This window comes from Rhinoraja longicauda, chromosome 16 (genome assembly GCF_053455715.1).
Source record: "Rhinoraja longicauda isolate Sanriku21f chromosome 16, sRhiLon1.1, whole genome shotgun sequence".
In the NCBI taxonomy this organism is placed as follows: domain Eukaryota; kingdom Metazoa; phylum Chordata; class Chondrichthyes; order Rajiformes; family Arhynchobatidae; genus Rhinoraja; species Rhinoraja longicauda.
In genome coordinates, this window is record NC_135968.1 from 43,463,765 (window position 1) to 43,752,122 (window position 288,358).

General features: G+C 44.4%; 3 protein-coding genes across 8 annotated transcripts; 2 read left to right on the forward strand and 1 right to left on the reverse strand.

Moving 5' to 3' along the window:
• The first annotated feature begins 4,587 nt into the window (after window positions 1–4,587).
• On the forward strand, window positions 4,588–225,444 carry blnk (B cell linker). 5 transcript variants are annotated; one of them, XM_078412878.1, is made up of 27 exons: window positions 4,588–4,632; window positions 4,739–4,822; window positions 7,844–7,906; window positions 55,812–55,858; window positions 140,880–140,945; window positions 144,179–144,235; window positions 147,832–147,878; window positions 149,958–150,004; window positions 157,714–157,876; window positions 159,943–160,040; window positions 168,824–168,914; window positions 174,061–174,147; window positions 177,603–177,653; window positions 182,085–182,107; window positions 183,463–183,485; window positions 189,441–189,542; window positions 192,154–192,196; window positions 196,352–196,397; window positions 198,269–198,335; window positions 201,711–201,741; window positions 205,277–205,304; window positions 206,861–206,948; window positions 207,088–207,125; window positions 217,230–217,324; window positions 222,037–222,120; window positions 222,203–222,358; window positions 224,610–225,444. In XM_078412878.1, exons 2-27 carry the CDS (start codon window positions 4,748–4,750, stop codon window positions 224,727–224,729), a joined length of 1,836 nt encoding a protein of 611 aa, XP_078269004.1. In that variant the 5' UTR covers window positions 4,588–4,632; window positions 4,739–4,747; the 3' UTR covers window positions 224,730–225,444. The 5 variants fall into 5 exon arrangements, with proteins under 5 accessions (XP_078269004.1, XP_078269008.1, XP_078269006.1 ...); XM_078412882.1 differs by lacking the exons at window positions 4,588–4,632; window positions 4,739–4,822; window positions 149,958–150,004 and having other exon boundaries at window positions 7,848–7,906; XM_078412880.1 differs by lacking the exons at window positions 4,588–4,632; window positions 4,739–4,822; window positions 7,844–7,906; window positions 55,812–55,858 and adding an exon at window positions 61,803–61,943.
• A 16,638-nt stretch (window positions 225,445–242,082) lies between these two features.
• On the reverse strand, window positions 242,083–257,036 carry LOC144601501 (zinc finger protein 518A-like). 2 transcript variants are annotated; one of them, XM_078413705.1, is made up of 4 exons: window positions 256,438–257,036; window positions 256,073–256,139; window positions 255,760–255,905; window positions 242,083–249,579 (listed from the first exon to the last, which is right to left on the reverse strand). In XM_078413705.1, the coding sequence occupies exon 4, from the start codon at window positions 249,345–249,347 to the stop codon at window positions 244,059–244,061; it is 5,289 nt and encodes a 1,762-aa protein (XP_078269831.1). In that variant the 5' UTR covers window positions 249,348–249,579; window positions 255,760–255,905; window positions 256,073–256,139; window positions 256,438–257,036; the 3' UTR covers window positions 242,083–244,058. The 2 variants fall into 2 exon arrangements, with proteins under 2 accessions (XP_078269831.1, XP_078269830.1); XM_078413704.1 differs by lacking the exon at window positions 256,073–256,139 and having other exon boundaries at window positions 255,760–255,908.
• Window positions 257,037–265,921: 8,885 nt separating this feature from the next.
• Window positions 265,922–280,396, forward strand: ccnj (cyclin J). The gene is made up of 5 exons (XM_078412726.1): window positions 265,922–266,226; window positions 268,954–269,164; window positions 274,722–275,021; window positions 279,850–280,009; window positions 280,105–280,396. Exons 1-5 carry the CDS (start codon window positions 266,158–266,160, stop codon window positions 280,394–280,396), a joined length of 1,032 nt encoding a protein of 343 aa, XP_078268852.1. The 5' UTR covers window positions 265,922–266,157.
• Window positions 280,397–288,358: the final 7,962 nt, after the last annotated feature.

Below are 288,358 nucleotides of genomic sequence, written 5' to 3' on the forward strand. Positions count from 1 at the left end.
TAACGTTAACTTGTTTGTGAATATTATGAGCAGTCTTGGCACCATAACTGAGGAAGGATGTGCTGGCTCAGAAGAAGTTTACAAGAACGATCCCAGGAATGAGGAGGTTAACATATGATGAGGGTTTGACGACATTGGGCCTGTACTCATAGAAACATCGAAGCATAGAAAATAGGTGCAGGAGTAGGCCATTCGGCCCCTCGAACCAGCACCACCATTCAATATGATCATGGCTGATCATTTAAAACCAGTACCCTGTTCCTGCTTTTTCCCCGTATCCCTTGATTCCTTTAGCCCTAAGTTTAGCTGGAGTTTGGAAGTATGAGGGGGGCCTCATTGACACGGACAGAATAGTGAAAGGCCTGGATAGAGTGGATGTGGAGAGGATGTTTCCACTAGTGAGACAGTCTAGGACTAGAGGTCATAGCCTCAGATTTAAAGGAAGTTCTTTTAGGAAGGAGATGAGGAGGAATTTCTTTAGTCAGAGGGTGGTGAATCTGTGGAATTATTTGCCACAGAAGGCTGTGGAGGCCAAGTGAGTGGATATTTTTAAGGCAGAGATAGATAGATTCGTGATTAGTACAGGTGTTGGGGGTTATGGGGAGAAGGCAGGAGAATGGGGTTAGGAGGGAGAGGTAGATCACCCATGAATGAATGGCAGAGTGGACTTGATGGGCCGAATGGCCACATTCTGCTCCTATCACTTATAATCTGATAATCTTATGATCTCATCAATTTAGCTGTTCCTACTCTGTAGACCCTGTCCTGATGTGTTGGACGTTGTCGTTTATTTCCGTTTTCTGCAGCAGCTTTGACATGCACTTCACGGCTTTTAGGTGTTTCTTTGCTTTTTTCCCTCCCTCGCTAACCTCCATCATCAATCTATCTAAAGGGTGGCTTCGTAAACAGCAATCCTGCGTCCTTACGTCCTAACTAATCTTTTCCCAATCTCTCAGCAAGGGAGACTGAAGAGGGCCGGGCAAGGGGAGAGAAGATGACGGTTCATGGGACAACCGGTATAGAGGAGGAGACAACTACAAGGAGCTTTGTGGCCAGCCGCAGCTGGGACTATAAAATGCATCAAAATGCCACCACTTGCATATGGACTCGGTGGGCTATTCTGTACATTCTGCACAGACTGGGGTAATTGTGCTTATGCTCTCGGACAGTCTTGATGATCTGTATGCAAAAATATATATTACACTGCACCTGGTATACGGAACAATAAAGAAACCATGAACTTAAAACTAACTTGGTATTTTTTTTCACTTTTCCAGGTCTGATGAAGGTAGGATTGCCAACTTTCTCACTCCCAAGTAAAGGACAAGGTGATGTCACTGCCCTGTTCCCCACGACCTCACCCAGCCAGCGGCCACGTGCTCCCGCTCCACCAATGGCGGCCTCCCGAGCCGGGAGGCGGGTTGCTATGCAACCTTCGTCAGGCGGCGTGCTGGCCTCCGGGCCTACACTGTCCGGACCTACAGTATCCAGGCCTACAGTGTTAGGGCATACAGTGTCCAGGCCTACAGTGTCCGGGCCTACAGTGATCGGGCCTACCGTGTTAGGGCGTACAGTGTCCAGGCCTACAGCTTCCGGGCCTACAGTGATCGGGCCTACCGTGTTAGGGCATACAGTATCCAGGCCTACAGCTTCTGGGCCTACAGCGCCATCCGGGCCTAATACAGGACAAGGGTGGTCCGTACGGGACAAACCAATTTAGCCCAAAATGCACGATGTCCCGGCTAATACGGGACAGTTGGCAACTCTAGATGAAGGATCAATGACCTGTAAAGCTAATGTTGTTTCTCTGTCCACAGATGTCACCTGACCCGCTGAATGCGTATCAGCATTTGATGAACTTTATTGCAGTAAAACCAAGGCCCATGTGATTTGAATGTGGCAGAAATTTGAATAACAAGTAATCGGAGTTTGATGGATTCATAGTTAATTTACTGTCAACAAATAAGCCGGAGGACTATAATAGTGGAAGTAGATTTTCTTTCAGAATGAGCCAGGTAAAAAGTGAAGAGAAGTCATGAGTTCTCTATTCCATGACGTCTCTGATTCACTTGTTAACATTACCCTTGCAGCTGTTAACTGTTTCAAATTTCTCTGTAATCATAAAGTCGTAATTCTGTAAATACAGTGTTGTTATGAAGAAGGAAAAAGATAAATTGTAAATTAAGATCTTGACTCCATTAGTTTAGTTTATTGTCACGTGTACCGAGATTCTTGATTGGTACAGGTATTAGAGGTTATGGGGAGAAGGCAGGTGAATGGGGATAGGAGGGAGAGATAGATCAGCTATGATTGAATGAGACTTGAGACGGAGTAGACTTGATGGGCCAAATGGCCTAATTCTGCTCCTATTCCTTATGACATGATACCTTGATAAGCTTTTGTTGCATGCTGACCAGTCAGCAGAAAGACAATACATGATCACAATCGAGCCGTTTACAGTGTACAGTTGCCTGATAACAGCTGGGAAGAAACTGTCCCTGAAGCTGGAGGTGTCCATCTTCACAATTCTATATCTTTGTGCCTGATGGGAGAGGAGAGAAGAGGGAGTGGCCAGGGTGCGTCTCGTCCTTGATTATGCTGTTGGCCTTGCTGAGACAGCGTGAGGTATAAATGGAGCAAATGGAAGGGTTGGTTTGTGTGATGGTCTGGGCTGCGTCCACAATTCTCTGCAATTTCTTGCGGTCTTGGATGGAGCTGTTCCCAAACTGAGCTGTGATGCATCCTGATAAAAAGCTTTCTATGAGGCATCTGCAGAAGTTGCTGAGAGTTGTTGAGGTCTTGCCGAACTTCCTAAGCCTGGTTTCATAATGCTGATTTCATAAGGACATCAGAGGACCTGACACAAGTTGGCTGGGTGTAGGTACTAGTCTACATAGGACTGGGAGACTCGTTCTTGGCAAGGAAAGAAAGTCACCAAAATAGAGTGTTCCAAAATTATGGGAAGGCAAGCAAACAAGTCCAAGGCACTCCAGATGTCAAGGAATATCAAGGGATGAATAAAGAAAAGGTAGCTGATGGCAGGCTTCGAGAACTAAAAGAAGTAGATCGGGTAGATGCACAGAGTCTCTTGCTCAGAGTAGGGGAATCGAGGACCAGAGGACATAGGTTTAAGGTGAAGGGGAAAAGATTTAATAGGAATCTGAGGGGTAACTTTTTCACACAAAGGGCGGTGGGTGTATGGAACAAGCTGCCAGAGGAGGCAGAAGAGGCTGGGACTATCCCAAAGTTTAAGAATAGGACAGGTTTGGAGGGATATGGACCAAGCGCGGGCGGGTGGGACTAGTGTAGCTGGGACATTGTTGGCCCGTGTGGGCAAGTTGGGCCGAAGGGCCTGTTTCCACACTGTGTCACTCTATGACAGGCTGTAAAAGAGTATAAAATATATAGCTATAAGAGCAACAGAGAGGATGAACAAGAGGCAAAAATTGGACAAAGCCTATTTTAACTAATCGCGTTTTGCAATTATCCATGCATTTTTTCAAACCATTTGTCGATAAGTCACAAGAATAGCTATACGAGCAAAATAGGATGTCATGTAAAGCAGTGGATCATTGATAGTTCCAGTCTACAACAGACAGAATGGTCGAGTGGGGTGGAACGAACTGCAGACGCTGGTTTATACCGAAGACACAAAAATGCTGCTGGAGTAACCCAGCGGGTCGGGCAGCATCTCTGGAGAAAAGGAATTTGGTAACGTTTCGGCCCTGAGCCACTGAGTTACTCCAGCATTTTGTGTCCATCTCAGGCAGAATGGTCGATCAGATGTGAGCTTCAGTGCAAGGTGCAGGTGTTCTCTGAATGCATTCAAGAGAGAGCGAGATAGAGCTCTTAAGGATGGCGGAGTCAGGGGGTATGGGGAGGGGAGAAGGCAAGGATAAGGATAAGGGGGAAGTCTTTTAGGACCGAGATGAGAAAGTCTTTTTTTAAACAGAGAGTGGTGAATCTGTGGAATTCTCTGCCACAGAAGGTAGTTGAGGCCAGTTCATGGGCTATATTTAAGAGGGAGTTAGATGTGGCCCTTGTGGCTAAATGGATCAGGGGGTATGGAGAGAAGGCAGGTACAGGTTACTGAGCTGGATGATCAGCCATGATCATATTGAATGGCGGTGCAGGCTCGAAGGGCCGAATGGCCTCCTCCTGCACCTATTTTCTATCTTTCTATGTCTATGTTTCTAAGGCAGGAACGGGGTACTGATTGTGGATGATCAGCCATGATCACATTGAATGGCGGTGCTGGCTCGAGGGGCTGAATGGCCTCCTCCTGCACCTATTGTCTATTGTCTATTGCCTATTGTGCTCCTGACCGACATCACATCAGCTAAACGAGAGGATTCCCAGCATTTTGTGCTTTTACTTGTGTTGTTTTGCATCCACTGCTGGCTGCCACTTAACGTGTTTCTTTTGCTGACCCTGTAAGCGACCAAGTGTAATTGGACTGGGCTATTTCTGCCCTTAGATTTCCTCCCCCTATCGTGTGGTTAAACATTTACCGGTTGCACAACAGTGAAATAGCCATGGGGAACAACCTTCACTACACCCCTTTCAACCGAAATACTTCCGCCTTGTGCCGGGAATAGTCTTTTTAAAGGGACATTGGTTTGGAGCGTGAGAGTGAGTGAGCTAGCGGAGCGGGTCGGGAGCTCTCAGCTGTAGTTGCTCCAGCGGGTCTCTGTGTCTATTAACCCCCCCAGCATCTGCGGCTCCTTCACCCCCCCAGGCAACACCAATGGCAGCGAGGTTGCCCAACCGGGTGGAGTGTGAAACCTGGAGGAGCTGGGACCTTGCAGAGTTCCTGCGCTCGGTGAGTCAGACTGAAGTCCTCTCTCACTTCAAAGAGTTTCAGGGAGACGCTGGAACCACCTTGTACTGAACGTTGTGCTTTCAACGTGTTGACAGCGTAGACTCGAGTGAATGAGATGACTTTGAATGTTGTAGTCCAGTGAGCCCAGGAATCATTGCAATCATTGCAATCATTACGTATGCCTTCTGGTATTTCATATTTCCATCACGGGGTGGAAACATAGAAAAAAGGTGCAGGTGTAGGCCATTCGGCCCTTCGAGCCTGCACCGCCATTCAATATGATCATGGCTGATCATCCAGCTCAGTAACCTGTACCTGCCTTCTCTCCATACCCCCTGATCCCTTTAGCCACAAGGGCCACATCTAACTCCCTCTTAAATATAGCCAATGAACTGGCCTCAACTACCTTCTGTGGCAGAGAATTCCACAGACTCACCACTCTCTGTGTGAAGAAATGTTTTCTCATCTCGGTCCTAAAAGACTTCCCCCTTATCCTTAAGCTGTGACCCCTTGTTCTGGACTCCCCCAACATCGGGAACAATCTTCCCGCATCTAGCCTCTCCAACCCCTTAAGAATTTTATATGTTTCTATAAGATCCCCCCCCCTCAGTCTTCTAAATTCCAGCGAGTACAAGCCTAGTCTATCCAGTCTTTCTTCATATGAAAGTCCCGCCATCCCAGGGATCAATCTGGTGAACCCTGGGATGGGTTGTAAGTGTCTACCCTATCCATGCCTCTCATGATTTCATACCCTTCAACCTCTGGCTTTCCAGAGGAAAACAATCCAAGTCTGCTGAACCTCTCTCCATGTGGCTAATAATATATCCTCTAAGGTAGGCACGAAATGCTGGAGTAACGCACCTGTAACAATTGGTCAACTTGGACAGTGCGGCACAGTGCAACTCAGGAACGTGTCCTGCATTTGTACCCAGCACAATGCCAAGACCAACTTGCATCTACCTGCACTTAATCCATATCCCTCCACTCTCCGCACATCCAGAAGTCCCTTAAATGCAACTGTTAGTGTAAGAAAATAACTGCAGATGCTGGCACAAATTTGTTTCACAAAATGCTGGAGTAACTCAGCAGGTCAGACAGCATCTCAGGAGAGAAGGAATGGGCGACGTTTCGGGTCGAGACCCTTCTTCAGACTGATGAGTGCAAATGTCGTACCTGCCTTCACCACCACCCCCAGCAGTTTGTTCCAGGCACACACCACTCTCTTTGGGGGAAAAAAACTTGTTCTGCACATCACCTTTAAACTTTGCCCCCCCCCCCCCCCCCCCCCCCTCGCCTTCAACGCATGTCTTCTGGTATTTCATATTTCCATCATGGGGTGAAAAGGTTGTGAGTGTCTACCCTATCCATGCCCCTCATAATTTCATACCCTTCAACCTCTGGCTTTCCAGAGAAAACAATCCTAGTCTGCTGAACCTCTCTCCCTGTGGCTAATAATATATCCTCTAAGTTAGACACAAAATGCTGGAGTAACACAGCGGGTCAGGCAGCATCTCGGGAGGGAAGGAATGGGTGACATTTTCTGAAGAAGGGTCTCGACTCGAAACGTCACCCATTCCTTCTCTCCCGAGATGCTGCCTGCCCGGTGAGTTAATCCAGCACTTTGGGTCTACATTCGATTTAAACCAGCATCTGCAGTTTTTTTCCAACACAATATTCTATATACTAAAACTCTTGTTTGTTTGTTTGTTTGTTTGTTTGTTTGTTCCTGAACTACAGCCAAAACGGTACACAATAGCACAACAATTTTGGCCCACCTTACTCACCGTTGTCGCTTTGGTGCTAATGGAAGAAGTTTCATTGAAATCGGTGTTATATTTTTTAAGTTATTCACATTTTAAAGTTTAAATCTGTCTCCTGGTGGAGGGAAGGGGGGGGGAGGAGGGAGGGGGGGAGGAGGGAGGGGGGAGGAGGGAGGGGGGAGGATAAGGGAGGTTGAGGGGGATGGAGTGGGAGGGAGGGGGAGGAGAGAGGGGGGATGGGAGAGGGAGGGAGGGAGGAGGAGAGAGGGGGGGATGGGAGAGGGGGAGAGGGGGAGGGAGGGGAGGGGAGAGGAGGGGAGAGGGGGAGGGAGTGGAGAGGGGAGGGGAGAGGGGGGGGTGAGGAGAGAGGGGAGAGGGGAGGGAGGGGAAGAGGAGGGGGAGCAGGGGAATTGGAGGGGGGGAGTGAAGGGGGGAGCGGAGAGGGGGGAGGGGAGAGGGGGGGGCGGAGGGGGGAGGGGAGAGGGGTGGAGGGGAGAGGGGGAGGGGAGAGGGGGAGGGGAGGGGGGAAAGGGGGAGGTTGAGGGGGATGGAGTGGGAGGGAGGGAGGGAGGGAGGGGGAGGAGAGAGGGGGGGATGGGAGAGGGAGGGAGGGAGGAGGAGAGAGGGGGGATGGGAGAGGGGGAGAGGGGGGAGGGAGGGGAGGGGAGGGAGGGGAGGGGAGAGGGGGAGGGAGTGGAGAGGGGAGGGGAGAGGGGGGGTGAGGAGAGAGGGGGAGGGGAGAGGGGAGGGAGGGGAAGAGGAGGGGGAGTAGGGGAAGTGGAGGGGGGGAGTGAAGGGGGGGAGTGAAGGGGGGGAGAGGGGGGAGGGGAGAGGGGGGGGGGAGGGGGAGGGGAGAGGGGGGGCGGAGGGGAGAGGGGGAGGGGAGAGGGATGGGAGAGGGGGTGCTGCACCAATGCAGGAGAGGTTTGGGCCCAACGGGTCCACTTGGTCTAATATCTTCTATTCCTGGCATCATTCTGGTAAACGTTCTAGAACTGCACCCTTTTCAAAGCTCCACATCCTCCTAGTAATGGGGTGACCAGAACTGTACAGTATGTAACACAAGGCAATGCCTGCATTGTTATAGAATGGAACAAAATGTCAGTTTACAGCATGCATTCCACTCAGTAGTAATTTAAAATAAATCTGTCGATTATGCAAATTCCTGTCCTAACTACAACTTTTTGCAACAGTGTTGCCTGGTTTCTTCACGTTGATTATTTTTAAGTTAAATGTTTTCCAATTCTGTCTTTATATATAGAATAATTTATATGACACCGCCATTGTTGTGGAAAAGCAAAGAATATCTGGAGAAGTATTCTTGGTAAGTCAATGGATTCTATTTGACTTTCTTTCATGAAGTTGAACTGATGTTTTACCTCGTAAGGACACAGTAATGTAACATTGATGGGTGGTCTTGAATTGCACATGCCCTTTACTTATTCATACAGCATCTCATTGGTTATGATTTATAAAATAACAACAAAGTATAAACTTCAAGTAACCCTTGCTTTCCCTCCCTCTCCAACCCCACCCCTTCCCATTTCTACGACCAGTCTTACTGTCTCCGACAACATTTTTAAATCTCTGCTTTGTTATTACCTTCTCCCAACTAACAATGATCTATTCTACATTTTCCTTGATCTTCATTCCCTCTGTCCTGTTTTCACACCTTTCACTTCCGTATCTATACACTTCCTTATTTATGCACCTCCCACTCCCCTGACATCAGTCTGAAGAAGGGTCTCGACCCGAAACGTCACCCATTCCTTCTCTCCAGAGGTGCTGCTTGACTCTCTGAGTTACTCCAGCATTTTGTGCCTATCTTCAATTTAAACCAGCATCTGCAGTTCCTTCCTACACAATAAAGTACAGTTAAGGAGATTAGAAATGCCCCATATATTTGGTATATAAACAACCTAATGCTTCTGCATAAAAGAAGGCAAGGAAAGGATTAAGTCTCTCTTTAAAGGTTTTATATTGATTGGATACCATATTGTTTTCGCCCTAAATTGTACCTTGTAGAGAGGCTACCCAAAATTAGATAAGAAGATGCTATGGCTTCTCTCACCTATGGTCGAGGGAAAACTGAGGTTTCGGGAATGAAGTCACTTCAGGGTATATGTATGAAATACTCCACCAAAGGGTCTGACGATAGAAATGGAGGGAAATTGGAAAATGGAATGGTTCTTGCAAAGAGCAGAATGGATGAAACTTCAGTTGAGAAGTAAATTGATCCTTATTTTTCAAATCTGTTCCTTCAGGAAATTGGGATGGGCACTTGAAAGGGAATAATTTGCAGGACTATAAGGGAAGAACAGGGAGAATGGAATGGGTTTGTTAGACACTAGAATAGGTTCATTGGCCTAAATAGTCTTCTGTACATAACAATTTGACTGCTGAAGGCTCTTTCAAAGTTTAACATCTCTATTTTTCAAATGCATCCCTTTAGGTAAGAACTTTAGTGGGTCGCTTATATTTTCATGGTAATTTCCAGATTCATGTCAGGATAATAATATGAAATTATCCACTCAGCAGTTTCATACATAAGGTCACCATTTGGGCCTATGAGAGATTTTTGGTAGTTATGTAAGTTGTGCACAATTGGCCTCTTGGTCCTTCCCCATTCCCCAATTTATTTTTTCATTATTTTCATTCCTCTAATTTTAGAATGCTATTAATTCATCCCATAAGATAAACATCTGTGTTTGTAATGTGTCAGTCTGAAGAAGGGTCTCGACCCGAAACGTCATCAGTCTGAAGAATGGTCTCGACCCGAAACGTCACCCATTCCCTCTCTCCTAGATGCTGCCTGGCCTGCTGAGTTACTCCAGCATTTTGTGATACCTGTGTTTGTAATGAATATGATCACTCCTGGGAAATCCTAAGAAACCGGAATAACTGATGACATTAGAACAGGTGTAAGTACATGGTTGAACTGGCCTCAAGAATAATTATTCTTCAGGAGGTTGAACTGGCCTCAAGAATAATTATTCTGAGAACATAGTCTGAAGGAATGAACCTGTAGCTCGGTGGAAATTGCATGCGAACAAAAAGTGTGTTTGGACAGAGAAGATTCAATTTCCTGTCTGCTAATTTTAGCGAAAAGTGCCGATCAATGTCAAAGCTCATCAAAGAACTTTCAAAAGTTTAAAATATCTTTGGAGGCAAGCTGTCAATAGGTCAGCAGAACATTGAAGATGGGTCTTTGAGAACCGCCTCCAGAGTGTTCAGTTTGCAGAAATTGACATGCACTGTCCCTTCAGATTATAGTGTAGTCTCAGGAAACTCATTTAAGTGCAGAACTGGATCAGCATGAACAAATGAATACATCGGCGAGACCAAACGCAGACTGGGCGATCGTATCGCGGAACACCTTCGCTCAGCCCATGTGAACCAACCTGATCTCCCAGTTGCTGGACACTTTAATTCTCCTTCCCATTCCTACACAGACCTTTATGTCCTCGGTCTCCTCCATTGTCAGAGTGAGGCTAAACGCAAACTGGAGAAACAGCATCTCATATTTCGCTTGGGCAGCTTACAGCCCAGTGATGTGAATGTTGATTTCTCTCACTTCAGGTAGTCCCGGCATTCCCTCTCTCTCTTTCCCTCCCCCACCCAAGTCTCACTAGCTTCTCATTTTCACCCAACAAACAGCTTACAATGGCCTGTTTCCTTTATCATGGTTACTTTTTTGCATCTTTCATTCGTTGCTCTTTATCTCTCCACATCATCATCTATGTCTCTCGTTTCCCTGATCTGTAACCAGTCTGAAGAAGGGCCTCGACGTGAAACATCACCCATTCCTTCTCTCCAGAGACGCTGCCTGACCCGCTGAGTTACTCCAGCTTTTTGTGTCTATCTTCGGTTTAAACCAGCATCTGCAGTTCCTTCCTGCACATGAACAAATTAACGTCATTAGATTTCTAAAATGGGTTGTGTTAACATGAAACATGATAGTGCACAGTTTGAGCTGCTTTATTAAATCTTGCACCAAGCACAAAAGACAATAATGTGATTTGATACCCCTGATGCAATCAATTCTTTCTGCCTCAATGTCATGATGCCAATAGTAAGCATTATAGAGCTTACTCATTTGCTAGAACTTTCACCTGATGTTTACCTAATGCCTTTGGAGTTCTCTATCCACCCTCTGTCTTGAGGTTGTAAATGCCTCTCTTTAAGGACTGGGCGATGGTGTCGCAGTAGTAGAACTGCTCCCTCTCAGCGTTAGAGTGCATTCGATCCTGATCACAGGTGCTGTGCAGTTTGTACAGGAGTTTGTACAATCTCCCTTTGACCGCATGCGCTTTCTCCAGGAGATCTGGTTTCCTCCCACACTCCAAAGATGTGCAGGTTTGTAGGTTAATTGACTTCTGTAAATTGCCCCGAGAGTGTGGAATGTTAAAGTGGGATAATGCAGAACGAGTGTACAGGTGATCGATGGTTAATGTGGACTTGGAGGGCTGAAGATTCTGTTTCCCTGCGGTACTTCTACAGACTATAAATCTAAAGGACAAATATGGAAAGGTTTTCAACCTCGAGGTACAAAATCCGTTGCTGAGTGTCCACTTGTTGCTAACAATATGGTCATTTGTGATTCTGTTCAAGTCCACTGCCCATTTCAAATATGCCACCTTTGTTCGTGGATTGTTCCCTTCAGCTTGGCGATATCCCAAACAGTTTATACCTCATGAAGTCTTTTTGGTCAGGATACAGATAAGAAACTTTTAGGCCTCGTCTCTGGAAGAAATGGGACAAGTGTATTTTCAATTTATTAGCTGAACCTTGAGAACAAGATCTAACAATTACTGGACCTAAGACCAGGCCAGTTGGTGATTTTAGTGATCTAATTGTACTTGCTGTGAGAAAACCCGTGGTTTAATTTCTCTAGTTTGCAACCACTGAATGCAACCACTGAATTCTGTTTCGACTAGCTCAATGATAAACTAAGACAGTGGTTTAGATTGCAACATTCTTAAAAATAACACAGCGTAACTTTTTATAAGCTGTAACAATACTTTCTGTAACATCAAAAATAGATAATGCTATATAACATATGACAGGTGATATGGTCACTTGTAATGGTTTCTTCAGGTCAGCTTCTCATTAGAAATCAAACCTGCTTTAGTTCTGACGTTAGAATACGGCAGTTGCTAGACATCCTGAAATAAAACAAATGTCAAAAATATTTAGCTGCTCAGCCAATATCTGTGGGGAGAGAAACATTTGTCTTCGAATAGCGAAAGTCCTGGATAGAGTGGAGAGAATGTTTCCACTGGTGGGAGAGTCTAGGATCAGAGATCATAAGCTCAGAATTAAAGGATGTTCCATTGGGAAGGGGAGGATGAGGAATTTATTTTGGTGGTGAATCTGTGGAATTCATTGCCACAGAAGGCTGTGGAGGCCACGTCGATGGATATTTTTAAGGCAGAGTTAGATAGATTTGTAGTGGGCCAAGTAGGCCGAAATAACGACAAGTAGACAGGATTAACGAAAGCGTGTTTACTGTATCTCTGGAACTCCAAAAGGGAATGAGAGTCATGCGGTCCCTGACCTTTATACTCCCGGCCGAAGTCCGCCTCCTTGGATCGACCCATTCCCGTGCCGAGGGGTCGTGAGTGGTATGGCCCGACCCTCGGGAGCCGCCACAGGACCCCCCCCCCCCCCCCAGAACCAGAGGCACGAAACGCACCGGTGGTCGCACTAGTCGACCGAACCGTGTACGGTACCCGTCTGACGGGGGGTCTGGCGGGGGCACAGCTGGAGGGACAAACGGGGGGGCTGGCGGGGGCACAGCTGGAGGGACAAACGGGGGTGGAGAAGGGGGTACAAATACCGGTCGAGATGAGGGGATCGGCGGGTGCGGTGTTGGAGGCACTTGCAAAGGGGGGCGCTCGCGCGGCCGAGGCTGTGCAACCCGCACCGGCTGGTCAATGTCCAAGTGCGCTGGCTTGAGGCGATTAATTGACACGGCCTCCGGTCGGCCCCCCATGTCCAACACAAAAGTTGTCTCACCGTGCTTCAGCACCTTGAAGGGGCCCTCATAAGGTCTCTGAAGCGATGCTCGATGGGCGTCGCGGCGGAGAAAAACGTAGGCACGATCCCGAAGGTCCAATGGGACGTGCGGGTGGAACGTCCCATGGTGAGACGTAGGGACGGGTGCCAGTTTTCCCACTCGCTCACGAAGGCGCTGTAGGGTGAACGAGGACTGTTCCTCCTGCCCCGGCGACGAGGGCACGAACTCCCCGGGCACGGTGAGCGGCGACCCGTAGACGAGCTCGGCTGATGACGTTGCGAGGTCCTCCTTTGGTGCCGTCCGGATGCCTAATAAGACCCACGGCAGTGCGTCCATCCAATCGGGGCCGGAGAGTCGTGCCTTCAACGCAGCCTTGAGCTGCCGGTGGAACCTCTCCACCAGGCCGTTAGCCTGCGGATGGTAGGCCGTGGTGTGGTGAAGCCGAACCCCTAACAGCTCAGCCATGGCTGACCACAATTCAGAGGTGAACTGCGGTCCCCGGTCTGATGTAAGGTCCACCGGCACCCCAAAGCGTGCGATCCAATTTGCAGCCAACGCTCGAGCACACGTGGCCGTGGACGTGTCGGTCAATGGTATGGCCTCTGGCCACCGGGTGAACCTGTCAACCACCGTGAGGAGGTGAGTAATGCCCCTCGAAGTCGGGAGGGGACCCACAATGTCCACGTGCAGGTGGTCAAATCGGCGGTTTGGCAGACCGATTTGCTGGAGAGGCGCCCGGACGTGGCGCTGGATCTTCGCCGTCCGGCACGCGATGCAGGTGCGGGCCCAATTGCCAACCTGCTTGCGGAGACCGTGCCACATGAACCGTGTGGCCACCAGTGCGACTGTCGTCCGGATGGATGGGTGAGCCAACCCGTGGATTACATCGAAAATCCGCCTGCGCCAGTCAGCAGGCACGATGGGGCGTGGTTGGCCCAATGACACGTCGCACAAAATTGTCGCTCCATTGGGGCCGAGAGGGACATCCTCAAGGCGGAGGCCGGAGATGGCAGTCCGGTAGGCGGGTATCTCGTCGTCCACCAGTTGAGCCACCGCCAGGGCTGAATAGTCAATGCCAGGCGCCACATCCAAAACCACCTCGACGGCGGGGCGCGACAACGCGTCGGCCACCCGGTTTTCTTTCCCCTCCACGAAACGGATGGTTGTGTACTCTGAAATGTACGCCAACTGACGCTGTTGTCGGGCGGACCACGGGTCTGCAACCTTCGTGAAGGCGAAAGTTAGTGGCTTGTGGTCCGTGAATGCTGTGAACGGACGTCCCTCCAGAAAGTAGCGGAAGTGACGTACCGCCTGGTACAGGGCCAGGAGCTCGCGGTCGAACGCACTATACTTCTTCTGGGCGCTGGTAAGGTGTCGGCTGAAAAAGGCCAGGGGACACCAATGTAGTGGGCCAAGTAGGCCGAAATAACGACAAGTAGTCAGGATTAACGAAAGTGTGTTTACTGTATCTCTGGAACTCCAAAAGGGAATGAGAGTCATGCGGTCCTTGACCTTTATACTCCCGGCCGAAGTCCGCCTCCTTGGATCGACCCATTCCCGTGCCGAGGGGTCGTGAGTGGTATGGCCCGACCCTCGGGAGCCGCCACAGATTCTTGATTAGTATGGGTGTCAGGGGTTATGGGGAGAAGGCAGGAGAATGGGGTTGAGAGGGAACGATAGATCAGACATCCATCCTGTCTTTGTCCCGCCCCCCCCCCCCCCTGACATCAGTCTGAAGAAGGGTCTCGACCCGAAACGTCACCCATTCCTTCTCTACTGAGATGCTGCCTGACCCGCTGAGTTACTCGAGCATTTTGTGATACCATGATTGAAGATGGAGTTGACTTGATGGGCCGAATGGCCTAATTCTGCTCCTATCACTTTTGAACTTATGAATGGCATTTCATCAGAACTGGGAAATGTTAGAAATAAGCAAGTTTAATGTTGCAGAGGAGTTCACAGGGCAGAAGACGAGAAGATAGAGACCAGGACGAGAAGATAGAGACCAGAGACATTGTTGTGGTGTTGACTGAAAGAGGTCTGGAGAGATGTCACTCGAGATGAAAAAAATCTAAAATTATTGAAAGAGGTGAGGGGAAAAATGCTGGAAAAATGCCGTACAAGCTCATTATCTGAAGCTGTTGAATTCCACACTGAGCTGGCAATAACAGAGTAGAGATGAGGAGGAATTTATTTAGCCAGAGAGTGGTGAATCTGTGGAATTCATTGCCACAGAGGGCTGTGGCGACCAGGTTGTTGGGTATTGTTTAAGGAGGAGATTGATGGGTTCTTGATTCGGAAGGGTGTCGGGGTTACGGGGAGAAGGCAGGAGAATGGGGTTGAGAGGGAATAAATAGATCAGCCATGATAAAGCAGTGGAGCAGATCCTCTGGGCTGAATGGCCTCATTCTGCTCCTCTGTCTTATGATCTTGTGAACTGCCAGATATTTACAATTGAGAAATACAACCGTGTGATACTTTTAAATGTCCGAGTTTAGATGCTGTGCCTTTCATAATCAGAGGTAGTAATTTCCCAACATCTGTGCCAAACTTGTGCTACCATGTTTGCTGCTGCTCGTATCACCGTTCAACTGTTTTGGAAGGGCTATGAACTTTGATAACCCTTCCAAATCCATCCAACAATTGGATTTGTGGTCAAGCATGTTCCTTGGTGGGGTCAAACCAGGATGCTCCAAGTTCTTTCTTGAAGTTTTGCAGGAAGCAGAGATTTTGTGTACAGTTGATCCATGGCAAACTATCTTCTTAACCTTGTATTAATGAAAAGATCATGAGTCATAGAAAGTCAGAGTCATACAACAGGGAAAGGGTCTTTCGGCCCAAGTTGCCCATGCCAATCATGATGCCCAATCAACATTAGCCCCACCTGTCCACGATTGGCCCATATCCCTCCCAAACGTCCCTATCCAAGTACCTGCCATATGTTCATAAGTAATAGGAGCAGAATTAGGCATCGTCCACTCTGCCATACAATCATGGCTATCATATCTTTCCCTCAACCCCATTCTCCTGCCTTCTCCCCATAACCCCCGACACCCGTACTAATCAAGAATCTATCTATCTTTACCTTAAAAATATCCATTGACCTGGCCTTCTGTGGCAATGAATTCCATTAGATTCACCACCCTCTGACAAAAGAAATCCCTCCTCATCTTCCTAAAGGAATGTACTTTTGTTCTTCAAAGCTTCAAAGGTTCAAAGGCCTGTTTATTGTCACGTGTACCAATTAAGGAACAGTGAAACTCGAATAACCATACAGCCATACTAAGTGAAAAGCAACAAGACGCACAACTACATAAAAGTTAACATAAACATCCACCACATCGGACTCCCCACATTCCTCACTGTGATGAAAGGCAATGAAGTCCAATCTTCCTCCTTGTTCTCCCACGGTCGGGGCAGTCGGGGTAATTGAAGCACCGCAGCCAGCAGTCAAAGGTCCCGTGTCGGGGCGATCGAAGCTCCCGCGTCGGGGACAGTCAAAGCTCCTGTGGCTTGGAGCTCCCGAAGTCGGTCTCTAATCAGGGACCGTGGGCTCCACAATATTAAAGTCCGCAGCCTCCCGCGGTTGGAGCTCCCGAAGTCGGTCTCCAGCAAAGACCGCCAGCTCCTCGATGTTAGGCCGCAGTGCGGACGGAGATACGATACGGGAAAAAATTGCATCTCCGTCGAGGAAAGAGATTTTAAAATGTTTCCCCCAACCCCCCCCCCCCCCCCCCTGCCCCACCCCCCACATAAAACAAACTAAAGAACACTAAAACATACATTTAACACATACTAAACATAAACACCAAAGAAGGAAGGAAGACTGTTGGAGAGGCGGCCATTGCTGGCACCACCCAATGTACATTCTGAGGCTCTGATCCCAGACTCTCCCACTAGTGGAACCATCCTCTCTGCATCCACTCCATCCAAGTCTGTCAGTAGTGATGTGTCGAAGATGGAGGGTGGAAAACATTTAAATGTATACAACTATGATGTTACCTGATCCAGAGGTCACTGTGTGCTTTATTTTTGCTGCTACAAGAGATTTGACAACTAGCATAGAAACATAGAAAATAGGCACAGGAGTAGGCCATTCGGCCCTTTGAGCCAGCACCGCCATTCAATATGATCATGGCTGATCATCCAAGATCAGTACGCCATTCCAGCTTTTTCCCCATATCCCTTGATTCCCTTAGCCCTGAGAGCTAAATCTAACTCTCTCTTGTAAACTGCATACTTGACCTATGCATTCTATTGTAGTGTAAAAATTGCTAAAGTCAAGGTTGCCCACCCATTGGCAGTATTCAAAGGGAGGATAATGGTCCTTGTCAGTCCATGGCAGAGATACTAGAGGAGCAAGATGGACCAGTGGAATTCTCTGCCACAGAAGGTAGTTGAGGCCAGTTCATTGGCTATATTTAAGAGGGAGTTAGATGTGGCCCTTGTGGCTAAAGGGATCAGGGGGTATGGAGAGAAGGCAGGTACGGGATACTGAGTTGGATGATCAGCCATGATCATATTGAATGGCGGTGCAGGCTCGAAGGGCCGAATGGTCTAGTCCTGCACCTATTTTCTATGTTTCTATGACCACTCCGTTGAAATCACCTATACTGAAGTGTAGTACGCAACGGAGCGTAATGTCCGCCATTTTAGTAAGCAAAACCCGCCGTTCGCTATGCCTCTTGCAGTGTAATCAGTGTTTTGGGGGAACAGTATGTGTGATGATACCATTAAAATGCAGATTATATCTCATCTATCAACTCACAGACTTTTGTTATTTTTCTTTTTAAAATGTTCCTGCAAGTTTCTGCCTACTAAAATGGCGCCTTGACGGTTTTCAGGGTCGAGTGGTCTATCTTGCTCCTCTAGTATCTTTGGTCCATGGGACAAATTTTCCGTGTTAATCCCCTTCTACATCCTAATGCTGATAGAGTAATGGCCCTGCTATAGCCCCACCTCTGCAGTGCAGCTCCCTAATCTCACCGAGTTAGATTTAGCATCTGCATCTGTGGAGCTACACCTTTACATCATTTTTCTTTTTTAACAACTTCCTTGATTCGCAATTATCTCCTCATATGTGCTGTCGCTTGTGTGTCACGTTGTTGCACAAGGAGGCCTTGTTCCTAACCCTTCTCGGTGCTGATTGTGCAACGAGAGATTTGATGCAGCTGGCAGATGTGCCATTCCATGCTCCCGATTTAATGCCTCTTCTTGTCGTTTCGCTGAGGCTTGTAGACAATCTTCCCTTTGTGAAGTAGCTTTGCAGCTTAGCTGTCATTACGCCCGTTCAAGGATGATGACCATCGGAGCTATTTCTGGATGTTTGGAAAGGTCAAATGTCGGGAAGGCACGGATGTACTATGTGACGTGGGATTTCGCGATTCATCAGTTCCCCTCCAAATACCTTTCTCCATTTTGCAGTCAGCAAAGCTGCAGGTTGCTCAGGGAGGCGGCATCTGGAGTTATGGAATCATTCTTGAAATTATCTCTGACAAGTTCCGATGCAGCCGAACCAATGACAAAGTTTAACGACGTCAATTTAACCCTAAACATTGTTCCCAAACACTTTGCCTCAGCAGCATGTCAACGATTCTTACACAGATTGAGCAGGTACCAGTACATCGTCTATAGTGGAAGAGCAATCGCCTTTCTCCATGTTTGTCCGGGTAGCTGGCGTTTGTAAAGGGCTGGCTGTAACTGATGGATCAGCTCTAACCTTGTGTTGCTGCAGATAATGAAGCCCTTTTATGAACTGAAATAGCTATTACTGAATACACATACAGCGATTTGCTTGGAAAGATGTGCAAAATTGCTTGCCAAGAATCAGGCTATACTCGCTCTATGGTAGAGCAGGTGCCCCTCGAATTATGATGGGGTACGTTCCAATAAACCCATTGTAAATCGAAAATATAGTAAGTCGAAAACGCATATCGCCAGCCTGAGAAAAGATCAAAATCCAAAATTGGAAGTACGGTTTCTACTGAATATGTTTCGCTTTTGCACCATCGTAAAGTCGAAATATCGTAAGTCGAGGAGCATCTGTATATGAATGTTCCCTGTTATTTGCACAATGATCTACTTTCTCCTATTGTAGTTTAGATTTACATTTAGAGATACAGCGCAGAAACAGGCCCTTCGGCCCACCGGGTCCGTGCCGCCCAGCGATCCCCGTAACACTATCCTACACCCCCACTAGGGACAATTTTTACATTTGCCCAGCCAATTAACCTACATACCTATACCTGTACATCTTTGGAGTGTGGGAGGAAACCGAAGATCTCGGAGAAAACCCACGCAGCTAACGGGGAGAACGTACAAACTCCGTACAGACGGCGCCCGTAGTCAGGATCAAACCTGAGTCTCCGGCGCTGCATACGCTGTAAGGCAGCAACTCTACCACTGCGCCACCGTGCCACCATACAATGTACATATGGTGTACATTGCCTCTGAAGCAGCCAAGTACTTTTGCAAATATGGGTTCAGAATGGTGCAGACATCCATCAGCCCAGTCCCCCAGCACTGAAGCCACATTGAAGGATCGGTTCTGATACTCTGGAGCAGGTGCATCCTCCAGTCCAGCCCTTTAAAGTATGTTTCACGTGCTCTGAACATGGCATTTCAACAAACATCACCATGTACCAATGCGAAAAAGGGTCCCGGAATGTCCTCTTTTCATTTCCCACCCGAGAAGCAGCTCGGAGCTCCTCCACAGAAGTTTGGCCGCCTGGCCTGCTAAGTTCCTCGTGCGTTTTCCAGCTTTTTGCTCATGAACTGCTGTGCACGGAACATCAGCAAGAAAAGTTCCATATCCAGTCAGCTGAAATACCACTTTTGGCTGTGACAAAGAATTGCCATCAGTTTCTCACAGAATACTTCATTAATACGTCCAATTGACATGAACATTCTTTCCAGAAACCCAAGATAGAGCAACCACCTAATAGAAACATAGAAACATAGAAAATAGGTGCAGGAGTAGGCCATTCGGCCCTTCGAGCCTGCACCGCCATTTAATATGATCATGGCTGATCATCCAACTCAGTATTCTGTACCTGCCTTCTCTCCATACCCCCGATCCCTTTAGCCACAAGGGCCACATCTAACTCCCTCTTAAATATAGCCAATGAACTGGCCTCAACTACCTTCTGTGGCAGAGAATTCCACAGATTCACCACTCTGTGTGAAAAAAAACGTTCTCATCTCGGTCCTAAAAGAATTCCCCCTTATCCTTAAACTGTGACCCCTTGTTCTGGACTTCCCCAACATCGGGAACAATCTTCCTGCATCTAGCCTGTCCAACCCCTTAAGAATTTTGTAAGTTTCTATAAGATCCCCCCTCAATCTTCTAAATTCCAGCGAGTACAAGCCAAGTCTATCCAGTCTTTCTTCATATGTAAGTCCTGCCATCCCAGGAATCAATCTGGTGAACCTTCTCTGTACTCCCTCTATGGCAAGAATGTCTTTCCTCAGATTAGGAGACCAAAACTGCACGCAATACTCCAGGTGTGGTCTCACCAAGGCCCTGTACAACTGCAGCAGAACCTCCCTGCTCCTATACTCAAATCCCCTCGCTATGAATGCCAACATACCATTTGCTTTCTTCACTGCCTGCTGCACCTGCATGCCTACTTTCAATGACTGGTGTACCATGACACCCAGGTCTCGCTGCATCTCCCCTTCTCCTAATCGGCCACCATTCAGATAATAGTCTGCTTTCCTGTTCTTGCCACCAAAGTGGATAACCTCACATTTATCCACATTATACTGCATCTGCCATGCATTTGCCCACTCACCTAACCTATCCAGGTCACGTTGCAGTCTCCTAGCATCCTCCTCACAGCTAACACTGCCCCCCAGCTTCGTGTCATCCGCAAACTTGGAGATGTTGCATTCAATTCCCTCGCCCAAATCATTAATATATATTGTAAATAGCTGGGGTCCCAGCACTGAGCCTTGCGGTACCCCACTAGTCACTGCCTGCCAGGATCTACTAATCTACTCAGGATGGCCTCTGCTCGGTCTGTAACACAAAAACCAACGTTTATAAATCCAGTTTGGATGTGCCTCTGCCTGTAATATTGTGTCGTAACCCCCAAGACCAGTGTCCCACCATTAAAAGAAAAAAAGACCTCCCTTTTCCGGATTAAACTTGATGCTTTGTACTTTCTATGGCCCCCTTCTCGAACTGAAGTATTTATTAATGATTATTAACTGTGGTGTTATTTATTTTTTCACTCATTTTATAATAACAACAGAAACATAATAATGATGAATTCTACTTCCCTTCAAGGAATATGTGAACTTGTGCTCCCAATTGCAAATTGACAAATCAGATGTGGGCACCATATCGTGTTCATGTAAAAAGCTGACCCTGGGAAGGCAGCACGTTCAATATGTGCATGCCTGATATTCTCGGCTGACAAAGAACACCAATTCTACCCTTGTGCGTTCAGCTTTCTCCCTTTATATTTGGTCAAAAGTGTAGCTACTTCTGTTGGTAATTTTCCAAGCTATTTTAAAAAATAGACAATAGACAATAGGTGCAGGAGTAGGCCATTTGGCCCTTCGCGCCAGCACCGCCATTCACTGTAATCACGGCTGATCATCCACAATCAGTACCCCGTTCCTGCCTTTTCCCAATATCCCTTGATTCCGCTATCTTTAAGAGCTCTATCCAGCTCTCTCTTGAAAGCATCCAGGGAATTGGCCTCCACTGCCTTCTGAGGCAGAGAATTCCACAGATTTACAACTCTTTGGGTGAAAAAGTTTTTGCTCATCTCCGTTCTAAATGGCCTACCCCTTATTCTTAAACTGTGGCCCCTGGTTCTGGACTCCCCCAACATGTTTCCTGCCTCTAGCATGTCCAATCCCTTAGTAATCATAAACGTTTCAATAAGATCCCCTCTCATCCTTCTAAATTCCAGTGTATACAAGCCCAGTCGCTCCATTCTTTCAACATATGACAGTCCCGCCATCCTGGAAATTAACCTAGTTAGCCTACGCTGCACTCCATCCCTCATGTAGTGTTTTATTAATTTCATGAAGTTTATTAAACTAAAACTTCATGAATATTAAACTTCATGTAGTGTTTTATTAATTACACAATTGTTTATCGTGCAAAGTGAAACAATAACGAGGGATACAATAATGAAACAATTTGTGACCTTTCAGTTACTTTTGTTAATAATCTGTGATTCTAACCTGTTTTCTGGGACTGCATTGGTTCTAGTTTGATATGTTAAACCTTGTTAGAGTTTGTGGTACCATCTAAAATTTCTCCCAGTTTTTCTCAACCAAGCATACCAAGTTTAAACTAGGGCAAATGGAGTTATGGTAGATAAAATTTACAATTGACAATTTGAGCCTTTTTTGGAAATAAGTTTTATCCTATATCGCTTCTCCATAACGGTTGTCAATGTTAAAAATGACATTTTTGGGTTTCTCCAGGGCAAAATAGTGCTGCATCTTAACACAAGTGACTTGTCCACAGTTGTAAATACTGCAATGTACAAGAGTGTTGCCCCATGTGTTTGTTCTATTTGCCACTGCCATTGGAACACTGAAGGACAGTGCCAGGCTATTGACCAACTGGGTTGCATTGAGAGGCCCTCTGGCTCTTGGGTTTTTCACCTGATGGGTCAGTGCCATTCTGAGATTCCACCTTTATGCATGGGGCAGGTTCAGCCACCAGTAGAACAGACACCCAGCCCCATAACATTACTGATTTCTTCCGCAGGAACTCGGGACAGGCCCCAAAGTAATGGTGGAAATAATGCCCTATCCCACAGGCAATACTTACAGTGTAGAGAGGAACTGCAGATGCTGGTTTAAACCGCAGATAGACACAAAATGCTGGAGTAACTCAGCGGGACAGGCAGCATCTCTGGAGAGAAGGAATGGGTTCATTGCTTCTTTCCAGAGATGCTGCCTGTCCCGCTGAGATACTTCAGCATTTTGTGCCTATACAGAATCTGTACAGTTGTGTCATTAGCATTTTGACTCCACATCAGGCACCACTGGCTGTAATGTTTCCCTTAACCTTCTGAAGAAGGCTCTCGACCAGTAACGTCACCTATTCCTTCTCTCCAGAGATGCTGCCTGTCCCGCTGAGTTACTCCAGCTTTTTGTGTCTGTCTAAGGAAGTTGTATGTGGGGTTTAAAAAGATGAAACCAGACAGGCCATTTGAGGAATAAAGAAAAAGCAGGAAAAATCTTGAGCAGGGAATTATGTGTGTCAGAAACGACATACAAGGGCATTTTGAGATCCAGAAGGTGGAGGTGGGTCTCTTAAAGAGCGGTGCTGATGTGGTCTATCCCAGGTTATTGAGAGAGGCAAGAGAATAGATTTCAGGGGCCTCTGCAGCTATATTCATATCCTCTCTAGCCACAGGCCAAGTCCAGGAAGACTGGAGATTAGTCAATGTTATTCCTTTGTTTCAGAAGGCTGTGGAGCCCAAGTCAATGGATATTCTTAAGGTAGAAATTGATCGATTCTTGATTGATTTGGGTGTCAGAGATCATGGGGAGAAGGCAGGAGAATGTGGTTAGGAGGGAGAGATAGATCAGCCATGATTGAATGGCGGAATGGACTTGATGGGCCGAATGGCCTAATTCTTCTCCTATAATGAAAAGCAAGAAGGGAAGAAGAGATAATCCGGGAAATTATAGGCTGGTGAGACTTCCATCAGTGGTATGGAAGCTATTGGATTGGATTCTTATGGATAGAATTTACTCACATTTGGAGGGAAATGGGTTAGTTTGGGACAATCAGCATGACTTTGTCTGGGACAAGTCATGTCTTACAAACAGTTTTTGAGGAGGTGACAAAGGGTAGGGCAACGGATGTTGTGCACGTGGACATTTTGTAAAGCATTCATCAAGGTCCCTCATGGTAGACTCATCCAAAAAATTAAAATGCATGTGATTCACAGTGTTGGTAGCTTGGACTCAGAACTGGCCTGGAGTCCTCAAATTCAATAAACAGCCCCAATTTGTTCATATTGACACAATGCTTCAACTAAGCTAATCCGATTTACCTGCATCTGGCCTACATCGCACAGAAGGCAGAGGGTAGAGGTAGAAAGATGTCTAGGAAAAACAACTGTAGATGCTGGTTTAAATCGAAGGTGGACACAAAATGCTGGAGTAACTCAGCGGGTCAGGCAGCATCTTGGGCGAGAAGGAATGGGTGATATTTTGGGTCGAGACCCTTCTTCAGACTTCAGTCTGAAGAAGGGTCTCGACCTGAAATGTCACCCATTCCTTCTCTCCCAAGATGCTGCCTGACCCGCTGAGTTACTCCAGCATTTTGTGCCTGCTTCGGTAGAAAGATATCGCTCTGCCTGGAGCTCTGTGACCAGTCTTGTTCCGCAGATTTGGGACTTCTGCTTGTATATTTAAATGATTTGGACAAACATATTGATGAGTTACTCAGTCAAGTTACAGACAGTTACAGACAAAATTGGGAAGCTGCAGGCAGCGAGGAAGGCTGTCAGAGGATACAGCACAATATAGACCAGGTACAGATATGGGTGGAATAATGGCAGGTGTGAGGTGTTGCACTTTGAAAGGTCACATTCAAAGGGAAGGGCAAATACAAGAGGGAAGTCTTCAGTTACTGGCAGGACCTTTAACAGCACTGATGTCCAGAGGCACTGGCACATTATCCACTTGCCCAACCTCATTTTCTATGAGATCCAGCCTAACCCCTTTTCTAGTAGGCTGATCTATATATAGCTTCAAAAATCTGGACACGCTTAACAAATTCTATTCTACCTCATCCTTTAGTACTAAGGCAATCTGTCAATATTCCCCAAGTCAGTATTAGGGAAGTTAAAATTGTTTACTATTACAACCCTACTATTTCTGCACTGCTCTGATTTCCTTACATTTATGCTCCACTAATTACTGCTGACGACCACCATCGAGCCTAAATCCATGCAGAAAATCCCCATCAAAACATCTGTACAAACAGCACTAAGACAAACTGGTGTGGGTCTCCCTTGCAGTCCGCTATTGCATTTCTGAGCTGTGATAGAATAACCGTGAGCTGTTTAACTAGCCTCAAGCAGTGGTAAGATGAGGCTGAGAAAGGGGTATAGTGAATGGAGATTTTCACATTGTGTACCGGACTCCTTTCTTGTGTACACGGAGCAGAGGAAGAGGCTATTAATGCTCTGGCAGGTCAAGAGATATAAATCAGAACAGATGGAAGTTAAGTGCACGAGGAATATCTAAACAGAAACAATTCTATTGTAAAATGGCTTGAGGAAACAAAACAAAAATTGTCATAAAACAGAAAATGCTGGATGCACTCGGCAAGTTGGACACGATCAATAGAAAGGAGAAATCCAGTTATGTTTTAGGCCAAAGATCCTTCATCAGACCCATCGAACATGAACGGTGTTCTGCATTCCAGAGATGTTGCTTGATCTCCAGGTATTTCCAGTCATTCCTGTTTTTATTTCAGATTTAGAACTGAGATGAGGAAAAGCTTTTTCAGTCAGAGAGTTGTGAATCTGTGGAATTCTCTGCCTCAGAAGGCAGTGGAGGCCAATTCTCTGAATGCATTCAAGAGAGAGCTGGATATAGCTCTTAAGGATAGCGGAGTCAGGGGGTATGGGGAGAAGGCAGGAACGGGGTACTGATTGAGAATGATCAGCCATGATCACATTGAATGGCGGTGCTGGCTCGAAGGGCCGAATGACCTCCTCCTGCACCTATTGTCTATTGTCTATTTCAAGCATTGGATTTGTCCATGAAAAAAAACTGCATCGTATTTACTTAGAGGAGAAAAGGTTGATTTTGGGGTGCTATAAGAGAACGGGGAAAGTATTACTGAAAAGTGAAGTATTAAAATAAGCATGAGAAATATTTAAGATGATCTAATATTTAGAATCCATGGGAAATGTATCCTACTGAAAAGCAAAAATAATTAAATAATGATGGTCCATGTCAATAAAAACTTAAGGGAAAGGCTTATCACATACACAAGAAATAGATGGAGGGCAAAAAGGTTGGGTACAAAAGGAGAAAAACTGCTAATTTAAAGTATCATTGAATGTTATGAGAATTGGTAATATTCTGTAGGTGCATTATATCAAAAATAAACATTAACATTACGACTCTGATGTGGCCACAAAGGGTTAAACGCAATAAACTCACAGGCAATGACAAAAAAGAAATACTGGATTCATTTCAGGAGTTATAAGATTGTAAATCATTGAGGCGGTGTAAGCTTTTATAGAGAGTTGGTTAGCCCACACTTGGAGTGCTGTGATCTCTGTTGTAAAAAGGATGTTGAGACACTGGAGAAGATGCAGAAGAGATTTATTAGAATGACGCAGGTAATGAGAAGTTATACCTATCAGGAAAGGCCATAGTTCTTTTCTCTAGAAAAGAGCATTGAATGATTTATTTGTGTTCTTGGCAAGGAATCAGGAACGCATAAAGAATATATTTCAACTCGCAGTAAAGGCTAGAGATGAGGATCCTATTTATATGGTCAATAATAAATCCTGAGTAAATTTGGACGAAACACTTTTGTGCTGTAAGAGGTGAGAGAACGTGGGACTTGCTCGGTTTAGGTTTATTATTGTCATGTGTGCTGAGGTATAATGAAAAGCTTTGTTTTGTATGCTATTCACACAAACCAGATATACCATACATAAATATATTCAAGACAAACTCAAATACAATGGACTGCAAAGGGAAAGGTCCACAGTGAATAAGATACTCCTCAGCAGTGTAGAGCTTCAGTTCCAGCCCAATCTCCATGATGGGGGAATTGGACAGCACCCTAGCAAAAGGAAGGACCATTCAGACGTATGCAGGCAGAGAGGAAAAAGCTGTTCCTGAGACTGGGGGTGCATGCTATCCAGCTCCTGTACCTTCTGCTGATGGGAGCAAGGAGAAGAAGTGGGGCAAGTCTTTGATTGTGTTGCCTGCCGTTTCGAGGCAATGTAGATAGTCATCGATGTGGAAGGTTGCTTCTCAGAATTGATGCCTGTGACTAGTGGTGTGCCACAGGGTTCGGTGCTGGGCCCGTTACTGTTTGTCATCTACGTTAATGATTTGGATGAGAATATGCAGGGCAAGATTAGCAAGTTTGCTGACTAGACAAGCTAGAAGCAGAAAAAATGGACTAGACAAGCTAGATGCAGGAAAAATGTTCCCAATGTTGGGGAAGTCCAGAACCAGCGGACACAGCCTAAGAATAAAGGGGAGGCCATTTAAAGCTGAGGTGAGAAGAACCTTTTTCACCCAGAGAGTTGTGAATTTGTAGAATTCTCTGCCACAGAAGGCAGTAGAGGAAAATTCACTGGATGAATTTAAAAGAGAGTTAGATAGAGCTCTAGGGGCTAGTGGAATCAAGGGATATGGGGAGAAGGCAGGCACAGGTTACTGATTGTAAATGATCAGCCATGATCACAATGAATGGCGGTGCTGGCTCGAAGGGCCAAATGGCCTCCTCCTGCACCTATTTTCTATGTTTCTATGTAAGTGTGAGGTGTTGCATTTTTGGGATGTTAAATGAGGGCAGGACCTACACAGTAAATGGTAGGCCTCTGGGTAGTGTTGTAGTGCAGAGGGATCTAGGAGTACAGGTGCATGGTTCCTTAAATGTCGAGTCGCAGGTAGATAAGATGGTCAAAAAGGCTTTTGGCACTTTGGCCTTCATCAGTCAGAGTATTGAGTATAGAAGTTGGGAGGTCATGTTGCAGTTGTATAAGACATTGGTGAGACCACATTTAGAATATTGTGTTCAGTTCTGGGCACCATGTTATAGGAAAGATATTGTCAAGCTTGAAAGGGTTCAGAAAAGATTTACGAGGATGTTGCCAGGACTAGAGGGTGTGAGCTATAGAGAGAGGTTGAGTAGGCTGGGTCTCTATTCCATGGAGCGCAGGAGGATGAGGGAAGATCATATGGAGGTATACAAAATCACGAGAGGAATAGATCGGGTGGATGCACAGAGTCTCTTGCCCAGAGTAGGGGAATCGAGGACGAGAGGACATAGGTTCAAGGTGAAGGGGAAAAGATTTAGTAGGAATCTGAGGGGTAACTTTTTTACACAGAGGGTGGTGGGTGTATGGAACAAGCTGCCAAGGGAGGTAGTTGAGGCTGGGACTATCCCATCGTTTAAGAAACAGTTGGACAGGTACATGGATAGGACAGGTTTGGAAGGATATGGACCAAGCGCAGCAAGTGGGACTAGTGTAGCTGGGACATTGTTGGTCGGTGTGGGCGAGTTGGGCCGAAGGGCCTGTTTCCACACTGTATCACTCCATGGCTCTGACTCTAATGATGGGAAGTGTAGTCAATGTGATGGACTAGGCTACATCTACTACTATCTGCAATTTCTTGCAGTCTTGGGCGGAGCTTATCTCAAACCAAGATATGATGCAACCCAACAGGAATTTGTAGAGTGCCTACGAGATGTTTTCGTAAAGCAGCTTGTGGTCGAGCCTACTAGGGAAAAGGCTTGATTTGGTATTATGTAATGAACCAGATTTCATTAGAAAGCTTCGGGTAGAGGAACCACGAGGAGGTAGTGACCATAATATGATAAAATGTAACCTGCAGTTTGAGAGGGAGAAGATGAAATCAGATGCATCTCTCCACATCACCGTCTATATCTCTCGTTTCCCTCATCCCTAGAAGGGTCTTGACCCGAAACGTCACCCATTCCTGCTCTCCAAGGATGCCGCCTGTCCTGCTGAATCACTACAGCCTTTTGGGTCCATCTTCAGTTTAAACCAGCATCTGCAGTTCCTTCTTACCCACACGTGTCAGTAATACTGTTGAGTAAAGGTAACTACAGTGGCATGAGGGAAGAGCCCCCAATAATAGTAGCAAATACAGTTTGACGTGGTCCCCAAGTAGGTTATTTAGGATGAATTCAGGCCCCACAGAGTAAACAAAAATATGCTTCGGTCTTTTTGTTTTCTGTCTGGCTGATATATTCATGGCATATAAGATTATTAAGGGGTTGGACACGTTAGAGGCAGGAAACATGTTCCCAATGTTGGGGGAGTCCAGAACCAGGGGCCACACTTTAAGAATAAGGGGTAGGCCATTTAGAATGGAGATGAAGAAAAACTTTTTCAGTCAGAGAGTTGTAAATCTGTGGAATTCTCTGCCTCAGAAGGCAGTGGAGGCCAATTCTCTGACTGCATTCAAGAGAGAGCTAGATAGAGCTCTTAAGGATAGCGGAGTCAGGGGGTATGGGGAGAAGGCAGGAACGGGATACTGATTGAGAATGATCAGCCATGATCACATTGAATGGAGTTGCTGGCTCGAAGGGCCGAATGGCCTACTTCTGCACCTATTGTCTATTGACACTCCCATTTTGAAATGTTCATTAGTCTACTGTATTTCACCACCGGCACCAGCGGCTCCTTTGTTGGTCTAAAGACCAGCTTGCGGTCTGCCGATGCCTGGCCTCCATCAGTCCATAACGTGCCATCGGTGACCTCCATGCAGCCATGTGAATGCTGCTGAGATGGCACCGGCTCATTCACCGGTAGAAGGTGATTTCTGTTCCGCCGGTAGGTTCTTCCTTCCGATTGGACAAGATGTGACCGCGGCTCCTGGCAGGTCCCACCAACTACGCCCAGACGATCATGACCCTTCTGGGTCTGCAGGTGGATAGTCTGACCCTCCAACAGAGGCTGGAGAGGACGGCTAGACCTGTCGTAGTACGCCTTTTGGATCTCTCATTTATGTTGCAGCTGAGCCTGCACAAATTGGGGCTCGTAAACATGGAGCTGTGGTAGTTGCCTTGCAACGGGAAGGGTGGTACGAGTTTGTCTGGACATCAGACGTTGGGCTGGCGAACCCTGCACCAGGTCGCGTGAAACATTACGGAGATTGAGGAGGTCCAGGAATACATCGGACCCGGCACTTCTGGATCTCTCCATGACCTGTTTGGCATTACGGACAGCCCGCTCGACTGCAGATACTCCGGGCTGCTGGTGATGTGTTTAAAATCCCAGCGCATAGCAAAGTCCTTCTTGAAACACTGACTGTTAAATTGACCGGCATTATCCGACATGAGGGTATGAGGAGACCCATGGACCGAGAAACATCTTGGAGGTTTTTGGATTATCGCCGCTGACAAAATTGTGTGGAGCAAATCGATCTCGAATCCACCAGGACCAGATATTGATTGCCACGCCACTCGAAAATGTCAGTGGCCACAGAGGACCAGGGTAAATCAGGAACCGGGTGCAGCAAAAGCAGTTCCCTTTGTTCAACAACAACAGTTCAACAGTTCAACAGTTCAACAGAGCTTTATTTGTCATTCGGTACCAAGGTACGGAACGAAACTACATAGCAGTCGCACACAAAAAAAGAACACAAGACACATGACCCCAACACAAACGTCCATCACAGTGACTCCAAACACCCCTTCACTGTGATGGAGGCAACAAAACTTCCACTCTCTTCCCCACGCCCACGGACAGACAGCTCGTCCCCGACCGACCCGCACAGTCCCCGCAAGGGGATGGAAGTCCCCGCGGCCGAGTCACACCGGGCGCCAAAACGTCCCGCGGCCGAGCCGGGCGATGGAAGGCCCCGCGACCGAGCCGTGCGCAGCTAAGTCCCGCAGCCGAGCCGCACCGGGCGCTGAAACGTCTCGCGGCCGAGCCGGGCGATGGAAGGCCCCGCGGTCGAGCCGTGCACAGCTAATGTGGGGCCACACTGTTACATACCACACATGATTGCGCAATAAAGATCCCACTTCTGACACCATGTTTGTGGGTGTATATATTCAGTCACTCAAGTCTTTGTACATAGGTTCTTTATTAGCAGATCACTAGCAGTACAGATGCTGGCTACTGTTACCCCCAGCTCCCACGATAGTCTCGAGACTAGCAGGCCAGTACTAGGATAACCCGATCTGGATTATAAACCGGATGTGCAACAGTAAAACCAGACATGGATCTACATACACTGCAGCAAGGAATGAAACTTCAAATGTGCTAGTGTCTTCAACGGAAGTCCAAAAGGTCACTCTGAGGGCAGGAAATAGGAGTGATATTAGTGACGTCGGGGAGAACAGTTTGGCTTTTTCTTTTTCTGAGTAACCTTATTTTGTGCAAGTAAGCCACGGCTCTACTTACAATGATCTCATTGGCTTTGATTTGAGTTTAGTTTAGACATACAGCGCGGAAACAGGCCCTTTTAGCCCACCGGGTCCGCGCCGACCAGCGATCCCCGCACATTAACACCATCCTCCTCCACCCACCAGGGACAATTTTTACATTTACCAAGCCAATTAACCTACAAACATGTACGTCTTTGGAGTGTGGGAGGAAACCGAAGATCTTGGAGAAAACCCACGCAGGTCACGTGGAGAACGTACAAACTCCGCACAGACAGCACCCGTAGTCGGGATCAAACCCGGGTCTCCGGCGCTGCATTCGCTGTAAGGCAGCAACTCTACCACTGCGCCACCGTGCCCGCCCCTTAGGTTGAGTCTTGAGGTTGTACTTTAGACACTAGACAATAGGTGCAGGAGTAGGCCATTCAGCCCTTCGAGCCAGCACCACCATTCATATAACATATAACATATATATAACATATAACAACTACAGCATGGAAACAGGCCTGTCCGGCCCTACCAGTCCACGCCGACCATTCTCCCTGACCTAGTCTCATCTACCTGCACTCAGACCATAACCCTCCAATCCCCTCCTATCCATATACCTATCCAATTTACTCTTAAATAATAAAATCGAGCCAGCCTCCACCACTTCCACCGGAAGTCCATTCCATACAGCCACAACCCTCTGAGTAAAGAAGTTCCCCCTCATGTTACCCCTAAACCTTTGTCCCTCAATTCTGAAGCTATGTCCCCTTGTTGGAATCTTCCCCACTCTCAAAGGGAAAAGCCTACCCACGTCAACTCTGTCCGTCCCTCTCAAAATTTTAAAAACCTCTATCAAGTCCCCCCTCAACCATCTACGCTCCAAAGAATAAAGACCCAACCTGTTCAACCTCTCTCTGTAGCCTAAGTGCTGAAACCCAGGCAACATTCTAGTAAATCTCCTCTGTACCCTCTCCATTTTGTCGACATCCTTCCTATAATTTGGCGACCAGAACTGCACACCATACTCCAGATTCGGCCTCACCAATGCCCTGTACAATTTCAACATTACATCCCAACTTCTATACTCGATGCTCTGATTTATAAAGGCTGATCATTCTCAATCAGTACCCCGTTCCTGCCTTATCCCCATACCCTCCTGACTCCGCTATCCTTAAGAGCTCTATCTAGCTCTCTCTTGAATGCTCTCTTGAAGGTTATAAAACCTAGGGTTTTTTTTAAATGGTAGTAATTATGCAAATTACAATGCAATTGCCAGTATTTGACTAATGGTGGGGAATTGACATGGGATGGCAACACTTTTCTTCCACATCTAGACATGAGTGCAGGTGACCCCCTGTGACCACTCCGCTTCAATACAGGCACTCCCTTTCAGGTGCTGTGGGGGAGGTTGACATGTCCAGGTGGAGCAGCAGTACCTGGCAGTGCAGTGGCACCGAGCCTGCATCCGAGGCCCACCAGGGATGGGTACTGCCAGGCAGAGTCAGGGTGGGAGGTGGCTCTTTAGTTAGGGGTGCAGACGGGAGATTCTGCGGCCGCGGTCGAGACTCCAGGAGTTACTCCATCATTTCGTGTCGATCTTCAAAATGAACACAGGCTGCCTTCAGAAAGGGGATAAAACACTCACTGAGGGGGGGAAAGGGAGTTCAGATGGGCACAAAATGCTGGAGGCAGCATCTCTGGATAGAAGGACGTTTAGGGTTGAGACCCTTCTTCAGACTGAGAGTCGGGAGAGAGGGAGACGGAGATAAGGAGGCATAAGGTGTGAAAATGAGACAACAAATGGGATGAGATTCAAGGACAGTGTAGAATAGATCATTGGGAAGGTAACATCGAAGCATACGAAGATAAAATTTAATCGGGGGGACTGCCAGACTGGGACAGACCAGAAAAGGGGGGGGGGAGGAATGGAGTGAGAGACGGTGTGCAGATCCCCTTTTCATCTATGTGTAAGCCTCAACTCATTGCTGTTTTCAAAACTGATTCTCTTTTTTAGGCGTTGATCAACATTTACTTGATTTCTGAGTTGTCAAATGTAAATATGCCACAGGGGTTTCTTGTAACCCATTGCCTACTCAGCCACTTCAGTGGAATATTGATTCAGCATCTTGAAAAACTGGGGTGAGCAGAACATCTGTTAAAATGTTGCAACGTGATGACTTAATTGTATAACATTTCCGTGCTGAGGCTAATTTCCTCTTCTCTTTTATACTAATAGCCGACAAGAGCAGAACTTCACTCATTTTAAAAATAGTTAAGGAAACTGATGAGCATTGGTATTCTTCTAATGATTTATTGTTAGAGGCATTCAAGTTTCCTTTACATTACAGATTTGAATTTGTAACCAAAATGTTGCGTGCTTGGGTTAAGTTGTGGATACGATGGCACTAGACAGTTTAATGCAAGAATGTGAATTTAATGCAGTTGAATGTGAACGATTAGACATACAAGTCACAAGTGCGTAAAATGATCAGGAATATATCTGCCTCTCGTTTTAAAAGCCCAGACTATTTTCATTTCTGATGAATTCCATGGAAGAGGTGGTAAATAGTCAGTGTATGCAGTTACTATGGAGGAACAGCATCTCGCATTTCGCTTGGGCAGCTTACAGCCCAGTGGTATGAATATTCAAGGAGAGAAAGGGGGAGGCCATTTAAAACTGAGGTGAGAAGAAAAGTTTTTCACCCAGAGAGTTGTGAATTTGTGGAATTCTCTGCCTCCGAAGGCAGTGGAGGCCAATTCACTGGATGAATTTACAAGAGAGTTCTTGGTCCTCCAAAATATTCCAAATGGAATTTAAACTGGAGGTGGCGGAGTATGGACTTAAGCAAGAAGGGCTTCTTGGAGAAGAGCTACCTTAAATGGAGTTGTGTCTGGTTGAGTAACTACAGTAGGGTGAAGACTATTCCATGGTTTAATTATGCGAGGGAAGAATGGATTGCTATACACATCTGTCTTGATAGCTGGTATCGCAAATTGAATCGAATGCCCTCGTCTACTCCTGATAGGTTTGTGTTTGGTGTAGATGTGGATAATCTATGTGGAAGGTGTAGATGTGGTAATCTATGTCGAGCTTACCATTTAACATTTTGTAAAAACAGGTCAAATGTTTAGATAGAGCTCTAGGGGCTAGTGGAATCAAGGGATATGGGGAGAAGGCAGGCACAGGTCACTGATTGTAGATGATCACAAAGAATGGAGGTGCTCGCTCGACGGGCCAAATGGCCTCCTCCTGCACCTATTTTCTATGTTTCTATGTTAAGTAATGCCGCCATTCCTTCTCTATCTATCCCTCCACCAACCAAGTCGCTCCAGCTGCTTGTTTTCACCCAACAGCTAACAATGGCCTGTTTTCTTTACCATCATTACTTTTTTACATATCTTTCATTCATTGTTCTTTATCTCTCTACATCATCGTCTATATCTTTCATTTGCCTTATCCCTAACCAATCTGAGGAAGGGTCTCGACCCGAAACGTCACCCATTCCTTCTCTCCAGAGATGCTGCCTGTCCCGCTGAGTTACTTGAGCTTTTTGTGTCTATCTTCAGTGTACACAATGAGTTAGTTAACATGGGAAGCATACATAATGGATGACTCGTAGTCAAGGCCTGTAATGGGAAGAGTGCATAGTGGATGGGATATATAATGGGTTGATACAGGATGTGTGTGATGATCTGTGTGTGTAAATTATGCGGATTATATTATGTGAAAGGTGCATGCTAGCCAGTCAATTCTCTAACATCCAGTTTGCAACCTTATGAAAGTTGACAGCTAATCCTGAAAACACCCTGGAGATTCAGAGATTGGAAATTTGAGAGCCTAAATGAATCGCTGTAAAATTCCTTTCCAACACGACTCGATTGCTTCAACTCTTTCCTCCTTTTAGAACACTCTTTGAAACCTATGTGTCCCACCAACATTGTGTTCCACCCAGAGAGTTGTGAATTTGTGGAATTCTCGACCACAGAAGGCAGTGGAGGCCAATTCATTGGATGTTTTCAAGTGGGAGATTTAGCTCTTGGGCTAAAGGAATCAAGGGATATGGGGAGAAAGCAGGAACAGGGTACTGATTTTAGATGATCGGCCATGATCATATTGAATGGTGCTGCTGGCTCGAAGGGCTGAATGGTCCACTCCTGCACCTATTTTCTATGTTTCTAACATTCAGTCTAATATCTCCTCATGTGGCTTGGTGTCAGATTTTGTTTGTTGGCATCTGATGAACTGACTTGAGCCATTGTACTATATTAAAGATGCTGTGTAAATACATTGTTCCGAATGTTGTTGGTGGAGGTAATGGGTGTCCATTGAAAGGCACGAGGAACGTGTTTGGGGATTCTACTTGTGGTGAGTTTAATGGCATAAGGTAGGATGGGGTGGGGTTGAATGGGGAGCAATGTGCAGCAAGCTGAGGGAAGTTAACGATTACACAAAGGCTGAGAGAAAGGAACATGGGAGAATCTGCATTTGGACGGATATGGTGAAGTGATCCTGATACAGCTGCTGACGGGGTGGGGGGGGGGGATTGGTGAGAATGGTGGATGGAAGTAAGTGAAAGACCACAGTCTTCTGTGCTGGAGGAAAAAGAATCCACGTAGAACAGCCTGGTATCTCTTGCGATGCCTGGAGCAGCTTTCTACACTCGATCCAACTTCTGGAGAGGCACTCCTGGAGTTGATGGCCTTTGAGATCACCCACATCTCCCAACAGCATCTCCCTCACGGGTGTCAGCGGTTATGGGGAGAAGGCAGGAGAATGGGGTTGAGAGGGAGAGATAGATCAGCCATGATTGAGTGGCGGAGTAGACTTGATGGGCCGAATGGCCTAGTTCTGCTCCCATCTCTTAAGTGTCCCTTGCTCACGCCAACATCTCCATTTCCAGGCAGCAGTAGTTCTCCCCTGACCCTCTCCAAAGACAGCCAATGGACTTTTGCAGCAGCTTGCTTTGTTGTCTAATGCTCATCAAGAGAACAAAATCTCACTTTAAGAGGTATATTTCCAAAAATATATCCTTTATTCATTAAAATTGCAGATGTATAATACAATACTTTCAAACATGACCAATCACAGTACAAGTCGTATCATTCCATTTACTAGCATAATTTGCATACATCACCATGATATAAATGTTTCTTCTTGATTTATATTCCCCGAGCAAATAGTTTTGCACATGAATTCACCACTGCAGCATGTGGAGGTGACAAATCCTTAAACAGATGACCACTGCATCAAGCCACGGGTTGTGCATCAGCCTCAAATTTCCAGTTGCGCACAGTTCTTTGCACTGCCAGCCCAGGAAAATTAGGGCAATCTAGTGCAAAATTAGTGCAAAAGTTACCCCTCAGATTCCTCTCAAATTATAATGATCTGATAATCTTTCAGCAACAGCTAGTGTGCTTTTTGTCAATGTGCGTGTGTCCTTGGCAGCCCATACGCTAGAAGTGCTCTTTCTGACTTCTGATAGGAAAATCTGTCAGTAAGATTACATTAACGGCTTAACGGGCTTAAGAAAGGATTGTTTCCTTGCTGTGATGCATGAATTTTACAGTTAAATTAAATCGGACACACCTGAAGCTGAACCAGATTTAAATTTGGGGCATTTAAGTTGTATGCTTCAATGTTACATAGTTTTCCCAATGAAGGTGGTCATTGTCTCTGTGTCAGAAATGGCATTTAACTCTTCAAATTTAGCGACATTCAGCTTCTGGAGAGGCAGTCCTGGCAGTGATTGCCTTTATGATGAATCTTTCTTAATCAGATTATGCTTTCTGTTCCTGATCATGCCGTGTAATATTAAAATTGTGGTGATTGATATATTTTTATGACAAGCTTTTTCACTGGGGCTTATTTTACGGAATGAAAATTAAAACTCTAACATTCAACAATTTTTAATTTAACAAAGGGGATTCGATTTTCTTGTGGATAAGATTCAAGAGTGTTTTATTGTCAAGTGTCCCAGATAGAACAATGACATTTTTACTTGCTGCAGCACAACAGAACATGTGAACATAGTGCACTGTAAATAATGATAATAATAATAGTCACGTTTGAATATTACTTCCTCTAGGGCAAGTAACTCACTGCCTCAGAAGGCAGTGGAGGCCAATTCTCTGAATACATTCAAGAGAAGAGCTAGATAGAGCTCTTAAGGATAGCGGAGTCAGGGGGTATGGGGAGAAGGCAGGAACGGGGTACTGATTGAGAATGATCAGCCATGATCACATTGAATGGCGGTGCCGGCTCGAAAAAAAAAATTTCTAAAAAAAATTATATATATTTTTTTAAGTGATTTTGTTAAACATTACTTCCTCATCAAGGGAAGAGATCACTTGGTGTTTATTGAAATTTATTGATGAGGTTTACTTTCTTTATTCACTCATCGTACTTAAACTTCTGCATTTTGCGTTATTGTTAAATTCTTGCTGTGCCACTTGTGCCTTGCCCAGGAATAGTGTTAGTGTTTAAAATTTCTAATAGTTTCTTTCATGTGAACAAGTGAGAACTGTGCCAAACTTGGAAAGGCACCAAGTATATAAATGTATTTGGTAATAAAGGATGTGAGACTATAATAATTTCTGGTCTGGATGTATTCCTTTGAAACGTGAGAATCACTTTGCATCACGTTTGCTTCTGCCACAAGTAATGCAATCTAGTCTGGGCTCCAGGATTATCATCATATCATATCATATATATACAGCCGGAAACAGGCCTTTTCGGCCCTCCAAGTCCGTGCCGCCCAGCGATCCCCGCACATTAACACTATCCTACACCCACTAAGGACAATTTTTACATTTACCCAGCCAATTAACCTACATACCTGTACGTCTTTGGAGTGTGGGAGGAAACCGAAGATCTCGGAGAAAACCCACGCAGGTCACGGGGAGAACGTACAAACTCCTTACAGTGCAGCACCCGTAGTCAGGATCGAACCTGAGTCTCCGGCGCTGCATTCGCTGTAAAGCAGCAACTCTACCGCTGCGCTACCGTGCCGCCCAATTATCGATGAACCTTTTTTATCAGAATTCTAGAAGTTAGAGTCATAGAGTGATACAGTGTGGAAACAGGCCCTTCAGCCCAACCTGTCCGCACCGGCCAACTTGTCCCATCTACACTAGTCCCACCTACCCGTGTTTGGTCCATATCCCTCCAAACCTGTCCTATCCATGTACCTGTTCTTAAATGTTGAGATAGTTCCTGCCTCCACTACCTCCTCTGGCAGCTCGTTCTACACGCCCACCACCCTTTGTGTGCAAAAGTTACCCCTCAGATTCCTCTTAAATCTTTTCCACTTCACCTTAAACCTATATCATCTGGTGCTCAATTCACCTACTACCCAATCTATTCCTCTCGTGATTCTATACACCTCTATAAGATCACCCCTCTTTCTACTGTGCTCCAAGGGATAGAGTCCCAGCCTACTCAATCTCTCCCTATAGCTCAGACCCTCTAGACCTTGCAACATCCTCAAAATCTTCTCTGTACCCTTTCCAGATTGACAACATCAAAGTTCCTTGTAAGTTGTTATTGTTTTTGTTGTTCTTGCCTAGCTGATCAAAATGCAGCTGTAATTTTCGACAAACCTTCACTGTCTGCAATACCGTCTACTGTAGTGTCATCAAACGTACAAGGCACGTACAAACTGTGCCTTGTACCTTCTCATCTAATTGTTCATATAGATGACAAGAAAAATGGACATGATGCGTTAAGCGATCTGTGGTACAGTCAGTGTGGTGCAGCATTTGCAGATGCATTTGCAATGATGTGCAAGATCGTTTCCGCAGTAATGTTGCCCAGAACTATGGAGTGCATCACATGGGTTTATCAGCTTGTTCCGTCCCACCTGTTTCAGAAAGTGACAAGTCGTTTGGGCTTCCTATTTTCTTACTGGCAGGCGCGCGCACGCATGCATGAACATGCAAGCTAGTCACTGCGGGCAATGTCTTATTGAGTAACAGAAATGATGTGTTCACGCCACTACATATTGCAAAGACCAAATTAAGTTTTAAAGAAGTTAGGTGACTTCTTCTTCTTGCGTTTGAGGCAGCAGAAGTTATGTAAGGCCCTCCAGGCGCTGTAGCCAGTGCAATGTGCTGTTGTCGAGGGCCGTGAGGTCTACCCCTCCACCAGGGGGACGGAGGACAGTGCAGTCGGACATGCCGTGCTGCGCTGTTTGCTGGTCTGCTCCACACACGCAGGCTGCTGATGGACGCAACCCCCAACGATGCACGTTGGCGTTGAACCGGCCGACCCCTGTGCGGAGCCGGTTCAGGGCGACCCACTCTTTGCGGGGCGTGTCCAAGCCGGGTGGGGCTGTGGTGTTCGGTGCGACAGTGAATTGAGGAGGTGGCGATGTCTGTTCCCAGCTGGTTCTCCATGCTCCTAGTATGTTGAAACCGGAGCCACAGAGGGTCGCTGCATGACGGGAGAAAGGGTGACGAGATGACGGGCGTTGAGGTCCTAGTTGCTGTGAATCCTGGGCGAGGTGGTGCAAAGGATGTTTGGGTCCGATAGGGCCTTGCACACCAGCCTATGAGTGAAGAACTCTCTGCGAAGCTTGGCGGGTGCGATACCTGCGAGCACCAGCAGGAGATCCGTGGGAGTAGGGCGTAGGCAGCCAGTGATGATCCGCATGGTGTCGTTGAGGGTGGCGTCTAGCTTGCTGGTGTGAGCGCTGCGGCACCATGCTGGGGCGGCGTACTCAGCGGCGCTGTACACGAGTGCAAGAGCACTGGTTCGAAGAGTAGATGTCCTGGCGCCCCATGACGATCCGGCCAAGCAACGCAGGAGGTTGTTCCGTGCCGAGACTTTAGCACGGAGAGCTTCAAGGTGTTGCTTGTAGGTCAGCTGCCGATCTAGTTTCACCCCGAGGTATGTAGGAAATGGGTTGTAGGGTAGGGGTGACCCATTGAGGGTGACGGTTAGCTGGCGTTGAGCTTCCTTGTTGTTCAGGTGAAAGGCCATTGTGGTGGTTTTTGCCACTCTCAGTTTTAGTCTCCAGGTCTTAACGTAGCCCGCGACAAGTTCCATATCCGCCGAGAGCACATCCTCAACATTTGACCAACTCTTGTCCGAGTGCAGTAGGGCCAAGTCATCTGCGTATCCATACTGGCGCGAGGTCGTGCGTGGCAGATCGCTGATATAGAGATTGAAGAGCATGGGGGCCAGTACCGAGCCTTGGGGGACTCCGTTTCTTAGGCGTTGCAGTCGGATAGATTGTCCATCGCTGGTCTTGAGTACAAAACTACGGTTGGCAAGGATGTTGGCAAGGAACCGGACTAAATGATGGTCAGGGATGGTTCGGAGGAGCTTCATGATCAGGCCCTGGTGCCTCACTGTATCACAGGCGGCGGTGAGGCCCACCAGCATGATGCCCGCCTTGTCACCCTTTTCCAAACTGTCTTCGATGTCGTTGGTCAGCTTGACTATTTGGTGGGTGGTGCAGCGTCCACAACGAAATCTGGCTTGTTCAGCGGGTAGTTGAGGGTCGATGATTGGGTGGAGCCGGGCCAGGAGAAGCAGTTCCAGAAGCTTGTATGGGAGTGAGAGGAGTGAGATGGGCCGATAGTTCCTTGGGTCGTCCGCAGGCTTGTTTGGTTTTGGTAGCGCAATGACGGTGGCTTTGCGCCAGATCTTCGGAATGGACTGACCAATGAGTTAAGTGACAAGGATAAGTGAGTCAGAGTCTGAATCCTAGAGGACTGATATGTTAAAAAAAAAGTTGAGTAATCCTCAATGTGGGAATAAATTATTGTTATCCATCACCCGTTTTCAAAAGATTCCTTGATGGATGTGAGAAAGTTTGTTGTTAACCTTCATTGTGCTGAGTGCCTTGGTTCAATGTTGTGTTGCTTAAATGGCCAGTTAGTGTTCTGCCGCGAAAACCCGGCTATCAAAACAGTTGAAAGATTAGTCTGTAAATGTCCCAAACATTAACCCAGCCCTGACTCCAGTCCTTCTGGTTCCCATCTCCTCTGCACCCATCCTCTCGCCCTGAGCAACTTGGAACCAGTGCCCAAAAGAAAGGGAAACACAACGAGAGTTGCTGCTAGAGTTCTGACATTATGGTACAATCAGTAATTAAAAGATCGCACCTTTGAAACGTACGTTTTTTTTAAACTTGTGAACTTCATGCGATAAGAGCTGGATTAGGCCATTCGGCCCATCAGCTCTACTGCGCCAGGCAATCATGACTGATGTAGCTTTCCCTCTCAACCCTGAGCAGTGGGCTGTCGAAACTGCCCTGCAGAGCTATTTCAGTCTGGAAGCTGTACGAACCTCACAGTTCTGATCAGAGACCAGTTGGCACATGTGTTGGAAGGAACTGCAGATGCTGGTTTAAAACGAAGTTAGACACAGAAAGGTGGAGTAACTCAGCGGGTCAGGTAGCATCTCTGGAGAGAAGGAATGGGTGACGTTTCGGGTCGAGACCCTTCTTCAGACTTTTCTTCAGACACATGGTCTACCTGTGGGGATCTATGTGTCTCAGTCGTTCGTGTTTACAGTGCGCTCACAATTGTCGCATGGCTCCTCCCTCCCCTCTGTAAGTCCATCACCTCGAATGAACCTTTGGACAAATTGCATCGATACAGAAAGCGATTCCAAGAACTTGTTGGAATTTCACCCCTGGCAGTTTGTTGCTGAACGTCTGGCTGAAGGAAAATAAATGGAACAACATCAGAAGTGCGTTTGGGGAACTGGAGTCTGGGTTTTTTTGTACTCGCTCTCCTGACATTCATAGAACATGATATCATACCTCCAGCACCTAACACCTAGGGTTGCCAACTGTCCCGTATTAGTCGGGACATCCCGTATATTGGGCTAAATTGGTTTGTCCCGTACCGGACCGCCCTTGTCCCGTATTAGGCCCGGGGGCCGCTGTAGGCCCGGGCACTGTAGGCCCGGGCACTGTAGGCCCGGGCACTGTAGGCCCGGACACTGTAGGCCCGGACACTGTATGCCCGGACACTGTAGGCTCGGGGGCCGCTGTAGGCCCAGACAGTGTAGGCCCAGAGGCCCAGGCACCGCCTAGTGGAGGTTGCGTAGCAACCCGCCTCCCGGCCCGGGCGGCTGCCATTGGTGGAACGGGAGCACGTGGCCACTGGCTGGGTGGGATCACGTGGGGCGCGGGGTGGTGACATCACCTTTTGTCCCTTATTTGGGAGTGAAAAAGTTGGCAACACTACTGACACCATCCCTGGGGCTTTTACAAAGCAACCTTGAATTGGGACGCCGTTGGTCATAATAATACACCACCATTCAACCTCATCTGTGTTCAGCACTGCTATAATATTAATTCCAAGCGCAATGAGTGGTGGCAAATCACTGATGAATAATCATTTGGCTCTGTTCTGCTGTTTATTACTTGTTCAACTGCCCGATTAAAATGAGAATTGTTGCCACCAGGTGGATGAAAAGTGAATGATTCCAACATGTTTAGCAATGGAGTAACACTGACAATTAAACCAAGTGTATCATGTAAACACTGATATCATTTAACCTAATGTTATTGGATGTCATATGCAAGAAATGACTGCCGAGGGGGCCTTTCAAAATTATTTTGTCACGTTGGTCTTTTCCCTTCAATTATCTCAAGGCAGACTCATCTGTCCCGACTGCACAGATAGTTTTCTTTCAACCTCTTCTTTCCCGGAACTGGCCGGAGGAGACGGTTGCAATTTGGCTCCAGGGTGAAATCGGCCCAGATCTGCCTTCAGGCCAGGCATAGTTTTTATTACATTTTTATCATCCGGCTGTAGCTGGAGAGGAGAGCATTTAATACCCGTCCATCATTGCCCTTGAGAATGTGATGGTGTTGCCCTCTTGAAATGCCGCTGACCCTTTGGTGTCAGAGGTTCCTCTCACTCAGTTTCTCCATCTCCACTGCGACCGTTCTCAAGATAAGGCTTTCCACTCCAAAACATTTGCAATGTCCTCCTTTTTCGGAAAGCGTGGTTCTCTCCCCCCACCCCCTTCCCATCAAGGCCTCGGCTGCATCGCCTCCATTTCACACACTTTCCTTCTCACTCTGCTCCCTCCTCGCCCGGACAGTACAGAGATTGAGAGAACGTTGCGTCCTTTGCCTTTCGTCCCGTCAACTACACCTCTCCCAATGACAGCATTATCCCACCATCGTCTCCCCACAGCCTCCCCTCCCTGCTCTGTGTTCCACAGAGACCACTCCCTTCCTCCAATCCCCGGGACCTTCCACTGTGACCATAGAGGTGTTGCACTTGTCTCTACACTTCCACCTTACCTTCATCCAGAAACCCAAGCAGCCCTTTACATGCACCAGCCCTACTGCATCTGGTGCTCTGTGAAGGGTTGCCAACTGTCCCGCATTAGCCAGGACATCCTGTTTATTGGGCTAGATTGGTTTGACCCATACGGGACAACCCTTGTTCATATTAGGCCTGGTGGGAGCAGTAGGCCCGGACATTGTAGGCCCGGGGGCCACAGATTCACCACCCTCCGACTGAAGAAATTGCTGGTTTAAACCGAAGATAGAGACATATAGCTGGAGTAACCAAGCGGGTCAGACAGCATCTCTGGAGAAAAGGAATAGGTGATATTTTGGGTCGAGACCCTACTTCAGATTACCAGCTCATGCTGCACCCCTCTCTCTCACATCTCTATATGGCTGTCTCCTATCCGTGGATTGTCACCTTGTCGTGGTGGAGAAGCTTGTGAGATCCAGAGAGCAATGCCGTCTGGAGCTACGCTCCTGGTAGGGTCACCCATGGCGGTAAGGTCGAGGGGGAGGTCCCTGACAAACAGCAATCCAACCAAGACCTCAACGGTGGAACAGGCGGAGGATGATGGCTGACTTTTGTGGAGCGTTACAACAGCTGGGAAGGCGGATGAAGGCTGCAGCAGAAAAGGGTCCCCGGTCGTCTTGAACTCCATGCCACTGGATCCTGACCCAGATCTGTCAAGGGCCGTGTGGTGGCTGTCTGTGCACCAGTCTCCCCACGTTAAACAAAGTCACGCACAGGCGTCCAACCCTATGGAGAGGACAGTCATACTCACTTCCAGTGACCGCTGATGATGATGACTCCAGATAAGGGGTTTCAACCTAAACTGTCGACTGACCATTTCCCTCTTCAGATGCTATCTGATCTTTCCATCTACTCTTTCAGTCTGGATAAGTAGCTGTAACCTAAAACTTCACTGTTAATTTCCCTCCAGACGTGGTGCCTGACCCACAGAGCTCCTCTTGCAACTTGTTTTTGTTTCCGCAGTGCTGTTGGAAAGACATTTCAAGGATGGAGCTTTAGCAATGATGAAAATACATGAGCAAAATGGATAATGTCAATCAGTCTGAAGAAGGGTCTCGACCCAAAACGTCACCTATTCATTTTATTCACAAAATGCTGGAGTAACTCAGCAGGTCAGGCAGCATCTCGGGAGAGAAGGAATGGGTGACGTTTCGGGTCGAGACCCTTCTTCAGACTGATGTCGGGGGTGGGACAAAGGAAGGATATAGGTGGAGACAGGAAGATAGAGGGAGATCTGGGAAGGAGGAGGGGAAGGGAGGGACAGAGGAGCTATCTGAAGTTGGAGAAGTCGACGTTCATACCACCGGGCCGCAAACTTCAGATAGCTCCTCTGTCCCTCCCTTCCCCTCCTCCTTCCCAGATCTCCCTCTATCTTCCTGTCTCCACCTATATCCTTCCTTTGTCCCACCCCCGACATCAGTCTGAAGAAGGGTCTCGACCCGAAACGTCACCCATTCCTTCTCTCCCGAGATGCTGCCTGACCTGCTGAGTTACTCCAGCATTTTGTGAATAAATCGATTTGTACCAGCATCTGCAGTTATTTTCTTTTACGTCACCTATTCATGTTCTCCGAGATGCTGCCTGGCCCGCTGAGTTACTCCAGCACATTGTCTTTTTTTTGTAAACCAGCATCTGCAATTCCTTGTGTCTCAAGGATTCTAATCATATGAGTTACTTTAAAAAAAAAATTTAAAAGTTAGAGGTACAGCGCGGAAACAGGCCCTTCGGCCCACCGAGTCTGCACCGACCACCGATCCCCGCACATTAACACTATCCTACACACATTAGGGACAATTTACACATACTCCAAGCCAATTAACCTACATACCTGTACGTCTTTGGAGTGTGGGAGGAAACCGAAGATCTCGGAGAAAACCCACGCAGGTCACGGGGAGAACGTACAAACTCCTTACAGTGCAGCACCCGTAGTCAGGATCGAACCTGAGTCTCCGGCGCTGCATTCGCTGTAAAGCAGCAACTCTACCGCTGCGCTACCGTGCCGGCCAGTGTGGGCTTAGGGTCAGTGTACAAAGAGGTGTTAACGCTCAGTGTGGGTTTGGAGGGGCAAATGTCCTGTTTCTTTGCTGTACCCAAAGCTCTGTATTGGAAGCAGATGGATACCTGAGCACCCGACCTTTACAATGTTACAAGCACCCCATCTTTGAACATCCTGTACACACTAACTAGCTTTTGGGATAACAGTGGGATGGATAGGATGGCATTCCTGCCATTTCCACATGCTATCCCTTTCTCACCAAGGCAGTGAGGTTGGCTGGTGGCCACTCTTCCTGCACCCACTTACTTTCCCATCTCAGCTGATTATGTAGATAGACACAAAATGCCGGAGTAACTCAGCGGGACAGGCAGCATCTCTGGAGAGAAGGAATGGGTCTCGACCCGAAACATCACCCATTCCTTCTTTCCAGAGATGCTGCCTGTCCCGCTGAGTTACTCCGTCATTTTTGTGTCCATCTTCAGTGTAAACCAGCATCTGAAGTTCCTTAAATATATATATATATAGTATAAGAAAATAACTGCAGATGCTGGTACAAATCGAAGGTATTTATTCACAAAATGCTGGAGTAACTCAGCAGGTCAGGCAGCATTTTGGGAGAGAAGGAATGGGTGACATTTCGGGTCGAGACCCTTCTTCAGACTGATGTCAGGGGGGGTGGGACAAAGGAAGGATATAGGTGGAGACAGGAAGATAGAGGGAGATCTGGGAAGGGGGAGGGGAAGAGAGGGACAGAGGAACTATCTAAAGTTGGAGAAGTCGATGTTCATACCACTGGGCTGCAAGCTGCCCATGCGAAATATGAGGTGCTGTTCCTCCAATTTCCGGTGGGCCTCACTATGGCACTGGAGGAGGCCCATGACAGAAAGGTCAGACTGGGAATGGGAGGGGGAGTTGAAGTGCTCAGCCACTGGGAGATCAGTTTGGTCAATGCGGACCGAGCGAGTGTTGAGTGAAGCGATCGCCGAGCCTGCGCTTGGTTTCACCGATGTAAATAAGTTGACATCTAGAGCAGCGGATGCAATAGATGAAGTTGGAGGAGGTGCAGGTGAACCTTTGTCTCACCTGGAAAGACTGTTTGGGTCCTTGGATGGAGTTGAGGGGGGAGGTAAATGGACAGGTGTTGCATCTCGTGCCGTTGCTGGGGAAAGTGCCCGGGGAAGGGGTGGTTTGGGTAGGAAGGGACGAGTGGACCAGGGAGTTACGGTGGGAACGGTCTCTGCGGAACGCAGAGAGGGGAGGGGATGGGAAGATATGGCCAATGGTAGGGTCCCGTTGTAGGTGACGGAAATGTTGGCGGATGATTTGTTGGATCCGCTGGCTGGTGGGGTGGAAGGTGAGAACGAGGGGGATTCTGTCCTTGTTGCGAGTGGGGGGAGGGGGAGCAAGAGTGGAGCTGCGGGATGTAGAAGAGACCCTAGTGAGAGCCTCATCTATAACGGAGGAGGGGAAGCCCCGTTTCCTGAAGAACAAGGACATCTCTGAAGCCCTAGTGTGAAACACCTCATCCCGGGCGCAGATGCAGCGTAGACGGAGAAATTGGGAGTCACTTACTACACATTTCAGCTGATTCTCTGATTCTTTTCCCCCACATTGATTTGTTCATTACCGACTAATAACGAGGTTGTGTTACACACTGTATTCGGGAACTAAGCCCTGCTGTAACCCGGAGAGGAAAGTCAGGCATTACTAGATAGCTTACTAACTAGGGATAAACATTTGGAAGAAGGGTCTCAACCCGAAGTGTCACCTGTTCCTTCTCTCCAGAGATGCTGCCTGCCTGCTTAGTTATTCCAGCCTTTTGTGTCTATCTTTGGTTTAAACCAGCATCCGCCCGTTCCTCCCGAACCATTTTCTTGCACTTGGGAACAAATCTGTAACAAGGTGAAACAACTGTTCTTCAGTGCCATCCCCCGACCTTGACACTGTTACATTAACAAAAAAATGGACACAAAATGATTTTGTACCCAGGATTTGATTGTGCCTTTGAATGTATCAATTTGATATTCATTCTTTCCTTAGCACGCTCTCCGTTTACTGTGATTCCACCGTTGCATGTAAATATTCAACTACGGTGATAATAAGCAGATATGTCGATTTTCAGGCCCTGAAGCCTAACTCTATCAAAAAATCCCAAATCAAAGCAGAGATGTTGGAATGTGATTGCTCCAGTCTGTACATGTGCAATTCCTGCACATTCTCGTACTCTGTTAATATGTGTGTTCCCAAAGAAACTAATTCCCAAGATGAAAGATTGGGAAAAAGTATGTTTAGTTCAGTTTTTTTAGTTTCGTTTAGAGATACAGCATGGAAGCAGGCCCTTCGGCCCACTGAGTCCGTGCCGACCAGCGATAACACTATCCTACACACACTAGGGACAGTTTTACATTTTGCCAATACATACAATTTTACCAAGCCAATTAACCTACAACGTCTTTGCAGTGTGGAATGAAACTGAAGATCTCGGAGAAAACCCAGGGAGAACGTACAAACTCCGTACAGACAGTACCCGTAATCAGGATCGAACCTGGGTCTCGGGCACCCTGCCACCCGACAATTTCTTGAAAGTTCAGATGTATAACTTTATAAGAGAGGATTGAAAGATCATGCAACTTGGTTGTGCAATCTGCATTGTTAGAGATTGTGTGGCCAATTTAAACTGATTTCATAATCTGTGTTACTGCTATCAATGCTGAGAAGTCTGGATAATTTATCTTATTTTAATTTCGCAGGCTGTTTAAGATTCTCATCCAGTGACATCTTTAATCTTTTATTGAATTATTTGGGACAAAGAAGCTGTTGATGTGGCAGTTGCATCTTTATCCTATCAGCTTTTCTTGTTGAGAATTAGTGCAGTGTGTCAAAAAAAAAAATCACAAGGGGGTAATTTTGACTGTGGGATAGCATAAATCAAGTGAGGCATTTTTTATTGCCTATTCAATGGCAAACAATTTTAGTAATGGGATAAATTGCTCCTTTTATGTGTGGGACAGATATTTACAACAAGGTTCTATGCTATTAATATCACAACAAGTCACAGGGGAAGGCACATGTTCGCATGTTGCTGTGTGAGGCCCAGCCCAAAGGTGGTGCTACAGCACATTGAAATACTGCCAAGCATCGATGACTTTCACAACCCCTCTTAGATTCAACTAATGCAACCAGTGGGGTGGTGGTTTCATAAATCTTATTTATCTACATTAATGCAAGAGTTTAGTTAGGTTTAGGGGTACGGCGTGGAAATGAGCCCACTGAGTCCATGACACACTGGTCAACCTGAGGAGCACCTTCAGCAACAGACTGGTCCCACCAAGATGCAGCACAGAACGCCACAGGAGATCCTTCTTCCCCTGTGGCTATCAAACTGTACAACTCCTCCCCCTTCTGTCATGACTCATTTTCTCCCCCCCCCCCCCAATCTTTGTACATCCCCACTCGTCATTTTAATTTCATGTTTCATGTATCTTGTTGTGTTTTATCACTGGGGACAAAAAAACTGCAGATGCTGGTTTAAATCGAAAGTAGACACAAAATGCCGGAGTAACTCAGCGGGTCAGGCAGCATCTCAGGAGAGAAGGAATGGGTGACGTTTCGGGTCGAGACCCTTCTGACTGAAGAAGGGTCTCAACCTGAAACATCACCCATTCCTTCCTTCCCGAGATGCTGCCTGACCCGTTGGGTTACTCCAGCATTTTGTGTCTACCTGTGTTTTATGACTGTTGGCAGACCAATTTCCCTCCTGGGATAAACAAAGTTCTATCGTATCGTATCTAGTCCACACTGACCAGCGATCTGCATACACAAACCTACACCCACTAGGGACAATTTTACAAATTACCAAAGTCAATCAACCTGCAAACCTGTACGTCTTTGGAGTGCGGGAGGAAACCGAAGATCTCGGAGAAAACCCATTCAGGTCACAGGGAGAACGTACAAACTCCGTACAGACAGCACCCTTAGTCGGGATGGAACCTGGGTCTCCGGCGCTGCATTCGCTGTAAGGCAGCAACTCTACCGCCGCGCCACCGTGCCACTCTTTCAATATGCAAATAGTTGTAGTCTGAGATTCTTTTATAAAACATCGCAGCATCGTTCATGAGCAGCTTTCAACAATATCTTGTCTATTTGTTCATTCTTTTTTTCCTCTTGACTGTTGCCAATTTTGCATTGTGCTTACGTAAGTAATGTGCCTCAGGAAAGCAAAGGCACCTAAATGTTTGAAAGAAATAGTCACTTTTACCAAGAAAATTCAGCAAAAATTGGTAGTTACAGTCGTCCTAAATAAGGAGACTTTGCAAAAAGATTTGTATTTGTATCGCGATCACTAAAATTGGATCCTCGACTTCCTCATCAACAGACCACAGTCTGTACGAATTGGCAGCAACACTTCTTCCACAATGACCATCAGCACAGCAGCAGCTCAAGGCTGCGTGCTTAGCCCCCTGCTCTACTCACACTATACTCATGACTGTGTAGCCGGACAGTGCCAAATCCATCTTCAAGTTCACCGACGACACCACCGTTGTTGGATGAATTACAGATGGTGATGAGTCAGAGTATAGAAGTAAGATCAATCGATCGACCAAATGGTGCCAGCACAACAACCTGGCTCTCAATGTCAGTAAGACCAAGGAACTGATTGTGGACTTTGGAAGAGGAAGGATGAGGACCCATAAACCTGTCTATATCCACGAGATGATGGTAGAGAAAGTCAAAAGCTTCAAATTCCTGGGCGTGCATATTTCTGAAGATCTTTCCTGGACACAGCCCACTGATGCAATTATAAAGAAAGCCCATGAACTTCCTGAGAAGATTACGGAGATTCAGTATGTCAAAGAGGATTCTCTTGAACGTCAAGTAGTATAAGAAAATAACTGCAGATGCTGGTACAAATCGATTTATTCACAGAATGCTGGAGTAACTCAGCAGGTCAGGCAGCATCTCGGGAGAGAAGGAATGGGTGACATTTCGGGTCGAGACCCTTCTTCAGACTGATGTCAGGGGGGCAGGACAAAGGAAGGATGTAGGTGGAGACAGGAAGATAGAGGTAGATCTGGGAAGGAGGAGGGGACGGGAGGGACAGAGGAACTATCTAAAGTTGGAGAAGTCGATGTTCATACCACTGGGGTGCAAACTGCCCAGGCGAAATATGAGGTGCTGTTCCTCCAATTTCCGGCGGGCCTCACTGTGGCACTGGAGGAGGCCCATGACAGAAAGGTCAGACTGGGAATGGGAGGGGGAGTTGAAGTGCTGGGCCACCGGGGGATCAGTTTGGTTAATGCGGACCGAGCGCAGGTGTTCAGCGAAGCGATCGCCGAGCCTGCGCTTGGTTTCGCCGATGTAAATAAGTTGACATCTAGAGCAGCGGATGCAATAGATGAGGTTGGAGGAGGTGCAGGTGAACCTTTGTCTCACCTGGAAAGACTGTTTGGGTCCTTGGATGGAGTTGAGGGGGGAGGTAAAGGGACAGGTGTTGCATCTCGTGCGGTTGCAGGGGAAAGTGCCCGGGGTTGGGGTGGTTTGGGTAGGAAGGGACGAATGGACCAGGGAGTTACGGAGGGAACGGTCTCTGCGGAACGCAGAGAGGGGAGGGGATGGGAAGATATGGCCAGTGGTGGGGTCCCGTTGTAGGTGACGGAAATGTTGGTGGATGATATGTTGGATCCGCTGGCTGGTGGGGTGGAAGGTGAGAACAAGGGGGATTCTGTCCTTGTTGCGAGTGGGGGGAGGGGGAGCAAGAGGGGAGCTGCGGGATGTAGAAGAGACCCTAGTGAGAGCCTCATCTATAATGGAGGAGGAGAAGCCCCGTTTTCTGAAGAATGAGGACATCTCGGAAGCCCTAGTCTGAAACACCTCATCCCGGGCGCAGATGCGGCGTAGGCGGAGGAATTGGGAGTAGGGGATAGACTTTTTGCAGGAGACAGGGTGGGAAGAAGTGTATCGAGTGGGGGGAGGGGGAGCAAGAGCGGATCTAGTGGGGGGAGGTCTACAGAGAGTGGGGAGGTCTCTTGAACGTCTACAGGAGTATGGTGGAGAGCATGTTGACTGGTTGCATCACGGCCTGGTTCGGCAACTTGAACGCCCAAGAGTGAAGAAGACTGCAAAGAAATGATGAACACTGCCCGGTCCAACACTGGTACTGACCTCCCGACCATCGAAGGGATTTGCAGGAGTCCCTGCCTCATAAAGGCAGCCAGAATCATTGGAGACCCACACCACCCTGGCCCTACACGCATTTCACTCCTGTCATCGGGAAGAAGATATAAGAGCCTAAAAACTGTAATGTTCAGGAACAGCTCCTTCCCGACAGCCATCAGACTACTAAACACTAAAACCTCCAAATAAGCTCCAAACTACATACTCTTGCGGGCATTGGTTTTGTCTTTTTGCATTATTATTGTTTGTTTGGTTTTTTGTCTGTATATGTATATGTAGACAATAGACAATAGGTGCAGGAGGAGGCCATTCGGCCCTTCGAGCCAGCACCGCCATTCAACGTGATCATGACTGATCATTCTCAATCAGTACCCCGTTCCTGCCTTCTCCCCATACCCCCTGACTCTGCTATCCTTAAGAGCTCTATCCAGCTCTCTCTTGAATGCATTCAGAGAATTGGCCTCAAAATAAGGCAATAATTTCCATTTATATGGTTCTGTTAACATTGTAAAATCTCCCAGGGTATTCACAGGTGTGTTATTAATTTGTAACACTCAGTCTGTTGGAAAAATCCGACACAGAGCCCCATCATTTTGGAAATGGAATGGAACTTATTGCCAGAGCTTTATAGCTTTAACTAGACCAAAGAGAAGAATTTGTAGGCAAGAAGGAAATGATAAAAAAAAGCCAAAGAGACAATCCAAACGTGGCATATTGGTGGCAGGAAGCTGACACTTTGAGAAAGAAGGAAACAAAAAGGGAATTTCAAGTTAATTATCGAGCAATTACATTTATTTTAGTCATACTTAAACCACAGCAGCTGCCACGTCAAAACATGAAGCCCTAAGGTTTTCTAGAAAAGATAGACACACAAAGCTGGAGTATCTCAGTGGGTTAGACAGCATCTTTAGTTTAGTTTAAGGATACAGCGCGGAAACAGGCCTTTTCCACCCACCAGGTGCGCGCCCACCAGCGATCCACGCACATTAACACTATCCTACACCCACCAGGGACAATTTTTACATTTACCAAGCCAATTAAGCTACAAACCTGTTCGTCTTTGGAGTGTGGGAGGAAACCGAAGATCTCGGAGAAAACCCACGCAGGTCACGGGGAGAACGTACAAACTCCGTACAGACAGCACCCGTAGTCGGGATGGAACCCGGCGCTGCCTTCGCTGCAAGGCAGCAACTCTACCGCTGCTCCACCGTGACCGCCCTCTGGAGAAAAGGAGTAGCTGACGTTTCGGGTCGAGACCCTTCTTCAGACTGCGAGTCAGGGGAAAGGGAAAGGGGAGACGGTGATGTAGAGAGATATAGAATAAATATTTCGCCTGGGCAGCTTGCAGCCCAGTGGTATGAACATCGACTTCTCCAACTTTAGATAGTTCCTCTGTCCCTCTCTTCCCCATCTCCTTCCCAGATCTCCCACTGTCTTCCTGTCTCCACCTATATCCTTCCTTTGTCCCGCCCCCCTGACATCAGTCTGAAGAAGGGTCTCGACCCGAAACGTCACCCATTCCTTCTCTCCTGAGATGCTGCCTGACCTGCTGAGTTACTCCAGCATTTTGTGAATTAATACCTTCGATTTGAACCAGCATCTGCAGTTATTGCATTAGAATAAATGAATGAGGGTAGACGGGGGTTTTACACAATGGAAGGATTATGGAATTAAAAATATGGGACAACTTTATAAGGAAGGCACTTTTCTGACATTTCAGGAGTTGCAACAGACTTATGGTCTTCGTGGAAATGATTATTTCAGATATCTTCAACTTAGAGATTATGTAAAATCGAACTCCCAAAATTTTCGAATTAGAAATTCAGAAATTCTTGATGAATGTTGGAACAAACATCCTAATACAGAAAAATTAATATCTTATATATATAATATCTTATTAGACAGTGACATTCCCTCCACGGACTTATACAGACAAAAATGGGAAAAAGAATTAAACCAAGTAATTACGAAAGATACTTGGGAAGAAAGTTTGCAACATATACATCAGTGTTCACTAAACGCCAGACATTCTCTAATACAATTTAAAGTAATACATAGGTTACACTATTCAAAAACAAAACTACATAAAATTTTCCAACATATCTCACCTAAATGTGATAAATGTCAACATTTAGAAGCTACATTATTTCATATGTTTGCAAACTGTATAAAAATTAAAAAATTCTGGGTAAATATTTTTAGCATAATATCTAAAGTAACCAGCACACAATTGGACCCAGATCCAAAATTAATTATACTCGGAATATTAGAATTAAATCAAACATTTAGAACAACACAAAGAAACTTTATGGATTATAGTTTAATAACAGGAAAAAAATTAATTCTAAAATTTTGGAAAGGCCCTACGGCCCCCACAATCAAAATGTGGATTATAGAAATGACGGAGACCTTAAACGTGGAAAGAATCAGATTTTCCCTGTTGGATAAACAGGAATTATTCATTGGAATATGGTCTCCTTTTATTGATTACTTAAAGGGTCAGAATGGTTCAGCACAGGAACCTGACTAGCACTCGGACTAAAGAATGGATGAAATGCTATACTTTGAAATGTACGAATATATCTCGAATGAAGTTTTTGTTATTTTAATAAATTTCTCCACTCTTCTTTAACTAACTTTTTCCTTATCTTTATAATCTGTTTTTGTTTTTGTTTTTATTTTTCTTCTCTCTCTTTTCTTTCTTTACTTCATCTATTTCTTTAGTTCTATCTAGTTTAAAAAAAAAAAGGGGGCAAAAGGTATTGGAGACAATATAATAATAATTGACAATATTATCAATTTAAAAATGTATGACTGTAAAGATGTAAACAGGTTATGTACCTATCTCCAATAAAAAATTTATCTAAAAAAAAAAAAGAATAAATGAATGAAAGGTATGCAAAAAAAGTAACGATGATGAAGGAAGCAGTTAGTCCATTGTTAGCTGTTATTCTAGAAAACTATAGCTACCTGCAAAGTGTTAAAGCCTGTAAAATCTTTAAATACTGTGCAGTGGACACTGCCCAGCCAGGTGTGCTTGAAGCATGCATACACTAGAGCTTGTAAATTGCACTCAGACCAAGATTCCCATTAAAGTCAATACTGTCCTGGCTTTGAATCTACTTGTTACTAAGTAGGACTGAAAGTTTAATAACTAGACCCTTCCTGCCAGTTGCTGTGTTGGCCTCAAAACTACTTTTTTAACATTGATTTTTCACCACAGAGCAACAAACTGACATTCAGACTGAGGAAGAAATCAATCATTCAGGCCTTTTCAATAATTGGTTTAACATTTGTCTCTCAGTAGAATTTGTTTCACTTCTCGGAGAACTTAAAGGCTCAAGAAATGTTGAGAGACAAATCGGTGGTGGTTTCAAATTTCCAAAGTCTGTTCCCGATGTAGGTAATTGGCTCGTAGTTCAATCTAGCTAAAGTTACATTTTAATTTAGTCTTGTACAGGGTTGCCAACTGTCCCGTATTATCCGGGACATCCCGTACTTTGGGCTAAACTGGTTTGTCCCGTATGGGTTCGCACTTGTTCCGTATTAGTAGGGTTGCCAATTTCCTCACTCCCAAAGCAGGGACAAAGGGTGACATCACTGCCCCGCGCCCCACGTGACCTCACACAGCCAGCCCGGGCAGCCACCATTGGTGGAGCGGGAGCACGTGGCCGCTGGCTGGGTGAGGTCACGTGGGGCGCAGGGCGGTGACGTCACCTTGTCCCGTATTTGGGAGTGAGGAAGTTGGCAACCCAAGTCTTGTGCTTTACTTTAGCTTTACTGTATATAATAAAACATGCATTCCTAATTTTGATTTTGATGTCAATCTTATTTGAACATTATTTTAGCCTATTAAAGCAAACCCATCTCCACATTGCCGATGTTGTCAACTTGCAATCAGTTTAAGAAAAAAAAAATCAAATCCTTCTCATAAACTGTGCATTGAAAACAATAGGATAGGAAAAAAAATCTGCAGATGCTGGTTTAAATCGAAGGTAGACACAAAATGCTGGAGTAACTCAGCAGGACAGGCAGCATCTCGGGAGAGAAGGAATAGGTGATGTTTCAGGTCGAGACCCTTATCAGATTTCAGCATGCTGTCTGACCCGCTGAGTTACTCCAGCATTTTGTGTCAACCATTGAAAACAATAATTTCTTAGTGAATTTATTTCTGTGCACCATTACCATTTCCATGGATTTTGGCTTCCTTTCTGAGTAACTGAAAAGCAGGAAGCATAGGCCAAGAATCCTCCTGCCAGGGATTTGAAGAAAGGCCTTGACCCGAAACATCACCCATTCCTACTCTCCAGAGATGCTGCCTGACCCGCTGAGTTACTCCAGCATTTTGTGTCAACCTTTTTAGTCTCTTACGTAGTGCACAATTACAATCAATTATATTTGGTTTTGATAAGAATGTAAATGTCGTACAACATGTTATTATGGTATTGTAGAGAGAGTTAGATAGAGCTCTTAATGATAGCGGAGTCAGGGGGTATGTGGAGAGGGCAGGAACGGGGTACCGATTGTGAATGATCAGCCATGATCACATTGAATGGCGGTGCTGGCTCGAAGGGCCGAATGGCCTCCTCCTGCACCTATTGTCTATTAATGTACAAGCAATAATAAGTAAATGCCTTTTCCTTCCACAGAATTCATGCGATAGTCTTCAAAACCGATTCAGTGTCATAGATTACCCGTAAGTAGAATTTTGCTTTTTTTTAACGTGTAGCACAAATTATAATATAGCATGTGTAGGAAAGAACTGCAGATGCTGGTTTAAATCGAAGGTAGACACAAAATGCTGGAGTAACTCAGAGGGTCAGGCAGCATCTCTGGAGAGAAGGAATGGGTGACGTTTTGGGACGAGACCCTTCTTCAGACTGATGTCAGGGGAGTGGGTGGGGCAGAGATAAAATTTAGTCGGAGACAGGAAGACTGGTGGGAGAACTGGGAAGGGGGAGGGGATGGAGTGAGAGGGAAAGCAAGGGCTACTTGAAGTTAGAGAAGTCAATGTCCATACCGCATGATATAACATTATCTATGGCAAGGACTGAGCTCTTGTTTCCTGGTATTTATTCACAAAATGCTGGGGTAACTCAGCAGGTCAGGCAGCATCTCAGGAGAGAAGGAATGGGCAACATTTTGGGTCGAGACCCTTCTTCAGACGGATGTCAGGGGGGCGGGACAAAGGAAGGATATAGGTGGAGACAGGAAGATAGAGGGAGATCTGGGAAAGGGGAGGGGAAGAGAGGGACAGAGGAACTATCTAAAGTTGGAGAAGTCGATGTTCATACCACTGGGCTGCAAGCTGCCCAGGCGAAATATGAGGTGCTGTTCCTCCAATTTCCGGTGGGCCTCACTATGGCACTGGAGGAGGCCCATCACAGAAAGGTCAGACTGGGAGTGGGAGGGGAGTTGAAGTGCTCGGCCACCGGGAGATCAGATTGGTTAAGGCGGACTGAGCGAAGGTGTTGAGCGAAACGATCGCCGAGCCTGCGTTTGGTTCGGCCGATGTAAATAAGTTGACATCTGGAGCAGCGGATGCAATAGATGAGGTTGGAGGAGGTGCAGGTGAACCTCTGTCTCACCTGGAAAGACTGTTTGGGTCCTTGGATGGAGTTGAGGGGGGAGGTAAAGGGACACGTGTTGCATCTCGTGCGGTTGCAGGGGAACGTGCCCGGGGATGGGGTGGTTTGGGTAGGAAGGGACGAGTGGACCAGGGAGTTACGGAGGGAACGGTCTCTGCGGAACGCAGAAAGGGGAGGGGATGGGAAGATATGGCCATTGGTGGGGTCCCGTTGTAGGTGACGGAAATGTTGGCGGATGATTTGTTGGATACGCTGGCTGATGGGGTGGAAAGTGAGAACGAGGGGGATTCTGTCCTTGTTGCGAGTGGGGGGAGGGGGAGCAAGAGTGGAGCTGCGGGATGTAGAAGAGACCCTAGTGAGAGCCTCATCTATGATGGAAGAGGGGAAGCCCCGTTTCCTGAAGAATGAGGACATCTCTGATGTCTGATGTTTCCTGGTGGTTACTTTTTAATGGCACAAGGTGCAATCGCTTTATTGGCAAGTAGAGAACACACCTTACAGGGGAGTTAAGAGTTAATGATATGGTGGGCAGCAAGAGTTAAAGTTGGGTGGACCTAGAGCATTCTGATAAAGGGAAGTTTTCAAAAGGGTTTCCAAACTAGCGGTGTGCTTGGGTATAAAAATGAAGAGCTGATTCATTCCAGAGTGAACCAGGCCAATTCTAACCCAAGCCAAGCCTATTTATTAATATTTTTATACTTGACATAGCTATCACCATTAGTATAACAATCCTAAACATGCAATCGAAACAACAGTCTGTGAAAGGGTGCATTGTTAGAGGTGAAATTTTAAAGTGGAGCCTTCTATCTTAAATCCAAATGGCACTATTGAAGAAAAAAAGTAACATATGCACCAGTACAATGCTCATCATTCTGACCAGGATAAAGTATTCAGCCAGGGGACTACCCCCACGCCAAAGGCATCATCAGAGTACATGCCTACCTATGACCTCGCATGTAGACGGGAGCAATTGGGACTTGAAGATGACGAAGTTCTACTTCAAAGAGGAATTGAACAGGTTAGGGCAGAACCCAGTTTTGCAGCGGAAGCTGCCGACACAAACACACCAAATACTTGCTTTTCAGGCTTGGCAGCTTGGGATTAATCAGCGTGTTAGCATTTCATAGGGGCAGGTACGTGATCACTTAGGATGGAAGAAATACCAAAAAGAAGAACATTTCTGCAAGGTCTTCAAGGGCCTATGAATGCCTGTCCCACTTTGGTGATTTTTTAGGCGATTGCCGGCGACTGTCACAGTCGTAGCAGGTCGCCAAAAAAACGGTGACTGCACCCCCCCTACGACAATGTCTACGACAAGCTACAACAACCTACCACCTAGTCGACGGCAAGCTACCGACAACCGGCGACCCAATCTGCGCGAGTAGGACGTCCACCTACGACCGCACCTACGGCAACATACAACCACGCAGGCGACAACCTACGCAACTGAAGTCAACCTACATCCACCCGTGACAAGCTACGAAAAGCTACGACCCTGTCGGCAACAACTGAAGACAATTCACGTCATTTTGGCCGCCGGTTTGTGACGCCGGTTGGCGTAAGTTGGCGTAAGTTGGCAAAGAATTTCACTGTGACTTGTTGTCATTCATTCGTTCAGTTTTGTATTCTCAGACCCACAAGTACCATGCCCTTGGTCGTGGCTTGTGTAGTCATCATATCATATCATATCATATATATACAGCCGGAAACAGGCCTTTTCGGCCCACCAAGTCCGTGCCGCCCAGCGATCCCCGTACATTAACACTATCCTACACCCACTAGGGACAATTTTTACATTTACCCAGCCAATTAACCTACATACAATAGACAATAGACAATAGGTGCAGGAGTAGGCCATTCAGCCCTTCGAGCCAGCACCGCCATTCAATGCGATCATGGCTGATCACTCTCAATCAGTACCCCGTTCCTGCCTTCTCCCCATACCCCCTCACTCCGCTATCCTTAAGAGCTCTATCCAGCTCTCTCTTGAAAGCATCCAACGAACTGGCCTCCACTGCCCTCTGAGGCAGAGAATTCCACACCTTCACCACTCTCTGACTGAAAAAGTTCTTCCTCATCTCCGTTCTAAATGGCCTACCCCTTATTCTCAAACTGTGGCCCCTTGTTCTGGACTCCCCCAACATTGGGAACATGTTATCTGCCTCTAATGTGTCCAATCCCCTAATTATCTTATATGTTTCAATAAGATCCCCCCTCATCCTGTACGTCTTTGGAGTGTGGGAGGAAACCGAAGATCTCGGAGAAAACCCACGCAGGTCACGGGGAGAACGTACAAACTCCTTACAGTGCAGCACCCGTAGTCAGGATCGAACCTGAGTCTCCGGCGCTGCATTCGCTGTAAAGCAGCAACTCTACCACTGCACTGGACAATGAAATTAAAAATGTGGACCATGAAATTAAAATGTAACGGGAACCTGAATCCTATTCGTCCACCACATCCTGAACTATGATGGTATTGCTTTCACTTGTTTGAGTAGACGTTTAGCTGGGCTTGTGTTTGACTTATAGAGATCCTCCTGCCTGATCTTCAGTTTCACTGATTTCACAATTCTCATGCCACTTTCTAAGGAAAGCAAACAATGCCTTCAAGTAAAAAAAATACTCAAAGCACTTTGAGTCGAGGAGCATTCCAGCGAAAGAAACAGGGTGAACATTGCAGGCAATAAACTTCCATGTGTAAAAGCTCATGTAGGCTGAAAGTTTAAGACCGTTTCACTTCTCAGAAGCATGAATTTAAGAGAGAGTTAGATAGAGCTCTAGGGCCTAGTGGAATCGAGGGATATGGGGTGAAGGCAGGCATGGGTTACTGATTGTGGATGATCAGCCATGATCACAATGAATAGCGGTACTGGCTCGAAGGGCCGAATGGCCTCCTCCCGCACCTATTTTCTATGTTTCTCTATGTTTTCTATGTTTAAGCTGCGTGGTCAGCTAAATGCAGCGCTGGGTTTTTTTTCCCCTTGTTTCTAATTTCATGAGACTTTTCTTTCGCACAGTCCGCCTATTCTTTCATAATTTCTTGATTTCATCATTGTTGGCCAAGCAAAGACGCAGTTACGATTCAAGCACAACGTGATAACTCATTGGTTACTGGGGGACTATCGGTGACCATCACTCAGTGTTGTTCTGTGTCAACTTTGAGCTGCTTCGGACCGGAATAAAAAGGATGAGTTGCAACGGACAAGGGTGACCTCCGGCATTTGTGCTTCCGAACGTTGAACATTTCTGAGCCTGTTCTACCAGCGTATCAGCGGCAGAGTAAAACATCATCTGGACACCTTTAGTTTTGCAACAGATACTGTTAGAACAAGTGATACTACTAGGAAGGTATCAGGATTGTCACCTGTATATTGGACACTCACGGCAGGCTGGAAAGAGAAAGAGAAGGGAGATTTGCCCATTTACTGTAACTCAGTGGATCAGACAGCATCTCTGGAGAAAAGGAATAGGTGACAATAGACAATAGACAATAGGTGCAGGAATAGGCCATTTGGCCCTTCGAGCCAACACCACCATTCAATGTGATCATGGCTGATCAATCTCAATCAGTACCCCGTTCCTGCCTTCTCCCCATACCCCCTGACTCTGCTATCCTTAAGAGCTCTATCGAGCTCTCCCTTGAATGCATTCAGAGAATTGGCCCCCACTGCCTTCTGAGGCAGATGTTTCGGGTCAGGACCTTTCTTGTGTCTACCTTCCGATTTAACCAGCATCTGCAGTTCCTTCCTGCACATTTACTGTATTGTGAGTGGCTGATGTAAGGAATCTGTCCTCTCCAACGGTGGCCCCAAATCCACACGGAGCCATGAGATTTGAGAATGCCAGTGAGTGGAAATACTTCAATCAATCAATAGTCGTTTATTTGTTACATACACATAAATGTGTAGTAAAATGAAACATTACCCACAGTTGAACAATAAGACCAATAAGATTAATCAATAAAAATGCAATAACACATACAATCACAACTAACACCAAACAAAAAGAAACATCCATCACAGTGAGTCTCCTCCAGTCCCTCCTCACTGTGATGGAAGGCCAGAATGTCTTTTTCTCTTCCCTGCCGTCTTGTCCCGCGGTCAGGCTGTTGGAGTTGCCACGTCGGGGCGGTCGGGGCTCCCGACATTGAAGCCCCCGCTGGGCGGTGAAAAATAAATAAATAAATAAAAATTAAAATAATAAAAATCCCGCGGCCTATTTCAGGCCGCGCCGGACGGTGAAAGGTCCGCGGCGGGCCGACCCAAGCCCCGCGATTCGGGGCGGGCGAACACGTTGCCGCTGCCGCTGCCGGAGCTCCCGATGTCGGCCCCCATCCAGGGGCCTGCGGGCTTCCGACGTCCACGCGGCCCGCGCCGGAGCCTCCGGAGACGAGTCGCAGCCGTTCCCGCAGCATTCGCAGGCAGCCAGCGCCGCAGGTGGTGAGTCCGGACCGCGGGCTCTGCGAACCAGAGACCCAGGTGGTCCCAGGTGCATGGCCGGTGGTAGGCCGCAACGGGAACGGAGACACGGCACAGAACAAAGGTCGCGTCTCCGTTCTGGAGAGAGAATGTTACAGTTACAGTTCCCGTTCCCTCCCCCCCACCCCCCCCCCCCCAAAAACATAACATACAACACTACATCATATTAACACTACAATTGAGACAAAAACAACAAAAAACACAAAAGACAGACGGACTGCAGGCAAGCATTTCGTGGAAAAAGCCAGGTTTACAAGGTAGCCACCCAGATTCTGCCACCTGCATCCTGAATTTTAATGCAGTGAACTTTAAATGTGTTCCAAATAGGGGAAAAGTCACAGACAACGTCACCGTGAGACTGCCTTGAACATTCTCTTAATGCCACACCTATAATTATTATCAACTTAAATCAGGCTTCACCTGCAATCATTAACAGGAAGTTTCAGGCTGCAGCATAATCAACAGAGCACGAGTACTGCTGTGGTTTCAACGTTGGAAGAAAGTGTAAACAATTTGATTCCACTCCGTTTTCTTTGAAATAATACTGAATGCATGTCCTGGGAGATGCATAACTAAAACCTATTCAAACTTCCTTCTACTGGCTTTCCACAAACGTTTTTATTTTGTCTGACAACCTGCACAAAAAATCCAGAAGCTACCGAGTGTTATCAGCAAATATTCAAATAGCTATCAGCTAAAGGATGAAGAGTGTGAGGTATGCATTATTTATCTGATTATTATTTTATTTTTTTTGCGTGTTGAGCAAGTTGATGACATTAATGAAGCAACGCAGTGAGTTCTGATTACCATTACAATTTGTTACCCGTGAACTTGTTACAATCTGTATCATTTTAGAGTGATAATCTCAAAGTGAAGACTACATAATCCTTAAGGGCCTGTCCCAGTTCGGCGATATTTAAGGCGACTGCCGGAGACTAGGCTGTTCGTCACACGTTCGCCAGTGTGTCGCGGGCATGGTCATGAGTAGTCGCCAATGAGTCGTAGCTGTTCTTGGGTTGCCGCGGAAATTTTATTCTGTTCGAAGTTTTTCGGTGACAGCTGGCTTGACGCCAATGATCGTAGCTTGTCGTATCCTGTCATGGGCGCTGTCGTAGGTTGTTGCCAGGTGAATTTGGTTGTTGCCAGGTGAATTTGGTTGTCACCAGGTGAATTTGGTTGTCGCCGGTGCTGATCCACCTTTTATAAGAAATTTGTTTGTTTGAATAAAGTAAATTTTGGACATTTTGACCAAAGATTGATGTTTGAAGTTATTGTATTTCAGAGTAGTTTCTCGTGGGATCTCTTTCAAATATTTTAATTACATTTATTTTGACCAATAAAACAAAATAAAACAAAATAATACAAAATCAAATAATTTAATTTCAGATGCTGGTTAAACCGAAGACAGACACAAAAAAAAGCTGTAGTCAGGCAGCGGGTCAGGCAGCATCTCTGGAGAAAAGCAATAGGTGACTTTTGAAGAAGGGTCTTGACCTGAAACGTTATTGATTCCTTTTCTCCAGAGATGCTGCCTGGCGCGTTGAACTACTCTAGCTTTTGTGTCTGTCTCAGGTGTGTAGGTTAATTGGCTTCAGTAACATTGTAAATTGTCCCTAGTATGTAGGATAGTGCTAGTGTATGGGATGATCGCTGGTCGGCGTGGACTCTGTGAGCCGAAGGGTCTGTTTCCAAGCTGTATCTCTGAAGTCTACTTGTCCCAAAATTACCACTTTGCGTAAAGCGGGAAATCTCCATTCTTTCATGAGTCAGGAAAGTATCGGGAATGAGCACCTTGTGTGGATCGACGTTGCTGTCGAATAGTTTTTTCTCATGTGTGTTTGTCATGCAAAGCGGCCGAGCAGAGCACGGCAGTCACTTGTGCAGGTGTGTAATGGTCGATTCTAGAACATCTTGGCATATATCCGCCCTCGGGAAATGAAACACAGACATGCTGCATCTGAGTGATAATTCTATCCGCCCACAATTGTCAAATGGATGAATATTGTGTGAAATTTCTCCTACAATCCTCGTGCCTTTGTTGTGAGATAGATATACTGACCGGTACCATTTTGTTATCGTGGGTCGCCGGTTGTCGTAGCTTGCCGTCGCCTAGGTGGTAGGTTGCCGTTGCTTGTCGTAGGCATTGTCGTGGTCATTGTCGTAGACATTGTCGTAGGGTTTTTTTTTTAAATCTAAAGTTTTTCGGCGATCTGCTACGACTTTGACAGTCGCCGGCAGTCGCCTTAAAAATCGCCAAAGTGGAACAGGCCCTTAATTCTAAACAGCGTGGATTTGGAATGGAATGGAATACTTTATTTAGATTACTTTAGAATACTTTGATTAGTACAGGTGTTAGAGGTTACGGGGAGAAGGCAGAAAAATGGGGTTAGGAGGGGGAGAGAGATCAGCCATGATTGAATGGCAGAGTAGACGATGGGCCGATGGGCCGAATGGCCTAATTCAAATTTTCATCCCAATGGATTCGGTTGGGAGATCCTGATAGCTACTATTTTGTATTTTGTGTAATTATGAATGAATGAAAATGTGCTCTTTTTGAAGGCATATCTTGTAATTCAGAAAATAGTGCCAAAGGTATCTGGACAGATTTCTTCTTTGAATTATGAAGCATGAATGTCTTTTATTAAGATATTTAATGGTTTAAAAATTCACTCATTCCAGCTGCCTGGTGAGGGAGTTTGATATTTTCCAGTAGTTCTTGGTCACTCCTGCAAATTAGACGCGACACATTTCAGAAAATTATGAGCTCGATTTCTTGAAGTGTAAAACTACGGATGTTAGATATATGGAAAAAACCCCATTAAAATGCTGAATGTAACATTGTCAGAGGAGATAAATGTAGATGATATTTTAGATGCATGACCCTTTTATCCTAACTGGGAAATATTATTAATGCTATGCATTAAGTTGCAGAGAAACTGACAAGGCGCAGAAGGAACAAATAGAAATGAAAGGGGAGAGACCAGGAGAATGAAGGACATAATTAGAGGTGATAGTTTCATTTAGTTTAGTTTAGTTTAGAGATACAGCATGGAAACAGGCCATTTGCCCCACCGGGTCCACGCCGACCAGCGATCCCCACACATTAACACTATCCTACACCCACTAGGGACATTTTTTACATTTACCGAGCCAATTAACCTACAAGCCTGTACGTCTTTGGAGTGTGGGAGGAAACCGAAGATCTCGGAGAAAACTCACGCAAATCACGGGGAGAACGTACCAACTGGGTAGGGAAAGCCCCTCGTAGTCGGGATTGAACCCGGGTCTCCAGCGCTGCTTTCACTGTAAGGCAGCAGCTCTACCGCTGCGCCACCGTGACAACTGAAAGAGTCTGGCAAAGGCTAGTGAATAATGACAGGTATGTTTGGGGGAGGTACAGATAGGAAGGTTGGAAAGAAACCAGGTAATCAGGAGACGGAAAGATGAAATGAGGCACAAGAGTGGAATGGATGATCACTGATTATCTGAAATGTGTTTACCCCCAGAGCTGTATTATGCTCTCTTGTGAGCTGCAGTTTATTAGTTTAGTGAAAGAGCAAAGGCTAAAGATGGTGAGGACACAGTGGTCACGGTGACGCAGCGGTAGAGTTGCTGCCTTACAGCGAATGCAGCGCCGGAGAACCGGGTTCCATCCTGACTATGGGTGCTGTCTGTACGGAGTTTGTACGTTCTCCCCATGACCTGCGTGAGTTTTCTCCGAGATCTTCGATTTCCTCCCGCACTCCAAAGACGTACAGGTTTGTAGGTTAATTGGCTGGGCAAATGTAAAAATTGTCTCTAGTGGGTGTAGGATGGTGTTAATGTGCGGGGATCGCTGGGCGGCGCGGACCTGGTGGGCCGAAGGGCCTGTTTCCGCGCTGTATCTCTAAATCTAAATCTAAAGAAAAAATGTTGGAAATTGAAGAGTGGCGAGGAATTCTCTTCGGAAAGTTGAAAGAATTTTGAAATCTCAGTGAAACATTATTTCCACATCTCTCCCCTGACAAAGTCTTCATAATGTGAAATGGTAAATATCTGGTAGTACCAACGCTATGACAGATGACCTGTTCAATGTGGATCTAAGTGGGGTGTAAAGCAAGGACCGGGGGATCCTTTCTGCAATGTGACTGATGTGAGATGTGAGAAAATGGAGCATGTATTGGTGGGAGTTCTTTCTACTATGAACGAGGGGAAATAGGTAAAGAAAAATGAAGTGCTGTCGGGAGTATTGAAACCTGGATACCATTGAATATTGCAGGGAGTGACACCAGGGGGCGCCGCACGATGGCTGTCTCGCCCACAGTCTGTCTGTCCTTTTCGAACATTTTTTGTTATTTCTGGTAAGTTTTAAAAGTATATGTTAATGTTCTCTGGTTTGTTTTATGTGGGGGGTGAGGGAGGGGGTCGGGGGAAACTTTTTTTCAATCTCTTACCTTGCCGGAGATGCGATTGTTTTCCGGATCGTATCTCCGGTCGCTCTGCGGCCTAACATCATGGAGCTGGAGGCCTTGCTCAGGACTGACTTTGAGCCCCACCTCGGGGCGTGGACTTACCATCGGAGCCGATTCCTTTCCTGGGATCGACGCTCCAACCGCGGCCTGCGGACTTTAACATCAAGTGGCTCGCAGTCTCGGGTTCAGACTGACGTCGGGAAACTCCAAAAGCCGAACGACATTCGACTAGCCCCGACCCGGGGTAGATCGCTCGGCACGGGGGAGCTGAGATTCCCCCCCGATGCAGGAGCTTGATCACCCCGACAAGGAAGGCCCGCCGCCGGCTACGGGAGTCAAGATCGTCCCGTCAACGGAAGGCTCGAGGCCCCCGACCGCTGGAGGACAAAGAAGGGGAGAGATTGAACTTTTTTTCGCCTTCCATCACAGTGAGGAATGTGGAGGAGTCACTGTGGGGGATGTTCATGTTAAATTGTAGTTTGTTTGTCCTGTTGCGTTTTATTGGTATGACTGTGTGGCAAATGAAACTCCTCGTATGTTGCTAAACATACTTGCCTAATACAGTATGATTATGATTATGATGATCATGATTGAATGTGGATCTAAGTGGGGTGTAAAGCAAGGACCAGGGGGATCCTTTCTGCAATGTGACTGATGTGAGATGTGAGAAAATGGAGCACGTATTGGTGGGAGTCGGTTCTACTGTGATAGAGGGGAAAGAGGTAAAGAAAAATGAAGTGCTGTCGGTACGGGGATCGCTGGGCGGCACGGACTTGGAGGGCCGAAAAGGCCTGTTTCCGGCTGTATATATATGATATGATGATATGATATGATGATATGATAAATCGGGCTTCTACAATAAATGTGTTACCCAAAATCGGCTGCAAATGGATAGAAATGCCAGAAGCGGGCACAGTAAAGGCCCTGTCCCAGTTCGGTGATTCTTTAGGCGACTACAGGTGACTAGGCTGTTGCCGCTCGGTCGCCGGGGTGTCGTGGGCACGATCGTGAGTCGTCTCCAAAGAGTCGTAGCGTTTTTCTGGTCGCCGCTGGATTTTGTGAAGGCTTGAAAATTTTCGGCGACTGTTGGTTTGATGCCAATGATCACAGCTTGACGTCTCCTGACGGGGGCGCTGTCGTAGGTTGTCACCGGGTGAAGTAGGTTGATGCAGGAAACATGTTCCCAATGTGCAGGAAACATGTTCCCAATGTGCAGGAAACATGTTTCCAATGTTGGGGGAGTCCAGAACAAGGGGCCGCAGTTTAAGAATAAGGGGTAGGCCATTTAGAAGTGAGATGAGGAAAAACTTTTTCAGTCAGAGGGTGGTGAATCTGTGGAATTCTCTGCCTCAGAAGGCAGTGGAGGCCAATTCTCTGAATGCATTCAAGAGAGAGCTAGATAGAGCTCTTAAGGATAGCGGAGTCAGGGGGTATGGGGAGAAGGCAGGAACGGGGTACTGATTGAGAATGATCAGCCGAGATCACATTGCATGGCGGTGCTGGCTCGAAGGGCCGAATGGCCTCCTCCTGCACCTATTGTCTATTGTCTATTGTTGTCGCCGGTGCTGACTTCAGCGAATTCCAAGTGTGGACTTGATCTGATCACCCATCTGTGTAATGTGTCCATAAATGATGTTAGGTTTTGTATGTTTTTGCATTTGTATTCTCTTTAAAGTTTGAATTTTAAAGTTTGAAGTTTATTGAAATTTATTGGTTTATTACAATATTTTTGTATGCACTGTTGCATTTTCTTATCAACCTTTAAAAAAAAAATTTGTTCGTATATCAATAAAGGAAATTCTTGACATTTTGACAGAAAATTGATGTGTGAAGTTATTGTATTTCAGAGTAGTTTCTCATGGCATCACTTTCAAATAGTCATGATGCAGAATGATTGGAAACCCGACCGAACACCCCCTTTTATAGGGAAAATGGGTGAAACGTGAATTGTCTTCAGTTGGTCTTCAGTCTTCAGGGTCGTAGCTTGTCGTAGCTTGTCGCGGGTGGACGTAGGTTGACTTCGGTTGTCGGAGGTTGTAGCCTCTGTGGTGGTAGGTTGCCGTAGGTGCGGTCATAGGTGGACGTTCTACTTGCGACCATTGGGTCGCCGGTTGTCGGTAGCTTGCCCTAGGTTGACGTCGACTAGGTGGTAGGTTGTTGCAGCTTGTCGTAGACATTGTCGTGGGGGGGTCCAGTCGCCGGTTTTTCGGTGACCTGCTACGACTATGACAGTCGCCGGCAGTCGCCTTAAAATACGCCCCTAACTGGGACAGGGCCTTAAGGGTTCCCACTTGATCTTTTGGAATAGGGATGGCTCTGATCTCTTCTAAATACCGTGGCCATTGAATGAGAGGAAATAATTGCTCATGGTTACGATGTTTAGTTTAATTTAGTTTATTGTCACATGTACGAGGTACAGTGAAAGGTTTTGTTGCGTGCTCACCAGTCAGCAGAAAGACAATACATGGTTTCAATTGATCCATTTAGAGTGTACAGATGCATGATAAGGGAATATCGTTTAGTGCAAGGTAAAGCCAGCAAAGTCCGATCTAGGATAGTCTGAGGGTCACCAATGAGGTAGATAGTAGTTCAGCACAGCTCTCTGGTTGTGGTAGGATGATTCAGTTGCCTGATAACAGCTGGGAAGAAACTGTCCCTGAATCTGGAGGTGTGCGTTTTCACACCTGTACCTTTTGCCCGATGGGGAGAGGGGAGAAGAGGGAGGGGCCGGGGTGTGACTCGTCCTTGATTATGCTGCTGGCTTTGCCGAGGCACCGTGAGGTATAAATGGAGTCAGTGGACGGGAGGTTGGTTTGTGTGATGGTCTAGGCAGCAACCACAATTTGCTGCAATATCTTGCGGTCTTGGATGGAGCTGTTCCAAAACCAAGCTGTGATGCATCCCGATGAAATGCTTTCTATGCTGCATCTGTAGACATTAGTGAGAGTTGTTGGGTACACACCAGACTCTCTAAGCCTTCTAAGGAAGTAGAGGCGTTGGTGTGCTTTCATGGTGTTGCTTCAATATGGGTGGTCCAGGAGAGGTTGTTGGTGATATTGACTCCTAGGAATTTGAAGTTTTCAACCATCTCTACTGCGGTACCATCAGTGCAAACTGGGGTATGTGTACCCCACAAACTGGGGTATGTGTACCCCACAAACTGGGGTATGTGTACCCCACAAATTGGGGTATGTGTACCCCACAAATTGGGGTATGTGTACCACACAAACTGGGGTACGTGTACCCCACAAACTGGGGTGTGTGTACCCCACAAACTGGGGCGTGTGTACCGCCCAAACCGGGGTACGTGTACCGCATTGCTTCCTGAAGTCGATCACCATCTCCTTTGTCTTGCTGACATTGGGAGAAAGGTTGTTGCCTCGACACCTGGACACGAGGCTCTCAGTCTCCTTCCTGCACTCCGTCTCATCACTACTTGATATCTGGCCCACAATGGCGGTGTCCTCTGCAAATTTGAAAATGGAATTAGATGTGTACATGGCTGCACAGTCGTGGGTGTACAAGGATTAAAGATAGGGACCGAGAATGCATCCTTGCAGAGTACCCGTGTTGAGGTTGTTTACAACAATAGCTGTTCTTCCAGCAATAATCAAACAAAATATAACCATTGGACCACGCCTGGGTGCTGGACTGGGGATTGCAATATTGGGCATAGGGTAGGGTTGCCAACTATCTCACTCCCAAATACGGGACAAGGCGGCGTCACCGCCCCGCGCCCCACATGATCTACCCAGCCAGCGGCCATGTGCTCCCGCTCCACCAATGGTGACCGCCCGGGCCGGGAGGCGGGTTGCTACGCAACCTCTGTCAGACGAACGCACTCGGCCCCGCTCCCCGAACACACTCTGTTAGCCTACAGCGGCCCGCGGGCCTAACACTGGACAAGGGTGGTCCCTTACAGGACAAACCAATTTAGCCCAAAATATGGGATGTCCCAGCTAATACGGGACAGTTGGCAACCCTAGCATTGGGGGGAAAAGATATAAATACAAACCAGTATTATGTTTCTGCTTTTTGGTTCTCTGCTTCAATAGAGCATGGAGTACCTCATTGTACTGATTGATACTCAATGGAGACTGACAGTTTAAGTGGTAAAACTCACCAACTTCCAGTGTTATTAAGAAGCAGGAGAATGGGTAGTTCATCTTCATTTATTGCAGCTTAATTAAAATTAAACCTAAGCTGTAAGAATACAGATGTCACAATGCAAGGGTAAAAAAATCCAATCTAAAATGACCTTGCAGTACAGGCCGAAAGAAAAACTTTTGAGTATAATTTCCATGGGGGTTTCCAGCAATTCTGCCTTAATTCTAACAGAAAAGCAACAAAAAAAAAATCAAAGATATGGAGGTCTTTAACCTGGGGATTCTGTTGATGTCTTACTGAAGTTAAGGTCGCTGTTATGAACTTCAGAAACACCACCATCCCCCACTCACCCTGAACTCCCCCAGCTGTATTTTTGCTTTGGTGACAAGGCTGGAAGGCACAATTGTTTATGCATTGGCCACAGTTACTCGAAACAATATATAGTTGAGCACACTAACAGTGTCATACTTCTCATTTCAGTTAAGAGTCAATTGAGGAATAGATCAGGTAGATGCACAGATTCCCATGCCCAGAGTAGGTTAATCAAGGACTAAAGGACATAGGTTTAAGGTGATTTAATAGGAATCCGAGGGGTAACTTTTTCACACAAAGGGTGGTGGGTGTATGGAGCACGCTGCCAGAGGAGGTAGTTGAGGCAGGGACTATCCCAACATTTTAGAAACAGTTAGAAAGATACATGAATAGGACAGGTTTGGAGTGGTGGGCAGGTAGGACTAGTGTCGCCGGTGTGGGCAAGTTGGGCCATTGGGCCTGTTTCCACGCTGTATCACTCTGACTCTATGACTATGACTCTCTTTCCAATGGAGGAAAAGAAGGTTAAATGGAGTTTATGGAATCTAATATTTGAATAATAAAAACAGGTCTAATTTTGTCAGTAAAATTGTTACACTGAGTTCAATTAGAGTACAAGGGTATCCAAGTCAAAGAATGTGTACAGCTAACACAAGGAAAAACTGTTGCATGTAAAGAGAAAGGGTGTAGCATGATAAACATGTACGTGGAATTACATGTTTTGAATACAATAAAAGTTGGGTTAATACAATCACGTTTGGTATAATGTAGCTGTTTCTCATGCATGAAAAGATTGGTTTAGTTCCAGGGAGGAACTACAAATTATCACATGTTTTGGAGAATGGTGTGTGACTGCTTGTATGTTTAATTTTCATCCACAGTATAGCTTGAACATTTAGGGGGGCATATAACATAATCTACAGGGCTGTAGTGTGCAGCCAGGACTACCGTAAAGATATCCAATCCTCTGCCAAATCTATGACAGATATCTGGAACGGAAGATAATTACTGTGAAACAATATCCTTAATTTTCTGCATGGTGCTAAGGTTAGGCCAAATTGTTTGGAGATACAATTTCAAGAAGAAATAGTCCCGCGCACGCGCATGCGTGTACTTTATTAAGACATTCCCAATATTAGCATACATTACATTAGCATATATCACAACATTCCCCCCTTTTTTCAAAAGTGAAAAACTGTCAGATAAACAGCGAATGTTGTAAAAAAAAAAAATCCCATTACAATAACAATTATGAACTTCAAAATTATGAACTATCAAAAATACAAACTGACGATCAAAAACATGTCAACTGACACCGACAAATCAATATGCAACAAAGTCTCTGAGATGCTTTGGCATCCGCGCAGTTCGCCCTGAGCGGGTTGTCACCAGTTACTTATCACTTTACTTATAACTTGTCCTTTATCCACGTCCTTTTTTCCTGCTTGCCCTGTTGATGTTTTTTCTTCTGTGGATGATTTTCTTTCAGTATTAGCCGGCTGTTGCTCCAACACCTGCATCGCGCTAGGAGCGGTAGTAGACGTGCCCCGGTCATTGACGTTACTGCCTTGCTTCGCGTGTTGACTGTGGTAGTAGACCCTCCGGTCGTTGACGTTACTGCCTTGCTTCGCGCGTTGACTTGCGGTTAGCTCGTCTGGCGGGTTCTCGCTGGTCTTGCGGAGATGTACCCGGTTGCTTCAGTAGATGCCAGACGGGGTTTGAACCGCTTATGATCGCTCGTCAAGCTGGCGTGTAACGACGGCTTTCTCCCAACCCTTCTTTCCTTGTACGAGGGGCTGCATCCGCACTGTCTCCCCTTCGTGAAGCGGGAAAGGTCTTTTGCTGACCTGTTGTAATTGCAGGCTGTTGCTGCACGCGTTGCTTCATGCGTTCACGTTCCTGCACGACTCTAGGTTGGAGTAAGCTTGCGGTCACGGGCAGAAGTGTTCGTGTGCGGCCATTCGTCAGGCGTTGAGCGGCACTTGTGCTCAGCCCTTGCGGAGGTGTATTGCAATGATCCAACACCACTAGGTATGGGTCCGATCGTGATTCCTTGCTCTGTCATGATCCACTTGGCTGTCTTGACGACAGACTCTGGCTTTGCTATTGCCGGGACTGCTGCACAGGTGCCCAAACCCCCACGCTCTCGCCCACTGGCGGAATGCCATCCACTTGAATTGCGGTCCATTGTCACTCACAACTTACGTCAGCTGCCGTACCTCGTGAGGTGAGCTTTCAGCTTGCGGATTACGGTAGGACTGCCCGTGTCTTTCAGCCGGTCTACCTCGACTGTGACTAGATAGTCCTTCCCGTCCCACGAGAAGAGATCTGTGCCGACTTTCTCCCATAGCCTCACAAAATGCTGGAGTAACTCAGCGGGTCAGGCAGCATCTCAGGAGAGAAGGAATGGGTGACGTTTCGGGTCGAGACCTTTCTTCAGACTGATGTCAGGGGGGGCGGGACAAAGAAAGGATGCAGTTGGAGACAGGAAGACAGTGGGAGAACTTGGAAGTGGGAGGGGAAGAGAGGGACAGAGGAACAATCTAAAGTTAGAGAAGTCAATGTTCATACCGCTGGGCTGCAAGCTGCCAAAGCGAAATATGAAGTGCTGTTCCTCCAATTTGCGGTGGGCCTCACTATGGCACTGGAGGAGGCCCATGACAGAAAGGTCAGATTGGGAGTGGGAGGGGGAGTTGAAGTGCTGAGCCACCGGGAGCTCAGATTGGTTAAGGCGGACTGAGGGAAGGTGTTGAGCGAAACGATCGCCGAGCCTGCGCTTGGTCTCGCCGATGTAGAGAAGTTAACATCTGGAACAGTGGATACAATAGATGAGGTTGGAGGAGGTGCAGGTGAACCTCTGCCTCACCTGGAAAGACTGTTTGGGTCCTTGGATGGAGTCGAGGGGGGAGGTAAAGGGACAGGTGGAGTGCATGGGGCACTTCTAAGGACCTTCTACAACACTGTGGTGGCATCAGCCATTTTCTATGGAGTGGTCTGCTGGAGCAGCAGCATCTCAGCAGTGGAGGGGAAGAGATTTGACAAGCTGGTCAGGAAGGCCAGCTCTGTCCTGGGTTGCCCCCTCAACTCAGTGCAGGCGGTGGGGGAGAGGAGGATGATGGCAAAGATAACATCGCTGCTGGACAACGACTCCCACCCCATGCAGGACACTGTCACTACACTGAGTAGCTCCTTCAGTGACAGACTCCTTCACCCCAAGTGTGTGAAGGAGAGATATAGGTCCTTCCTTCCCGCTGCTGTGAGACTGCACAACCAGCACTGCTCCCAGCAGACCAGTCAACACACCAGTGAACAGTAACAGTAAAACAAAACACAGTAAATGATGACAATTATCCTTATCTTTTTTTAAATTTATAATGAATGTCTCTTGCTATCCACTTTGCTGCTGTAACATTAAATCAAAAATATTTATTCAAATATTAAGATAGACACAACTTGCTGGAGTAACTCAGTGGGACAGGCAGCATCTCTGGAGAGAAGGAATGGGTGAGCTTTCAGTACTTAAGGATAAGGGGGAAGTCTTTTAGGACCGAGATGAGAAAACAAGAGTATATATGTTTGTAACAGTGATTTTGGCTGATTTCGGCAAAACGGTGAACCGTAGCGCCACAATTTTTGCACCGCCTAATCACACCGCTGGACGCTTGCCGAAAATGATTTTTTTTAATTTAATTCGGTCGTATATTTTTTAAGTTACAGAGGTTTAAAAGTCCAAAAAAAATTCTCTCAGTTATTTCGGCTGATTTCGGCAAAAACGGTGAACCATAGCGCCACAATTTTTGCACCGCCTTAATCACCACGCTGAACGCCGTTTTTCCCATGGCCTTCAGCGTGTGACATCAAAATGCCCATGCACCCCCCTCCTACTGATTTATTGAAGGCTTTCAGCGTGGCGCTGCTGTGCGTCTGTGCTCCTCTCTCCCCTTGCTTCTCTCCTCTCTCCCACACCCGGGAGATCCTCTCCCCGCTATCCCCACCCCCCCCCCCCCGGACCTTTGCTCCCCCGCCCCCCCCCCCCCCCCAGGACCTTTCACTGATGCGCACCCCTGCCCCCCATCCCCCCCCCCCCGGACCTTTCACTAATGCACTCCCCCGCCCCCCCCGGACCTTTCACTGATGCGCTCCCCGCCCCCCTCCCCCCCCGGACCTGTTGGTGCTGGGGGCAAGAGAGAGTAGGGGAAAGGGGTGTGCTGGGGAAAGGGGGGGTGGGGGAGAGTAAGAGTGTGTCTGGGGGAGAGAGAATGGTGGCGGGGTCTGAGAATGGGGACTGGGGAGGAGGACAACAGGGGTCATCCGGAGGGGGATTGGTGGTGGGGGAAATAGGGGTACTGGGAAAAGGGGAGGTCGTGGGGAAAGGGGGGGTGTGGGGAGAGTACGATTGGGGTTGGGGGAGGAAAGAATGGGGGGTGTGGGAATGGGCCCAACGGGCCCTCTTCGCTAGTCTTCTACTAAAAGTTAAAGTTTGCTGATACCATCGAAAATCCATGAGGATTTGTGGGAGTTGTTTTTACGACCAATCCTGTTGTGCATTCCAAATCACATAACGCTAAACATTTTTGTGTTTGGTCCTTCAAGCTGATACTGGTACCATACACTTTTTGGATTAGTTGAGCAAATAGATGGAGAGAATACTTCACCTTTGTTAGACACAAAAAGCTGGAGTAACTCAGCGGGTCAGACAACAAGATGAGAGGAGATCTTATCGAAACATATAAGATTATTAAGGGGTTGGACACATTAGAGGCAGGAAACATGTTCCCAATGTTGGGGGAGTCCAGAACAAGGGGCCACAGTTTAAGAATAAGGGGTAGGCCATTTAGAACTGAGATGAGGAAAAACTTTTTCAGTCAGAGAGTTGTGAATCTGTGGAATTCTCTGCCTTAGAAGGCAGTGGAGGCCAATTCTCTGAATGCATTCAAGAGAGAGCTAGATAGAGCTCTTAAGGATAGCGGAGTCAGGGGGTATGGGGAGAAGGCAGGAACGGGGTACTGATTGAGAATGATCAGCCATGATCACATTGAATGGCAGTGCTGGCTCGAAGGGCCGAATGGCCTCCTCCTGCACCTATTGTCTATTGTCTATTGTCTATCTCTGGAGAAAAGGAATAGGTGACGTTCGAGTCTTGACCTGAATCGTCACCTGTTCTTTTCCTCCAGAGATGCTGCCTGACCCGCTGAGTTACTCCAGTTTTCTGTGTCTATCCTTAATTTAAACCAGCATCTGCAGTTCCCCCTTACACTTACTTCACTTTTGTAATCCTTTACAATGCAAGACACTGCAGTGAATTAAATGAATGTTTTCCTGCATTTCACAGGAGGGATTGTGTTCACATATCATATCATATCATATCATATCATATATATACAGCGCGGAAACAGGCCTTTTCGGCCCACCAAGTCCGCGCCGCCCAGCGATCCCCGTATATTAACACTATCCTACACCCACTAGGGACAATTTTTACATTTTTACATTTACCCAGCCAATTAACCTACATACTTCCGTTCCAATATTTTAAATGTAATTCTGATTGGATGTGGTCAATTTTATATCAGAGTCTGGAGAATGCTTGCTTTTCATATTAAAATGCAGTGAAGCTCCTCATTCTGCAGCCTCGTACAATGTTTAGGTTGGTGGGTAAATGTAGAGGTTAACTTAAATATGTGTCACAGATAGCATCTGGTGCACACAGCCCATTGCTTCTGTTTACAAAGCTAAAATATTCTTTGTTTCCTGCCTCGCACCTTTTCATAAGGCAAAATCTGGAACAAAGTCTCCAAGTCGGCACGGTAGCGCAGCGGTAGAGTTGCTGCTTTACAGCGAATGCAGCGCCGGAGACACAGGTTCGATCCTGACTACGGGTGCTGCACTGTAAGGAGTTTGTACGTTCTCCCCGTGACCTGCGTGGGTTTTCTCCGAGATCTTCGGTTTCCTCCCGCACTCCAAAGACGTACAGGTATGTAGGTTAATTGGCTGGGTAAATGTAAAAATTGTCCCTAGTGGGTGTAGGATAGTGTTAATGTACGGGGATCACTGGGCGGCACGGACTTGGAGGGCCGAAAAGGCCTGTTTCCGGCTGTAGATATATGATATGATATATGAAGTCATTACGATGAGTCAGCTAATAGAAGCATTCAGTTCACCTGGTTGGTCAGGTTTGCTGCCTTTTCTATATTCAAGATTCCTGCAAACACCAGGTGATGCATGTCTGGAAAATACCGCACTGTCTTGTCAAATCTTCAGCCACTAATAACCAATTCTGTTTTGATTCAATATGTAAATAAATAGACCACAAAAGAACAAAGTGGTAGGATAGCGTGAGCTGTGTTGCACCCAATTTAGAAAATATAGTCATACAGCGTGAAAACAGGCCCTTTGGCCCAATCTGCCCACGCCGACCAATGTCCCATCTGCACTAGTCCCATCTGCCTGCATTTGGCCATATCCCTCTAAACCTATCCTATCCATGTCTCTGTCCAAATGTTATTTAAACTTTATGATGGTACAATCGTGTCTGTATAAATGTTTTTTAAACTTGGACATTACTGTGCAAATGCAACTGTCTTTTGATCATGAACATGCCTGATCACCACATTAGATATGACCTCCTGATCTCCCGGTGGCTCAGCACTTCAACTCCCCCTCCCACTCCCAGTCTGACCTTTCTGTCATGGGCCTCCTCCATTGTCATAGTGAGGCCCAGCGCAAATTGGAGGAACAGCATCTCATATTTCGCTTGGGCAGTTTACACCCCAGCGGTATGAACATTGACTTCTCCAACCTCAGATAGTTCCTCTGTCCCTCTCTTCCCCCTCCCCCTTCCCAGCTCCCCCACTGTCTTCCTGTGTCCTACTACATCCCCTGACATCAGTTTGAAGAAGGGTTTCGACCCAAAACATCACCCATTCGTTCTCTCCCGAGATGCTGCCTGACCCGCTGAGTTACTCCAGCATTTTGTGTCTAACCGCATTAAATAATATCTGCAAGTGTTTTTAACTTTTTCCATTGCCTTGAATTAGTAGTTCAAATGGATTAGAATAATTTACAATAAGTAAAAGTGCAAGAAATCAAAACGTATTTATGTAATATAAATGTATTTCTTGATTAGTATGGATGCCAGGGGTTATGGGGAGAAGGCAGGAGAATGGGGTTAGGAGGGAAAGAAGGCCAAGGTTGAATGGCGGAGTAAACTTAATGGGCCGAATGGCCTAATTCTGCTCCTATCACTTATGACCTAATTAAAAGCATTCAAGCAAATAAAATGAAGGCAAAATATAAACACTAATGTACATTTCAGAGTGCAGGTAGATGATGCCAACCAAATGAACTCACTTACTGAGCCAGCAAGTGGGCACAAAGTGACTCCAGTCCTTCAGCCTACAAGCCTGCGTTTTGCCCCCTTGCCTTGGTAACCAACTCAGCTCTGACATGTTGCAATACATGTGTCAAAGTCAGAGAAGACTGACCCATGAAGGGGGGGGGGGGTGTCACGTTTGGTCCTCCACTGGCAAAAGGTCAATATGTTTCAGGCCTGTGTCCTATTGTGCATGTTACAGAGTGGGGGGGAGGAGCAAAGAGGCTCGGCCTTGAGTGAATGAGGTAAAGGGATTATGTTAGTTTCACTAGCCGAGAATTCCCAGGCTTTTTCCTGCAGCCCATCTTAAATAGAGGCACAGCATCTGCCACCCTCTTTCCTTCTGACACCTCGCCTGTGTTTAATGATGACTCGTATACCTCAGTCCAGGCACCTGCAATTCCTTCTCCAGCTTCCCACAGTGTCCTCAGAGACCTCTGATCAGGGCCCGAGAGACTTGTCTGCCATCATTGGCGTTAGCATATTCTGCACCTCCTCGACCTCAATACCTACTGCCCTACCGTTGTATGGGGCCCTGGTAAGACCACATCTGGAGTATTGTGTACAGTTTTGGTCTCCTAATTTGAGGAAGGACATCCTTGTAATTGAGGCAGTGCAGCGTAGGTTCACGAGATTGATCCCTGGGATGGCGGGACTGACATATGAGGAAAGGTTGAAAAGACTAGGCTTGTATTCACTGGAGTTTAGAAGGATGAGAGGGGATCTTATAGAAACATATAAAATTATAAAAGGACTGGACAAGCTAGATGCAGGAAAAATGTTCCCAATGTTGGGCGAGTCCAGAACCAGGGGACACAGTCTTAGAATAAAGGGGAGGCCATTTAAAACTGAGGTGAGAAGAAACTTTTTCATCCAGAGAGTTGTGAATTTGTGGAATTCTCTGCCACAGAGGGCAGTGGAAGCCAAATCACTGGATGGATTTAAGAGAGAGTTAGATAGAGCTCTAAGGGCTAGTGGAATCAAGGGATATGGGGAGAAGGCAGGCACGGGGTACTGATTGTGGATGATCAGCCATGATCACAATGAATGGCGGTGCTGGCTCGAAGGGCCAAATGGCCTCCTCCTGCACCTATTTTCTATGTTTCTATGTTTCTAAGACACTTGCATTGACTGCCCCAAGTTCCCCAGTCTTTGTGTCTTTCTCCACAGTATAAACAAAGGAGAAATGCCCTGAGGATCTTGCCCATCTCCTGTGGCTCCACACAGAGATGACCACTTTGATTCCTGTGAGGCCCTATTCTCTGTGGGACGGAACTGCAGATGCTGGTTTAAATCGAAGGTAGACACAAAATGCTGGTGTAACTCAGCGGGTCAGGCAGCATCTCTGGAGAGAAGGAATGGGTGATGTTTCGGGTCGATCGAGACCCTTCTTCAGACCTATTCTCTTTCTGGTTTCCCTTTTTCCCATCTGTACTTATAAAATCTCATTGGGTTACCCATTATATTATCTGCCAGAACTATCTCCTGCCCCATTATTGCCCTCCTGATTTCTTTCTATAGTGTGTTCCTCAGTTTCAGAAACTTCTCCAGGTATACATTTACTCCAGTTACTCCAGCATTTTGTGACCCATTCCTTCTCTCCCGAGATGCTGCCTGACCTGCTGAGTTACTCCAGCATTTTGTGAATAAATACCAGGTATACATTTGATCGCAGCTGCCTATACCTGCTGCGTTCTGCTGCCTTATTCTTGATAAGATCTTCGATTTCCTTCATCGCCCAAGCTTCCTTTCACCCACCTTGCCTGTCACTCTAAGAGGAACATGCATGCCCTGGACTCTGGTCAGCACACTGTTTAAAGCATCCTACTTTCTGGATGTTCCTTTTCCTCCACTAATCAACATGATCAAGTTCCTGCCGAATACCATCAAAGGTGGCCCAGCCCTGATTTGGATTACTACCAGTGCCATGTGCTAGTCAGAGTAGAAATAGGAGGATATTACAGATGAATACGTGGCTTGAAAAATGGTGCAAGGGGGAGGGATTCAAATTTCTAGGACATTGGAACCGGTTCTGGGGGAGGTGGGACCAGTACAAACAGGACGGTCTGCACTTGGGCTGGAATGGAACCAATGTCCTTGGGGGAGTGTTTGCTAGTGCTGTCGGGGAGGATTTAAACTAATATGGCAGGGGGATGGGAACAAGAGCAGAGAGACAGAGGGGTATAAAGTGAGGGTAGAAACAATAGGTAGCAAGGTGAAAAGTAAAAGTGGCAGGCAGACAAATCCAGGGCAAAAATCAAAAAGGACCACTTTGCAACATAATTATATAAGGGGCAAGAGTGTTATAAAAACAAGCCTGAAGGCTTTGTGTCTCAATGCAAGGAGTATACGTAATAAGGTGGATGAATTAAATGTGGAGATAGTTATTAATGATTATGATATAGTTGGGATTACGGAGACATGGCTCCAGGGTGACCAGGGCTCAGAGCTCAACATCCAGGGATATTCTATATTCAGGCGGGATAGACAGAAAGGAAAAGGATGTGGGGTAGCGTTGCTGGTTAGACAGGAGATTAACGCAATGGAAAGGAAGGACATTAGCTCGGAGGATGTGGAATCGATATGGGTAGAGCTACGAAACACTAAGGGGCAGAAAACGCTAGTGGGAGTTGTGTACAGGCCACCTAACAGCAGTAGTGAGGTTGGGGATGGCATCAAGCAGGAAATTAGAAATGCATGCACCAAAGGTGCAGCAGTTATAATGGGTGACTTCAATCTACATATAGATTGGGTGAACCAAACAGGCAGGGGTGCTGAGGAAGAGGATTTCTTGGAATGTTTGCGAGATGGTTTTCTAAACCAACATGTCGAGGAACCAACGAGAGAGCAGGCCATTCTAGACTGGGTATTGAGTAATGAGGAAGGGTTAGTTAGCAGTCTTGTTGTGCGAGGCCCCTTGGGCAAGAGTGATCATAATATGGTGGAGTTCTTCATTAGGATGGAGAGTGACAAAGTCAATACAGAAACAAGTGTTCTGAACTTAAAGAAAGGTAACTTTGAGGGTATGAGGCGTGAATTGTCCAAGATAGACTGGCAATTGATGCTGAAAGGGTTGACGGTGGACATGCAATGGAAGGCATTTAAAGGTCGCATGGATGAACTACAACAAGTGTTCATCCCAGTTTGGCAAAAGAACAAAGCAGGAAAGGTAGTGCATCCGTGGCTAACAAGGGAAATCAAGGATAGTATTAAAACAAAAGATGAAGCATACAGATTAGCCAGAAAAAGTAGCATACCAGAGGACTGGGAGAAATTCAGAGTCCAGCAGAGGAGGACAAAGGGCTTAATTAGGAAAGGGAAAATAGATTATGAGGGAAAACTGGCAAGGAACATAAAAACTGACTGCAAAAGCTTTTATAGATATGTGAAGAGAAAAAGATTAGTTAAGACAAATGTAGGTCCCTTGCAGTCGGAAACAGGTGAATTGATCATAGCGAACAAGGAGATGGCAGACCAATTGAACAAATACTTTGGTTCTGCCTTCCATCACAGTGAGGGTATGCCTAGAGCAATCACTGTGATGGCTGTTTGTGTAAAAAATTATATTTGTGTGTCTTGTGCTTTTTATACTGCCGGACCCTGACGTGAGAGGACGCTGGCGTTGAGTATTCGCCGCTTTTCCGTCAGGATAGTTTGTCTGTTTGTTTCTATGTTAATTGTTTTTGTAAAGCGCTTTGAGCATGTGATAAGGCGCTATATAAAATAAATGTATTATTATTATTATTATTATAAACCGTCTGCCGGAAATAGCGGGGGACCGGGGGTCTAATGAGATGGAGGAACTGAGAGAAATCCAGGTTAGTCGGGAAGTGGTGTTAGGTAAATTAAATGGATTAAAGGCAGATAAATCCCCAGGGCCAGATAGGCTGCATCCCAGAGTGCTTAAGGAAGTAGCCTCAGAAATAGTGGATGCATTAGTGATAATTTTTCAAAACTCCTTAGATTTTGGAGTAGTTCCTGAGGACTGGAGGGTAGCTAATGTAACCCCACTTTTTAAAAAGGGAGGGAGAGAGAAAACAGGGAATTATAGACCAGTTAGCCTAACATCGGTAGTGGGCAAAATGCTAGAGTCAGTTATTAAAGATGTGATAGCATCACATTTGGAAAGTGGTGAAATCATCGGACAAAGTCAGCATGGATTTACAAAAGGCAAATCATGTCTGACGAATCTTATAGAATTTTTCGAGGATGTAACTAGTAGAGTGGATAAGGGAGAACCAGTCGATGTGTTATATCTGGTCTTTCAGAAGGCCTTCGACAAGGTCCCACATAGGAGATTGGTGTACAAACTTAAAACACACAGTATTGAGGGTTCAGTGTTGAGGTGGATAGAAAATTGGTTGGCGGACAGGAAGCAAAGAGTAGGAATAAACTGGTCCTTTTCGGAATGGCAGGCAGTGACTAGTGAGGTACCGCAAAGCTCAGTGCTGGGACCCCAGTTATTTACTGTGTATATTAATGATTTGGACGAGGGAATTGAATGCAACATCTCTAAGTTTGCGGATGACACGAAGCTGGGTGGCAGTGTTAGCTGCGAGGAGGATGCTAGGAGGCTGCTGAGTGACTTGGATAGATTAGGCGAGTGGGCAAATGCATGGCAGATGCAATATAATGTGGATAAATGTGAGGTTATCCACTTTGGCGGCAAGAACAGGAAAGCAGAGTATTACCTGGTATGGTATGTTGGCATTCATAGCAAGAGGATTTGAGTTTAGGAGCAGGGAGGTTCTGCTGCAGTTGTACAGGGCCTTGGTGAGACCGCACCTGGAGTATTGTGTGCAGTTTTGGTCTCCTAACCTGAGGAAAGACGTTCTTGCCTTAGAGGGAGTACAGAGAAGGTTCACCAGATTAATCCCTGGGATGGCGGGACTTGCATATGAGGAAAGACTGGATAGACTGGGCTTGTACTCGCTGGAATTTAGAAGACTGAGGGGGGATCTTATAGAAACATATAAAATTCTTAAGGGGTTGGAGAGGCTAGATGCGGGAAGATTGTTCCCGATGTTGGGGGAGTCCAGAACCAGGGGTTACAGCTTAAGGATAAGGGGGAAGTCTTTTAGGACCGAGATGAGAAAACATTTCTTCACACAGAGAGTGGTGAGTCTGTGGAATTCTCTGCCACAGAAGGTAGTTGAGGCCAGTTCATTGGCTATATTTAAGAGGGAGTTAGATTTGGCCCTTTTTGCTAAAGGGATCAGGGGGTATGGAGAGAAGGCAGGTACAGGTTACTGAGCTGGATGATCAGCCATGATCATATTGAATGGCGGTGCAGGCTCGAAGGGCCGAATGGCCTACTCCTGCACCTATTTTCTATGTTTCTATGTTTCTATGATTTAGAATCTTAACTCGTGGGCCTGCACTGTCTTTATCCATAACTATCTTAAAGCTAATACAACTGAGGTCCCAAACCTCACCCACAAACTCTTCAGTCACTTGCACTTACCAATTTCCTGAACAAATTTGATAAATTCCGCCCTTGAGTGAGTGAGGTAGGACACCATGGTGGGAGGGAGACTGCAGGGGTATGGCATTTACACATCAGGTCATTGAGAAAGGATAGACTGAGAGAAGACTTGGACACAAACAAATAGTACTTTAATAGTACTGTGCTGGCACAGCGGCAGAGTTGCTGCCTTATAGCGCTTGCAGCGCCGAAGACCTAGGTTCGATCCCGACTACGGGTGCTGTCTGTGCGGAGTTTGTACGTTCTCCCGGAGACCTGCGTAGGTTTTCTCCGAGATCTTCGTTTTCCTCCCACACTCCAAAGATGTACAGGTTTGTAGGTTAATTGGCTTGGTGTAAGTGCAAATTGTATAGGTTAATTGGCTTGGTGTATGTGTAAATTGTCCCGAGAGTGTGTAGGAAAGGGTTAATGCACTGAGATTCCCTTCTTTTCTCCCACGGTCGGGGCAGGCGAACCTTCAGCAGTCGGAGCGACTGAAGCTCCGGCAGCCGACGATCGAAGCTCCCACGTCGGGGTGATCGAAGCTCCTGCGGTCGGAGCTCAATCCCTGACAAAGGGACCGAGAGATCTACGATATTAAGTCCGCAGGCTCCCGCAGTTGGAGCTCGCAAAGTCGAACCCCAGCAAAGGGACCAGCAGCTCCACAATGTTAGGCCGCAGCGCGGACGAAGATACATTGCTGAAAAAGTTGCATCTCCGTCGAGGAAATGGATAAAAAAAGTTTCTCCCCCCCCCCCCCCACATAATACAAAACTAAAGATACACCAAAACATACATTTAACAGCAGACTAAAAACAACAAAAGATGAAAAGGACAAGACAGACCCTTGGCGACGCTGCCATCATGTGGCGCCACCCGGTGGTGAGTGAATAAATACTTTATTGTCACATGTGACGAGTCACAGCGAACGTCTTTGTTTTACATACCCAAGGTATGCAAAGAGTCACCACATAAAGGGCGCCAACATCCTTTATAGTGAGGACTAATGCAAAGGAATTTATCTGTCATTTTCCATTAATATTTCCCCAGATTCATTTCCGTTAGGATCAGTTTTCATTTTTTGAAGCTATTTTTGGATATTAGTAAAAACGTATTCTTTGTTTTCACATTTACGGCCTAGTTATATCTCGTACTCTAATTTTCATTCATTAAACATTTTTAGTCACTTACTGCTGTTTTTCATATTCTGTCCAATCTTCTGCCCTGCCATCTGACTTCGCTGAATTATATTATCATATCATATCATCATATCATATCATATATATACAGCCGGAAACAGGCCTTTTCGGCCCACCAAGTCCGTGCCGCCCAGCGATCCCCGCACATTAACACTATCCTACACCCACTAGGGACAATTTTTACATTTACCCAGCCAATTAACCTACATACCTGTACGTCTTTGGAGTGTGATATCTTTCTTTAAGTTTGATACTATCTTTAGTTTTTAATTAACCATAGATAATGAATCATCAGCTGCGAAATTTCGATTCTCAAATTTTTTTTTTCTCTGTGTTCTGCAAGGTCCTCTTATTTGTCTGTAATTGCATCTCAGCTGGCTGATTCCCTCATAGTTTGCCATTTTTCTTTAGCTAGTTCCATTTTCACACCCCCATCACTGGGCTTTTAAAAAGTTTAAAATGCTAGTTTCAGACCCATTCTTCTCCGGTTCAGTCATATCTCGATTGATGCTACCTGGAGGTACTTTCAGAATGAGGCAATTAATTACTCCCATAACATCAATCCTATCTCATTGTACGCAAGCTACAAAATGTATTAAAAAAATCTTTAATGATTTCCTCTTCTAAGTTACCCCCGACGATCTGAATTTTCCAGATACATAGAAACAGGTGCAGGAAGAGGCCTTTCGGCCCTTCGAGCCAGCACCGCCAATCATTGTGATCATGGCTGATCATCCACAATCAATAACCGTGCCTGCTTTCTTCCCATATCCCTTGATTCCACTCGCCCCTAGAGCTCTGCCTAACTCTCTTTTAAGTTCATCCAGTGAATTTGCCTTCACTGCCTTCTGTGGCAGAGAATTCCACAAATTCACAACTCTCTGGGTGAAAAAGTTTCTTCTTACCTCAGTATTAAATGGCCTCCCCTTTATTCTAAGACTGTGGCCCCTGGTTCTGGATTCGCCCAACATTGGGAACATTTTTTCTGCATCTAGCTTGTCCAGTCCTTTTGCAATTTTATACGTTTCTATAAGATCTCCTCTCATTCCTCTAAATTCCAGTGAATACAAGCCTAGTCTTTTCAATCTTTCCTCATATAACAGTCCTGCCATCCCAGGGATCTGCCTCAATTACAAGGATGTCCCTCCTCAAATTAGGAGACCAAAACTGTACACAATACTCCAGATGTGGTCTTACCAGGGCCCTATACAACTGCAGAAGAACCTCTTTACTCCTATACTGAAATCCTCTCGTTATGAAGGCCAACATGCCATTAGCTTTCTTCACTGCCTGCTGTACCTGCACGCCATCTTTCAGTGACTGGTGTACAAGGACACCCAGGTCTCGCTGCACCTCCCCCTTACCTAACCTATCATCACCTAACATCCTCCTGACAGTTCACACTGCCACCCAGCTTTGTGTCATCCGCAAACTTACTGGTGTTGCTTCTAATTCCCTCTTCCAAATCATTAATATATATGGTAAACAGTTGCGGCCCCAACAACGAGCCCTGCGGCACTCCACTCGCCAATGCCTGCAATTCTGAAAAGGACCCGTTTACTCCTACTCTTTGCTTCCTGTCTGCCAACCAATTTTCTATCCATGTCAACATCCTACCTCCAATACCTTGCGCTCTAATTTTGCTCACCAATCTCCCGTGTGGGACCTTATCAAAGGCTTTCTGGAAGTCTAGATACACTACATCCACTGGCTCCCCTTCATCCATTTTACTTGTCACATCCTCAAAAAATTCCAGAAGATTAGTCAAGCATGATTTCCCTTTCATAAATTCATGCTGACTTGGACTTATCCTATTACAGCTATCCAAATGCACTGTTATTACCTCTTTAATAATTGACTCCAGCATCTCCCCCACCACCGATGTCAGGCTAACTGGTCTGTAATTCCCCGTTTTCTCTCTCGCTCCTTTCTTGAAAAGTGGGATAACATTAGCATAAAGTTAGCAAAAGTGGGATAAACATTAGCATAAACATGTAGAAGAAAGTTCCCCAAGATTATCACCATATCTTTCTGGCATTATTTCTTCCTTTATACTCCACTCAACTATGCAGTTACCACTGATTGGGCAGCACACCATTCCTCCATGAAACGTCTTGTCTTTATTATTTTTCTTCTCCATCCTAACTGTTTCTGCGTCTCAGTCTTCTGAACTTGCGTCAGCCCATTCTCCAGCACTAAGACATTAATTAACAGGGACCCTCCTTACCTAGTCCAAACTTCCTGCCCTTCCTAGTATCACATCTCGTCCATTATCTGCACAATCTATACTGTCCTGCAATCGTGTCTTTATAAAGGGTCAGGAGGTCATATTTATTTCTATTTGCTCTAGGTTTGTGGAATGTTTTGCCATAGAAGGCTGTGGAGACCAAGTCAATGGATATTTTTAAGTCAGAGATATATTCTTGATTAGTATGGGTGTCAGAGGTTATGGAGAGAAGACAGGAGAATGGGGTTGAGAGTGATAGATTAGCCATGATTGAATGGTGGAGTAGACTTGATGGGCCGAATGGCCTAATTCTGGCTCCGATCACTTGTGAACTTAGCTTATGTATTTAGATTAGAATACAATACAATACAATACAATACAATATATCTTTATTGTCATTGTACCCAGGGGTACAACGAGATTGGGAATGCGCCTCCCATATGATGCAATAATTTAAGTAATTAACAGCAACCCAACGAAATGAAACAATTGTAACAGTTTTTAGGCAGGGTAAAGTGCAAGTTGATCTATGCGTTGTGGCCATCCGGCTCAGCAGGACCGGTTCATAGCAGCTATGGCCCTGGGGATGAAGCTGTTCCTGAGTCTGGAGGTGCGGGCGTAGAAGGCCTTGTATCGTCTGCCCGATGGAAGGAGTTCGAACAGACTGTTGCAGGTGTGTGAAGAGTCTTTGTGGATGCTGGTGGCTTTTCTGAGGCATCGTGTGTTGTAGATGCCCTCCAAGTCTGGTAGCTGTGTTCCGATGGCCCTCTGAGCTCTATGGACTACCCGCTGTAGAGCTTTCCTTTCTGCCTCCGTGCAGCTGAGGTACCACACAGGGATGCCATGCGTTAGGATGCTCTCTATGGTGCAGCGGTAGAAGGTCGTCAGCAGCTGTTGGGGTAGACCAGACTTTTTCAGTGTTCTTAAGTAGAACAGTCTTTGTTGTGCCTTCTTGACCAGCGCAGCAGTGTTATTGGACCATGTTAGGTCCTCCGAAATGTGAGTGCCCAGAAACTTGAAGCTGGACACTCTCTCCACACTGTCCCCGTTGATAGAGATCGGGGCATATTCCCCGTTATGTGACCTACGGAAGTTGATGATCAGCTCCTTGGTCTTGGTGGTATTTAGGGACAGGTTGTTATCTGAGCACCAGTCCGCCAGGTTCTGCACCTCCGCTCTATAGTTTGTTTCATCACCGTTGGTGATCAGCCCGATCATCGTCGTGTCGTCTGCAAACTTGACAATGGTGTTGGTGTCGAATGCAGGAACACAGTCGTGTGTGAAGAGGGAGTAGAGCATGGGGCTCAGAACACAGCCCTGTGGTGTGCCGGTACTCAGGGTGATAGTGGAGGACAGGTGCGGGCCCATTCTCACTGCCTGCGGTCGTTCCAGCAGGAAGTCCAGGATCCAGTCACATAATGACGAGCTGAGGCCTAGCTGGTGGAGTTTGGTGATGAGCTTGGTGGGGATGACCGTGTTGAAGGCGGAGCTATAGTCTATGAATAGCATCCTCACGTACGTGCCCTGTCTCTCTAGGTGAGTCAGGACAGTGTGAAGAGCCAGAGAGATGGCGTCCTCTGTGGATCTATTTGCCCTGTATGCAAATTGATGTGGGTCCAGTGAGTCAGGGATGCTGGATTTGATGTGTGAGAGGACCAGCCTCTCAAAGCACTTCATGACTATCGGCGTTAGGGCAACCGGGCGGTAGTCGTTCAGGTTGGAGATCTTTGCTTTTTTCGGCACCGGAACTATGATAGCCGACTTCAGGCACTTGGGGACCGTAGCCAGAGATAATGACAGGTTAAAGATCCTGGTGAATACCTCAGCCAGCTGTTCAGCACAGTCCTTCAGTACCCTTCCTTGAACTCCATCCGGTCCTGCAGCCTTGCGTGGGTTGACCCTTTGCAGAGCGCGTTGTACCTCCTGTCACACCGCCTCGGCTGGGGTTCTTTCACTCAAGGTGGTTTTGCCAGTTTCAAAGCGGGCAAAGAAGGTGTTAAGCTCGTTGGTCAATGCCATATCGCTGTGGGGGCAGGCAGGGCTGCTCTTGTAGCCAGTGATGTCCCTGACACCCTGCCACATGCTTCTGGTGTCCGTGGTGTTGAAGTGGTCTTCCACCCGTTGCCTGTGGGTGTCTTTGGCCCTTTTAATACCTTTGTTCAGGTTTGACCTGGCAACACTGTATGCTGAAGTGTCACCAGATTTAAAGGCATTGTTGCGTGCCCTCAGCAGGTTCTGTACCTCCTTGTTCATCCAGGGTTTCTGGTTTGGGAACATGCATGCATGTTGCATGCATTCTGATACAGAGCCTTAGGTTTTTTTAAAAAGTTTCTTTCTTTTTAACCATATTTATTGATTCCCTCTTAGATTTAAACTCCAACCTGTTAGGTTGCATCATTTCCCATGTCTTTCCTTATCTCTATTCTGTGATTTCCACACCTTCACAACTTTAATCCTATGACCCCACTCTATAAAGTGCCTTGGTAGACACAAAATGCTGGAGTAACTCAGTGGGTCAGGCTGCATCTCAGGAGAGAAGGAATGGGTGACGTTTCGGGTCGAGACCCTTCTTCAGACTCCCACTCCCCTGGCATCAGTCTGAAGAAGGGTTTCGGCCCAAAACGTCATCCATTCCTTCTCTCCCAAGATGCTGCCTGACCCGCTGAGTTACTCCAGCATTTTGTGTCTACCTTCGATTTGAACCAGCATCTGCAATTATTTTCCTATAAAGTGCATTAATCTTTTGCATTAATGCAGCTCACAAACATGGTTAAGGTATTAAAAAAATTAGCACATTAAAGGTGGAAGCACACTTTGTAATTTGCATTTTTTTAAATAAGAAAATACAACCCAAGAACTTCGGAGCAGGACACAAAGTGCTGGAGTAACTCAGCGGGCCAGGCAGCATCTCTGGAGAGAAGGAATGGGTGACGTTTCAGGTCGATACACTTCTTCAGATGCTGGTTTACGGAAAAAAAAGCAAAGTGCTGGAGTAACTCAGCGGGTCAGGCAGCATCTCTGGAGAGAAGGAATGGGTGGCGTTGCGGGTCGAGACCCTTCCTCAGACTGATGTCAGGGGAGGGGGCGGTACAGAGACAAAATGCATGCTGGTCACTTGTCAGAGGAGCAGAAGGCCATTGGACCCCTCAAGCATGGTCCATTGATTCATGGCTGACCCTAGCTCCACATTACTGTATACTGATAATCTTTCAGTTCCTTGTTTATCAAGTATTTATCCACCTCTGCCTTAAAAACATTTAAAGACTTTGCTTTTACTGCCATTTGAGGAAGAGAGCTCCAAAGATTCACAACACTCTGGGAGAAAAAATGTACCTCATTTCCATCATCAATTGGCAATCATTTTTTAAAAATAAACAGCATCCTTAGTTCGTGTTTTTCGCATTATAGTACACCACAGTGCTCCATACATCGAGAATAAAAAATCTAGTCATGGTGATGGGGAGAAGGCAGGAGAATGGGATTAGGGCACAGAGATTCGAGGAACAGCTCCTCATATTTCGCCTGGGCAGCTTGCAGCCCAGTGGTATGAACATCGACTTCTCCAACTTTAGATAGTCCCTCTGTCCCTCTCTTCCCCTCCCCTTCCCAGATCTCCCTCTATCTTCCTGTCTCTACCTATATCCATCCTTTGTCCCGCCCCCCCCCCCGACATCAGTCTGAAGAAGGGTCTCGACCCGAAACGTCTCCCATTCCTTCTCTCCTGAGGTGCTGCCTGACCTGCTGAGTTACTCCAGCATTTTGTGAATAAATTCCTTCGATTTGTAGCAGCATCTGCAGATATTTTATTATTGGACAGAGAGATGGATCAGCCATGATTGAATGGCAGAGTTGACTTGATGGGCTGAATGGCCTAATTCTACTCCCAGTCTTTATGACCTTATTCTCTAGCTTTCCTTCTAGAGAATACGTTGGCGCTGGTGACAGGAAGTGTGTATATATATGTATCATAAAAATCAGGTAAAATCTGGAATACAAAGGAGAGCTTTAGCTTTTTCAGAACCTTTGTCCTGCCCTTTGGACTTCAGGAAGGATTGGCCTTGCAGTGCGTACTGTTAAATAATGTTACGACATTGAATTACTGGTGTGTGTTGCACAATCTCCTTGATTACAAAATAATGAGGGGAAATCTAATCAAGTATTTGAAATGATAAAAAGGACTTGACAAAGTGGATGAAGGAAATGTATATCTTCAGGTGGAACAGATAAAAATAAGAGGCATAATGCAATTAGACCCAGTCCATTCAAGAGCGAAATCAGGAAGGATTCTTTCATGTTAGAAATTTGAGTCTGTGTACCCCGTAAGACTACGGAATAATTGATGTTTTCAACATGGAAATTGGTCGTTTTTGCTGAGCATGGGTACACAAAGAAAAGGTGGCTTTGAGCACGTCGGGCATGGTTTATATTGCGCAGAGTAAAATGAAAGAAATTAAAGATCTGGTCCTGTGGTTAGGTTGTCAAGGGATATGGGGAGAAAGCAGGAACGGGCTACTGATTTTGGATGATCAGCCATGATCATATTGTAACTTTGAGGGCATGAGATGTAAATTGGCCAAGATAGACTAGCAATTGATTCTTAAAGGGTTGACGGTGGATATGCAATGGAAGGCATTTAAAGACCGCATGGATGAACTACAACAATTGTTCATCCCAGTTTGGCAAAAGAATAAATCAGGGAAGGTAGTGCATCCGTGGCTAACAAGAGAGATTAGGGATAGTATCAAAACAAAAGATGAAGTGTACAAATTAGCAAGAAAAAGCAGCCTACCAGAGGACTGGGAGAAATTCAGAGTCCAGCAGAGGAGGACAAAGGGCTTAATTAGGAAAGGGAAAATAGATTATGAAAGAAAACTGGCAGGGAACATAAAAACTGACTGCAAAAGCTTTTATAGATATGTGAAGAGAAAAAGATTAGTTAAAACAAATGTAGGTCCCTTGCAGTCAGAAACAGGTCAAGTCAAGTCAAGTCAATTTTATTTGTATAGCACATTTAAAAACAACCCACGTTGACCAAAGTGCTGTACATTTGATTAGGTTCCAATAGAAAAAAAATGAAAACATACAGTAGCACGCAAACAGTTCACAGCGCCTCCTCAATGAGCCTCAAACGCTAGGGAGTAGAAATATGTTTTGAGCCTGGACTTAAAGGAGTCGATGGAGGGGGCAGTTCTGATGGGGAGAGGGATGCTGTTCCACAGTCTAGGAGCTGCAACCGCAAAAGCGCGGTCACCCCTGAGTTTAAGCCTAGACCGCGGGATAGTGAATAGCCCCAAGTCGGCCGATCTGAGGGACCTGGAGTTAGAGAGGGGGGTTAGAAGATTTTTGATGTGGGGGGGGAGTGTCCATTTAGGGCTTTATACGTGAATAGGAGGAGCTTGAAGTTGATTCTGTACCGTACAGGGAGCCAGTGGAGAGAGGCCAGAATCGGGGTGATGTGGTCCCTTTTACGGGTACCCGTCAGGAGTCTCGCTGCGGCGTTTTGGACCAGTTGCAGGCGGGACAGGGAAGATTGGCTGATCCCAGTGTATAGGGAGTTGCAGTAGTCTAGGCGGGAGGAAATGAAAGCGTGAATGATTTTTTCTGTGTCGTCGAATTGGAGGAAAGGTTTGATTTTAGCTATGGTTCGAAGTTGGAAGAAGCTGGCTTTTACCACAGCGTTGACTTGCTTATCAAATTTTAATGCAGAGTCAAATATCATGCCGAGGTTTTTGACATGCGGTTTGACTAGGCAGGATAGGCTTCCAAGACTGCCTGTTATCAATTTGATGGAGTCGGGGGGGCCGAATAGGATGACCTCAGACTTGCTCTCATTTAATTGGAGGAAGTTCTGTGCCATCCAACATTTTATGTCCTCAAGGCAGTGTGAGAGGCTGTTTAAATTTGACTGGTTGTTGGGTTTCAGGGGGAGGTAAAGCTGAGTGTCATCGGCATAGCAGTGGAAAGAAATGCCGTGCCTTTGAATGATTTGGCCAAGGGGGAGCATGTATAGAGAGATGAGAATGGGGCCTAGGATGGAGCCTTGTGGAACTCCGCAGGAGAGGCTAGCTGGAGCAGAGGAATAACTGCCTATGTTGATGGCGAAACTCCTATCTTTGAGGTACGAAGCGAACCAGCTCAGGGCAGTGCCATCAATGCCAACCGCGTACCGGAGACGGTCAATAAGGATGGTGTGGTCCACTGTATCGAACGCTGCGCTGAGGTCGAGAAGGAGCAGGATTGCACAGTCGCCGGTGTCGATGGCGAGAAGCAGGTCGTTGTGTACCTTCAACAAGGCAGACTCTGTGCTGTGGTGGGCTCTGAAACCTGACTGGAAACTTTCCAGGATGGTGTTTTGGTGCCGGTAGGGCACTAATTGGTTTAGGATTGCCTTTTCAAGGACTTTTGACAGGAATGGCAGTTTGGAAATGGGTCTGTAGTTGCTAGGCAAGGTGGGGTCTAGGTTAGGTTTTTTCAGTAGGGGCTGGACCACCGCGTGCTTGAAACTGGTTGGAACAGTGCCAGTGGCCAGAGAACTGTTGATAATAGAGAGGATGCTGGGACCGGCTATTGCAATGACATCCTTCAGAAGGGCAGGTGAATTGATCATGGGGAACAAGGACATGGCAGACCAATTGAATAACTACTTTGGTTCTGTCTTCACTAAGGAAGACATAAATAATCTGCCGGAAATAACAGGGGACCGGGGGTCAAATGAGATGGAGGAACTGAGTGAAATCCAGGTTAGTCGGGAAGTGGTGTTAGGTAAATTGAATGGATTACAGGCCGATAAATCCCCAGTGCCAGATAGGCTGCATCCCAGAGTGCTTAAGGAGGTAGCCCCAGAAATAGTGGATGCATTAGTGATAATTTTTCAAAACTCTTTAGATTCTGGAGTAGTTCCTGAGGATTGGAGGGTAGCTAATGTAACCTCTCAAAAAGGGAGGGAGAGAGAAAACGGGGAATTACAGACCAGTTAGTCTAACATCGGTAGTGGGGAAAATACTAGAGTCATTAAAGATGGGATAGCAGCACATTTGGAAAGTGGTGAAATCATTGGACAAAGTCAGCATGGATTTATGAAAGGTAAATCATGTCTGATGAATCTTATAGAATTTTTCAAGGATGTAACTAGTAGAGTGGATAAGGGAGAACCAGTGGATGTGTTATATCTGGACTTCCAGAAGGCTTTCGACAAGGTCCCACATAAGAGATTAGTATGCAAACTTAAAGCACACGGTATTGTGGGTTCAGTATTGATGTGGATAGAGAACTGGCTGGCAGACAGGAAGCAAAGAGTAGGAATAAACGGGTCCTTTTCAGAATGGCAGGCAGTGACTAGTGGGGTACCGCAAGGCTCAGTGCTGGGACCCCAGCTATTTACAATATATATTAATGATTTGGACGAGGGAATTGAATGCAAAATCTCCAAGTTTGCAGATGACACGAAGCTGGGGGGCAGTGTTAGCTGTGAGGAGGATGCTAGGAGGCTGCAACGTGACTTCGATAGGTTAGGTGAGTGGGCAAATGCATGGCAGATACAGTATAATGTGGATAAATGTGAGGTTATCCACTTTGGTGGCAAGAACAGGAAAGCAGACCATTATCTGAATGGTGGCCGATTAGGAGAAGGGGAGATGCAATGAGACCTGGGTGTCGTGGTACACCAGTCATTGAAAGTAGGCATGCAGGTGCAGCAGGCAGTGAAGAAAGCGAATGGTATGTTGGCATTCATAGCGAGGGGATTTGAGTATAGGAGCAGGGAGGTTCTGCTGCAGTTGTACAGGGCATTGGTGAGACCACACCTGGAGTATTGCGTACAGTTTTGGTCTCCTAATCTGAGGAAAGACATTCTTGCCATAGAGGGAGTACAGAGAAGGTTCACCAGATTGATTCCTGGGATGGCAGGACTTTCATATGAAGAAAGACTGGATAGACTCGGCTTGTACTCGCTGGAATTTAGAAGATTGAGGGGGATCTTATAGAAACTTACAAAATTCTTAAGGGGTTGGACAGGCTAGATGCAGGAAGATTGTTCCCGATGTTGGGGAAGTCCAGAACAAGGGGTCACAGTTTAAGGATAAGGGGGAAGTCTTTTAGGACCGAGATGAGAAGGTTTTTTTTCACACAGAGAGTGGTGAATCTGTGGAATTCTCTGCCATAGAAGGTAGTTGAGGCCAGTTCATTGGCTATATTTAAGAGGGAGTTAGATGTGGCCCTTGTGGCTAAAGGGATCAGGGGGTATGGAGAGAAGGCAGGTACGGGATACTGAGTTGGATGATCAGCCATGAACATATTGAATGTCGGTGCAGGCTCGAAGGGCCGAATGGCCTACTCCACATATTTTCTATGTTTCTATGAATGGTGGTGCTGGCTCGAAGGGCCGAATGGCCAACTCCTGCACCTATTTGCTATGTTAAACACATAACACATAGAAGCTTGACACAAATATCACGAGTGCAACATTAGATTGGATTTGCGTCTGTACATAATTTCTTCACCAGAACCACTCAGTTTCGTATAGAAATTACTGAGGGTTTGAACTTTTTTTATGGTGTAGATTTTTAGTTTTTGGGCAGCACAGTGGCGCAGCAGTAGAGGTGCTGCCTTGCCTCGTCAGAGACCCGGGCTCGATCCTGACCACGGGTGCTGTCTGTACGGAGTTTGTACATTCTCCCCGTGACCTGCATGGGTTTTCTCCAAGATCTTCGGTTTCCTCCCACACTCCAAAGACCTACAGGTTTGAAGGTTAATTGGCTTGGTAAAAAGGTTAAAAAATTGTCCTGAGTGTGTGTAGAGTGGTGTTAATGTGTAGGGATCGCTGGTTGGTGCGGACTCAGTGGGCAGGGGGGCCTGTTTCCGCACTGTATCTCGAACCTAAACTGAAACCGTTGTCAATTTGGTGGCAAATGGGTCTGATCACCTCGATTTCCTCTTCTGCGATGCTACTTTCAGATTGTAACGTACTTTGCATCTTGTCCCCAGAATTAGAACAAAATGAGTTCCTTTAAAAGTCCCCAAAACTACTTTCCACCACAAAACCAGCTAAATTTTGAGTTGAATCAAATGTTCATCAATTATAAAGCTTTGCATTATTAAAGCTGCAACAAATAATGTGAGTTGTTGAATTTGCAGATTTGCATGGGCATCGGTATCATCTGACACAGATTTGGTCCTTGGAACAGTTAGTATTAGAGTCATAGAGTGATACAGTGTGGAAACAGGCCCTTCAGCCCAACTTGCCCACACCGGCCAACGATGTCCCAGTTAGTATTGTGGATGCATAATGAATGAGAGAATCCTGAACCATCTGACATGTTGTAGATATGTATGGGCCTGCGCCTTGGAAGAATGTAGAGGTTTTGCTGTCAAATTGTGCATTTGTATTTGTGATATGATGTATCGTAACCACATCAGCTGCAAAGGGGTGTCCAGGGAGGGTGGGTGAGGGTTATTTTTGTTGTTATATATAAAGAACAAAATGGAGGGGAATGTAATGCATTACGTTTTTCGTATTGTATCTTTCCTTCAATAAAAATAAATATTATAGTATTGTGGAGAGTTACAAAGGGGATGGGGAGAGGATAAATTAATTTGCCTGCTTTTATTCCCTTTTTCTTTGGGGAGGGGGATTATTTCACATCATACTGATTTGTTTGATGGTTTTGTTTTGAAATATTGGTGCAATTCAAATAAATCTGCATTTTTAATAGTCAATAGTGGTTTATTTGCCACATATGCAACTGCACTGTGAAATTACTTTTGCATGCATTACATATGCGGCCACTGCCATAATTATCGCCATTATTCAGAGTCCATTGTTTATTATCAATTTATGTGTAGGAGCCATTTATGCTTAATTCAGTTATTGTCATTGTGTTATGGCTATGTTTTAATATTTCTAGTTTATGTCTTTTTGCCTGCTTGTGGGTGTGACTTAATGCGTGATGGGGAGTGTCTAGATGGGGGAGGCTAGCGTGGCGACAGAGGTTGTGGGTCAGTTTTAGGCTTGGAGGATGGTGAGCATACAGTTCTTTACCACATGCTCTCACACAATAGACAATAGACAATAGACAATAGGTGAGGGAGTAGGCCATTCAGCCCTTCGAGCCAGCACCGCCATTCAATGCGATCATGGCTGATCACTCTCAATCAGTACCCCGTTCCTGCCTTCTCCCCATACCCCCTCACTCCGCTATCCTTAAGAGCTCTATCCAGCTCTCTCTTGAAAGCATCCAACGAACTGGCCTCCACTGCCTTCTGAGGCAGAGAATTCCACACCTTCACCACTCTCTGACTGAAAAAGTTCTTCCTCATCTCCGTTCTAAATGGCCTACCCCTTATTCTTAAACTGTGGCCCCTTGTTCTGGACTCCCCCAACATTGGGAACATGTTTCCTGCCTCTAATGTGTCCAATCCCCTAATTATCTTATATGTTTCAATAAGATCCCCCCTCATCCTTCTAAATTCCAGTGTATACAAGCCCAATCGCTCCAGCCTTTCAACATACGACAGTCCCGCCATTCCGGGAATTAACCTAGTGAACCTACGCTGCACGCCCTCCATAGCAAGAATATCCTTCCTCAAATTTGGAGACCAAAACTGCACACAGTACTCCAGGTGCGGTCTCACCAGGGCCCGGTACAACTGTAGAGGGACCTCTTCCTTTCGGTGATCTCTTCTCCGTGTTCTCAGCATTGTGGCAATGGCTACACAATCCAAGAGACTGCAGTCAGTAGCTGGATGGGCTCAACATCCTGAAGTTATTGTTACGCGCTATACGTTTGTGATAAAATGCCGAGCCTGGCATCATTAATTAAATCTTCTCCCCTCTGGCAGGAGTTGAGACCAAGTCAAATGTTCTTCCAACAACTTGCGCAGTTATGTCTGACAGGGAATTGAAACCCTAAATCTTCTGGTTGGGTACTTTATTTCGGTACCACGTACCGAGGTACAGTGAAATTCATATCATTTTTGTATACAGTTCAGTACAAGTATCACTATACATAAGTGCTTAGATACATATTATTGTAGTTTAAAGATGATAGGTTTCACTGGAATTCAGAAGGATGAGAGGGGATCTTATAGAAACGTATAAAATTGCAAAAGGACTGGACAAGCTAGATGCAGGAAAAATGTTCCCAATGTTGGGGGAGTCCAGAACCAGGGGCCACACCGTCTAAGAATAAAGGGGAGGCAATTTAAAACTGAGGTGAGAAAAAACTTTTTCACCCAGAGAGTTGTGAATTTGTGGAATTCTCTGCCACAGAAGGCAGTGGAGGCCAATTCACTGGATGTATTTAAAAGAGAGTTAGATAGAGCTCTAGGGGCTAGTGGAATCAAGGGATGTGGGGAGAAGGCAGGCACGGGTTACTGATTGTGGATGATCAGCCATGATCACAATGAATGACGGTGCTGGCTCAAAGGGCCAAATGGCCTCCTTCTGCAGCTATTTTCTATGTTTCTTTATTAGATAAGCATCTCATGTACAGGTCAAGTGTATAGCAGTAGTGCACAGACATTATCCAGCGTTGCCAGTTTAGAGCTACTTTCAAGTCCCGGTTGTTGTAAGTGCAGGGATCTTGACAAGACCATGAAGGTCTGTTGTCCTGGTGGCGTTGCAGGGTCAGCCTGGCCAAGCGTAGCCGCGGTGTCCTCCATCACTGCTCCACTAGACGATGCCTTGGGAACCCAGCAATGGAATACTTGACAAACTTAGTGCTGCAACAATATATAGTGATCGTCAAGCAAAATAATGAAGCAATTTATCACGGAAAAAAATGCAATTTGAAAAGATTCTTCAACATACTTAGCTCTACTTGTATTTTGTGGACCTGGGGATAATTTTCAGATTAGTGGTCTGTACAGTAACGTGGTTCAATTCAATGTAAGAAAATAACTGCAGATGCTGGTACAAATCGAAGGTATTTATTCACAAAATGCTGGAGTAACTCAGCAGGTAAGGCAGCATCTCAGGAGAGAAGGAATGGGTGACGTTTCGGGTCGAGACCCTTCTCCAGACTGAAGAAGGGTCTCGACTTGAAACGTCACCCATTCCTTCTCTCCTGAGATGCTTGCTGCCTGACCCGCTGAGTTACTCCAGCATTTTGTGAATAATGGTTCAATTCAATGGTTATAGACAATAGACAATAGGTGCAGGAGGAGGCCATTCGGCCCTTCGAGCCAGCACCGCCATTCAATGTGATCATGGCTGATCATTCTCAATCAGTACCCCGTTCCTGCCTTCTCCCCATACCCCCTGACTCCGCTATCCTTAAGAGCTCTATCCAGCTGTCTCTTGAATGCATTCAGAGAATTGGCCTCCACTGAAGTGCAGTGGTTCAGTGGCACTTTATTGTCACAGTGAAATCCTTTGTTTTGCATACAGTTGAGTAAAATCATGCCATACGTAAGCACATAAGTACAAACGTGCAACAATTGTAGTGTAAAAATGATAGGTTTCGCTGAGGCATAATAAGGAGTCGCCACATTTCCAGTGCCATCTTTTATCCATCACGTTTCAACTTCTTAAAAACATCGAGGCTCATCTTGGCCTGAAACACCCGTTGTCTAGGCGATGGTACTGGGTCAATGTTACAGATGTCGGACTGGCCTCACGATGCTATTGATGTCCCCCACCACTCTCTGCCTCTCTGTGCCACTGGCAGCAGCAGGCCCCTGTAGTGCCCACTCCACCGACACCCTGACCCACGAACACACCATGCCCTCCCCTCCATTAAAATCAGTGTGACGTTGAATAGTTAGAGTGAGCGTTGGAGGAGATACCATGAGAGGCGGAATGGCGGGACTGTCGTATGTTGAAAGACTGGAGCAACTAGGCTTGTATGCACTGGAATTTAGAAGGATGAGAGGAGATCTTATCGAAACGTATAAGATTATTAAGGGGTTGGCTACGTTAGAGGCAGGAAACATGTTTCCAATGTTGGGGGAGTCCAGAACAAGGGGCCACAGTTTAAGAATAAGGGGTAGGCCATTTAGAACTGAGATGAGGAAAAACTTTTTCAGTCAGAGAGTTGTGAATCTGTGGAATTTTCTGCCTCAGAAGGCAGTGGAGGCCAATTCTCTGAATGCATTCAAGAGATAGCTAGATAGAGCTCTTAAGGATAGCGGAGTCAGGGGGTATGGGGAGAAGGCAGGAACGGGGTACTGATTGAGAATGATCAGCCATGATCACATTGAATGGTGCGAAGGGCCGAATGGCCTCCACCTGCACCTATTGTCTATTGCCTATTGTGAAGGGGTAATGCCGGACAGTTTTGATCAATGTAAGCTGAAAGACTTCCCTGTGCCAGCAGCCAATTGCAACAACATTTACCACAGCAATTTGTTATCAGTATTCCTACAATTGCCTCATTAAGAAAAAAGCAAGCATGTAAACAAGAAGTTATAGTGGTAACAAATTGCTGTAGCACATGTTGGAACAATTTTTGAAGTAGCTCGAAAGCAAATCAAGTGTGGCCCAGTATTAACTCTGCCTACAGTATATTCAGAGAGCTTGAAGTGATGGAGAACCTCGCTGTGCATGCAAGAGAGTTCCATTAGTATATTGCCCAATGTTCACTGCAGAGGGTAGGGTCTTAGTCAAAGGCAGCAGCCAGCTACTAGAACGTGTTTTTGCGGTAGGAACAGGCTCAGGACAATAGACAATAGACAATAGGTGCAGGAGGAGGCCATTCGGCCCTTCGAGCCAGCACCACCATTCAATGTGATCATGGCTGATCATTCTCAATCAGTACCCCGTTCCTGCCTTCTCCCCATACCCCCTGACTCCACTATCCTTAAGAGCTCTATCCAGCTCTCTCTTGAATGCATTCAAGGAGAGAACAGAATTGGGACCAGAAGGGAGTGAGAGGGAATAGTTGGGGGGGGGGGGGTTTGGTGGATGGAGAGGTAGGAAAACTGAGGGGGGGATCCTGATGGAGGAGAGAATCAGGAGAGAGTTGTTTTGTGTGTGCCAAGCACATGTATGCGTACCACATGAGTGTGGCTGAACCTGATCTCCAGACCAAAACCCCACTCTTCCGGCCACCCCGAGTTTACAAAGAACTTTCACACACGGCCACCTGCCTTCCCTCCAAACTGAAGTGAAAGCAAAGTCATTCTCAATCCCCCGCCACTGGCAAAGAAGAAGGAGGGAGATGTGTGTCTACCCCCATCCAAAAAATACAAGCCGACAGGATTGACAACTCTGAGCCTGAGAAGATATTTGTAGCAGGTCTGAATTTAGTGAGAATTTATTTTTTTATGTTTTGCAAAATTATCAGTGAAGATCAGATTCTATGTACAGGAAATGATTTTTAAAATTGTAGCTATTGCAACCAATAACATACCAGTTTAATAAACAAAACTGCTTTGACTGCAGGCCCGTGTTTTTCATAAAATTGGACAAAAAGAAGAAATCAAGCCTTTTTCTGTATGCCGTTGTATTTTTTTTAATCTAGTTCTTAATTGAAGAAGTAGGGATATTTCATGAAATCCTATTAAAACAGCACCTCATATTTTGCCTGGGCAGCTTGCAGCCCAGTGGTATGAACATTGACTTCTCCAACTTTAGATAGTTCCTCTGTCCCTCTCTTCCCCTCCCCCTTCCCAGATCTCCCACTGTCTTCCTGTCTCCACCTATATCCTTCCTTTGTCCCGCCCCACTGACATCAGTCTGAAGAAGGGTCTCGACCCGAAACATCGCCCATTCCTTCTCTCCTGAGATGCTGCCTGACCTGCTGAGTTACTCCAGCATTTTGTGAATAAATACCTTCGATTTGTACCAGCATCTGCAGTTATTTTCTCACATTATTGATCTAGAAGTCAGGTCGCCCTCATCAGTTATGTGTGTTTCATTGATTCTACCAAAAAGGGTCAGATTCATTTCTGATAGATGGCAATGTTACTCTGTTGAGACCATTGTAAAATGAGATGAATGAAGGTGCAAAGGAAATGCAGGGCTAGGGTTCGTGAAGCAGGAGAATCGGTCAAACTGGGAAGATCTAACAAACAGTAGAGTTGGGTAGGGAATTCCAAGGTAACACTATCATACCACAATGCTACAAACAGTTGCGTCAGACGGAACTGCAGATGCTGGTTTAAACCGAAGATGGACACAAAAGGCTGGAGTAACTCAGCGGGTCAGACAGCATCTCTGGAGAAAAAGAATAGGTAACGTTTCACCCTGAAGAAGGGTCTCGACCCAAAACGTCACCCATTCCTTCTCTCCTGAGATGCTGCCTGACCTGCTGAGTTACTCCAGCATTTTGTGAATAAATACCTTCGATTTGTACCAGCATCTGCAGTTATTTTCTCACATTATTAATCTAGAAGTCAGGTCGCCCTCATCATTCCTTTTTCTCCAGAGATGCTGCCTGACCTGCTGAGTTACTCCAGCTTTTTGTATCGATCCCAACAGCAGAGTTGGGTAGGAAATTCCAGGATAATAGTATCATACCACAACACGTCAAACAGTTGGTTTATTACTAAATCTAGTCTTTGAGTAGATTTATGCGATTGGAGATTTTGCCCAGGAATAGACATGACTTTATGTATTGGGGGTCAAATCCAATATCAGAATCCCAGTTATGGGCTAAAAGATGTGATGTACCTGGGTACTTACAGCGGAGACACATAAGTAATGCAGCGGCTTGCGACAACCACTGCCTAGCGTGCGTTTCACAGCTTATGCATGATTGGGGCCTGACATTTGGTCAGCCATCAGGGCACTGAGCGGAGGAGGGGAGTAGTCAGCAGGCAACACTGGAATTGGAGGGATTTGGAGGTGATGAATGGGTAAGCGACTGAGGGAGAGGAGTTTCAGCCTTCATCAATGAGATCATCCATCTACAATGAGATCAAGGATGTTTTTAGTTTTGTTTAGAGATACAGCGCGCAGACAGGCCCTTTCAGCCCACCGGGTCCGCGCCGACCAGCGATCCCCGCACATTAACGCTATCCTACACACACTAGAGACAGTTTTTACATTTGCCCAGCCAATTAACCTACATACCTGTACGTCTTTGGAGTGTGGGAGGAAATCGAAGATCTCGAAGAAAACCCACGCAGGGCACGGGGAGAACGTACAAACTCCGTACAGACAGCGCCCGTAGTCGGGATCGAACCTGAGTCTCCGGCGCTGCATTCGCTGTAACTCTGCTGCTCCGCCACCGTGACCGCCCTGGTAGTTGGTAGCACAATTGTATAGGAAGGAACTGCAGATGCTGGTTTACACCGAAGATAGACACAAAATGCTGGAGTAACTCAGCGGGACAGGCAGCATCTCTGGAGAGAAGGAATGGGTGACGTTTCGGGTCGAAGTCCTTCTTCAGACTCATTCTTCAAAATTAATGGACCAGGAATGTTTGGGAGCTTCGGCATGAGATGGCAAAGTCTGCAGTCAGATTTGGAAAGCAAGGCTGTGGGTGTTTGGGGAACTAGAGTGAGATCAGTGGGGCAAGAGCGAGGTTGGGTGTGTGAGGACTAAGACTGGGGAATTGGGAGAAACCTTCAGGGTTTGGAAACAAGGTTGGAGTGGGGTCAGAAGTGAAAGGGAAACAAGATCATGGGAATGGAGAGGCAAGCTCAATGGCCAAGGATGGACACAGAAAGCTGGAGTAACTCAGCGGGATCAGGCAGCATCTCTGGAGAGGAGGAATGGGTGACGTTTTGGGTCGAGACCCTTCTTTGGACTGGCTGAGTGGCTGAGGAATGGGTTTTGGTCGTCATGAATGAGTTTGGGGAGATTGGCAGTGAGCTTGATGCCTTGGCAGAGAGTCTGGTATTTTGAGAGCAAGATGGGGAGTTTGGGGTATTCTGAGTGGGATCACAGGATTGGGAGCATTATATGGGGATTGTTGCCCAGAGTGAGATCGGGAAGAGAGGAGCGAGATCAGGAAGTGACACAAGGGAGGCTGGGAAATAAGTTCTGCAGGGGTCGGCTGCACATCTAGGGATGGGAGTGAGGATGGAGGCTTGGATAATTCTCCGACTAGATTCACTGTCCTCCTGATTAATTTTACTGTTTGTACACCTTGTTCTCACTTTCCCCTCAGCCAACAATGAACCATTCTACAATTCCTTGAGCACCCTACGCTTTGATCTGTCATTTTCGCACCTTGCCCATCCATATCTCTAGTTTCCCTCTCCCCTGTCTATCAGTCTGAAGAAGGGTGTCGACCCGAAACGTCGCCCATTCTTTCTCTCCAGAGACGCTGCCTGTCCCGCTGAGTTTCTCCAGCATTTTGTGTCCAATTTAGATGATTGGGAGATCGTCCAATGGGTTGAATGTGAGATTGAGGACTCAGGAATGAGATAAACAGTGGTGAGAGTGCGACTAGGAGCTCAGGCACATGGGGGTGGGGGTGAGCAAGACTGTATGATTTTCAGAGCATTTCCAATATTTTCTGTCTTCATTGTCCCCTTGGTTATGGCGAACCTTTAGCTATAGTTTAGTTTAGAGATACTAAACTAAAGCACCGAAACAGGCCCTTCAGCCCACCGAAAATCCGCACCGACCAGCGATCCCCGCACATTAACATTATCCTGCACACACTAGGGTCAATTTACACTTACACCAAGCCAATTAACCTACATACCTGTACGTCTTTGGAGTGTGGGAGGAAACTGAAGATTTCAGAGAAAACCCACGCAGGTCACGGGGAGAACGTACAAACTCCGTACAGACAGCTCTCGTAGTTGGGATTGAACCTGAGTCTCAGGCGCTGCATTCGCTGTAAGGCAGCAACTCTACCGCTGCACCACAGCGCACCACACCCATATTCTAACTTAGAAGATAACTAAGTTTGGTTATTTTTCTAACTTGCACAGGTTTGCAGTCTAAGTGCAACAACCCTGAGTCACAGATCGTTGAGTTGTGCAAAGTGAAAGATAAGAGAAAGTGCAGTTTTGTGATCAACTAATAAATAATAAATCCCTTTCTCTGGCAACATTACTCTTTAGAATATTAATATATAATTTCTGTTCCACGAGTGTACACTGTTGATGTTTGAATCATAACACTAATATTAATGTACAGCAGTCAATTTATTTCAACAACCAAAGTAGAAAGAAAATCTACTTTTCAAATGTATCTTGAAAGAAAAGCAGCAAGTACAAAGTTGGTATTGTCCAATTTTAAAGCTGTGGCGGTACTTTTATCCTTGCTGTCTGTCCTGTTCCTTCCACCTACATATCTTTTATTGACTTGTAAAGATTGTTATTAATGAGTCTATTTAAATTCCTGGAAAAGATCTACACGATGTTGCTGCTGGAACACAAAGGGTAAGACAACGCACCGAATGGTTATTATTTCTCAGTCTAACCCATTGAACTGGATGTAAAATAATAAAGCGGAGAACATATTCTGTTAGTTTGTGTCAAAAGCCAAACGCAGGAATTAGGCAAGACATATTAATGATACAATCTGTTACACAGGAGCAAAACAGCTGGTTCAATCTCACAATTTGATTTGCATCCAGGTGAAACCTCACCTTGGCTTCAAATTAATTGCCCGATTTATGTTTCTTGACAGAATCCCTTTTGAGTCCAGCTGGAAATTTATCTTGGCTCAAAATCCATTGCGAGCTTTACATTCGCTGACACGGTGAATGATCAGCTCTTTTCTGTAATCAAGTCACCTCAAGAGTGTCTCTCCAGTTGTGCAGACTTGGGCTGCAAGTTTAACTTTACTCCTTGGAAATGTCACATATACCCTGTAATTGTAAAGTTGTTGGCTGAAACTGTCCTTGACATGACAATAGCTTTAAAATAGTACTTGAATGCATCGATAAACTGCTTTATTTCCAAGCTTTATTTCTCAATATGTTCATACAGAGCAAGTGAAAAATAAGAATATGTGAAAATATTTCAGGTTCCAGAGCCTAGTATTTGACAGCACTTTATAAAATGAGGAAGAAGTGTTGCTATTATGGTCAATTAATAATTCTAGAAAAGATAACCCTCCTCTTAAAAAAATATTAAAAAACAATCTACCTCATTGGAGACCTTCGGACTATATTTGATCGGACTTTACTGACTTTATCTTGCACTGACCGTTATTCACATTATTCCCCTTATCCTGTATCTGTAAACTGTGGATGGCTCGATTGAAATCATGCATCGTCTTTCTGCTGACTGGTTAGCTCGCGACAAAAGCTTTTCGCTGTAACTCGGTACATGTGACAATAAACTAAACTAAACTAAACCAGTTCCGTTTAGTTTTAGTTTATTGTCACGTGTACCGAGGTAAAGTGAAAAGCTTTTGTTGCGTGCTAACCAGTCAGCAGAAAGACACTACACGATTCCAATCGAGATTACATTTGTTGTAAAGTTTCTCGAGGATTATGGAGAAGGGGCAGGGAACTGGGCAAGGAGAGTGGGCTCTCTTTCAGGGCAGTTGTGACATGTACAATTAGGATAGATTGTACCGAATGGATGCCTGCAACTGAGCGCATGCCTTAATATGACTGAAAGATTAAAGTGGATGTTGGTTTATTCACAAAATGCTGGAGTAACTCAGCAGGTCAGGCAGCATCTCGAAGGGTCTCGACCCGAAACGTCACCCATTCCTTCTCTCCCGAGATGCTGCCTGACCTGCTGAGTTACTCCAGCATTTTGTGAATAAATCGATTTGTACCAGCATCTGCAGTTATTTTCTTATACAAAGTGGATGTTGGGATTTATCTTAATATTCTCCAATTGGTTTGGGCTTTTTTATGTGTGGGATTCATAAACACTTAATATTCAGAATGGAATGGAATATCGAATATCGTTCAGGCTGCAGTTGTAATCGAAAGAAGACATTGATTCTCATGATTCAGTATGTCTCGAAATACTGCACAATCAATTAACCACCTAATGATGTGTGGTCACTGATGTAATGTAGAGAAACTTTACAATGCGGTAAATAACCATGTCATGCATTTTTGTGTGTTATTGGGTAAGGGATAGAGGTAACCCAGATGCCAGGAGCACATTTTATTGCAAAGATCTTTTACATCTATTTGAAAAGCCAGGTTGAAGCTAGGTTACCATCTCAACAGAATGACAACTGCTCCATCAGTATCCTCAACACAACATGGCATCAGTCTGTACAAGAGTCCAGAGTGTTTTATTGTCATATGTCCCAGATAGAACAATGACATCCTTACTTGCTGCAGCACAACAGAAAATGTAAACATAGTACACTGTAAATAATAATAATAATAATAGTCTATGTAGTTCAGAGCGTATTTGAGGTTGTGGTGTTTAATATCCTGATGGCTGTGGGGAAGAAGCTGTTTCTGAACCTGGACGTTGCAGTTTTCAGGCTCCTGTACCTTCTTCCCGATGGCAGGGGTGAAATGAGAGCGTGGCCAGGGTGGGCTTCTTCTTTCGTATGTCAACTTCAACAGTCAAAAGTGGCAATTGGTGCTTCAGAGTGCCATAGTTGACGCTTTGCTGCAAATGTTGCCAGTTCCGTAGAACTACCCAGGGTGGACGATGGGGACGTAGAGCAGCTCACACCCCGGCCAGGGTGGTGTGGGTCAGTGAGAGTGTGGCCAGGGTGGTGTGGGTCAGTGAGAGTGTGGGTCAGGGTGGTGTGGGTCAGTGAGAGTGTGGCCAGGGTGGTGTGGGTCAGTGAGAGTGTGGCCAGGGTGGTGTGGGTCAGTGAGAGTGTGGCCAGGGTGGTGTGGGTCAGTGAGAGTGTGGGTCAGGGTGGTGTGGGTCAGTGAGAGTGTGGGGGGGGGGGTGTGGGTCAGTGAGAGTGTGGGTCAGGGTGGTGTGGGTCAGTGAGAGTGTGGCCAGGGTGGTGTGGGTCAGTGAGAGTGTGGCCAGGGTGGTGTGGGTCAGTGAGAGTGTGGCCAGGGTGGTGTGGGTCTCTGATGATGCTGGCTGCCTTTTTGAGGCAGCGACTCCGGTAATTCCCTTTGATGGTGGGGAGGTCAGAGCCGGTGATGGACCGGGCATTGATCACCACATTTTGCAGTCTTTTCTGCTCCCGGACGTTCAAGTTGCTGAACCAGGCCGTGACACAACCAGTCAACATGCTCTCTACTGTACACCTGTAGAAGTTCAAGAGAATCCTCTCTGACAGACCGAATCTCCTTAATCTTCTCAGGAAGTAGAGGCGTTGATGTGCTTTATTTATAATGTGTGCTGGGTCCAGGAAAGATCTTCGGAAATATGCACGCCCAGGAATTTGACATTTTTGGCTCTCTCCACCATCATCCCGTTGATATAAAGGGGATTGTGGGTCCTCATCCTTCCTCTTCCAAAGTCCACAATCAGTTCCTTGGTCTTGCTGACATTGAGAGCCAGGTTGTTGTGCTGGCGCCATTTGGTCAATCGGCCGATCTCACTTCTATACTCATTACCATCTGTAATTCATCCAACAATGGTGGTGTCGTCGGCGAACTTGAAGATGGAGTTGGCACTGTGTCCGGTTACACAGTCATGAGTATAGTGTGAGTGGAGCAGGGGGCTGAGCACGCAGCCTTGAGGTGCTCCCATACAGTGCACAGGTCTGAGCATGGAGCCATGATTAGGCCCCACACAGAAGGTTAGAACACATGGGCGGCAAGGTGGCGCAGCGGCAGAGTTGCTGCCTTGCCATGCATTAAAAAATGGCTTGGAGCAGAAATTGATGAGTAAAGAGTGGTTGTTTTTCTATACTGGGGGGCGGTAGGCAGTGTGGTCTACATTGTGAGAGACATGAATGACCTCCACTGAGGCGGTGTGGGAAGCCACTGCCTCACGGTGCTGGAGACTCCCATTCAATCCTGATGCCTCTGGAATTTGTACAATCTGCAGGTGATCAGGTAGGTTTCGTCAGGGTGTTCCGATTTCTTCCCATATCCCATTGGGATCAGGGTTGGTCGGCTAATTGACCAAATCTGGGGGAGTTGATGAGAAGGTGAGGAAAGTAAAAAGGGGGATTAATGAATCATTTGGGTAAGTGGGTGGTTGATCATCAGTGTGGATTTGGGCAGATACAGAATGCATGCTTTACCTCTCAATCACCCTCTGATATACCTGTGCAGGATAACGTTTCCAGATGTGCAGATGACAAAGCTTGGAAGTGTGATAAGGGGAAAGGAGGGTAATAGATTGGAAGTAGAAATAGGTAGAATGCAGAAACAAGGAAGCGCAGTTGCTGGTTTACAAAAGAAAAGACACAAAGTCCTGGAGTAATTCACCAGGTCAGTCTGTATCTCTGGAGAATATGGATATGTGACATTTCGGGTTGGAACCCATCTTCAGACTGATTGTAGGGGGAGGTGGGAAGAACGCGGGAAGAGATGAGGAGCAGGACACAACTTGGCAAGTGATATTTGGCTACGTGGTTTGTAGAGGCCGATGGTTGCACAAAGGCCAAAGATGAAAGGACTAACGGTGTGAGAGAAGGATAGAAGAATTATGAAGCCAGAGGAAGTAATGTAGGTGGGAGGGGAGGGGAGGAAAGTCCAGGTGGGGCACAGGGAATTAGGGGGGGTTGGGGGGGGGAGGATGGGAGGTGGGAGAAAAGGGATTGTGTTTGTAACTTAGCTATAATTGGACAATTCAGCATTCATACTATTGGGCTGTAAGCTGCCCCAGCGAATTTTGGGGGGGTGGGGTGGGGGGGTTGTTGGGGGGAGGGGGGTGGACGGGAAGAAAGGAGGAAGAGTTTGTAAGTTAACTATAATTGGAGAATTCAATGTTCATACCGTTGGGTTGTGAGCTCCCCAGGTGAGGTGCTGTTCCTCCAGTTTGGCCTCCCTCTGGCAACAGAGGAAGCCCAGGACAGAAAGGGCAGTGTGGGAATGGGAAGGGAGGTTAAAATGGTTAGCAACCAATGCGGCATGGTGGCGCAGAGGTAGAGTTGCTGCCTTACCGGAGTCCCGAGTTCGATCCCGACTACGGGTGCTGTCTGTCCGGAGTTTGTACCTTTTCTCCGTGACCTGCGTGGGTTTTCTCCGAGATCTTCCGTTTCCTCCCACACTCCAAAGACGTACAGGTTTGTAGGTTGGTACAAGTGTAAATCGTCCCGAGTGTGCGTAGGATCGTGTTAGTGTCCGGGGAGCGGTGGTCGGTGCGGACCCAGTGGGCCGAAGGGCCTGTTTCCGCACCGTATCTCTAAACCGGGAGATCCAGTAGGCCCTGGCACTAGTGTTCAGCGATCAAGTACAAATAGGAATGCTGGCTGAATAGGCAAATGTGGATGATGTAATTTAATATAGAGAAGTGTGAAATGTTATAATTCATCAGAAAGATTAAAGAGACACAATAGAGACTAAAGGGCAGAGTTTTAAAGGGTGTACAGGTGAAGGATCAGAATACTTTTGAATAATAATAATAATAATAATTTTATTTGTCATATGTAGGTTGGCACAGGGTCAACGGCACAATGAAATGTATTTGACAAGACAACGGGTCACCTCAGCAGTAATATTCCAAGGATAAATAAGATTAAAAAATGACATTAGTAAGGTAAAAAGACAATATTAAAAATAGGTAAAAAGACAATATTAAAAATAGGCAAAAAGACAATATTTAAAATAATCAACATATACGATGTGAAATGTGTTTATGAGTTCAGAAGCCTGATGGCCTGATGGTAGAAACTGTTCTTGTCTAGTGGTACGGGCAGCCATACTCCTGTATCGTCTGCCTGATGGTAACAAGGAGAACAGCCTGCGTGCTGGGTGGCTGTGGTCCTTGATGATGCTGCGTGCCTTCCGCAGGCACCGCCGGTAGAAAATGTCCTGAATGGCCGGGAGACAGTGAATCGTCGATGAGTACTCGAAAGAGGGAGGACATTGTGAAAGATCAGTTAGTACAATCAGCACACATGTGCAGCAGGAAGGTATTGAATATTGTTTTTTTCCTTCAAGGGCGGTTGTAAAGATTATAAAGTAGGGAAGACACAGCATCTGTGCTACTGAGTGCGACTACATTTAGACCACTGCAAATACACGTGCTCTCCCTTCCCATGACATAAAACACCTAGTTCATTGAAGGCAGTTTGGTGAAGGTTCACAAGGATGATCCTGGATACAAAGGAGCTGTTCTTGTGAGAAAAAGTCAAATAGGTTGTGACGCTATTCGGTGGAGTTTAGAAAAAAAAGAAATGATCATAAGGTCATGTGATAGGAGTAGAATTAGTCCATTTGGCCCATCAAGTCTACTCCACCATTCAATCATGGATGATCTATCTCTCCCTCCTGACCCCATTCTCTTACCTTCTCCCCATAACCTCTGACATCTGTACTAATCAAGAATTTATCTATCTCTGCATTAAAAATATCCACTGACTTGGCCTCCACAGCTTTTTGTGGCAAAGAATTCCACACATTCACCACCCTCTGACTAAATAAATTTCTCCTCATCTCCTTCCTAAAAGAAAGTCCTTTAATTCTGAGGCTATGACTTCTAGTCCTAGACTCTCCCACTAATGGAAACATCCTCTCCACATCCACTCTATCAAAGCCTTTCACTATACTGTATGTTTCAATGAGGCCCCTGTAGCGACCATGGAGAATGGTCTAGGTCGTCGAACCCTCGGATTGGCCAGCGAGGTCACGTGGGAACGCGACCATGGGGATTGGTCCAGGGAAGGACATCGCTGATTGGTCAGCGATGTCATGGGTGCGTTTGGCGCCCGATTTAGTTAGTTCGTCTGAGTCTTCAAGGAAGACAGTAAGTTTATATTGGTTGTCCTGCGACTTGTTGTTTTGATTCTGTATTCGTGTATTGCGGTTGCAATAAACTTCATCTTTAACTACAAGTCTCGGACTCGCCATATTGGTGACCCCGACGTGATCTGGACGATCACCGACTGAGAAAAACCCGACGCCTCGTTGACGATGACTGAGCAGGGCACACCGGAGTCAAGCGCGGCGGACGTTCATCTTCCGTTATTTTGGACGTACGCACCGCAAGCTTGGTTTATCCACGCCGAGGCCCAATTCCATATAAAGAAGGTGTCGGATGATTCCACGAAGTATTTCTACCTCGTCAGCGCACTATCGCCGGACACAACCAAGCGCGTGATGCGGTTCATAATAAATTCACCTGCGGAAGACAAGTATGAAACCATGAAGAAGGTATTACTGCGGACCTTCGGGTTAAAAAAGCATGGTGGTGCGGCAAAACTTCTGCACCTACCGGAGCTTGGAGACAAACTGCCTTCCGTCCTCATGGCCGAAATGATGGTGCTAGCCGGTGAGCATACGGATTGCCCGATGTTTGAGCAGGCATTCCGCGAAAAACTCCCCGAGGATGTCCGATTGCTGCTTACGGATTGTTCTTTTAAGGACCCCGAAGCATATGCAGCGAAAGCGGACGCGCTCATAGCGGGAAAAAACAAGGCAGGGGATTCCATCAACAAAGTCTCGACATCGGTGACCACGCCACAGCGACGACAAGATGGCGCCACGTCTCCCGCCAATTCTCCGAAAGCCCGCCAAAAAGATCCGCACAAGCGCGGCTGGTGCTATTATCACCTACGATGGGGTAACGAATCCCGCAACTGCCGCTTGCCTTGTACCTTCGCGGGAAATGCCTCGGCCGATCGTACATAGGGGCAGTTACGATTGGCCAGAACCGGCGCCTCTATGTCCATGATCGATTCACGGACACAGAATTTTTGGTGGACACCGGAGCCATTGTCAGCATAGTGCCGCCGACCGACCTCGAAACCAGATCGGGTAAGACAGGTCCCACCCTCATCGCGGTTAATGACAGCCCAATTCGCACTTTCGGCACACGGAAGATGTCCCTTGCGTTAGGCCTACGCACGTACGAATGGCCATTCATCATAGCCGACGTCAAACAAGCGATCCTGGGCGCAGATTTTCTCTGGGCTTTTTCACTGGTTCCTGATGTCCGCGGTAACGACCTCCGACCCGCTGCTGAAGACGAGCACGTCGCTCCGGCAATCGCCTCCTCGCCCAGCCCTACTGTCCAGGCCGTCGTCGCGGCCCCCGACTCGTATGCTGCGATTCTGGCAGAGTTCCCAGAGCTGCTCGTCCAACGTTTCGACGCGCCTTCAGCTAAGCACGGTGTGGTCCATCACATCCGCACCGAAGGCCCTCCCGTTTTCGCTCGGGCCAGGAGACTACCGCCAGACAAACTGGTGGTGGCACGGGCGGAGTTCAGGAAGATGGAGGAAATGGGAATTGTTCGTCAGTCTGACAGCCCGTGGGCCTCGCCGTTACACATGGTCTCCAAGGCATCTGGGGGGTGGAGACCATGTGGCGATTATCGGCGTCTCAATGCTGTCACCACGGCTGATCGCTACCCCATACCGCACCTACAGGACTTTTCATCTGGACTGGAAGGAGCGGTAGTGTTTTCCAAAATCGATTTGGTGCGAGGATACCACCAGATTCCGGTGCGACCGGAGGACATACAAAAAACTGCAACTATTACTCCGTTCGGGTTGTTTGAATGGTTGCGTATGCCTTTCGGTTTAAAGAACGCGGCACAGGCTTTCCAGCGACTGATGGACCGCGTGGGCAGGGGTTTACCCTTTGTGTTTATTTATTTAGACGACATCCTGGTAGCTAGCCCCTCAGTGCAAGAACACCAGGCCCATTTGCGGACCGTGTTCCAGCGGCTCCAAGACCACGGGCTCATTATTCAACCCTCCAAATGTCAATTCGGCCTCCCTGCTCTCGATTTTCTAGGGCACAGAATTACCCCTGCCGGCGCTGCCCCTTTGCCAGAGAAGGTGGAGGCTATTCGGGCTTTCCCCAGGCCCACCACAGTAAAAGGGCTGCAGGAGTTCGTGGGCATGGTTAATTTCTACCATAGATTCGTTCCGGCAGCGGCGCGAGTCCTGCGCCCGCTTTTCCAATGCCTTGCAGGTAATCCAGTAGAATTGTTGTGGTCCCCGGCCGCAGAGTCGGCTTTTACGGCAGCTAAGGCAGCCTTGGCAGACGCCACCATGTTGGTCCATCCGAGCCCCTCAGCCCCCACGGCCCTGACGGTCGACGCCTCTGACGTGGCGGTGGGTGGAGTTCTGGAGCAGCAGGTTGGTGGCCGTTGGCAGCCTTTAGCGTTTTTCAGCCGGCAACTAAATTCGGCCGAGCTGAAATATAGCGCATTTGACCGAGAGCTTCTAGCTCTCCATTTAGCTGTCCGTCATTTCAGGTATTTCCTCGAGGGCCGCCCATTTGTGGCATTTACGGACCACAAGCCATTAACATTCGCTTTTTTGAAATTGTCTGACCCATGGTCGGCCCGCCAGCAGCGGCACCTCACTGCTATCTCAGAATTTACCACAGATGTCCGTCATATCGCGGGTAAGCTGAATGCCGTTGCTGACGCCCTGTCTAGACCTGCTTTTCCCCCTATTTCGGCGGTGGACTGCGAAGTGGATCCCCAGGAGCTTGCGGAGGCACAGCTCCTGGCGGATACCGTTTCGACGTACCAGTCCACCACTTCGGGATTGAAGTTGGCCCAGGTAGCTTGTGGTTCGGAGGGCACGAAAGTCTGGTGCGATGTTTCTCTTCCTCGCCCCAGGCCGGTAGTACCGCCCTCCCTTCAGCGCCGGGTTTTCGATGCCATTCATGGGCTGGCGCACCCGTCCATCCGCTCCACCTCTGCTTTGGTAGCAGCTCGGTTTGTCTGGCATGGCCTACGGAAACAGGTAGCGGGTTGGGCACGTTCCTGCGTTCCCTGTCAGACCGCTAAAGTCCAGCGCCATGTCCAGCCCCCCGTACAGGATTTCGAAGTCCCGGCTTTTCGTTTTTTTCACATCCACGTGGATTTGGTCGGGCCTTTGCCTTCCTCCCAGGGCTACACCCACCTCCTCACGGTGGTGGATCGGTTCACCCGGTGGCCAGAGGCTTTCCCATTGTCTGACATCTCGTCAGCGTCTTGTGCTAGGACTTTGGCCCTTCATTGGGTAGCCCGTTTCGGGGTCCCGGCAGTTATTACAACTGACAGAGGACCACAGTTCACTTCGTCCCTCTGGGCCGCGCTGGCGGAACTGTACGGGTCCAAATTACAACCCACAACTGCATATCACCCCCAGGCAAATGGTCTCGTGGAGAGGTTCCACCGCCAACTTAAGGCGTCCCTCAGTGCAAGGCTTGAAGGCCCGGACTGGGTAGACCAACTCCCTTGGGTTCTTTTGGGCATCCGGACGGCTCCAAAGCCAGATCTCGGTGCGTCGTCCGCAGAGCTGGTATATGGCTCGACCCTTCGAGTACCTGGAGATCTGTTTCCGGAGACTTCAGCACTGCTCCCTACAGTCCCAGCAGCGTTAGCAGCTCTCCGGGAACGGGTGGGCTCCCTGGCTCCAGTGCCGACTTCACGTCATGGGTGTCCCATGGTACATGAACCGTCTTCCCTGAAGGACTGTGAGTTCGTTTTTTTGCGTAAAGATTCCCATCGCGCCCCGTTGCAGAGGGTCTATCAAGGGCCGTTTCGGGTTTTACGTAAGGGAACGGCTACTTTCACCTTAGACATGGGCGGCAAGAGTGAGCTCGTCTCGGTGTCCCGGCTCAAACCTGCCCATTTGGACCCGGATCAACCAGTCCTGGTCGGTCAAATCCCTAGAAGAGGCCGACCTCCGTTAGTTCCGCCCAGTCCACAAACCCCCATTCCGACAGTTCCTCCGGGACCCCCAGTTTCGGCAGTCCCCCTAGGACCCCCCGTTCCAGCAGTTCCTCCAGGACCCCCCGTTCCGGCAGTTCCTCCAGGACCCCCCGTTCCGGTAGTTCCTCCAGAACCTCCCGTTCCGGCTGTCCCACCAAGTCCGGAACCTCCGGCTCCTGTGGTTCAGGCTGTCCCTCTCCGTACTCGTTATGGTCGCGAAATCAGGCTCCCAGCTAGGTTCCGCACCTCGGGTTCTGGGGGGGGTCATGTAGCGACCATGGAGAATGGTCTAGGTCGTCGAACCCTCGGATTGGCCAGCGAGGTCACGTGGGAACGCGACCATGGGGATTGGTCCAGGGAAGGACATCGCTGATTGGTCAGCGATGTCATGGGTGCGTTTGGCGCCCGATTTAGTTAGTTCATCTGAGTCTTCAAGGAAGACAGTAAGTTTATATTGGTTGTCCTGCGACTTGTTGTTTTGATTCTGTATTCGTGTATTGCGGTTGCAATAAACTTCATCTTTAACTACAAGTCTCGGACTCGCCATACCCCCCTCATTCTTCTAAACTCCAGCGAGTACAGGCCCAGTGCCGACAAATACTCATCATAGGTTAACCCGCTCATTCTGGGATCATTCTTGTAAACCTCCTCTGGACCTTCTCCAGAGCCAGCACATCCTTCCTCAGATATAGTGCCCAAAATGGCTCACAATATTCCAAAGGTGGCCCTACCAGCGCCTTATAGAGCCTCAACATTACATCCCTGTTTTTGTATACAAGCCCTCTTGAAATAAATGCTAGCATCGAGTTAGCTTTCTTTACTACAGATTCGACTTGCAGATTAACTTTTTGGGAATCCTGCACCAGCACTCCCGAGTCCTCTTACACCTCCCATTTCTGGATTCTCTTCCCATTTAGAAAATAGTCTACGCCTTTATTCCTACAACAAAAATGCAAGACTCCACACTTTGCTATATTATATTCCATCTGCCACTTCTCTGCCCACTCTCCCAACCTGTCCAAGTCCAAGGCAGGACATTGAGCTCAACGTTCTGAGGTTTCAATGATTCAGACATGATAGAGAGAGAAGTGAAAGAGGTGGGGGAGTTACATCAGGGAGAATGTCACAACTGCACTAGGCCACACTAGACCTTGTATTGGGCATGAGCCTGGCCAGATGACTGGGGTTTCAGTGGGAGGGTATTTTGGGAACTGTGATCACAACTCCTTCTGTTTTAAAATAGTAATGGGTAAGCACGATCCTGGACCTCGAGGGACGATGCTGAATGGGGAAAAGGCAAATCAAAACTGCATTAAGGAGGAGGTGGGGAGAATAGATCTTCTTATGATGTGGCGATGATGTCGCTACTGCAACACGACACATCTGACACGAGATTGTCGTTCAAAGACCAGCTGATCAGAATTCAGGACCAATCATGCTCCTGTGAGTAAGAAAGGAAGAAGGAAAGATAAGGACGGCAGGTTTCAGGAATCATGGATGACAAGAGACTTTGTCAATTTAGTCAGAAGTGTGGCACGGTGGAGCAACTAATTTACTAATTAGTGTTTACTAATTTTAATAACGCCATTTGATCTCCCTTGGCATTTACTTGAACGTTTCTAAATCTACTTCACCCACTGTGGAGTGCACCTCGCGCACCTTGCTTGATGTTATGTTAAACTATTTTTACTTCTGATAAATTTTAATTTCACTGTGTGCTTGCAGTCAATTTGAAATTCAGCCTCCCTGACAATCGCAGATGTTGATGGTATTTTCCAAACATCAATATTTCACTAGGAAGTAGAGCTTTGATGCGTATTATGTGATTGCAAATGGACTGTGCCTGAAATCAAGCTGTATCACGGAAGGGATTTAATTGTACTTTCCCATCCTCTACCCCTTTGTATTCAAGTGCATTATTTGTGAAAGAAGCCATTGCAATTGACTTGTGAATTAAAGATGATTTAACAGCTATATTCTGAGAGGCTATTATTTTGAACATGAAGACACTGTTGTTTAGTTCACTGATGAGCACACTCCCATTCTAGGATGTGTAGGAAGGAACAGCAGATGCTGGCTTACATGGAAGATAGACACAAAATGGTGGAGTAACTCAGTGGAACGAGGCAGCATCTCTGCTTATAGGATGCTGGAGGGAGAGAACTGTAAATGTGTCTGACACATTTGGGGAGCTAGAAACGGAAAACTGGAATTCTGGAAGGCCAGAGATGACTATTGCCATCTGGCTGGAGCCCAGGATAAGAAGCAGAGGCCTGTAAGGGTTTACTCAGGCAATGGAACAAAGATGTTCATGACCTCTGTTGGTTTGAGGATCCGAAAGGCAAAGTAGCGTGGACTGTGGGGGGGTTTGGCCTTCTGAAAGAGTACAAGGAGCAGCGTGGCATAGAGTTAACAGATGGGAAGAAGCATTGCTGTTCCCTGGGGTCTGTTTGCAACGAATGTCTCTCTTAATTTGATATCACTCTGAAGGGGAAATATTGACTTGACAGAACTATCCTCATCTCAGTTCTGCTAAAAACGAAGCATAACCTTTACTGTAGATAAATGCAACACTCACAACTACATTTCTCAGTAACTAATCATGGGAAACAACGTGCAATATATGGAAATGGAGAATTGTATATGTTTATTTTGTTGGGATGAGACAGAATATAATTTTTTAATATTTGATATATAAAATTGATATTTTTATTCAATCTGTGGTAAATAGGAATTTATTTTTATTTTGACTCCGTAATTTCAGATTATCAATATTCTAGCTCGACCCAGTCTGAAGAAGAGTCGTGACCCGAAACATCACCAATACCTTCTCTCCAGAGGTGCTGCCTGTCCCGCTGAGTTACTCCAGCAGTTTGTGTCTGTCTTCAATTTAAACCAGCATCTGCAGTTCTTTCCCACACAATATTTTAGCTTGTTGTGCAAGTTTAGCTATTTCGGTGAAGAGCTCAGAATAACATTAAGGTGGATAGCCAAAAAAAAATAAGAATAGGTGTAGATCATTTAACACCTTAACCAAGTTCACCATTCACTTGTATCGTGACTGATCTGTTTTCTACCTGTGTGGGTTCCCTAACCTTGAATATAACAAAAAAACTACCAAGCCGTTTTCAACTTTCTACTGACCCTGACAGAATAGTTTATTGAGCAAGTTCTGTGAGCAGCTGTGATGGAGAGAAATTATTAGTCAGGAGATGTGAAAAATCTGTTGGCTTTCTTTTCATCCAAATAAAATCACATCAACTTAAGAACATAGGAATAGGCAGTAGACAATAGACAATAGGAGGAGGCCATTCGGCCCTTCGAGCCAGCTCGGCCATTCAATGTGATCATGTCTGATCATTCTCAATCAGTACCCCGTTCCTGCCTTCTCCCCATACCCCCTGACTCCGCTATCCTTAAGAGCTCTATCTAGCTCTCTCTTGAATGCATTCAGAGAATTGGCCTCCACTGCCTTCTGAGGCAGAGAATTCCACAGATTCACAACTCTCTGACTGAAGACGTTTTTCCTCATCTCAGTTCTAAATGGCCTGCCCCTTATTCTTAAACTGTGGCCCCTTGTTCTGGACTCCCCCAACATTGGGAACATGTTTCCTGCCTCTAATGTGTCCAACCCCTTAATAATCTTATACGTTTCGATAAGATCCCCTACCACCCCTTAAACATCAGATGTCATTCTAAGAAATGATTACAATGTAAACCCAGCCCCACAAACATGTGTTTTCTTCTCATTCCCTAATACATTTGGTAAACAAATGTCTGTAGATCTCAGGATTTATAATTACTGGTTGACATCATATCAATTGCCATTTATGCAAAAGTCTGCCAGATTTCTGCTGCTGCTTTCAGGGGACAGGGTATTCTGATTTTGATACTTAAAAAAGTATAATTCTAATATTTAGGCCTTATCCAAATTCCTAGACTCCCCAGCTGAAAATAAATTCTCTCCAGGAATCATCTTCGTTCTCTTTGTCTCCAAAACTTCAATCAAGTAGCTTTCAACTTTTCAGAAAATACTGTTCTAGTTTGAGTAATTTCTTCTCATAATTTATCCCATGGAGACCAGTTTTTATTCTGGTAAACATATGTTACACTTAGATTAGTTTAGTTTGGAGATACAGCAGGGAAACAGGACCTTCGTCTGCACTGACCAGCGATCCGCGCACATTAACACTATCCTACACACACTGGGGACGATTTTCGTACATCAAGCCAGTTAACCTACAAACCTGTACGTCTTTGGAGTGTGGGAGGAAACCGAAGATCTCGGAGAAAACCCACGCAGTCACGTGGAGAACGTACAAACTCGGGACAGACAGCACCCGTAGTCGGGATCAGGAGCACTTCCTCCAGCGCTGGCAAATCTACAGGTGTAACCGAACCAAGGATTTATTTAGCTGAGGCTACGCTTCTAGCTGATAATACTGAAGCATTTTTTAATAATAATAACTGGCAAATACTCCAATGCAGCAATATTTGTAATAAATATATTTGTAATGCACGGTGGCATAGAGGTAGAGCTACTGCCTTACAGCATATGGGACCCGTGTTCGACCCTGACTACGGGTGCTGTCTGTACGGAGTTTGTATGTTCTCCCCATGACCTGCGTGGGTTTTCTCTGAGATCTTTGGTTTCCTCCCACACTCCAGAGATGTAGAGGTTTGTAGGTTAATTGGCTTGGTATCAATGTAAAATTGTCCCTAGTGTGTGTAGGGTAGTGTTACTGTGCCACGATCGCTGGTCGGTGTGGACTAAGTGGGCCGAAGGGCCTGTTTCCGTGTTGTATCTCTAAAATAAAATAAACTAAACCCCAAAAAATGACACCTCCCCCTCTTTATGTTTTAAACAAATGCTGTATGTGATGTGGTGGTAAGGCTGGCTGGTGGCAACTCGTTCCTGCTCCACAGATGCTGCCTGACCCTTTGAGTAGTTCCAGATTTTTCTGTTTTTACTTACTGTACTACTTCCTTTATCTTTAACTTGCATCTGTAGCTGTTGTTACTTTTTTCTTGGGTGTGACTAAGTTTGTGATTTATTTTGCGTTATATGTTGTGAATCGGTGATCCAAAACCAGAAAGCAGAAGTGTTTCTTTCCATGGTAGATGCTGTACTGCAGGGGGGTTTATAATAAACTAATTTAAGTCTAAGCACATCTGTGCTCATTCAACTGATTTTTCCATTTGTTTTCTTCTCTGCTTTTTTTCGTTTGATTGGCCCACAATTTGAAACACACTTGACACCCAGTTTCTAGGGTTGCCAACTGTCCCGTATTAGCCGAGACATCCCGTATTTTGGGCTAAATTGGTTGGTCCCGTACGGGACCGCCCTTGTCCCGTATTAGGCCTGGACACTGTAGGTTTACTAGGTTAATTCCCGGAATGGCGGGACTGTCATATGTTGAAAGACTGGAGCGACTAGGCTTGTATACACTGGAATTTAGAAGGATGAGAGGAGATCTTATCAAAACGTATAAGATTATTAAGGGGTTGGACACGTTAGAGGCAGGAAACATGTTCCCAATGTTGGGGGAGTCCAGAACAAGGGGCCACAGTTTAAGAATAAGGGGTAGGCCATTTAGAACTGAGATGAGGAAAAACTTTTTCAATCAGAGAGTTGTGAATCTGTGGAATTCTCTGCCTCAAAAGGCAGTGGAGGCCAATTCTCTGAATGCATTCAAGAGAGAGCTGGATAGAGCTCTTAAGGATAGCGGAATCAGGGGGTATGGGGAGAAGGCAGGAACAGGGTACTAATTGAGAATGATCAGCCATGATCACATTGAATGGCGGTGCTGGCTCGAAGGGCCGAATGACCTCCTCCTGCACCTATTGTCTATTGTCTATTGTCCCGACAGATTAGGTCCCGACACTCTTGGTTTCCGACATTTTAGCAGTGTAGGTCCGGAGGCCGGGCGCCGCCTAACGTTGCTGATTTATGTTGCTGTTGCTGCAGGGCTGTGCAGAAACGGTAGCATTATGACGTCACCTTGTCCCGCATTTGGGAGTGAGATAGTTGGCACTCCTACCAGTTTCACTAGGCACATAAACTGTGCTGAATCTTTGATAGTTTTATTGTTATTTTTTAGGTCTACCGAAGTGAAGTAACAGGTTTGGTATCCTGAATCTGTCAGTGAATCTGGGATTTCTGACATGCTTATAAGCCCTCGATTTACTGATCTTTAAATGCTTTCATTCAAAGCTGCCAGCATTAGTAAATGAGGCTCTGCCCATTCACCGTATGCCCCAGGGAAATTAGTTTGCGCAGTTCCAAGGCACACCCACAGTTGCTGATTTATGTTGCTGTTGCTGCAGGGCTGTGCAGAAACGGTAGCATTATGACCAACTGCGGGGGTGCCTTAGAATCAAATGAACACATTTCCCTGGGGAACATGGTGAGTGGTCAGAGCCTCGGGTATTAATACTGGCGGGTCACAGGTCTGTGCTGGGAGAGCTGCCTGTTCAATATCTTTCTGATCCGCTTAACTGCTGCCCCACTCTACACTGATCTCGAGCTCACCGCACCTGTACGAACAACCAGCCCACCCACTCCCAGCTCCAATCCAACTCACCACAGGTCCAAATGCTCCGACACCAAGCCTCCAACTCAACCTGCGGCTCCCAGCTCCAATAATCTAGTGTGGCCAGACCCCGCCACTGATGGCTGACAAGAATGATTCCATCCCACCAGGTCCCAGTCCAGATGCCTGGTCACAAGCCGCCTCTCTCCTGCTATTCCCTTGCCTAGGCTTACCTGTTACCTTTTTTTGTGGGATCTCCACATGTTGTGTGAAGAAAAGCCCTTCTCTTTGTGCGCGAGCTCCGTACAACAGTGCACGCGATCGAATTTTTCAGTGGTCGGAACCTTGGCCAAAATGCACACAGGTATCCCACGCAACGATGAATCGTCCTGCCCCAATGGATACTGAAGAATTTCTAGGCACATACCAGGTCTTCAAATGTATGAATGTGAAAATTATTTCAGGCTAATAAGTGTTACCATTTTTATCTTCCTAGAAGTCACTCCCATTCATATGCAATAATGAATGTGTAACAGTCTAGAATTTCCATATGATCAATATACTTCAAGATGCTAATAAAGAGAGAACTTTAATTTTAAAATGCAATTTTATGTAAGTGTAGTGCCACAGATGAAATCAAATTTTTATCTAAGTGCCATGGGTTCAAAACAGAAAATGTGGAGTTAAAATTAGCGGAAAATCCCCCTTTCACTTATTCACGTGTCTGTTTAAGATTACATTATGTGAGTTCTGCATTATTGGCTACAATAACTTCATGTGAAACAGGGCATGACTTGAGTTCAGTGATTTGTGACTTACCAAATATTGGTTCAGTTCTTCAAACATAAATCTTATGATCATACGATTGCAGGGAATAATGTTTAGACAGCGTTAAAGGATGTGGTAGGAGATATCATTTGTCACTCATACGTATGAAAAACATCTGATTTGATGCAAACAATATACTTCTGCCTTGGCTGACCTCCTGGTAGCAGCTGCCTTTTACACATTGATGAAAATTACTCGCAAAACTTTTTTTTCTGGTCAGAGAACATGGAAACCTTTAATAAACTTGTTCAGAGTGAGAGAATAAGGTGAGTGTTAAGGTTCTTGATAAGAAATGAGCCATTAGAGTTGAAATATTTTGAAAAGGTTACTTACATAACTAGACCTTTCAAAGATTCTTTTGTTCTTTGTTTGAAGTGCAGAGTGTGGCCTGTCTATATAAATTATTTGCAACTGTAATGAACTATAAAACTGAGGAAAGTGCATATGTGGCAGTGTAATTCTACACTAAATCCCTGACAACGTTTGTTTGTTGTGCCGTTTGATATAACACTCCCATAATTAGACCTGATTACAAAAGTGTAATGATTCTGCATAAATATAAAGTCTTTGAACTGAATGGAAATGAAAAGTGGAAAAACATGACTGTTTTATGTTGTAACCAAAGAGAAGTAACCTGGCTTTAAATCGGAATTGTGCAGTATGCAATCAGAATGTTGGCAAGGTGTGTAAGATCCGAATATCTGCAGTGAAGATGTTCAGATCAGACAAAGTTTGTTTTGACAAAATTTGCCATAACAAAAATTATTGTAGCTGTGAGTGTTTACTTTGGTTTGCATGGAGTTACCACGGGAAGATGTGAATTTGTATTAATATTTGGTTAGTACGATGAATATACAGAGGTTTGATGCCATTCAAAGTTCAAACCCATTTTTCCAATTGATTCTTTTTCACATCAATCGTCTGAAGATTACAATCAATAAGGCTGTGTAACTTTTGTACAATTTCAAGTAATAACTATTTTGTTGAACTTTCCCTCCTCACTTTTCATGGAAGATATTTGAATGTTTAAGATCTGATGCTAATTACTACAGGCCGCCTTGGTCATGACCACACTTTGCCAGTGATTCATCAGCCACTGATCACATTTTATGTTCTGAAAGGAAGACCTGAGAAAATTCATGGAAATTCATGGAAATTCAGTTCCATGAATTTGATGATGAAGCAACAATATATTTTAAACTCCCTTCGATGTGACTCTATTTAATGGCAATTATGAAACCTTTTAGATCTTGAATTTTGCACTTTAAAATATTTGGGCTGATTTCATAATTTTCAATTAAAAAAAAAAATATTCGCTGGATCCTGAAAGGCATTTACATTTCGTCGGAGAGCACTACATTCAAACCTAAATAGCTTTTGCAGTTGCATACTCTGAAAGTTGAGCTAATGTACATTATCAGCAGCCTCTTGGAATCAAATATGTAATTAACACAGAAGGAATCTCTCCTTTGGATGCTGATTGATGATGATGATTTCTGATGGTTTTGTACTGGTTCTCCCAGCCTTACCAAATGTTTGGTAAAATACCAATGGCTGGATCATTGTAAATTTCACCAGTGATTCCAATGAAAGTAGACTGTTACAACATTTCGGCAAGTTCTGTGCTTGTGATTTTCCCTCACAAAGATACTCGGAATTGTTTAATGCCTCTTAACTCACCTTTTAGTTTCAGTACTCATGACAAAAATAGATCTATGCACTTCACACCATTAGCAAATCACTACATAAAAGCATAAAGTCTCTAAGTGTAGTAATCAATCATAAAGATTAGCTACAGGAAGACATGTGCAGGCTGTGGAATAACCAGCAAAGAGCAACTTTGCCAACTAAATGCTACCATTTCCGCGTAGGTGAAGGAAGAGAAATTTAAAATAGTCCAGCAAAGAAACAAAAGCAAAATTAGGAAAATATATTTAATGCAATGAATGGTTAAGATTCAGATTACATTGCCTGATAAGACAGTAAAAGGGATTTGTCCCTCAAAATACTTGAAGAGTAAATTGATCTGGGTTCTGGAAGTAAATCTTGGTCTTTGACAGAATCAGTAAAGCCTCAATAGCCTTTTAATGTTTTTGTTGAACTATTTTGCAATTCTATCTTCCATGTAGTTAAAGAGTTTTATCTGTTTACAAATAACCGCTGGGTTCAGCAACTAAGTTTATTCATGATTCTTAACGCGTATAGATCCAACTTAATCAAAATCAAAATGTCCATTACCCTTCAAGTATATTAATTAGTCTTCCTCTATTTACTACCAAGATACTTCATAACTTAAAACGTTATTCATCTTCCATGAATCATACCTGTTCCAATATATTTCCTAAAAATAAATAACATTTAATATCAGTTCCTAATTGCTCTTGGAAGGCCATCTTTCTGAAGCGCTGTGCTGAGTGTGAGAATGGTCTGATGCTGCCTTTCGGAGTTCCATGAATTTGATGATGGAGCAACAATATATTTTAAACTCCCGACGATGTGACTCCTAATGGTGAACATGCAAGGTCGGCCGTTGTTATGTGCCTGCAGGTCTTGTGCTCTGAAGCAGTGGCAGCTTCAGGATTGGAAACCATGGACAAAGGATTTTCAGTGCATTTAGCGGATAGTACACACCACGGCCACGGTGTACGGATAGGCAGCACAAGGTCAATTAGAGATTGTTGTAGATCGTCCATGGTTCCCGACTGCTGGAACTGCACTCATTCATACGAATAAAGAATACTAGTCAATAGACAATGGACAATAGACAATAGGTGCAGGAGTAGGCCATTCAGCCCTTCGAGCCAGCACCGCCATTCAATGCGATCATGGCTGATCACTCTCAATCAGTACCCCGTTCCTGCCTTCTCCCCATACCCCCTCACTCCACTATCCTTAAGAGCTCTATCCAGCTCTCTCTTGAAAGCATCCAACGAACTGGCCTCCACTGCCTTCTGAGGCAGAGAATTCCACACCTTCACCACTCTCTGACTGAAAACGTTCTTCCTCATCTCTGTTCTAAATGGCCTACCCCTTATTCTTAAACTGTGGCCCCTTGTTCTGGACTCCCCCAACATTGGGAACATGTTTCCTGCCTCTAATGTGTCCAATCCCCTAATTATCTTATATGTTTCAATAAGATCCCCCCTCATCCTTCTAAATTCCAGTGTATACAAGCCCAATCGCTCCAGCCTTTCAACATACGACAGTCCCGCCATTCCAGGAATTAACCTAGTGAACCTACGCTGCACGCCCTCCATAGCAAGAATATCCTTCCTCAAATTTGGAGACCAAAACTGCACACAGTACCCCAGGTGCGGTCTCACCAGGGCCCGGTACAACTGTAGAAGGACCTCTTTGCTCCTATACTCAACTCCTCTTGTTATGAAGGCCAACATTCCATTGGCTTTCTTCACTGCCTGCTGTACCTGCATGCTTCCTTTCATTGACTGATGCACTAGGACACCCAGATCTCGTTGAACTCCCCCTCCTCCTAACTTGACACCATTCAGATAATAATCTGCCTTTCTATTCTTACTTCCAAAGTGAATAACCTCACACTTATCTACATTAAACTGCATCTGCCATGTATCCGCCCACTCACACAACCTGTCCAAGTCACCCTGCAGCCTTATTGCATCTTCCTCACAATTCACACTACCCCCCAGCTTAGTATCATCTGCAAATTTGCTAATGGTACTTTTAATCCCTTCGCCTAAGTCATTAATGTATATCGTAAATAGCTGGGGTCCCAGCACCGAACCTTGCGGTACCCCACTGGTCACTGCCTGCCATTCCGAAAGGGACCCATTTATCCCGGTGGAAAGGCTTTGTTGAGTCAGGTGAATTGTTGTCACAGCCCATGCTCTGAGCTGCTGTGGTAGACAGTATAAATGCTTCTGATCAGCTCTAGTCTTTTCTTGTATATAGTTTTATCATCCTTTCTGTGGTGACGTGCCACGCCGTAAATGGTATGCCTGTGGTCTAAGCAATATTTTGAATATATTTTCATTACATTTTTACTTTTTACTTTTATACTCTGCGTACACTCATATTGAGGGGACTAATACGTCAGGTATGAGTATAGGCATTGGTGGCAGGATGGACTTTTATTGGCCATCTCTAATCACCTGAGAGAAATTGGTGATGAGGCAGACACAAAAAGCTGGAGTAACTCAGCGGGTCAGGCAGCGTCTCTGGAGTGAAGGAATGGGTGACGTTTCGGGTCGAGACTCTACTTGGTGATGAGGCACCTTCCTGATCAGCTGAGGTTAAGGTATTTATTTCACAAAATGCTGGATTAACTCAACAGGTTAGGCAGCATCTCGGGAGAGAAGGAATGGGTGACGTTTCAGGTCGAGACCCTTCTTCAGACTGATGTCAGGGGGGCGGGACAAAGGAAGGATATAGGTGGAGACAGGAAGATAGAGGGAGAACTGGGAAGGGGAGGAGAAGAGAGGGACAGAGGAACTATCTAAAGTTGGAGAAGTCAATGTTCATACCGCTGGGCTGCAAGCTGCCCAGGCGAAATATGAGGTGCTGTTCCTCCAATTTCTGGTGGGCCTCACTATGGCACTGGAGGAGGCCCATGACAGAAAGAGGATAAGGTGTACATTTAGATGGTGATTTTCAGAATTTTGAACTCAAGAGAGGTGGAAGAAATGGCAGTATTTTTTCTATGTCAGGATGGTTTATGCTGCTCAGATGAGGACATTTCCACAAGTGGAAGAGGTCCCGGGTTGGTGAGGAGTCGACAAAGAAGCCTTGGCAAATTGCAGCACTTGTATCTTGAAGATGCGTGGAATCATCAGCCTCCATGTAGTCCCGGGAAAATTTATTCCAAAGTCTTATAGGAGCAGGGAGGTTCTACTGCAGTTGTACAGGGCATTGGTGAGACCACACCTGGAGTATTGCGTACAGTTTAGGTCTCCTAATCTGAGGAAAGACATTCTTGCCATAGAGGGAGTACAGAGAAGGTTCACCAGATTGATTCCTGGGATGGCAGGACTTTCATATGAAGAAAGACTGGATAGACTTGGCTTGTACTCGCTGGAATTTAGAAGATTGAGGGGGGATCTTATAGAAACTTACAAAATTCTTAAGGGGTTGGACAGGCTAGATGCAGGAAGATTGTTCCCGATGTTGGGGAAGTCCGGAACAAGGGGTCACAGTTTAAGGATAAGGGGGAAGTATTTTAGGACCGAGATGAGAACGTTTTTTTTCACACAGAGAGTGGCTAAAAGGATCAGGGGGTATGGAGAGAAGGCAGGTACAGGATACTGAGTTGGATGATCAGCCATGATCATATTGAATGGCGGTGCAGGCTCGAAGGGCCGAATGGCCTACTCCTGCACCAACTTTCTATGTTTCTATGTTACACTGGAAAAGTACGAGGTGGAAAGGCTGAGAGGTTTAGGGAAGAAACTGCAAAACTTTTGCTGGCTCTCTGCTCCGTGACTCTGGTGAAGTTCAGCTGAGCTCATAGCATTGGCACCCATCCAGAATAAACATCATTATTTTGTTGCTGTGTAAATCCTCCCAAGAGTGAGAGACCATTATTGCTGATCTTCTAGGATGGATATTTCGACAGGGAACTCAATCCCCGATGCATGCAAGTACATCATTATTCATCAACCGTATCAATAACTTGATAACATGGCTCGCATTAAATTAAAATACATTACTGATAAGTTAAATATTCTGCAAGATATTTTAGAATTTTGTCACAAGAGCCCACTAAAACTATACGTAATTTTACGATCTATGCATCTGCTGTTCTACTACAAATCCTTGTGCCTTTGGTTGTTATCTCCATCACCTGACTCAATGCATGGCCATCCACTTCTCTTTGTTATATCCCAGTGTCTCCATCCAACCAGATTGCAGCTTGAGTGATTAATCCTGGAGAGTATAAATCCATAAAGCCTTCATGATTCTGATGTTGAATTGTGAACTGATCCTTTGGGCACAGAGCTCCTATGCTCCAATTGCAAATTAAATTCAATGTAAATGAATTAGAACTTTGCAGCATAGAAATCCATCTTGGGTTGCAAGCACTAAGAACGCACTTTGGTATTGTGGACATGTAAAATTCAGCTCAATTAACCTCAGTGCGACCAAATTTCAGAAAAGACTGAAAATCAATGAGGATGCATACACTTCCATGTCATTTGTTTAATGCATGCAGGCAAAGACAAATATCCACCCCAAGAATATTTTGGAAACAAAAATCGCAGACACTTTATGAGGAGGCTAAATTTAACAGACAAATTACAAGGAAATATTCTTATTATTTGTTGGGAATAAAACTGAACTGTTTCATGTGAGAAATGAACAGAACTAGATTGTTGGATTATATTGACAAATCAGCCAAAACTGATTGTAAGTCCCATGAGGTTGAACTGCACAGTGCTTCGGTTATGTACAGCCTTGTTTGCTTTGAAGGTATCACAAAATGCTGGAGTAACTCAGCAGGTCAGGCAGCATCTCAGGAGAGAAGGAATGGGTGATGTTTCGGGTCGAGACCCTTCTTCAGACTGATGTCAGGGGAGGGGGCTAGACAAAGAAAGGATGTAGTTGGAGACAGGAAGACAGTGGGAGAACTGGGAAGGGGGAGGGGAAGAGAGGGACAGAGGAACTATCTAAAGTTAGAGAAGTCAATGTTCATACCGCTGGGCTGTAAGCTGCCCAAGCGAAATATGAGGTGCTGTGCCTCCAATTTGCGGTGGGCCTCACTATGACACTGGAGGAGGCCCATGACAGAAAGGTCAGACTGGGAGTGGGAGGGGGAGTTGAAGTGCTGAGCCACCGGGAGATCAGGTTGGTTAAGGCGGATGATTTCTCCTCAAGGTATTTCTGCCTTGCCTGCTTTGTTCAGTACTGATAGCCAGAGTATTAGAAAGCTTGACATTTACATTGATTATCTTGTTACAATGGCACCTGTCGAGGGGTGGGATATATTAGGCAGAAAGTGAACAGTCAGTTCTCAAAGTTGATGTGTTGGATGCAGGAGAAATGTGCAGGTGTAAACACCTGAGCGACTTTGACAAGGGCCAAATTGTTATGGCCAGATGACTGGGCCAGAGCATCTCTGAAATGGCAAGGCTTGTGGGGTGCTCCCGGTCAGCAATGGTGAGTACCTACCGACAGTGGTCCGAGGAGGGACAAACCACAAACCAGCGACAGGGTGTTGGGCGCCCAAGGCTCATCGATGCGCGAGGGCAACGAAGGCTATCCCGTCTGGTCCGAACCGACTGTGGGAAGACGACAAGCCGGTGGAGAGAGTGTGATGCTCTGGGGAGTGTTCTGCTGGGAAACCCTGGATCCGGCCATTCATGTGGACGTCAATTTGACACGTGTCACCGACCTAAACGTCGTTGTAGACCAGGCACACCCCTTCATGGCAATGGTATTCCCTGATGGCAGCGGCCTCTTTCAGCAGGATAATGCGCCCTGCCACACTGCACACATTGTTCGGGAATGGTTTGAGCATATTAGGCAGGTGGTCATAATGTTTTAGCTGATCAGTGTATATTCTCTGTTCTATAATGGGTACTGTTAGGGTGAATATTCAATGAAATGAAACAATTATAGTAAGTGTTTTCTGAGCAATAAGATGTAGATTGCTCTGGAAAATACATGTTGCTGACAGAGAAATCAAATTATAGACTGATCACTGAACAGAACCCTTGTGTATTGTAGGGACTGACTTTCTATAAAACACATGATCAAAACAGAATGTAGAAGAGAATTCTGACAAAGGATTATTCATAAACAAGAACATATTGTCTTTTTAAATTGCTGATTAACCATTTATCCGTAATAAAGCATTTCCCAACATGGAGTAAAATATTACTGTTAGCAATAAAAACATTTTACAGTTTGATCAATTAACATGGCATTCCGCAGAATACTGCTGCAACAGGGCAACAATGCATTCAAATTAAATGGATCAATGCCTTCCATTAAAATAGCAGACTGGCAAAGTTGCTCAGGCAGGTTAATCATTTATTTGTTTTTTAAATGAATTATCAATTCCGATCCCAGTTGCCACTTTAAATCCCATGGAAAAGGATTATCCTTCTTATCTTATTTGTATTTATACCATCACTGTGATAACTATCATTTAAAAAAGACTAAAATAAACATAAAACATGAAAGCCGTTTGTTTGCTAACTGAAGTCTAAATGAACAAGATGGCAAAGGAAGATTAGTGTTAGCAGGCAGATAACAGAACCAATTCACTCAATTATAAAAGTTAGAGTGCCAGTTTGCGGGCATGTTGGTTATACATATAGCCTTTCTATGATGTGCTTTCAGTACCATAAGAAATAGGAGCAGAATTAGGCCATTCAGCCCATCAACTCTACTCCGCCATTTAATCATGATTAATCAAATTTGAAGAAGGATATTCTTGCTTTTGAGGGCGTGCAGCGTAGGTTTACTAGGTTAATTCCCGGAATGGCGGGACTATCATATGTTGAAAGACTGGAGCGACTAGGCTTGTATACACTCGAATTTAGAAGGATGAGAGGAGATTTTATCGAAACGAATAAGATTATTAAGGGGTTGGACACGTTAGAGGCAGGAAACATGTTCCCAATGTTGGGGGAGTCCAGAACAAGGGGCCACAGTTTGAGAATAAGGGGTAGGCCATTTAGAACTGAGATGAGGAAAAACTTTTTCAGTCAGAGAGTTGTGAATCTGTGGAATTCTCTGCCTCAGAAGGCAGTGGAGGCCAATTCTCTGAATGCGTTCAAGAGAGAGCTAGATAGAGCTCTTAAGGATAGCGGAGTCAGGGGGTATGGGGAGAAGGCAGGAACGGGGTACTGATTGAGAATGATCAGCCATGATCACATTGAATAGCGGTGCTGGCTCGAAGGGCCGAATGGCCTCCTCCTGCACCTATTGTCTATTGTCTATTGTCATGGCTGATCTATTTTTCCCTCTCAAACCCATTCTCCTGCCTTCTAGCTGTAACCTTTGACATCCTTCCTAATAAAGAATCTATCCATCTCTGTCTTAAAAACCCCCAATGCCTTCGCCTCCACAGCCATCTGTGGCAATGAATTCCACAGATTCACCACCCTAAAGAAATTCCTGCTCACCTCCATTTTGAAGGTACTTCCTTTTATTCTGAGGCTGTGCCTTATTCTGTGGCTGGTTACATTACTCGAAACATCCTTTCCACGTCCATTCTATCCTTTCATTGCCCAGAACTTCCCTCGTTCTTCTAAACTTCAGCAATTACAGGCCCAGAGCCTTCAAACACTCCCCACACATGAATCTAATCAACCCCAGGATTATTCTCATGAAGCTCCTCTGGACAGCCTTCCTCAAATATGGGACTCGCAATATTCCAAAATGTGATCTCACCAGCGTCTGATAAAGCCTCGGCTTTAGATCCTTGTTTTTTTATTCGTCCACTCAAAGTGAATGCCAGCATTGCATTTGCTTTTCCTACCACTGACTCAACCTGCAAATTAACCTTTCGAGAATTCTGCACCAGCACTCCAAAATCCCTTTGCACCTCCAATTTCTCAATCCTTTCTCCATTTAGAAAGTGGTCTGCGCCTTTATTCCTTCTACCAAAGTGCATGGCCGTACTCTCTGCTACGCTGTATTCCATTTGCAGATGCCAGTTGCAGTTTTGTGGGATGTATGGGAGCGTGCAATATGTGCTATCAGACCACATGCCATAGAATCGAATTGTTCACCAAAGAACTGGAGTACTGCTGCTTTTATTATCAAGATCAAGCGCGGAAATAGGCCCTTCGGCCCACCATGTCCGCCCAAACCAGCGATCCCCGCATATTAACACTATCCTACACACAATAGCGACTATTTACACTTATACCAAGCCGATTAACCTATAAACCTGTACGTCTTTGGAGTGTGGGAGGAAAAACCCACGCGGTCACGGGGAGAAAGTACAAACTCCATACAGACAGCACCCGTAGACGGGATGGAACCCGGGTCTCCAGCGCTGCATTCGCTGTAAGGCAGCAACTCTATTCCACCGTGCCACCCCCATGAGTTTTCTACAAGTGCTCACAAAATACTTGTCTCAAAATGACTTGGCCCACCTGTGATTCGCAGCACATGGACAGATTGCTCGTCAACTACTTGACTGTCGAAATCACCATCACTATTTGCAAGAATATGTCCCAGATGAGCTTGACTACAAGCAGCCTGACTGGCTGCCTCTGGCTCTGGTCTTGTCACCTATTTTTTTCAGTGTTGTTACTCACAAGAGTTGCCAACTGTCCCGTATTAGCCGGGACATCCCTTATTTTGGGCTAAATTGGTTTGTCCTGTATGGGACCGCCCTTGTCCCGTATTAGGCCCGGGAGGGGGTGCTGTAGGCCCAGACGCTGTAGGCCCGGATGCTGTAGGCCCGGACAGTTTAGGTGCGGACAGTGTAGGTGCGGACAGTGTAGGTGCGGAGGCCCAGACGCCGCCTGACGGAGGTTGTGTAACAACCTGCCTCCCGGCCCGGGCAGCCGCCATTGGTGGAGTGGGAGCACATGGCCGCTGGCTGGGTGAGGTCAGGTGGGGTGCGGGCCAGTGACGTCACCTTGTCCCGTATTTGGGAGTGAGATAGTTGGCAACTTTATTACTCATATCTTCTCATGGACATTGATCCTTCTGAAGCCACAGTGTAATAATGCAACACCCAGTATTCATGTGAAATAATTTATTTTTAAATACTTTCAAATTCGCTTGGTACTGTAGCAGATACACTGAATATCACCATTATTCATGCATACATCATATTGCGGAATTAAAAGTCTAAGCTTTGGACATCTCATCAAAATTATTTAAATGAAATAAAATTAATCTTACTCAAGGCCTGTCTTTTTTCTTGAACCAGCAATTGTCACACGATAATGAGATTTCTGTTGAAGTAGCGTTGAAGAAACAAAAATAGCTCCCAAGTATTCTCCTGCCTCTCATCTTCTGGAAGTTTCTGACAAAAGGAATTAATGTCAGGGAAAGTCCGGTGAGGAAAAAAGGAAAAGCCAACAGCTGCATTTTAATAGTTTAACTGTCACCTATAACGTGTTCCCTGGAGATAAGTAAATGCTAAATGAATAAACCACTAATTCACTGAAATCATCAACTCAACTAAATTTAACAACATAGAAAGGGGTCATTGGGATTGGCCTGACCAGTGTTATGCCAGTAGAAATGTAAACATTTTCACAAAGCATTGGGCGGTCACGGTGGCACAGCGGTAGAGTTGCTGCCTTACATCGAATGAAGCGCTGGAGACCCGGGTTCGATCCCGAATACGGGTGCTGTCTGTACGGAGTTTGTACGTTCTCCCCGTGACCTGCGTGGGTTTTCTCTGAGAACTTCGGTTTCCTCCCACACTCCGAAGACATACAGGTTTGTAGGTTAATTGGCTTGGCATAAGTGTAAATTGCCCCTAGTGGGTATAGGATAGTGTTAATGTGCGGGGATCGCTGGTCGGCGCGGACTCGGTTTTGGCCGAAAGGGCCTGTTTCCATGCTGTATCTCTAACCTAAACTAAACTAAAGAGTGCACCATATCCCTTCCATCCATCCAGTGCACCATGTATGCTGAAATAATTTCCAAGTTGACCATTCGGCAGTAGGCAATTTTTACATTTCCTATTCCCCAAATTGTTCTCCTTCTCTTTAATCTCTTGATGACCTTTGGGGCTATGATCTCGACTAATGCCTCTCCTCATCCTTTTCGCACTCTGAGTGCCTTTGGTTGATGTTGCCTATACTATCCTTCACCACCATGAAGAGTCCCTTGCCTGGTTCCACTTTTATCTTTCTAGTTATTGGTTAACAAAGACCTGCACTAGCTCTTCCACACCAAGGATCCATCCCTAGAGTCACTTGCTTTTCTGCTGTATGCTGCCTCTCAGTGATCATTTCCAAATGAAAGGTAGACACAAAATGCCGGAGTAACTCAGCGGGTCAGGCAGCATCTCAGGAGAGAAGGAATGGGTGACGTCTCAGACTGAAGAAGGGTCTCGGCCCGAAACGTCACCCATTCCTTCTCTCCTGAGATGCTGCCTGACCCGCTGAGTTACTCCGGCATTTTGTGTCTACCTTCGATTTGAACCAGCATCTGCAGTTATTTTCCTACATTTCCAAATGAAAAGTTGTCAGACTAAAATATGAATCTATTTCTCCATCCATTGATGCTGTCTGACGTAGTGTGCATTTCTAAAATTTTCTGTTTTATTTTAAAACATAATGTGACTTTTCATGCAAGTCGACCTCGGCTTAATCTACATCTCTCAATCCTTCTATTGACTCTAATTTGTCACACTGATGGTTTACTATGGAACACTGGACAAAATGGCATTTTCTCCATTTCAATGTTGGATCAGCCATTGTTTCCTGGGCCTTGCTCAAAATCTATTCACCAATTCCATTCTGCTCACTGGAAACTGTTTCTAGCCGAATCAAACTATTCTCAACCACGACCCCATGTTTTATCCTTGCAGTCTTTAGACTTTACTTTAGACTTTACAGATACAGAGCAGGAACAGCCTGACAGCCCACCGTCCAGGCTGGCCAGGCAGTGTACACTGTACACGAGGGACAATTAAAACAATTCACTGAAGCCAATGAACCTACAAACCTGTACGTCTTTGGAGCCTGGGAGGAAACCGGAGCACCCGGAGGAAACCCACGCTTTCCCACGGTAAATGTACAAACTCCGTACAGATAAGCGTCCATAGTCAGGATTGAACCCAGGTACTTTGGCGCTGTGAGGTAGCAACTTTACCGCTGCTCCACTGTGCTGCCCAGTCACCCCCCCGTGACATGGCCATTCTATTACAAAGACAATTCCTTTCCATTTTCACCTCTGCCTCAGTTCTATATCTGCTGAAACACTCACCCATACTTTCTATGACAACTGTTCAATTTCAATGCAGCCTAACCTCTGTTAAAACTTGCCTCTTTGACCACATTGCTGTAATTTCTGCCGTCTCTGTGTGATTCCAGGAAAATATCTTGAGATATCACTGCACAAAAGCTGCTTTGTAAATGCAGCCTCTTCTACCTATGAATTCTGAATCTTAACTCATCAAACTCCAAAAGCAACGGGTTCTTATCCAACCCACCTCAATTGTTCTTAATCACACCATTTTTCAGTCTCAGTATGTTTCATCACACCAGGTAATGCCACACCTTTTTTAAAGCCATGATGTATCATCTCACGCACTCATTGTAAACATTTTTATGCTCTACATTTTCAACTGATATGACACTGAGATCTTCTTCCGATGCCAAATTCTCAGTCAAAGAGTTAACAAGAATCCCCTCAGGCCTTGCTACATCCTATTGTAACCATTTTAGTTTAGTGATATAGCGCGGAAACAGGCCCTTCGGCCCACCGCGTCCACGCCGCCCAACGATCCCCGCACACTAACACTATCCTACACACACTAGGGACAATTTACAATTATACCAAGCCAATTAACCTACAAACTTGTACGTCTTTGGAGTGTGGGAGGGAACCGGAGATCTCGGAGAAAACCCACGCAGGCACAGGGAGAACGTACAAACTCCGTACAGACAGCACCCCTAGTCGGGATCGGACATGATTCTTTGGTGCTGTAAGGCAGCAACTCTACCGCTGCGTTGCCATGGCGCCCTAATAACCCAATAAATAAACTTCAATCTTTAAGAAACAAAGGTGGTGTATAATTAAATGAGAATATCATTACCCGTTCTTCTATGTGGGTATAACTGTTTGAATGGCATAACAGTGTTTAAATTTAGAGAGATACAGCGCGGAAACAGGCCCTTCGGCCCACCGGGTCCGCGCCGCCCAGTGATCCCCACACATTAACACTATCCTACACCCACTAGGGACAATTTTTACATTTGCCCAGCCAATTAACCTACAAACCTGTACGTCTTTGGAGTGTGGGAGGAAACCGAAGATCACGGAGAAAACCCAAGCAGGTCACGGGGAGAACGTACAAACTCCGTACAGACGGCGCCCGTAGTCAGGATCTAACCTGAGTCTCCGGCGCTGCATTCGGTGCAAGGCAGCAACTCTACCGCTGCGCCACCGTTTGTTTGTTAAAATTGAGACTCCATTTAATGAGATCAAATGAGATCATGTGAATAGATGTACACCCCAGCTAAAGGATATTTTAGCTCAAGATATGAACAATGATCTTAATTTTAAATCTCACATAAATAAGGTAACAAAGTGTGCTTTCTATTACCTCAGAAATATTGCTAAAGTACGGCCTTTCTTAACTCAACATGACTGTAAAAAAACTCAAGCCTGCTTTCACATCAAGCCGACTTGATTACTGTATGCCTTATTTATGCCTTATGCCTTCAAAATCCACCAACAAGTTACAGCTCATTCAAAATGCTGCAGCCCGGCTTTTAACAAATACCAAGAAAAGGGAACATATCATCCCAGTATTATACTCCCTCCATTGGCTCCCTGTGAGATCCAGGGTAGACTATAAAGTCATCCTTGTATATAAAGCCCTAAATGGCTTAGGAGCAGCATATCGTACAGAGTCCCTCTTTCCCTATGCCACTACCCAAGCGCTCAGGTCTTCTGATGCTGGCCTGATAGCCACTCAATGCCGTACCAATAAGAAAATTGGTGATGCAGCCTTTTTCAACTATGCCCCCAAGCTGTGGAATACCCTACCCAGGGCTATGAGAGACGCCCACTGATGCGAGACGCCCACTCAGTTGACATTTTTAAACGGCAGCTAAAAGCGTTTCTTTTTAATTACGCTTTGAACTGATTTTACTTCCTTTGTCCTATTACACTTTCAATTTTACATTTTATATTTTTATATAAATCTGTGCTTTGTACGCTATTAACTGCCCATGCCCTTTCTGTTTTAAATTGTATTTTTGTTTAGACCTGTGCTTGTTTTTGTGGAAAGCACTTTGGGCTGCATCCAATTGCATGAAAAGTGCCGTACAAATAAAAGTTGTTATTATTATAATAAGGCGAGACTAAGTTTCAGCAGAGTTTTCGTTATTTAAGTAGTAATTGTGATAATGATAAATGGTCTCGGGATGCTGAGCCAGGAGTAGTCTCTACAACTCCCTATCCTACTCTGCCACTTAATAATAAGGGACAAGGTGACGTTACCGCCCCGCGCCCCAAGTGACCTCACCCAGCCAGCGGCCACGTGCTACCGCTCCACCAATGGCGGCCGTCCGTGCCGGGATGCGGGTTGTAATGCAACCTCCGACAGGTGGCGCCCGGGCCTCCAGGCCTACATTGTCTGGACCTACAGTATCCGGGCCTACAGTGTCCGGGCCTACAGCATCCGGGCATACAGTGGCCCCCAGGCCTAATACGGGACAAGGGCGGCCCTGTACGGGACAAATCAATTTAGCCCAAAATAGCGGATGTCCTGGCTAATACGGGACAGTTGGCAACCCTAAGCTGAACAGTTCAATAGTTGACAATGAAGAGCTGCACACTGGTAGATAAAATAAGCTGCTCACATACCATCATTTAAGGGCTTCCACAAATACCCCTCAATAACACACACACCAACATTGGACACTTAGCCTGGAGTAACTGAGCGGGTCAGGCAGCATCTCTGGATAACATGAACAGGCAACATTTTGGGTTGGGACCTTTTTGAGACTGGAGTTTGTTTATCCATGCCTGACCCACTGAGTTACCCCGTAACAAGATTCCAGCATCACCAGTGTCCCTCCACACACAAAATCCATCTCCTCACATTCATTGACAATCAAGCCATTGGCAACCCATCCTAAAGATCTTGGTGATATGGAACCAGCACTACAGAGCCAGATTGTCTTAGAACTGTCACCTAGACCATAATCTACCTGACCAATGGCGAACCCAGAAGGAATCTTGTGTAGGAAGGAACTGCAGATGCTGGTTTACACCAAAGATGGACACAAAATGCTGGAGTAACTCAGTGGGACAGGCAGCATCTCTGGAGAGAAAACCCTTCTTGGGCCGAGAATGGGTCGAGAGTTGTGATTGACAAATCTAGAAAACACAAGTCTGAAGAAGGGTCTTCCATTCCTTCTCTCCGGAGATGCAGCCTGTTCCGCTGAGTTACTCCAGAAGGAAACTTGACAGTCAGTTGATCTGAAGAAGGGTCCTGACCAGAAACCTATTCATGTTCTCCACAGATGCTGCCTTACCCATCTTACTCCAGCACTTGTGTCTCTTTTTATAAACCCCAGCATCTGCAGTTCCTTCTGTCTCCATTGACATTTAGTTGAGACATTATCAACTGTATGTTGACAAAGAATTTCAGGATTAGAATTGACCTACTGACTCCTCCAGTATATTACAGGTCATGCCTAGTGTCAACCTCGTTCGAGAATCAGCTCAGAAGATGAGGCAACGAAGCTTTGCTGATTTGTCTTTTATTATCTGTCACACTACAATGCACTCCAATCTGAATACATTCCAGCCACAAGTTGTGGTCAACTAACAATTGGAGAAAGTAATATCTGTCCGACTGATTGAATCAGACTTGCACCCGACCATCTAAGTAATTTAACAAGTAGCCACTGACAGTTTTCAATTTCACTGACAAAGATTCATATTTTCTACAGAAATATTGACGGATTAACTGGTGAGTGAAAACATTGATGTCAATTCAAACAGCTGACAGTCAACATGTGATGGGCAGGATGTGACTGCAAGTACAAGAGTTGTGATTTACAAATCTAGAAAACACTTCAGCAGCCATTTTATTACATTGACGATTACAGACTGGTAGAATTGCTTACAAATTGAATAGGTGAGGCCAGGACATTGAAATTGTGCTGAAGTGGGAAAGATATTGGGATTGTTCTCAAAGGGAGTAACTAAAATGTGCCCATGTTGTGAAAAACACCATTACAAACTCTAACCCTTCTCTTCTATACCTGACAACAGGAGGCACACATTTCTTGTCTTGGTTTTATTTCCATATTATTTTCTGGGCTGATTCTGTTAACAAAGGCTTCTTTCTTTGTGGATAATTTATCATCTTAATGAGGATTGCTTTTTCACTTGGTTCCCTTTATAATTTTTCATAGAAAAATTCAGGTTGTAGGAGGTAATAATTTAGTACATAAATTTACATTCTATTTTCTTTTTCCCAAAAAAGACTGTTTCAAAACTCAGCTAATTTATCCTTGCCCTTTTTTTTATTCATTCCGGCAAAAATCACTGTATCCAAATTACAATTTAATTTTCAGCCCTGGCTTCTGACACTCCAACCAAGTTCCCATTCTCCTGACGTGTCATGGAGAACATGACAAAAGAGTGCAGATCTATTTTCTCACCGCATCCACCGTTTCTAAAAAATGCCAGCTGGTGTTTGCCTGTGCCATCTTCTTCGCTGTCGTGTGCCGGGGCAGCAGGGCGAAGGCCGCGGACACCTAATGGATCAATAAGCCCATCAGGAAGGCTGGGTCCATCCTGGAAGAGGAGTTGGATTCACGGGAGGTGGGCTCAGAAAGAAGGATGCTCCTCAAACTGCAGAGCATCTTGGACAATACAGCTCACCCCCCCCCCCCATGACACGCTGGTCAACCTGAGGAGCACCAGCAGCAACAGACTGGTTCCACCAAGATGCAGCATGGAACGCCACAGGAGATCCTTTTTCCCTGTGGCTATCAATCTGTACTACTCCCATTTCTGTCGTGGGATAAACTGACTCCCCATCTTTGCACATCCTTCATCCTGGATTTTCCACTTGATAAGTTAATTTCATGTTAGTGCATTATTACATATTGCACATGTTGGACAGGCTAGATGCAGGAAGATTGTTCCCGATGTTGGGGAAGTCCAGAACAAGGGGTCACAGTTTAAGGATAAGGGGGAAGTCTTTTAGGACCGAGATGAGAACGTTTTTTTTCACACAGAGAGTGGTGAGTCTGTGGAATTCTCTGCCACAGAAGTCTAGTTGAGGCCAGTTCATTGGCTATATTTAAGAGGGAGTTAGATGTGGCCCTTGTGGCTAAAGGGATCAGGGGGTATGGGGAGAAGGCAGGTATGGGATACTGAGTTGGATGATCAGCCATGATCATATTGAATGGCGGTGCAGGCTCGAAGGGCCGAATGGCCTACTCCTGCACCTATTTTCTATGTTTCTATGTTTCTATAAGTGTTGTGCAATAACTGGCCATTTAAATTTCATTATTACTTTAAAGCACGTGACACTTTCAATGCCTTGTAACAGTATCTTTTGACTGGTGACAGACCAATTTCGCTCTGGGATAAATAAAGTGGTATTGTATCATATTTCTGAGCAACAGGAAGCTTGGATCACTTTATGCCTCCCTTTTAATACTCATTTTGATTATAATTGTGCTCGTTCCTTAGACAAAATTAGGTCATATCCCAATTAATTTGAAGTCCTGTCAAGTGGTATGGGTTATTATTATCCTGACCAGAATCATCGGTTCCAGTTCCTTTGGAGAGCACTTTTTTCCTTCACTGAAGTACCTCTGCATTAATATTAGTGTGCTTATTTAAGATTAAATGATCATGCTCTGCATTGTACCTTTCTGTGACCAGAGAAAGATGTTTGGACTAACAAGTATTTCTTGTCATTTCCTTTTCACAGGCAAATACAAAAAATAGTACAGGACATTAAAAAGAATGATGGTGGGATTATCAGGAAGATTAAAAAGTAAGTTTATGTTTTGTTCTAAGTAACTCTATAATTCAGAAACCTACCTTTCGTGTATTGCTGCTAATGTTATGAAGGTTATGAATTAACTGCGATATCTGAACGCCTCATTTCCCTGAACAAACCGTGCTGCACAGCCTTTCTTATTTCACTCCTTCCTTCTAGGTGAAACATAGAAACATAGAAATTAGGTGCAGGAGTAGGCCATTCGGCCCTTCGAGCCTGCACCGCCATTCAATATGATCATGGCTGATCATCCAACTCAGTATCCCGTACCTGCCTTCTCTCCATACCTCCTGATCCCTTTAGCCACAAGGGCCACATCTAACTCCCTCTTAAATATAGCCAATGAACTGGCCTCAACTACCCTCTGTGGCAGAGAATTCCACAGATTCACCACTCTGAAAAAAAACTTTCTCATCTCGGTCCTAAAAGACTTCCCCCTTATCCTTAAACCGTGACCCCTTGTTCTGGACTTCCCCAACATCGGGAACAATCTTCCTGCATCTAGCCTGTCCAATCCCTTAAGAATTTTGTAAGTTTCTATAAGATCCCCCCTCAATCTTCTAAATTCCAGCGAGTACAAGCCTAGTCTATCCAGTCTTTCTTCATATGAAAGTCCTGCCATCCCAGGAATCAATCTGGTGAACCTTCTCTGTACTCCCTCTATGGCAAGAATGTATTTCCTCAGATTAGGAGACCAAAACTGTACGCAATACTCCAGGCCTAAGCATTCTTGGTTACTCTGAGTATATTTAACCTCAAGATTCATAGCTTTTTTAACTTCCAAATAAATGAAGATTTGAACTTTCCGATCATGAAAGCAAATGTAACAAATAAAATGATGTTGAATATCTGCTATTAGCTTATAATTGTTTTGCTGGAAGATGGTTTCTCCCTACTTGGCCTTTGGAACAAATCCAGTTTCCTTGGCTGACCATGTCTTCAGCTGCCTAGACCCTACTACCCTTGTGAGCCCTACGACTATGAATCTTCCTTATTTCTCTGCTTCCTTATCCCTCTTTCGACTCTGGATACCATCCATAGACTAAAACTCTAGTTTGTTTGTTTGTTCCTGAAATACAGCCAAATGGTTCCTTTGTCCCACCCCCGACATCAGTCTGAAGAAGGGTCTCGACCCGAAACGTCACCCATTCCTTCTCTCCCGAGATGCTGCCTGACCTGCTGAGTTACTCCAGCATTTTGTGAATAAATCGATTTGTACCAGCATCTGCAGTTATTTTCATATACTACTGGTACGCGACAAGTTTAGGCCCACCTTACCGTTGTCCCTTTGGTGCTAATGGAAGGTTTCATTGAAATTGGTGTTATATTTTAAAATGTATTCACATTTTAAAGTTTAAATCTATCTCCTTGGGAGGGAGGGGGGAGGGAGGGAGGAGGAGGAGGAGGGGAGAGAGGGGGAGGGGAGAGGGGAGAGGGGAGAGGGGAGGGGAGGAGAGGGTGCTGCACCAATGCAGGAGAGGTTTGGGCCCAACGGTTTGGGCCCAACGATTATGTTTTAATCTTCCTTCTATTGTCTAATTATTCCTCCCAAATGCCCTTTTCACACATTCGGGACAAATTATTCTGACATACTTTTTTTCTGATTTAGAATGCACATGATTTTATAGTCAGTATCCTAAAATAAAATTATGCATTATATATGTAAACTTTTAACATGTGTTTATGCAGTATTGTATATCAGCTACATTTTTTGCAATGTTTAGTTTCATGGAAACCCATATTAGAAGTGGATTTCCTTTTGACGGCAAAAATGGCCTTATTGTTGTTGCAATGGCATATGGATCCCTTTTTTAAGTCCGACTATAGAGGTTATTTTCCTCTCTTCCGCTGATTTATTCATTTCAAGTCTTGCCTGGTTTGGGAATATGTTAGATCCAAACACCATTGTGTTCATGGATTACAGTTATTGTTAAGGCCTTCACGTAACCCTTCCCTTCACCAGACCCACTGGCATTGTAACTGAATATTCCCGGGAATTTTTCTGCAATAATTGATGAACACCACCTCCATCTGTTTGCCTGCTGTTTTGCTCTAAGGAACCTCGGCCAAACAAATTATTCATGTGGGTGGGTCTTGATAGTACAAGTCAATCATGGGGTATCCAGCCTATCATTCCCCGCATCGACATGTCCACATTACAGGAAGGATAAGAAGCAAGAAAATTAAAGCTGCTTCGCTTTGTTCTAAGGGGAATCTGAGTGTTGCATTTACTTGCGAACCACTAATTGATTACTCACTGACATTTCGGGGTCATTATTCATGGCACAGATTCATTGCAAATTAAGGAGTTGCAGTATTTTTAGAAACTGGAACGCTAAATCTGCATCCTGTGGAATGGCTCTGGACAGGTGCGAGTGGCCGTGATAGAAATGCTCGTTGTTATCAATGATACTTGAAATTTAAAACAATAACTATCATTCAAAAAATCAATATAACTAAGTCAGTCATTATTTGATCCATTTAATATCCTCTTTCACCAAATGTATCTATTTTTGTTTCTGGAATCTAGTTCTGATGATCATCTATGGTGGTCATTTGAAAAATTGAAATGTTCTCTTCGTCTTTCTAGGTTTCAATCTTATGACTCCTTTTTGTATCTCATGTATCATTCACTAAAACAAATAGTTTTGTTATAATCTAGCTCATTTAAAACTTGTACATTTTTTTTAAAATGTTTCTTTACAACTTATTTCCTTTTCCTGTTGAAAAGTTGGCAAAGTGATTGATGAGACGGGGTTATTTAATGGCCATTTAATCTTCCCCAAACATAACAAAGCTGCTTCCTGATTTGTCCCGGACGGTCACAGTGGCTCAGCGGTAGAGTTGCTGCCTTCCAGCCAATGCAGCGTTGGAGAATCGGGTTCGATCCCGACTACGGGTGCTGTCTGTACGGAGTTTGTACGTTCTCCCCGTGACCTGCGTGGGTTTTCTCCGAGATCTTCGGTTTCCTCCCACACTCCAAAGACGTGCAGGTCTGTAGGTTAATTGGCAAGGTAAATGTTTTAAAAAATGGCCCTGGTGGGTGTAGGATAGTGTTAGTGTGTGGGGATCGCTGGTCGGCACGGACCTGGTGGGCCGAAGGGCCTGTTTCCGCGCTGAATCTCTAATCTAAAAGTAAAATGTATTCCTCGAAAACAATCATGTTTTGGGATTGTGCTAATAAAACCCACGTTTGTTAAGCTGTGAGCCTTTCCTCCAACTCATAGGTTCCAAAATGTGCAAGTGGCCGCCATGCGTCAAACTGGGAGAAATACTTGGGATCGGTATGAATGAACACAGAAAGCTTGCTTATTTCTGTTTGTTTTCAGTGTGCTGCAGGATTCGTGCGTTGAAGTAACCAAGAACGTTTTTAACGCTGTGTTTCTAACAAGCGGGCATTTAGTCCACGTATTTGTTTTTAACTTTACTGGTACTAATACATGCTGTAGAAAATGGAATGATCACGGCAGAGAGGTATTATGAGGCTTATTTCTCAAACCCTTTCATGCTCAACGACAAAAAGTATCAATTTGGAAGTGAATCAAAAGACTTCGTTAATGTGCCTCTGCCTAAATATATCATATTTCCTTGAGTATTGTTTTCATTGCATTCCCGTTAAAATATACTGTTGCTAATAAGAAGGCTCAAAGCTATACAACATTCACAACCTTCAATTTAAAAGCACATTTAGGGTTAACTTTTACTGTTAGGTAGACTGCAAATTTTTAAAATATTTTTCTCGTTCATTAAGATTGGTTCCTGCTATTTTACCGTAAAAAGTTGGCACAGCCAGTAGCAAAGGTATATTTATGATGGTGTTGTTTGTTGCTACTTCCTCATCAGTGAACAACAGGTGCATTTTTACAGGATGGGGAAGTGATATTTTCAAATATTTTAAACTTTGATATCGATGTACTTTGCTGGTACATAGTTTCTATTCCAGGAATAAAGCCATAACTGATCGTTCCGCATGGGTTGGTGTACAGACGTCTATTGAATCAAAGCTCTATAGTTGCATGGCAAACACAAAGCTCAAGGTACAACTCTTCCTATACATTCATAGGACAGACAACAGTACAGCACTGGAACAGGCCCTTCGGCCCACAATGCTTGTGCTGAACATGATGCCAAGTTAGACTGATCTCACCTGTCTGCACATGATCCATATCCCTCTATTTCCTGCACTTCCACGTGCCTGTCTAAAAGCCTCTTGAATGTCTCAATCGTAGCTGCTTTCACCACCACCCCTGACAGCACATTCCAGACACCCACCACTCTCCATGTGACAAAAATGCCCCACACGTCTCCGTTAAACTTTCCTCCTCTTGCCTTATAGTGAGGCCCTCCAGTGTTACAAATCTCTACCCAGTAATAAAGGTTCTAACTATCTACCCTATCTATGCCTCTTCTAATTGTACACACTGCCTCTCGAAATTTTATATAGTCCTTTTAATGTATATAATGGTGATAATGTTATTGAATGATAAAATACCATTAATAACCTGTAAATCTTAAAAGAGTAAATAATGTAGTTAAACAAAAAGCACCCCAAATATGTAAAGAGCATTATCTCTGAACAGGGTACATTGAAAGCAGCTGCTACTCAAGGAAATATGGTACATTTGGACATACACTTAGGAATTCAATAAGATGCTGATTTTGTGAGCCCGCATGCATTGTAAAAATAAAAATCGTTCTGCCTATTTTCCAAGAAATTATCATCAAAGTGTTTTGGTGGATTTAACGAAATCCTCTATGATTTAAAGAGCCTAAATTTCTTTGCCTCTTTCAAGTTAAGTGATCATTCCTTTGTACAATCAGTAAAGCTTAGCGTGGAGAAACTAACAGTTCTGTCATATTCACAGTGAATGCAGCAGCTAAATATTTACCAAGCATTGATAACTGCATTTCTGTCATGCCAAAAATGGGTGGGATTCTGTTACATGCAATACTGTAGAGACTCTCTGTTCCAATTCAATGGTTTGTGACCTCTTTTAAAATTAGGCAGGTTTATTTAATCTATTACAATGAGTTTCCAGAACAAGAACACTTTGGTTAGAAAAGACACTTCATTAATTTTGGGCACATGTTACCTATGTTTCTGATCTTTATTGATCAATGCCATATAAATTGCAAAAGAATTATGCTTAAAGCTTAGGCATAATTGCATAAGCATAATAGCATGACAAGAGCCAAGTCATTTGCACCATAGGTAAAAATACTAAGATTAATTATTCACTGGTATTCTTGAAAAAAAACAAGTTGTCACTTGTGAGACTGGTGAGATTTATTTGCAGATTACAGCATGGTGGCACAGCGGTAGAGTTGCTGCTTTACAGCGCCAGAGACCCGGGTTCGATCGTGACCATGGGTGCTGTCTGCACGGAGTTTGTATGTTATCCACGAGACCCACGTGGGTTTTCTCCGGGTGCTCCGGTTTCTTCCCACACTCCAAAGACGTACTGGTTTGTAGGCTAATTGGCTTGGTAAAATTGTAAATTGTCCCTAGTGTGTGTAGGATAGTGTTAGTGTGCAGGGATGGCTGGTTGGCATGGACTCGGTGGGCCAAAGGGCCTGTTTCCACGCTGCATTTCTAAAATCTAAAAAAAATGACAAATTTGTATTAGTGTTGGCTCAGGTGCTAGCGATCCTACCTTGGGATTGAGATCTTGTTCCACCAGAGAACAGCACTTTACCTCAGACGGCACTACTTTGTGGAGTTGCAGGTGCTGGCAGTGTCGTGCCACATTAAACCAAGGCCCAATCTGACCTCCCAGGCGGATAGAAAGTAACTTGGTGCAGAATTCAAACAAACAGAAACGCCCTCCCAATGTTCAGACAAACATTTATCTTTATCCTAACAGTAATTAAATGGTTTAATTGAAGAAGTATTTCACAACAAATTAACGGCCTCATTTTCCAACATCAGTATCCATGACCACACTTGCTTTGGTGCTTTGCAAAATCTGCTGTTCTGATGTACCAGGACATTCAATAAGATGACCTATAACCCAAAGACGTACAGCAATGTAGGTTAATTGACTGGATAAATATTTTCTAAAAATTGTCCCTAGTGTGTGTAGGAGTGTTAATATGCGGGGATCGCTGGGCGGCGCGGACTCGGTGGGCCGAAGGGCCTGTTTCCGCGTTGTATCTCTAAATCTAAAAAAAATCTAAAAAGCCTCCAACCAAATCACACTGCTGGAAAAGCAGGATCCTATGATGCGAAGCCAATCTTAATGCAATGTTGGACCACTTTCATAGCATGCTCTGCCTATTTGAACCAATTCCTCAAATGAACTGACTAAATTCATTTTAGTGGCTAAGTGAAGCAGCGGTCTCGGTAGTTTAGCTCCCATTCCGACAAATGGGAGCTATTAATATCTCAGTATTCCTTTTCCCCATTTATATTACCTGACTCTTGGCTTCAGTTTCAGCTGATACTGCATTGACTGCAGGAGAATGTTCATGTAATCGCTGAATCTTCCCGGTAGTGACAGTAATGGTCCTCAGGGTGAACCAACAAATCAATTGGGAAAGGAAAGGATGACTGCTCACAGTCCTATAACTGGCATTGGAACCCACATCATATTCTCTTGAAGGTCAGGTCAGAGATTTGTAAGGATATGTGTGTAACATCAATGGCCCATTTTGTTTGCTCACCAAATGCTATTCGAAGAGCTAACTTCACTCACATGACCTCTGACAGTGATCCAAACACTGTCATGCTTCTGGCATGCACGGACTAATTTGGAATTGCTTTTACAGCTGACTAAGGCCTAGCGTATGTTGTACTGAAAATACTAACAATTTGAAATTTAACATGGGTAACTTATGTGCCTGATGATTATTTCATCTATTTTTCTCTTCATGGCTGCAGAATCACAAAACCATCACCACCTACTGTTCCTCATAGAGACTACTCAGGTAAAGTTGTCTACAATAAATGTGATCAGTTTCAGTTTCTGTTTTGGTTTAGTTTTTTGTCACATGTGCCGAGGTACAGTGAAAAGCTTTTGTTGTGTGCTAACCAGTCAGCAGAAAGACAATACATGGTTACAATCGATCCATTTACAATGTACAGATACATAAGGGAATAACATTTAGTGCAAGGTGAAGCCAGCAAAGTCGATGAAGGATAGTCACCAATGAGATGGATAGTAGTTCAGCACTGCTCTCTGGTTGTGGTAGGATGATTCAGATGCCTGAGAACAGCTGGGAAGAAACTGTCCCTGAATCTGGAGGTGTGTGTTTTCACACTCCTATACCTTTTGCCTGATGGGAGAGGGGAGACGAGGGAGTGGCCAGGGTGCGACTCGTCCTTGATTATGCTGCTGGCCTTGCCGAGGCAGCGTGAGGTATAAATGGAGACAGTCGAAAGGAGGTTGGTTTGTGTGATGGTCTGGGCTGCGTCCAAATTTATAAATTTAAAAGTGAATAGGATGTGTTTTCTTACTTGACTCCGAGGAAAAAAACCTGCAGAACAGTCAGAGAAATTTGAAGAGGATTAGCTGCTTTAGTTTTGCTTAGTTAATTCAAAAACTTTCAGGAGTGAAGTCCTTGATCATGGCAAAAACAGCAGCATGAATATTTATCACAGCGTTCACATCTGGGAATGATAAGACTAAGATTTATGAATTTTGAAAAATGATATCATGATTGAACATACAAAGCCCTATTTATTTTTGAGTGAAACACATTAAAATGTAAGTGATTTTCATTGCAACTAGTGCTTGGCAGGAGCTGACAAACGCACACATGCACAACATAACAACCAATGCCCCTGCCTTCAATCACGTTGGAAAAAATTACCACAGATTCACAATAGATATCACATTTTGATGAGTTGATTGTGAACAAAGCTCAATGTTAAATCAGGTTTTTCATTTCAAACCACCTACAAGTTCACTCGAGAACTGCAGCTTAAACCTGTATTTTCTAAACATGCTAGGTTTTGTTAGAAACTTATAGGAGATAAGTGTAAGATTTTAAACTGCATTGTTATGAAATGGGAGAAGTCTTGTCTCTGTATGCATCTAAAAACTAATCTTGAAGACGCAAAATACTGCAGATATTGGAATCTGGAACAACAAACCAATCTGCTGGAGGAACTCAGCAGGTCAGGCAGCATCTGTGGGGAGAACGCAATTGTTGACATTTTGGGTTGAAACTGTATCAAAGGTGTCCTGCTGGTGTTAATTCGCATATCACAATTGGTACACGTGACAATTGCTTTCAACCCAAGGCGTAACAATTTCTTCCCGACCCACAGAGTCCTCCAGCGGATTGTTGAAAAGATCCCTGATTCTATGCCCCGTGCTTGTAATACATGTATGGAAACCTTGCCGCATGCCAGCCACGTTGGAATTTCCAGGAAACAACATGCATTATCAGTTAAATCAGATCTTACTCACTTATTACAGTGAAAGGCTCACTCTCCCATTGGCTTTGTTTACAATTGTTGCTGAAAAATGTAAATTTTTGACCAGAGGTTTTCCATTTCTCAATGGACCATCAGCGAACAATAGATTAAACTTGCGTAGGAAGGAACTGCAGATGCTGGTTTACACAGAAGATAGATACAAAATGCTGGGTTAACTCAGCAGGACAGGCAGCATCTCTGGAGGGAAGGAAAGGGTGACGTTTCGGGTCCATACTCTCTCAGTCTGAAGAAGGGTCTTGACCCGAAACATAGAAACATAGAAACATAGAAAATAGGTGCAGGAGTAGGCCATTTGGCCCTTCGAGCCTGCACCGCCATTCAATATGATCATGGCTGATCATCCAGCTCAGTAACCAGATCCATCCAGATCATCCAAATCTTCCATACATGTGAGTTACTCCAGCATTTTGCGTCTGTCAAAAGATTAAACTTGGTTCTCCAGAATCTAAATTGCAGCCCTTCCACCCGACCAATGATTTGTTTTGCTTCATGTCATTCCAGAGGAAGGAATAACAACATTAATTTTGGTTACTGAAAATATCTTTTCTTATTCTACTAATTAGAAGGAGCTGAAGGCCCAGATGGCGAGCAGTGGTCTGACAATGAATTTGTAAGTGTTTAAAACTATTTGACTGGAATGTCACTAATTATACAAAAAAAACATAGAAAATAGGTGCAGGAGGAGGCCATTCAGCCCTTTGAGCCAGCACCGCCATTCAATATGATCATGGCTGATCATCCAGCTCAGTAACCTGTACCTGCCTTCTCTCCATACCCCCTGATCCCTTTAGCCACAAGGGCCACATCTAACTCCCTCTTAAATATAGCCAATGAACTGGCCTCAACTACCTTCTGTGGCAGAGAATTCCACAGACTCACCACTCTGTGTGAAAAAATGTTTTCTCATCTTACTCACCTAAAAGACTTCCCCCTTATCCTTAAGCTGTGACCCCTGCTTCTGGAACAAAGATTGGGGGGGGGGGGATGCGGGGGGGGGGATGCGGGGGGGGGGGAGAAAATGAGTCATGACAGAAGGGGGAGGAGTTGTACAGATTGATAGCCACAGGGAAGAAGGATCTCCTGTGGCGTTCTGTGCTGCATCTTGGTGGGACCAGTCTGTTGCTGAAGGTGCTCCTCAGGTTGACCAGCGTGTCATGGACTCAGTGGGCTCGTTTCCACGCCATACTCCTAAACTTTACTAAACTCTTGCATTAATGTAGATAAATAAGCATTAGTTGAATCTAAGAGGGGTTGTGAAAGTCCTTCTCCCCATACCCCTTGATTCCACTAGCCCCTAGAACTCTATCTAACTTCAACCGAGAGGGCTCCTCATATTGGCAGGGGGTTGTGTATGTTTAGATTTATTTATTTTTAGATTTAGAGATACAGCGTGGAAACAGGCCCTTCGGCCCACCGGGTCCGCGCCGCCCAGCGATCCCCGCACATTAACACTATCCTACGCACACTAGGGACAATTTTTACATTTGCCCGGCCAATTAACCTACATACCTGTACGTCTTTGGAGTGTGGGAGGAAACCGAAGATCTCGGAGAAAGCCCACGCAGGTCACGGGGAGAACGTACAAACTCCGTACAGACGGCGCCCGTAGTCAGGATCGAACCTGAGTCTCCGGCGCTGCATTCGCTGTAAGGCAGCAACTCTACCGCTGCGCCACTGTGCCGCCCAGTTCTTGTAGGGTATGTAAGTTCTTGTAGGGCATGTGAAGTAGGATATCTTCTTGATTGGTATGGGTGTCAGAGGTGATGGGGAGAAGGCAGGAGAATGGGGTTAGGAGGGAGAGATAGGTCAGCCATGATTGAATGGCGGAAGAGACTTGATGGGCCGAATGGCCTAATTGGGTTCCTATCACTTATGATCTTATAAGTTCATCTTAGTTCTGCCCACCATCAAGAATCATGGCCTGTGCTGTTTCCAGGCACATATTGCACATCATGTACAGACATTGTGTACCACTGGCACAAGCCACTCCAGACCTCCCATGCAAAATGGTTTACAGAATAAATCTAATTTCCCCTCTCCCATAAATATGAATTTGGATAGACAGAGGTCGATTAGGGATAGTCTACATGGTTTTGTACATGGAAGATCATGTCTCATTAATCTGATTGAGTTTATGAAGGCAAAGCCTTAGGTATTGTCTACATGGAGTTCAGCAAGGCTTTTGATAAGGTTCTGCATGGTAGGCTGCTCTGGCAGGTGAGATCACATGCAATCCCAGGAGCTAGCCAAGTGGATAGGCAATTGGTTCCATGGAAGGAAGCAGAGGGTGATGTGGAAGGTTGTTTAACAGACAGGAGGCCTGTGACTGGTGACGTGCCTCAAGGATCTGTGCTGGGCCCATTGCTGTTTGTGATTTATTTCAGTGATTTGGATGAGAATGTAGAAGGCCTGATTAGTAAGTTTGCAGATGACACTGAAATGGGCGATATTGTAGATAGCGATGATCGTTATCAAAAATTACAGCTGAATCTTAATTAGTTGGGCAAGTGTGATGCGGAATGGTTAATGGAGTTTAATGCAGACAAGTGCGAAGTGCTGCATTTTGGGAAATTAAACCAGGGCACGACCCTCACAGAGAATGGCAGGGCCCAGGCAGGGTCATAACGTCATAAGTGATAGGAGTAGAATTAGGCCATTCGGCCCATCAGGCCTACTTCACCATTCAATCATGGCTGATCTATCTCTCCCACCCAACCCCATTCTCCTGCCTTCTCTCCATAACCTCTGACACCCGTACTAATCAAGAATCTATCCATCTCTGCCTTAAAAATATCCAATGACATGGCCTCCACAGCCTTCTGTGGCAAATAATTCCACAGATTCACCACTCTCTGAGTAATAAAATTTCTCCTCATCTTCCTAAAAGAACGTCCTTTAATTCGGTGGCTACGACCTCTAGTCCTAGACTCTCCCACTAGTGGAAACATCCTCTCCACATCCACTCTATCCAGGCCTTTCACTATTCTGTACCTTTCAATGAGGTCCCCCGTCATTCTTCTAAATTCCAGCGAATACAGGCCCAGTGCCGACAAACGCTCATCATAGGTTGAACCTACTCATTCCTGGGATCATTCTTGTAAATGATCTGGGTAGGGGCCTGGGTAGAGGATGAGCAGGCTAGAACTTTATCCTTGGAGCACAGGGAGTTGAGTGGTGATATTATAGAGCTGTATATGATCATCAGAGAAATAGATAGAATAAATGCACAGAGTCATTTACCCAGACTAGGGGAATCAAGAAGGATAAATATTTAAGTTGAGGGGAAATGATTTAATAGGAACCTGAGGGGCAACGTTTTTACACAGAGGGAGGTGGGTATATGGAACGTACTGTCAGAAGAGGTGGTTGCGGCAGGTACTATAATGACATTTAACAGATATTTAGATAGGTACACATCTAGGAGAGCTTTAGCGGGTTATGGCCAAACGCGAGCATGTGGGACTAGTGTAGGTGGGGCATCTTGGTTGGCATGGGCAAGTTGGGTCGAAGGGCCTGTTTCCTCTATGACTGTATGACTCTATGACCTGAGCTTCTGAAATCCGCAGGTAAACATTAACTTATAAACTTGCATTCAGCAGAGCAGTTTTTTTTGAAAAACTACTTTTTAACATTTAGAGACATGGCCAAAAAAGATTTAATGGTAGACAGACACAAAAGGCTGGAGTAACTCAGCAGGTCAGACATCATCTCTGGAGAAAAGGAAGGGTGACGTTTCAGATCGAGATCCTGCTTCAGACTAAGAGTCAGGGGAAAGGGGAATGAGAGATGAAGACGGTACTTAGGATAAATGAATGGAAGATATGCAGAAAGTAACAATAACCAAAGAAAAGTGGAGCCCATTGTTGGTTGTGCAATAGGTGATTACGAGTCCACGACAGACAGTGGAACTCAACAGGATGACAGTAAAACTCGTGCGGCAACTAGGGTAGGAGAGGGGTGGAGAGAGAGAGGATGCAAGGGTTACTTAAAGTTGGAGAAATCAATATTCATTCCGCTGGGTTACACGTTGTCCAAGTGAAATACGAGGTGCTGTTCCTCCAATTCGCGATTACCCTCACTCTGACAGTGGAGAAGACCCAGGACAGAGAGGCCAGTATGGGAACAGGAAGGGCAGTTAAAGTGTTTGGCAACAGGGAGATCTTGTAGGCCAGTATTAAAGTACAATTGACACAGGACTAAATAAATGTATGTCAAGTACAGAACCCATCGGGCCTGCCTCATTAAGGATGTCATCCTGCACTGTAGATTTCCACTAGTGTGACACTTTAATTCGAATTGGATACTTCTCTGTAAATCTGCAACGTAACTATGCAGCAACTTCTGCCTCATTCTGCCTGGAATTATCTGCCTCAGAAGGCAGTGGAGGCCAATTCTCTGGATGCTTTCAGGAGAGAGCTAGATAGAGCTCTTAAAGATAGCGGGGTCAGGGGGTATGGGGAGAAGGCAGGAACGGGGTACTGATTGAGAATGATCGGCCATGATCACATTGAATGGCGGTGCTGGCTCGAAGGGCTGAATGGCCTACTCATGCACCTATTGTCTATTGTCCATTATTGTCTATAACTTGCATATAACAAAGCAATTTTCACTGATAATAAATTGCTGGTGTCCCTGTTCACATTGCACACTTGACATAATCAGTCACATTTTGGCCAGAGTGTACTCCCAAAGCTCATTTGTTTTTTACTGCTCCAAGTCATGGAAACCCAATGGAATTCAGAATCAATAAGAAGCTGCAGAACATTGTGTTCCATGCTTTGGGGTAAAGGTGTCCTATGGAGTCTTCAGAAGGAATATTTTCAATGCAATGTCAATTATGAATTTCTCACCTGAAAATTGCACTGACTCACTTTGTCCATTAACTAAAGGCATGTTGTTATTTTGAAAATATTGGCAGATTTTGCTGATAAGAAATTAGTTTTGAGACATTTTGAGATATTCACACTTTGCTTTTGTAATCAAATAATAATCATCAAAGAAAATATATTTTCTCGCATTTATTTCAAGAGGGCTTGTATACAAAAACAGGGATGTAATGCTGAGGCTCCATAAGGCACTGGTCAGGCCCCATTTGGAATATTGTGAGCAATTTTGGGCCCCATATCTGAGGAAGGATGTGCTGGCTCTGGAGAAGGTTGAGAGGAGGTTTACAAAAATGCTCCCAGGAATGAGTGGGTTAACCTATGATGAGCGTTTGTCAGCACTGGGCCTGTACTCGCTGGAGTTTAGAAGAATGAGGAGGGACCTCATTGAAACATACGGAATAGTGAAAGGCTTGGATAGAGTGGATGTGGAGAGGATGTTTCCACTAGTGGGAGAGTCTAGGACTAGAGGTCATATCCTCAGAATTAAATGACGTTCTTTTTGGAATGAGATGAGGGGAAATTTATTTAGTCAGAGGGTGGTGAATCTGTGGAATTATTTGCCACAGAAGGCTGTGGAGGCCAAGTCAGTGGATATTTTTAAGGCAGAGATGGATAGATTCTTGATTAGTACAGGTGTCAGAGGTTATGGGGAGAAGGCAGGAGAATGGGGTTAGGAGGGAGAGATAGATCAGCCATGATTGAATGGCGGAGTAGATGGGCCGATGAGTTGATGGGCCGAATGGCCTAATTCTGCTCATATCACTTATGACCTTATGACCCTACATGCATAATTTCAGGATGTCTCCCATAATTATTGATGAAACTATTTTTTCCTTGTTTATACATAACAATTGCAATATTTGTAGCAAAACTTTTTCAAAAAAATCTTCCTCATATGATCCATTTCTCTATTTTCTATAATACTTCCAATATAAATAAAATGTGATAAACTCAAATTATTTAAAATTCAAATAATCCAACAAGATTTTCAGCATATCTGATCTCGCCCCTGAAGTTGTACCTAAGCATAACTAACAGGGAGTGTTTGTTACAATCATGTTACTTGGAAAGTAAAATCTGGCCTTGAAAGGGGATTGAAAGCAAAGGGAGGAGATTCAACAAAAGATGGAAATGAGTTGACAGCATGTTACCGAGGCACAATGAACATTTTCCTTATTCAATTAATCAAAACTGCACAAAAAAATTAATTCAGACATTCATACAAAACGTTTTATGGCAACAACTCATTACATCTTCACCAACCGCAAACTGCATGACAAATCACATTGCACATATCAGGGAAAATTTAATATAAAGTGTCAAATTAGCTTGAGATGGCACGGTGGCGCAGCGGTAGAGTTGCTGCCTCACAGCGCCAGAGACCCGGGCTTGATCCTGACTACAGGTGCTGTCTGCACGGAGTTTATACGTTCTCCTCGTGAGCTGCGTGGGTTTTCCCCGAGATCTCCGGTTTCCTCCCACACTCCAAAGACGAGCAGGTTTGTGGGTTAATTGCCTTGGTATAATTGTAAGTTGACCCTAGTGAATGTAGGATAGTGTTAATGTGTGGGAATTGCTGGTCGGTGCGAACTCGGTGGGCCGAAGGGCCTGTTTCCACGCTGTATCTCTAAACTAAACTAAACTAAAACTAAAGCTTAGAATTGCATTGATGTAGCGTCACATTATTAACATGATTGTATTTCCATTGTCTCTGTTCACATATTAGGTTTTCCTTTTATGGAAAATATGGATCAACTGGCTAAACCTAACCACCCACTGATGTGGAAACTGCACTCTGTGTCGCATGAGTCATTTGTGTAGAAATGTACCAACTGGCCAGAAAGCATTTCTAATAGAGAGAGTCCTGAAATGTCCTTGGTTTCACAACACATCCGCAGCTTGCCTGGATGGCTGGGGATAAATGTGTCCTCCAACTCAAAATTACAGGCTTGCGAAGGAAAACTTGTTCAGCCCGCTGAATACTGAGGCTGGGAAAACTGTAAATTGTAAATTACCTATATCAACATCAAAGAGTGTTTTAACTAAGGAAGGTGAAATCAAAGAAATATGGATCCCATGTTATCACATTTTAAAAGATGTTAGCCACTGGGTAAAACATCCTTCCCCACTGGGGCTGTGTGAAAGATAGAGGGGTGGAGAGTGCATGCTCCTCCCCTAATAATCATCCATGAAGCATGTGCAATGTGAACTAAAGGCATAAGCACATGCTTACACAAGTCCAAAGCCTTTTATTGTCATATGTCCCAGATAGAACAATGACATTTTTACCTGCAGCAGCACAATAGAATATGTAAACATAGTGCACTGTAAACAATATAATAAACGAGAAAAAGAAAGTTCAGTGTGTATATATACATACACACACATGCACACGCACGCACGCACGCACACACGCACACACGCACGCACACACACACGCGCACACACACACACACACGCACGCACGCACGCACGCACGCATGCACACACACACGCACACACACACACACGCACGCACACACACACGCACACACACACACGCACGCACGCACGCACGCATGCACACACACACGCACGCATGCATGCACACGCACACACACACCCACACGCACACACACACGCACGCACGCACGCACACGCACGCACGCACGCACGCACGCACGCACGCACGCATGCACACACACACACGCACGCACGCATGCACACACACACACACCCACACGCACACACGCACACACACACGCACGCCCGCACACATGCACACACACACACACACACACACACACACACACACACACACACACACACGTGCGTACACATGAAAACAAACAATAATAGTGCAAAAAGGCAAAACCAATGCCCCCAAGTCTATGTAGTTCAGAGCTTAAAAAAGGTTAATAATATTCCTTTATTCGTCCCACACCGGGGAAGTTTTACAGTGTTACAGCAGCAAAGTGGACAGCAAGACAGCAAGAGAACATTCATTATAAATAAATAAAATAAGTGTGTATATATATATATGCACATATACACACACACACATACACACACACATCTGTACACATAAAAAACCAAATAATAATAGTGCAAAAAGACAAAACCAAGTCTACGTAGTTTGAAGCTTATTGGAATAGCATGTCCATTAAACGTGGACATGCCCCTCTAAAGTTGATGTCTCTGGTTGTCCTGCTCCAAGTGTGAATCATTCTCGGCATCAATCTCCGCTGATGAAAATGATACATTAACCATAAAGTAACTTGATGTAATTTTAAATGAAAATAAACAGTCTGTACTTAAACCAGCTAATGAAGTATAAACACTTGATGATAGTGTGATTGTACTTTTGGAGTGGATATTTAAATGCTGTGCAAATTGCCGTAGCATATTAAATCAAATAACTATAAACCAGAGCCAGTCTTCTGCTTGTACTCAGGATAACAGTGATTATGAAAACCCAGATGGACATTCTGAAGACTCTGACACTTACGAAGATCCACATCAAGATGGAGAACTTGATGAAAACTATGAGCCACCTCCGAGTGAACCGAAGAAAATAATTCCAAACCTTTTTCCAGATTTTAAGAGTGAATATGCAGGTATTATATGATTCTTATGTTTTCCATTCAATTAGGTTTTTTTTTAACCTTTTGCGAAAGTACAGTCCCAAGAATTTGTACGATTGAAAGTTAGAATAAGCACAAGGATGGGGAGAAATGATTCACAGGTCCTGACTGAATTGACACTAGTTGATTGTGAAAAGTGATACATAGTCCCTTGAAGGTGGAGCCACAGGCAGGCAGGTTGGTCAAAAAGGCTTTTGGCTGTCATCAGTCAGAGGATTGAGTACAGGAGTTGGCCTTGATCAGTGTTGAGTACAGTGAAAAGCTTGTGGTGCTCGCTAACCAGTCAGTGGAAAGATAATATATGATTATAATGGAACCATGCATGTACAGATGCATGACAAAGGGAATAATGTAAACGACATTTAGTGCAAGATAAAGAACAGTAAAGTCGGATCAAAGATAGTGCGAGGGTCTCCAATGAGGCAGATAGTTGCCCAGGACTGCTCTCTAGTGATTGGTAGGATGGTTCAGTTGCCTGATTACAGCTGGGTTGAGGATAACAGTTTGTTGCTGAAGAGTGTGGTGGGTGACAAGGTTGGGGGTGAGGGGGTCAATCAGGTGACGAAGGATTTGAGGTAGAGTGTTGAGAGGGGATGCAGTCCCAATCTAATGTTTGGGACCTAGGGGTAGAGTTTATTTTACACTAGACCAAGTTGGGCCCAAACCTCTCCTACATTGGTGCAGCACCCTCTCTCCCCCCCCCCCCTGAGACCGCGTGCGTTTTCTCTGGCTCCTCCGGTTTCCTCTCGCACTTCCATGTTTGTGGGTTAATTGACCTCTGTAATCGCCCCTGGTGTAAGGGGAATGGATGCAAAAGTGGAATAGCTCAGAATATGGGTGGCATTGTGGTAGAGTTGCTGCCTTACAGCAAGTGCAGCGCCAGAGACCCGGGTTCCATCCCGACTACGGGTGCTGTTTGTACGGAGTTTGTACGTTCTCCCCGTGACCTGCGTGGGTTTTCTCTGAGATCTTCGGTTTCCTCCCACACTCCAAAGACGTGCAGGTTTGTAGGTTAATTGGCTTGGTATAAGTGTAAATTGTCCCTAGTGTGTGTAGGATAGTGTTTGTGTGCAGGGATCGCTGGTCGGTGTGGACTCGGTGGGCTGAAGGGCCTGTTTCCGCGCTGTGTCTCCAAACTAAACTAAACTAAACTAGCGTGAATGGATCAACATTGGTTGATGTGTACCTGGTGGGCTGAAGGGCTTATCTCTAAACTGAACTAAGTACAGAATCCCTTCTGTCATTTCTAACGTCTGAAATATTATGAAAGCTCTAAGTTCCCTCCTGCTCAGTGACAGTACCGAGGTACAGTGAAAAGCTTTTGTTCTCTGCTATCCAGCCATTTACAGTGCGGAGATACATGATAAGGTGAATAACATTTAGTGCAAGGTAATGCCAGCAAAGTCCGGTCAAAGATGGTCCAAGGGTCACCAATGAGGTAGATACTAGTTCAGCACTGCTCTCTGGTTGTGGTAAGATGATTCAGTTGCCTGATATCAGCTGGGAGGAAACTGTCCCTGAATCTGGAGGTGTGCGTTTTCACACTTCTATACCTTTTGCCTGATGGGAGAGGGGAGAAGAGGGATTGGCCAGGGTGCGACTCGTGCTTGTCCTTGGGCGGCATGGTGGCGCAGCGGTAGAGTTGCTGCCTTACAGCGAATGCAGCGCCAGAGACCCGGGTTCGATCCCGACTACGGGCGCTGTCTGCACGGAGTTTGTACGTTCTCCCCGTGACTGGCGTGGGTTTTCTCCGAGATCTTCGGTTTCCTCCCACACTCCAAAGACGTACAGGTACGTAGGTTAATTGGTTTGGTAAAAAATGTTTTTTTTAAATTGTCCCTAGTGGGTATAGGATAGTGTTAGTGTGCGGGGATCGCTGGTCGGCGCGGACCCTGGGCCTGTTTCTGCGCTGTATCTCTAAACTAAACTAAACTGAAATGATGCTGCAGGCCTTGCCCTGAAAGCTAGGCAAGATATCAGTGTGCTGGGCTGGTGGCTCTGCCCGAGTGTAAACGTTAATCCTCTCATCGTTCCCACAGACAATCACCCAGCAGGCCGGCCACTGCTCCCTCCCTCAAAGCCCTCGCCAATTCCGAGTAAGCGGAAGATACCTCCACTGCCCCAGGAAGAGGATGAGGTAAGGTCACCAACACTAAAAGGGGGTCTCGTCCTTTTCAGCAGGCGATGCCCTCAACAGTGCCTGGCTGCACCAGAAGGAGAAAGTGATTGAGAGTCAGGAATCTCAGTGGAGATCAAAGGGCCTGTTTCCCCATGCGTGGTGACTTGCAAGGGAGGAATTTTATTCATGTTTCCCTGCACCAAACACACGAAGCAAAAATGCAAAGGAGTGCAGAGAAGATTTGCAAGGATGTAGGGAGAAGTGGGGCAGGCTGGGACTTTATTCCAGGAGGATGAGGGGTGATCGTAAGGAGGTGTATGAAATCATGAGAGGAATAGATAGAGAGAATTCGCAGAGTCTTTTACCCAGAGTAGAGTAATCAAGAACTAGGAGACATAGGTTTAAGGTGTAAGAAAATAACTGTAGATGCTGGTACAAATCGAAAGTATTTATTCACAAAGTGCTGGAGTAACTCAGCAGGTCAGGCAGCATCTCAGGAGAGAAGGAATGGGTGACGTTTCGGGTCGAGACCCTTCTTCAGACTGATCTGAAAGGTATGATGGGAAAGATTTCATAGGAACCTGTGGTGTGACTTTTTCACACAGAGGGTGATGGGTGTATGAGCCAGGTATTATGACAACATTTAAAAGACATTTGGACAGGTACATGGTTAGGAATGTTTTAGAGGGATGGGCCAAATGCTGGCAGGTGGCAGTAGTGTGGATGGGGCATCTTGCTCAGCCTGGGCAAGTTGGGCTGAAGGGCCTGCTCCCATGACTCTATGAGGTGCTCAGAAACTGAAATGAAAACAAGATATGCTGGAATCGCTCAGCAACTCAGGCAGCATCTACGGAAAGGAAAACAAGGTGAACATTCCAGGTCAAAGACCCTTCATCAGGACCAAGAAGGTGGGGGGGATAATTAAGTTATTTTGACATTGCGGAAAGAGTTGGGGGAGGGGAATCAATAAGAGGAAAGGGAATCTCTTTGATAAAGTAAGGTTAGAGTTAATGAGGTGATTCAGGGGCATTGGGTTAATGGGGACATTTAGAAACAGCTGGTTATCAAACCTGAAACCAAAAAGACAACTCCAACTCATTAGGTAGTGTCTGTAATTTAATATCATAGATGAATCTTCAGCTTGTTTTGTTTAGATTCTTAAATGTTTGGGCTAGATCATCTGTGTGCATTTACTTTCTCAGCATGCGTAGGATTGAATGTGTTAAATCTCCACAGCTTTGGGAAGCTCCAGGAGCTGATGGGCACCTGGCAGCACCCTTTTCCTCTGCAGAACTTTCTTCTGTCATCTCTCAACTGAAATGTGGAAAAGCTCAGGGTCCTGATAACATCCCCCCAGAATTCCTGAAACACTGCGGTCCTAAATGCCTGGCTCCGTGAGTTCTACTCCTCTTGCCTCATTGGTCAGTGCATTCCGAAGATCTGGCGGAAAGCAACCATCATTGCGCTACCAAAACCAAGCAAGCCTGCGGACGACCCAAGGAACTATCGACCCATCTCACTCCTCTGTGTCCCGTACAAGCTCCTCGAACGGCTTCTCCTGGCCCGGCTCCATCCAATCATCGACCCTCAACTACCCGCTGAACAAGCCGGATTTCGTTGTGGACGCTGCACCACCCACCAAATAGTCAAGCTGACCAATGACATCCAAGACAGTTTGGAAAAGGGTGACAAGGCAGGCATCATGCTGGTGGACCTCACCGCCGCCTGTGATACAGTGAGGCACCAGGGCCTGATCTTGAAGCTCCTCCAAACCATCCCTGACCGTCATTTAGTGCGGTTCCTTGCCAACATCCTTGCCAACCGTAGTTTTGTACTCAAGACCAGCGATGGACAATCTAGCCGACTGCGACGCCTAAGAAACGGAGTCCCCCAAGGCTCGGTACTGGCCCCCATGCTCTTCAATCTCTATATCAGCGATCTGCCACGCACGACCTCGCGCCAGTATGGATACGCAGATGACTTGGCCCTACTGCACTCGGACAGGAGTTGGTCAAATGTTGAGGATGTGCTCTCGGCGGATATGGAACTTGTCGCGGGCTACGTTAAGACCTGGAGACTAAAACTGAGTGTGGCAAAAACCACCACAACGGCCTTTCACCTGAACAACAAGGAAGCTCAACGCCAGCTAACCGTCACCCTCAATGGGTCACCCCTACCCTACAACCCATTTCGTACATACCTCGGGGTGAAACTAGATCGGCAGCTGACCTACAAGCAAGAGGGGATGTTCAACGAGATCTGGGTGTCCTTGTGCATCAGTCACTGAAAGGAAGCATGCAGGTACAGCAGGCAGTGAAGAAAGCCAATGGAATGTTGGCCTTCATAACAAGAGGAGTTGAGTATAGGTGCAAAGCGGTCCTTCTACAGTTGTACCGGGCCCTGGTGAGACCGCACCTGGAGTACTGTGTGCAGTTTTGGTCTCCAAATTTGAGGAAGGATATTCTTGCTATTGAGGGCGTGCAGCGTAGGTTCACTAGGTTAATTCCCGGAATGGAGGGACTGTCGTATGTTGAAAGGCTGGAGCAATTAGGCTTGTATACACTGGAATTTAGAAGGATGAGGGGGGATCTTATAATAATAATAATAATAATAATAAGCATTTATTTTATATAGCGCCTTTCCAGAAGCTCAAAGCGCTTTACAAAAACAATCATAACATAAAAACAAACAGACAAACTATCCTAACGGAGAAGCGGCGAATAAACAGCGCCAGCGTCCTCTCACGTCAGGGTCCGGCAGTAGACAACAAAAAGCACAGGACACACAGATACAATTTTTACACAAACAGCCATCACAGTGATTGCTCCAGGCACACCCTCACTGTGATGGAAGGCAAAGAAAAGTATTTTCTCCTCCTCATTCTTCTCCCGTGGTGCCACGAGGTGGTCGAGGCTCCCAACTTTTTGAAGCCCCCACCGGGCGATGGAAAGTCCCAGGGCCGAGCCGAGCAGGCCGATGAAGGTCCTGAGCCCCCACCGGGCGATGGAAAGTCCCAGGTCCGAGCCGAGCCGAGCAGGCCGATGAAGGTCCTGAGCCCCACCGGGCGATGGAAAGTGCCGCGGCCAGGCCACGCAGGGCGATGAAGGGCCTGCGAGCGGGTCGATCGTACCTCGCGCTTCGGGGCGGTCGAAGCTGCTACGGCTGGAGCTCCCAAAAACCGGTCGCCAGCCAGGGACCTGCGAGCACCCGATGTTGCGGTCTGCAGGGCCCACGGCCGAAGCCTCCGAGATGGTAAGTCCAGGCCCTGCGACCGGAGTCTTCAAGGTCGATCCCAGCTGGAGGCCGCCGACTCCATGGTGTTAGGCCATAGCACGAACGGAGATACGACACGGTAAAGGTCGCATCTCCGTTGAGGAGGAGATTAGAAAAAAGGTTTCCCCCAACCCCCCCACCACCCCCCCCCACATACACAGAGTTAAAAATAAAACAAAACGTACATTAAACGATGACAATAGACAAAAAAACAAAAAAAAGACAGAGAGACTGCCGGTGAGCCGCAGCCGCAGCTGCAGAACCATTGAGAACCATTGAACCATTATCTTATTGAAACATATAAGATAATTAGGGGATTGGACACATTAGTGGCAGGAAACATGTTCCCAATGTTGGGGGAGTCCAGAACAAGGGGCCACAGTTTAAGAATAAGGAGTAGGCCATTTAGAACGGAGATGAGGAAGAACTTTTTCAGTCAGAGAGTGGTGAAGGTGTGGAATTCTCTGCCTCAGAAGGCAGTGGAGGCCAGTTCGTTGGATGCTTTCAAGAGAGAGCTGGATAGAGCTCTTAAGGATAGCGGAGTGAGGGGGTATGGGGAGAAGGCAGGAACGGGGTACTGATTGAGAGTGATCAGCCATGATCGCATTGAATGGCGGTGCTGGCTCGAAGGGCTGAATGGCCTACTCCTGCACCTATTGTCTATTGTCTATTGTCTATTGTCTAACACCTTGAAGCTCTCCGTGCTAAAGTCTCGGCACGGAACAACCTCCTGCGTTGCTTGGCCGGATCGTCATGGGGCGCCAGGACATCTACTCTTTGACCCAGTGCTCTTGCACTCGTGTACAGCGCCGCTGAGTACGCCGCCCCAGCATGGTGCCGCAGCGCTCATACCAGCAAGCTAAACGCCACCCTCAACAACACCATGCGGATCATCACTGGCTGCCTACGTCCTACTCCCACGGATCTCCTGCTGGTACTCGCAGGTATCGCACCCACCAAGCTTCTGTAAGGGGTTTCTGCGCCGAGCTTTCGCCCGACCTAAGGTCCCCGTGCCTTGCTCTGATCCCTTGACCAGGCCGCGCACACTGGTTCCCCATGAATGGTTCGACCCACTCACCCCTTACGGTTCTAGACACTGGACTTAGATGCAGGAGCTCTTATAGTGCAGAAAAATTCAACCAGACCAGATTTGAAAACCAGGGTTTAAATGAAAAGGCTTTTATTCAGCACTTGGGACTATTGTCCATGAATACTTATACAGTTCTATAATACATGTCTATGAAACACATACCGAATCACACGAATGCTTATAACTATGAATCATAAAACACACACAGTTCTATAAGACATATACACGAATACCTTTTACTTATGAATTCTTAAACACAGTTCTGCAAGACACATACACGACTGTAAGATGGAGAACGCACGACGCATCGCAACCTTGACCAACACATATTTTAGTACACACCCAACGTTTATTCACAACCACCCTCCCCTCTACACTAAACTATGTCCAGGATATGTAGGATTTGGAATGCATGCTCACCATGGGGCTATTACTGGGGTTACTGGCTGTTCGTTTGGCAGTATTTCTCCTCGAGTTGCGTGCCTGTTCCTCTCTCTTGCATCCGTTTTTCTTGCCTGTCTTTTCTTCCTCCTGCATTCGTTTTCTTGCCTGCTTGCGTTTCTTGCAGGTTTTCTTCTAGCTTCAGCTTCTTCTTCCAATATTTCTTCTTGAGTTTAAAACCCAAAAGTCGTGGCCAGTTATACAATTCTGACCCGTCCTATCTCCCGCCAGATCTTGGAATCTCTTTGATTAAAAAGATATGTATGAGTTTTCTTCTGATCTGCGCTTATGTTCGGGGATACCGGGGATGGCCAGACGGTGTTAATTGGGATTTCGTTGTGAGGTGATGGGTGTTAACTGGTTTCCCATCACCTACCAGGTAGTTTTCTATGGGCTATTGTGCCCCCTCACTGAGATGAACTGTTTAGGTCGGCTTGGGGCATTGTGAGTATGCTGATGTCAGCGCCCCAGTGTCTGGACTCCGACCTGGTTTCGTAGGTTTCTGCATGGCCAATACCCATCCTTTGTTCTGGCCGTGGCTTTGCAGAAAACCTAGAGACTGGGATGTAAGGTTTTTACCTTTTGTGGCTGGTCACGAGGTCCTGCAGCCATTTTAGGACCCACAGATTGTGACATCCTTTGGTAAACTGACTGCAGCCTTTCTCCGCTATCAGCCCCAGTCTCCCGTTTAAAATGTCCAAACTGCAGCTCTTTGGTTTTGTGTTGATTTCAGAATGAGGGAAAACTTCTCAAATCTTACACTTCGCAGAGAGTTCTTCACTCATAGGCTGGTGTGCAAGGCCCCATCGGACCCCAAACATCCTTTGCACCACCTCGCCCAGGATTCACAGCAACTAGGACCTCAACGCCTGTCATCTCGTCACCCTTTCCCCCGTCATGCAGCGACCCTCTGTGGCTCCGGTTTCAACATACTAGGAGCATGGAGAACCAGCTGGGAACAGACATCACCACCTCCTCGATTCACCGTCGCACCGAACACCACAGCCCCACGCGGCTCGGACACGCCCCGCAAAGAGTGGGTCGCCCTGAACCGGCTCCGCACAGGGGTCGGCCGGTTCAACGCCAACGTGCATCGTTGGGGGTTGCGTCCATCAGCAGCCTGCGTGTGTGGAGCAGACCAGCAAACAGCGCAGCACGGCATGTCCGACTGCACTATCCTCCGTCCCCCTGGTGGAGGGGTAGACCTCACGGCCCTCGACAACAGCACATTGCACTGGCTACAGCGCCTGGAGGGCCTTACATAACTTCTGCTGCCTCAAACGCAAGAAGAAGAAGAGAGCTGACAGGCCTCCAGTAAGGCAGAGATGGCTCTGAATGGTGACCAACCTCAGCAAAGTACGCAGATCACAGAGCGGTTGCATTTTTGATGGTGGCCATTTGGCCCATTGAGTCCTTTCCAACTCCTTGTAAGGACAATCCAGCTAGTCCGTCTGGCCCTGCAAATTCTTTCCTCTTAGATTCTTATCCAATTCCCCTTTGAATGCTCGCGTTTATTAAGACAGTTCACTTGTCAAAAATGCAAATTTGACTTCACTCAAATGCCACTCTGGATAAGCATTTATATCTTTTCTTATTCTGTTTGTATCCTGATTGCATCTGCATGGTGCATCTTGGATTTTCACCATGAAATGTGCAGTCATAGAGCAAAATCAAAAAATACTGAGAAAAGTTCTAATGCTGGAACATTGATGTGCATTGTCTGCTGTGTGACAATCTTCTATATACTAAAACTCTCGTTTGTTTGTTTGTTTGTTCCTGAACTACAACCAAAACGGTACACAATAGCATGACAATTTTAGGCCCACCTTACTCACCGTCATCCCTTCGGTGCTAATGGAAGGTTTCTTTGAAATCGGTGTTATATTTTTAAAGTTTAAAGTTTAAAAGTTATAATTTTAAAGTTTAAAGTTTAAATCCAAGATCTTCGGTTTCCTCCCACACTCCAAAGACGTACATGTATGTAGGTTACTTGGCTGGGCAAATGTAAAAATTGTCCCTAGGGTGCAGGATAGTGTTAATGTGCGGGGATCACTGGGCGGCACGGACCCGGTGGGCCGAAGAGCCTGTTTCCGCGCTGTATCTCTAAATCTAAAAAATCTAAATCTAAATCTATCTCTTAGGGAGGGAGGGAGGGAGGTGAGAGGAGGGAGGATGAGGGGGGTTGAGGGGGATGGAGTGGGGGAAGGGGAAGGGGGCTAGGGGGAGGGGAGGGGAAGGGATGGGGCAGGGGAGGGAGAAGGGAGGGGGGAGGAGAGGGTGCTGCAGCAATGCTGGAGAAGTTTGGGCCCAACGGGTCGACTTGGTCTGGTAATTCTTTCAATTTCAGATTTGCAGTCACTGCCTCAACGTTTAATGGCGAAGCATTGAGGCATTGTCAGAATGCACAAATATATGTATCCAGTGGTTCAATGGTGCTTTATTGTTACATGTGCAACTGTACAGTGAAATGCTTTTTGCATATTTATACATGTGGGCCATGTTTTGGCGCCATTTCCAAAGTCCGTTTCACCTGCTCGCTCAGTCTACTAGAGCTGTTACCGATCCAGGCAAGCCCCAGGCTCCTGGACGGCTTTTCCTCTGAAGCCTGCAAACAGATCAGCCCACGGACTGACGTCCCTCTCCTCGCCCTCTGTGTCCCGGCGGCACCTCCTGCAGCCGACTTTGAAGGCGTTAGAGACATTACCCCCTGTCACCCGGGGTTATGCAGTAAGCTTAATGCAATATTGTTGCCATTTAGTTTAGTTTAGTTTAGAGATACAGCGCGGAAACAGGCCCTTCGGCCCACCGAGTCCGCGCCGACCAGCGATCCCCGCACATTAACACTATCCTACACCCACTAGGGACAATTTTTTTAACATTTGCCCAACCAATTAATCTACAAACCCGCACGTCTTTGGAGTGTGGAAGGAAACGGAAGATCTCGGAGAAAACCCACGCAGGTCATGGGGAGAACGTACAAACTCCATACAGGCAGCACCCGTAGTCGGGATGGAACCCGGGTCTCCTGGGCGCTGCATTCGCTGAAAGGCAGCAACTCTACTGCTGCGCCACCGTGACTGCCCGCATATTATAAAAGATTCATGACTCCATTTATAAAGAATCATACCAGATATGATCATTGTGCTGAATACATCAAAGGTTCCTGTGCAGCAAAGGGTTTAGAAAATGGCAGCAAAGGCTAACATAAAAATTGAAATATTGAGTTCTGAAAAAGTCAGTGAACTCACATTTAAATTTTCCAGTGGAAGAAATGTTAAGGAGAAAGTATCTTCCATTTTTAAATTAAAAACGCATACAAACAATTTAGTGTGCAGGATACTAGAATATGATTACAGACTTATAAAATGAAAAAGCTATATAAAATCATGAGAGGAATAGATTGGGTGGATGCACAGAGTCTCTTGCTCAGAGTAGGTGAATCAAGGACCAGAGGACATAGGTTTAAGGCGAAGGTGAAAAGATTTAATAGGAATCTGAAGGGTAACTTTTTCACACAAAGTGTTGTGGGGGCATGGAACAAGCTGCCAGAGGAGGTCGTTGGGGCTAGGAACATCCCAACATTTAAGAAACAGATAGGCAGGTACTTGGATAGGACAGGTTTGGAGGGATATGGGCCAAATGCATGTAGGTGGGACTAGTGTAGCTGGGACATGTTGGCCGGTGTGGGCAAGTTGGGCCGTAGGGCCTGTTTTCACGCTGTATCACTCGATGACTCTATGATTTATAAATGGTTTAAATGTGAACATTAAAAATGTCATTCTTATAACAAATGATTTCTCTAGGGAACGGCACAAAGCATGCAAAATCACATGCAAAATCACATGCAAAATCACATGCAAAATCACATGCAAAATCACATGCAAAATCACATGCAAATCCTGCAAATGTATTTGGTGAATGAAGTGAGCTGATTGTACAATGACTGTTGTTTTATTTCTGTGCTTCTGTTTTATTGGGATACTGTATTTAATTGCAGGGTGATTACATTGTCCCCATGAAGGATAATGAACCAGATGATGCTTACATTGATCCTACAGAGAAAAGTGTCCCTCGACCAATGCTGAACCGTAAGTTCTTGCATCTCATAGTTCAAACATAAAACTAGTCAATGCCAACCAAAGATACTAGAGGAACAAGATAGACCACTCAACCCTAAAAACCGTAGTATGTCACGGCGCCATTTTAGTAGGCAGAAACTTGTAGAAACCTTTAAAAAGAAAAATAACAACAATCTGTGAATTGATAGATGAGATATATTCTGCATTTTAATGGTATCATCACACATACTGTTCCCCAACACACTGATTACACTGCGAGAGGCATAGTGAACGGCGGGTTTTGCCTACTAAAATAGCTCCTTTGTGTACTACACTTCAGTATCGGCGATTTCAACGGAGTGGTCCATCTTGTTCCTCTAGTATCTTTGATGCCAACACACAACGATCCCGTCAGCCTTCTATCCCTGTAATCTGTTCTCCCTTCCATGCCTGTCAATGCCTCCCTGACCCCTTACCAACCGATGACACGGCTGGTCACTAAAGTAACCCACTAACCAACACGTGGGATGTGAGTAGAAACAGCCATGCTACATGGAGAGGGGAAGAACGGGCAAACTACACACAGACTCAAGATTTCAAGAATTTATCTTCATGGAAATGACTGGTCCAATAGACAATAGACAATAAGTGCAAGAGGAGGGCATTCGGCCCTTCGAGCCAGCACCGCCATTCAACGTGATCATGGCTGATCATTCTCAATCAGTACCCCGTTCCTGCCTTCTCCCTGACTCCGCTATCCTTAAGAGCTCTATCTAGCTCTCTCTTGAATGCATTCAGAGAATTGGCCTCCACTGCCTTCTGAGGCAGAGAATTCCACAGATTTACAACTCTCTGACTGAAAAAGTTTTTCCTCATCTCAGTTCTAAATGGCCTACCCCTTATTCTTAAACTGTGGCCCCTTGTTCTGGACTCCCCCAACATTGGGAACATGTTTCCTGCCTCTAACGTGTCCAACCCCTTAATAATCTTATACGTTTCCGATAAGATCTCCTCTCATCCTTCTAAATTCCAGTGTATACAACCGTAGTCGATTCAGTCTTTCAACATACGACAGTCCCGCCATTCCTGGAATTAACCTAGTAAATCTACACTGCACGCCCTCAATAGCAAGAATATCCTTCCTCAAATTTGGAGACCAAAACTGCACACAGTACTCCAGGTGCGGTCTCACTAGGGCCCTGTACAACTGCAGAAGGACCTCTTTGCTCCTGTACTCAACTCCTCTTGTTATGAAGGCCAACATTCCATTGGCTTTCTTCACTGCCTGCATGCTTCCTTTCAGTGACTGATGCACTAGGACACCCAGATCTCGTACGTCCCCTTTTCCTAACGACACCATTCAGATAATACTCTGCCTTCCTATTCTTACCACCAAAGTGGATAACCTCACACTTATCCACATTAAACTGCATCTGCCATGCATCCGCCCACTCACACAACCTGTCCAAGTCACCCTGTAACCTCATAGCATCTTCCTCGCAGTTCACACTACCATCCAGCTTTGTATCATCTGCAAATTTGCTAATGGTACTTTTAATCCCTTCATCCAAGTCATAATGGTCCAAGGAGTAATTGGCTGAAGCACTCAGTATGTAACAGAAACTGAATCAGATCAATATCATAATAAATGCAATAAAAGAAAATTGCATCAAAGAATTTCAATAGCATTGATATGGCTATTACATGCATGGTGGCAGTTTGGGAAACGTGGTTTCTCAGACCACATAAATCTGTTTACAGCTCCTGTCTTGTTTAGAGATACAACGTGGAAACAGGCCCTTTGTCCCACCAAGTCCGCACCGACCAACCATCCCCGCACACGAACACTATCCTACACACACTAGGGACTTGTTACAACTATACCAAGCCAATTAACCTACAAACCTGTACGTCTTTGGAGTGTGGGAGGGAACCGAAGATCTCGGAGAAAACCCGCGCGGTGACGGGGAGAACGTACAAACTCCGTACAGACAGCAACCGTAGTCGGGATCGGACCAGGGTCTCCGGCGCTGTGAGCGGTGTAAGGCAGCAACTCTACCGCTGTGCCACCGTGACCGCCCGGCCAGGCAGATTCAGCCTAGACATGATCATTGAAACCAAAAACAACTCCGATCATGGAATCTGGGTGGATGTCACCTTTCTATCCTTTTAGCAATGGTGGACAGAGAGAGCAAGAGTGGTTAATACAGATCAGACTCATTGATTTTTTGAATCTTCGTGAAGCCAATTTGATATTTTTCCTCTGGGCTTCCGACCTGACAGGATATAATTGTTAAAATTAAATCAATTTTGAAACAATTATGCTTAATTATGCTTAATTAACATGCATGCGAGTGGATGAAGACATGATCAGGTTTGTAAATTAGAGAAGATATAAAGTGAGCAATCCATTTAAGGTGGAGACTGAGGACGGGGTAAATGAGAGGATCCAAATTCAGAAGCGTCCAGAGATTAGAACAATGTGGTGAGGAAAATGAAGGAAGAAGAAACTTTTAAATCTTCTTAAATAAAGACTATTACAGATAGCAGACAAACTCACTGAATTTTACATGCCTATACTTTCAAACATCACATTCATTCTCTCATTTCCTTACATTGCCCAGGGAATTTCTGCCAAAATAAAACAGATTTACCTAGGATTTCTGTTGAACAGTGCAAAGTGCATGTTTACTGCACAATATAATATTTTTTAAGGAATCATCAAATGCAATTATCAAGAGCAAAGACACGGATTTTTGATCATTGCCTTCCTGCACATGGCACATGCATAGACGCCCAAGGTCATACACAATGACGTTACAAAGCAAATATCATTCAGTTTAACCTCATGTTGACCAAGATCTTGATCAGCTGGACCAATGGACCAAGGAATGGCTAATGGAGTATCATTCAGCTAAGTGTGAGGTATTGCATTTTGGGAAGTCGAACCCAAGCAGGACCTCCAAAGTGAACAATAAAGGGCCTGGGGAGCATTGAAGAACAGAGAGATCTAGTAGTGCAAGAACATAGTTCCCTGAAAGTGTTGTCACAGGTAGAAAAGTTTTTCAAGAAGGCTTTTTGCCACAATGATCTTCATCAGTCAGATAGTTGAGTGTGGAAGTTGGGACTCTATGTTGCAGTTGTATACGACATTGGTGAGGATGGGCGGAGTATTGTGTTCCATTTTGGTCACCCTACTCTAGCGAAAGAAGCTACGAAGATGGAAAGGGTGCAGAGAAGATTTGCAAGGATATTGCTAGTACTCGAGGGGCCTGAGCTATAAGGGAGGTTGGGCAGGCTAGTACTTTATTCTTTGGAGTGCAGGAGGCTGTGGGGCGGTCTTATAGAGATGTATGAAATAAAGAAGGGAATAAATAGAGTGACCGCACAGAGTGTTTTTTCCAGCGTAAGGGAATCAAGAACTTAGAAAGCGAATGGTATGTTGGCATTCAGAGCGAGGGGATTTGAGTATAGGAGCAGGGAGGTTCTGCTGCAGTTGTACAGGGCATTGGTGAGACCACACCTGGAGTATTGCGTACAGTTTAGGTCTCCTAATCTGAGGAAAGACATTCTTGCCATAGAGGGAGTACAGAGAAGGTTCACCAGATTGATTCCTGGGATGGCAGGAGTTTCATATGAAGAAAGACTGGATAGACTCGGCTTGTACTCGCTGGAATTTAGAAGATTGAGGGGGGATCTTATAGAAACTTACAAAATTCTTAAGGGGTTGGACAGGCTAGATGCAGGAAGATTGTTCCCGATGTTGGGGAAGTCCAGAACAAGGGGTCACGGTTTAAGGATAAGGGGGAAGTATTTTAGGACCAAGATGAGAACTTTTTTTTCACACAGAGTGGTGAATCTGTGGAATTCTCTGCCACAGAGGGTAGTTGAGGCCAGTTCATTGGCTATATTTAAGAGGGAGTTAGATGTGGCCCTTGTGGCTAAAGGGATCAGGGGGTATGGAGAGAGGGCAGGTACAGGATACTGAGTTGGATGATCAGCCATAATCATATTGAATGGCGGTGCAGGCTCGAAGGGAACTGTAGAGAACCTTTTACTTTTGTTTCTTTGTAAATTTAATGTTTCATTTTTGGAGTTACTTCAAAAACCTGCAAACAACAAATTTAGTTTTATTTTATTTTAGTTTTGTTTACAAATACAGCATGGACACAGGCCCTTCGGCCCACTGAGTCCGCACCGACCAGCGATCCCTGCACACGAACACTATCCTACACACACTAGGGGCAATTTTACAATTACACCAAGCCAATTGACCTACAAACCTGTACGTCTTTGGAATGTGGGAGGGAACCAAAGATCTCGGAGAAAACCCACGCAGGTCACGGGGAGAACGGACAAACTCCGTACAGACAGCACCCATAGTCAGGATCGAACCCGGGTCTCTGGTGCTGTAAGGCAGCAGTTCTACCGCTGCGCCACCGTGCTGCAATAACCCGCATTGATGACTTAGGCCATAGGTGAGACAATTTTTCTGCATGATTTTAAAAAAATGAGTATTAAAGATTTTACAGACTGAGATTTCAGAAGAAATAACTTTAAATAAAAATCCAGTGAAAAGAGGCAGCAACTAGAGGACTATTTATTTGTTAAACTAACTTCAAAGAATCTATTGAGAATTGGGGCATGTTCATTAGAACCATTAATGTCGCTAGACAAATTCTTGTGCCTTCCTCTCACATTCACTCTCAAGTTGCCAGTGTACGCAGGGGGTTGTGGCTTTCTATTAGAAGTGAAAATTGCAAAGACTACTACTGTATGTTTTAGTTTAGTTTAGAGATACAGCGCGGAAACAGGCCCTTTCGGCCCACCGGGTCCGCGCCGACCAGCGATCCCCACACATTAACACTATCCTACACCCACTAGGGACAATTTTTATATGTACCAAGCCAATTAACCTACATACCTGTACGTCTTTGAAGTGTGGGTGGAAACCGAAGATCTCGGAGAAAACCCACGCAGGTCACGGGGAGAACGTACAAACTCCGTACAGACGGCGCCCGTAGTCGGGATCGAACCCGGGTCTCCTGCGCTGCCTTCGCTGTAAGGCAGCAACGTGCTGCCCATGTGTTTCGCATGATTATGCTATATTTTGATTTTTTTGGATCTTTCAGATTTGTCTATCTATCTCTTCATTAAATGATTCATGTTTCACCAGCTCCTTTAGTGAACAGAGCAGACAAGCCACCCAACAAACCGACAGGTTTATCATCCAGTCCCAAAGCAGGATACTTCGACGATTCAGGTACTCAAATGCCTTCAATGCAAATTATGCGATGCTGTTCACAATGCAACAGCTTGTGTTTGTAATGCAATTCATCTACATGTCACCACTGTCGCCTTGCTTGGGACCCTTTGAAAACTGGAGAGGAGAATCACAATAGAAATGCACAAGTAGCTGGAGTAACTCAGCCGGTCAGACAACATTTCTGGAGAAAAGAATAGGTGACTTTTGGGGTCGAGACCCTTCTTCAGTCTGAAGGTTTAGTTCAGTTTAGTTTAGAGATGCAGCGCGGAAACAGGCCCTTCGGCCCACTGGGTCCACACCGACCAGTGATCCCCGCACATTAACTTTATCCTACACTCACTAGGGACAATTTTTACATTTACCGAGCCAATTAACCTACATACCTGTACATCTGGACGTCGCGGGCATGATTGTGAGGAGTCTTCAATGAATCGTAGCGGATCTCAGCGTGTCGCGGAAAAAAATTCCCATGTAGAAATTTCTCTGCGACAGCTGGCTTGTCGCCAGGTATCGTAGCTTATTGCGGGCGCTGTCGCATGCTGTCCCCAGGTTTGCTAGGTTGTCGCAGATGCATTTAGAAGCACGTAATATTAAATTAAGAAAAGGCATTTGAAGATACCAGAAGATAGTTTTGTTTAACCAATTTATTTACCGTCAGGACATTTGACAGGTAGATTGGAGGCGACAGTTTGACGGTCAGGTAAGCGGGTGAATGTCACGATGTTTCCGAAGACGGTGTAATCTCTTAGCCAGGTGCTAGTTTCACCAAAAACAGTAGCTTGTATCGACCTGACTCGGCATTGTCGTGGTCATTGTCGTGGGGTAAAAGAAAATTTTGGCGATCTGCTACGACTTTGACAGTCGCCGGCAGTCGCCTTAAAAATCACATAACTGGGACAAGCCCTTCAGGCTATGCAATCCATCATTCTGATAGCAATGGCATAATTAGCAATAACTTCAAAAATATATATTTCAACCTACATTACACTTTGTGGGACAGATTGGCCCAAAATATCACTCCATTTAGCTATGACAAAGCAATGGAATAAAGTTTTGGAGAACATATTTCTCTGAATTTTCCTCAGTTCAAAATGTTAGCAAGTCGTACAGCAGATAATCAGAAAGATTAGTGGAAGAATAAAGGGGAGGCCATTTAAAACTGAGGTGAGAAGAAACTTTTTCACCCAGAGAGTTGTGAATTTGTGGAATTCTCTGCCGCAGAAGGCAGTGGAGGCCAATTCACTGGATGAATTTAAAAGAGAATTAGATAGGGTTCTAAAAGCTAGTGGAATCAAGGAATATGGGGAGAAAGCAGGCACGGGTTACTGATTGTGGATGATCAGCCATGATCACAATGAATGGCGGTGCTGGCTCGAATGGCCAAATGGCCTCCTCCTGCACCTATTTTCTATGTTTCTATGAATAGAGTTGAACTATCCAGACCACACTTGGAGCACTGCATACAGATTTGAGCTCCTTATTTAAGGAAGTATATACTTGTTGGAGTTGTTACAGAAACAATTAATATGAATGACGCTGCATTGAACTGACTATCTTATTGGGAAACGTCGAGGAAATTGGGCCTTATATGATCTGAAGTTTAGATTGAGAAGTGATCTTATTGAAACAGACAAAAATCTATAGGAGTTTGATGTAATGGGTTCTGTGATGATGTTCCCTCGAATGTGAGAATCCAGACATAACCAGTGTAAAGGGTGAAGACCAGAACAATAAAGGACTGAGATGAGGGGATATTTCTCATCTGATGGTTATCAATCTTGGGAATTTGCTACCCCAGGGAATTTTGGATGCACAGTGCCCTCCATAATGTTTAGGACAAAGACCCATCATTTATTTACTTGCCTCTGTACTCCAGTCGGGCAGAAGATAGGGAAGTTTGATAGTGCACACTACCAGGGACAGGAATACTTCTTCCCCTCTATTATCAGGCTTCCATAAGATGGGGTACAGACCTGATTCTCCAACGTAACTCATCATGGACATTGGACTTTGTCTTTGTAACTGTTATGCTACAATGCAGAGAACTACAGTTTGTTATTAGGCACATTGAAGAACAAAATAGATGGATTTGTAGTCTCTTGGATTATGTAGAACAAGCAGGAAGGTAGACCTTGGGCAAATGAACGGCTATGATCTGCATGCGTGGCCAGACAGCCAAACGCTTCACTCCTGCTGCTATTTCTCTTGCGTTTTATCTTACCTTCCCATATATAGGCAAATGCGTTGTTATGCATTCCCAAGTATAGACAATAGGAAAGACGCAAGGCAGGGTAAGAACAGAGAGGCAACATTCCCCTCCACTATTTTCCCTCCCTCTCAGACCACACATGCATCAACGTTAGACAGGCCGGTTGAGGTTAGAGGGCGGGAGATCGAAGAACGATTATGGTTGTGATGAAAAATGCAGATCTATAATTGAATGGTTTAATTTCAAAATTATTACTTTGTTGTGATTATAAAGAACAATAACTGCAAAGCAGGATTCTGTTAACTAAAATGTTCAAGAATTCTGCAACGTTGTAATGCCTGTTTTATTTATAAGTGTGCAATTTGAAGAATGTTCAAATATACATCATGGGTGCATGATACTGGTTCACGAGGAGTTTTCTTTAGGATGGGTGAAGTAAATTAAAACTGAATGTAAAGCATTTTAGATTCCGCTTAAATATAGAAAATATTAATAAATTGAGAGAATTTAATACAGAGATACAGCGCGGAAACAGGCCCTTCGGCCCACCAAGTTCGCACCAACCTGCGATCCCCGCACATTAACACACGAGGGACAATTTACATTTATACCAAGCCAATTAACCTACAAACCTGAACGTCTTTGGAGTGTGGGAGGAAACGGAAGGTCTCGGAAAAATCCCATGTGGTCACGGGGAGAACATACAAACTCCGTGTAGACAGCACCCGTAGTCAGGATCGAACCAGGGTCTCAGCGGTAGAGTTGCTGCCATACAGCGAATGCAGCGCCGGAGACCCAGGTTCGATCCTGACTACGGGTGCTGTCTGTACGGAGTTTGTACGTTCTCCCCGTGACCTGCGTGGGTTTTCTCCGAGATCTTCGGTTTCCTCCCACACTCCAAAGACTTACAGGTATGTAGGTTAATTGACTGGGTAAAATGTAAAAATTGTCCCTAGTGTGTGTAGGATAGTGTTAACGTGCGGGGATCGCTGGGCGGCGCGGACTCGGTGGGCCGAAGGGCCTGTTTCCGCGCTGTATCTCTAAATCTAAAAATCTAAATCTTGTGCTGTAAGGCAGCAACTCTACCGCTGCACCACCCTGGTGCTGCCCTGGTAATCTGGTGTAATCTGGTAACCTGGTAATCAGCCTATTGGTAATCTGTTATTGGATAATATGTAATTCTGCATTCTGCATAACATGAAACATGCACGTTTAGGTCATATGCCTTCCTTATTTTATCCAGACAATGCTGCATCTGAGGCACAGTCACGGTCAGAAAGCCCACAGTTTCAAGGTAAGAAATGTAGAAAGAATTAACCCTTCAATATATGGACCATGTAACAGTTCAGTGCAGGAACAGGCCTTTTGGCATTATGGTTAGGGCAGAAATGGTGGGCCAATCAAAACCAATCCCATCTGCCTGCAGATGGTCCATGTCTCTCTATTCCCTGCTTGTTCACGTGTCTATCTAAAAACCTCTTAAATGTCACAATCTTGTCTGCTCCTACCACCTCCCCTGGCAGCATGTCCCAGGCTTCTACTAAACATAATGGCTCATATTGTGCAAGCATCAACAAACAAGCCCACTTCTGACCTTATGTTCAAACAAAGGTCATTGATGTCCCATCTGAAGATGGTTGGGCCTAGTACACAGTCCTAAGGAATCCCTCTGCCATGGTATCAGAGCACAGAGGCAAATGGTGTCAAACAAACGCAGCTCTCTCCCTTTGTGCAAGGTGTGAATCCAATCTTGGACTATTTTCCCCTTTGAAGCCGAATTGACATCGGTTTTACCAGGAACAAAAGCTGCTTCATTCTGTCAAGAGTGTAGGAAGGAACTGCAGATGCTGGTTTGAACCGAAGATAGACGCAAATTGCTGGAGTAACTCAATGGGTCAGGCAGCATCTCTGGAGAAAAGGAATAGGTGACGTTTCGGGTCAAGATCCTTCAGACCCGAAACATCACCTATTCCTTTTCTCAAGAGATGCTGTCTGACCCACTGAGTAACTCTGGCTTTTTGTGTCTATCTTCATTCTGCATTGATGTCAAGGCAGTCATTCCCACCTCACCTCTGAAATGTAGTTCTTTGATCCATGAATGAACCAAGGTTGTGACGATTTCTGAAGCTGAGTACTCCTGGTAAATCTCATGCTGGACATCCATGCGCAGATTATTGGAGCGTAAGCACTACCAGTGATGCCTTCCATCACCGGTACAAACATAGAAAATAGGTGCAGGAGGAGGCCATTCGGCCCTTTGAACCAGCACCGCCATTCGCTATGATCATGGCTGATCATTCAAAATCAGTATCCCGTTCCTGCTTTCTTCCCATATCCCTTGATTCCATTAGCCCTAAGAACTATATCTAACTCTCTCCTGAATACATCCAGTGAATTGGCCTCCACTGCCTTCTGCGGCAGAGAATTCCACAGATTCACAACTCTCTGGGTGAAAAAGTTCCTCCTCATCTCAGTCCTCAGTGGCCTGCCCCTTATTCTAAAACCAGACAGAAGAAACTGCAGGTGCTCAAACTTTGTGCAGAAAAACACACTGATGAAGTAACTCAACTGGTCAGTCAGTATTTGGGAAGTTAATGGGCAGGTGATATTTTGGGTCAGGACCCTTCTTCAGACTGGTGGTAGTAGGGGGAAGAAAGATGAAAAAGAGACGTGGGTCTAGTTTTGTTTAGTTTAGTTTATTCTCACATGTAGAGTGCAAAGCTTTTGTTGGGAACAGGACAAAGCCTGGCAAGTGATGAGTGGATTCAGATGAGCACTTAATTCCAAGCACTTTGGTTCCTAATGGTGGTGACTTATTAAGAGAATCTTTGCTGAATATTCTATTATCTTTCAATTAATTAGTATTCAGTGTAACTGCTTCATTGAAGCCACCTGGAAATGTTAGTTGATCCAAAAGTAACGCTGTGTCAAAGTTAAAATTAAAACACTCAGTAGTTATATAGTTATGCTTTACGATAATTTGAAGTCAGCAAATATTGGAACTGTTGTAAGGAACATAGTTCAATAGTAGTTTATTTGTCACATATGCCACTGCACAGTGAAATTCATTTTGCATGTACAACACATGTGGGGGTCGACATTATTGGCGCCATTATTCAAACTCCAAAGTCGGGTCGGCCCGCACGCTCGATGGACTGGAGCAGTTCCCGTGAACCGACATCCCTCTCCTCTCCTCTCCTCTCCTCTCCTCTCCTCTCCTCTCCATTTCTCCAGCTCCCTCCCAGTTACGGCCGTTTGCCGAGCCTTCATGCGGGTTCTCGGTCCCATTGACCGATGAGCCTTCGGCAAGGCTTCGGGTGGGTTCCCAGTCCCGCCGACCGACGAGAAACATACAAAGACAGCAATTCACATTTTGCTTCTGAATCACAGCATTCCAAAAAAAAATTATTATCAAAAATATTTATTCAAATATTAAAGTAATGTATACAATACAATAAAACCAAAACAGAACCCACCGCCATAATACAAGACAAACAATAAAACTATTATACAACTATCTGACACTCCTTGTCAAGGATGTATTCAACCCCTCGCGGTGCCCAGCGGTCCCGGAAATCCTCCAGGGTGCCCGTGGACAGCGCGTAGTCCCTCTCTAACCCCACCCGGGCGCAGATGTAACCCCGGAAAAGGGGCAGGCAGCCGGCTCGGGCAGAGCCCTCTTCCGCCTGGCGCCGTGACTCGCGGATGGCCAGCTTGGCCAGGCCCAGGAGCAACCCAACAAGGACATCTTCAGCCCCCCTACCCTCTCCCCTACGCACAGGGTGTCCGTAGATGAGGATGGTGGGTGTGAAGTGCAGCCAGAAGGCAAGGAGCAGCCCCTTTAGATACTGGAGCAGGGGCTGCAACCTCACACACTCCATGTACACGTGGTACACAGACTCACACACTCCATGTACACGTGGTACACAGACTCACACACTCCATGTACACGTGGTACACAGACTCACACACTCCATGTACACGTGATACACAGACTCACAGTCCATGTACACGTGATACACAGACTCACACACTCCATGTACACGTGATACACAGACTCACACAGTCCATGTACACAGACTCACACACTCCATGTACACGTGGTACACAGACTCTTCCAACCCGCAGAAGTGGCAGGCGGCCGGCGAGTCTGTGAACCGCGAGAGAAACAGGTTGCAGGGGACTCCTCGGTGCAGCACCCTCCACCCCAGGTATTATCTGCACTTTGGGCCTGCCGCCTATTTGAATAACGATGATCCCACCTTTGTCTTGCCCAAGGTTGTGGTAACAGATGAACTCACACAGTCAGTCCCTCGGTGGCTGGAAACACAAATGCAACAACAGATCCTCTCCCTCCCCCTGGTGGCTGTACATTAAATTGCAACATCCATCAGAATCAGAGTCAGATTCAGAATCAGAATCAGAATTACCTTTATTGTCATCCAAAAAAGACAAGTCTTTTGGACGAGATTTCGTCACCCACAGTCCAACAGTAAGAGCAATAAAATAAGCAATAACACACACAACCACAAACCAACACAAAGCCCAAAAAAAAGAAACATCCATCACAGTGAGTCTCCTCCAGTCACCTCCTCACTGTGATGGAAGGCCAGAATGTCTTTTCTCTTCCCCTGCCGTCTTCTCCCGCGGTCAGGCTGTTGAAGTTGCCACGTTCCAGGCCGCGCCGGACGGTGAAAGGTTCGCAGCTAAGGTCACCCTCAGCATCTCGTAGTTCAGTTTGCAACAGTATGGAAGTCTTTTTAAAGCCAGCTGACTGATGAACAAAGGAATTTCCTCACCCATCTGAAAGTCATTGTCCTAACACGTATCCTCCAGCACCCACTCAACCTCTGATCTATTGGTCCACAGCACTGCACCACATTCATTCAAAACAAGGACAACAGGCCCGAAATTCTCATCAATATCAATTCTCAAAAACTTACGAAGAAAACAATGTACAATTTAAAATTCACAATTCAAAGAGCATCTTTTGTTTAAAAAAAAAAGTATATTCTTTAGCTTGATCACTGTGAGTTGCTGCAAACTGGAATTCAGTTTAGTTTAATTTAGAGATACAACACAGGAACAGGCCTTTTGGCCCATCGAATCCACACCGACCAGCGATCCCCCACATTGACACGACCCGACACACACTAGGGTCAATTTACATTTATGCCAAGCCAATTAACCTACATACCTGCACGTCTTTGGAGTGTGGAAGGAAACCGAAGATCTCGGAGAAAACCCACGCAGGTCACGGGGAGAACGTACAAACTCCGTACAGACAGCGCCTGTAGTCGGGATCGAACCTGGGTCTCCGGCGCTACAAGCGCTGTATGGCAGCAACTCTACCGCCGCGCCACCGTGACCGCCCCAAATTTGAATGGGAAGTCACGGATTGCTTGAGTAGTTCAGCGGGTCAGGCAGCATCTCAGGAGACCATGAATAGGCAGCATTTCAGGTCTGAAGAAGGGTCCCAACCCGAAATGCTGCCTATCCATGCTCTCCTGAGATGCTGGCTGACCCGCTAACCTACTCCAGCACTTTATGTCTTCTTTTTTAGACCAGCATCTGCAGTTCCCTGTTCCTATATTTGAATTGGGGAGTTTGACTCATGCATGCAATTCAATTTGCTGTTAAACAAACCTGAAACTTGTCAATTTTGGGAAACTTCTCAACATATTAGCTGTGTTTTCATCTTTTAATACATGTCCTCCTCTCACAGATGTGTACGAAGTTCCAGATGAAGTAAGTTTCTGATACCTTAATTTCAATGATTTCTGAAATTTTATACAAATATATTTATACCAATGTATACAAATGTTGCCTTAACATGTCAGGAAAATATAAGCTCCTGAAATTTCAGGATAGGGTTTACCTTATTTCACCTGAAAAGAATATTCTAAATCAGATGGGGTTAGCAAATAAACACCTCTCCCCTCCTTTCTATGTATTGGCTTCCCTTACTTACCCCCTCTGTCTTGATGCACGGTCCCGATCTACAAATATGTCAATAGACAATAGACAATAGGTGCAGGAGTAGGCCATTCGGCCCTTTGAGACAGCACCGCCATTCAATGTGATCATGGCTGATCATTCTCAATCAGTACCCCGTTCCTGCCTTCTCCCCATACCCCCTGACTCCGCTATCCTTAAGAGCTCTATCTAGTTCTCTCTTGAATGCATTCAGAGAATTGGCCTCCACTGCCTTCTGAGGCAGAGAATTCCACAGATTCACAACTCTCTGACTGAAAAAGTTTTTCCTCATCTCAGTTCTAAATGGCCTATCCCTTATTCCTAAACTGTGGCCCCTTGTTCTGGACTCCCCCAACATTGGGAACATGTTTCCTGCCTCTAACGTGTCCAACCCCTTAATAATCTTATACGTTTCGATAAGATCTCCTCTCATCCTTCTAAATTCCAGTGTATACAAGCCTAGTCACTCCAGTCTTTCAACATATGACAGTCCCGCCATTCCGGGAATTAACCTAGCAAACCTACGCTGCACGCCCTCAATAGCAAGAATATCCTTCCTCAAATTTGGAGACCAATACTGCACACAGTACTCCAGGTGCAGTCTCACTAGGGCCCTGTACAACTGCAGAAGGACCTCTTTGCTCCTATACTCAACTCCTCTTGTTATGAAGGCCAACAGTCCATCCCTTGGCCTCCATAAGGTCATATGTGATAGGAGTAGAATTAGGCCATTCGGCCCATCAAGTCTACTCTGCCATTCAATCATGGCCGATCTACCTCTCCCTCCTAACCCAATTCTCCTGCCTTCTCCCCGTAACCCCTGACACCCGCACTAATCACATGCTCTGAATTCTTCCAGAAGTTTATTCATTGACCTGAAGCATAAGTTCTGCTTCTCTCTCCACATATGTTGCCTGCTCTACTGAGTATATCCAGAATGTACTGTTTTATTTCAGATTGTATTGCCTGCAACATTGTGCTTTTCTCCTCGATCACTCTATTTGTTCTCACGTTGATTGTAACTAAAAGTGTGTTTTGTAACACGAGTGACATATGTCTGTATGAAGTATTCCTCTAATCACGTTCCAAAATCTGATTTAACATGGTGTTTGTTCTTTTGTCCCAAGGAGCCTTCACCACCAGCGTTCAGGTACGTCACAATTAAAAGCCAACGTGAGACACGTTACGGAGTTTGATGAACTTAACTTTTAACTGTGTTTTTTAATCAGACACAAGTAAGCAATTTACAAGGTGATCCATTCATCCACAGCAAATCAATTTTCTTCAGGTTTCCAAGAAGGAATCTGGCAATCTCCCCAGATCCTTTATGGCACGGTTGCACAGAAGTAGAGTTGCTGCCTTACAGTGCCCGAGATCCAGGATCGATCCTGACCTCGGGTGCTGTCTGTGCGGGATTTGTACATTCTCCCTGTGACCGTGTGGGTTTGTAGGTTAATCGGCTTCTGTAAATTATTCCTGGTGTGTAAGATGCGGATGTGAGATAACATAGAGCTGGTGTGTGGGTGACCAATGGTCGGCGTCGACTTGGTGGGCCGAAGGGCCTGTTTCGACTCTGTATGACTAAAACTAAAACTTAGCTTTAGTTAGATCCATGCTATATCTACCGGTCTTGTTACTGCCAGAGTTCCAGTGTCCGGGGAGCACAAGCCCATACCAAATACAGTGCAGGATGACAACATCCTCAGTCATACATGGGACAATATTTGAGGCTGTTGGGGATTTTGACACAAACAATATTCACAAACAAACTTTTAACAGAAGCTGGGAGACAGCAGTTTTATCCTGGGGATAGACCATGGGATAGACCTCAGAAATTTAATGGATGTTATTAAATAAATTTAGAGTTCAGCTTTCACTTTTTAACATCTGTTTCAGTACAATCTTTCTGAATATTTGCATGTAAAGAACACAAATAATGTATCTGCACAATGACAGACAGAAGAAAGACAGTCTCTCCGTCTGAAGAAGGGTCTCAACCCAAAACATCACCCATTCCTTCTCTCCAGAGATACTGCCTGTCCCGCTGAGTTACTCCAGCATTTTGTGTCTATCTTTGGTTTAAAACAGCATCTGCAGTTTTTTCCTACACATTGTCTGCACAATGAATTGGAGGAGTTACTCTCAATGTTATTAACAGTGATGAATTAGCCAGCATTTTATATAGAGTCATAGAGTGATACAGTGTGGAAACAGGCACTTCGGCCCAACTTGCCCGAATCGGCCAACAATGTCTCAGCTACACTAGTCCCACCTGCCTGCGCTTGGTCCATATCACTCCAAACCTGTCCTATCCATGTACCTGTCCAACTGTTTCTTAAACGATGGGATAGTCCCAGCCTCAACTACCTCCTCTGGCAGCTTGTTCCATACACCCACCACCCTTTGTGTGAAAAAGTTACCTCTCGGATTCCTATTAAATCTTTTCCCCTTCACCATGAACCTATGTCCTCTGGTCCTCAATTCCCCTACTCTGGGCAAGAGACTCTGTGCATCTACCAGATCTATTCCTCTCATGATTTTGTATACCTCTATAAGATCACCCCTTATCCTCCTGCGTTCCATGGAATAGCCACCCAGCCTACTCAACCTCTCCCTGTAGCTTACACCATCTAGTCCTGGCAACATCCTCGTAAATCTTTTCTGAAGCTTGACAATATCTTTCCCATAACATAGTGTTCAGAACTGAACACAATATTCTAAATGCAGTCTCACCAATGTCTTATACAACTGCCACATGACCTCCCAACCTCTATACTCAATATTGACAAAATGCTGGAGTAACTCAGCAGGTCAGGCAGCATCTCGGGAGAGAAGGAATGGATGATGTTTCGGGTCGAGACCCTTCTTCAGTCTGAAGGAATGGATGATGTTTCGGGTCGAGACCCTTCTTCAGTCTGAAGAAGGGTCTCGACCCGAAACGTCACCCATTCCTTCTCTCCCGAGATGCTGCCTGACCTGCTGAGTTACTCCAGCATTTTGTGAATAAATACCTTCGATTTGTACCAGCATCTGCATTTATCTTCTTATACTCTCAATACTCAATACTCTGACTGATGAAGGTCAAAGTTCCAAAAGCCTTTTTGACCACCTTATCCACCTGCAATCGACCTTCAAGGAACCATGCACCTGCACTCCTAGATCACTCTGCTCTACAACACTACCCAGGGGCCTACTATTTACTGTGTAGGTCCTGCCCTTGTTCGACGTCCCAAAATGCAACACCTCACACTTTTTGGTATTAAATTCCATCAACTATTCCTCCGCCCACCTGGCCAATCGATCCAGATCCTGCTGCAATCTTTCTCAACTATTTTCACTGTCTGTGAAACCATTCACTTTTGTATCATCAGCAAACTTGCTAATCTTGCCCTGTAGGTTCTCATCCTAATCATTGATGTGGATGACAAACAGTAACGGGCCCAACACTGAACCCTGAGGCACACCACTAGTCACAGGCCTCCAGTCTGAGAAGCAACCTTCCACCATCACCCTCTGCTTCCTTCCATGGAGCCAATTTGTTATCCATTCAGCTATCTCTCCTTGGATCCCATGCGATCTAACCTTCCAGAGCAGCCTACCATGCGGGACCTTGTCGAACGCCTTATTGAAGTCCATGTACACAACATCTACAGCTCTGCCCTCATCAACCTTTTTGGTCACATCTTCAAAAAGATCAAATCAGATTTGTGAGACCCGACCTCCCATGTACAAAACCATGCTGACTATCCCTAATCAACCCTTGCCCATCCAAATGCCTGTATAACCTATCCCTCAGAATACTCTCCAGTAACTTACCAACTACAGATGTTAAGCTCACCGGCCTATAGTTCCCAGCATTTTCTCTGCAGCCCTTCTTGAAAAGAGGCACATTTGCCACCCTCCAGTTTTCCGGCACCTCTCCTGTATTTGAGGACGACTCATAAATTTCAACCAGGGCTCCCGCAATTTCCTCTCTAGTTTCCCTCAATGTGCTCAGATATATCTGATCAGGCCCTGGAGATTTGTCTACCTTCATACATGACAGTACCTTCAGTACTTCTTCAACGGTAACACTGACTCTCATGACACTTCCATTGACTGCCCCAAGTTCCTCCGTCCTACTGTCTCCTCGGTAAATACAGAGGAGAAATACTCATTGAGGACCTTGCCCAACTACTGTGGCTCCACACAGAGGTGACCGCTTTGATTCCTGAGAGGTCCCACTCTCTCTCTGTAGTTACCATTTCCCCCCAATGTTTTTATAAAATATTTTGAGATTGTCCTTAATGCTACCCACCAGAACTATCTCCAGGCCCCTTTTTGCCCTTCTGATTTCCTTTTTTAGTATATTCCTTCCCGAAACTCCTCCAGGGATGCACTTGATCCCAGCTGCCTGTACCTGTCCCATGCATCCTTCTTGTTTTTGACCAATGCCTCAATTTCCCTTGTCAGCCAAGCTTCCTTACGTTTGCCTGCTTTGCCCTTCACTCTAACAGGGACGTACACATCATGAGCTTTCGTCAGCACACTTTTAAAAACATCCCACTCGGCTGATGTTCCTTTCCCCTCTAATAACCTGCTCCAGTCAACTTGAGCGAGACCTTCTCTCATACCCTCAAAGTTGGCCTTACCCCAGTTGAGCATTTTAACCTGTGGACCCTCTCCGTCCCTATCCATAACTATCTTAAACCTAATCGAACTGTGGTCACTGGTCCCATAAGGCTCCTCCACACACATTTCATTAACATGCCCTTCCCAATTTCCCAATACTAGATCCAGCGTTGCCCTCTCATGTGTGTGGGCCTCCACATGCTGCTTAAGAAACACCTTTGAGGAATTGCATCCCATTTAAACCCTTCACACTATGATTTTCCCAGTCTATTTTGGGAAAGTTAAAAACCCACTACTACAACAACCTTATTTGACCCGCAACTGTCTGCAATCTCCTGGCACATACAGTATGAGAATGAAGTCTGAAGAAGGGTCTCGACCCGAAACGTCACCCATTCCTTCTCTCCTGAGATGCTGCCTGACCTGCTGAGTTACTCCAGCATTTTGTGAAATAAATACCTTCGATTTCTACCAACTTACAATCACATATTTTAGTTATTGCTGCAAATTAAATTAATCAAGAATTCAACAGATATTTATTGGAGGAAAAATATTAATTTTAACATGAATGTAAATCCCACAACCATTAACTACCAAATGAATTGCATCGTGATAAATATGTTTGTCGTGGCAGTGCAGTCATTTTTTTATCATCCAGTTGTATTTCACATGATTTGGGGTCTCTCCCAAATGTACCAAATTACAACATCATTCCTTTAATGTTGTCATTTTATTTTGGCTACATTGTATAAGAGTGCCCCCAAGTGGCCACCTCAAAAATTTTCATCCACAACCATCAACATTTTATACTGACCTTTTCTAAAAGGTCTTATTTTCTTATCGAAAATTTTCTTATCGATATTTTCTTATCGAAACGTATAAGATTATTAAGGGGTTGAACACGTTAGAGGCAGGAAACATGTTCCCAATGTTGGGGGAGTCCAGAACCAGGGGCCACAGTTTAAGAATAAGGGGTAGGCCATTTAGAACTGAGATGAGGAAAAACTTTTTCAGTCAGAGAATTGTGAATCTGTGGAATTCTCTGCCTCAGAAGGCAGCAGAGGCCAATTCTCTGAATGCATTCAAGAGAGAGCTAGATAGAGCTCTTAAGGATAGCGGAGTCAGGGGGTATGGGGAGAAGGCAGGAACGTGGTACTGATTGAGAATGATCAGCCATGATCACATTGAATGGCGGTGCTGGCGGTGATGACATCTATGCCAATAGATGTCATCTTGTTAACGTGCTTTCCTCCGTCCAATCTCATTGTCTGCAACTGGCTCTCCACGGCTTAAAATGAACAGGCAATCTTCAATGTAGGAAGGAACTGCAGATGCTGGTTTAAACCGAAGATAGATACAAAAATGCTGGAGTAACTCAGCGGGCCAGGCAGCATCTCTTGAGAGAAGGAATGGGTGACGTTTCGGGTCGAGACCCTTCTCTGTTTCCCCTCCTGTTAGCGTGTCACGTTTCTCCAACAACTTGCGTCTGGAGCCATTTGATTGGCAACTTTGTACAACCTGATCCCTGCTTTGATTCTGCAGCTCAGCTCTTGTACGCCTCTCCCCAATGCTCCGACCAGTCGTGGGGGAGAGGGCAGAGTTGTGTTGTGTTGGAGGGCAGATGTCCATCCTGCACTTTCCCAAGCATTTCTCCAAATTGTTCACCTTACCGCCTAAACTGCAGGAAAATGAAGCAGGAATGTTGGAAATGCCCACTCTCTTTTGGAGGATAATTTGCTTTTGCCCGTCGTCTCTTTTTTGGAGAAATTTCCAAAAGTCCTGGAATTCCATCCAGTCTAAGAGCCACATTTCCTAAGCAGCGCTGAGAAATTCAACGTTGCCCCCGGGAGTACTTACACGGGCTTGAATCATATGCATCGCCAACTAATTCACAAGATGCTCTCTGCCCAGTCCACCTGGACCTACCTGATCTCCCGGTTGCCAAACACTTTCGCCCCCCCCCCTCCCATTCCCACACTGACCTTTCTGTCCTGGGCCTCCTCCATTGTCAGAGTGAGGCTAAACGCAAATTGGAGGAACAGCACCTCATATTTTGCTAGGGCAGCTTACGCCCCAGTGGTACGACTATCGACATCTCAAACTTCAAGTAGCCTTTGCATCCTCCCTCTCTCCATCCCTCCCCCACCCAGGACAGTCGTACCAGCTTCAAAGTCGTCTAGTTGAATCTCATTGGCTGTAACTCGTTTTCACCTCGACCACAGCTACCAATAGTCTATTCCTTTGTCATCGTTACTTTTTTTGCATCTCTTTCATTCATTTGTTCTGTATCTCACTACATAACCGTCTGTATCTCTGCTTTCCCTTTCCCCTTACCCTCAGCCTGAAGAAGGGTCTTGGCCCGAAAAGTCACCTATTCCTTCTCTCCAGAGATGCTGCCTGACCCGCTGAGTTACTCCAGCTTTTTGTGTCTATTCTCTCCACTTATATTTATCTTAAAATTCTAATCAGACAAATGTTTTTCTTCTGTTTGAAGACCGAAGCCACAACTTCCTAAACCTGGGTCTTCAGGAACAGGGAGTCCAACTTCACTCGCTCGCTTTCTTCCCAAAGTGCCCATTACACCAGAACTACTCAGGTACCTTTTTTGTGAATACTTTGTTTGCATAAATACTCAGATGGCTTATGTGGGAAGTAGCTGTGTATCAGTTAGCAATGACTAGCGTGCAACCTTTAGAAACAAATTAATCAGAAACGATACGCGAACAGGAAATCAGCAGAGGAAATACCAAAGACATTCGGACGTAGAAATAACAGACGTAGACATAAATTGAATAGCCTGCAACTGAATTGAACAAATTGCCAGGTAGATGCTGGGAATGGTGTGGGTGGGAGGGAGTTTCATGCTGTGTGTCAATGTTAGTAGTGGGACGGGGGTGGGAGAAGAGGGGGGCAAACTGAAACGTAGGATGTGCAGAGCTAGGTACGTGTGCACAGGATACACATGGGTTGATCAGTAGAGGGCCAGATGGCCAAATGCCTTAGATTGTCTTTCTTTGTTTTTAGTCGTAGACCAAAGCAGCATGCAAATGAGCCCTTTATCAATGATGTCCAAGTTTCTCAACCGAGCCAGGCCTCCTTGTCTGGGCAATGCCCTTCTCCCTCCAAACCTTTCCTATCCATGTACCTCTCCAGGTATCTTTTAAATATTGTTGTATTTGCTTCCACCACTTCTTTTGACAGCTTATTCCATGTACACACCAGCCAATGTGTGCAAAAGCTATTCTTCGAGTCCCTTTTAAATCCTCCCCCTCTCACCTTAAACCTATGACCTCCAGTTGTTGACTCCAATACCCCAGGAAAAAAGACTGTGTTTATTTGCCTTATCTATGGCCCTCATAATTTTATATCTTAATGAAAGCGGAGTCAAGGGGTATGCGGAGAAGGCAGGAACGGGGTACTGATTGTGGATGATCAGCCATGATCCCATTGAATGGCAGTACCGGCTCAAAGGGCCGAATGGCCTACTCCTGCACCTATTGTCTATATACCTTTCTCAGGTCACCCTTCAGCTTCCATGGGAATGTCCCTGTTCATCCAGCCTCTCCTTAAAATTGAAACCCTCGGGTAAATCCTTTTTGCACTCTATAGTTTAATGGAATAAAATTCCCAGAATTTCATGTTAAATTGCTTTCATTGAAAGTCAACATTGCTGATTCCCCTTCAAATCTTGATTAAATGAGTTGAAAGAATTTAACAAGGTTTGTGTTTGTATAATGACAAAAATACAGTCGTGAACGGATTATAATATACAAAAAAATTATTAACCAATTTGGTCTTATTCTTTATCCATAAATACTGAGCAGTTTCCAATGCTATTGTATCCGCTGCTTCAGATGTCAACTTATTTACATCGGCGAGACCAAACGCAGGCTCGGCGATCGCTTCGCTCAACACCTGCGCTCGGTCCGCATTGGCCAATCTAATCTCTCGGTAGCCGAGCACTTCAACTCCCCCTCCCATTCCCAGTCTGACCTTTCTGTCATGGGCCTCCTCCAGTGCCATAGTGAGGCCCACCGGAAATTGGAGGAACAGCACCTCATATTTCGCCTGGGCAGCTTGCAGCCCAGCGGTATCAACATCGACTTCTCCAACTTTAGATAGTTCCTCTGTCCCTCTCTTCCCCTCCCCCTTCCCAGATCTTCCTCTATCTTCCTGTCTCCACCTATATCCTTCCTTTGTCTCGCCCCCCTAACATCAGTCTGAAGAAGGGTCTCGACCCGAAACGTCGCCCATTCCTTCTCTCCTGAGATGCTGCCTGACCTGCTGAGTTACTCCAGCATTTTGTGAATAAATACCTTCGATTTGTACCAGCATCTGCAGTTGTTTTCTTATGTTTCCAATGCAGGTCACTAAGAAACAAGTCAAAAATACAAAACTGGTGTTAATTTTTCCTCCATGGTATCAGATGGCAATTTTATTCGGTAGAAAACCCTGCTGGTGTAAACATTTAAAATCAGTAGACAAAGGAACTTAATATTCATGAAGAAAATTCAAAAGGAAATGGTATTTTGAAATTGTGGTGACTTATATAGTCAGTGTGAAAGAAGTATAATTCCTTCTTTGACCTGAAAGTGTCTGACAACACTAGATATTGATCATCAAAAACTGTCCCATATCCAGCATATGGCTTCAGGCATGAGAAATCATATAAGCCTAAGCAGCTAACTTTATTATCCCTGATAACCCTTTTACCAAGTGAAAAGATAAAGCTCTTTCTTTCAACGGTAGATAATTCTTAGTGTTTCACCTATACCAGCAGTAATAACATCAATCTTAATCTACGAGGAGAGTCCAGGACTAGAGACCATAGCCTCAGAATAAAAGGACGCACTTTTAAAAAGGAGATGAGGAGGAATTTCTTTAGTCAGAGGGTGGTGAATCTGTGGAATTCATTGCCACAGACGGCTGAAGAGGCCAAGCAAATGAATATTTTTAAGACGGAGATTGACATATTCTTGATTTGTATGGGTGTCAGGGGTTATGGGGAGAAGGCAAGACAATTGATGTTGAGAGAATAAGATAGATCGGCCAGGTTGAATGGCGGTGTAGACTTGATGGGCTGAATGACCTAATAACTTATGAACTCATCCTTGTATCACCTTAAACATTGATTGCAGGGCAGGTTGTGAATACTTTAACACTACACATTTATTTGTTCGTCAACATATGTGGGTTTTTTTTTCCAGAAGAGAGTCACCACTGAACAGAAAATCACCCTCTTTGAAAACTGTAAGTTTCAAAGTTTTAAGAAAAAAAAATTATTTAATCTTTCCCTCTGAAGCAGCTTTAAAATGGAACCAGGATAAAGCATGAGTAAATGATGAAGTAGAACATGAAGCAATTCTGTTGAACAATAGTGCGATCATAAAGCACACAAAATCTCATTCCTGATCTCAATGCAGATCCATATAAAATTCTTAATTATAATCACAGTATCATGTGCAAGCCCTTTCGGCCCAGCTGTTTCATTGCTAATCCCACTTGCCTACAGCACGCCTCTATCCCTCTATACCATTTGTATCTAATTACCTCACCAAATGCCTTTTAAACATTGTGATCGTATTTGCCTCCACAATTTCTCTGGCAACATTCCAGAAAACGACCAGCATCTGCATGAAAAACCTCCCCCAAATCTCCCTTAAATTTCTCCCTTGTCATCTTTTTGTTTGTATTTATTGTTGTATTTATCATACAATACGACACAATAGAACTTTATTTATCCCAGGTGGGAAATTAACCATTACTCCATGTGTCCTATTTATTCAATGACCTTGATGTGAACTAGACTAGGTCCTGGGGTGGCACAGTGACGTAGCGGTAGAGCTGCTGCCTTACAGCGCCAGAGACCCGGTTCGATCCTGACTACAGGTGCTGTCAGGTATGGAGTTTGTATGTTCTCCCTGTGACCGTGTGGGTTTTCTCTGGGTACCCCTTGTTCCTCCGACACTCCAGGTTTGTTGGCTAATTGTAAATTGTCCCTCATGCTTCGATTAGTGCTAGTGTTCGGGCTGATCGCTGGTCGGCAGGTACTCAATGGGCCGAAAAGCCTGCTTATCTGCTGTGTCTCCAAACTCTAAACTCTAAAGTCTAAAGACTTTCATTGCACTCTGGTGTAAATGTCAATAGACTAATCTGGAATTTAAACCTGAAAACTCTTCCCTCTAGTTCTAGACTGGGAAAAAGATTCTGGCCATCTTTCCAACTATGTCCTTCATAATTTGATAATCCTCTAAGGTCACCCTACAACCTTGTATGTTCCATTGAGAATAAACCCAGCCTATCTAATCTCTCTTTATATCTACACCCCTGTGCATATTAATTGAATTAAGCATTAATTAAACTCAGATTAAACAAGTCAACATTCATGTTGCAGGACTACCTTTCATTCCTTATCATCCTACCATTATGTCTTTAGTACGTTATATGTCCACCACGTTTCTTTATCAAGTCTTTGTTGTGATTTGGCATGGAATCGACCAGATTCAGTCAGTTTCTGGGGATTTTTTTCATCGCAATACCACGGCTGAATTATGGCCTCAATGAACTTCTGTCTTGTGCTACAGTCCTTTCCATTCAGTCTCTCCATGACAATTGACCACATCTTCTCAATTGGATTCAGGTCAGGAGAGTTGCCAGGCAAGTCCATGGGGATATCCCCTTTTGCTGGGGAAAAAAGTGTCACTGTCTTCGATGTGTGGCATGGTGCAACGTCTTGTTGGAATATCCCGGATCCATCTGGAAAAGTCTTGCTCTCAACGTTATTCATGTTATTTCCGACCCTGTAGCTCCACGCTATAAATGGCTCGATTGTAATCATGTATTCACAAAATGCTGGAGTAACTCAGCAGGTCAGGCAGCATCTCGGGAGAGAAGGAATGGGTGACGTTTCGGGTCGAGACCCTTCTTCAGACTGATGTCAGGGGGCTTATTGATTGTAATCATGTATTGTCTTTCCGCTGACTGGTTAACACGCAACAAAAGACTTTCACGCGACAATAAACTAAACTAAAGTCTGAAGAAGGATCTCGACCCAAAACGTCACCCATTCCATCTCTCCAGAGATGCTGCCTGTCCTGCTGTGTTACTCCAGCATTTTGTGTCTATCTCAAGTCTTTGCCATCTCCGGCACCACTCCTCTGCAATACATCGATATATTGCCGCGATCCCATCATTCTGCAACAGGGGCCAATGGATCAACACCGTTATAGCCAGAACAACTCCAGAACATCATCTTTCCAGGGCGTTTGACAAACTGGTCAATGTGGCATTTTCTCACCAGATCTCTGAACATGTTGGCCTTGATCCAGGAAATGGTTTTCGTCGCTGAATAACGCCTTTCTCCTGTCCTCATACGAGCAATCTTTATATTTTAAGGCCCACTGGTATAGTTTTTTGCTTCAGCGCAGCAGTTAGGAGTTGTTTTTCCACAGATCTTCTGGCTGTACAACTGTCTTCAATAAGGCATCAGCTCACGATGCTGGAGCTTATTGAGGCTCCTGCTGCCCCCAAATCTTTATTCCGGGCATCTCTTATTTTCCTGGGATCTTTCCGATTCAGCACGGCCTCAACTCATCTCATGGGAGGAGTTGTCCATTTGCAGCCGCACCTCCCAGTCCTCCTGGGTGATAGTGATCTGGTTTTGAACCCTTGCCTAACAATTCTGGATGCAGAAGCCGGGCTCAAACCTACCAACTTTGTGATCTCTCGCTTGACCTCAAGCAGCGTTGAGGCAAGGTTATGATCTTTGCTCGCCTCCTTGCAGTGATATCCATTTTGTGAATTGCTTGACATCCATGTTGTGGATTTTTACACCCCACTGGCCTGATGCAATCTTGTATCATGCATCCAACGAGAGGGAGGTTTCACAGAAATCCTTGGACATGAACACCCGCAGAACGGAAAATGACCAGAAGAACTTTTTCAGAGAGATTTGGTGTTGGAATAAATTTGCACAAGAATGGCCAACCCTCAATTCCAGGCAACATCCTGACGAGTGAATTCTGAATTCTTCGTGTTGCTACCAACACACAATAGTCCAACCTCAGTCTAACTAATGTTAATTATGGTTGCCAGACTGTGTTCCAACTCTTAAATCAATGCCTCAGCCAATTAAGGCAAGCTTACCACATATATTCACCCAGTGCTTTTTAATGATGCTACGTACCGGGCACAGGGTAAATTGTCTCTAAATTATTTAGTGCCTATTTTAATAATGCATTTACTTTTTAATTTGATGTGTTGATTTAATACTTTTTAGCTTTAAGTTTATTAAAGTAGCAGGAGATTGGTCAGAAAATCAAAATAGAAGAGGGAAGTTTATTGAAGGGGAAAAATGTTGCTAAATGTAGCTTAATTTTTAATTGACGTGTGCAGACACCTTATCTGTCTGCAAAAAGCACACTATGGATTTGTGACCTCTGCATATCAACTCTCTTCATAAGGTCCGTGGTCGAGACCCTTCTTCAGTCTGAAGAAGGGTCTCGACCCGAAACGACATCTATTCCTTTTCTCCAGAGATGCTGTCTGATCTGCTGAGTTACTCCAGCATTTGTGTCTGTCTTCGGTTTAAACCGCCATCTGCAGTTTCATCCTGTACATGTGACAGAATGAAGCAGCTTTTATTCCTGGTAAAACCGACATCAAATCGGTATCAAGGGGTGGATAGTCCAAAGGTTGGATTCACACCTTGCATAAAGGAACACAGCTGCAGTTTTATGACGGTATTCACTTCTGTATCCTGATACCATGGCAGGAGGGGTTCCTCCAGAGATGCTGTCTGACCCACTGAGTTACTCCAGCATTTTGTGTCTACCTTTGGTTTAAACCAGCATCTGCAGCACCTCCCTACATACGTCATGTCCCTCACATTTAATCTGCGTGTCCCACTAGAATTGCATTTCCCAAAGTACGTCAACCTTGAACTTGTCTGGATTAAACCCCATCTACCACCACTATGCCCAATTTTCCAACTGATCTGTGTCCTGATTAGACAAACTTTTCGCCACCCATGGCTCCCACCAATTCTCATCTTGTCCGCAAACTTTTAAATCTGACCAACTACATTCTCATCCATAACCCCCTGCCTCCTATTCCCAACCAATTTTGGATCCAGTTTGCAAATATGCCTTGAATATCTCACTCCTTCTGGATCTTACCATGTCTAAAGCCTTATTGAAGTCCATGTGAAGCAGGTCTACCATGTTGCCTTCTGAAATGATTTGCATTATTCTCATTACCTGCAAATATTGATGAAGAAAGTAAATATTCCATTTTTTATTTGATCTATGTGGAAACAATTAGCAACATTTTAAAACCAGCAAAATGATTGTATTTACATTAAAATATCTTGACGAAAATAAAAGTGGCCATCTAATATTTTAACAGGAGGATGAAAACGAAGATGAATATGAAGTTTGTGACCGTGAGCCAGGTTAGTAATCATTTTTTTGGTAATTTACTAACCATAGTCAATTTACACACCTTAGCCTGTTTTTCTTTAAATCTTTTTTATTTCTGTAATGAACATCTGAAAAACTATAGGAAAAAAAACTGCAGATGCTGGTTAAAATTGAAGGTAGACACAAAATGCTGGAGTAACTCAGCGGGACAGGCAGCATCTCGAGAGAGAAGGAATGGGTGACGTTTCGGGTCGAGACAGTTCTTCAGACTGACGTCAGGGGAGGGAGCGGGATAAAGATTGAATGTAGTCGGAGACAGGAAGACTAGTGGGAGAACGGGGATGGGGAGGGGATAGAGAGGGAAAGCAGGGACTATCTGAAGTTAGAGAAGTCAATGTTCATGCCGTTGGGGTGTAAACTACCCAAGTGAAATATAAGGTGCTAATCCTCCAATGGTCTGAAAAACCATGCTGAGCTTATCTGTATGTGCAGGTTGCTTAAAATGAAGCTTCATTTATGAAGTATCATGGTGATATCCAGTAAGAGATACCTTGTTAGAAACAGCGTATAAGAAAGATGCACTGACTCTGAACTGGCAGAGAAAGAAACCAACTTAAAATACATATGAATTTATATGATAAAATGCATAGGGCAGTTTATGACATTTTAATGTATTGTAGTGACATGCTGAATGAAGTGCAATGCAAAGATGATTATAAAATAGATGAATTAACCCATCTATTCTTTTATTTCATGTTTTCCTACAATGAGAAGTCATGGACTTATTTCGAAAGTCTGCCACACCACATTCACCCCATTTTAAAAACTAATGGGTGAGAGGAAAAGGAGATTCTGGCCAAAGGGGATGCTGAAATGTTTGGATTTCTCCAAACTATTTATTTACACTCATAGGACGTAGTTCTTGTTCATACACATTATTGAATTATTCTTCAAAGATTATTTTACTCGTTAATAGCAGTAAAGTAGTCATGACTTTTTAAACAATATATTAAATAATGAAAAGTACTTATGGTATTTTTCGCATCAGATTAAATGTACTTATTCTTCAGCCCAGAACATGTAATGAAACATTCATTTAGCTGGACTTTAATAATGTATTAACTACCCAGAGAGGTTTGGTGAAGATTCTGAGGCAACCTGAAGGGAGTTTACTCAAACACACTCATCTTGTTGCAGGCTTTAAAATACTCCGTTACAGTAGGAAATGTTCATGCTCGTCAACTTTAACTTAAGACTTCCGCAAAAAAAAGATAACCAGTTCAGCTTTCAAATAAATTTCCAATACTGCTTCCAATATTATTAATATATTAATAATTAATACATTTATTTTCTCGTGCTGCTGGGCGACTCCGAGAATGTGCATTTTTTATTTTGCTTGAATCAGTCATTTTTTTGTCCCTTTTCACTCGTCTTGAGCAGATGGTTTACTGCAGGGAGGGCTAGAAGCAGTAATGTTTAAAAAAACGCAGGCACGGTCTTCCATTGTGAACCCATGCAACCAGGCTGGATCCTGAAGACTATCGTTAAGATTAATTAGTGGAGAAGAAATGTTTTCAGCTGCATTGTGTGGGATGGTACTGTTTTCCCCAGTTGATGGTTAGATTCAAAGCAGGCAGTCAACAACGCTTTGGAAAAGCTGAATATCATTTTATTTAGAGTTATTCCCACTGGCTAATATTGAGGAGGCAATAAAATATTCAGGAGTTGTGCAGATGGCTTTGGAATCAGGATGTACAGGGGAAAGTATAGATTTTTAACTAAAGAACATTATCTCACAAGGCACACTAAGAAACTTTCAGCTACTTAATAATTTGAACCTTAGTAGCAAATAATACTTTTTAGGCAATACAATTCCTTTTCTTTTCCTGTTTTAACTTCCCAGATAATCCCACAGTTGATTCCAGGATGGCCAATTTACCAGAAATCCCAATACCACCACAAAGGGGACTGTGAGTAAACAGGATTTGAGTATCAGTTTGAATACCCTGATAAAATAGTTCTTTCCGCAGTCATACAAAAGCAAAGCATTGTGTATGCTGGAAATCTGATCTAAGAACAAAGTTGTTGAACTGATTCGGGGTATAATTTTGATGTTTAGCCATTGACCTAAATATTCTATAGGAAGGAACTGAAGATACTGGTTTAAACCAAAGATAGACACAAGAAGCTGGAGTATCTCAGTGGATCAGACAACATCTCTGGAGAAAAGGAATAGGTGACGTTTCGGACTGAATAAGGGTCTCAACTCGAAACGTCACCTATTCCTTTTCTCCAGAGATGCTGCCTGACCTGCTGACTTACTCCAGCTTGTTGTGTCTTTCCTCGACCTACATATTGCATCCATACAAGTTTAGTATTTCTAACTTTGTTGTATATTGTCCTAGGACTTCTACTGTAAATAAGGTTCCAATGTGGAACTGACACAGAAAATGATATGAAGAGTTCATGTGAATGGTCATTAATCTGAAAGGTTAATTTTTTCTCTCTCCATAGAGGCTGCACTTCCACAATTTTGTTCCTTTATTCCTTTTACTTCTAAACTGTAGGCAAAATTAAAATTTCCAAAGAAGTACACAGAACTGCTAACAAATTAAGATGTGTTTATAAAATTAGGCAACACTTTTTAAAGTTGTTGACATTATAAAAATCTGCAAAACGCTGGGAATGTGAAACAAAACAGAAAATAGAGGGACAGACAGTTTTGATAGAAAGAGAAACAGTTGTTCCAGGTCAAAAGCCCTTCATCAGAAGGGTGACACTGTGGTGCAGCGGTAGAGCTACTGCCTTATTGCGCCGGAGACCTGGGTTCGATCCTGACTATGGGTGCTGTCTATGTGGAGTTTGTACGTTCTACCCGTGACCTGCGTGGGGTTTTTTCCGAGATCTTTGGTTTCCTCCCACACTCCAAAGACATACAGGTTTGTAAGTTAATTGGTTTGGTATAATTATAAATTGTCCCTGGGGTGTGTAGGATAGTGTTAATGTGCGTTGATCGCCGGTGGCGTGCAAATCGGTGGGCTGAAGGGCCTGTTTCCTCACTGTATCTCTAAATTAAACTAAACTAAAGATTTTGGAAAGAAAAAAAACAAATTGGTTTTACTTTGCAGAAAAAATGGGTAAGAGATGGAAGGGTGAGGTTGGTGAAGTCACCTGGTTGATGGATAAATGTGTGGAATTGGAGAAGTGATTGATCCCTTAGAAAATGTTACCAGTAGCGGCCCTCAGCAATAACAAGGCAGCCATCTCCAACTGTTTCCAATGAAGCTGATGGTGAGTGTTTGAACTGAAATACAAAACATGACAGAATGTAGTCCATGCACTGTGCAACACACTGGAACACTGCAGAGCTGCACTCTTTGTGCTTTGAACCATTGCGTTGTAAACCTTACTGGAAAAGGCTCAAGGAAGCTCACAGTTCCTGATAACCCATCAACATTTTTTGACAGCCTTTGCCTCTGGAGCATGTAGTTATATTCACTGGATCAAAAGTCGACACAAAATGCTGGAGTAACTCAGCGGGTCAGGCAGCATCTCGGGAGAGAAGGAATAGGTGACGTTTCGGGTCGAGACCCTTCTTCAGACTGGATTAGTTTGGGGCATTGAATATTACAGTCAGGAAGTCATGATGCAGTTTTATAGGACATGTTTGGCCATATTTGGGACATTGTGTGCAGTTCTGACCATCCCAATACAGGAAGGAAGTGGAGGCTTTGGAAATGGAGAAGAAGTGGTCGATCGGAATAACACCTGGATAAGTGGGTATTTGCTACAAGGAGATGTTGGACAGACTTGGATTGTCTTCTCTGATCAGCCAGTGTTTGATGGGAGATCCGATAGAAGTATATACAATTATCAGAGCCATAGACTGAATGAACAGCCCGAACCTTTTCTTAATGATAGAAATATCAAATACAAGAGGACATGTTTTTAAGATGAGAGGGGGAAAGTTTAAAAGTGATGTTTAGTTTAGTTTAGAGAACAGGCCCTTCGGCCCACCAAGTCCGCACAACCAGCGATCCCCGCACATTAACATTATCCTACACACCAGGGACAATTTACAATTATACCAAGCCAATCGACCTACAAACCAGTACGTCTTTAAAGTGTGGGAGGGAACCGAGATCTCAGAGAAAACCCGCGCAGGTCATGGGGAGAACGTACAAACTCCACACAGACAGCACCCATAGTCGGGATCGAACCCGGGTCTCCGGCGCTGTAAGGCAGTAGCTCTTTTTTTTTTCCACAGTAGGTTTTTTTCGTAGATGGTGGTGGGTGCCAGGATCGTGATCTTGGAGGCAGATACATTAGTGCATTTAAGAGACTTTTGGAGAGACAAGTGGATATGCAGGCAATGGTGGAATGTGCAGGCAGATAAGAGTTGGGCGTGGCATCATGTTTGGCACAGATGGTGAGGGCGGAAGGGTCTGTTTGTGTGCTGTATTATTCTGTTTTCTGTCTATTAAACTGGTATGCGATCTCACCATCTGCAAAGCTGACATCTCTAGCATTATATTTAACAGAGAGCATGCAAAAGCAAAAAAAGCAGTTTTCAAGATCCCCCTATAGAGAGAGATGTAAAGCCAATGATTTCAGCATGCTATTTAAAAACATTGTCATAAGCACTAATGCTCTCATATCCACAAGGTAAAACAAGGCTGGGAATTGCAGGCAGTCAAGGTGATGCTTCTGTTTAGGGTTGCCAACTTTCTAACTCCCAAATAAGGGACAAGGTGACGTCACCACCCACGCCCCACGTGATCTCACCCAGCCAGCGGCCACGTGCTTCCGCTCCACCAATGGCGACCGCCCGAACTGGGAGGCGAGTTGCTACGCAACTTCCGTTAGGCGAACACATTTGGCCTCCCTCGCCAAAGACAGTCCGTTAGCCTATACTGCCTGGCCCTACACTGTCCTGGCCTACAGCGTCTCCCAGGCCTACAGTGTCCGGGCCTACAGCATCTCCCAGGCCTACAGTGGCCGGGCCGACAGTGGCCCCCGGGCCTGCAGTGTCCGGGCCTACAGTGGCCCCCGGGCCTAATACAGGACAAGGGCGGTCCCGTACAGGACAAACAAATTTAGCCCAAAATACGGGATGTCCCGGCTAATACGGGACAGTTGGCAAAACTCTACTTCTGTTACTTTAGTGGTATTGTCCTATTGCAAACGAAGTGCCACTCCTAGTTGGAACCACATCATCAGGTCAACCTGCTGATGTGGCCAGAATAGTGTGTGTAAAATACAACAACAAATGAATAAACTAAAAAACAAGGTCAACGTAGAAACTATCTAGAAATTGGTTTCATGCCTTCTCTTGTATTTTCCAGGAAACCAACAAACAGGCCACTCCCAAAAATGGTAAGAAAACATTAGTCACTAGTACAGCTGGACATTAAATGCTGAAGTCTTGAACTATAACTACATTAAAGTCAAAATAATCCCACAGTTCAGTCTATTTAACTATCACACTCTGTGTGAAAAAGTTGCTCCTCACATTCCCATTAAATCTTTCCCTTCTTACCTGAAATCTATGGCCTGCAGATCTTAGTTCCCCTCCCCTGTGACAAGTCTCTGCGTAGTCACCCTATTCACTGTGTACTTGTGAGTACGTGTATATAAACATAGCACAAAAAGTAAGGAAATTTGTGTTTGGTAGATTATTTCTTTGTTGTAACAATGCTTCTTGGCAATAAATCTTATACCGTTGGAAAGCCTGTTTATTTCCCTTTTAAATGGTGCCACATTTGAAAGGAACATGCATTTGTGGGATGAACAGCAGAGCTGAGTATATGGGTTGCGCCCATGAAAATTTTGCCAAATCGTCTCTGCCAATGCCAAACAGCTTATTCTGCTGTTGCTATTGACTCTTGTTTTGAGCTTCTGGTACCCCCAGGTGCTGACAATCAGGTGCCTGATTGGCACCTGATTGGCAGCATCTGTGAGCATGGGCCCTGCTACAGTGGTCAGTAGGTGTCTGCTCCAAGAATCGGCATGCCACGTTTGACTGATCTGGATAGGGCCCGTGCGATAGGGCAACTTCAAGCTGGTGTTCCGCAAAACCAAGTTGCGGCATTATTTGGAGTGAGCCCTAGTACCATCTCCAAAGTGAAGGCCAAGTTCCATATAACGGGGGATGTCAGAGACAGGCCGCGAAGTGGGCGTCCCAAGAAGATGACACCCGAAGAAGACCGTTTCCTCACCCTGTCAGCACTTAGGAACCGTAGGCTGTCTTCTACAGATTTGCAATCACGATTTGCAGGACGATATGGCCGACGGCTCTCTGCCCAGACAATTCGGAACAGACTGCAGGCAGCCAATCTCCGGTCTCATAGGGCTGCCAGGAGGCCTGCCATGACTGCCCTTCACCGTCAGGCCTGTTTGCGCTGGTGTCGGCAACACGTGCACTGGAACCTGAACATGTGGAGGAACGTTATGTTCAGCGATGAGTCCAGATTCTGCCTACGGCAGTTGGATCATAGGGTCAAAGTGTGGAGAAGACGCGGAGAACGCTATGCTGATTGCTGCACCGATAGAGTAATATCTTTTGGTGGAGGCAGTGTGATGGTGTGGGGCAGCATCTCCCTCACTGGAAAAACGAGGCTTGTCATCATTGGAGGCAATCTCAATGCAGAGAGATATCGAGATGTGATTCTGCAACCAGCGGCAATCCCATATCTCCACAGTCTGGGACCAAACTCTATCCTCCAAGATGACAATGCTCGCCCCCACAGAGCAGGGTTTCTCAGAGACTACCTCCAGAATTTGGGAGTGGAGAGGATGGAATAGCCTGCCAGCAGTCCTGACCTCAACCCCATTGAACACTTGTGGGATCAGCTTGGGTGTGCTGTTCGTGCCAGAGTGACCAACACAACCACGTTGGCTGACTTGCGACAAATGCTGGTTGAAGAATGGGATGCCATCCCACAACAGTGTGTGACCAGGCTGGTGACCAGCATGAGGAGGAGGTGCCAGGCTGTTGTGGCTGTGTATGGTTCTTCCACACGCTACTGAGGCTCCTGTTTATTAAATGAATAAATTGTTAAATTGCCAATATGTCTTGTTTCTTCAGACTTCAATCATCCAATCCACCAAACAACACCGAACAAGAGTCAATGGCAGAATAAGCTGTTTGGCATTGGCAGAGAAGATTTGGCAGATTTTTCATGGGCGCAACCCACATACTCAGCTCTGCTGCTCATCCCACAAATGCATGTTCCTTACAAATGTGGCACCATTTAAAAGGGAAATAAACAGGCTTTCCAACGGTATAAGATTTATTGCCAAGAAGCATTGTTACAACAAAGAAATAATCTACCAAACACAAATTTCCTTACTTTTTGTGCTATGTTTTTATATACACACTGAACTTTTTTTTCTCTCTGGTTTATCATATTGTTTACAGTGTACTATGTTTACATGGTCTGTTGTGCTGCAGCAAGTAAGAATGTCATTGTTCTATCTGGGACACTTGACAATAAAACACTCTCGACTCTTGACTCTATTCTCCTCATGATTCAATACAACTCGCCCCTCAGCCTCCTGCTCTCCACGGAATAAAGAACCAGCCTACCCAATCTCTCCTTCCAGCTCAGGCCCTCAGGTCCTGGCAACATCCTCATAAATCTTCAATGCACTCTCTGAATTTAGTTCATTGTCAAGTTTTTGTATGTTTCTGAGCACATGAGACATTCAGAGATATTTGACACCCCGCACTTTTGAAAGACAGCAAAGCTGGGACAGGACTCTACCAATTGTCAACGTTGTTAGGAATGCCTCAAGGTTTAGGCTCCTGCTGTAGGGAGCATGTAGTTTCAGTTTTAGTTCAGTTTAGTTTATTGTCAAATGTACCGAGGTACAGTGAAAAGCTTTTGTTGCGTGCTATCCAGACATCAGAAAGACAATACATGATTACAATCAAGCCATTTACAATATACATCAATCAGCCAAAACATTATGTCCTGATGAGCCAAAACATTATGACCACCTGCCTAATATGCACCTGCCTAATGAACGGTCTGAAGAAGGGTCTCGACCCGAAACGTCACCCATTCCTTCTCTCCCGAGATGCTGCCTGACCTGCTGAGTTACTCCAGCATTTTGTGAATAAATCGATTTGTACCAGCATCTGCAGTTATTTTCTTATACTGCGATGCACTGTGTATTGTGACACATTCCTCCAATGCCCACTATTAAAATCTTCTGTGACTTGTGCCACAGTAGACCTTCTGTCGGTTCGGACCAGACGGGATAGCCTTCGTTGCCCTCGCGCATCGATGAGCCTTGGGCGCCCAATACCCGGTCGCCGGTTTGTGGTTTGTCCCTCCTCGGACCACTGTCGGTAGGTACTCACCACTGCTGACCGGGAGCACCCCACAAGCCTTGCCGTTTCAGAGATCCTCTGACCCAGTCATCTGGCCATAACAATTTGGCCCTTCTCAAAGTCACCCAGGTCTTTACTCCTGCCCATTTCCGCTGCATCCAACACATCAACTTCAAGAACTGACTGTTCACTTGCTGCCTAATATATCCCACCCCTTGACAGGTGCCATTGTAACAAGATAATCAATGTTATTCACTTCGCCTGCCAGTGGTCATAGTGTTTTGGCTGATCGGTGTATAGATACATGATAAGCGAATATCGTTTAGGAGAACCCAGCAAAGTCCGATCGAGGATAGTCCGAGGGTCACCAAAAAGAGAGATGCTAATTCAGCACTGCTCTCTGTAGGATTCCAATCACACTCTACATATTACCAGGCAGTAGCATCCATTATAATTATTTCATCATGATTCACAACCTATCATTTATTTCTGTAATTTGAACATTTCACTCCCTTTCCATCTGGCTCCATCTGTTTTTGATTTTTACATTCATCTTTTTTCAATCTGATGCAGAGAACAAGGGAGCAGCCTCACATTGACGGTAAGAATGATTTTAACTATTTTAACACAACTTCCTAGTGCATCTGGTAATCCGAGACTTTTAAAGATTTTCACTTTATTCAACTGCTTGAAATGTTGCTCGTTAAATATGAAATTGTGTTCTGAGATTAGATATTCCCCCCCAAAAAATAAAACCAGTGCTCAAATATTCAAAGGAATAATCACACACACACACAGTGTTACCACACAAAGAAAATATTCTGCCAACACCATTCTAAATCAACAGTTACTCCCACCTAAATGCCTTTCGTTGGAATCTTTTCATATTTTCACAAATAAAATTCTCTACAACAGTATATTGATAAGTTGAGTGAGGAGGTAAGAATTTGGCTGATTAAGTTTAATGTGGAAAAGTGTGACTTTGGTAAGTAGAATGTAAAGGCAAATTATTAGCTGAATGCAGAAAGATTGCAGATAAGCAAAATACTTAGGGATAGAGTCATACAGTGTGGAAACAGGCCCTTCAGCCCTACATGCCCACACTGATCAACATGTCCCATCTACATTGTCCCACCTGTCTGCATTTGGCCCATATCCCTCCAATCCTACCCTATTTATGTGTCTGTCTAAATGTTTCTTTAACGTTGCAATAGTACCTGCCTCAACTACTTCCCGCGACAGCTCGTTCCATACACTCACCACCCTTTGTGTGAAAAGGTCACTCCTCAGTAGAGTTGCCAACTTTCTCACTCCCAAATAAGGGACAAAGAGTGACGTCACCGCCCCTGGCCCCACGTGACCTCACCCCAGCCAGCGGCCACGTGCTCCCACTCCACCAATGGTGGCCTCCCGGGCCGGGAGGCGGGTTCCTACGCAACCTCCGTTAGGCAGCGCCCGGGCCACCGGGCCTACACTGTCAGGGCCTACAGCGGCCCCCGGGCCTACACTGTCCGGGCCTACAGTGTCTGGGCCTACAGTGTCCGGGCATACAGCGTTCCCCGGACCCAAGCACGATCCCGTACGGGACAAACCAATTTAGCCCAATATAGGGGATGTCCTGTCTAATACGGGACAGTTGGCAACCCTACTCCTCAGGTTCCTATTAAATCTTTCTCCTCTCATTTTAAACCTGTGTCCTCGAGAATTTAGGATCTAGAATTGTTTATGCACTAATCACTGGAACGTTAGCTTGTAGGTGGAGCAAGTGGTTAAATAGGCAAATTGCACACTGGCCATAATTACAGAGGAATTAGAGATTAGAAATAGGGAAGTATTGTTACAATTGTACAGGTTGATGGTGTGGTCACACCCAGAATATTGTGCACAAATTTGGTAGTGTGTTTCATCCAAGAAAAAAATTAAGCCCTGTTGAAATAGGATAATTAAGTTTGCGTGTTTTAAATCTTTAAGCAGCTAATTTCCTGATGATGTTTATTATTTGGCCATAGTTTTTCAGATAATCTATTCCCACTTTCATTGAGGTGTATTTTGGCTCTAATCATGGATGAATGAATGAATGAATGAATGAATGAATGAATGAATGAATACTTTATTCTCACATGTGACAATATTTCAATCTGTGATGATTTCCTTCAGGTGAAAGGCCCAAGGTTCCCGATAAACCTCGACCCACCAATCCAACAGTTGAAGTTCCTGCTTTGCCAGCTCCACGCATTGGTTCCAAGTATTACTCCACTTATTTACTACTCGTCAAAGATCTTTTTTTCTTAAACTTAGGGGAAATAAGAAATGGATTTTGTTTGTTATATTCTTCACTGCTATTGAAAAGATCATTGGCACTAATTTTCAGCTTCTGTTTTCAGACCACCGGTATTGAGATTACCGCCTAAAAACCATCCAAGTAAGTTTTCAAGTAAACCTTCACTCGACTAGTTAAACACAAACATACACTTAAAATATGAGGGGAGGAGGTTTCTCTGTGAAATTGATGATCATTTTAATGGAAAATAGTTCAATATTAACTATTCTAGTGGGTGGCAGGGTGGTACAGCGGTAGAGTTACTGCCTTACAGCGCCAGAGACCCGGGTTCGATCCTGACTACCGGTGCTTTTCTGTACGGAGTTTGTACGTTCTCCCCGTGACCTGCGAGGGTTTTCTCCGAGATTTTCGGTTTCCTCCCACACGCCGAAGACGTACAGGTTTGTAGGTTAATTGGTTTGGTGTAGAATGTAAAATTGTTCCTAGTGTGTGCAGGGTAGTGTTTATATGCGCGGATCGCTGGTCGGTGCCGACCCGGTGGGCCGAAGGGCCTGTTTCCATACTGTATCTCTAAACTAAACTAAACTAAAATGAACACTAATTGGGAAGCCTAACAGGAACCAAATATGTGGATTAAATTTTATAAATGAAAACAAAAACTATGAACAGATTGATAATGGTAAATGGTTCATCGTTTTCCATCCATTCAACATCAACCGATCTTCCGATCAAGCAAATAAACAAAAGGAGGTAATATTTCCATAACATTATTATCATCAATGATGGAAGAACCCAATTTATTGGAGCAAAGGGAAAGATTGAACAGTTTGCAGCATATCTTCAGGCAGATATGTCAAATGATTGATCCATCTCAGCCTCCTTCAAAGGTCCCCATCAAAGAGGTTTCCACACGGTTTACAAACCGCTCCAGAATTAGCCTTGCTTGCAGCCAAACTGATGTGACCGTACTTGCATCCACCTGAAAATGCAGAAGAATTTCTTTGCAAGGTATGACTCAGGACTACATGAGGGAATCTATCACTAGCCAGGATGAGAACAGCTCCAATAGCACCCAAGAAGCTCAGTACTATCTACGATTATTGACAGACAATCCACCCTCTTAAGCATTCAATCCCTCCACCACCAGCAAATGATGCCATCTGCAAATACTCCACAACTGCAGACAAGATTTCCAACTGCATCTCCCATTACCTGTGAATGAAACTATCTGACCACACAACTGGCTAATGGGGCCAATCCATACCTGTAAGTGCACCGTCGATCGTACACCAATCTACCTTGGAAACATTCATTGTTAATGGGTCAAGGACTGGAACTCCATTCAAACACCATTATTGTACCATATTCATCTCACGGACCACCGTGGTTTTAGTCAATGACTGAGCAACATCCTCGCAATGGCATTCAGGAATGGGCCATGCATTCTAGCATTGCAAGTGACATCGACATTAATGAGCAAGTAACTGAGAATCGTGCTGAGTGCAGATACTAAACACTGATTTGTATTTGACATAATCTTTCTGATTTTATCTCTATTACTGGACATTTTCCAGCCTTTACTTGATTTGCTTTCCAGCTGACAGATCATTTATGATATTATTTGGCATCTGAAATCTGAAAAGTTAGAAATAAGTGAAAGCCACAAGTTCTTAATTTTATTTTCGAAAGAAAATAGTGGACCATGTACTGAAATATTAGGGAAATAGAAGATGACACCAAAAGCTGGAGTAACTCAGCAGATCAGACAGCATCTCTGGAGAAGAGGAATAGGTGCCGTTTCAGGTCGAGACCCTTCTTCAGATGGAGAGTCGGGGGAAAGGGAAATGAGAGATATAGATGGTGTTGAGGAGAGATATAGAACAAATGAATGAAAGATATGCAAAAAAGTGAGGATGATGAAGGAAACAGACCATTGTTAGATATTTGTTAGGTGAGAACAAGTTACAATGAGATTCAACAAGATGACTTGACACCTGATACGACTTGGGTGGGGAAGGGTTGGAGAGAGGGGGGAATGCAGGGGTTACTTGAAGTTAGAAAAATCAATATTTATATTCACAGAGAAATAGTTCAGGTTTGGAGTGCAACTGCGGACTCATTGGTCAATAGAGGGAGCCAAAGTACCAAGAACTATCTGATTGGGGAAAGGAGAAATACCTGCCCTTGAAATTGTTTTAGACTTTAGAGACGGCGCAGAAACAGGCCCTTCAGCCCACTGAGACCACGTCGACCAGCAATCGACCCCAGTACACTAGGGACAATGTACAATTTATCGAAGCCCATTAACCTACAGACCTGTACATATTCAGAGTGTGGGTGGAAACTGAAAAGAGGAAGCAAAGAAATGAAATTAAAAGAAAAGTTAGCAAATTAAAGAGGCAACATGAACAAAATACCAGAAGATAAAGTAAAATAAAATCCCCAAATGATAATCCAAGACAGCAAGAGGACACTTAACGAAAAAGAAGGCCGTGTTCAGGAGTGAGGTGGTGACAAGACAATAGACAATAGGTGCAGGAGTAGGCCATTCGGCCCTTCGAGCCTGTGTGACCTGTGTGTGGAGGCAGAGGATGTGAGTTAATATTTTGTAGCTGCTTTTACTGAAGATAGGATTGATGCCCGATGGTAGATAAAGAGAACCGGTGTGAAGTATTGAATGGGATAACATTAGTAACAGAGGAAGTAACAAGTGGTATAGAAATTATCAAAGTGGAAAAATCACCAGACACAGATGAAACATGACCCAAGCCACTAAAAAAATCATAGGAGGAAATTACAGAGGTTCACAGTGTCATTTTGGAGTTTCCCATGCCTATAGGAATGGTGCAGAACTATTGAATATACAATGCAGGCAATTCTTTGTTTAAAAAGAGAGACAGAAATAAATCAAGCAAGTACAAACCAGTTTGTATAACTTTAGAGGTGGACAAATTCTTGAATCGAATGTGAGGTCAACCTGCATATGGAAAGGCAGAATAATCAAAGATAGTCAAGGTTAAGGGAAGGGAGACGCAAAAAACTGGAGTAACTCAGCAGGGCAGGCAGCTTCTCTGGAGAGAAGGAATGGGTGACGTTTCGGGTCCAGACCCTTCTTCAGAATGGAAGGGTATGGCCAATTGGCTTAATTGAATCTGAAGGTAAGGAGGAGAACTGATGAAGGCAATGAGTAGGAAAAAAAACTGCTGATGCTGGTTTAACTCGAAGGTAGACACAAAATGCTGGAGTAACTCAGCGGGACAGGCAGCATCTCGGGAGAGAAGGGATGGGTGACGTTTCGGGTCCAGTTACTCCAGCTTTTGTGTCTACCTTTGGCAATGATTTTGATTTCAGTTCATGGATTTCTTTCTTGGTACAGAGGAAACTGAGGGGAGACTTAAGTGGTGTGTGTAAAATTATGACGAGCTAAAATAGAATAAATAGAAAGTCTGCTTTCCTTAATTGAGGCGTCGGAAACCAAAGTCATATGTTATAAGCGGAAGGATTAGAGGTGAGATTGGGAACGATGTTTTTAACTGTGTGTTAGTGGGTCTGAATCTCACTGGCTGAAAGTGAATGGAGGCCTAAATTCCCACTGCTTATTTAAGTATTGCCTGAATGTGTATTCTTAGAGCTGTGACCTGCTCGAGGATTGGATTGGATTGGGACCAACCCTGTAATTTTTCTGTATCTGAGTTGCATAAACTGTACTAAAGGGGAATTTCAGCTACCTTAACACAGGCTGGGGCTGTGATGGGCAAGAAACTTTGAACTTCCCAGAACTTTCTGGAGCAAAACGTTTCTGAAAGAGGCACGGTTCCCCCTAAAGAGACATTTGGTTGCAGATGTTGTAAACTAAGGGAGAAAAGAGAGTCGAGAGTAAAGAGAGAGTCAAGAGTGTTTTATTATGAAATGTCCCAAAACGAAGCACTGAAATTCTTAGTTGCAGCAACAGAACATATATGTAACCATAGTACTCTGTAAATCATCATCATCGGCGGTCACTCGAAGCGAGTATGACTGTCCTCTCTTGTGAGGACGCCCGTGCGTGACTTTGTTTAACGTGGGGAGACTGGTGCACAGATGGCCCTTGACAGATCTGGGTCAGGATCCAGTGGCGTGGAGTCCAAGACGACCGGGGACCCTTTTCTGCTGCAGCCTTCATCCATCCGCCTTCCCAGCCGTTGTGACGCTCCACTAAAGTCAGCCATCATCCTCCGCCTGTTCCACCGTTGAGGTCTTGGTTGGATTGCTCTTTGTCAGGGACCTCCCCCTCGACCTTACCGCCATGGGTGACCCTACCAGGAGCGTAGCTCCAGACGGCATCGCTCTCAGGATCTCAGGACCACACAAGCTTCTCCACCACGACAAGGTGACAGTCCACGGAGCAGACTCTGTAAATACTACAATAAACAACAAAAAAGGTGTTTGATATATAAAAAACAAACTATAAAAGTGCAATGATAAAAACAGTAAAAACAATGTCCCGCAAGTCCCTGTAGTTCAGAGCTAAGTTGGAGGTTGTCGTGTCCAATAGCTGGATGGTTGTTGGGAAGAAGCTGCTGCTGAACCTGGAAGACAGTTCAGGCTCCTGGACCACAGTTTTCAGGCTCCTATAACGTCTTCCCGATGGCAGGAGTGAAGTGAGATCGCGGCCAGGGTGGTGTGGTCTGATAATGCTGGCTGCCATTTTGAGGCAGCAACGCCTGAAGATCTCTTTGATAGTGGGGAGATCAGTACCCATGATGCACTGGGCAGTGTCACCACTTCTTGCAATCTTCTTTGTTCCTGGGTGGTCAAGTTGCCGAACCAGGCCGTGATGCAACCAGTCAATGTGCTCTCTACTATACACCTGTAGACGTTCAAGGGAATCCTCTTTGACGTACTGAATCTCCTCAATCTTCTAAGGAAGTATTGATCATCTTTCTTCATGATTGCATCAGTGTGCTGGCCCCAGGACAATCAGTCAGTGGATTGATATCCCCCCGGCTATACTCTGACTCATCATCACCTGTAATCCATCCATGTTGGTGTGAGCAGGCATATCAGTGTTCTCCCTATCAAAGCATTGAGCACGCCTGGTGTGAAGCCTCGCTGTGGCTTGAGCTGCCCCTGGTTTCCTTGTAGAAAGCATTGGTATGCAAGCCCTGCCACAGTTGCCAAACATCCGTATCATCCTCCCGTTGAGAGCGATCGTCTCCTTTAATCTTTTTGATGGCCTCATCGAGGTCAAATGTGGACTTCTTGAGTGGATCTGTCTTGCCAGACTTGAATGGCCGAGACATGGACCTCAGAAGGTTGCGGACCTCCTGGTTCATCCAAGACTTCTGGCTGGGGAATACTCGGATGGTTTTCGTGGGAACAAACGTTTCTTTATGAAGTCGGTGGCAACTGTGGCGTATTCATTTAGGTCAGTTGCTGAGTCCATGCACATCGCCCAGTCTACTGACTTGACAGTCGCTGAGTCATTCCTCTGCCTGCCCTGACCAGCTCAGTGCAGGCCTCACCGCTGGGATTGCACTCTTCAGTCGCTGCCTTTACACAGAGAGAGGGAGCACAGCCAAAGTGTGGGCGAGGGACGGAGCGATGGGCATCTCTGATGGTGGCAGAGCAATGGTCGAGGGTGCTTGATCCTCTAGTGCTGCAGGACAGGTGCTGCTGGTAGTTGGGGAGCCATTTCTTCAGGCTGGCTTTGTTGAAGAACCTCACTATGATGGGAAAGGTGTCCACAGCGTTGGTTGACCACGGCGTGGAGCTCCTCCAGTGCTAGATGAACATCTGCCTGGGGAGGGACGTAGACCGCGGTTATGATGATGGTGGTGAAGAAGCGGCCATACTTCGCCACCACATGTTGAAATGGCAGAGATCAGGACCGCTGCATCTGAGCAACATGAAGACTCGACCAGGAGGCAGGTGTCACCGCCTCTCCCTTTCCCCGATGCCTGTGTTCAGTCCATGCAATGGATGGAGAAACCTTCAGGCTGGGGGGCCGAGTCCAGGGAGCTGGGGGTGAGCCATGTAGGGTTGCCAACTGTCCCGTATTAGCCGGGACATCCCGTATTTTGGGCTAAATTGGTTTATCCCGTATTAGGCCCATGGGGCGCTGTAGGCCCGGACACTGTAGGCCCGGGGGCCGCTGTAGGCCCGGGGGCCGCTGTAGGCCCGGACACTGTAGGCCCAGGGGCCACTGTAGGCCCGGACACTGTAGGCCTGGACACTGTAGGCCTGGACACTGTAGGCCCAGGGCCCACTGTAGGCCCGGACACTGTAGGCCCAGGGGCCACTGTAGGCCCGGACACTGTAGGCCCGGGGGCCGCTGTAGGCCCGGACAGTGTACGCTAATGGAGTGTGTTCGGGGAGCGGTGCCGAGTGCGTTCGCCTAACGGAAGTTGTGTAGCAACCGGCATCCCGGCCCGGGCGGCCGCCTTTGGTGGAGCGGGAGCACGTGGCCGCCGGCTGGGTGAGGTCACGTGGGTCGCGAGCGGTGACATCACCTTTCGTCCCTTATTTGGGAGTGAGACAGTTGGCGACCCTAGAGCCATGTCTCTGTGAATCAGATCACAGGCCATTCACTCATCTCCCTTTGATAAAGCAACCTTGCCCATAAGTCCTCAACTTTATTCTCTAGGGACTTTACATTGGCCAGCAGATTGGTAGGGAGAGGGAGTTGTAGTCCAGGTGCTTCAGTCTTACTAGCAAGCCCAACATTTCCAGACGCATTCCCTGGTGTTCCGTGGGACTGGACAGACTACAGTAGTGGTCCTCCATGATTATCTTCCCACAGGGAACTCCCTTACTATCAGCAGGTCCTTTGTATTCAGGACATCCCAATAGTACTCGTCCATTTAAATGGCCAGTTTCAGCACTGATTTGTCCAGTTTCTTACATCCAAAGTTCAGAGCTGCTATATTTGATTCTTTGCTGCTGCGCTGCTTGCAAAATGTCACCAACAAACTGCTGCGAGAACTTCGTAGTTCACACAGCACCTGTGGAGGCAAGGAGTTCAGAGACAGGTGGAACCAGTTCACCCCCGACCAGTTACATTCCTACTAGAGGGAATGATAGACCAACCAAGGTCATAGCTTCCTGGATGATGAACAAATTAAGCAATATTAATAATGTGTTAATGATACAAGTGACAACCAGACCAAGTAGAGAGAGATCAAAGGTGAGTAAAACAAAACAAAAAAGTAGAGGAGAATGGACATAGAAATAACATGAGGGAATCCAGAAGTCTTCCATTGGCATAAAGATCAAAAATGTGTAGTGAGCACAGGGAAAGAGCCATTTAGGACCAAATAAAGGAGGTATTTAGACAGATACAGAGATATTACATGAGTACTTAATGTCTCATTTCATCTAAAAATTATTTGTTATGGAAGTCACAGGTAAAGAGGAGGTTAAGGTACTCGATAGACTAAAAATTGTACGTACAAGATACTATAAATACTGGTTGTACATAAAGTAAATAAGTAATCCATTGTCAATACAATACACCCTAGATTCATATCATATCATATCATATATATACAGCCGGAAACAGGCCTTTTCGGCCCACCAAGTCCGTGCCGCCCAGCTATCCCCGCACATTAACACTATCCTACACCCACTAGGGACAATTTTTACATTTACCCAGCCAATTAACCTACAAACCTGTACGTCTTTGGAGTGTGGGAGGAAACCGAAGATCTCGGAGAAAACCCACGCAGGTCACGGGGAGAACGTACAAACTCCTTACAGTGCAGCACCCATAGTCAGGATCGAACCTGAGTCTCAGGCGCTGCATTCGCTGTAAAGCAGCAACTCTACCGCTGCGCTACCGTTGAGGGAAGTTACACTCTCAATCTTCCTATACTGCTTACTGCTTGGGTACTGGGGATGGTTTGAAGAATTCCAAATGTTAGATGGCTGTTTATAAAAGGATGCAAGTATGAACCCAGCATCTTAGGCTGGTCAGTCTTCTTTCCATGGTCAGGAAACCGCTGGAATCTGGAACAGTAGTCTGGAACCAAATGTTATTTGGGCAACCAAATGTTATTTGGGCAAACATGGTTTAATACAGGAAAGCAAATCATGCCTAACCAACTAGATTTACATTTGTACACTTGTACAGCAGGCAGTGAAGAAAGCCAATGGAATGTTGGCCTTCATAACAAGAGGAGTTGAGTTTAGGAGCAAAGAGGTCCTTCTGCAGTTGTACAGGGCCCTAGTGAGACCGCACCTGGAGTACTGTGTGCAGTTTTGGTCTCCAAATTTGAGGAAGGATATTCTTGCTATTGAATGCGTGCAGTGTAGGTTTACTAGGTTAATTCCCGGAATGGCGGGACTGTCATATGTTGAAAGACTGGAGCGACTAAGTTTGTATACACTGGAATTTAGAAGGATGAGAGGGGATCTTATCGAAAAGTATAAGATTATTAAGGGGTTGGACACGTTAGAGGCAGGAAACATGTTCCCAATGTTGGGGGAGTCCAGAACAAGGGGCCACAGTTTAAGAATAAGGGGTAGGCCATTTAGAACTGAGATGAGAAAAAACTTTTTCAGTCAGAGAGTTGTGAATCTGTGGAATTCTCTACCTCAGAAGGCAGTGGAGGCCACGCCTTCATCACCTCCCGTCTGGACTACTGCAACAGCCTCCTCTATGGCGCACCCTCAAAAATCATCAGTAAACTTCAATACATTCAAAACTCCGCTGCCCGTCTACTCACCCACACCCCGATCCGTGACCATATCACCCCCGTCCTTTACAAACTCCACTGGCTCCCCATCCCCCAGAGAATCCAGTACAAAATCCTCCTCATGACCTACAAAGCCCTCCATAACCTGGCCCCATCCTACCTGACCGACCTCCTCCACAGGCACACTCCCACCTGCACCCTCCGCTCTGCTGCTGCCAATCTCCTATCCCCCCACATCCGGACCAAACTCAGATCCTGGGGGGACAGGGCTTTCTCCATCGCTGCTCCCACCCTATGGAACTCACTACCTCAAACCGTCAGAGACTCCTCCACACTCACCACATTCAAAACATCACTGAAGTCTCACCTATTCAGTACTGCCTTCAACCACTGAAGGTCACCCCACCCTCTGTCTCCTTTCTCTGTTCGTTTACTTATTTATCTATTTATTCACTTCCCTATGTTCTCTAAATCCCTGTAAAGCGTCTTTGAGTATATGAAAAGCGCTATATAAATGTAATGTATTATTATTATTATTATTATTATTAATTCTCTGAGTGCATTCAAGAGAGAGCTAGATTGAGCTCTTAAGGATAGAGGAGTCAGGGGGTATGGGGAGAAGGCAGGAACGGGGTACTGATTGAGAATGATCAGCCATGATCACATTGAATGGCGGTGCTGGCTCGAAGGGCCGAATGGCCTCCTCCTGCACCTATTGTCTATTGTTGATAAGGTAGTGGAGATGATTGGAGGAACACAATTGACGTCGTTCCAGGACTTGCAGATCATTTTTGGTTCGATCCTGACTACGGGTACTGCACTGTAAGGAGTTTGTACGTTCTCCCCGTGACCTGCGTGGGTTTTCTCCGAGATCTTCGGTTTCCTCCCACACTCCAAAGACGTACAGGTATGTAGGTTAATTGGCTGGGTAAATGTAAAAATTGTCCCTAGTGGGTGTAGGATAGTGTTAATGTACAGGGATCACTGGGCGGCACGGACTTGGTGGGCCGAAAAGGCCTGTTTCCGGCTGTATATATATGATATGATATGATATGAAGTGCAGGAAATATGCTTATTATCAAAAATGAAAGCCCATGAATCAAAAATGGCCTTTATCAGCCTGGAAAATAGACGTAAACAGCTGTTTTTTGGGGCCACAGGAAGATAAGGCTTTGATATTGCCAAGGTAGAAAATTATAGACTTCATGAGGGCACAGAAGAACAAAAGCAAGGAATCTCTTTTAAAAAACACTGGTTCACCTGCGGTTGGACATCATGGTCAATTATGCGAAATGTAGCTTTGGAAGGCTAGGGAGGATGTAAAAATAATTTACAAAAAATGACTAAATGATTCTGTTAAATGAAAGAAGAAGGCTGGGAATGTCTCATCTGGAATGAATCCAAGCCCAGTTTTGCAAAATAGGATTTTACCAGAAAATGGCACATCGGTACAATAGAGATGATAATTGGGTAACATTGATTATGATTACTGATTATGGGAAATAATCCCATTACTTTCTAATTATGATTGCTTTACTTTCTAATTACTTTCTAATTATGATTGCTTTAGATATTCCAGAAATTCCTCCCAGACACACTGACATCCCGGCACGATTTTACCCAGCGCATCCTCCCAGCCCCAGTTCTCATTCAAGTTTGGAACAGGTAAAACCTTCCATAAGCCAATGCATCTTATCCTTTTCATAAACTACAGGAACAAAAGAAAGGATATTTAGATTTGTTGGTCAAATCTACACAACTTTGATTTCCATTCAGCCCACCGCAACTGAGTGTTTCATGACACTTGTTCTTAGATTTGTTTCTGCAAGTGTAATGCTTGCCCGCTCTCGACCAACGAACCATGAAATCCTTCCTACAGATAACATTCCACTCATTATAAGATTATGTGCAGTTCACCTCTTTGTCTTTATTTCATGATTTCCATTCCCATCACAAATGATCCTCAGATGAAATAAGATTGTGATAGTGATATCTCTGACTCAGAGCTGAGTGTCAGATCTTGTATCCAACTATATCAGTACAGTTGCTAAAATTCACAGCAAAATACTACCGTGCTCCACAATTTGAGATTTGTAATAGAAAAAAATTCACATGTGGTTAAAGTGCACAATGTCAGATTTTATTAAAGGGTATTTTTATACCTTTTTTTTCACCATGTAGAAATTACAGCTGTGTTTATACATAGTCCCCCCATTTCAGGGCACCATAATGTTTGGGACACATGGCTTCACAGGTGTTTGTAATTGCTCAGGTGTGCTTAATTGCCTCCTTAATGCAGGTGTAAGAGAGCTCAGCACCTAGTCTTTCATCCAGTCTTTCCATCACCTTTGGAAACTTTTATTGCTGTTTATCAACATGAGGACCAAGGTTGTGCCAATGAAAGTCAAAGAAGCCACAATGAGACTGAGAAACAAGAATAAAACTGTTGGAGACATCAGCCAAACCTTAGGCGTACCAAAATCAACTGTTTGGAACATCATTAAGAAGAAAGAGAGCACTGGTGAGCTTACTAATCGCAAAGGGACTGGCAGGCCAAGGAAGACCTCCCCAGGTGATGACAGAAGAATTCTCTCTATAATAAAGAAAAATCCCCAAACACCTGTCCGACAGATCAGAAACACACTTCAGTAGTCAGGTGTGGATTTGTCAATGACCACTGTCCGCAGAAGACTTCATGAACAGAAATATAGAGGCTACACTGCAAGATGCAAACCACTGATTAGCCGTAAAAATAGGATGGCCAGGTTACAGTTTGCCAAGAAGGACTTAAAAGAGCAACCACAGTTCTGGAAAAAGATCTTGTGGACAGATGAGACGAAGATTAACTTAAATCAGAGTGATGGCAAGAGCAAAGTATGGAGGAGAGGAGGAACTGCCCAAGATCCAAAGCATACCACCTCATCTGTGAAACATGGTGGTGGGGGTGTTATGGCCTGGGCATGTATGGCTGCTGAAGGTACTGGCTCACATATCTTCATTGATGATACAACTGCTGATGGTAGTAGCATAATGAATTCTGAGTGTATAGACACATCAAATCTGCTCAAGTTCAAACAAATGCCTCAAAACTCATTGGCCGGTGGTTCATTCTACAGCAAGACAATGATCCCAAACATACTGCTAAAGCAACAAAGGAGTTTTTCAATGCTAACAAATGGTCAATTTTTGAGTGGCCAAGTCAATCGCCTGATCTGAACCCAATTGAGCATGCCTTTTATATGCTGAAGAGAAAACTGAAGGGGAATTGCCCCCAAAACAAGCATAAGCTAAAGATGGCTGCAATACAGGCCTGGCAGAGCATCACCAGAGAAGACACCCAGCAATTGGTGATGTTTATGAATCGCAGACCAGGGAGTCATTGCATGCAAAGGATATGCAACAAAATACTAAACATGACTACTTTCATTTCCATGACATTGCTGTGTCCCAAACATTATGGTGCCCTGAAATGGGGGGGGGCACTATGTATAAACACTGCTGTGATTTCTGCATGGTGAAACCAAAATGTATAAAAATACCCTTTTTTTAAAATCTGATAATGTGCACTTTAACCACATGTAATTTTTTTTCTATTACAAATCTCAAATTGTGGAGTACAGAGGCAAATAAATAAATGATGGGTCTTTGTCCCAAACATTATGGAGGCCACTATATCCCTAGCATTCCACTATGGAAACCTTCATGAATTTGCCTTTATCATCTCAAATCTCTGTCCCCTGTACTCCAAAACTACAATTTGCTCAAAATCCCACCACATCCTTTGGGTCTTACTAAACTTGATTGAGTTTCTTGAGGAGATAACAAAGGAGACTGAGGAAGGTAAGGTGATGGATGTTGTGTACATGGATTTCAGCAAGGCTTTTGATAAGGTCCTTCATGGTAGGTTTGTCCAGAAGGTTGTGGTGGAAGGTCTGAGACCAGTGGAGTTTCACAGGGATCTGTGCTGCGACCTCTGCTGTTTGTGATGTATATAAATGACCTTGATGTAAATGTGGGTGGGTTGGGAGAAAGTTTGCTGACAACACTGAAATTGGTGGAGTTGCAGACAACGAGGAAGGCAGTTAGAGGATATAAAGGAATGTAGATTAGCTGCAGAAATGGGTAGAGAAATAGCAGATGGAGTTTAACCCGAGCAAGTGGTAAGTGATGAACTTTGGGAGTTTGTAAGGGAAAAGTACACATTTAATGGCAAGACTCTTAATAGCATTAATATGCAGAGGGAATTTGGAGTTCAGTTCATAGCTCACTGAAGGTGGCAGCACAAGTAGATAAGGTGGTAAAGAAGGTGTGTAAGATGGAACTGCAGATGCTGGCTTATATTCAGTACAGGTAGCCTCACCTTTACAGCCGATCAGGTAACAGAAATTCATCCTTGCAGAGTTCACAAATCACCAAAATACTTGAAATAAGGAATAGAATTAGCTCTAGTCAAATTTATGTGGAGGTGGTGGGGTAAATATAACATTTTCAACTTGTGTTTCTTGATGCATATGCAGTTGATGTAGCTTTGTGTTATGGAAAATGGTGATACAGACAGTTTTCTAGGAAAGCAATCCCCCTGCCCCCTCCCCCCCCCTCCCCATTCTCTCCCCACCCATGATGTTCAGTGAGTAATTTAGAAACCTAACATAATGATATGATCTATTTCTCTGAGAGATAAATGCTGAAGTGTGGAGGTTATGAAAAGGTTCAACAAGCCAACTTGTATCACTGGAGATTAGAAAAGTGAGCATGACTTGAGTGGTGTTTTCTGGTGAATGTGGGGAGGATGATTCTTGTGGAAGAACCTAGAACTGAGGGTCACTTTAAAAAAAAAAAAGATTCACCAAATTAAGATGAAGATGATACTTTGTTTTCACTCAGAGGATCACGAACCTTTGGAATTCTCAGCCTAAATGGAAGATGGAAGCAAAGTCGGTGAACTGTTATTTAGGGCAGAGATAGATACTTAATAATTTCGGGAATGAAAGGTTACCATGGGTAGATAGGTGTGCACAGTGGATATTACACTACAATTAGCCTTGGCCTTGTTAATAACAGGCCAAGCATGAGAACCTCAGTGACTTACTCTTGCCCCTGTTATTTTTTTTATTTTATTTTTTTCCAGTACATTATTTACAAAATAATTGCACCTGTAAGTTATTTAGCAGGTGTACAAAATAGCACATTAAGAACAACAATACAATACAACAAAACGTAGAACAAAACTACAACAAAGAAAAAAAAGACAGCAGCAAAACCCCCCCCAAAAAAAATATATATCTAAACATAGCACAAAAAGTAAGGAAATTTGTGTTTGGTAGATTATTTCTTTGTTGTAACAATGCTTCTTGGCAATAAATCTTATACCGTTGGAAAGCCTGTTTATTTCCCTTTTAAATGGTGCCACATTTGTAAGGAACATGCATTTGTGGGATGAGTAGCAGAGCTGAGTATATGGGTTGCGCCCATGAAAAATTTGCCAAATCTCTGCCAATGCCAAACAGCTTATTCTGCCATTGACTCTTGTTCGGTGTTGTTTGGTGGATTGGATGATTGAAGTCTGAAGAAACAAGACATATTGGCAATTTAACAATTTATTCATTTAATAAACAGGAGCCACAGTAGCGTGTGGAAGAACCATACACAGCCATAACAGCCTGGCACCTCCTCCTCATGCTGGTCACCAGCCTGGTCACACACTGTTGTGGGATGGCATCCCATTCTTGTCAGCACCTGGGGGTACCAGAAGCTCAAAACAAGAGTCAATAGCAACAGCAGAATAAGCTGTTTGGCATTGGCAGAGAAGATTTGGCAAATTTTTCATGGGCGCAACCCATATACTCAGCTCTGCTGCTCATCCCACAAATGCATGTTCCTTACAAATGTGGCACCATTTAAAAGGGAAATAAACAGGCTTTCCAACGGTATAAGATTTATTGCCAAGAAGCATTGTTACAACAAAGAAATAATCTACCAAACACGAATTTCCTTACTTTTTGTGCTATGTTGATACAAATGTTTACACGTCAACCAGATCAGACAGTACAGTCCTCCTTAACATCCAAGACGCCATGTATACACGCTCTAGGCCTTTTACACCACCACTGACAGAATGTGTCATGTCCTCATTTCCATTCAATGAGGATTGAATCCTGCCCCTATTTGGAATGCTTGCATATGTACTTTCTGCAAAATGTCTTGGCATTTTTTTAAGTAAAATCAGTTGTACACAGAGAAGACATCATATTAAGTATTCATTTTACTGCATGTGATAGTTAAGCTGAAAATGGTTAGGAAAATTATCTGCAATTCTTTGACGTCATTGAACAATATTAGAAACATTTGGTATTCATCCACTTTTTATTGACTTCAAGGATCCCAGTGTGCATGGAAAACCCTGGTTTACTAATCAGTGTGACCGAAAAATGGCAGAGGAGGCATTGCAGAAATTCAATAAGGTACAAGAGTTAATTTCTCTTAGCGTTTTTGCATGTGACTTCAATTTGTTTTTGTAGCTAAACGCACTTTTTGTACAAATAGGATGGATCATATCTTATAAGAAAAAGCTCTGGACAGGACATATGGCACCCTTATACATTAGTAGTATTATATAAAAACAAGGTCTACAATATCCCAGTGCGCTACATTGAAATAACGCAAGAGTATGCATTGGGGAAAGTAAAGACTGGTGAAGAGGTAAGTAATTTTTCCTTCATGCATCTCAACGCCCAAGGATAATTAGTGTGTTCTTAATTATTTTACATGTAGCAAAGATCAGTTTCAAATCAATAACCACATCAGAAATTTAATGTGACTTGGTTAAAAAACTGCCTTGCATTTTCTAGGCAGTATTTTCGTGTGCGTGTCATATTTATTCACAATTTTCTATTTTAGGATATTATCTCCTGTTGTTAAAGTGACTCAAGTGAAAACCGCAGGGTAAAATTCAAATAGGATGGGATTAGCAGCAGATCGTCATATGTCTTTTTAGGCAGTACACTACTTCTCTGCAGTTCAGTATTAACTATGGATTATAAATCACCTTCTCCCTTATAATAAAAAACATTGTTTGTGTGCTATCCAGACACACTATGCATCAGTACAATCAAGCCATAAACAAGTGCAGCAGAAAAATACCAGAGATTAGAATATAGTCTCTACTTCCTTAGTAGGCTTAGGAATTTCAGTTTGTCCCCAACAAACTTCACCGACTCTACAGGTGCACTGTAGACAGCATTTTATCGGGATGCATCACAGCCTAGTTTGGGAACAGCTCTATCCAAGACCGCAAGAAATTGCAGAGAATTGTGACGTACATCACACTAACCAGCCTCCATTCCATTGACTCCATCTACACTTCACGCTTCTTGGCAAGGCTGCCAGCATAATTAAGGACCAGTCTCATCCCGGTCACTCTCTCTTCTCCCCTGAGTCCTCTAAGCTAGCATTGAAAGAGTAGAAACGTCCTCCAATTTAGTACCAAGATGATGAAGGCCACTTCAATAATAACACACATCTATTTCCTGTTTATCGACATTCCCTCCTGACAACTGTCTGACTGCAAACCTCATAGTTCACAACCTCATGCTGAGCCCTGGGCATTCCCACACCCTGGTGTTTCCAGCTCCATCACTAGACTCTGCTGCAATGACAGCCGGTCTGGTGCAGAAACCATTATCCACATCTCTCAAACGCAGTCTGACAAAGTATTCCAAGCTGGCTATTCGTGCTGTTCCCTTCATAAACTAAAGTTAATCCTGAAATCCACTCCATTTCTTAAAGCTGCATCAATCGGTGTTCATGTTTAACTTTGTGCTTCAGATCCTACATTAGTATCCGGCTAAGCATTGCTTCAGTCTTATAATTCACATTCTTACTTTAAAAGCCTCTTAATACTTACTATATGTCTGATTCTATAAAAAAACACTGGGACATCAATGTCCTTCTAACGTATAAAATTATAAAAGGACTGGACAAGCTAGATGCAGGAAAAATGTTCCCAATGTTGGGGGAGTCCAGAACCAGGGGCCACAGTCCAAGAATAAAGGGGAGGCCATTTAAAACTGAGGTGAGAAGAAACTTTTTCACCCAGAGAGTTGTGAATTTGTGGAATTCTCTGCCACAGACGGCAGTGTAGGTAGTGAATTTAAAAGGGAGTTAGAGCTCTAGGGGCTAGCAGAATCAAGGGATATGGGGAGAATGCAGGCACAGGTTACTGATTGTGGACGATCAGCCATGATCACAATGAATGGTGGTGCTGACTTGAAGGGCCAAATGGCCTCCTCCTGCACCTATTTTCCATGTTTCTATGTTTAACTCTGGCTTCCTGAACATCCACAAATTTAATCATTCCATTAACGGCATCTAGGTGTTCTGCTGCCAAGTCCCACAGCTCCATAAATCCCTTCCTAGACATCTTGGCATTCAGCCCCCATTTCCTTGCTCGAGCATCCTTTGGATACAACTGATCAAGACTTTGGTCAACTACCTTAATATCTTGTGGCCTGCTTTTTAACTCATTGATAAAGGGGAAATATATTTTAAACAGAAAGAACTCCCTTATTGATTGTAACAAATATATTTCATGCTGGATATTGGAACTTAAACTCCTAATTTCGTACAGAATTGAGCCATGTGTTATATTGTGAGATTTGAGAAATGAAAGGGATATATTTGATGACCCAATGGTATACTCCCGTATTGGCTTCCATTCTTGGAATCCCTAGTTCCTTAGGCTCCCAAACTCCTTCCCTTCTGAAGAATATTATTAAAATTGTCGTTGTTATTCCCTTCTAATTTCAGCTCACTACGTTTTATTTTTACAAAGGAAAACATGTCATGTAGAACCTTTGGGGCATTTTGCATGCTGAAATGTTGATTATTTATGTCATAGATCCACATAACAAGTATAATAATGGGCTAACAATGTTTGTTTCCATTCAATTAGCGGTTTTCCAGTATTGCCGATATTATTGAAAACCATCAGAAGATTCCCTTGGTCCTCATTGACAGTCAAAATCATACCAAAGATTCGACCAAACTGAAACATCCAGTCAAGGACTTGTGAAATGTGTTTACTGAGCAGTATTTATATCATTTCCATTTCATATCATATTTTCAAATAATACAAATTATTTGAATAAAATTAGATGTCTAAATTCCTTTCAGAGATGAATTTTGTCACGGTTATTGTGTTTGTTGGTCATAATTCATGAACCGTTGGAACCATTTTATCATTTAACCTATTTATTTGGACCTCAAAGGAATTTATTTTCGACTCAATAAATCACATTATTGAAGCTATTGCACAGAATAAAATATCTACCACACAGAGGACAAAATAAAATCATTTTTCAACTATTACTAAAAACGTTCTATTTATACTGTTGAACAATGGTAATATTTTTTTTAAATGAGTGTGTTAGTTGCCAAAATTTGATACTGTCCTCAATCATATTCCTAATGCTATGAATAGTTTATTATGGTGTTAAGAATATTTGAAATGAAATTATTATTAATGCAGAATGAAAAGCTAAAGGAAAATCGATTCTGCGGTATAGCACTGTAGAGCTGGCATTTCATCTGTGCTTCAGAAGCTGTCTGGTCTGATGAGATAAAATTCATATGCCTGTTGTAAGTGTTGTTCGTGGAACGACACTGAGTAGACCAATTCCAATTCTTGATCATAGACCAACAGCACTAAACATATTTTGGCTGGCGTTAATGTTATCACCTGGCGCAATGCCTGATGTTGTGAATAAAGCAAAATATGACGCCATTATCATGGGTAATGCTGTTAAGCTTCGTTTTTTAAGACATTTAATAAGCTCTACACATTACGACTTCCTGGGAGGTTACACGGGTCATCTGCTACAATCCTCATTCATGCCTAAGGCAAGGTTATAGTTGGACAATATTATGGAGCAGGAGGAAACCTTGGGTCCGAAGCTCATCGATGTCAAGTACAGTATTATTTTTGCAGATAATCTGGTTTATCCTTTTGTGGTGGGGTCTGAAAATGACATTTAGTGGATAAAGATTCTCACCTTATGCTATTGCGTGAATGAAGAGTCTAATTATTTAGACCGGTAAATAGAGCAACAAAGTGGCACTAAAGTTGTGCTGCATGCAGCCCTCTTACACACAGTGACTGTTTTGGAAGGGCACCTTATTGAAGAAAAGTGAAGGATGCCATGAATTCATCTGAAGACTTGGGATGCAAGTGTGTAAAATCAGGATAAGAAGTCCTGTTAAGAAAGAAGTGCACTGAAATCATTTGAGAAGTAAGGCAAATAATGTGAGGACATTCCTATTCTCAACCTCGGAAGCATAGGAAAAATTGCAAAAGGTACATTTGGCATTGCCTGTTGTCCACCACAGGAACCATGTGGACAATTCAATCCAATGTTCATTTACAGATTATTTCTTCAGCTACATGGAACATAGTCAATGGCAGTTAATATCAAGATTCCTGCATCAGCAGTTCCTTGTGTCTCTGACATTAAGAAATAGTTATTTCATGCCAAGTCTGAAGCCATGACATAATGATGGTCTATGTTATAATAAGAAAATAACTGCAGATGCTGGTACAAATCGAAGGTATTTATTCACAAAATGCTGGAGTAACTCATCAGGTCAGGCAGCATCTCAGGAGAGAAGGAATGGATGACGTTTCGACTCGAGACCCTTCTTCAGACTGATGTCTGAAGAAGGGTCTCGACCCGAAACATCACCCATTCCTTCTCTCCTGAGATGCTGCCTGACCTGCTGAGTTACTCCAGCATTTTGTGAATAAATACCTTCATCTATGTTATAATTATTGATTTCCAAGCATGACATTTGGAATCTCCACTGGAATCACTGCTAGAATTTGTGCATTCTTTGGCTACTTGAGAAATTATCCTTACTCCACTGTTTGGTCCCTTCAGTCTCCCCTTTGTGGAACAGCCTACGTCACTATCCAGGTCTTGCTGTGGAATATCCAGGCTTAGGCAGGTGAAATTAAGATTGTGACAAGGTCAAAATTGGTCGATGTTGTGGAGGTGGATGAAAGTGCTCATGTGTGGTCAGATCAAAGAAAGGTCAAACAGACACTGAGTTTGGAAATGGCCTGGTTTGCCCTCAGTGATCTGCTATATTCCCATCACAGTGCAGAATCAGAAATTGTAAATCCCACTTAACAGTCGCGTCCAAGCCCCGTGCCAAAAGCCTTTTGTTTTACTGAGAACAACAGCCTTTAAATGATTCAAATATTAGATCTAACAAAATAGGTCTTCGCAGGCTCTATTTATGTACAGCTCTTGCGTACAAACAAGTGTTTGCGAGACCAGCAGGATGGGTTTGGCAGCTTCTGCACAACTACAGACACCTTCTGCTGTGTGGAAACCTGAAACCAGAATGCCTGCCAAAGATGATGCCAAGATCAACTGTTATCTGCCTGCACATATCCCTCCATTATGTGGATATCTATGTGCCCATCCAAAAGTCTCTCTAATGACAATATATGTATCTGACACCACCTCCACCCCCAGCAATATTTTCCAGGCACCCTCCACCCTCTGTGTAATGGTGGGTTGGCTAGTTTTGAGGAAAAAACAGACTGTAAAGGAATACAGACAGGTTTTGTGAGTGGGCAAAGTTGTCAGATGGAGTGCAATGTGGAAAAATGTGACATTATCTATTTTAACAAGAGGAACGAAGAAATCAATGTCATTTAAATAGAAAATGTTGCAGTAAATTGAGCTTAGAGAGACAATAGACAATAGGTGCAGGAGTAGGTCATTTGGTCCTTTGAACCATTCAGTGTGATCATGGCTGATCATCAGCCATTCAATGTGATCATGGCTGGTCAGTACCCTGTTCCTGCCCTCTCCCCATATCCCCTGACTCCGCTATCATTAAGAGCTCTATCTAAGTCTCTCTTGAAAGCATCCAGAGAATTGGCCTCCACTGCCTTCTGAGGCAAAGAATTCCACAGATTTAGAACTCTCTGGGTGAAAAAGTTATTCCAGTAAATGAAACATGCAAACATAACAAAGTTATAAAACATAACAAAGGGCGGCACTGTGGCGCAGCGGTAGAGTTGCTGCCTTACAGCGAACGCAGCGCCGGAGACTCAGGTTCGATCCTGACTACGGGCGCCATCTGTATGGAGTTTGTACATTCTCCCCGTGACCTGCGTGGGTTTTCTCCGAGATCTTCGGTTTCCTCCCACACTCCAAAGATGTACAGGTATGTAGGTTAATTGACTGGGTAAATGTAAAAATTGTCCCTAGTGTGTGTAGGATAGTGTTAATGTACGGGGATTGCTGGGCGGCGCGGACTCGGTGGGCCGAAGGGCCTGTTTCCGCGCTGTATCTCTAAAATCTAAAAACAAAGTTAGCATACATTCACAACATGTAATTAGGAAGGCTAATTAAACACTGGCCTACATTGAAAGGACTGTAGAATATAAAAATACCAAGTTTTGGTGCAACTTTACAATATTCAGAGTCTATAGGAGAGAATCTGGAGAGGCAATGTATTTGGATTTTCAAAGATATTTGACAAGATGCCCCCGAAAGGGCTTTGCACATATTAGCATGGTATTAGGGGAAGCAAGTTAGATTGAGCTGAAGATTGGTTATCACACAGATGGCAGAGCGTCAGAATTAACACGTCTGCTTCAAACTGTACAGATATAACTGGAATCAGTTCTTGGCCTTCAATTATTCACTGTTTATATTAATGACCTGGGGATTGTTAATTTATTTATTTCTTCATTGACGTGATATGGGCTTCACAACTGAGCCGGCATGTAATTGCCCATCCCTAACTGCACTTGAAGATGGTGCTGAGCGACCTCTTTTACCACTGCAGCCTTTCAGATGCAGCTATACCCACTGGTAGGGAGTTACTGGGAATTGATCCAGGAACGGCAATATATTTTCAAGTCAGGATGGTGTGTGACTTGGAGGGCAACTTCCATGTGTTGGTGGTCCCATGTTTTTACTGCCATTGTTGTTCCAGCTGGTAGAGGTGGAGTTTGGAAGATTCAGTCTAAGGCATCTTGGTGAGCTGTTGCAGTGCGTTGTGTGGGTGGTGCAAGCTTGCTGCCTGATGTGCGTCGGTAGTGGAGCGAGTGAATTATTGTGGCCCGAGTCCAAGTGGGCTGCTATGTCCTTGTATGGTGTCAAGCTTCTTGAGTGTTGCTCAAGCTGCACTCAACCAGGCAAGTGGAGAGTATTCCATGATATTCTTCACTCGAGTCTTGTGGATGGTGGACAGGCTTTGGTGAGTTAGGAGGTGTGTTATTTGCCACAGGGTTCCTCGCCTCTGACCTGCTCTCATGGCCACATTGTGAGCATGATTACTCTAGTAGAGTTTCTGGTTAATGGTGACCCCAAGAAAATTGACAGTGGGTAACTCAGTTATAGTAATGCCATTGAATGTCACTATGTGGCAAGAATGTTACTTGCCACCAATCGGCCTAGGCCTGGATTTTGACAAGGTCTTGCTGCATTTGGTTGTTAATTGCTTCATTATCTGAGGAGACACAATTGGTGAACATTGTGCAATCATCAGCAAATACCCCTATTCTAACCCTACGAAAGGGAACTGGGTGTAAGCTACCCAAATTTGCTGATGACACGAAAATAGGCATGAGGGCGTATTGCAATTAATGTATTTGGACTCTACAGTTGTGTATAGATAGGTTAGGTGAGTGGATAAAAACATGGCCAATGGAGTTTAATGTAGGAAGATGTGAGGTTGTGCAGCTCTTCGGCAATAGGAAACTAAAGTCAAGACAGGTAAAGGTCAGAGAATCTAGGTGCTCTTGTACATGAATCGTAAAACGGTAGCAAGGAAATGCAGCGAATGATTAGCAAAGTAACTTTGGCAAGTGGGTTGGAGTTTAGAAATAGGTAAGCATTGTAACTATTTCACTAAGGTACTGCTAAGGTCACATCTGCATTACTCTCTTGATTCACCTCCGAAAGGACAAACTGACATTGAGGTCAGTCCAAAATAAATTCAATATCAATAGTCAATAGTGGTTTATTTGTCACATACACATAAATGTGTAGTAAAATGAAACATTACCCGCAGTTAAACAATAAGACCAATAAGATTAATCAATAAAAATGCAATAACACATACAATCACAACTAACACCAAACAAAAAGAAACATCCATCACAGTGAGTCTCCTCCATTCCCTCCTCACTGTGATGGAAGGCCACAATGTCTTTTCTCTTCCCCTGCCGTCTTGTCCCGCGGTCAGGCTGTTGGAGTTGCCACGTCGGGGCGGTCGGGGCTCCCGATATTGAAACCCCCGCTGGGCGGTGAAAGGTCCACGGCCTATTTCAGGACGCGCCGGACGGTGAAAGGTCCGCGGCGGGCCGACCCAAGCCCCGCGATTCGGGGCGGGCGAACACGTTGTCGCTGCCGCTGCCGGAGCTCCCGATGTCGGCCCCCATCCAGGGGCCTGCGGGCTTCCGACGTCCACGCGGCCCGCGCCGGAGCCTCCGGAGACGAGTCGCAGCCGTTCCCGCAGCATTCGCAGGCAGCCAGCGCCGCAGGTGGTGAGTCCGGACCGCGGGCTCTGCGAACCAGAGACCCAGGTGGTCCCAGGTGCATGGCCGCTGGTAGGCCGCAACGGGAACGGAGACACGACACAGAAACAAAGGTCGCGTCTCCGTTCTGGAGAGAGAATGTTACAGTTACAGTTCCCGTTCCCTCCCACCCCCCCCCCCCCCAAAACATAACATACAACACTACATCATATTAACACTACAATTGGGACAAAAACAACAAAAAACACAAAAGACAGACGGACTGCAGGCAAGCCGCAGCTGCGACGGCAGCGCTGGCTCCTTATTAGGCTATTTCCAAGAAGGTTCACTAGGTTGATTCCTGCCACAAGAGGCTCTTGGAAGTCATGACTAGCTCACCAGTCTGAAGAAGGGTCTCGACCCAAAACATCACCCATACCTTCTGTCCCGAGATGCTGCCTGACCTGCTGAGTTACTCCAGCATTCAAGCTCATTGGAGTTCAGAATAGGAGGTGAAACAGAATTCAGCCTTGGGATGGATAGATTGGATGCAAAAATGATATTTCACATCCTGGACCTATCGAGAATAAGGGGCACAGCTTCAGAATAATGGATAGCCCATTTACAATAGATGAGTACCATCTTCAATCAGTCACCATGAATCTTTGGAGTTCTCTATTCGAGAGAGGTAATGATGATGAGACTCTGAATGCATATGTTAAAGAATAACAGATATTTTAAGTGCAAGGGAATTAATAGAAATGAGAAGAGAGTGGGAAAGTGGTTTTGAGCCAGCGTTAGATCAGCTATAATCTTATTATGATCACTCTATATGCACAAACATGTACTTCTATTCATAAGTGTACAAAAATGATGAAATGCAAAAATGGGTTTACAAAAATTAATTTGTTTTTTGAACTGAACTAACATTTTTTGGTCCTCATTGAATTGTAATGAAGTTAGGTTTTAGGTTTGGGTCGATTATTGTCACATGTACCAAGTATAAAGCTTTGTTTCGCAAGATGTCCAGTCAAATTAAATACAATACAATACAATACAATACAATACAATATATCTTTATTGTCATTGTACCCAGGGGTACAACGAGATTGGGAATGCGCCTCCCATACGATGCACTAATTTAGGTAATTTAGACAGCAGCAACCCAACGAAACGAACAGTTGTAACAGTTTTGGACAGGGTAAAGTGCAAGTTGATCTATGCGTTGTGGCCATCCGGCTCAGCAGGACCGGTTCATAGCAGCTATGGCCCTGGGGATGAAGCTGTTCCTGAGTCTGGAGGTGCGGGCATAGAAGGCCTTGTATCGTCTGCCCGATGGAGGGAGTTCGAACAGACTGTTGCAGGGGTGTGAAGAGTCTTTGTGGATGCTGGTGGCTTTTCTGAGGCATCGTGTGTTGTAGATGCCCTCCAAGTCTGGTAGCTGTGTTCCGATGGCCCTCTGAGCTCTATGGACTACCCGCTGTAGAGCTTTCCTTTCTGCCTCCGTGCAGCTGAGGTACCACACAGGGATTCCATGCGTTAGGATGCTCTCTATGGTGCAGCGGTAGAAGGTCTTCAGCAGCTGTTGGGGTAGACCAGACTTTTTCAGTGTTCTTAAGTAGAACAGTCTTTGTTGTGCCTTCTTGACCAGCGCAGCAGTGTTATTGGACCATGTTAGGTCCTCCGAAATGTGAGTGCCCAGAAACTTGAAGCTGGACACTCTCTCCACACTGACCCCATTGATAGAGATCGGGGCATATTCCCCGTTATGTGACCTACGGAAGTTGATGATCAGCTCCTTGGTCTTGGTGGTATTTAGGGACAGGTTGTTATCCGAGCACCAGTCCGCCAGGTTCTGCACCTCCGCTCTATAGTTTGTTTCATCCCCGTTGGTGATCAGCCCGATCACCGTTGTGTCATCTGCAAACTTGACAATGGTGTTGGTGTCGAATGCAGGAACACAGTCGTGTGTGAAGAGGGAGTAGAGCATGGGGCTCAGAACACAGCCCTGTGGTGTGCCGGTACTCAGGGTGATAGTGGAGGACAGGTGCGGGCCCATTCTCACTGCCTGCGGTCGTTCCAGCAGGAAGTCCAGGATCCAGTCACATAATGACGAGCTAAGGCCTAGCTGGTGGAGTTTGGTGATGAGCTTGGTGGGGATGACCGTGTTGAAGGCGGAGCTATAGTCTATGAATAGCATCCTCACGTACGTGCCCTGTCTCTCTAGGTGAGTCAGGACAGTGTGAAGAGCCAGAGAGATGGCGTCCTCTGTAGATCTATTTGCCCTGTATGCAAATTGATGTGGGTCCAGTGAGTCAGGGATGCTGGATTTGATGTGTGAGAGGACTAGCCTCTCAAAGCACTTCATGACAATCGGCGTTAGGGCAACCGGGCGGTAGTCGTTCAGGTTGGAGATCTTTGCTTTTTTCGGCACCGGAACTATGATAGCCGACTTCAGGCACTTGGGGACCGTAGCCAGAGATAATGACAGGTTAAAGATCTTGGTGAATACCTCAGCCAGCTGTTCAGCACAGTCCTTCAGTACCCTTCCTTGAACACCATCCGGTCCTGCAGCCTTGCGTGGGTTGACCCTTTGCAGAGCGCGTTGTACCTCCTGTGTGCTCAGTTGCAAGACCTGTCCCACCGCCTCGGCTGGGGTTCTTTCACTCAAGGTGGTTTTGCCAGTTTCAAAGCGGGCAAAGAAGGTGTTAAGCTCGTTGGTCAATGCCATATCGCTGTGGGGGCAGGCAGGGCTGCTCTTGTAGCCAGTGATGTCCCTGACACCCTGCCACATGCTTCTGGTGTCCGTGGTGTTGAAGTGGTCTTCCACCCGTTGCCTATGGGTGTCTTTGGCCCTTTTAATACCTTTGCTCAGGTGTGATCTGGCAACACTGTATGCTGAAGTGTCACCAGATTTAAAGGCATTGTTGCGTGCCCTCAGCAGGTTCTGTACCTCCTTGTTCATCCAGGGTTTCCGGTTTGGGAACATCTTTATCACCTTGTCCTCCGTGACATTTTCCACACAGCAGTTGATGTAGGAGAGCACAGTGGATGCGTATTCCTCCAAGTCTACCTCTATCTCTGAACCGTAGGTGGCCTGTTGTGCAAACAGGTCCCAGTCGGTGCGATCAAAGCAGTCCTGGAGTTGTAGGGTGGCATTCTCGGGCCATATTTTGACCGTCTTTATTGTGGGTTTGGTCTTGCGGATGAGGGGTTTGTATGCGGGCAGTAGAAACAGTGAGAGGTGATCGGATTGTCCCAGGGGTGGGCAGGGGAGAGCTCTGTAGGCGTCCTTTACATTGGTGTACACCTTGTCCAGTGTGTTTGAGCCCCTGGTAGGGCACTGCACATGCTGATGGAATTTGTGGAGCGAGGCTCGTAGGTCGACCTGATTGAAGTCCCCTGCAACAATGAAGGCACCGTTGGGGTGGGCATCCTGCTGCTTACTGATGGCCGAGTGCAGCTGTGCTAATGCTAGGTTAGCATTAGCCTGTGGGGGAATGTATACGGCCATGATGATGACCACCGTAAACTCCCGCGGCAGATAGAACGGCCTACATTTGAGCAGTAAGTACTCCAGGTCTGGGGAGCAGTAGCTCTCTATTGCAGTGTGGTTGGTGCACCAGTCATTGTTAATGTAGATGCAGAGCCCACCGCCCTTGCTCTTACCGGAGTCCTTTGTTCTATCAGCACGATGTAGTGAGCGGTTTGTTAGCTCCACAGCCCCGTCGGGGACCAGTGCGTTACTATACTATACTATACATGAGTGCAATCAATCCAAACTCAAGTAAAATAGAGCGATGGGAAAGGTACAGATTGCAGAACATAGTTCTCTGCATTGTAGCATAACAGTTACAGAGACAAAGTCTAATGACCGCAATGAGTTACGTTGGAGAATCAGGTCTGTACCCTAGCTTATGGAAGCCTGATAATAGAGGGGAAGAAGCTATTCCTGTCCCTGGTAGTGTGCACTATCAAACTTCCCTATCTTCAGCCCGATTGGAGCAGGGAAGAGGAATGACTGGGTTGGGAAAGATCTTTGATTATGTTAGCTGCTTTCTCAAGGTAGCATGAGCATAGGTGACACAAAATGCTGGAGTAACTCAGCAGGTCAGGCAGCATCTAGGAGAGAGGGAATGGGTGACGTTTTGGGTCGAGACCGTTCTTCAGACTGATCAGTCTGAAGAAGGGTCTCGACCCGAAACGTCACCCATTCCCTCTCTCCTAGATGCTGCCTGACCTTCAGAGTTACTCCAGCATTTTGTGATACCTTCGATTTGTACCTGCATCTGCAGTTATTTTCCCACACTATGAAGCATAGGTGAAATCAATCGTGGGGAATATGGTGTATGTGATGGACTAGGCTACTTCCACAACTCTCTGCAATTTCTTGCAATCTTGGAGACATACCAAGCAAATCCACTGTATGAATTCTATGGTGTATCTGTAGAAGTTTGTAAGCGACATTGGAAACAATAGACAATAGACAATAGGTGCAGGAGGAGGCCATTCAGCCCTTCGAGCCAGCACCACCATTCAATGTGATCATGGCTGATCATTCTCAATCAGTACCCCGTTCCTGCCTTCTCCCCATACCCCCTGACTCCGCTATCCTTAAGATCTCTATCAAGCTCTCTCTTGAATGCATTCAGAGAATTGGCCTCCACTGCCTTCTGAGGAAGAGAATTCCACAGATTCACAACTATCCGACTGAAAAGGTTTTTCCTCATCTCCGTTCTAAATGGCCTACCCCTTATTCTTAAACTGTGGCCCCTGGTTCTGGACTCCCCCAACATTGGGAACATGTTTCCTGCCTCTAACGTGTCCAACCCCTTAATAATCCTATATGTTTCGATAAGATCCACTCTCATCCTTCTAAATTCCAGTGTATTCAAGCCTAGTCGCTCCAGTCTTTCAACATACGACAGTCCCGCCATTCCGGGAATTAACCAAGTAAACCTACGCTGCACGCCCTCAATAGCAAGACTATCCTTCCTCAAATTTGGAGACCAAAACTGCACGCGGTACTCCAGGTTCGGTCTCACTAGGGCCCTGTACAACTGCAGAAGGACCTCTTTGCTCCTATACTCAACTCCTCTTGTTATGAAGGCCAACATTCCATTGGCTTTCTTCACTGCCTGCAGTACCTGCATGCTTCCTTTCAGTGACTGATGCACTAGGACACCCAGATCTCGTTGTACGTTGTACGGAGAGATGCTGAGGAAGGAGAAGTGTTGGTTCATCTTCTTGGCTGTGGTTTCAAATGTGATTGGTCCACAACAAATCATTGGTAATATTTACACAAAGGAACTTGAAGCCGTCAACCATTGCCTCTTCGGCACCATTGATAATGATTGGACGTGTACTCCACCACCCTTCCTGAAAGCATTAGCAAGCTCCTTTGTCTTGCTGACATTGAAGGAGAGGTGGTTGTCCCGACACCATTGTTACCAAGTTCTCTACCTCTTTGCTGCATTCTATCTCATCATTCTTAGTGATCCAGTCCCCCAAAGTGGTCTCATCTGCAAACTTGTAGATGGAGTCAGTCAAATTTGATTGCAGTCATGTGAGTGTAGGGAGTATAGTAGGCGACTGAGAACACATTATTGTGGGACACCAATGTAGAGAATTATTATGGAGGATTGTTTAGTTTAGTTTTAGAGATACAGCGTGGAAACAGGCCCTTTCGGCCCACCGGGTCCTCGCCGACCAGCGATCCCCGGACATTAACACTATCCTACAACCCACTAGGGACAATTTTTACATTTACCAAACCAATTAACTTACATACCTGTACGTCTGGAGTGTGGGAAGAAACCAAAAATCCCAGAGAAAACCCACGCAGGTCACGGGGAGAACGTACAAAATCCGTACAGGTAGCACCCGTAGTCGGGATCGAACCCGGGTCTCCGGCGCTGCATTCGCTGTAAAGCAGCAACTCTACCGCTGCGCCACCGTGCCGCCCTAACTTGATTGATTGTGGTGTACGAGTCATAAAGTCAAGGATCCACTGTCAGAGTGGTGCTGCATCCCAGGTCCCAAGAGTTTTGAGTACTATCACCAGGCTTCAGGAACCTCAGAATGAAAGTGGGCATGCACATGTGTGTGTGTAAATAAACAAATGTTCCAATACTTTACAGCATAAAAATATATTATTAATTACATGAAGATTTCAGAAACAATATCATTCAACAGAAAACAAGGCATGCCTATTTGAAGATCTATTTAATTCAATTTTAAACAGTAGCCAGGATTTTAAACCATGGATCAATAACAAGCTCTCAACATTGCATATCCTTCACTGAAGCAGCACAGACCACACCACAATGTTTTTTTTCTCTCTATTCTCTAAAACAGAACCATAAATTATCTGCAAAATAGCGACAGCCCAGAAAAACTGGGAAATAACTATAGACAATTAAACATCACGGTTTAGAAACTCAGACATGTAACAGTTCCCCTCCCCTTACCCCTTTTTCTCCAAAACTTTAGCTTTTTTCTCAAATGGAATGCAAATGTGTCAATTTTGAGGTTGAATCTAATGCACAGAGATGCATCAGAAATTGGACTGGGAACTTTCACAAGCACTTCACCCTGGAAGAACCTTCAACAGCATAGAACATTCACAGGCTTACAGTGGATATTTAACCAAACCTTGTAGCACGCAACAAAAAATCTAGCAATGGACATTATGAAAGAACTTCATTAAAAGTTTCACTTATGTTTTCACGTATTTTGCTAGTGAAGCAATTCAGTGTATGATACCTGTCTAGACAGGTGCCCTGTTTAGCTCACTACTGCAAGGTCGGAAGGCACACTATTTTTAGAGGGAAAAATTCTGAACAAGAAATTTGTGTTCTGGGTTAGATCAATATGGATGATTGCAAAGACCTCACCTCACAGACAACTCAAAGTTAGGCAGCCTTGGAGAAATGGCACAACATTTCAGGCTAATGATCTCTCATCAGAATCGGGTAAAGTCAGATAGGCCTGTTGTCCTGGTGGTGTTGCAGGGCTGGCCTGGCCAAGGAAAGTTGCAGGTATCCACCAGCGCTCCGTGCCGCTGCAGGCTGCACCCAGTCCACAAGCACGGTCTCTTGGAGTGGCGCCTGATCCAGTTGAGCCCCAGGCTGCTGCAGAGCCTCCAGCCATCGCCACGACCATCAGATCGGCCGGTGAACTGTCGTTCCTCTCCTTGCCCGACCACCGTTCAGCCTTTATGCCCAGGGATGCCTCCCGCAGGCAAGACCCCGGTTCTTTTGTTCTTTGCGTCCACTGCCACCATCTCCCTCCACCCTCCTCTCCGGTCCTCTGGGACTGGGCTCAGCGGCTTCCCGATCGAGCGCGGGATTCCCAGCTCTGCGGCAGGTGAGCCAGGCCTGTTGATAGGGGACAGGTGCCTCACTACGGAGGTCAGTGGGAGTGAGGTGGAGAATTAAAGTGACAGGCAACTGGAAGCTGAGGGTCAGCCTAATTCCACAAAGTAGTCTGCAATTGGTTTCCCCAGAGATGAAGAGCAATATTGAGAGGACCCAATGCAGTGCAAGAGATTGGAAATAGTACCGTGATTCACTGTTTCACCAAGGATGTTCGGTCCTGGTACTTGGCAAAAGCTAAAAAGGGTGTTGCATCTCTGTGAAACCCCTGCCATTTTACCTCTACCCTGGTATTCCCAGGAACTGCTTTTGATATTGCCACTGAGCCCCTCATGATTCAACAATGAATTTTCAAAGTGCACAAATGGGCCATTCTTAGTCACGTGTGTGACATGTGAAGTCACACACGTGACCAGTCATATTTGACCTCTTTTCCTCATCTGCTGCCTGGTCTTTTGAGTATTTCCAGCCTTTTCTGGTTTATTTAATAAATATTCCAATACCATAAATGGAAATAAGCTAGGGGCAAATCCCAAAAATCAAATACACGATTCTGCTTAATTTGCCAGCTAAACAATAAACAATAGGTACAGGAGGAGGCCATTCGGCCCTTCGAGCCAGCACCACCATTCAATGTGATCATGGCTGATCATTCTCAATCAGTACCCCGTTCCTGCTTTCTCCCCATACCCCCTGACTCCGCTATCCTGAGCTCTATCTAGCTCTATCTTGAATGCATTCAGAGTATTGGCCTCCACTGCCTTCTGAGGCAGAGAATTCCACAGATTTACAACTCTCTGACTGAAAAAGGTTTTCCTCATCTCCGTTCTAAATGGCCTACCCCTTATTCTTAAACTGTGGCCCCTTGTTCTGGACTCCCCCAACATTGGGAACATGTTTCCTGCCTCTAACGTGTCCAACCCCTTAATAATCTTATACGTTGCCACTTTAAAGGCGAAATGTATGATACTTACAAAGGATAATGTTGATAACATAAACTAAACAGTGATTCTCTACCAGAGAAAGTATGAGGATGTTGTGATGGCATTGAGTGAATAGGTAATTAATTCAATCATCAATGTAGAGCAGCACTAATGGGATGTCAGAGTCATAGAGTTGTAGAGTGATACCATGTGGAAACAGGCCTTTGGCCCAACTTGCCCACATCGACCAAAATGTCCCAGCTACACCAGTCCCACTTGCCTGAGTTTCGCCCATATCCCTCCAAACCCGTCCTATCCATGTACCTGTATAACTGTTTCTTAAACGTCACAATAGTCCTGCCTCAACTACCTCCTCTGGAAGCCTGGTCCATACACCCACCAGTCTGTGTGTGAAAAAGTTACCCCTCAGATTCCTATTAAATCTTTTCCCCTTCACCAGCAGTGCATTTGGAAAGCAGTGACAGGATCGGTCAAAGTCAGCATGGATTTATGAAGGGGAAATCATGATTGGCTAATCTTCTGGAACTTTTTGAGGATGTAACAACTAGAATTGATAAGGGAGAGCCAGTGGATGTGTTGTATCTGGACTTTCAAAAATCCTTTGACAAGGTCCCACACAAGAGATTAGTGTGTAAAATTATTGCACATGGTATTGGGGGTAGGGTATTGACATGGATAAAGAACTGGTTGGCAAAGAGTAGGAATTAACAGGGCCTTTTTGAGAATGACGGGCAGTGACAGGTGGAGCGCCACAAGGCTCAGTGGTGGGACCCCCATTACTTACAATATATATATATAGGCTCAGTGCTGGGACCCCCATTATTTACAATATTTAATGATTTAGACGAAGGAATTAAATGTAACATCTCCAAGTTTGCGGATGACATAAAGCTGGGTGGAAGTGTGAGCTTCGAGGAGGATACTATGAGTTTGCAGGGTGACTTGGATAGGTTGGGTGAGTGGGCAGATGCATGGCAGATGCAGTATAATGTGGAAAAATGTGAAGTTATCCACTTTGGTGGCAAGAACAAGAAGGCAGATTATTATCTGAATGGTGTCAGATTAGGAAAAGGGGAGGTGCAATGAGACCGTGTCCTTGTACCTGTGCATCAGTCACTGAAAGTAAGCATGCAGGTACAGCAGGCAGTGAAGAAAGCGAATAGCATGTTGGCCTTCATTGCGAGAGGATTTGAGTATAGGAGCAAGGTCCTACTGCAGTTGTACCGGGCCCTGGTGAGACCGCACTTGGAGTGTGCAGTTTTGGTCTCCTAATTTGAGGAAGGACATTCTTGCTATTGAGGGAGTGCAGCTTAGGTTCACCAGGATAATTCCCGGGATGACGGGACTGACATATGATGAAAGAATGGATCAACTGGGCTTATAGTCAATGGAATTTAGAAGGATGAGAGGGGATCTTAGAGAAACATATAAAATTCTTAAGGGATTGGGCAGGCTGAATGCAGGAAAAATGTTCCCGATGTTGAGTGAATCCAGAACCAGGGGTCACAGTTTAAGAATAAGGGGTTTAGGACTGAGATGAGGAAAAACATTTTTCAGCCAGAGTTGTGAATCTGTGGAATTCTCTGCCACAGAAGGCCAATTCACTGGATGTATTCAAAAGAAAGTTAGACATAGTTCTTAGGGCTAATGAATCAAGGGATAAGGGGAAAATGCGGGAACAGGGTACTGATTCTGGATAATCAGCCATGATCGTATTGAATGGCGGTGCTGGCTCAAAGGGCCAAATGGTCTAAACCTGCACCTATTTGCTATGTTTCTATGTTTCACCTTAAACCTATGTCCTCTGGTCCTCGATTCACCTACTCTTGGCAAGAGACTCTGCATCTGCCCAATCTATTCCTCTCATGATTTTATACAATATTGAAAGTGAACAGCTATAAAATCATGATATGAGGATCACCCATCAACCTCCTGAGCTCCAAGGAATAGACTCCCAGCCTACTCAACATTTCCCTATAGCTCAGACCCTCTAGCTCAGGCAACATCCTTGTAAATCTTCTCTGTACCCTTTCTAGCTTAACATCTTTCCTATAACACGATGCCCAGAACTGAACACAATATTCTAAATGCAGCCTCACCAATGTCTTATACAACTGCAATATGACCTCCCAACCTCTACTGTATACTCAATACTCTGCTGATGAAGGCCAATGTGCCAAATGCCTTTTTGACCATCCTATCTACCTGCGACTCCACCTTCAAGGAAACATCCACCTGCACTCCTAGATCCCTCTGCTCTACAACACTCCAGAGTCCAACCATTCACTGTGTTGGTCCTGCCCATGTTAGACTGCCAAAGATGCAACACCTCACATTTCTCTGAATTAAATTCCAACCATTCCTCAGCCCACCTGACCAATCGATCAAGATCCTGCTGTAATTTTTCCACAACCATCTTCACTATCTGCAAAACCACCCACTCTTTTTTTCTCATCTGCAAACTTGCTAATCTTGCTGTGTATGTTCTCACCCAAATCATTGATATAGATGATGAACAGTAACGGGCCCAGCACCGAACACTGAGGCACACCACTAGTCACAAGGCTCCAGTTCGAGAAGCAACCTTCCATTACCCTCTACTTCCTTCCATGAAGCCAATTTTCTATCCATTCAGCTATCTCGCCTTGGCTCTCATGCGATCTTACCTTCCAGAGCAGCCTACCATGCAGAACATTGTTGAATGCTTTGCTGAAGTCCATATTTACATCGACAGCTCTGCCCTCATCGACCTTTTTGTCATGTCTTCAAAAAGCTCAGATTTGTGGGTGTTGATTTTAACCTTTAGGGACATAAAATATAACTTTCAACAATCCAATTGAGGTTGTAGAGATGGAACAGTGGATAGGTTCGTGAATGATTTTAGCATTTTTCAAATTCATGTGGTTCACAGTAGCAGGATGTAGATTTAAACCTAGATTTGATTTAACTAATTAATAAAGAATATTGAATTATGTAATGAACTGCCAAAGGAAGGCTCTTGGAGTCAACAGAATCACCAAAGTGCAACGGTTGAAGTGCTGCCAATGCTAAAAAATCTTTAAACAATATAGTACTACTCTAGAAAAATATTTGAAAATAGACTCAAAAGGTCATTTTGCTCAGTGTGTAATCAAACAACTTTCTACTTTAATTAATACACGTCCGAAAAGTGGAAAAATTGTACTAAAGCATCAGGATAAGCATTACTTGTGGAGAAACCATTGCCAAACCAACTACATGTCTCTACATTATGCTATTATTTCCTATTATTGCTATTGGTTGAGTATCCATAGTATTTTTATGTGGGCATTTTAACCGTTTTTACGCTGAAGCAATTTTTTTTAAAGCCTTATAACTGGGTTTTTTATTCTCTAACAAATGGATTGTACACTTATAATGGGCAATTGTGAAATATGAAAAATCGCCTTGTTTTGTTGTAAACTTTATTTCTGAAGAACATGTATATATGTATTCAGAAATAGTGAACATCATTAGTAAAGGCCGATTCAGAAAGAGAAACCCCAATATTGAAAGTGAATAGCAAGAAAGTTTAGAAGTGTTAAGGTTTTGAAATTGGTTATTTAGAATGTACTCAAATTCACTTCCAATATATACACAAAACAGAAAACAATTCCAGCTCCATCAAGGAACGGTTTATTTAGAAGCATGTAACAAAATCTATGGGAAGCATTTTTCATTGTCAATTATACTGTTAAATAAGCTTTGAAACGAGGAATTCCAATATGCTTATGTAAAGAATTAATGTAAGAATAGAACTCAAGTTATTAACATTACATAAAATTTTGTCTTTACATTTTTCTGCTAAACAAGATTTTCTTCTGCTGTAGCAATGAAGTAGAAAAATAGAACACATCTAAAATACCCCATCAATATGTATCAACTCTTGCAATCTTCTGCTATCTTCATGCAACTGCAATGGTGGTCGAAACATTATGTGAAATAGCAAACTCAGATTGTTTAACTATTTCTGCATTCGACAATATAAACTCTGCCATTGCATTGATATTCAATTGCTCAGAACTGAGAAGAAAAATTACTGAATGTAACATTTTGGACAGTTATCCAATACATGCACAGTAAAAAAAGTCAAATTTACAAATGTAAACTGCTTCTCAAAATATACACTATATTAATTTGCATATTTAAAAATTGTTAAAAGTTTTGCACATAGTTTTTAATCCATCTCTATGTCCATTTAGATACTCTTACCATTAGCATTTTCTAATCAGGGATGGAAATCTGCAAACTTCTCTGTGCCCTTTGCCAAGCAAGGGCTTCTGGTATCTGCATTAATGTGACTTTATTAACATTCCACTTCATACTTCACTATGAATTCAACACCTCTGTATTAGAATCAAACCTAGAGCATAGATAAGGGCTACTGCTCAAAAATCGAGTGTGTTTGGAAATAAATAAAATTTCACTTAGCCTGTCTTTTTGCAGTCCTGCAAATAACCTTTAAAGGTAGCACGTCCACTTATATATCATCAAAAGTTGTACTCTAGAAACTCAACATTGAGGATTGCATCCACTCTAGCAGGTTGTCTTATTACTGTTTCAGATTTAATTTGAAAATGAAAAAAGATTACTGTCAATAAGACTGTTACAATAATCTTACCAGTATTTACTCCTCAATCTTGCTTTAGGATTAGTGGAGAAATGCAGCAAACCAGCAATGGTTTACAAGAACAGGTCCTTCTACAATTACTTGTTTCTAAACTGAAGAGCTCCTGAGAATTATCATGTCCCAGCACAATGTTATGCAAACATGGAACTCTGACTTACAAAAATAAATCTGAGCCACAAAATGCTTGACTAATATACTCTTTGCCCCCACAGCATACACACAAGATACAAATATATGCATTAAGTTAAAAAGTAAATATAATTGACGTTATTAAAATTGACTGCATAGAAAAGCAGAAAATTGAGACCTCAGTTTTAAATCTAAAAAAAACCCTAAAAAGTTTATTCATTTTTCATTAGCATCCTCATCATACAGCAAAAAACAGTTAGAAGTACAAATGATTGTCTTTGTTGGAGACCAACACAAACTGTGTTTGAAAGCTTTAAGTTATTTCAAATAATATTTGTTTGAACCATTTTTACATTAGCAATATTCTCACCTATCACAAAAGATAATTTAAAAAACGATACCACAAACAGTAATACCCCTTTTTAAAGATTTTTAGATCAAAACAGAAAACCCGCCAATCTGTTACTTGCAGCAAATTCATCAGAGTTTGAAAGCCTATTTAATTAGTGTTATTTATGATAAATATAAATCCAAACAATAAGCCAAACTGCTAATGTAAGCAGCCTAAAACATGAATTTTTTTAATAATAGCATTTAACACATTCAAGTTTGAATTTCCATCTCCTAAAAAGGTTCCAGAAGAACTTTAAAAGTTCCCTCAAAGCACATTTGTATTAAAAAGTGAATCAGTATATGAAAGGAACTGAAGTACAAATTATGTAGTCTTGAATCTTCAACCTTGAGCCCTTTTCTAACATTTAATCTATCAAACCAAGGTATTCCAGTCTCTTGTTGCCTCCATTAAATGTCGTTGACCATGACCCACCCATTCATCCTGGTTATCAAATATCCTACCACAAAACCAGCAACGGAATATAGCCTCAATTGTTTTATTTGAAACTGTCTTCACAATCTGATAATTGTTCTTGCTGGTCTTTTTTAGCTTTAACTTCAGTACATATCTTTCTTTCACAGGGCTCACTGGTTTTACTCTTTTGCGTTGGTTGATAAGGAAACCTTTTGCAATTACTTTATTCCTTCTGCAGGGATGCAACAACGCACTAATTGTTCTTTTTGATAAAACTACCTTGAGAACATTCCCTTTACATTTCTTAATTGTTTTCATGACATTAACTACTTCAGGAACATCTGCATCTGGATGATCAAGCACAATCACAGGCTGGTTTCTCCTAGGACATTTAACAAGCTGACCATTACGAAAAGGCATGAGCTTCAGAGTTTGTACAGTTCCACCAGACGCTGTCGCATTGCTAACTACAAGAGACTTTTTTAATTCTTCAGTTTCTTCAAATTCACTTAAGCTATTGGTTATTATTTTGGATGATTTTTCAGAACTTTCCAATTTTCTCTTTAGTCGTTTACTGTATCGATATACAAGGTTCTCCTTACATGACCTCCGTGGTTCCCACAGGTCATCAGATTTCTCATTATCCCATATGCAGCTTGATCTGGCTGTAGATCTCTGTGGAATGAGTGAAGTGGCTTTATTTGTATTTCTTTTTTCAGTCGAGCGAACAGGTGAACCCCCAACAACTGGAGGAACAGGAACTTTAAGAGAAGTCGTACTACAGATTTGGAGAGGGATGTTAACCATTGCGGTGTGGGTGGGTACAGGATTATTCACTGGTAGCAGGATACATTGAGAGCCACTTGTCAACATTACAGCCTGACTGGATTGTTGCAAAGGCTTAACTGCATTACCTGCAGCATCATTCTGAAGTGATACTGAATCTTTCAGGGACTGGTTATTCTTCATGCCTAACGCCCCATTGGAACTTTTAACAAATCGCAACAAAATCTTCCTCTGATCAGGCCCATTTTCTTCAGACATTGAACCAGGATTTGCCACATCATCTTCACTGGTGGCTCCATCAGTTTTTTTCTGCATAATACATTGAAGCAAAACAGTTTGTTGGCTTGGTATGTTTTCTGTATTTTTATCTCGTACACATTCCAATGCAGTGTCTTGTCCCAATGGAATTGACACCAAATTATTTAATGCAGATGATTTATTGTTTTCACAGGGTTCACTGATCAATTTTTCATCGTGACTGTTTCCATTTAGTGAGACATTTTCTGTTGTATGTTTAACATTTGGATCAGCTGCAGGTTTTGCATAAGAATGATGATCAAACACGGCAGACACAGGATCTTTACACAGAGGGTCTTTGGGAGACAAAACATTTATTGGTGCGGTCTCCATGCCCGCTACTCTGGAACCACTAATTAATAAACACGTATTCTGTAGGACTTTGTCAGAGACTGGGGTTTGTCCTTGTACACTCGTATTTGCACGATGAATCTTTGGAGGATTGCCCCCACAAACAATGCTAGCAACTGCACCAAGTGTTCCATTACTGAAAGTAAGTATCAAACCAGGCCCCTTATCGGTCAGGCAGGCAGAATTTCTAGCAAGGACTTTTGTTTGTGAAACCGTGCCCCGAGAAACCATTTGTAGTCTGGATTGTTTTACCAGGTGTAGGGGAACTGCGGAACCTTTCTGCGATGTTTGAACTAGAACAGGCTTACACTTACTGATCCCAGCCAACCGAAATGGACCCAGAAGAGTCACAGGTGCCAGAGCAGAGTTACTATTGCCATTTGCAGAAGTGCGAATCGCATCCTTTATTAACTGCTGGTTAATTATTTGATCAGAATGAGTCTTTAGCAGTGTGTTCAGCTTTTCAACATTTGGTGGTTTGCCGGATACATGTGGAGGTGCAGGCAACAGCGCATTTCCCCCATCAATATATATATTGTTTACAGAAGAGTTATTATTTTCATCATTCACAGAATCCAACTGCATGGGCAAAGCATTGTTTTTAAGGGAATAATTATGCAAATCAGGTTTGTTTTCCACAGTATGTGTACAGTTCTGTTCCTCTCGACAACTAACTGAACTACTTTTTAAATACTCTGATTCACTGCGAGGAGTTTCATCACTAAAGATGGAAGTGGCCTTTAATGCATCAAGTAGCAATTGATTTTCTTCAGGAGCCAAACAACTCATTCCATCCCCATTCTGTAATGAGAACACAGATGTGATTCGAGGCATTATCAGTGATTTACTGCCATCAGAATCACTAGCTTGTTCTTCCAAAATCTCCTCTGTAGAACCCAAATTCATGTTATCTTTGGTGTGACAGTTCATCATCTCTACATACTCAGTATTTGTTTTTTCTGAGTTTGATCCACAGTAATCCAGAATAGTTTGTGAACTTGTACTGTTGACAGAAAGTGATTGGGTGTCTTCAGAATTTTCCAATTTACCATTTCCATCTGAGCAAGTTGGCCAATCTGTTGAAGAGGACAAATCATTGCTACTTTTCCCTAGTTTACATTTTGTCCGCACTGTTGTACAACTTCTCATATTTTGCACTTCACAGTCATTTCCAAATTCCTTTTGCCCATCGCTCTTTAAAGCATCAGCTTCCAATTCAGACTGACAATTTATCATTTCTGCAGCAGGCATGGTATTCAAATTAGCCAAACACAGTTCATAAATATCTCTGTTTGATTTGTCTGCCTCAGAACAAACCAGTTCCTGTTCTGTGAATGTAATTTGATCTTTTAATGCTGTACTGTCAGAATCAGTATTTGTATCCACACAATTATCAGAGGCTGTTTCATGTCTCCTCAGAGTTTCAGGTCCCAGTTCAGTCGAGGTAAAATGGAAACTAGAATTTGAATAACTTGTATCTTCTATATTTGACATCACCACAGGAATATCTTTTGATGTCACAAATCTGCACTCAGATTTTCCATTAATCACTTCCGAAGGTTTCAGCATTTGGAGAAGTATAGGTGAATTAAATTCATTCGAACCCCAAACATCTGATTTTTGGAACCCATGAGACTGTGAAGTACTTGCACACAACTCACTAGAAGATGAAACATCAGTTCGTGAAATTATTCTAGTTACTATCTTGTGTGGTTGCCCAGACTTTGATTCTTGAACATTATTTGAGGGTAGCAAAATCATTGCTGATTTTGAATCATCTCCTTGTATGATTGAAATACCAGTTTGTTTTGAAGTAGAAATATCCACTTTAGCATAATTATGAATGAAAGGTAATGAGGTGTCACAATCTGACTCTTTTCCCTTAGATATCTGCTCATTATTTAGGCACTGCAATAATTTTGAAGCAGTCTGGCTATTGGCTGAAGATACAAAAATCTGAGATGGATAATTATTAGAAACTGAAGATTGTTCTGAAGTTGGATTTTTTTGCATAATTTGATTCCCTGACATAGCCTTATTTATTGCAGTATCAACTGCATGCACTGAAGATGTTGGCAATAACAGATTGCCTGCTTGTTCTGAATCCATGCCTGTAACCAATGGCTCTATTGCCTTGACCTGAGTAAATTTACCATTGGTAACAGTAGATACTCCATGAGACACAGTCTGCAATACCGATGTCTGTATTTTTGATTCCACAGAATGGTCTCTTACCAAGAATGTGCAAGGTTGACATGGAAAAATATTTGATAATTGAACAAAGCGTGCACTTGTACTCGAAGGATTTGCAGCTGAAATACCAACATTTGAATTTTGTGCATTCTGCAGCATGTGTAGCAAGTTGGTATTGTTGTCTTGGGTTTGAGAATTTGAAGAGCTTAACTTGTGTTTGTTTGAAGGAATTAGCTTAATAATTAAATGCTGTTTCCCATTTACTACTTTGAAGTCCATAAATTGAGCACTATAATTACGTGGCACATATAATTTATTATTCTTTAATATTACTATTGAAGGCTTAGGTGGCAATATATTTCTAGATATTTGTTCACGGACACTTGCTTCTGTTTTCTTTTGTTGAGACCTATTTAGAGGTACTAGCTTTGGTCCACAAGTTTCATCTTTCTTAACACCATCTATCTTTGGACCAATTATTTCCTCACCCAAACATGCATCTGAATATGGAGCAGATTGAGGCATTGGATGACTGCGCTTCCCTGTGGCATCAGACTTCTTAGCATTATCCTTTGCAGTTACCAAATGCGGGATTTGCTTTTTTCTCCTCCACTGCGCTTTCCGAGTTGCCCCATTTTTGTATCTTTTTAGAACAAGTTTCAGACCCAATGGATTCTTCACTTTTCCTTTTTTATACAGATCCACCTGCGATTTAGAGTTGCCCACCTCAGCCAGGCCCTTGTGGACAGCATTTATGTGCTTAACAATATAGTCCTTGCGTGTTGCCCCATAGTTACAATGTTGACAACAGAACGGAAAAGATCCTGTATGTACAACAAGGTGCCTTTGAAACTCACCTTTCGTGTAACTTACATGCTCACATTTACCACATTTATATTGAATCACATCATGTCCATGAATATGCTGCATAAACGTGTCCTGATTTTTTGTAGAAAACCTGCACTTTTCACAGCGGAAATTACCATTTGCACCATGTCTCCAATTTAAATGCTTTCTCAACTCTTGCGCAGTATACATTTTCCCATCAGTGCAAACTTCACATTTGAAAAGAGGGGCAAGATGTTTCCGTCGGTGTTGGACCAATGTCTGAAAATCACGAGCAGTAAAATTGCACAATTCGCAGGGATATTCAGGTAAATCTGCAGCATGAGATTTCTGGTAATGTTTCAATAATTGCTTTGGGTTGTACTCAGCACTGTCTATACATTTCCCACATTTGAAACGCAAAACCTTTACAACTACGGCATTTTCTGTCCCCTCAGAAGTTTTAGATGGCTCGTCTAATGAATTCCGTACAAAAGCTTCTTTTAAAGATAACACTTCATGGTCCACTCGAGCTTCACTTTTTTTCCTGAAGGATTTTCTTGCAGTTTGGCAACTATGTTGTGATGTTTTGCTTTGATTTACAAGTAAATCTGGAGATATCGTTTTCACATCTAATCTCGTCAGAACAACTTTTGCATTTTTAAGTTTGAATTTGAACTCTTCCCAAAGCTGTTTTTTCACATGTTTATTCACAGTCAAAGGTGCCAATGAAACTTGTGCAGACTTTTGCGCTACAAGTCGTTTGTTTTTACGCAAACGATTTCCTGCAGGCATACTTAATTTCTACAATTCCTCGTAATATTTGTATCAATGAGTTGTTGCTTCATGAACGGAGGAAATTTGACAGGTGGCGTATTTCAGCTTTGAGGAACACGAATGCTGTAGATGTTTGTCAGATGCCTTTTCTTCAAACGGTAGATTTTACAAATCTCAAAAGAATCATATCTTCTGAATTTACTTCAGACAAAACTGGCCCATCAATTATTTCATCTCTGCGTTGGTGATTCTGTGAATTATAAAAAAAGCAAATTCAGATTGTAGGCAGAGAAACAAAAATCTACTGCACTGCAACAACACTTGAGCAATTTAGCCAATTGGAATATATCAAACTACCCATTAAAAATTTAGAATTGTATCCTTAGAAAGTAAAAAAAATAGATAATAGCTTAGAATGTGCAGTTGAACTACTCAAACCTGACATTAACTTACACTATCCACATGGATGTAAACACAAAAATACAGATTTTTTTTGTTAAACCCTGCATCTGCATTGGGTTTTATTTGTATTACTTGGAAACAGACCAACTTATCTAGTTCCTTGAGACAATGCCACCATTTCATCCCACGTACCAAAAATTAACAAAGGTCTATCAAACACAACTTTTGAAAATTGGTTTACAATAAATTATTTCAAACTATATTTCAGATATTGGTATTTGAATTAAATACAACTATTCGGTACTGGAAACACCAAATAAGACTTCACAGCAATTCACTCTTTTTCATGTATTTTGCACTATGGTTTCGGGATAATGGTCTATGGTTCTGGGAACAGTAGACCAGTAGGCCTACTATCTGTGGTAGGGTGAGAACTGTAGACCAGTAACCCTAAAATATGTTATAGGAAAATTACTGGAGAAAATTCTGAGCAATAAGATATACATGCATTTGGTTGACAGGGGTTGATGCATGTACATTTCTATCAATAATGTGCATGAAACCTCTTGCGTCCTTGGACATTCGACTGCACCTAACTTAACAGCACTCAAACTTGCAATCATCAGTTAGTGATGTGACAGAAATGTCAACTTTTAATATATAATTCTTGTGAAAATATAGAATACCTTAAGCTCTCAGAGAACAAAAAAAGGTTTATAAACGGAGAACTAAATAATCTGGCCCTCAAACCATAAACAAAGATTGTGCATTGAAGGTCATCCCCTCCATCTTCTACCTGCTGGAATTGGAAGTGGGATAACATAGAACTAGTGATCGATGGTCAGCGTGGTCTCACTGGAACAAAAGGGCTGTTTCTATGCTGTATCTTTTAATCAATTTGTTTTTTTAATCCCATGTCCCCAATAGATGGCAGCGACAAAGAATACACCAGAGAGGGGAAATCAACATCATACAACCAGCTAGGTTTTATGGACAGGTCTGTAATGAATGCTGGCCCTTTGCAACAAAACACAATGTGCACCATGTTCAGAAATGCAGCAGTGCTATCTGTTCTCAATAAGTAGTCCATGCATTACAAGTTCAAGAATGTGTCATTGTGCCCAAAATCAACTTGAAAGACATTACAGATTGGGAAGTCTTTTGGTTTGGGATGCAAGGAAAGCTTAGAAACAGCCTTCAATAGTGCATTTGCTTCTCAAATCATTCCAAAAGATGCCTAATGCCTAATGGAAGGTAGACACTACATGCTGGATTAACTCAGCGGGTCAGGCAGCATCTCAGGAGAGAAGGAATGCGTGACGTTTCAGGTCGAGATCCTTCTTCAGACTGAAGGGTCTCGACCCAAAAACGTCATGCATTCCTTCTCTCCTGAGATGATGCCTGACCCGCCGAGTTACTCCAGCATTTTGTGTCTACCTTCGATTTAAATCAGCATCTGCAGTTTTTCTCCTACACCTAATGCCTAATGCTTTATTTTAGAGTTAGTCTAAGAAATTCAACAGAATCAACAGTAAAGCACTCCTTAATATTAACCAGGCACAGTTCACTCATCAAAACCAATAAAAAAAGCATCTCAACATTCCCAACATGTTTGCTAACTGTTTCCAGGTCACCTTCTGTGGGCTTTAAACAAACTCAGCCTAGCCAATATAAGCAAGTAAATGCAAAAATAACTGCAACAAATTGAGGATATTAGAAAATTAATTTAAAACAGAAAATGCTGGACATTCTGAGCCAGTCAGATACACTAGCAGAGAGAGAGTTGACTGACCTTCCACTTCAATCTTCGGGATTGAGGGTGGCTTGCTTTCTCTCTAGTTTCGTGGAGTTTTGGGGTGTTAAAGAGACCTTTAAGTAAACCACAGAATCTTCTAGAGGGAGCAGATTGTGGCTGACAGGACAGCCAGTTGTGGAGTCTGAGAGGGATAGGGCCTCTGTGTGTTCCTAATGCCTTCCCAAACGCTCCTTCCAGCCGTCTGGGGCTAACAATTGAGGGAGTCAGTGCTCACATTGCAATTTATCAAATGCTGGAGTAACTCAGCAGGTCAGGCAGCATCTCGGGAGAGAAGGAATGGGTGACGTTTCGGGTCGAGACCCTTCTTCAGACGAAACGTCACCCATTCTTTCTCTCCCGAGATGCTGCCTGACCTGCTGAGTTACTCCAGCATTTTGTGAATAAATCGATTTGTACCAGCATCTGCAGTTATTTTCTTATACTACTTGCAATTTATCAAGTTAACTCTGAACACATCCTCAAATCCATTCCACTGTGTAATCTCTTACCACAACATAATTCAGAATAAAGTGTCTGTTTCGGTCATCTTTTTAGTGTGATGGTGAAAGGTTTGAATTTTGGACTGGAGGCCAGTGATCAATGATGTACGACAGGATTTGGTGCCATGCCCATTATTCTACAAAAGTTTAATAAGCTGGCATTGTAATCAATGACAAATATTATCAAGAATTCCAATTGGCTCCTGATCAGATGGGTAAGTGGGCCAAGTAATGGCAAATGGAGTTTAATTCAGATAAGTGCGAAGAGTTGAATTTGGGGAAGTCAAACCACAATAGGTTAAAAATCGCTCAGTCTCTGCCTTGAATATATTCAGTGACTCAACCTTCAGAACATTCCAAGTGAGAAATGTTTAAGACTCCTGCTCCTTGAAATAAAGAATTTCTTGTCATCTTAAATGGACGATCTCTTGCTTCTAAAAAGGGCAACTAGTTCTATATACCTCTGCATAAAAACCACTCTGCATTAAAAATATTGCCCAGCACATTTACTTTAAAGATTGCCCCTCGCCTTAAATCTGTGCTCTCTAGTCTTTGATATTTCTATCCTGAGAAAAAGGTTCTCCCATTTGTTTGGTATCTTTGCACAACAATATACAGAAATAATGGCCCAGTTTTACCAAATACCAAACACTTTGCTATGAAGTTCTCTTGATTATTTCTTACTTTTTTTGCAACAGAATAAAATGAAATGTCACCAATTCATTCTGTACCCCATTTCTCTATGCATTCCCCGAACACAAGATGTCTTATCATCTTAATATTGCCTTCCAAAATGAATATATTAATCTTAAATTGTATATTTAAAACAGAGTATACACTTCTCATAACAGATCTTGCATGGTTTGGCTTATTAATGGAAACAACATGCAGTGCTTTTCAAGTGTCACATTTCTGAAGTGTCATTGATTACTTTAATTACCTACAGACTTGGTCAATAATGTTTATATAGACAGCTAAAATAAAAGTGCTGGACATAACTCACACTCAGGACCTAGAGTAATGAGGTCATTTGAATTTGTGCACAGTTCTGATGAAAGACCATGGGTCTGAAACGTTAATTCTGTTTCCACGGATGTTACTTGACCTGCTGAGCTTCTCCAGCATACATTTTCCTCCCTCCCCATCCCCTTGCACAAGATTCTCAGCAACTGCAAGTTCCTCCTTTTCAACAGTTTTGGCCTTCAATGGAATCAATTCAATGATGCACACCCCACATCAGACCAACACCACAGCTCTCCAGGAAAAAGGATTACACATTCATAACCCTCAGTAAAACATTTCATCCAAAATTCCACCTTAAATGAGCAACCAACTTTCAGAATATATGTGTAGGAAGACGCTGAAGATGCAAAGATAGACAAAATGCTGGAGTAACTCAGCATCTCTGGAGAAAAGAAATAGGTGAAGTTTAGGGTTGAGACCCTTCTTTAGACCGAGTCAGGGGAAAGGGAAACTAGAGGTATGAAAAGATACAACGAAACAAATGAATGATAGGTATGAAAAGAACAAATCAAAGAATCAGAATTTATGTCCCTATTCCAGAATTATCTGTAAAGGAATATTAATGGGATTTTGTGGACTCCTCTCATCATCTAACCCTCAAAATATAACTTTGTTTAAAAAGATCATCTCCCCTTCTAAATTCCAATGAGCAGAAGAACAATACATTTAACCTTTCTCCATAGACAACTTTTCATCTCAACCATCTATCCAGTGAACCTTCTCTGAACTGCCTCCAATGCATTTATATTTTACCTCAAGATAGGAACATCTGTACACATTTCTCCAGGTGCAGTCTCAACATCCTATAAAGATGAAACAAGACTTTCCTACATTTGTGTAATCCACTCATTTTCCAATAAACGCCAACATTCTATTCACTTGTATCGGTAAGCTAACTTTGTTCTTTCCCAGGACACCCTTATCTCTCTATACTGCAACATTCCATATTGTTATTCCATTTAAATATTCTGGTTTTCAAATTCTCATTAAACAGGTGAATAAACTCTCATTTCTCAATTGATTCTTGATCAGCACGGTGGCGCTGACGTAGAGTTGCTGCCTTACAGCGCCGGAGACCCGAGTTCCATCCCGACTACGGGCGCTGTCTGTACGGAGTTTGTACGTTTTCCCCATGACCGCGTGGGTTTTCTCCGAGATCTTCAGTTTCTTCCCACACTCCAAAGACGGTTTGTAGGTTAATTGACTTGGGTTTGTATACTTGGCATAAATGTAAATTGTCCCTAGTGTGTGTAGGCTTGCGTTAATGTGCGGGGATTGCTGGTCGGTGCGGACTCTGTGGACCAAAGAGCCTGTTTCCGTGCAAAGGAAAATCAGATTTTTTTGTTTGCAACCCAGATCTGTCTTTGAAGACTACATATGCACACAACGTATTTCCCACCTTCCTTCGCATTGTCAACAATATCCATAGCTACAACCAAGGCACACAAATAGATTGTAACTAGCCAAAGCTGCAGCACCAATTCCATCAGTACCCTGATCGTTAGTTTGCCTGCTTGGATATGACTCATTCACATTGATGGACTCACCACTGGTGAACAATCCACTCCACTGCCCCATATAGTGTTTCCCTAATCTAGCGCTCTCTTCCCATGTGCAATAAGCTTTTGTGCCACCTTATCAAATACCTCTGGAAGTCCAAATATATTCCCTCTACTACTTTCCTTATCCATCCTGCTCATTACATCCTCAAAGGAACTATTAAGTCTGTCAATCACTATTTTTCTTTCATAAATTCATGAATGTCCCAATACTAAATGTCCCAATGTCCCAAACTCTCCTAATCTCTCAATATTGCTTCCCTTCGTATTCTCTAAAAGACTAAGCTTCACCTTGCCTGTACCAACATTGTTTTAAACATTCAGAAACCATCTCCTTTTACATTTTTCTTACATGAATTTAAATATCTATTTTTGTTGCTTTTAAAGTCAACCTTTGGTGATTTCTACTGCTCATTCAGGAGTCATCGTAGGTCAAGTTAATTTCACCCACGGTGCAAATTTGGAGAGAACAGCAGAATTTTCATGATAATTTTATGAAAATACAAAGCACTCTACTTCAGAAAACAACAATTGTACTAAAGTGCAGAACAATAACTAAGAACCGTAGATCATGGAAACAGACCCTTCTGCTCAACTCATTCATGCCAGGATGCCCACTGAGAGATGCAAGGAACTGCAAATGCTGGAATATAGAGAAAACACACAGTGCCGGAGGAACTCAGTACATTAAGCAGCATCTGCGAAGGGAATGAACCAGATGACGTTTCAGGTCGGGATCACTCTACAGTTTAATAAGAATAGGGGGGGAAAAGTTGGAAAAATAAGGTGGAGGCGGGACAAAGTCTGGCACGAGATCTGTGGATAGACACAAAATGCTGGAGTAACTCAGCAGGACAGGCAGCATCTCTGGAGAGAAGGAATGGGTGATGTTTTGGGACGAGACCCTTCTTCTGAAGAAGACCCGAAACATCACCCATTCCTTCTCCCCAGAGATACTGCCTTCAGGAGCACAGAAAGCAGTAGGCAAGGTTTGAAAAGGTGTAAAAAAAGCAAAACTCAAATTCATGATACATGATTTCCCATGCACGACACCATGCCAACTATTAACTAATCAAAAGGTCTTCTTTTATGCATTACACAGGCCATCATCTCAAGAACATCGGGAAATTGAGTGGAAACTGTGAACTCACCCTCCACCTTGGGAAATCAAAGTGACATTGAATATGTCACCCATGATAGTTGAATCTGTACAAGTCACTTTCGGATTAATGTAGGCAGGTGAAAATCTTGCTTTTGAAAAGTTGAAGGGTACAATTTCTTCTGAAATAACACATTCCTTCTGAAAACAAAACAATACAAATTTGACACCAAAAAAAAAGATTTTTTTTTGTATTACCAAAAAATGATATATCATTACAATACCAGTGTAAAGACACAGCATTTACCTCAAGATGCTAATACAAGACAATGTATTAGCAATACAAAACCATTTTTCTACATTACCTTGACTAGACAAGTAAAATTTTGACTTTTTAAAACACAATTGCCTCATTACCATGAGGATTTCCTGCTGCAAAAAAAAAAAATTATGAAGTTGCAAAACACTATCTAATCGAAATTTCAATTTCGTTTAAAAAGTCAACAAAAGTTCAAATATTTTTTTTTTTTTTCTTTTTTAAAAAAAGAGAGAAAACCACATTCTAAACGGATGAACATTTGTCCACGATTCAACCGTGGCCACACAAGTGGACCGACCAACAAGTGAAGATTTTTAAAACTGAGTCCGAGGCGGGGAGGGTGTTATATGGAGATTGAACAGGTACAATGCAGACTGCGGCCGGGCCGGGCCGGGCCGGCCGGCTACTTACACGGTGGCTGGTCTGGTGTGGTCTGGCGTGGAGGGGGTGAGGAGGAGGAGGCTACAGTGAGGAGTCCATGGAGAGGGGGTGAGGGGGTTAGAGTGAGTGAGTGAGTGAGTGAGCGTGCGCCGGCCCTACAGCCCAGGCCACGGCCCCCAATAGAAATCTATTCCTCCACACCGCGGGCGGGCAGGCGGGCGGGCGGACGGATACACCGGCCCGGCCCGGCCCGGCCCGGCCCGGCCTTGCAGCGGCCTCTCTCGTGTTGGGTTTTAAACCTCACACACGGCTGCGTTGAGGGGCGCGGGGGGTCTCTGGGTCACTGGCGGCCCCGCGGGCTCCAGGGGTCGCGTCTCCCCCGCGCTTTGCCGGCGCACTCTTTCTTTCGTCCCGGAGGAGTTTCCGCCCTCTTCGACGGGGAGGGGGCAACGGCTCCGAGCCTCGCAAACGCCCGCCGCACAGTGTAGGGGGGCCCGGTGAGGTGGGGCAGGAGCGGGGTCGGAGCAGGGGGGGTCGGGGGCGATGTGTTTAGAAAGTTAAATGGTTTTGAGAGGAGAGCGCGGGTGGCGATCAGCCGCCATGACAGTCGCATCCGGGCATTGTGCTGCTGCTCCTGCTGCAAGGGAGCAACTTCCGGTGGGTGAGTGGGTCGGGCCTGGCGGAGGGACATGAGGAGGGAGAGGGAGGGGGTGGTGGGGTGATGAGGAGAGGGAGGGGAGGGTGATGATGAGAGAGGGAGGGGTGAGGAGAGGGAGGGGGTGATGAGAGGGGGGAGGGTGATGAGGATGGAGAGGGGGGTGATTAGGAGAGGGAGGGGTGAGGAGGAGAGGGAGGGGGTGATGAGGTGATGAGAGAGGGAGGGGGTGATGAGGAGAGGGAGGGGGTGATGAGGTGATGAGAGAGGGAGGGGGTGATGAGGAGAGGGAGGGGGTGATGAGAGGGGGGAGGGTGAGGAGGGGGGGGTGATGAGGAGAGAGGGAGGGGTGAGGAGGAGAGGGGGGGGGTGATGAGGTGATGAGAGAGGGAGGGGGTGATGAGGAGAGGGAGGGGGTGATGAGGTGATGAGAGAGGGGGAGGAGGGTGATGAGGAGAGGGAGGAAGATGAGGAGAGGGGGGAAGAAGAGGTGAGAGAGGGAGGGGGGGTGATGAGAGAGGGGGAGGGTGATGAGGGGGGAGGTGATGAGGAGAGGGGGGTGATGAGAAGAGGGGGGGTGATGAGATGAGGGGGGTGATGAGAAGAGAGGGGGGTGATGAGAAGAGAGGGGGTGATGAGAAGAGGGGGGGTGATGAGAGAGGGGGGGTGATGAGAAGAGAGGGGGGTGATGAGAAGAGAGGGGGGTGATGAGAGAGGGGGGGTGATGAGAAGAGGGGGGTGATGAGAAGAGAGGGGGGTGCTGAGAAGAGAGGGGGGTGATGAGAAGAGAGGGGGTGATGAGAGAGGGGGAGGGTGATGAGGATGGAGAGGGGGGTGATTAGGAGAGGGAGGGGTGATGAGGAGAGAGGGAGAGGTGATGAGAGAGGGGAGGAGGGTGATGAGAGGGGAGAGAGAAGGCAGGGCAGAGAGAGGGGAAGAAAAGATGAGGGTGATGAGAGAGGGAGAGAGGGCAGGGCGGAGAGGGGGAGACAATAGGTGTAGGGGAGACTATTCGGCCCATTGAGCCAGCACCGCCATTCAATGTGATCATGGCTGATCATCCGCAATCAGTAACCAGTGCCTGCCCTCTCCCCGTATCCCCTGAGGGAGAGGGGGTGAAAAGAGGAAGATGATGAGAGGGGAGGAGAGGAGAGGGGAGGAAAGCAGGTGATGAGAGGGCAGGGCAGAGAGGAGGGAGATGAGAGGGGAGAGCAGGGCAGAGAGAGAGGGGAAGAAAAGAGGAGGGGAGGAGAGGAAGGCAGAGAGGCTGAGAGCAGAAAGGGGAGAGGGGAAAGGAGGGCAGGGCAAAGAAGTGGAAGGAGATGAGTGGAGAGAGAAGGGGGAAGAAGAGAGGAGGGCAGGGAAGTGAGAGGGGAGGGGAAGAGAGAAGGGCAGGGAAGAAGAGAAGAATTGGTGAGGGGAAAGGAAGAGGAGGAGAGAGGATAGAGGTGGTACCTTGGAGTCAAATTGCCATCCAATGCCTGTGGTGTTGCAAGGGCAGCTCTTCTGCATTTCCTGTTTAAAACTAAAAGCACTCACAACTACATAAGTGACGTTGATCATAAGGCCTGGTCGTTCTTGTTTTTAATGCAACCATTTTGGTTAAATACATCCCATTTCAAATTCAGGTGGCATCTCTTAATCCAAATATAACAAATGCTCGGGTTTATAATCAGTTTTCCTCCATGGCATAATATCAAAATCAATATTATTCGCAAGGTTGGGAGCTGTGATGCTGATGGGAAGATAGTTTAGCAAGACCTCAACAATCATTGACATAGACTGATAAGTCACAAAGTGTCAGCCAATTACCATTATCAACAAGTCAAACAACCACTTCCTCTTGACACTCAATGGAATTGCTCTTTTGACTTTCAATGTTCTGTTATCTTGGGGAATAATCAATGACTAGAACTCAACTGGGGCCAGTCACAAAAATGCTGCGAATAAAACAACAGATCAACAGCTGGGCACCGACACCTGCGAACCTTTCCACCACAAAGCACATCACGATTGAGGTGGTGTGTGTAGGAAGGAACTGCAGATGCTGGTTTAAACCGAAGATAGACACAAAATGCTGGAGTAACTCGGGCATCATCTTTGGATAGAAGGGATGGGTGAGGTTTTGGGTCAAGACCCTCCTTCAGACTAAGGGTGAGGTGGCAATAGTTGCCTAAATGAGTGCAGCTCCAACAACCCTTGCAGGACAAATCAAGCGTCTGAATTGGTACTATATCAATCATAATAATCATTTATTCTTTCTAGAACACGTTCTGCATTTATTCGCCGTGGATACTCTGAGCAATTCTCAAGCACATGACTTCCACTTCCAGAAAGGGCAAGAGTCAAAACCAATGATGAATTGCCTGCCAACGATGTATCTTCAAAACGTAGAGGCATAGAGTCATATGGCATGAAAACAGGCCCTTCAGCCCAAATCATCTATGCCAACCAAGATGCCATAACTAAGGTGGTCCCATTTAGCCACAACAAGGCAGTACAAGCAAAAATTGGAAATTTATTGCCATTATTTCATCATTGTTGATTCAAAATCCTGAAGGAGTGTATTCACCAGAAGGACTTGCTGCAGTTCAAATAAATGGGTCATCAGTACCTTCTCAAGGGAATTAGAGGTGGTCAGTACATACTGGCCTTTCCAGTGATGCCCATTTCTCAATAAAGAAATACAAGTAGAATATAAATTGTACTTCTAAAACCGTTGCACAATAAATTCTTTGGTACTGTTGCATGACTCTCAAAACAAGTTAGCTTTCTTGCAGTCATGCCTAGTGGTACTGGTGAAGTTTTTATATTTTTATAATTATTTTCACTTGTAATTGTTAACTCTGATAAAACAGCGCACTCTTGGACCAAAGATGCTTCCATGAAAGTTTTTATGCCAAAAATGAACGATCTAAAATGTCTTAATAATTAAACAGTGCTCCTGTATTCTGTTGGTAATGGGTCAAAGAAATATAAATACAATTAATTTTTTCCCTTTAAAGGACTGTTAAGCTATGGACTGTGAAGATTCCCAAATATCCATAAATGGCAAAAATACAAAATTAATGAAATGTCTGAGAACATGGTATTTTCAGTCATTCAAACCCGCTTTAAGTAATCTATATGAACGATTCAATCATATAAGTAATCCAAAGACGTACAGGTATGTAGGTTAATTGGCTGGGTAAATGTAAAAATTGTCCCTAGTGGGTGTAGGATAGTGTTAATGTGCGGGGATCGCTGGGCGGCACGGACTTGGTGGGCCGAAAAGGCCTGTTTCCGGCTGTATATATATGATATGATATGATAAGTGTGTACTTGGTACTGCACTTATTGTTACCTTAATTTGTTTTGTAACTTGACTTTTTGAATATATTTATAAATAAAATAATTAAACAGCAATATGATATGCATTTTATTGTTCCTCTCAGTTGTTTCCTATTTAAATTTTTTTGTGTAAAAATTATCTCTCCATATGAATAACATACTTTCCATGTATTCTATGTTTTCTTTAGTATAGAATGTTCTGATTTAGTATAATCTTGCCCTTATAATAATATACATCATTGTACTCAGTTTTGTTAAGTTCCAAAATACTGTTCTGCACACATCTGAATAATCACAGCTCTAACTATAATCTCTTTGTTTTATATTTTATATCTTATTACTTCTAAACCCAAATAAACCGCTTTGGGGTAACAGAGTGATGCAGTTAGTCAGTTTAGTTTATTGTCACATGTACAGAGGTACAGTGAAAAGCTTTTGTTGCATGTGAACCAGCCAGCGGAAAGACAACACATTTGAGCCATTCACGATGGTATAATTGCTACTTCACTGTTCCAGCAACCCGGGTCCCACCTTGATCTGTGGTGCCGCCTGTGTGGGTTTGCACATTCTCCCAGTGTTCACGTGGGTTTCCGCCAGGGGCTCTAGCCTCCTCCCACATCCCAAAGATCGCAGGTTGGTAGCTCAACTGGCCACTGGAAGTTGCCACAAGTGTGGAGGTGAGTGGTAGAATCAAGGAAGAGTTGATGGTAATGTGGAGGGAGTTGTAAAAATGGGAATAGTGTAAGAATGGTGTAAATGGGTGCTTGATGGTCACATTGACTCAGTGGGCCAAAGGGCCTGTTTCCTTGTTCTATGACTTTATGAACATGCCATAAAACCATTAGATTTATTTGCACATCAACATCTCATTGCTCACCCTGACTTCGTACTATTACATCATTCATTATAAAATGGCCTTCCTTATCAATCCTCCCAAATGCATTGTTTCATACCTCTGCACATATCTCCTCAGCCCTCTTTCCACTTTAGTGTCCTCTCTTTGTCATTGTGATCCCGATATCCTGCAAACCAAACCAAACTCCTCTGACCATTATACACACAAATACATACACAACACTTTCTTGACTTAAAACATTTCTTCATTGTTGGAAAAAAAATGTTTTTTTTCATTGATTAGTTCTTCCTGTGGATCGATTAATTTAATACTAACCACTCACAGTCCTAGGATATACAGCAAACAGTAAGAATTGGTGCATTAAGTTGCAACTAATTCTGGTCCTCAGATTTTTTAAAGGATGTGAAGATCCTAGAGTGGGTGCAGGAATCATTTACCAGATGATTCCAGAGATGATTTATTTCCTTTATAAGGTTACACTGAGGTTATTCTTATTCAAAATAAGAATAAGGAAACTGAGGTTATTCTTATTCAAAACACAGAAGTTTGAGAAGATATTTGAAACAAGGCTGATTATTTTAAATAGAGTAAATAAAATGTTACTATTCCCACTGCACATGTGTCAAGGACACAGGAAAATATGTTAGAAGTGATGAGCAATAAATAGAAGAAGAATGTGAGAACCAAATCATTTACACACAGCTGGTGTCATCTGAAATTTACTGTATTCGTTAAAATGTTACAAACAGATTTAATCTGTTCAAATGGGAATTGTACAAGCCCTTGAAAGAGTAATATGGCAGGCTTGTTTCCATGCAGTATGACCCCATAAAATGTATGAATCATTGATTTTCTTTTTTCACTAAGACAGCAGACAAAATTGTGAGGTGGTGAACAAACTGAGTCTGTGATTCACTTTAACTTAATTAGCACCAACCATCTCCCCGATGCCTGGTTAGGTTACCAGAGCTGAGGTATCTGATTACCTCCCCATTTACTCTTTCTTCATGACTGCACTTGTTTCAGAGCCATAGGGCAGGCTTGGAGCCCTGCTCTTGACTCACTGCAAATGCTATATGAAATATTGAAGGATGGACAACATTGGCTGGTTAATCTGAGTAGGATGGCTATATTAAATTTGTACAATGTGCCTTATCACCTTGGGAAATCTATACATACTATAAACTGTAACTGCTGCAACACATGCAAATGACAAAATAGCTGGAAGATCATAAGCTCGGTAAAAGGTGCCTTCTGGCCTGCCTTGCCCTGGACAAGGAGCTAAATATAGTCAAATACTTCTGACACAAACTTCTCAAAATCCAGGATGAAAGGTGAGGGAAGAACAGCCACAAAATCCATGCAGAAAGCCATTTTAGAGGGCCTTGATGACATTAAAAATGTACTTCAACTGTACTGAAATGTACAAGTTGGAAATTATATAAAGCTAATGAAGGGTAAATCTTTTATTGTAATCGAAGCATGCTATCACATCATGCAAGACCAAAGTGGGTATTTAACACAATGAACATTTTGAAAGTACTGTAAATAAATCTTTGAAAATCTCATATATATTAAAACTTTTTGAAGAAACACAATTGCAGAAACTACTATTTGGATTTACGTAATGACTTTACCATAGGAAAATATCTGAGTACTTCACAGGTAAAATTATACCAAATCAATGATGGAGATATTGGGACAGGATATTATTAGGTCAGTGCTGGGTTTTCTGGGTGTAAATGAGGCAAAGAGGTATAGAAATGGAATCTCAAAGCATGAACTCTACCAGTTAATTGCATAGTTGATAACATATGGGTGAAGGGAATGGAAGACACATTGGAGGGCAAAGTTGGAACAATGTTATTAAAGAACATTGATTTTTCTTTCCAAAGCCAAAACAATGGAGCAGAGGCCACAGTCTTAGAGTAAAGGGGAAGCCATTTAAAACTGAGGTGAGAAGGAACATTTTCACCCAGAGAGTTGTGAATTTGTGGAATTCTCTGCCACAGAGGGCAGTGGAGGCCAAGTCACCGGATGAATTTAAGAGAGAGTTAGATAGAGCTCTAGGGGCTAGTGGAATCAAGGGATATGGGGAGAAGGCAGGCACGGGTTATTGATTGTGGATGATCAGCCATGATCCCAATGAATGGCGAAGGCTGAATGGCCTATTCCTGCACCTGTTTTCTATGTTTCTGTGTATCTATTAAAATATTTGTAAATTTACTTCAAAACATACTTTTTAAAAGTGGTAGATACAGATTTCAAAAATCCCAATCAAAAATCATATTGACCATAAAGTGAATGTTTAAAATGGTATTTGGAGAGACCCATTCACGAGAGATGGAAAGAACAGCACAAAACATAATCTGCAGCGTGATGTGTCGGACAATAAACTAAAATATTTGATCAGCAAAGATTCCAAAGTTCAGTTTTTAGAAAAAAAAAGGTTAAAGCAGCAAATGTAACTAAATTTGCCTCAGAAATCCTTCTGATATTTTCACATGCAAGCAGGGGAGATTAACTTGGCATCATGTGTGTCAGAGACATTGTGGCTGAAAGGCCTGTTCCGATGGTGTACCCTTCAATGTACTATGTGTCCAGTCTCTATGTTGTTTAATTTGGCAGATGCTTGGGTTGATGGATTGCATTTCAAGATCTGAGCTGAAGATGTTACTGTTATCCTGGGGCTTATTGTTGAGCTGTGGCGTTCTCACTTTGTAGAGAACACCACAAAGTTTGTTTTTAGTGTACCTCCAACACTTTCACATCTAGGGCTAATAATGAAGTCTCTTTAATCATTTTCCTTAAATAGTGCACATTCCACTGATGCAAGGCAGGCTCTTCCATCATGACATCTTACCTTTGGTAAGGTGGACAATAAGCCGACTTAGTCTTTTTCCACATCTGCTTTCAGACTGGTGTGGACTTAATTCCCACTGCTATTCAAAGACTCAACAAAATTTAATATCCATAGTACCTCTGTTTTAGTAGTGTGTCGTTCATTTTTTGTCCATCTCTAGTTATCCACCTTCACTTATTTTGCATCTGGTTCTAGCAACCTGTGGTTATGTGGAGGGTAGATTTCTAGCTTGCCTCCACAGGATTGGGGTATTGTAGAAGGTTAGGATGCTCAAGTAGGTAGATAGCTGTGAAAATTTAGTCCTCTTCAGCAATCCCTGGGCCAACTTCACCATGTTCTCTCGCTTTCCATAACTCTGTGAAAATGTGGTTACTATTCTGTGATTCATCATCTGTTCTCTAGGAACCTCACAAGGTTGTCCGCTGTAAACCAATATTGTTTATGTGATATTCAGTACCTAAGTGATGTTGTACCTGGTAAACATAAATATAGGCATATACAAACATTCAAATTAGGAGCAATTTGGCCACTTAATTCTGCTCTGCAGATAACAGTCGAACTGAATGTAATCCAAACTCCACATTCCCATCTACAAACAGTAACTATTCACTCCTTTGAATATCAAGAATGAATGTTTTAAAAATATTTAAGACTCTTCCTTTGCATTCTCTTATTTTTTGTTAAATGTCCTTTTCTTGGTGCTTGCTTTATATATAGCAATCTCTATACGTGACTGTCCTTACTCCCAGAGCTAATTTGCCCTTTTAGATCGCCTCGAACATCCAACTTCGCTCTCAGAAGCAGCAAACTGTCCCAGAAGAGTTACAACTGTCACGGCGAACAGAATTTGATTAATTGAATTGAAGTTCAATCCAAGAAATCCTTAAAGGATGATCATAACGCTGATTCCACTGATCCTTGAGCAGGTGAAATGAGAATCGGCCTTCACATTTTGTTTTCCATATATCAAATCGGGAACTTCAGAATCGGAACGAACCTGGACATAGGTTTAGCCCTTTAGAACCTGGTGGACCTGCAAATATAACCTCGCAGACTCAAATGAGTGGGAAACTGAACAATGTTCAGATTAATAGACACGGTTCGAACAATGATTGTGCCTTAAAATGGGCAGTTCCTTTCCGGAAAACTGTATTAATTCAGTTCTCATTCGTTAAAAAAATAATGAAAGAGAAGCAAAAACGTGCTACATTCGGCCGGCGTGCAACGATCCGGAAGTGTTCATGTCTCCGAAGAATCGGCACACTTTGCTATGGACCCGATACTTCCTGCTCCTGCTTGCTTGACAATTGACACCGAGACTCCAAAGTGTTCTGAAATTGTATAAGCATATAACTGCAGACGCTGGTACAAATCGAAGGTATTTATTCACAAAATGCTGGAGTAACTCAGCAGGTCAGGCAGCATCTCAGGAGAGAAGGAATGGGTGACGTTTCGGGTCGAGACCCTTCTTCAGACTGAAATTGTATATCTGCTCTGAAGAAGGGTCTCGACCCGAAACGTCACCCATTCTTTCTCTCCTGAGATGCTGCCTGACCTGCTGAGTTACTCCAGCATTTTGTGAATAAATACCTTCGATTTGTACCAGCATCTGCAGTTATTTTCTTATACTATCTGCTCTGCTTCGTCTTCTTGCGTTTGAGGCAGCAGAAGTTGTGAAGCTGCTTCTGTTTCTGCTGTGTCTGTTTGTTGTCGTTCGCCTGACTGAGGTCAGTTGACAGGGCTCACCACGGGGAGATCGGGAACACGAGCCCCTCTGCTCTGCTGTCAACAACTCAAAAGACAACCGCACACAAAAGAACCACTTTCAGCTGCAATCGCATTAGAAATGATTATTCGGGAGATTCAACCTTTCTCATCAGTAGATGTCGGGTTTGTCGGGCGAGTAGAAATAATTGATTAGCGTTAATTTGTTGAGTTGATAAGGACCTGAGCGTTGTCGTGAGCTGTTAAAGGAATGGTGTGTGTTTTCCGATAGGTGTTTGCATTTTCATTTTCAGGAGTAAGTCAATTCTCCTGTTGAGTCTGATGGCGTTGGAGGATCAGTGGTGGAAAGGACAAGTGGTTGCCGATGTTCACCAGGCTCTGCGCATCAAGGTACATCTCTGTATTGAAGTCTCAGGGCAGTCACACTCTTGTAGTATGTCGGCTGGCGTTGTTTAACCTTCCACGCTAGAATTGTGTAAAGGCGCTCGATACTTTTCCTCTACCAATATGACTGCATACAAAACAGTTTCACAAGTGACAGTAGGCGATAATCGCAATGCTTTGTGTGTGTGTGTGTGTGTTTTTTTTTTTAAAAACTTTGCGTACACTTTCATTTTGTGGTGGGTAATTAAAGAAAAGTAACAGTTCCATTGAAATGTAAATCTTTAACTACCTCCGTGATTAAAATAAAGTTGGTCAAGGGCAGCTGAGGCTTGCTCACATTGTATGTAAATGTATATTTCACACAATGGATGGAATAGCTCATCAATCAAGCATGTTGAATTGGACACAAAATGCTGGAGTAACTCAGCGGGACAAGAAGCATCTCTGAAGAGAAGGAATGGGTGACGTTTCTGGTCGAGTTGATTTGCTGCTGCCTATTGATTGTATTCCTTCTGAATGCTGGATCTTCCTTACAACAAAAACAAGCGCAGACTTGCATTTCTTCTGGGGAAAAAAACATTCAAATCATACATGTTAGAAATGTTCAGCAGATTAGAACACATCTTTCACCACAGATACTACTTGATCTAACAATTTCTATTTTTGTTATTTTAAATATTTAACATAAATATATCAATGAACAACTTGAGTGCTATATACTATTCCAAAGTAATAATTCATTTGGAAGTTGAATCTTTACAAATCAACCGAATAGACAATTAACTAACATTTTTTCTTCTACTGCTAAAAAAGATTGTTTTCATGAGGGAATTTCTGATTGTTACAAAAAATATCACTAATAAATTGTGTAATTCGAATTCCAAACATTCTTATAACATTTGCACTGCCGGTAACTGTTTCTTATCTAAATGTTTTAGGGTTGAGATAAGTGGCTGCTTGTACCAAATACTGTACAACAAACTCCACATTATTTGTGTAATCAGATTACTGCCCGCTTGAAATATTAATCCTCGTATCAATAGAGAAAATAAAACATGATCGGTCTTTGCATTAGAACAAATTATTAGTTTGATGTAGTGATTTCCAATGCATCAATATTACTATTCCTGGTTGCCGACTATATTCAAGACCAAGAGGCGCATTTAAGACTATACCTACTGAGACCGTCTGACGTGAATGGCTCACAAAGTTACTTCGTGTCTAAACAAAATGGTGTCCGATTGAAATTGCAAAATGTTAAATATTAACTATTTTGTTGGTTATGTTCTCTGTATAACTCGATGGGAAAGTAAAGCGATCCAAAACCGATTCAACATTGAAATGGTTTAATTGAGTCTCATTCATTTTAAATATGTCATTTTGTAACCTAACCCAGCAAAGTACATCCTGTCGCTCCGGTATCTGCGTTGCAGTATCCTATTTAAAGTTCATACAGTCTCAAATTACATACTTGTGTTAAGGTCCGTGAAGGCTCAAGGCTTAAAGCTAATAACCATAATAAATATTTATTTTCTGCATTATGGTGAGTGAAATTGTACTCTCTTTATTTTTTAAGCATTCTCTGTTGGATATTTAAATTTTTAAGAATTTTTAAATGAACAAATCTGCAACTACATATAAAAATGGTAAATATGTTCTATGGAGCAAGAATATGAGTTTACTAATCCAATTACAATTGATTTGTCTTTAACTTGAGATCATTTCTTTGGCCTTATGGCCTGAATCCCTCACAATTAAGAGCAAGTATAGATGCATTGTGTTCCTCAATGGTTCTCAGCTTTGTCAACATTTTTTTATTTTTGTTGAGTGCTTGCAGCTGATGTTCCATGGAGCTTCTCTTATAAAGTGAGGTGATTAATTAACCTAGTTGGTTCAGATTGCACCTTGGTAGATTTGATTTTTAAACTAAGGTGAAAATCAATGACATTTGCATGACTAATGCAACCAAAAGGGTAGGTATTTGAAGAAAAGAAAGTTGCAAGTATGTGGGGAAAGATGTGGAGCGGATCCTAATTGATTCTTCAGAAGGGCTGGATCAGATGTTTTTTACTGTATTCTACAGGACCATATGCTAACGTTAAATTGGGGTGCTCTCTAACCACCTGACCCAACCTTTGGACCAAATATAGAAATATGCTGGTTTATCTCTTTCTTTGTCTTCTGCACTTGTACTCATTCATTGTGAAGATGCAAGGGTCATTTGAAGTCACATTTAATTACCCACGAGGACTAGGTTCGATTGGTAAAGTAAAGCATAGAACTTTCCCTGTTTCCCCCACTTCCCCCACAAAAAATATATATTCTCTGTATGATCATGCCAGAAAATCAGAACCAGTAAAAAATTACAACACATGGAGAAAAGTAATCTCTAGTTAATGTGGCCAAATTGCCTCAAATGTTTCTTAATAAGCAATTCATGAACTTTAAAACTGTTGGGCTATCCCCAGGGCCATAGCTGCTATGAACCGGTCCTACTGAGCCGGATGGTCACATCGCACAGTGAACCGGCACAGACCTACTTGCACTTTATTCTGTCTTAAAACTGTTACAATTTGTTTTGTTGGGTTGCTATTGTTTAAATTAATTAAATTATTGCATCGTATGGGCGCGCATTCCCAATCTCGTTGTACCCCTGTACAATGACAATAAAGATATAATGTATTGTATTGTATATTTTACCTTCTTACTATTACTCTCTTGCACTTTATTCAGGAGCTGAAACTGTTGCCCTACAAGAGCCGTTCTCCTCAGTTGAATGTCCGACGATATTTTGCAGATCTTCTTTCAATTATCAGCAATCATTTTCATCTTTGCCCCACTGCTCGTCATCTGGCTGTTTATCTTCTAGATTTGTTCATGGACCGTTATGATATTTCTGTGCAGCAGTTGCACCAGGTGGCACTCTCCTGTTTACTTTTAGCAAGTAAGTATGGTGTAATGTGCATAGTAGATCAAAGTTTTGTTTCTGAAATGATGGTTGCTTTTCCAGGTTTTTTTTTAACGATCCACGTTTATAAGTATTTCTGTTATAAGCCCTGAAACAAATCTGATGTCAAGCTTTTGATTTTTAAAATTAATGTCCACTAGCATTTAAAAAAACTTGATTGATAATGCAAAATGATGGAAGAAATTGTCAACAGTATCATCACTGACTGAAGTGGCAATTCTGCACGAACAGAAACCTCACTGATGCTCAGTTTAGGTTTTGCCAGGACCACTCCACTCTTGAGCTTAGCTTTGGTCCAGTCATCCGTTCATGCCACAAAGTGCCAGTTAATGTTCATACCATGAAGGTATCAGACAATGACTATCTGAACTCTTGCATGACTGAATTTCAGAAGTCTGGTAAGAATGAATTCCGTTGCCATCCAGTGGAATTTGACTGACTGGAATTCTGCTACAACTACCTCAAGGGGCAAGCACTCCAATGGTTGGAGATATATCTTGGACACAGGAAGGTGGTTGTTGGAGGTCACTTATCCCAATCTTGGATGTCACTGCAGGAGTTGGTCAGGGTAGTGTATATTTGGCCATCTTCAGCTGTGTCATGGATGACCATCCATCATAAGCTTCAAAGTGAGATCATGTGATGATCCGTGACAATCTTCAATTTCATTCACAGCTCCTCAGCAAAGGAAGCAGTCCATGCTTGCATACAACAAAACGTGGGCATGGGCTGACAATGGGCAGGTAACATTCATGCTGCAAAAGTGGCAATGACAGTACCCATTGAGTCTCTACACTGATCCTTGACATTGAATGGCATTGCCATCACTTAATTCCCCACCATCAACATCTTTGTTGCCACTTTTCACCAAAGTTCAATTGGACCACAGTACTCTGACTATAAATGCAGGTCATGATTTGGGTATCATATCATATCATATGCCATTCCAAAGTTATTTCACCTTTTACAAGGCATAGGTGGGAGTTGAAATTTTTTTTAAGCCTCTCCACTTGTCTGGAGAAATGCAACTCAAAAATTCATACAATTTATGACTATCTTGCTACTGCCCTACCAAATAACCTAAACACTCATTCCCTTTGCCACTAGTACACAGTGGCTCCAGGGTGTAGCACTTTCAAAATGCACTTTGGTTACTTATCCAGGCTACTATAACAGCACCTTCCAAACCTGTGCCCTCCACCTTCAAGGTCAAGGGCAGTAGGCATATGTGACTTCAACACCTACAAGTTCCCCTCCATGCTACACACTATCTGTCATAGAAATATATGTTGCTCCTTAATTGTTGCTAGATCTAAATTCTGGAACTCTCTACCCAACAGCACGGTGAGAGTACCTTCAACAGAAGGACTGCACATGTTCATGAAGGTGGCTCACCAATCACCATCTCAAAAGGAATTAATAAATACTGGGTTTACCTATGGTACCACATGCGTAAAACGAATACATACATTTTAACGACCTTACAAAACTAAAATGTAATGAATATCCAAGATTAGGCCTGAGGGTAGATACAGTAAATGCATCAGTTAAGTTTCTATTCCAATTTTCACCGTTTGTGTATATAATGTAATCTTTACCAGGATAGTAATCATTTCAAAACCGGCTAGAGGAGTTTGTAAGTAGTACTCCTTTTTTGTAGTTTTATAAATGGGTACCGACTTTTAAAGAATCTTGCCCCGTGAATGACTGCCTTTAGTGGTCTCTTGTTTTACTTTAAGAGTTGGGCATGGGTTGATGGTCTGGTATGGTGAGACCAATTTTAGAAAGAAGATCATTGCTTCTTTTATGACTCCATCCAGGAGTTTGGAGCAGGTTGTCCCATTGATAAATTGGTAAGCTTGGCAACTGTTGTACAAAGCCATATATATTTCCTACCTTGATGCCTTTTGGAGAACATTGAATAAAACTGTATTTTGCCATAATATGAGTGCATGATCTTTAAGTTGGTTCTCGCAGCCATTAATTAGTCCAGTTGACTTTCTAAGCAACTGTAACTGCTCCTCAACCCTTTGTTTTCCTCTCTTAATAATAGAAGACTTGTTGTTGATAATGCCAATAAATATCAAAGAAAGGTCCTTGGAATGTTTACATTGTACTTGCCTGATACTTTTGTGAATGGTGCTTTGAATTTTAATTTGGCGATATTCAACAGTAAATGCAATTGTTCTGTTGACTAAAAAGTCATAGAGTTATACAGCATGGAAACAGACCTCTTGGCCCAATGTCATGCCGACAAAGATTTCTACTGTCCTCGCTAATAAATATATCCAAGATGCTACTGGAGTGTGACTGGTTCCAGAAGAGGATCTATTATCATCCACTACAGTTGCTTATTACACCCCTTTAAATCTCCATTCTCTTTGCACTACCTGTGGTATTTCTGTAAGAAAATAACTGCAGATGCTGGTACAAATCGAAGGTATTTATTTCACAAAATGCTGGAGTAACTCAGCAGGTCAGGCAGCATCTCAGGAGAAGGAATGGGTGACGTTTTGGGTCGAGACCCTTCTTCAAACTGATGTCAGGGGGGCGGGACAAAGGAAGGATAGAGGTGGAGACAGGAAGATAGAGGGAGAACTGGGAAGGGGAGGGGAAAAGAGGGATAGAGGAACTATCTAAAGTTGGAGAAGTCAATGTTCATACCACTGGGCTGCAAGCTGCCCAGGCGAAATATGAGGTGCTGTTCCTCCAATTTCCGGTGGGCCTCACTATGGCACTGGAGGAGGCCCATGACAGAAAGGTCAGACTGGGAGGGGGAGTTGAAGTGCTCGGGAGATCAGTTTGGTTAAAGCAGACTGAGCGAAGGTGTTGAGCGAAATGATTGCCGAGCCTGTGTTTGGTCTTGCCGATGTAAATAAGTTGACATCTGGAGCAGTGGATACAGTAGATGAGGTTGGAGGAGGTGCAGGTGAACCTCTGTCTCACCTGGAAAGACTGTTTGGGTCCTTGGATGAAGTTGAGGGGGGAGGTAAAGGGACAAGTGTTGCATCTCCTGCGGTTGCAGGGGAAAGTGCCCGGGGATGGGTAGGAAGGGACGAGTGGACCAGGGAGTTACGGAGGGAACGGTCTCTGCGGAACGCAGAAAAGGGAGGGAATGGGACGATGTGGCCAGTAGTGGGGTCCCGTTGTAGGTGACGGAAATGTTGGAGGATGATTTGTAGGATACGCTGGCTGATGGGGTGGAAGGTGAGAACGAGGGGGATTCTGTCCTTGTTACGAATGGGGATGAGAATCTATGCTATTGGCTGATATAGTTAATTAGAGATATTGATATTTTGTTGTAGATGGTTGAAGATGGTTTCTTTTGTAGTTGTCTTAGCTAATATATACGACCAATCTCGCAGCTGCACGACCTTGCTCTAACTGTTTTAATACACAAGCTAACACTATCAGACAAGGGAGTAATTTAAGAACAAAGAACCCCTATACACCTCTGTCTACTCCCTATCACTCCTAGAGGGACAAACACATTCCATCCCAATGATAACATTTCTGCCACAAGCATCCATCTTACTGCTTTCTACTGAAAATAAGCATTCATTTTATATTAGCTAAGACAACTACAAAATAAACCATCTTCAACCATCTACAACAAAATATCAATATCTCTAATTAACTATATCAGCTAATAGCATAGATTCTCAGGGGGAGGGGGAGCAAGAGCGGAGCTGCGAGATGTAGAAGAGGCCCTAGTGAGAGCCTCATCTATAATGGAAGAGGGGAAGCCCCGTTTCCTGAAGAATGAGGACATCTCTGATGCCCTAGTGTGAAACACCTCATCCTGGGTGCAAATGCGGCGTAGACGGAGGAATTGAGAGTAGGGGATAGACTTTTTGCAGGAGACAGGGTCAAGTCAAGTCAATTTTATTTGTATAGCACATTTAAAAACAACCCACGTTGACCAAAGTGCTGTACATTTGATTAGGTTCCAATAGAAAAAAAAATGAAAACATACAGTAGCACGCAAACAGTTCACAGCGCCTCCTCAATGAGCCTCAAACGCTAGGGAGTAGAAATATGTTTTGAGCCTGGACTTAAAGGAGTCGATGGAGGGGGCAGTTCTGATCGGGAGAGGGATGCTGTTCCACAGTCTAGGAGCTGCAACCGCAAAAGCGCGGTCACCCCTGAGTTTAAGCCTAGACCGTGGGATAGTGAATAGCCCCAAGTCGGCCGATCTGAGGGACCTGGAGTTAGAGAGGGGGGTTAGAAGATTTTTGATGTAGGGGGGGGAGTGTCCATTTATGGCTTTATACGTGAATAGGAGGAGCTTGAAGTTGATTCTGTACCGTACAGGGAGCCAGTGGAGAGAGGCCAGAATCGGGGTGATGTGGTCCCTTTTACGGGTACCCGTCAGGAGTCTCGCTGCGGCGTTTTGGACCAGTTGCAGGCGGGACAGGGAAGATTGGCTGATCCCAGTGTATAGGGAGTTGCAGTAGTCTAGGCGGGAGGAAATGAAAGCGTGAATGATTTTTTCTGTGTCGTCGAATTTGAGGAAAGGTTTGATTTTAGCTATGGTTCGAAGTTGGAAGAAGCTGGCTTTTACCACAGCGTTGACTTGCTTATCAAATTTTAATGCAGAGTCAAATATCATGCCGAGGTTTTTGACATGCGGTTTGACTAGGCAGGATAGGCTTCCAAGACTGCCTGTTATCAATTTGATGGAGTCGGGGGGGCCGAATAGGATGACCTCAGACTTGCTCTCATTTAATTGGAGGAAGTTCTGTGCCATCCAACATTTTATGTCCTCAAGGCAGTGTGAGAGGCTGTTTAAATTTGACTGGTTGTTGGGTTTCAGGGGGAGGTAAAGCTGAGTGTCATCGGCATAGCAGTGGAAAGAAATGCCGTGCCTTTGAATGATTTGAAGGGTGGGAAGAAGTGTAGTCCAGATAGCTGTGCGAGTCAGTGTCGGTAGATGTCAGTCACTAGTCTGTCTCCTGTGATGGAGATGGTGAGGTCCAGAAACGGGAGGGAGATTTCGGAGATAGTCCAGGTATATTTAAGAGCAGGATGGAAATTGGAAGTGAAGTGTATGAAGTCAGTGAGTTCTGCATGGGTACAAGAGGTAGCACCAATGCAGTCATCGATGTAGCGGAGGTAGAGTGTACTCATGCACAGTCTGATTTGACTGGATAACAGCCAAAGCTTTTTATTGTTTCTTGATATATGTGGCAATAAACCAATATCAATAATAATCCACCTGAGCTAGTCCCACTTATCTGCATTAAGCCCATATTGCTCCAAATCTTTAAGATCTACCTTTTAGAGATTGGAATTTTATCCACCTCTACAGCTTCCCCTGACACTCTGTTCCATATATCCACCAACCTCTGTGTAGAAAAAGTCGCCCCTCGGATCCCCTTTAAATCTCTCTCCTCCCACCTTAACTCAGCCCCTCGGAATATTTATATGCAGATTTAAACATTGTAACATTGATTACCTGATTATTCACTCTGGTAAACATTTGTTACCATGAATGCAACTAAGATAATCTTGTTTTATTTCATTAATTCAGGCAAGTTTGAGGAAAAAGAAGAGCGTGTACCCAAACTTGAACAACTCAACAGCCTCAGTTGTATGACCAGGATGAATTTGGTGTTAAACAAACATACCTTGTTGCATCTGGAACTCTTATTACTGGAATCCTTCCAGTGGAACCTCTGTCTGCCAACTGCTGCCCACTTTATCGATTACTACCTCTCCATTGCCGTGCATGAAAGTGATCTTCATGATGGATGGCCTTTGCTTTACTTGGAGAAGACCAAGTTATACATCAAAAAGTACTCTGCCTACTTTCTAGAAGTGTCCTTACAGGGTATTTATTGTCCATACAACATTTTCCTCAACCAAACACTGCAAGTACTTCTTTGAATAATGACACACGAGTCATTGACCTTGGAAATGTGTATGATGATAGAATGTTGTTGTTTGGCCTGAGAAAAAATAGTAATTCAGAATTGATATGATCAAATGAAATTGTTTTCCAGTATATGAATCAAGCTGCAAAATCCTTTTTTTCTTCGATATTAATTGCGTGCATACTTTTAGCAATAAGGTCTATGAGGTGGATGATAATCCAGGTATATTTAGTATAAGAAAATAACTGCAGATGCTGGTACAAATCGAAGGTATTTATTCACAAAATGCTGGAGTAACTCAGCAGGTCAGGCAGCATCTCAGGAGAGAAGGAATGGGCGATGTTTAGTTATTCCTTCCCTTGCACATTTTATTTACAATAGTGCTGTAAGCCACATTGTTTTACAAAATTGGTACTTGCAGGCTGAATTTGGTTTTTTTTTAAACATAACTTTTTAATCCTTAAATTGTAATTAAAAATTAAGGTTTTACCTAGCTATTCCTACTTTGCAACCTTTTAATATGGGATGGGCATTCTTGCGCATGTATTTCCTGCAATTGACTTGGACAATGTGGAGGCTCACTCCATCTTCCATTCCTCTCTAACTTGTTGATGTGAGGTAGGATCATTGCTAAAATTAAACAAGTGTAATTGGCCCATCTTGAGGTGAACAAACTATTGGGGGGGGGGGGGGAGGGGGGGGGGGGAGAGTGACCATATCAATTGCTATTTAGAAAGGTACTTATTCACAAAATGCTGGAGTAACTCAGCAGGTCAGGCAGCATCTCAGGAGAGAAGGAATGGGTGATGTTTCGGGTCGAGACCCTTCTTCAGACTGATGTCAGGGGGGCGGGACAAAGGAAAGATATAGGTGGAGACAGGAAGACAGTGGGAGAACTGGGCAGGGGGAGTGGAAGAGAGGGACAGAGGAACTATCTAAAGTTGGAGAAGTCAATGTTCATACCACTGGGCTGCAATCTGCCCAAGCGAAATATGAGGTGCTGTTCCTCTAATTTCCGGTGGGCCTCATTATGGCACTGGAGGAGGCCCATGACAGGAAGGTCATACTGGGAGTGGGAGGGGGAGTTGAAGTGCTCAGCCAGGTTGGTTAAGGCGGACTGAGCAAAGGTGTTAAGCGAAACGATCGCCGAGCCTGCGTTTGGTTTCGCCGATACTACTCCACTGCTATTTAGAAAGGAGTGGATTAATTAAATTCAGGATTTTGGGGGGATTTGAGGGGAGATTATGTTTGTCCAGCCAGTCAATTTAAAAAGTAGATTAAAAACTGCAGCAATTAAAGTTAGATAATTTTACCAAGTAAAAAGCAGTAAGTAGATAATAGTGCAGCTTGCAGAACCACTTCTTCATATCTCCAGTGACCTGGGTTCAATCTTGACCTCCAGTACTATCTGTTTAGAGTTTGCTTCGGGCAGTTAACGGAAGTGCTTTGAGGTCAGTCAGTATTACAGTCGAGGTGGTGCTGAATGTCTTAACGCATATGAAGGTGAAAAAATCTCCTGGGCCTGATTAGATATATCCAAAAACACTGCGGGAAGCTAGAGAATAAATTGCAGGCACCCTGGCTGAGATTTACAATTCTTCATTAGATACGGGTGAAGTGGCACAAGACTGGAGGGTGGCTAATGTTGTGCCTCTATTTAAGAAGAGTTGCAAACTCTTGGAACTCTAGACCAATGAGCCTAACATCTGTTGTAGGCAAGTTGCTGGAGAGTATTCTGAGGGATAAGATATATATGCATTTGGATAGATGGGTTGAATAGGAATAGTCAGCACGGTTTTGTACGTGGGAGATTGTCTCTCACGAATCTGAGTTTATTGAAGAGGGTTGATGATAAACCCTGGACATTGTCTATATGGACTTCAGCAAAGCAGTTGGTAAGCCATGGTAGGCTGCTCTGGAAAGTTAGATTGTATGGGATTCAGAGAGAGTTAGCTGACTGGATAGAGAATTGACTTCATGGAAGAAAGCAGAGGGTGATGGGGGAAGGTTGTTTTTTGGCCTGTGAGTAGTGGTGTGTCTCGGGGATCGGTGCTGGGCCCTTTGCAGTTTGTGGTTTATATCAATGATTTGGTGAGGATGCACGAGGCATGATTGGTAAGTTTACAGATGACACGAAAGTGAGTGGCATCATAGTTTGCGAAGATGGTTATCAAAAATTGCAGCAGGATCTTGATCAGGTGGGGTGAGGAATGATTAATGGAGTTTAATACAGATAAGTGTGAGGTGTTGATTTTCGGAAGTCAAACATGGGCAGGACCATCACAGTGAATGGCAGGGCTTTGGGGAGTGATCTCGGAGTGCAAGTACATGGTTCCTTGAAAGTAGCATCATGGGTAGATGGGGTGGTCAAAAAAGCTTTTGCCACATTGGCCTTCATCTGACAGAGTATTGAGTATAGATATTGGGATGTTATGTTCCAATTGGACAAGATATTGGTGAAGCCACATTGGGGGCATTGTTCAGTTTTGGTCACTCTGTTACAGGAAAGATGTTGTTAAGCTGGAAAGTGTGCAGAGATTCATGAGGCTCTTGCCAGGACTTGAGGGCCTGAGCAATATGGAGAGGTTGAACAGGCTAGGACTTTATTTCTCGGAGAAGCCAGAGGAAAGAATATAGATGGAAGGGGAGGGGAGAAATGGGTGTGAATCCATGTGGGACACAAGGAAGAGATTGTGAGGAAGGGGAGCATCATTTTAGGTTAATTACCTAAAACTGGAGAATTTAATTTTTGTACCATTAGGTTGTAAACCTCCCAAGCAGAATATAAGATACTGTTCCTCCACTTTGTGTGTGGCCTCTCTGGCAATTTAGGATGCCCAGGTAGGAAACATCAGTATGGGAAGGGGAGTTAAAATGGTCGGCAACTGGCAGATCTAGCAGGCCTCAGCGGACTGAGTGCAAGAGTTCAGTGAAATGGTCGCCTAATCTACGCGTCGCCTCACCAATGTAAAGGAGGCCACATCAGGAATGCCAAATGCAGTAGATGAGGTTAGAGGTGGTGCATGTGAACCTTCATCTTGGTTCACGTGCACCTCCTCTACTGCGTTCAGTGTTCCCAATGTCGAATCTTTTTGCATCAGCGAGACCAAGCGTTGACTCTGCAACTGTTTCGCCGTTCCTGGATCTCCTCCATTGACAGAGTGAAGACACACGCAAACTGGACGAACAATGCCTCGTAATCCTCTTGGGTAACTTACAACATAATGGTAGGAAAATTGAATGATCCAAATTTAGGTAAGTAACCTACAAAGATGCTTCTCCCCCCCCCCCCCCCCCTTTCCTGTGCCCCACCTGAATTCACACTAATTTCTCCTCTTTCTGCGCCCTGCCCCCCACCATCCCCATCCTCTTCCTCTAGCTTCACAATTCCATTTTTGTCTCACTTTTTTTTCATCTTTAGCTTTTTTTTGGTAAACTGCCATCTGCAGTTCCTTGTGTCTCCTGTATTTGGTACAATAATTATGCAATCTTCTCCACTGTAATCTTCAGAATTCAAAGGAGCAGGGAATTCAGTTATTTAGAAACTATTGTTTAACCTCTTGAAAATGTGACCATTTGTCACGTGAGGCACAAGTGAGTTTTAATGGTGTACTAATCAATCAGAAGCACGTAATTATCACTTTGGCCCAAAATATAAAGATAAAGATGATTTCCTTTCAATATTTATGTTTCAAATCCTTCCTTTTGGAAAAGAGAATCTGCAAGAAACAAAACTGAAATGAGCATCATCACTTCACCACTGACTTCAAATCCCAGACCACTCGTATGGAATCTTGCAGTGGGATGAACACAGCTCAGGGTTGTTCACCTAGTAAAACTGAGCTCTGTATTAACATAAGTATGCAACTCCATATTCATTCCAAAGCATTGTAGTCCTTCAAAAGATGAGCAGCAAAATTTGTATTTGAATCTATTTTTTCTGGACCCCTGTAAATTGCATTCAGGTTTGCTGCCCTTTGACCTCAACTGTGCATATTATTAGCTGACGGTTCTGTTGAAACGTGCTGGCTAATGGAACAGAACAAATCAGGACATTCCCGACTTGTGTGTCTGTGGATTACAGCACGGAAATTTGGAATGCATCATTGCTGGGGTGCTGGTGCTTCTGACACCCACTCCACTGCTGGATTCTGCCCCAAGTACAGGGAATGAAGTTTAGACTTGCTGAACTGATGGCATAGTCAATGTACTATTTTAATTGAGCACTGTTTTCATTTGTTAAATGTCCTCATTTTATGATTCTCTAATTATTAGTTATATAAATCTATTTTAAGTTTTGGAACCAATTGACATCACAATAGTTGATACCCACAGCATCTATGCCTGGACCTTTTTGTTTAACCGTTGGGGCTGTCACAGTGTAGCTGTGGGGCTATATGGAGGGGGGGAGGGGTTGCAAGATGTGGACTGACTTGAGCATAGTCTGCCCCAGGGCTCTCTGTGTGAAGATCCTAATTAGTGGCATTGTATAAATACTGACCAGACCCACAAAGTACTGGTCATACCTAGCAAGTAGAACTGCATTTATGGAGAGGGAGAAATTAACGACTTTCATTAACTTGTACATTTTTAGTTCTCTCTTCGCAGTTGCTGCCTGACTTGCTCAGTATTCCCAATATTTGTTCTCATTTCAGATTTCAAGAATCCGCAGCATTTTGCTTTGATTGATTAAATATAACTGGGTGAAAATGGAAAATTGTGTTATTCTTAAAACATTAAATTGAATGCATGTTTTTTCAATGGTCAATGATTTTATATTTGCAGATCATGGCTTTCTGAATTATTTCCCTTCAATAGTTGCTGCTGCTTGCATAGCAGCATCTCGCGTTGTTCTCAAACTCTCCCCTTTATGGCCTGTGCAACTACATGATCTAACTGCTTATGCTTGGGAAACGCTGTTACCTTGCGTCGAACATCTGTTGATGTAAGCTCCATTTGTGATTTCCAATTTTTAATAAATGTTTACAATTACAATTGGTTCCCCTGTACTAATGATTTTTTTTAAATTGTTGATTGCAGTGCTCATAACAATGATGTAAAAGAAGCCAGCAAACAGGAAGGTGATCAATCAGCTCTGCAAATTGGACAGACAACTTCCACAAATGGTTCCACATCTTCCACCCAAACTTGGACTGAAAGTTTTACTCCATTGTATTTGCACCCAAACCATTTACATCTGCTGCAGCTGAATTGCCAGAGTACTTTTCTAACTGGGCAGACATCAAGATATACAATACTACCAAATCCTTCCAATATCCAAGCTGATCCTTCAGCTCATGGACCCATGAAAACTAATGCTACCAGTTTATAGCTACAAATATAATTAAGACGTGTATTAATATTCCATTATAACCAAGTCAATGGTTGCTGAAATCTGTACAGCAACATGCATTAAAAGCTATCTGCATTAATCTAATCCAGTTGTTAAAATGCAATGTTGAATGTCGGGTCAATTTTATTAGTATAATAATTGTACTTTGAAAAGGGCATCTTTTTCCCACATATCAAGAAAAACAGCAATACCACTGTTTTGTGGATTTTGGGATGATTGATCCGAAACAGTTGAAATGATTAACTATAAATCTATATATGCAGATGTATTTGATGTTTAACGATGGGTGATTTCATTAAAATATAACTACTTTAGATCTGGCACCAAGTTGACTTGAAATAATGCAGAGCTGGCAGATAAGCAGGGCAGTGTTCTAATTTGGGAGGCATGGTGCTTTACCTCAAATTGGCCGTAATAATAATGTTACCTTCTTGTGGACTACTTTACTAAATAATGACAATTGACAATTGAATATTGACAATTTTAATAGCATCATTTTCTGGTGTAGTTATTTCTGACACGAGAGTTGAATATTAATTGACTGCTTATTATGTTATCTTTTTTTTAAAAAAAATTTTTTGACACAAAGGAAGGAAAAAACTTTCAACATATGATACCTACCTCATGAGCTATATTTGGGCTGTAACTGCACAATCACAGTTTTAGAGATGATGAAGTACAGCCATATGGGAATAGTTTGTATGTTGAATTCCAAACACAGGTGGCAACTTTTCCCTCCTACATCAAATAAGATGAATGACTTATTTGATGTATAACTTTTGTTTATGTTCCAGTTAAGATAGTAATTTCATATTTTTTCACTTGCTTACAAATCACTTTAAAAAAAAAAGATAAATATAAAGAGCTACTGAACACTTGATACCTTGATACCCACATTTAAAAGTACCCAAGCTTTTCTCTTTAATTACCTTCCATTTTCCATGGCAACTGCTATTTTCTGCAGATGATTCTGACTGTTCACGTTGCAATGATTAAACATTGATGCTTTTTCTGTTTGTTGGGAGAGGGATATATTTTAATCTAAAGTTGAAAATATTGTTCAGTTAATGTTTCAAAGATAAGCAACACTTTATGTCAATGATAAAAAAGAGGTATAAATGCGATTCCGTTTTTGTTTTCTGGAATAGCGTGTCAATGGATGAAGTCAATTTTATAGATAAGCATAACAAGATTCCCAGCATGAAGAACTTTAAGTGCTATGCCATTCTGCAGTTTTCAATGTTTTTTAATTAAATACTTTCCATTAAATTTGTTCAGTGTTCCATTCTAGCTTGTGCATTATAATAATAATAATAATACATTTTATTTATATAGCGCTTTTCATATACTCAAAGACGCTTTACAGAGATTTTGAGAACATAGGGGAAATGAATAAATAGATAAATAAGTAAATAAATAAATGAACAGAGAAAGGAGACAGAAGGTGAGGTGACCTTCAGTGGTTGAAGGCAGTACTGAACAGGTGAGACTTCAGCGATGTTTTGAATGTGGTGAGTGTGGGGGAGTCTCTAACGGTTTGGGGTAGTGAGTTCCATAGGGTGGGAGCAGCGATGGAGAAAGCCCTGTCCCCCCAGGATCTGAGTTTAGTCCGGATGTGGGGGGATAGGAGATTGGCAGCGGCAGAGCGGAGGGTGCAGGTGGGAGTGTGCCTGTGGAGGAGGTCGGTCAGGTAGGATGGGGCCAGGTTATGGAGGGCTTTGTAGGTTATGAGGAGGATTTTGTACTGGATTCTCTGGGGGATGGGGAGCCAGTGGAGTTTATAAAGGACGGGGGTGATATGGTCACGGATCGAGGTGTGTGTGAGTAGACGGGCAGCGGAGTTTTGAATGTATTGAAGTTTATTGATGATTTTTGAGGGTGCGCCATAGAGGAGGCTGTTGCGGTAGTCCAGACGGGAGGTGATGAAGGCGTGGATGAGGGTTTCTGCAGCTGTGGAGGAGAGGGATGGACGGAGACGGGCAATGTTTTTGAGGTGGAAGAAGGCTGTCTTTGTGATGTGTTTGATGTGTTTGTCGAAGGAGAGGGTTTGATCAAGGATGATTCCAAGATTCCGGATGTGAGGTGAGGTGGATACTGGGAGACCATCAATATTGAGGATGAAGTTTTGGGTGGATTTGGTGAGCATTTTTGGACCAATGATAATGATTTCAGATTTGTTGCAATTTAGTTTGAGGAAGTCTGAGAACCCAGTGGATGATCCTGATGAAAGGAAAAAACATATCTACATATCTATGTAGATTTGGCAACAGAAGTTGAGAAGCAAGGATGGAAAGCAAATGTACATCCAGTAGAGGTGGGTTGTAGAGGTTTCATAGGGCAATCGACCACATCGCTATTTGGAGAGCTAAGAATTCGAGGGCAGAGTTTGCGTCGGGCCGTGAAGGGGATGTCAGAGGCAGCAGAGCATAGCAAAAGGTGGATTTGGTGTCAGTCGGGGGCAGAAAGGAAATGCGTAACGCGCGGTAGGTGTATTCCTTCTGGTTTTATATGTGAGGTTGATATTAGTGGTGTTACGATTGTTTGATGGAAGGTTAGGATAAGTGTAAGATGGGTATTTAGCATTTGTTTGAGTGTTAAAATCAATCATTAAGATCCCTTATTCAAAATTTCCTGTTGGTTTGTTGAATACTTATACGTCACCAAAAATATTTCATTTTAAGATGCACCACACTTCAAATTGGGGGTATCTTGCCAAAGTACTATGATTCGGGAACATTTAATTGATTAGAAGGTCGCAAATATAATCCTGCCATCCAGGGAAAGGAATAAAAACATGGTAAGTACAGCTCGGCTGTCTTGCATCATTAGTTAGGAAAGTGTGGGAATACATTATTAAAATATGTTTGATCATTTTCATAAGTGATAGCAGCAGAATTAGGCCATTCGGCACATCAAGCCTACTCCGCCATTCAATCATGGATGATCTATCTCTCCCTCTTAATTTTGTCAGAGTCAGCATGATTTAAAAAATATATATATTTATTTTTATTGAAGGTAAAATACAATACGAAAAACGTAATGCATTACATTCCCCTCCATTTTGTTCTTTATATATAACAAAAATAACCCTCACCCACCCTCCCTGGACACCCCTTTACAGCTGATGTGTTCACAATACATCATATCACAAATACAAATGCACAATTTGACAGCAAAACCTCTACATTCTTCCAAGGCGCAGGCCCATACATATCTACAACATGTCAGATGGTTCAGGATTCTCTCATTCATTATGCATCAGCCATCCTGTGAGGTAATCGGCAATTGTGTGAACAAAAATAAGTAAATAAATAAAAATAAAACATAATTAAAGGCAGATCCCCAACTACAATCAAGTGCTCTCAGTCAGTGGGTAGTTCTTTTAGATTCTGAAAGTATGACAGAAAAGGTTCCCATTCTGAATAAAACTTTTTCACAGATCCCTTCAGTGTAAATTTAATCTTTTCTAGTTTTAGAAAAACATTACGTCCTCTAGCCAAGCGGCAGCAGATGGAGGAGTTGTAGGTTTCCAGACCAGCAAAATTCTCCTACGGGCCAAAAGTGATGTGAATGCAATGATGTCAGATTGGTTTGCATTTAAACCCAAAGTTCCATCTGTTACGCCGAATACAGCTACAAGTGGGCAAAGCCTCACTGTCACCCCAAGGACTTCACTGATGGTTTTAAAAACCACTGTCCAGTAGTCACCAAGTTTGGGGCATGACCAGAATGCGTGAGCTAGATTGGCTGGAGAGAAGGAGCATCTGTCACAGCCAGCGTCTGTCCCCGGATATATGTCGGCAAGCCTAGCTTTGCCTAAATGAACCTTGTGTAAAACTTTGAATTGTATGAGCCCCAATCTTGCACATGATGACGAGGAATTAACTCTTTTCAGTGCTTCTGTCCAGCATTCCTCAGACAGATCCATACCAAGGTCATCCTCCCACCTAGTTTTAATTTTGTTCAGGTTTTGATCCCCTAAAGACATCAATTGAGAATATAATGCAGAGATCAGTCCTTTATTTGCAAAGGTAAGAGTGAGTTTATCCAACCCTGTGACAGACGGGAGATCAGGAAAAGAAGGAATTTTTTTCATGGCAAAGTGGCGGATCTGAAGATATTTAAAGAAATGATTATGTGGGAGGTCATATTTTCTGCACAGGTTATCAAAACTATCAAATATGTTGTCAGTGTATAAATCCTTAATGCACTTAAGACCATTCAAACCCCATTGTCTAAAGGTTGAGTCAAGTGTAGAGGGGGGGGGGAATAAATGGTTACTGTGAACGGGACCTAGAACTGAAGCTGATGTGAACTTATAGTGACAGCGAAATTGATTAAAAATTTTGAGGGTGGATAGTACGACAGGATTGGATGTGCATCGAGAGAATTTCAAAGCTGGAAGAGACGAGGAGTAACAAGACTGTGACTCAAGCAGACACGAGTCTGTATCTGGTCGGTGGAGACAGAATAATATCTTTTGGATATTAGATGCCCAATAATAATGAATAAAACTGGGAAGGCCCAGTCCACCTACTTCACGACCTCTTTGGAGAGTACAGTTATTAACCCTTGGAACCTTATTGCCCCATATAAAGGAGGTTATAGATTGGTTAACTTTGTTAAAAAATGACTTGGATAGGAAGACCGGCAAACACTGGAACAAATAAAGAAATCTGGGAAGTACAGTCATCTTCACCGACTGTACTCTCCCAGCCAGAGTAAGTGGTAGACTACGCCATCTCTCAAAGTCAGCCTTCATTTGGCTAACTTGAGGCGTATAATTAGCTTCAAACAGAGATGTAAAAGAGCGGGTAATGCGTATTCCTAGATATACAAAACCATGAGGAGGAGCCAGCGCTGCCGTCGCAGCTGCGGCTTGCCTGCAGTCCGTCTGTCCTTTGTGTTTTTTGTTGTTTTTGTCTGAATTGTAGTTTTAATATGGTGTAGGGTTTGTATGTTATGTTTTGGGGGGGGGGTTGGGAGGGAACGGGAACTGTAAAATTCTCTCTCCCGAACGGAGACGCGACCTTTGTTTCTGTGTCGTGTCTCCGTTCCCGTTGCGGCCTACCAGCGGCCATGCACCTGGGACCACCTGGGGCTCTGGTTCGCAGAGCCAGTGGCCCGGACTCACCACCTGCGGCGCTGGCTGCCTGCGGATGCTGCGGGAGCGGCTGCGACTCGTCTCCGGAGGCTCCGGCGCGGGCCGCGTGGACGTCGGAAGCCCGCAGGCCCCTGGGTGGGGGCCGACATCGGGACCTCCGGCAGCGGCAGCGACAACGTGTTCGCCCACCCCGAATCGCGGGGCTTGGGTCGGCCCGCCGCGGACCTTTCACCGTCCGGCGCTGCTTGGAATAGGCCGCGGGATTTTCACCGCCCAGCGGGGGTTTCAATGTCGGGAGCCCCGACCGCCCCGACGTGGCAACGACAACAGCCTGACCGCGGGACAAGACGGCAGGGGAAGAGAAAAGACATTGTGGCCTTCCATCAACAGTGAGGAGGGACTGGAGGAGACTCACTGTGATGGATGTTTCTTTTTGTTTGGTGTTAGTTTGTGATTGTATGTGTTATTGCATTTTTATTGATTATTCTTATTGGTCTTATTGTTCAATTGCGGGTAATGTTTCATTTCACTACACATTTATGTGTATGTGACAAATAAACGACTATTGACTATTGATCTTGAGATAAGGGAAAAGGCAAGGATTCCTGTCGGATCTGTTGGGCTGGGTTGATGGGGAAGCATTCACTTTTTTGGAGGTTTAGTTTATAGCCAGAGAAAGTTCCAAACTGATCTAACAATGACACAATAGCAGGGATGCTAGCTGCAGGGTCGCTCACATAAAGAAGGAGGTCATCGGCATATAGAGACACATGATGTTCCATGTTTCCTCTCCTAATGCCCTGAAATATTGTAGTTGATCTAAGTGCAATAGAAAGAGGCTCAATTGCAATCGCAAAAAGAAGCGGAGATAGTGGGCAGCCTTGGCGAGTGCCCTGTGTTAATGGAAAATACTCAGATCGCCAATAATTTGTCTGTATACATGCTAAAGGTGAGTGACTTTGGCCATTCGGCACATCAAGCCTACTCCGCCATTCAATCATGGATGATCTATCTCTCCCTCTTAATTTTGTCAGAGTCAGCATGATTTTATGCAAGGGATCTAATTTTGGACACTTTAATGACTTTTGATTATGTTGCTAGTAGGGACAAAAATTGGAAATGGTATATGTAGATTTGATAAAAGGCAAATTGCCATACAAATGAAATGTGAGCTGTAATATAATAGCACAGTTAGGGGTTTAGTTAATGGATAAAACGTAAATAAAGGACTGTTTTCAGGTAGGGTCCGACAGAGACAATGTTTTACCCTCAGCTATTCACAATTCCTGTTAGTGATTTGGATAAACGGAGAATGTAAATGTCCAAGGATGTTAAAATACAAACCTATGTGTGTGATTATGTTATGTAGAAGGTGCAGAGGAATACTGGGCAATTCAGTGTTATTTATAGACTACAATGGTATTTCAAAGTTTTGCAAAAGCCGATGCTCTGCATTTTTAATTTGTCAAGACCTTTTTGCTGTAAATGTTAAAATTCTTAGACATTTTCCTTTGTTTTGGATTCTTTGCATAGTTGCTTTAAATAAATTCCAAAGCTTATCTTTTCACTGCAAAAATGCATATTTGAAATAATGAATATAATCTAGTTTTAAAGTAGCTATATTTACTCCTCAACACCAGCATTTTCCATATAATTATATACATCAAAATATATTGAGTTAAATGTGGAAAAGTCTTCCTGAAGTCATTTTGGTTTCAAATGTTACAGAAACTTAACATGCTTCAAAATAACAGGAATACACGTTTTGACATGGAGATGATCTAGACGAGTATGCGGGGAATAATGTCAAAGAATACAAATGACTCAGCACTCAGATGTAGTAAAGTACGAGGTCAACACAATTCAATGGCTGAAATGTGAAATAAACAACCAAAGGATAGACACATGAAATAAAGAAACATTGGCAATAGAATTTAACTGCAAAATGTAAATTGAATTTTTGATAATGCACTGGTTTTGAAGAACATTCTCTGCAAAGGGATTTCTTAATTGCATAAAATGTCAGGAAGACCAAGGTGAAGCTTTTATGAAATTCATTTATTTGAATCAGGATAGTTCCAATTGTGGAAGAAAAAAATGAGAGAAGTTGAAGACAAGAAGTTGGAGAGGCAAGACATGAGAGGAAGAAAGTGAAGACTTGAATTGAATCACTGGTGTCAGGGGTTATGGGGTGAAGCCAGGAGAGTAGGGTTGAGAGGGAAAGATAGATCACCCATGATTGAATGACAGAGTAGACTTGATGGGCCGAATGGCCTAATTCTGTTCCTTGAACTTATGAACTGTCAAATGTTGTTCATTGCTGAATTTAAAGAGATATCTTCATGAATCAACCTCCAGCTGGTATACTTATCAGACCACCATCACAAGGAAAATACGAGGAACAGCAAGAGGACCACAGCAGCAGGCTAATAAGACTCTGGAAATGAATATGATTTTGAAGAGTAAAGAATTGAGAACAAATTTCAGAAATTTATCCAGGACCTGATGTGGAGAGGATGAACAATGGCAACCCCAAAGTATTTTATCTTAACAAATAGCATAATGAAAAGCTTGTGACAATAATGCAGGCCATGCCTTCTCTGAATGCATACAGAGTAAAATAGAGTGGTTTAAAGAACAGTGACCAAAAGGTTTTGCATGGTTCATGCTCCTGTATGGTTCAGGTTTATTATTATCATATGCATCGAGGTACAATGAAAAGCTTTCGTTTGTGTGATATCTAATCAAATCAGATAATACTTTACATGAATACAATCAAGCCAAAAACAAGTACAAAAGGTTCAGCGAAGAGAAAAATATCGCAGTGCAAAATATAG

What these genes read in the sequence shown, in the direction of transcription:
- ccnj (XM_078412726.1), top strand. Translation starts at nt 266,158, where the DNA reads ATGGCGTTGGAGGATCAGTGGTGGAAAGGACAAGTGGTTGCCGATGTT. An exon ending in TCTAGAAGTGTCCTTACAGG is followed by an intron (nt 275,022 to 279,849) that starts GTATTTATTGTC and finishes TTATATTTGCAG; the next exon opens with ATCATGGCTTTCTGAATTAT. An exon ending in TGCGTCGAACATCTGTTGAT is followed by an intron (nt 280,010 to 280,104) that starts GTAAGCTCCATT and finishes TGTTGATTGCAG; the next exon opens with TGCTCATAACAATGATGTAA.
- blnk (XM_078412878.1), top strand. Translation starts at nt 4,748, where the DNA reads ATGGCAGCGAGGTTGCCCAACCGGGTGGAGTGTGAAACCTGGAGGAGC. An exon ending in ACAGGCCACTCCCAAAAATG is followed by an intron (nt 201,742 to 205,276) that starts GTAAGAAAACAT and finishes AATCTGATGCAG; the next exon opens with AGAACAAGGGAGCAGCCTCA. An exon ending in CATTGCAGAAATTCAATAAG is followed by an intron (nt 222,121 to 222,202) that starts GTACAAGAGTTA and finishes TTGTACAAATAG; the next exon opens with GATGGATCATATCTTATAAG.
- LOC144601501 (XM_078413704.1), bottom strand. Translation starts at nt 249,347, where the DNA reads ATGCCTGCAGGAAATCGTTTGCGTAAAAACAAACGACTTGTAGCGCAA.